The sequence below is a fragment of the Canis aureus genome, chromosome 5 (genome assembly GCF_053574225.1).
Source record: "Canis aureus isolate CA01 chromosome 5, VMU_Caureus_v.1.0, whole genome shotgun sequence".
Classification (NCBI taxonomy): Eukaryota; Metazoa; Chordata; class Mammalia; order Carnivora; family Canidae; genus Canis; species Canis aureus.
The window spans coordinates 82,024,691-82,304,456 of record NC_135615.1 but is presented as its reverse complement, the minus strand read 5'-3'; the positions used below and the strand labels follow the sequence as shown (position 1 = coordinate 82,304,456).

Here is a 279,766-nt window from a genome sequence, read left to right as displayed (position 1 = left end):
ACAGCAGACGCCAGGCTGACCTGTCAGCCCAACCCTGGGTTGGCTTCATCCTGGGAAATACGAATGTCTTGTCTTAGAGACAGCAGGATATAGGTGAGGCTTACCTCTATTTAGCAGGCTGGATCTTGGAGAAGTCTGTAAGGGGTAGTGTTGAGGATAAATGGGGGGGTCTGTTGTGTAATGTGCCCAGCAGAGGGCCTGGCACCGGGTGAGAACTCAATCAACAGCCTCTCTGGTGACAGTGGTTCTTGGCAGGGTTTGGGCTGTTTCCATGTTCCTGGCTCTGATGATGGAATTAGCTCTAAGGCCTGCGGGGGGCGGGGGGGGGGGCGCGCCCAGGGATAGGGCTTCCAGGGGTCCCCAAGTGAAAAGCAGGCCCTCACTGCCCTACTTCTCTGCACCCCCCCCCCCCAGGAAACACCAGGTGACACTTGTCACCCGGGGGTGACAGGCCACAGGCACTTACCGAACACCCGTCTGCGGTTCTTGCGCAGGATGCAGGCCAGGTACTCCTTGCCCTCGGCGCTCTCGTGCCAGTCTGGAACGATCACCGAGCCCGGGGCGGGTGGTCTGGCCATGGCTGGGCGCCCCGACCGGGTGAGGAGGCGGCAGGAGGCTGAGTGGGGGATGGGGGAGGGTAACTGCCCGGAGCTGGACCTTGATGCCTCTCAACCTGCTCTCCGACTCTCCCTTGGAGCCCCAGCTCCCTCCCGGGGGGCTGGGGGGTCGGTTATGGGGCCCCCACCCTTACCCCATCAGCGCCCTGGGCCCGAGCTCCGTCCACGGTCCTGGGGAGTCACACGATCCCCGTCTCCCTCTTATTACCCGGGAGGTGCAACCCCATAGTCTCTTCTTCCCCACATACTGCTCCCCGGGGACACTCGCGGCCCTCCCCTCCCAGGTCATCTTGGGCCGTGGGGGCGGGGTGTCAGGCAGCCCTGTTTGTCCTCGGCCTCGATCCCGACCCCGGGGCCACCCAGCCCTCACCCGCAGCAGGTCCCGTGGGCGAACCGGCCCGGGCGGAGCGGGTCTCTTTAAGAGCGCGGCCCTCCAGGGCCACTTCCGCCCGGCTTGCGTCCGGCTTCGGAGCGCGCCCCTGCCCGGCCGCCGGCCTTGGGGCGCATGCGCGGAGGCCGTTGTCAGGGAGACGGCGGAGGCGGGGCGGGCTCCTCTCCAGTCCGCCGCCACCGCGGCGCCGCGCCGCCCTGCACCGGCCTCCCCCTGCGGGCCGGGGTCTCCCCCTGCCTTCCCCCCAAATCCCGTTCCAGCCCCTCCCCCGGGAGCCTTCCTGCGTCTCAGCGCCGGCCGCCGCCTATGCTGGTGCCTCCTGGGGCTTGCTTGGTACAGTGGCGCTGCGGCTGCGCTTGTGCCCTCCGCTCACCCTGCTCCTCCTGCTCCTGCTGCAGGACCCAGGACCCAGGACCCAGGACCCAGGACCCAGGACCCAGGACAGACCCCGCTGCCTTCACGACTGGGGACACAGCAGCTCAGAGGGGTTAAGGGACTTGCTCAAGCTCTTAAAAAGGAGTCAGAGGCCCACAGGATGGTGTCGGGCAGTCATTCATTTATTGATTCATCTCGTTCGTTCAGCAAGGGATTACTGGGCACCTGCTAGGTGTTCCCCTGTTCCAGGCCCCGAAGGACTGGCCCCCTGGAGCTGACATTTCAGCACCGAGGTCGTGAGCCCCTTGTCCCCTGTTCCAGCCACCAGCACCCGCCTGTTAGCAGAAGGTGGGCACCTGTGAGTGGGACAGGATGCAGCTGGGTCCTTCCTGAGAGGCTATTACACTTAATTGCCACCAGCATCTTCTTGCAGGAGGCTTCCCGCAGGACAAATCACTATTTTTTTTTTTTTTAAAGGAGTGATCTATAAATTAACCTTTATTGAAGGATAACTGAGTGCCAGACAGCGGGGGCTTCCAGAGGGGACCTCATTAGGAAGGCTTGTTTTATTACCCCTCTTCTCTTTAACAGCTGAGGAAATTCGGAGACAACATAATTACCTGAGGTCACATCACACAGCTGGTCAGTGAGAAGAAAACTACGCTTGAAACCTGGGGTTCCTGGGGTCTGAACGCCTGTCCTGCCAGACTGGGTCTCCTGTTGTTGCTTTTTTAAAACTTTGCCCCCAGGGACTAGGAGGGCTCCTCTTAGTAGTGCTGAAAGCAGCCCGAGGCCATGAACCCACAAATCACTGAGGCCTGTTAAGTCCCAAGAGAGTAGAGGGGAAGCGGCAGCGTGAGACTGGGCGCTTGCTCTCAACCTGCTTCCACCGAAGTCAGGCAGAAACACAACTGAATACCAGCCCTACAGGATCCCGCAGCTTGAAACCCTCGCCCACGCTCCCAGGTGCTCAGCGCCCTTTCCTGCCATTCTTACCGCATCTGCCGAGTCAGGAGAGGCCAGTGTGGAGCGCTCTCTCCGTGGACCAGGAGTGCCTCCGGGGCAGGGCTCAGATCTGACTTATCTGAGTTTCCGGACTTCACCGTTTAGCCCTGCCCTGTCTTGGCTCCCAGAGGGCTCAGGGAGAGCCTGAGGAAACGAAGCAACTCCGCAGAATGAGCTCGCCAGTTCACCTGGAGGCCAGATGTGAAATCTTCTTGGACAGAGAGGGAGGCTGGTGATCAGAGGAGCTAGTGGCCAGAGGTTTTTAGGGGAATCAGCCTTCACTGCCCTTGAGAGCCCAAGGAGAGGACACTTCAGTGAGCATCAGGAGCCTGTTCAAACCTGGATTCTTGGGGTCCATCCACCAGGGATTCTGCTGCAGGGGCCAGATGGGTCTATAAGCTTGCACATGGGACAGGAGCACTGGGCGGTTCAGAAGCTGGGTTCTGTGTGGGCCTGCTGGGGCTGCCAAAGCAGAATCCCACAGACTGGGTGGCTTGAGCAACAGAAATCTCGTTGCTCACAGTTCTGGCAGCTGAAGCCCGAAATCAAGTGCCAGCAGGGTTCTGGCTCCTGGTGAGGCCTTTCGTCCTGGCTTGCAGGCAGCTGCCTTCTCTTCACACTGGGGGCTAGAGCTTTAACATATGGATTTTAGTGGGGGGGGGGGTGTAGAGGGGAGACACACAGTTCGGTCCATGACAGGTCCACAGGTGGAAACACGGCTGCCGGGCAGGAGGCCACTCAGTGGTGAGAGCCTGGGAATGAGGTGATCAGAATTTCATTTTGGAGGATGCTCATGGGCCATTTTGGTCTAGTGAGTTCCACTTTGCTGTTCCCCCTCTGACCATTAAATTGAATGTTCCCCTAAGCAAGATGCTTCTCCTCTTAAGGCCTGAGGTGAAGCAGGTGGACCATCTATCTAAGAGCCCTTCTGGTGTAAAACTTCCTGATTAATCCACTAATTTCTTCATGGTTTGGTCTCTCTCCATCTCCAAATTGTTGAGCACCTTCTGGACAAGGCCTCATAAGGTGTGGAGAGGATTTATCAAGGCAAGGAGGGACAGTCAACCTGCCTGGAGAAGTCCGCGGCCCAGGTGTGCAGGCACAACAGGCCTGAGGACCTCGGGGGCAGAGGTGGGTGGGCCGCCCAAGGAGACTACGTGGAGAAGGGATGGTCAGATTTACGTTTCTCTTCTTTTGCCTGGACACTGCAGCTGTGTCCTGTAGGGTTTCCCAGCTTGCCTTCTGGAATGCCAGAGGCACCAGAGTAGCCTTTAGGCAACGTCAATCCGGCAATGTCACAGCCATGCTTATAGTTTTCCAGTAGTTTCCACTGCGCTCAGAGTAAAATCCAAACCTCATAGCTTCAAGGCCTTCTGTGACTGGCCCATGACCACCTCTCGCTTTCACGGCCACTCTTCCCCTTGCCTACGACACTCCAGTGAAGCTGGCCTTCTGTTCCCACACAGGGCCACTGCACTGTGGTGCCCACTACCTGGTGCTCTCTGCATCTCCCCCACTAACTTCCTATGGGAGGAGCTGCTTCACCTGCGGAGGCCTTCCTCCTCCCCCACTGGATGACGCGCCCTTACCCCCTAGGCTCACTCCTTCATGTCGTCCTGCTCTGGATTCTGAAATTGTACTTTTTAAAGATTTTTAAGTAAACTCCCCATCCAACATGGGGCTTGAACTTACTATCCTGAGAGCAAGGGTTGCATGCTCTACTGAGTCAGCCAGGCACCTCTTGATTCTGAAATTTTAAATTGTTGGTCTCTCTCACCTAGAACACAAGCTCCGTGAGGATAAGGCCCTTTTTGTTCTCTTTTACCCCCGTAATCAGTCTGCTCGACCTGCAGTAACCCAGTACCAGACTGGGTGGCTTACATAACACAAATGTGTTTTCTTAGTTCTGGAGGCTCAAAATGATAGATCGAGAGGTTGGTAGGGGTGGGAGGAAAGATCCGCTCCAGGCCTCTCTCTGTGGCTTGTAGGTGACCTCTCCTCTTGTCTTCACATTGCCTTCCCTCCGTAGGAGTCTGAATCCAAATTTGCTGTTCTTCCAAGGACGGACAGTCACACTGGATCAGGGCCCACCCTGATGGCCTCGCTTTAACTTAATTTCCTCTGTAAAGGCCCTATCTCCAAATATGACATTCTGAGGTGCTGGGCGTTAGGACTTAAAAATTGTTTTTTTTGTGGTGGTAGGGGTGATGGAGGGACACAGTTCGGCTCATAATAATCCCCACTAGCTAGTGTATGTCTGACACATAATAAAAGCTCAAAAGAAATGTGTTGGCTGACTGGCTGTGGCTGCAGCGTAGGGAATGGCCTGAAGAGGCTGTGCCTGGAAGGAGCGGTTAGGAACCTGGGCAAACCACCTGGGCCTGAGTGGGTGAAGACAAGTACTTGTCGAGTATGTACGAGCACTCCCTGTGCCAGGCCAGACGCTGGAAAGACCACTGTGGAGCAGACTGAGATCGTATCACCGGGCAACTGCACTTAGAAGCAGGGCGGTAGGGTAAAGAGGAAGGACGGAATAAAATGTCCAGATCCTGTTTAAATACAAGATTCAGGGCTGGAGCTGCCAAATCATCCCCAGGGAGTTTTTTTGAGCCTGGGATGTGCCAGGCCTGCGCTTGGCAGCAAGGCTGGTGTCCTTGACCTGGACAGCCTCACGCATCACTTCCCTGCTCACAACTCTCTAACGGCCTCCCCTGCACCTAGTCAGGCCCACCCTCCCTCCCCGTGGCCTACAAGGCCCACCTGCACCCTCTGCTTTCACTCACATACTCTAGACACACAGGCCTTGCCTCTGCTCCTTGAATTTGTCAAGTTCATGCCTGCCTCAGGGCCTTTGTTCCTGCTGTTCTCTCTGCGTGGCTGCCCTTACATTCAGGTCTCCGCTGAAATGTCACCTCCTCAGAAAGGCCTTCTCTGATGAGCCCGAGCCCATCACACTTTGTCACGCCCCATTTTAGTTTTCTCATGGTCCTTATTTGGAATGATGTTGCTCAGCTTTTTTTTTTTTTTTTTGGTTGTTGCTCAGCTCTTTATACACTTGTCCCTTCTCCCTCACTGCCCCCCTGAAATATAAACTCCACAGGAGTGAGTCTGGCACACAGCAGCAGTACATGCTCGCTTACTGCAGGAGTGGGCGCTGGCCTCCTCCTCCCTTGATCCAGTCAGCCACTGGGGACTGGGTTTTCTCCCTATACATTAAGTGTCCTCTTGGGGTCGCCCTCACCTGGGTCCAGACCCCAATCCTGCCTGCCTTTCATCCTCCTCTCCAATTCATCCTCTAGTTCCGCCCTGTGCATTTAGGTCACACTGATCTTCTCACGGTCATATCTGGAAGGGCTGGTTCCACCTGGTTCCACTCGAATTACCTCTACTGGAATACTCTTCTCTTCCCTTGGCAGCGGCCACAGCACCCCTAGGTGCTGGGATTCCCTAGCACTTTATCTGATTTCTCTCCTAACTGGAGTAAGTACAAGCTTTTACCTTTATCAAAATAGAGCCGTTTCCTGACTTGATTTAATCTGGCTCCTGCCATTTTTTAAAAGATTGATTTGAGAGAGAGAGAGAGAGAGGCAGAGACACAGGAGGAGGGAGAAGCAGACTCCATGCAGGGAGCCCGACGTGGGACTTGATCCCGGGATCATGCCCTGGGCCAAAGGCAGGCGCTAAACCACTGAGCCACCCAGGGATCCCCCTGGCTCCTGCCATTTTAATTCAATAATTTCCCAGTAAACTTAAAGTCAGAGGACTTTTCATTCTCTACAATTTAAAAATCTCCTCAAGGTTGTTTCTTTTTGTCTCCTGCTCCTCTAGCCCTGGAGCTCATGGTCGGTGTGTAGGAGGGGCTACCCCAATGGCAGGGAAGTGTGTCTGGGGGTGGGGGGGCACCCACTCCTTGGGCATCCTCTGTTCTGGACCTTGGGAGGGGCCTCACGTTCTCTTCCTTAATTTTGCCATGGCGCCATCTGTCCTGGCTTCTCCTCCCACTGTGGATTCTGGTCATAAGCTTCTTTACCTGCTACATCTGAGGAGGTGACTGTGGTCATCAAATCTATATGGGTCGCTCTGTCCTGCCCTCAGCCCCTAAATACCAGCCCTTCTGGATAAGCCAGACCTCCCAGGGCCCCTCTGCACCTTTCCTGGACCACGGGGAGTCAGTCTTCCCAGGGTGAGGCCTGGAATCCCCCAGAAAGACATTATTCTCATCTGTCCCTTGCCTCAGTTTAGTGGGGTGAGGCTGGGGCAAGGAGAAACCCATGTCTTAGCTCTCTCTGGCTTCCAAACAATTCTCCTGCCCTTGACTGGCTATGTTGGTTACAGACACTTCTCTACCTCCTCCGTAGCTTTGGAGTCTGATACCTTGGACTGTCTGTGGCTTTTGAAGCTCAGGATGTGTCACCTTTGTGCAGCCTAATGGGATACCTCCCTGGCTTGTGACGAGGTTGTCCCAGTGTGAGGGGCAGTACCTGTCGGGCTCTCTGGGCCTTGCTGACGGGGGAGCAGGAACTTCCTTCCTCCTCCCAGGTTTCTGCCTGGTAAGGCCTGGCCCCTGGCCCCCGCCCCCCGCCTCTTCCCTGCTGTGTGTGGGCAGACAGGTTCCCTGGTGGGTAACGCACACTCTGCCAGACCTCTTAAGCATTTACTTAGAACATCAGCTCAGCTTTGTGTGTGGTGACAGGGCCTGGGCTCAGAGCCCAGCCTGGTGGGGAAAACACTGGCTTTCCCACAGCTGGGGGCTGGGGCAGAGAGGGCAGGGGGGCAGCCAGGGGGTGGTGCTCAGAAATGTGGCAGAGGCTGGGGATGGGGTCCTACCCAGGCCTTACAACAGAGGCAGGGGAGGAAGGGGCATTTTACTCCTCCGGCCCATCCAGTTTCCCCGCTGGGGCCAGGCTGGGAGTGCCTGGGATGCAAACCTTTCACAGGGTGCCTCCGCGTGGTCTTTTGGGGAAGCACACCTATTCCACAGATGAACAATTACTGCTGGATCTAGACGAATTGCTAACTTGTGAGGCTAGCAGCATCATGCCATGTTAGTGATAAATCGGAGGTTCAGACGGGATCCGGGGGCTCCTACGTGGCCTTTTCAGCTCTTGAGTTGTGGGATGACTTGTCTTAGCCCAAAGTGACAGAACTGGCTTTTGAACCAAGGTCTTTTCTGGTTGAAAGCCAGCCCATGTCCCTGTCCTGCAGCCTCTCTAGGAAGCCCTTTCTGAGTTGAAAGGGCATGGAGGGGACCCTTAGTCCTAATCCTTGACCTGATGCATACATCAGCTTACCCCTCCCCTGTAAGTTACCAGTCTCTGCTTGAATGCTTCCAGCAATGGTGGAATCATGACCTCGCAGACCATCTACAAGAGCTCTGGACTGCTGTCAGCAGTGGTATATTGTAGGGGAAGGTGGGAAGGCAGAGAAGCAATGAACACCGGTTCCCTGTGGCAGCACTACAAGCAGACCAGTCTGCAAGACTCTGAGGTGATGCCTCCTGTCTTGCGGGACATGAGGGTGCTCAAAGGCTGGCCTTTCGAGGGTCCCCAGATGAGGGTGATGGGAGGCAAAGCCTTGGGCTGTGGGGCTGGCTGAGGGTAGTGACATGTGCAAGGCCTTGGTCTCCTGGTCTGAATCAGTGATTCCTGCACTGCCTACCCACAGAGCCAGCTGGGGAAGAGCAGCAAAGGCCTGGGAAGGAGAAGGGGAGTGTGGAGCTGCCCTTCCCCTCGCTAGGTCCTGTGATTTAAAACTAAATGGGCACAGGCCTCTGGTCCATAATACCCAGGGGAGTGACCAGGGAGTCTTGTGCAGTGGATGCCACCACCTGCCAGGCCTGGGGGAGTCATGGATCTTCTTTGAGCTGTGTTCTCCCCAAACTGGCACATTCCCTCTTCTCTGCTTCCGCACACCTTCTGACCTGAGGCTGATCATGTTGCTGTCTTCATGTTCAGGTCATCTCCGGAGCAGAAGCATGATCAGTGATTAGGAGCATGGCCTGTGGTAGGGACAGACTGAGTTAGGATGCTGTCTGGGAGGCCCACAGGCTGAGCTATCCCGAAGGCTGGGGGCATGTGGGGCCTTCCTCAGGCACTGATGTTTGCCTCCTTCCCCAGGACCACCGAGCACCCCTAGCATTCCACCCACCAAACACTGCCTCCTCTACAACATCCCTACACTGCCCAGGCAATGCCTGAATTCCCCCAACAGTGCCAAACTGGTTCTAGTTCTTCCCAGCAATACAGAAATGTTTCCCCTATTGCTCCTACCCACTGGACCTTGTTCAGCCCAATAGACCCACAATGAGTAAGTACAACCCTTCTACAAGGGCAACTGTGAAAGAATACAAAACAGTCAGTCATTCTACCTCTTGCCAATTCAATAGAGGCCAACACATGGTGCTGGGCCCTTTGTACTGAGGGCCCTTCCTCGGGCCACACTCTAATTCGCTGTGTGTCTCAAAGTACAGGAAACAGAATGAGAGCTGCAGGGTCACAGCACCTGAGCAGGGGACAAGTCACTACATAGTATGCACTGAACGAAAGGAACATAATGGTACTTGGCCCATGGTTATAAGAAACTGCCACACACTCAGCAAGTGGCTTCGGCACTGGAGCAGCCCCCTACCCTTGTGAAGCCCGTCTCCTTCCAGGCACCCTCGCAGCGGGGAAGACTCATGTCATCAGTCCCCAGCTGACACTTCCAGATCAGGAACCCACTACGTGTGCCCTTGAATCTAGGCAGAAGAATACCTGATGTGCCAGAGGCAGAATTCAACTAGCAAACCAAGGAATTAAAGTCCAAAAGAGAGATTAAACAATGAAACAATTCTGACCTGATTTATGGCAGCAGCTGCTACTTACTGCTCTCGAGAGGCAAAAGCCTCAGAGGTTCTCACGGTGACATCTAAAAGATGACCCAGACAACCATAGACACGCATAATCCTTTGCAGGGACATGCTTGTAACAATTTACACAATGTGCCCAGCCCTCTCCTTCATGATCCTGTATTTTCTTCCAGGGTTCATTATAAATAATAGCCACCCCCTACTGAGCACTTACCCTGTGCCAGGCAGGGTGCTAGTGCTTTCATATACAACTTTAATTAACCCTCGTGATCCTTTTAAGATAGAAACAACTGTATCTACAGACTACGAAACTTGTATTCGAGGTTAAGCAGTAAGTAGGGGAAGGCAGGATTAGAATACAAGTTTCTAAGGTTTCAGGCCTATGTTTCTAACCGCCATTTGCTGTGCTAATTCAAGATCCTGGGGCCTTGTGTCCTCCTCTTTGCTTAGGAAGCCAGCGATGATGTGGTGGTTGTCCTGGCCCCTGGGGTCCTGCTCCAAGCTCATCACCTCTCTGGGGTCTTCACCAAAGGGCAGTACCTGAGGCTCTGAAATGCCAAGTCCTTTAAGCATGACAGGGAGTTGTTTTTTAATTAAATGACACTATCCCCAGGGAAGGGCAACTCCCTACCTCTACCCCAAAACACAACCCCCCTAAAGGAGGAGGGCAAGTTTTCCAACTACTTTGCTTCCAACTTCAATCTCCAACCTCAACTGCTCCCCATTATGGTTCTTTCTTCTTTTCTACTAATAAAACAGTTAAGACAATTCTGTCCATTTCGTTTTATTTGTTAAATTGCTAAAAAGTCATCAGGGAAAACCTTAACAAAAAATGAAATTGACAGATTTAAATATCAATGAAGTCCACTTTTCATTCCTACACTGTTATGTGCCTAAAATGACCATCTCAGGGTAAGCCACCTGGGACCCCTGAGTTATGGGAAACATCACTCACAGCACCAGCTTTGCCAGGGCACGATGGGTGTGCGCTGACATGAACCCTGGTTGGTGGGAAGGGAGCAGAGCGAGGAAAGAGAGCAAGGGTGGAGCCAAGATAAGGGTTGCTCTCCTATGACAATAAACACAGTGAGAGGGAGCCACTTACTGGTGACCATGCAGAACATGCCTTCTGCAGTTGGTGGGGAGGCTGCATGGGACGCAGGCCTCCAAGTTCGGCTTCCTTGCCCCAGGGTGTGTTCAGGTCCTCCCCACTGACTTATGCGCTGGTAAGAAAGCACAGACAACGCAAAGCAGAGCACATCACCATGCCAGGATCACCACAAGGACAAGGACAGACAGACAAACCCACAGGAACATCACTTTTAAGGGGAAGCAAAGAAGCAAAGCAGAAGGAAACCCAGAATGATAAAGTTAAAGGAAGTATCCCTCTGTTCTCCATCAGCTGGTGGCTTTCTGTTCTCCAAAGTCAAGACTTGTCAAGTTGGTTTTCTTTTGTTGTCCTCTTCGTCTTTTCTTTATTTTAGAGTTCCAACACAGTTCCTGGGATAGTTCGTGGTTTTAGCTCTTGATGTAAAACTCAAACATTAAAATCAGATCAATCCGCAGAGGGCTGGGAGGAGAGGATGCCCAGTATTACAACTAAATTTAAGCTTGTATCAACACCTAATTCTTGCTGTTAAAATACATAATTGTGTGTGTGTGGGGGGGTGAAAGGATATTTGTGCAGCCCACCACCCATGTTTACAAGAGTAGAAATATGAACGAAAATACAGAACCCTCTCTGCTGTCCAGCCTGTAAAGTGAGAAAATGGAAGCTCTGTCCAAGAGAGAAGGAAGACACCAAGACTGTCACATGAGGTCAATGAGGCGGCCGGTGAAGTCATATGACATGGGGCTCTCAAAGGCACACTTGCAGGAATGGAAGGGGTTAAAGCTTCAAGTAGAAACAAAATGTATTTTAAATACTTAAATACTGACAGATATTTGCTAATTTAGGTGCTCCTGAAGGCTAAAGAAATGGTCTCATTTTTCTCAGTGAATTAAGACAAAATTGGCATCATGTCAAAAACAGAGTTGTGGTTAACCTGACCTGACTTGAAGCATCCATGGTGCTCTGGAAATGCTCTCTGCAGGCGGGACACCTAAAGTTCCCCTACACGTGTGGCTTCATTAGGGCCTGAGAACATAACTACCTTGAATGTGTGGAGTCGCTCTCCTAAGGTATCTGCCCACAGTGCCCAGGACCATCAAGACCAACACCACCAGGCAGATTTTTCTTAAGGAGCTGTAAACAGTCTGGTTCTGAGTGGTCTGGGTAATACTGGAGGCCATCATCACCTCTGCCTGTGTTTGGGGAAAATAGAGGGAATCCACAAGCTAACAGCTGGCTTAGGGAGGCCACAGGACAAAGGGAATGGTCACAAAGTTGAGATTCTGAACTTTCAGGCTTCCAAATACTTTATATTTAAATAGGAACGGAGTTTGGGGATGCTGTCCATGCACAAACGCAATGTCATAAACAATGTTCAGCAATAGCAAAAATGTAATACCTAATCTTACAGGCTAGCTTTCTCTTGTGAATAAGGACCCCACATGATCTAACAGTCTTTGCCAGAGGAGGACCAGCAACAGCCCCAGAGCAAGGTGTCTAGCAAGCCGAGTGCTGAGCCAGGAGTAGGTGGACACCACAGTAAATAGGCACATGGTAGTTTTGTCATCTAAGGGAGCACATGGAACAGTTTCTGGAACACAGACCTCTCCCTATGAGCTGGCCCTTCCCTGGGCTTGGCACCAGGGGGGCTTTCCCACCAAGACCACATTGTAAAAGCTAATGGCTAGGGGAAAGAATTCAACATGATGTAATAGGAGAAAACACACTTTATCAGACAGACTGCTAAGTGCTGGCCTAAAGCCAGGACCCAGGGCCAGCTGTAGCAGTCTTGCGCTTGGGAAATGCTAACAAGAAAAAGGGGGGCGTGAAAGATGGGAAATGCAATGTTTTGAAATTCAAATCCTAAGGGCAAAGTAAAAATCTTCTTGCCACTAATGAGAAATCACCAAAAATCCACATTTAAATGGTGCCATTTGACTTAACTAATCTCTTACATCCAGGCCATGGTTTAGAGACTGATAATTTGTAACTTCTTATATCTAGCAAAGAAATGCTCTAGTTTGTTGCACCGCATCTCAGAAATGGCATAACATAAAAACCCAACCCTTATTTGGGGCACATGTGAACGAGACTGTCACAAAGGAGACACTGCTCCCAAGGTCAGTCTTGCATCAAAGAGGGTAAGCACAGGACACTCAACCCCATCACTAGTCAATAGCCTGACAGAAAAACACATGTCACAACAGGGGCAGAAATCACTTCTAGAAGGAGCTATTACTGGGTTTCCCTTCCAGGATCAATTTCCTCATTGTATAAATATGGATGGGTATGCCCAATGTGCTTTGGAAGTAAAAAGAAGCCCACAAGGAAAAACCAGTATTTTCTGCCGCTTAATGGATTTCTCATGATACTAGCATCTTGGAATTCTCTACTAGGCCCCTAAGTGATACCAGAGAAAGGGTCCCAGAAATATCTCTAGGAGATTCCCCGGGCACCTTAGCTTTGTAAAAGAAAGTGAGAAAGCGGATAGGGCTTTTAAAAAAAAAAAAGGGAAAAAGCAGCTTCTGCGGATCAAGTTTTAAGGGAACAAATGCGGTTTTTGGCAAATTGCAATCAAATACGATTGTCAGAAAATTCCAAAATCAGACCCCAATATGTTTTCTGAGACACAGAGGGAGAATGCTAAAGACCAGTGGACACCAGGTAGACAGGCATCTCTGCATAAACACTGTCTCATGGTGATCCCAGCACACAAACGTGGAACAGAATTCCTGGTTGGGCAACTTTCCTCAGTCACAAGGGCAGAACGGGGCCTGGCAGAGGGAATGACCACAAAAAAAAGTTTGCACAGATCCTCTCTGGTTTTAAAAGGAAGGGAGGAACAGTTCTCTACAGGCTCCTTTCACCCTACCAACTTCCTGGAGCTCGTGGATCGAAAGCCTCCACGTGGGCACCTTACACACGCTTTCTTACTCTCACTCCAAGAAGGCCACATAAAGATTTATGGGGGCTCTTCAGTTGCTTTAGGTAAGTTCTGACATTAGTTTGTTCCCTAAATTCTTGGTCTAGTTACCAGCAAAGTAGAAAAAGGCAGCACAGCCTCTGCTAAAACACAGCAACAAATTTATCTGAACCAGGACAGAGACCTCTCCCTCTTTGTAAACAGAGTTGGCTATATAATATATATTTATATATTTATATATAATTTTTTTTCTTAATGGAGATTTGATCCCAGCCTGGAGTGAGTGAGGTTGGGAATTGGGGTTTTGGTTTATGGTAGTAATTCTGTCCTTTGTTTTCCCAATTCTCAGTCCAAATGCTTGCACGCTGGAAAATTAAAAGCCACAGAAAGGGAAGGGGGTTTAGAACACATTATCTCTTTGCTCGCACAAAGTACAAGGCGTTTGTTTTTGGATAGTACTTCACATTCTGTTTCTTGTCCATGAGTCCTCCGAATATGATGAGTTCACCCCTGCCTTGGACCACTGTATGCAGGCTGGTTTCAGGAGGTCCAACCACAGAACTGCTATTAAATACTTTCCATTTGACCCGCCCCTTCTCCTTGGTGTCTTTAATGTCTAGCACATACATCTGCATGGGCTTGCAGTTCATACTCTGGTACAAAGGTTTGCCAACATTTAGGGACTGTGGAGGGTGGTGGCCCAGGCGGCGGGCAATGGGAGGTAAGGAATGTCCATCTCCTTGGGCAGGCCCGGGACGGGGAACGGGCACTGTTTCTCCACTGCTCAGGTTCTGGCTCCCAGGAGAGCCTGGGGAAGACCCCAAAGGAGGGCTTAGTGCTGCGGAGGCTGAGGGGCCTTTGGATGACATTGCTTTGATGGCTTCTAGGCTCCGACGCAGGGCACCTGGGGAGACAGCTCCTGCAAGGGCACTGGCCACGTGTGGTGGGGTGTGCACACCATTCGTCTGTTCAGGAGGGTGTCTCATGCTTCCCCCAACTGTCCTGTTGTCCACACCATCCATATGATTGCTACTCGAAGTGGGTTTCAGATCCCAATTCAGATCTATTGATCCTAACCTCAAATCTTTCTGATCTGGTAGTGACCCTCGCCGGGAGGCCAAAGAAAGTCCCATTTTGAGGTCATATCCTTCAGTGGTAGATGGAGTGCTAGGAGATACGGCTTGCACAGGGCTGTCCAAGGAAGAGCCACCTATAGCTGCTGTTCCTGGAGACAAATTGCCACCATTGAGGATGGGAGAGCCATCTCCTCTGGCTGGGGAAAGGCTCCCTTCCCGGGAACTTGAGGGGGTCTGCCTTTGGGCTCTGGGCCTCAGTGTTCCCCAGCGGCCATTAACACAAGGAGCTTCATCCATACTCCTTACTGGAGACTGAGAGCGGTACTCTCGGGTTTCAGGAACCAGGGCTGGAGGGGTGGCGCTGATAGGTGAGGGGCGGGAGTTCAAACTGGGGCTGAGTGGGGCTCTCCCACTAGGTGCCTGGCTGAAGACCACCACACACTGCCCCACCTGAAAGACAAAACACCTGTTCAGTTCTGATCATTCATTTAAGTATCAAACATTTTATTATGAGTACCTGGGCAGGCCAGGCATTTTATAGGTACCAGAGATACAGAGATGAAGATAATGTGGCTACATTATTCTAGGCTAGCTGGGGGACACAGGCATGGGAACAATCTATGGCTGAAGCATGACAAGTGCTATCATCAGAAGCATATCTGCAGAATAGGAGTGGGGGGGAGGGAGGAATTAGTTCTTGTTTGGGGACCCTGAAGAAAGGTCACAAAGAGATGCTTAAAGCTGGCACTTAAAGGGGGCGCCTGGCTGGCTCAGTCAGTGGAGCGTGTGACTTGATCTCGGGGTCAGGAGTTCAAGCCCCACATTCATCATAAAGATTACATAAATAAATAAACTTGGGGCGCCTGGGTGGCTTAGTCATCTAAGCATCTGCCTTCAATTCAGGTCATGATCCTGGGGTCCTGGGATCAAGCACTGCATCAGGTTCCCTGCTCAGCAGGGAGTCTGCTTCTCCTTTTACCCCTTCCCCCCACAATTCATGCTCATACATGCATGTGCTCTCTCTCAAATAAATAAACAAATCTTTAAAATAAACTTAAAAAAAAAAAAGGATCAGTGTGGCTCACACAGGTTTCCCATCTAGAGGTTCATATAGAAGCAGTGCCCAAAGAGCAATGGTTAATGGCCGTTTCTTTTATGACATCAAGGTGTTCATTATTTCCATACTAATTTGCTTGGAAATCTGACAAGCCCCTTTGGTTTCACAGTTAGGACCCTTCTCTGGCTGGCCTGTCAGTGCCCTGCTTACCCGGCAAGCTGGGTGGCACCATAGTTCTGGGGCCCCATGGTCTTCATTTTCTACCTTGAGTGGCTGCCAGGCCCAGGGGCCTGAGTGCATGTGCAACAACCAAGCATCCTTGAAGAGCTAGAAGAGAAGCACCAACAATAGGACTTAGGTGTAGTACATTACACAACACACACACACACAGTAGGAATTTCAAAGCTGTGCTCTCTGGTCTAGAGAGTGTGCGGGCTCTTCAGAAAGAAGGGCAACATTTGTGGTCACTCATTCCTTCATTCATTCATACACTACCACTGGCCTGGAACGCGGAATTGTGCTTGTAATCCATGAATCACTTTTAAGTGGTTTTGAATTGTGTGTGTGTGTGTGTGTGTGTGTGTGTGTGTGTGTGTGTGTGTGTTGGGGGAGAGGGTAGATAATATATATCTGTAACTTTCTGAATCTGCATTCTTAAATTCCAATAAACTCTGGCAGTTATCAGTTTGTTTTTCTGTCCTACCCCTCCTTGAAAAAATGATAGCCACAAACCTTATTGCCTAAAGAGGAAATGGGAGTAGGAAGGACATAGACATAAATATGAGTATTCAAGAGATGAATGTCTAGGAGTAAAAAGCACTTCTCACCCTACAAAAAAAAAAAGAAAAGAAAGAAAGAAAAAAGGGAAGGGGAAGGGAAGGGGGAAGGGAAGGGGGAAGGGAAGGGGGAAGGGAAGGAGGGAGGGAGGGAGGGAGGGAGGGAGGAAGGAAGGAAGGAAGGAAGGAAGAAAGAAAGGAAGAAAGAAAGAAAAAAAGCAGAGTTTGGCCAGAAAATACCATGGTTATATACCTGAAGTGAAAAAGATTCTTTCAATAAAAAGAATGTTATGCTTACAAGGTGAGACAGGGAGCAAGTATGAACCCCTAGCAGCATCTGCCTTGGAATGCGGCACCAGCAATACTCACAGCATTGGGACCGCCACATCCTCCAAGGATTAAGATAGTTGCATCATCTATGACAATCTAGGAAGAGGAAGACATTTAAAATAAATCTACAAAGACAGAAGCATCTGACCTCCTATGCATCAGTGGTATATGAAAATAGCCTACCCAGATCCCAAATGAAAGTATTCTAGTCACCATAAGCTCTCCATTCTCCCAAACCAAGTCAATTCCCATCCTTGTAAACAAATTACTGATGATTCACCTGAATGTATATATTCCTTGTTGATCAAACATTAACACGAGTGTACATAAAATGCAGGTTCTCTTGAGAAATGAAACAGCAAAGTAAATGCTTTGGGGAGAGGTGTAATACAAAGCCACTAAAAATAAATACAACCCATTAGAGGTTGAAAAATAAATACCAGTAAAAAAGAACAACAAAGTCTCTTTGGCTTATGCATGTTGGCAGCTTACCTGACTCCCTCCTCCCTTTCCCATCCTAACTGGAAGATGCTACAGTGTTTGCTGAATAGTTATTTTAATTCCTGAGCACCTGAGATTGGCCACCTCGAGGATGAGGACTGGGGCCAGAGATGTTCGGCTTGGACCACGCCCACTGCTCAAGGTCAAGGACCCAGACATCGTTGCTCCTATAAGATAAGGGCATAACGTTGAAGGAGTTGGGAGCTCCCAGGAACCACAGAGCTGATATAAATGAAGTTACATTCATATTTTATTTTTTAAATTATTAAGTAGGCTCAATGCTGGACATGAGGATTGAACTCATGACCCTGAGGATCCAAGAGTTGCATGCTCTACAGACTAAGCCAGCCAGGTGCCCCTGAAGTTACAGTTATAAAGATGCCTAGCAAAGTGCCATGATCATAGAATCTTAAACTATATTTTTCTTCCCCTTCTTTCCCTGGAACCCATCTCAAGACCTTCAAACCTTTGCTATTCCCACTGACCCAAAGGCCTCTTTTGAGTCATGTCTGCACCCATATACTAGTACCTAAAGTAAGAATGAACTGGTGATAGCAGGAAATAGCTACTGGTCAAGATATAGTCTTTCAAAAGCAAAAACCACAAGGAAGAAAAAAACTGATGCAAAAGGTAGCTCTATCATTGCCCAGGAGATAAAGATTTATTGATTCTGGCTACAAAAAGTAATTTCATCATAGCTACTGAGATCTGCAGTTTTATCAAGGACAGACTGGCATCTCCAAACCCCAAGGGACCAGTATGGCAAGCACACACTACTGGAAAGCAGTCTATTTTATTGTCACCTCGCTAAGGTCATTAACTCATAAAGAGGGATGCAGGAATAAGAATGCTAATACCATAAAGCCTTAAACTTTCTCATCTGGTTGGGGTTGGGGGGCTCACAGACTCTCCACAACTGTTCTGGATTGGAAGATGGGACTCTCTTGTCTAACAGAGAACAGAGTTGGGTCTGGAATGCTTTTACTGCTGACGGCTCATCACCTTTCCTCTCATGACCATTAATGCAGCTACCACCAACTCAGATGAAGAGTGATTCAGATGGGTGGCTCTGGCTCTTGACTCTGGCCTGGGCTGGCCAGTTGTGGCCAGAGATAGTGAGGACAGTGGGTAGGGAGAACCACCTCACAGAAGTGCGTCAGACCTGACAGTTTTCTTGCTCCTACCCACTCCCCTATCCCCTCTCATTTGGAGAATGAACCATTTTCAACCAATCCTGTCAATCTACCTGTCTTCTCTAAAGCCCAAAAGGACATGGGCTGGGTCATAAACAGAGCAAGTAAAAACACTCTGTGCTTCTTAAAAGGTAGCCTTTTGTAGGCACAGCTAGAAACAGACAAGGTAGAGGCTGCATCAGAATTTGATCCTGCCGAATGAACAACACACACAAAAAAAAAAAAAAAAAAAAAGATTTTACACAGCTCTGATTTTATGGAGGAAGTTTTTCAACCTATTGCTCTGTGATTGCTGGGAAGCAATGATTGGTTGGATTAATGAGAACCATGTTGAGGAATACTGACCTGACTAGTTCACGCTTCTGACCTGTTATTCCCAGGAGTATTTACCTTCAGGTTGATAGGCAGCAAACCAAATATACTTACATTTGCCGGGATCCTAAGGAGCCACCAAAGACAATCATTTTATCATCTATCACACAGGAGGAATGGCCAGCCATGGGAGGTGGCCCATGGGTTGTCACAATGCAGTTCCACCTAATAGAAAAAGAAAGGAGGAAGCCAGGAAGTCAGCATCACCTGTGATGGTCTTATGTGTTTAAGGTGGAAACAGTAGGTAGGTGCCCACTTTAAAATGACAACCCTATCACCTTTAGTAGAGATACTGTTAGGATAACAAATGGAAGATGGCAGAAGGTATTTATGCCTTTCCTACAAACCTGCTAAAGCTATGCTCACCTTCAAGTTCTCTGTGTGTATGGCTTAGAGGTGGGGTGGAGAGATGACCAGGGAAGCCATCATGGCTCCTTGGCCACTTCAGCCTAGTGTGCTAAAGGAGCACCACCTTCCACTTTTCTACAGTCTGGATCAGCTACAGCTGCCAAGAGCCCTGTACTAAGTAATCCATTACAAGGAAAAAGAAAAAAGAGTCAGGAATCAGTTCTGGAGACATAGCAGGGAACAATGGATCCACAGCACACCTGGGGAATTAGCAGCCAAAACTGAAGAGCCTCCTGTTTTCCAACTGGCATATTTCAGTTTTCTAGTTTTCTTTTAACCCTTTAAAAAAACTTTTTAAAATTTAAGTTCTATACTTAACATGGGGCTTGAACTCATAACCTAGAGATCAAGAGTCACATGCTCCACTGACTGAGCCAGCCAGGCTCCCCTTAGCTTTAGGTTTTAAGGCGGGTCCTGTCAATTCTCTGAAACTGTCGGCAAACCTGGGTGTATGTAAATTTTTTTCCTAGAAGAGTCCAGAGCTTTTACCAAATTCTCAGAGATTCCTGGACACAAAAAAGAGAAGGTGTCCGTCCATTCATTTGAAATCTTTTAATCCGGACTGAAAGGATCTTATCTTTGTGGCTTACCAGTTTTTAGAGGGTGAGTAAGTGTGTATTTCATCAAAGAATCTCTCTGGTTGGTGTAGGGGATATGGGCTTGGTCGTGTCCAGCCACCAAACAGCACCAGCAGGTCCTTGTACACGACCAGAGTTGCTCCAGCTTTAGGGGAAGGATAGGACCCTAGGAAAGGTCAACAACATCATGGTTAGGAATCAGGGTCTTATAAGCCACAGGTAGGTTGTCTATGGATCACCTTCCTCTGAAAGAGCCACAAAAGGGGAACCAACACTATGAAACATAAGGAAAAGGGAGAGAACAAAACTGGTCTGCAGGTCTGACAGAAAACCATCACCAATTTATACTTTTTTTTTTTTTTTTTAGTTTTATTTATTTATTCATGAGATACACAGAGAGAGGCAGAGACATAGGCAGAGAGAGAAGCAGGCTCCATGCAGGGAGCCTGATGCAGGACTCGATCCCAGGACTCTGGATCACGCCATGAGCCGAAGGCAGGCGTTTAACCACTGAGCCACCCAGGTGTCCCTATACATCTTTTTTTTTTAGGACAGTTGACGCACAATGTTATATTAGTTTCAGGTGTACAACATGGGAATTCTACAAGTTTATATACTATGCTAAGTTCACAAGTGTAGCTGCCATCTGTTGCCATATATCACTCTTATAGTATCAATGACTTTCCATTTATACATCTTATAATCAGAACAGAGAGACCGGAGTTGGAGGAAAGTTACTTATTTTGCTTCCCTGACATTAGAGATGAGAGTACCTATCTCATAAGGCTGTTCTGATTATTAAATAATACACCTGAAGCACATAGCACACTGCCTGGCACACAGCAAATAGATGCTCAATAAATGTTGACTCTCTTGACCATCTTTCTTTTCTCTCTCTCTTTCTTTATAAAAAAGACTTTATTCATTTATTCATGAGAGACACACAGAGAGAGTGTCAGAGACATAGGCAGAGGCAGAGCAGGCTCCCTGCAAGGAGTCTGATGTGGGACTCGATCCCAGGACCCCAGGATCACGCCCTGGGCTGGAGGCAGGTGCGAAACTGCTGAGCCACCCAGGTGTCTCTGACCATCCCTTTAATAAGCTGACTAGACCCCATACAGGAGAGCATATAAGGAATCTAGGGAGTACATATACAGGCTAGTACCTGGATGCAATGTAAAAACAGCTGCTGTCAGCAAACTTGGTTAAAACAGAGGCAGTGTGGAGTTCTTTGTGCTGAGTCACATGTTAGCATGGTGACCTCTAGACCTCTAGCTGTGGGCCTCAGGAGCACAAACGGGGGCAGAATTTCAGGCTCAATATGAAGGCATTCCAATGGAGCTACAGGCTTTATACCAGTGGCTACCAAGGCCCTCGAGGCTGGACTTCTGAGCTATAGTGACCAATTTTTGAAACAACAGAAATTTGGTTTATGCTAGAAAACCCTAGGAATAAGAAACGTCACATAGAAGCATGATTTTTCAGAGCCTTTTCTGTCTTTTAAATAACAATCACTATTTCTCCTAATCTCTTACTCTACATGCTACCTTTAGTTTGCTTAAGACCAAAGAGATTTTCCTCAATACCTAGGTGTCAGTAAATACTGTAATATTCAAGGAGAAAAGTTTTGTTAACACTGAAGGATCCATTAAAAAAAAAAAAGTTAAGCAGAAGGAATCTCAACAGTATATTAAGCTGATAGCAGCTGAGGTGCTCCCATTCAGGTGAGGAGCTGGGCCTTCCCCTTCAGCAAAGGATTTGGGGAATATGGTTTGAAAAGCCCTGCTTAAACTGCTTTAATGGTATTGATGACAAAGTCTCAAGGCTGAAAAAGTAGAGCAAGAGGCTGTCTTCCTTGGGATCCAAATGAAGAGTAACTTACCATGATCTACTGAGAAGGTAACAATCATCAGAATATGGAGTAAGCATCTAAGAGTACTCTGTAGCATCAGCAACATATTTTGAACACTTTCCTAACAGAATAGACATCAATCCAAACAGGATCTGATCACAGAAATGAGTCTTCTCTAGGAATGATTCTCCAGTCACTCAGCAGCACTGAGAGAATACTGACTGAAGTATTTCATGAGCTTTGCTCTCACTACCCTCATACCCTACTGGAATCATGACTAAGGGGGCTGCTGTCCTCAGAGTCTTATGATTTCTAGTTAAAACTTTTGCCTTTCCAGAAGAAAGCTTCCTAGACCAACTGGTTAGAAAACCTAATATATAATGGTGTAGTTAAAATGCTAGTATTACCCCAAAATGATTTAATTTGCAAAATACCAAACAATGCTTCAAGTTCTTGCTATTACCTTGGAACTCCTAAATACTATGAAAAAGTTGGAAAAAAACAAATATTTTTTTAAAAATTTATTTATTTATGATAGTCACAGAGAGAGAGAGAGGCAGAGACACAGGCAGAGGGAGAAGCAGGCTCTATGCACTGGGAGCCTGATGTGGGATTCGATCCCGGGTCTCCAGGATCGCGCCCTGGGCCAAAGGCAGGCGCCAAACCGCTGCGCCACCCAGGGATCCCCCTTTTCTTTTTTTTTTTTTTTAAAGATTTATTCATGAGAGACACAGAGAGAGGCAGAGAGAGACACAGGCAGAGGGAGAGGCAGGCTCCATGCAGGGAGCCCAACATGGGACTTGATTCAGGGTCTTCAGGATCACACCCTGAGCTGAAGGCAGTGCCAAACCACTGAGCCACCTGGGCTGCCCTGCATATACTTTCAATCAGTAATTTCATTTTTTTTTAAGATTTTATTTATTTATTTGAGAGAGAAAGAAAGCACAAGCAAGGGGAGGAGTAATTCCATTTCTAAGGATTAATCCTTAGAAATGATTGCTGGGCAAAATGAAAAAAGAAATAAATAAAAAGATGCTCATTTGAAGTCTTAAAGTAGACTAAAGAATATTCATGTAAAAAATACTATGTGGCAATTAAAAATTATGTGGCTCTTTATTTGTTTTAGAACAATCAATATCCATTCCTTATTAGGTGAAAACTGAAAGCAGCAACTGACTGTGAGCCTATGTTTAGGGGGTATGGGGAAGGTGGTAGGAAAGGACGGGTGATTAGATTTTTTTGAAGATTTTAATTTATTTATTTATTTGAGAGAGAGAGCACGTGTGTGCGTGTACAGGGTGGTGGTGGTGGTATATGTGTAGGTAGTGTAGGTGGGGGGACAAGCAGACGGGGAGGGATAGGTAGGCGGGGAAGTATCTTAAGCAGACTCCTGCTCAGTGCAGAGCCCCACTCAGGGCTCGATCTTATGACCTTGAGATCATGACCCGAGCTGAAACTAAGAGTCAGGTACTCAAGTGGGCCACCCAGGAGCCCTGGGTAACTTGATTTTTAAGAGAATTTTTTTTTTTTTAAAAGAGAGAGAAATTGGGGATCCCTGGGTGGCGCAGCGGTTTGGCGCCTGCCTTTGGCCCAGGGCGCGATCCTGGAGACCCGGGATCGAATCCCACGTCAGGCTCCCGGTGCATGGAGCCTGCTTCTCCCTCTGCCTATGTCTCTGCCTCTCTCTCTCTCTGTGTGACTATCATAAATAAATAAAAATTAAAAAAAAAATTTTAAAAGAGAGAGAAATTGCAATAATTACTATTAACTACTGCTACTACTAATGATCGTGACTAATATTGATAATATTTATCATATGCTAGGCATATCTAAGTACTTTGCATGCAAAAGCTGACTTAATCCTTCCCTAAAAACACCCTCCTAGTTTTATTCCCATTTTACAGAGAATACTGAGGCATGGCTCATTTAAATAATTTACTCAAGGTCACAGAACTACTAAGTGGTGGAATTAGGATTCTAATTTTAGTCTAGATTTAAAACTCATTCTCTTTCTTAGCCATTATATTATTATTATTTTTAAAGATTTTATTTATTCATAGAGACACAGCTAGAGAGAGAGAGGCAAAGACACAGGCAGAGGGAGAAGCAGGCTCCATGCAAGGAGCCCGATGTGGGACTCGATCCCGGGTCTCCAAGATTACGCCCTGGGCTGCAGGCAGTGCTAAACCGCTGCGCCACCTGGGCTGCCCCTTAGCCATTATATTAAACTGCTCTTCATGCATACAGATACATTCTTTGAGTGGTTGCCACAAGCAAATCAGATACTATAAAAGGTCAGAGTGTTTCAAAGCTGAAAAAACACTTTCCTAAATCTTAATTAATTAGGTAAGCCATGGAGAAAGAGTACACAAAAGAGGTAAGTAAACTGAACAGAAAGTTTTTCTTAGGACCTCTTTTTCTCCACAAGGCTCTGGGTCACACACTCTCTGTCTCATATGGGATCCTTTACTTGTTCTCTGGACTCTACAAGAAAAGGTAAACTGGGGCCAGTGACAATGACAAATTAATCCTTAAGGATTATTTTAGGTAAAGACTTTCCAAAGTGATTTCTCAAATATCCTGATCTTTTAGAAAGCCAAAATCCTTCCCTTTACTTCCCACTTCAAGGAGTGGGAGAACCCTCATCCGGCATTTCCAAGGTCTGTTTCATGTTACAAATACATACTTTAATTTCAGCATCTTAAATATTTTGACAACTAAGTAGGTTCATAAAGCTAAAATTAACTGTGTTCCTCCACCAAAGTTTGTAAGCAAAGTGGGAAAGAATCACCATGCAAAAACAAATGAAGGGGGGGTGGGGGACAAAATTCAACATATAAGCCCTAGTTAGTTTAGGAAGGAGAGGTCAAAGATATTGGTGCATCAAATTTTCTATGATCCAATTATGCACATAATGTTTGCATATGTTGCAAATTTGATACTTTTAAATTCTTGTTACTTTGAGAATCAATAGTGTAGGGATCCCTGGGTGGCTCAGCGGTTTGGCGCCTGCCTTTGGCCCAGGGCGCGATCCTGGAGACCCGGGATCGAATCCCACGTCAGGCTCCCGGTGCATGGAGCCTGCTTCTCCCTCTGCCTGTATCTCTGCCTCTCTCTATGTCTATCGTGAATAAATAAATAAAATAAAAAAAAAAAAAGAATCAATAGTGTAAAGCCTCGGTAAAAAGTCTCTAATTTGTTCATTTCTAAGAATCTACATATTTCATTCTTTTCTGAATTTTATTTGAGAGAGAGAGCATGAGCAGGATGCAGAAGGGCTAAGGGGAGGGAGAGGAGTAGAATGAGAGGGAGAAAGAGACTCCCTACTGAGCAGGAAGCCCACCTTGGGGCTCAATTCCAGGACCCTGAGATCATGACCTGAGCTGAAGGCAGAGGCTAAACCGACTGAGCCATCCAGGTGCCTTCATATTTTGAATTTGTTTAAAGCAGAGAGTCTTTAACTCCCCTCCGAATGATCTTAATGCAAGTTTCACAAATTTATCATGAGGTCAGAGACTGCAAAGGTTGATGAATTTTGTTAATTTCCATAGCTTGAAGAAAAAATGGTCCTTTTAGCCAAGCGGAGTTCTGGAAAGCAAAACAATAAGTGTGTACTAGAATTTCGAAAACAAGAAAACTTGTATTTAAATTACATACCTTTATCTATTGTTTTATAGTTATAAGAAAAGCAAGTTATTTCAAGGGTACTTAAAATTTTCTAAAATAACAAAAAACAAAAACAAACCCCAAAACATGACCACACCATTAGATAAATAACTTTTAATATGAACTAACTCTAGACAAAATGTGAGGTCCAAAACTTTGAAGGACTGTACATTCATGCATGCAATTCATCTCATACAGTAGCTAGAATAGTATTAATTTGTTTAATAAATTTTTATTAACGCACACCTGCCTACCACACTAGAGAATGGTTTATTGGAAATCTGGTACATTATAAAGTACTTTAACAACAGGAGACCCCGCCCCCAGTTATGAGGCCCATCACCAGGGTGACATATGAGGAAATAAATCCCCTTCCCTCAAGAAAATTGATAGATGAAGGATTTATATTCATTTGGACATCTCTCGGCTTACCTTCAAAATAATGTGGCTACTGAGCCTCTAGACAGAGTGAAATATCATTGTATCACAAAAGTACAGGAAGAAAGGGGGTCGCTCCCATGCAGGTTCTCATCAACACCATAGGACTGAATGTGTCCATATCAAACCACATTCCTTGGGCCTATTCCCCCATAGCCAACAGTTAGCCTCACAGGCTTTATTCCCCAAACATAATCACACAGCAGATATGATCAATGGAGCAAATCTCTGAACAAGGCACAAAATCCAAAAAGGCAGCTGTGGGAAACTGGATAATCACAACAGGCATCGCTACACAAAACTAACATTCCTTAAAATTGCTTTATTAGTTCAGATGCTTCTCAAGGTTCCTATGAAATCAGGGACTTTCACATGTGAAAGTGCCAGAATTACAAGGCAAGTTTTTTGTTTACTTTTGCAAAGAAGATGGTAAAACAGTGAAGCAATTTCAAATTCTTTGCCACTTTCCCACAACTGTAGTTTCTATTCACACAGAACCAAGGGCTAGAAGAGCAGCTCGAATGTTTGATGCAAGATAAAACAAGCACCGGTTTTAATTAGGGATGCCTATAATTTTATGCGTGACTGAACAGATTATTTCTACATCTCTTCCATGATCAGTCTTTATTAATATTATAGGTTTATTAAGATGTTATAAATAACAGCCATCGTCCCCCTAGAATGTTAGTTCTCAAATTCCAGCTTATTTTTTTAGATTATTTATTTAATTCATTCATTCATTCATTCATTCATTCATTCATTCATTCATTCATGATAGACACAGAATGAGAGAGAGGCACAGACACAGGCAGAGAGAGAAGCAGGCTCCATGCTGGGAGCCTGACATGGGACTCGAACCCGGGACTCAGATCCCACCCTGGGCCAAAGGCAGGCGCTAAACCGCTGAGCCACCCAGGGATCCCCTATTATTATTTTTTAAAGGTTTTATTTATTTTATTTATGAGACACAGAGAGAGAGGCAGAGACGCAGGCAGAGGGAGAAGCAGGTTCCATGCAGGGAGCCCGATGTGGTACTCGATCCCGGGTCCTCAGGATCATGCCCTGGGCTGAAGGTGGCACTAAACCGCTGAGCCACTGGGGTGCCCCAGATTCTAGCTTTTTTTTTTTTTTTTTAAGATTTTATTTATTTATTCATGAGAAACAGAGAGAGAGGCAGACACAGGCAGAGGGAGAGGCAGGCTCCATGCAGGGAGCCCAATGCGGGACTAGATCCAGGGTCTCCAGGATCAGGCCCCGGGCCGAAGGTGGCGCTAAACCACTGAGCCACCGCTAAACTGCTGAGCCACCCAGGCTGCCCAGATTCCAGCTTATTTTAAAGAAGATGGAGGACTTGTTACAATGCACATCACTGGGCCTCACATCTGCCTTTCCTATTTAGTAGATATGGGGTGGGGACCCAGAAGTTAAATTTCTAACCAGCTTCCAGGTGATGTTCATGTTTGGGGACTAGTCTTCGAGAACCATGTTGTAGAGTTAAACCATCCTTGAGTAAAACCTGTTAGATAATGCTCCAAAATGACATTAACACAGATATATACAGTTTCCTCTCCCTCCCTCCCTCCCTCCCTCCCTCCCTCTTTTAAGATTTACTTACTTGAGAGAAAGACTGCATGTGTGCACAAGCAGGGGATGGGGAGGGCAGAGGGAGAGAATATCAAATAAACTCCCCGCTGAGTGCAAAGCCCACTTGGGCCTTGATCCCATCACCCATGAGAAAACCAAGAGTTGGACACTCAACTGACTATGCCACCAGGTGCTCCATAAAGAGTTTTTTTCTATGAATACTCAGTACATGACTATATGGAACCCTTCATTTATGTTAATAGAGGACAAGGGTCCAAAATGGGTTTTCCCTGACAAACACTTTGCTCACAAGGGTGTTGAAAAGAACACTTACCTGTTCAGTATACAAACACTTCTCCAGTCACCTCATCTATAGGTCACTGAACTCAAGAGTTTGCAAAATAAAGAACAGGGAAAAAAAAGCGTTCTCCCTATTGGCCTTCAGGGAAATCACTTTAAGACTTAGAGCAACATAGGTACCTGCTAATGGTTCTATGCAATTCTGAAAACAGAAAGACTGAAGACTAGGAATTAGGGGCTTACTGGAGGTAAAGAAACAACTATGAGCATGAAATTTTTAACCATGGGACTCGCCAACAAATCCAGAAGAAAAGTACTGGACAAAATCTTTACTTTGCTCCTGGAATTCCAGAATGTTCTGGTATGTAATCTGCTTTTTAAAGAGGGCTTGGTCTAAATTGGTTCTTAACTGGCAATCAAAAGGCTTTCCTTTGGATGCTTTCAGACTTCACATGCACTCACATTTTCACAGGGTAGATCCAAAGAAAGGCACTCCCTCCCAGCTCCATAGGCAGCACCCTAAGTCCTTCCCACACAGAACTGGCCGCCAGGGCAAAGTGAGACCAGACAGACCAACAATCCTACCTCCCAGTTTTCTCTTGTGTGGGTACTACTTCTCTGTGGCAGCCAGGAGCCTTGAGTTGTGTGCAAAGGGAGTAGGAGACATAATTTTTGCTGAGAGAATCCAAACTGGGTCTTGGGAAGCTGACCAAGCCTTTGGCTTGATAGAGCTGTCATTATGGTAGTGTGTGAAGTGACTGACCTTGACAGCAAGAGTTCAGAGTTCAGGAAAAGAATAACTTGGAAAGGCATTTCCCAGAACACCGCATTAGCATCTGAATCAGAAAACCTAGAGGGCAGGAGGGGACAGGCTGGCACTTATAACTTAGAGGCAAGAAATCCTTCAAAGAAAAACTGGTAGAGTTATAATTTAACTGCTTATATCTCTAAACTGTTGATTTTATAGGTAATGCTTTTGTCACAGAAACAAGAAAAGCATGTTTCACAGTTTTATCATTTGAGGAACGGAGAGGCAAAAGGAAAATTGAGAACATTTTACAATTCCTAAGTATAAAGTCTGTCTTGGCTGTAAATACTGAAAGACAACTGTTAGAATGGTCTCCAAAGTACACAGCCAAGGTCCACAGGGGTTCTACCTGGAACAGATCTCAATCTCTCTTGTGATAATGGAAATATTTCCAATTTGTCATCAACATGCCCAATGATAATTACAATCAGTCTTTGCATTTATAGAGATGCTCTCAGAAGATACAAAAATATAGTGTTTATCTTATATAAAGCAGGAAGCAAATATAAAGTTACTCTTTGGCAAAGTCATTACAGAACCCCTAGACTGCTTTCTAGAACTTGGTTCTAGTCAAGTATGCTGTTTAAATTCAGTCTTAGAGATTTAAGTTTATAAAGAACATAGTACTGGATGCAAAACACAAATTCTTCTGCACAGGCATGGCCTTCTTTGGGACCTCTGCCAGCACATCCCTCCCAAGCTGGGTTAAAGAGCCTCTTGGAGTGGAAGGTGATGAAGTTTTGGAATATAGGTAAGGCTTGGTGGGGTGAGGTCTGGAGCCGATGACCAAGAAAGAATTCTTGAGGCGTCTTTGGTGCAAAATGGTGGTTTTATTAAAGTACAGGGACAGGCCCCAGGGGCAGGAAGAGCTGCTACCCCAGGGCCTGTGAGGGGTGGATGATTGGGAGAGGTTTAGGGATAGCATACTCTCTAAAGAATTTTGGAAGCAAGGTTTCTAGGACCTTGAGGGGGCTATTGTTGGGGAAAGGTCACTTATTACCGGCTAATAAAACCTGAGTCATGAGACCCTTCAGATGTTTATCAGTGGGTCTTGTGCTTGGGGGATGATTGCCAACAAGTATCTTGGGGGGTTTAGAGATAAAGGAGATTTCTTTTTTTTTTAATTAAAAAAAATTTAAAGATTTTATTTAATCATTCATGAGAGATAGAGAGAGAGAGAGGCAGAGACACAGGCAGAGGGAGAAGCAGGCTCCATGCAGGGAGCCCGATGTGGGAATTGATCCTGGGCCTCCAGGATCATGCCCTGGGCCAAAGGCAGGCGCTGAACGGCTGCGCCACCCAGGGATTCCGAGATAAAGGAAATTTCTAAAGGAATTTTTATATGGTAAAGTAGACTCACAGGATCCTGGGGGTCGGGCTAAGATTACCTCTTGCCCTTAGCAAAATCTGAACCTCAAGGCATTTGAGTCCCTAGAGGCATGTCCCTCTGCCTGTTTCAAGGACTTGTCAGTGTGCTGTCCTGGGCTTGTGCTTTGTCCTCAGCTAGCCTTCTGTTCCACCATCAGAAAGGGTACATAGGGAAGGGACATCCTGTATTTATCTCAATCCCAGAATTTAGCACACAGTGTTGAAATTATCCATTTAGAGTCTCTCAGTAAGATTATACTATCCTAAAGAGCAAGAACTATTTCTTATGAAAATGCTGAACTAAACTCAACCCTGGAAACCAAATGGTTAAAGATCCCTCCCAAGTTGGGATAAGCAGTGGCTCCAGTTAATCACAATTTATCCTGGAGGCATCATCCAGTCACTCAGCAGGGGTAAGGCCAAACACTTTTTTGGGTGTTTCCCTTATGCCTCCCCCCACCTTTTCCTATTTCATTCTTTAGTTGCAAAATGGCCAGAAAGTTACTGATATCAAAACAACTCACTGATATTAGACAAAGCCTGTCTGGATTTTAGGCTTTGGGGCATGCGTTTTCATTATTATAATTATACCCATATTTTAAAAAACATCACTCCTTGGGTCACTTATAGAACATCTAAAACAAAAGGAACTTTTGTACTGTGCGTGAGAAATGTTTAGATCCCGTATGCCTGCATATACCATATGCGTCAACAAAAAGAAATTCCCTATTGGCACTGTTTTCACTTCTAAATAAACCCACGTGAAAGGCCACTTGATGAATAGGACAGCACTTATCAGCTAAAAATTAACAACATGAAACCAATAATAGTTCCTTGTTACCATTTCAAGTAGTCTTTTGATTCAATTTCTCCAGGAAGAGAGGAGGTCTACAGTCTGTTTAATCTGATAACTTGCTAATTGCAGTTCTAATGGGGGTTGGAGAGTGGGTACTCTTTGAAGTGGCTCTGTTTTTAAGTGAAAACAATGTTGCTAGTCATAAAGTTTCTGGCGTGATGTCAAAACAGGAAAATCCTAGTCAGGCGGAAGAGAGCCAAACTGAAATGTGGTATAATCTTATTTATTGTCTCCCCTGGAAGACTAAGGTTTACCCGGATTTGTGCTATGCAATTTTCCCACTCTTCTCTCCAGCAGGAGAGAATGTGTACCCACCTTAGAAAAGCATGTATTCTGGAAAAATCCCAGGACTTTAATTTTATAAACAAACAGGAAGGATTCCTTCCTTTTCTAGGGGAACCCACTGGCTCTGTTCTCATGCACATCTCCTGAGACTACCACAGATCCAGGTTGTTTCCAGGGCTGCAAATGGCTGGAGGAGATAAGGAGAAATCACCAACTCATAAAGAAGATTAACCAGGGATCAGGAAGGAGCTAATATAACGAAGAACTCAGAAGTAGTCACTTAACTACTATCCTATGCCTCCTTCACTAGAGATCAGTCCATGAAAGTGGTATCTGGGTACCTGGGTGCCTTCCTTCTGTGGAAACAGAAAAATGCTTAAAATACTTCACAGTCATCTTATTTTATTTTATTTTACTTTATAAAGATTTTATTCATTTATTCATGAGAGACACAGAGAGAGATGCACAGACATAGGCAGAGGAAGAAGTAGGCTCCCTGTGGGGAGCCCGATGGGGTACTCAATCCCAGGACTCAGGATCCAGGACCTGAGCCAAAGGCAGATACTCAACCGCTGAGCCACCCAGGCGTCCCTTCACAGTCATTTTAATAAAAAACACGTCATCTTAATAAAAACACATAATTGGCCTTAAAAATAAATTGTAACAAATTGTGAAGAGAATCCAAATCATTAGTGTACTATTTCTCTCCTCACAAATAAGATGTGTCCATACAGAAGTCCTGGGTTGACACAGTTTATAACTTATTTTACTTTTTAAAGATTTTATTTATTTATTTATTTATTTATTTATTTATTTATTTATTTATTTATTTATTTATTTATTTAGAGTTAGGGGCAGGGAGTGGGAGAGGGAGAGTAGGGGGAGGAGCAGAGGGAGAGGGACAAGCAGATTCTGTGCTGAGCTCAGTCTGACATGGGGCTCCATCCCATGACCCTGAGGTCATGACCTGAGCCGAAATCAAGAGTCAGCTGCTTAACTGACTGAGCCACCCAGAGGCCCCTATAACTTATTTTAAACACCACCATCTGCTCCCTGGAACCACCAGTTATTCTCTTCTTAAGACTTTGTTTTCTTTGTATTGACTGGTTTATTGTCTATCTTCCCCCAATAGACCTTGCACCTTATTCACGCTTGTACCTGCTATAGCTAGCACAGCACCAGCCATAAACACTCAATAAAGTAAGGGAATGAAAGTGAATCAACAGAGGGATGAATGCAATCACTTTTCAAGCTTTGGGAACTTAAGGATAACTTCTGACCACTCCCCACGCCTTAGCTGGTACTTCAGTATATATAAAGGTGTCCACCTAATCAGATTCTATATTCCCCTTCTCCATCTGAATACATCTGTATGGTATGTAATCTGAACAGAAACTAAGAAAGGTAGGTATTACCATCTCTATTCTAAAGGTGAGGCAAATGAGATGTTAAATAACCCGTTTAAGGTCACAAGTTACTAAGCAACAGATATCTGATGCAAACCTGTGTTTTTGCCTGGCACAAAAACTAAGCTCTTAATGGTGTTACCAACTAGCCTCCCTCCCTCTCCCAAAACATTCCTCCCATTACTTTAGGTGGGGAGGCCCTCAGTATGAGCAGTACCTTTATTTATTTTTAAGATTTTATTTACTTATTCATGAGAGACACATAGACACACACACACACAGAGGCAGAGACACAGGATGAGGGATAAGCAGGCTCCATGCAGGAAGCCCAACGTGGGACTCGATCCCGGGTCTCAAGGATCAGGCCCTGGGCTGAAGGCGGTGCTAAACCACTGAGCCACCTGGGCTGCCCTGAGCAATACCTTTAATTATTAGACAAGTAGCCTTTCCTCCCCAACCCTCTATAATATTTAGTTACATTATCACATCTTCCTACTAAGAGCAGGACTAAGCGAGCAGAGAACTCTCTTGGGATTCTCACTGTTATCTAGAATATTACGTTTTCAAGAAGATTTTTATTATTATTATTTTTAAATAATCTCCACACCCAATGTGGGGCTTAAGCTTACAATCCTAAGATTAAGAGTGACATTACACTTGGGACGCCTGGGTGGCTCAGCAGTTAAGTGCCTGCCTTCCACCCAGGGCATGATCCTGGAGTTCCAGGATCGAGTCCCACATCAGGCTCCCTGCATGAAGCCTGCTTCTCTCCCTGCCTATGTCTCTGCCTCTCTCTCTCTCTCTCTCTCTCTCTCATGAATAAATACAAATCTTAAAAAGAGTACCATTGCCCTATGGAATGAATCAGCCAGGTGCCGCCCCTAGAATATTTCTTAAAGTTGACAAGTAGGTCTTAAATAAGAAACGAGTGATATGTCCACAAATAAACTTATATAAGAATGTTGACTGCAACTATATTCAAAGCAGAAATAACCCAAGTATCCATCAACAGGAGGATGTGTTAAAAAAAAAAAAAAGTAGTATATTCCCATTATGGAACACTCATAGCAATGAGAAGGAATAAACCACTGATAAATGCAACCACACAGATGAATCTCAAACAAACCAAGACGAATCTCAAATCTCTTAGACGTTAAAAGGTGGTTACCTCTGCAGGAAGTGGTATTGACAGGAAAGGGCATAAGGGAACTTTCTGAGGTAATAGAAGTATTTTGTATCTTGATCTGGATACTAATCACATGGCTATATAAATTTTTTTTAATTGATGAGTTTTATTTATTCAAAAAAATTTTTTTAGAGAGCACATGTGTTGAGGGGAGAAGGGCAGAGGGGGAGGGGGAGGAAGAGGGTGAATTTTAAGCAGGCTCCACCCTGGGGCTTGATCTCAGGATTCTGAGATCAGTACCTGAGCTAAAATCAAGAGGTAGACACCTAACCGAGTCACCCAGGTGCACCTACATATATATATATTTTAAGATTTGCAAAAAAGTGGAGCTGAAATCAAGAGTCAGATGTTGGAGGCACCTGAGTGACTCAGTAGTTGAGCGGCTGCCTTTGGCTCAGGGCATGATACTGAAGGTCCTGGAATTAAGTCCCTCATCAGGCTCCCCACAGGGAGCCTGCTTCTTCCTCTGCCTATGTCTGCCTCTCTCTGTTATCTATCATGAATTAAAAAAAAAGAAAAAAAAAAGAGACAGATGTTCAACTGACTGAGCCACCCAAGTGCCCCTGTATACATACTTTAAAAAGTCTTGAGTTGTGCACTTAAAATGAATAGCTACTGTCAAAGCGATAGAATGAACTATCAACCATGTTTATACCACTGTCACATGGCGTCACCCACTGATTTCACCAGTAAACAGAAAGATCACTAATTCATTGCCAGAAAATTCATTTTATGAGGTCTTCAAGAACACATTCCTCACATAAAATGCAATAATGCTATAACTCACACATTTATTTATATTTTTTATTATTATTATTATTTTTAATTATTTAATTATTTATTTATGATAGTCAGAGAGAGAGAGAGAGAGAGGCAGAGACAGGCAGAGGGAGAAGCAGGCTCCATGTACCGGGAGCCCGACGTGGGATTTGATCCTGGGTCTCCAGGATCGCGCCCTGGGCCAAAGGCAGGCGCTAAACCACTGCGCCACCCAGGGATCCCTAACTCACACATTTAAATCAAACAGCAAGAAATGTTTTAAGATTGGGCAATGGATTTCAGAAACCTTACTAAAATGGGAAAGAAGGCAAAAAAGGAACACAGCATAAAAGCCAACAAATCAAATACAAAAATCTATAGCCCAAAACCACTTCTAGAGAGAATTATGGAACGGAGGAAATTATCAGGAGCATTGATTATGTGAAAAGTAGGATTAATTAAAACAACAGTTCAGAAGTACGTTTTCCAAAGAGATGCAAGGTAGCTTCTAAGCTTTGAAAATACAAGGCAGTCTCCAAGGATTTAAGTTGATATTTCAAATTAATAAATGACCCATCACAACCCTTACTCACCAAGGAAAACCACTCAGTAGATTCTTTACAAAAGTCACAAAAGCTGGGAAAGTTGAGAAACTGGCCCAATCCTGACTGTACAGAGAATAAACTTCCAAACAATATGCACTGGGCAGGAGCTGGTACAAGGCAGCCGAGTGTCCCAGGAACCAACAGTGTCATCCATGGAGAAGGAGTCAGAAATGACTCTAGGATAGTGTCTTTGGTGTTCCCCCAAATAAGATTAGCCTGCAATTCCATTCAGCACACAAAATAAAATCAATAAATCTCCATAGCAATGGAGATACACAGGGATAAGACATCATGCAAAATGAAGTTTATTGTGCTCATAAAACATCAAGTGCTGTTGGGGGAGGGGAGGGTATGTGGATACCCAAGAGAAAACAGAAGCACTAAATGGTCTGAGCATTTTACTGCACAGGAAACCAAAGAGCAACCAAAAACTGTCAAGATGGTAGGAAGACACGATAGCATTGCGTAGATATGAAAGCCCAGAATTGTAATGAAAGTCACTGCTAATGCACAGTGACACTATGATTTCTATCTAAAATAAGAAAAGGCGAGGGATACCCAGGTGGCTCAGCGGTTAAGCATCTGCCTTTGGCTCAGGGAATGATCCTGGAGTTCCAGGATCGAGTCCCATACCGGGCCTCCTGCATGAAGCCTGCTTCTCGGGCAGCCCCAGTGGTGCAGCAGTTTAGCGCTGCCTGCAGCCCGGAGTTTGATCCTGGGGACCCTGGATCGAGTCCCACATCAGGCTCCCTGCATGGAGCTTGCTTCTCCCTCTGCCTGTGCCTCTGCCCTCCCCTCCCTCTGTCTCTATGAATAAATAAATAAAATCATTTAAAAAAAATGAAGCCTGCTTCTCCCTTTGCCTATGTCTTTGCCTCTCTCATGAATAAATGAAATATTTTTTAAATGAATGAATGAATGAATAAATAAATAAGAATAGGCTTAATGGGGTTTTAAGAAAGGCTCATGAGTTGGACCAAGTAAAGTACAAGTTAAAGAATGCAGAATTTTCAACATGGACAGATTTTAATACATTATGGTAATCAAGACATTTGAAAGATTCATAGGTAGAATTAATTCGGCCTTCTCATTCACAAAAAAAATATTAGAACAGTGAGATCAGTGATCTGTTTTTAGGACAAAGAATGGAAGGAAGCTGGCAGTGTATTTTTTTTTTTAAGAATTTTATTTATTTATTCATAGACACAGAGAGAGAGAGGCAGAGACACAGGGCAGAGGGAGAAGCAAGGCTCCATGCAGAGAGCCTGCCGTGGGACTCGATCCAGGGTCTCCAGGATCATGCCCTGGGCTGCAGGCGGCGCTAAACCGCTGCGCCACCGGGGCTGCCCCTGGCAGTGTATTTGAAAGGCAAGGGTGTCCTCTTGTTATATGGTCTGATATTTACCCATTGATAAAATCCATCTCTCATCTCCATAGAACTGGCATTCTAAGAACATATTTGCACATAATGGTTAATTTTTTTAAATGTATAAAGTATTTAGACGCAAAACGATGCTAAAAAGCAGAATCTAATGCCTGTGAGTACACTAATATTATCGTTAAAAATTCCACATCCTATTTCAATGTCAACACTGACACCTGGGACCTAAGCCAAGGGAAGGATTGTGTGATCTTTTCCAGAACAGACTCTCCTGGTTAGCTGTTTTGGTTATACTTGGTGCCAGGTATCAGTATCACACTCCCTTATGTGTTTTGACATTTCCTGGACACGTTACCACACACAGGCTCAAGAAAGGGCAATAGAGAACCTAAGACTAAACTTTCCTAACAGATGCAGGACAGCAAAACTTCATCAATTGTTCATCATTTTTAAGGTATCATTTACATAGTAAGAGAAACAATGACACTCTGCACAGTTATTTTCAGATCGTTCCAGAACTTTCCAACTTCTAAAGATATCATGGCCTTCCCACAGACATCTGATATGACCAATAACTTTTTTTTTTTGCTGCCCAACTCCAAAAGTAAATTAGCTTTTCTGCTGGATTACTCAGTGATTTTGGAAGATGTGATTATTTGTTTAGGAAATAGTCCTAATGAAACAAAATTATTACCAGTAGAGCTTTTGGCTCTGGATAGCTGGAAAGATCTTGATGTGCTAGGTCATAACAAAAAAGATGTTGTCTTCAGCATTCTGCTTCCCACCAAAAAGTTTAAAAAGTCATGTTGATTTTTAAAAATTCTCTAAGCTATGAAAAGATTTCTTCAAATGACACACCCTCTGTTCATTATCCTTTCTTGACTCTGATGACAGACAGCTGGATAGCTTAGTTATTCCTCCAAAATTCAGTGGAAGATCAAGGACAAAGGACAACTACTCAGAAAGGGAATACAGGAAAAGAAAGAAAAATTAACTAGAAAAAAATTTTTTTAAGTAGGCTCCAGGCCCAATGTGGAGCCCAATGCAGAGTTAGAAGTCATTACCCTGAGATCAAGACCTGAGCTGAAATCAAAAGTTGGACACTTAACTGAGTCACCCAGGTGCCCTGAAAAAGTAATTTGGGAGGGAGGGTGCCCTTCACAGTTTTACAGTAGAGAAATCTAAGAAACACTATCTTAGATCTTAGCCACATGATCAAGGTTATTAACAGCAATAAATAAATTAATATTTATTAATTTAATAAATAATTATGAATATTAATATTCATAGTATGTTCCCTTGATAGGATGTGTTAACAACACCTCTACTGTGGTGTTCTTCCCCAAAACCCTGTAACTCTAATCTAACCATAAGAAAAACTTCAGAAAAACCCAAACCGAATGACAGCCCACAAAATATCTGATATTATTCCTCAAAACTGTCAAGATCATCAAACAAGGGAAGTCTGAGAAAATGTCACAGCCAGGAGGAATCTAAGGAGACATAAAAACTAAATGTTGGAACGCCTGGGTGGCTCAGTGAGTGGTCTGCCTTTGACTCAGGGCATGATCCCAGGGTCCAGGATCGAGTCCCACATTGGGCTCCCACATGGAGCCTGCTTCTCGCACTGCCTGTGTCTCTGCCTCTCTCTTTCTCTCTCATGAATAAATAAATAAAATCTTAAAAAAAACAAAACCCAAAAAGCTAAATATAATGTACCCTGGGATGGGATCTTGGAAGAGATAAAAGACATTAGATTAAAAAAAATAATAAGGAAATCAGAATAAAGTATGGACTTTAGTTAATAAAAATGTATCAGTATTTTTAAAAAAATGTATCAGTATTGGTTCATTCCTTGTCATAAATGTACTATACTAATGCAAGATATTAACAGTAGGGAAAATTAGGTGTAGGGTACATAGGAACTCTGTTCTATTCTCAAATGAAAAGCCTATTTAAAAAGTTTTTAAAAATAATGTGAAATAAATCATAGAAAAAATAAAACTACTCACAGCATGGCAGAGTAGAAAGAACACAGATTTTAGAGACAAAATCTTGGGTTTCAATCACTGCTCCATCACTTATTGGCTGTATGATCTTATGTAAATTACTAGGTGATTTTCTGAGCTTCAGTTTCCTCATCTGTAAAACGAGGATAATAGTAGTGCCAACCTAATTGGGTTGGTTTGAAGGTTAGTTAATATTTTTTTTTTTTTGGTTAGTTAATATTTTTAAAGATTCTGAGACTACCAATACCCCACCCCCAAAACCCTTTCAAGGGTGTTCATACACATTTCCTCAGACAGCAAGCCACTCTTGACTAACCAAGGTAAAAGGTAGCTCTTTCTACAAAGAAGCAGTTAAGAGAGCACAGAGCAGCCATCCTTCTTAACAGATAAGGAAGAAGTGCGGCTCTGCACACTACACACTCCCCTAACAGATTGTGATAACAAAGTGAGGTCACAGATTGCATAATAAGAATGCCAAAAGATTTCACAGGTATCCAGATTTCCAAATTTAGCTAGGTAGAACCAATTGGGACATTTTCTGTTTTGTTTTGTTGTTGTTGTTTTTTTAAAAGATCCATCACTCTATCCCCAACCCCATGAGATCAGCTGAGTCTGGTATGAGTTTGAAGAATCTATTATTTTTAGTATTTTTAGGTGACTTGGATAAAAGTCATCTGCTATGGGATTTTTGGAAACAGTGATCTTATCTCTTCTTCTTGCTCAGAAAAGGAAATGGAGGCCCAAAGAATGCAGAAGTGATTAAGGATTAAATTCAGAGGCAAGTGGCTCAGGAGTGGCAAGGCCACGACGGGAACACATGGCTCGTGGCTCGGTTGTGTATCTCTGTCCTGAGTGTTTTCTAAAACAAAGGGCCCAAACCATAAGCTATCACTTGGAATCACATGTGTGACTGACAGGGAAGAAACTGAAAAGCAAAAGGATTTACTAGGCAAGAAGATTCTGTGGAGAATGTGGTGGGAAAATCAGCTGTGCTGAAGGACTAGTTAAGAGAGATGACAGGCGGGATGCCTGGATGGCTCAGCGGTTGAGTGCCTGCCTTCACCCAGGGCGTGATCCTGGAGTCCCGGGATCACATCCCACATCGGGCTCCCTGCATGGAGCCTGCATCTCCCTCTGCCTGTGTCTCCGCCTTTCTCTCTCTCTCTCTCTCTCTCTCTGCGTGTCTCTCATGAATAAATAAAATCTTTAAGGGGAAAAAAAAAGAGGAAAAAAAAAAAAAAAGAGAGAGAGAGAGAGATGACAGGCTGAGCTTTAAATCTTCCCCTAACATTTACAAACTCTTCTACATGTGGAAAATTCTAACACTGAAATTTGTTCCCCTTTTGTAAATGGGTGTGGGCTAATGTTTAAGAAGTTCTGAAAATGAGAACATTCCAATTTAAAAATGCATGCTTGAAAATTTCTACCTTGATTTGAAGTAACCAAAAAAGGCTGTGATTGATGTTACTATATATTAAGTAGAAGCCAAAATTAGCCTCAGTATGACTAAAGGGTATTTTAGAAACTGTGGTTTAAACATTAGTCTTTTGAAGTACCTATCCCAAGAACTGCACAGTTGCTTTGGGAATCAAACACAGGCTGATTAAGAAGTAAGGTGTTCCCTTAGTACAACACCAGAAGGTGGAACATTCAACTTCCTAGAACCAACAGTCTGGCAAAGACTACAATGTAGACAATTGTACATTCATAATCACCCACTGGCATTTCCAAAGGCTTCTGTTCTGTCCCACTCTCAGTTATTTTATCTGGGTGATAAAGCAATCTAAGAACTTCCACCAGTTCCCACATCTATCCATACGCCAGGAACTATAATCACATAATCCTTCCTGTTCCTGTGGATAAATGGTCAATGCTCCCATCCACGGCCAACCCCCTCCTGCGTTTTTTTTTACCACTGGAGGACGCAGCTCTAACAATACTTCCTTTCCATCTACATCCATTCCTCCCTCTAGATCACTCTCATCAACATGAATATGCTATGCAATCTGCTATCTTAAAAACAAACCTCTCAATTCCACATTCCCCTCCACTTAGCATCTCATTTCTCTGTTCTCTTTTACAGAAAAACTTCAAAAACTGTAATGCACTGTTTATACTGCCTGTCTTCCAACTCCTCTCTTCCCGTTGTCCTGAAACCATTCCAAATACGCTTTCATCCTTATCGCCCATCAAAAATGCTCTACTGAATTTAAGGACAATTCTCATTGAAAATATTCTTTACTAAATTTAAGAACAATTCCAAGTCCTCAAATGACTCGACCTCTTCACTGTGTAGGATCTAGCTGATGACCTCCTCTCTCCTGGAAACGCTTTCAAGTATGGTGGCCTCTAAGATGCCATGTTCTCCTAGTTTCCCCCTCCCTCCTTGCGTGCTCCTTTTCTAGTTTTTTATTGTCTCTCCCTCTCCTCCCTGATCTCCAAATACTGCGATGTCCCAGAATTACCTCCCTCTACTATCTTCACTCACTCCCCTGGCAATCTCACAGCCTTGTGGCTTTAAATCTATCCGTATGCTAAAATCTTCCATCTGGCTATCTAGACAAATGTCTCTAGCCTATTTATCTCCCCAAACTCCACACATCTCCACCTGGATGTCCAAATGTGTGTTTCAATGTAGTATGTTTCCAACTGAATTTCTCACCTCTCCTGTACTTTACCAACTCTGACCACCTACACCTACAGTCTTACTCACCTCAGTTAATGGCAACACCATTCCTTCAAATGCCCAGACTAAAAATCCTTAGGGTTGTCCTTCATTCCTCTCTCTCTCTCTCTCTTTTTTTTTAAAGATTTATTTATTTATTCATTTGGAGAGAGCAAGAGAGAGGCAGAGACACAGGCAGAGGGAGAAGCAGGCTCCATGCAGGGAACCCGACGTGGGACTCAATCCCGGGTCTCCAGGATCACACCCCAGGCTGCAGGCAGCGCTAAACCACTGCGCCACCAGGGCTACCCCGTCTCTTTTATATTCTATATCCAAGCCATGGGCAAATCCTGCTGGCTCTGTCCAACCCATCCAGTTCTTAATTTCCTGCTAATACTGCTATGCACACTACCATCATTTCTCACCTAAGATTACTGCTACCACTTCTTAGCTGGCCTCCTCACTGCTGCACTTGTCTTCTATTATACCGTCTTCTCAGAACCCTAAATGACCAGTCACTTCACTCAAAATATGTGAAAAAGTCCCTACAACATCCAGGAAACCTTACATGTATGACACATTTCCCTTCATTATTTGCCCACCCCCTCTCCTAGGATACTATCTTTTTTTTCACCCAGTGCTAGTCACGCTGATTCCTCATTATTCCTGGATTATCCCAACCACACTCCCACCTCTGGTTCTTTGCACTGGCTATTCTGTTTGGATTTTTTTTTTTTTAAGATTTTATTTATTTATTCATGAGAGACACACACAGGGAGAGAGGCAGAGACCCAGGCAGAGGGAGAAGCAGGCTCCATGCAGGGAGCCTGATGTGGAACTCAATCCCGGAATCCAGGATCACGCCCTGGGCCGAAGGCAAGCGCTAAACCGCCGAGCCACCCAGGGATCCCCGGAATATTCTTTCCTTAGATATCCACTTGGTTCACTTCTTATACCTAATCAGGTCTTTGTTCCAATATTGCCTCTTACATGAGGTCTAATCTGGTCACCCAAGCTGTAGTCTTCCTATCCCTGACCCTCTTACTATGCCATCATTTTGCTTTAGTAGCTTAACCATCTTCTAACATACTATATTATGTTGTCACTTATTTATAAAGATTTTATCTGAGAAAGTACGAACATGCCTGAACACTAGTGGGGGAAGAGCAGGGGGTGGGGTGGAGGTAGGGAGAAGCCTCCCTACTGAGCACAGAGCTCCATGAGGAGCTCAACCCCAGGGACCCCAAGATCATGACCCAGAGTTAAAGTCAGTTGCTCAAACCAACTGAGCCACCCAGGGGCCCAAAGTTATTTGTCATTTAATTTTTAAAAAAATTTTTTTAAAGATTTTATTTATTTATTCATGAGAAATATACAGAGAGAGAGAGAGGCAGAGACACAGGCAGAGGGAGAAGCAGGCTCCATGCAGGGAGCCCGATGTGGGACTTGATTCCGGGTCTCCAGGATCACACCATGAGCTGAAGGCGGTGCTAAACCGCTGAGCAACCTGGGCTGCCCTATTTGTCATTTTAAATATCTGTCTTCCCTCATTTTGGGATTTGATTAGGAGTGGGATTTTTGTCTGTTTTATTCATTCATGTCCCCCAGCATCTGAAATAATACCAGGGACAGAGCAGAAAATTCATAAATATTTGCTGCTAGGGATGCCTGGGTGGCTCAGCATTTGAGCATCTATCTGCCTTTGGCTCAGGGCGTGGTCCCGGGGCCCCAGGATCAAGTCCCACATTGGGCTCCCTGCATGGAGCCTGCTTCTCCCTCTGCCTGTGTCTCTGTCTCTGTGTGTCTCTCATGAATAAATTTTTTAAAATCTTAAAAAAAAATAAATATTTGCTGCCAGAACAAATGAAGGATGAGAGTAGAATTAACCAAACAAAAGGAAAGGCTGTGCCATCCTTTAAGAGAAGGCAGGTACTCTATTTTAAATGTCAAAGTCTCAGAACAACTAATTATGTGATACCACCACTTAAATGTGTAAAGAAAGAAAAAACTAAACTTCTTCCAAATATTTATTCTCCATTTTAGCAAGTGGGCCCACTATCTACCTAGCTGCCAAACCTGAAACCTAAGTCAGCCTTGACTGACCCTCTTATCTTCCCACAGCCAATTCATCCAGAAGTCCTGTCAATTTTATCCTAAAATTTCAGCTCAAATTCACCTGCTTCCCTTTCTCTCCACTAGGACTCCAGTCCAAGTCATCACCTCCTCTCACCTGTACCACTGTGACAGCCTCCTAGCTGTTCTCTCTGATTTGTTCTCTTGCCTCTGTTAATCCACTTCCTAAATACCAGCAAAAGCATTCTTTAAAATGTAAATTGGATCATAATATTCCTCTGCTTAAAATCTCAGAATCTCCCAGACCTTGGGGTGTGAATGAGTTAGCTCCTGTCTACATCTCAATTCTATCTTTGCCATTCTACTCCTTGCTCATCATGCTACATCCACAAAGTTCTGCCTTCAGGTCCTCCAACATGTCCTATTTTTTGCTGTCCCAGGGTCTTTGCATGTGTGGGTCTCATTTTCTCCAACTCTTCATCCTTCAAATCTCAGCAAAGAATGTTGCCTCCTCTTTTAAGGAGCCCTTCCCCTCTTATTCCATTTCATTCCTTGTTTCCTTCATCCTATTTGCTGACTTGTTTTTGTCTGCCCCCCCCCTCCCCCATTCAATATAAGCTTCGTGAGAGGAGGGGCCACAATAACAGCTGTAAAGGGAGGAGAAGGTACCTCACTGGAAATATCTGAGGAGTACTAGCTGTAGGTAGGTCTCACTCAGCTGTTTGTTGGGTTTTGTCTGCTTTTTAAGTGGGCTCCACACCCAATGCGGGGCTAGAATTCATGACCCTGAGATCAAGAGTCACATGTTCTTTTTTTTTTTTAGATTTTATTTATTTATTCATGAGACAGAAAGAGAGAGAGAGGGAGAGGGGCAGAGACACAGGCAGAAGAGAGAAGCAGGCTCCATGCAGGGAGTCCAATGTGGGACTCAATCCCAGGTCTCTAGGATCAGACCCTGGGCCGAAGGTGGCACCAAACCGCTGAGCCACCTGGGCTGCCCTTGTTTTATTTTTAAGATTTTATTTATTTATTCATTAGAGACACAAAGAGAGAGAGAGAGAGAAAGAGAATGAGAGACAGAGAGAGAGACAGAGACAGAGACACAGGCAGAGGGAGAAGAGTCACATGTTCTACCGACTGAGCCAGCCAGGCATCCTAGAGTCTTGAGGTCCCGCTCAGATATAAGACCTGTTATTCTAACACTGGTCACTACCATGATCCTTCCAGATAGAACATTTCTATCATTTCAAAAGGAACTAACAAGGTTTCAGGGGCAAATCACATTAATTCCAATGGCTATGGACTGAATTGTGTTTTATCAAAATTTCTTATGTTGAAGCCCTAACACCAGTGATGGCCTTTGGAAATGGAACCTTTGGGAAATAATCAAGTTTAATGAAGTCACAAAGTTGAGGCCCTTATAATGGGACCAATGGTCTTATAAAAAGGATGGATATAAAAAGGAGGATGAGACACCAGAACTCTATCTCTGCCAGGTAAGGACAGCAAGAAGGCAACTGTCTGAAAGCCAAGAAGACAGCTCTCACCAGCGCCTTGACCTTGGACTCCTAGCCTTCAGAACTGTGAGAAATAAAGTTCTGTGGTTTAAGGCTCTCATCTATGGAACTTTGCTATGGCAGCCTGAACAAGCACCACCCAAAATTAGAAGGCTCTAGTCTCATCTGCGGTATCAGCAAATAAACACAGAAAAAAAAACACCTGATGCTGTAGCCCTCTCCAGAAAGACTCTCTACTCCAAAAGAAGCTGTCCCCCTGCTCATCTAATGCTCTTCTCCATACTGCTACACTTTTAAAGACTGAACCCCATTTAGGCTATTCCTTTGAATACTCACTTACAAATGCTCACATGTGAGAAGACTTCACAGCTGACAGGCACCCTCCCCTCAACCACCTTCCAACTTACCACCTCCGTACACTAAATGGGTGAGTCAGGCACACCAAGGTATATCAACAACTGTGTTTTGTTCAGAAAGACTCACTGATGTTTCAGTTAGGAAGTAATTTTGGTTGGGACGCATGACAGCAGACTGACCATTTCCTCAGGCAATCTTCCCATGGGATTTCTGCCTGAAGGAGAATCTCATAGAATTCTTTATTAAAAACTAGTGTTGTTTGTTTGTTTAAAAAGTAGACATATTTCAAATAGCTGCTTTTCCCCCTTTTAAAACTAGCCTTTTACTATAGATTAAAGTGGCCAGCAGATTCTTTAAGACGTTCTGTTAGAAAATTAAACCTTCAGGAGTTTCTATGTTTTACAAAGGTAACAGTCTTAACATTGCATTTTTATTTATTTATTTTATTTTTTGGAAAGAGTTTTGAGAGAGAGTGTGCACATGCACCTGCATAAGAGTTGGGGACGGGAGAGGCGGAGACAGAATCTCAAGCAGATTCCCTGCTGAGTGCAAAGCCTGATGATGGGCTTGATCTTATGACCCTGAGATCATGACCTGAGCTGAAACCAAGACTTGGATGTTTAACCAAATGAACCATCCAGGAGCTCCTAACATTGTGTTTTGTTTTGTTTTGTTTTTTTTAAAGATTTTATTTATTTATTCATGAAAGACACACACAGAGAGAGAGGCAGAGAGACACAGGCAGAGGGAGAAGGAGGCTCTAAGCAGGGGGCCCGACGTGGGACTCAATCCCAGGACCCCAGGATCACGCCCTGGGCCAAAGGCAGGCACTAAACCACTGAGCCACCCAGGGATCCCCACATTGTATTTTTAAAGTCAGTTATTTCTCTGATACTTCTACCTTGGGGATTTCAAAACATACTCTTAGTGATTTCAAAAAAAGAAATAAGGGAAAATAAGCACAGTAGTTAGCAATAGGCTATGAAGGTCCCATAGTCCAGAGCTCTACTTCTAGAAGAAAGAGCAGCCCCCATGCCAAATTATCAAAAGCATAAAGGTTGATTACAAAATAGAGAAAGACAGTATTTTTTTCTAATATTTTATTTATTCATGAGAGACACAGAGAAAGAGAGAGGCAGAGACCCAGGCAGAGGGAGAAGCAGCCTCCATGCAGGAAGCCTGATGTGGGACTCGATTCCAGGACTCCAGGATCATGCACTGAGCCAGAGGCAGCTGCTTAACTGCCGAGACACCCAGGCATCCCAACAGTATTTTTTTTTTTTTTAAAGATTTTACTTATTTATTTGACAGAGAGAGCGCAAAAGCAGGGGGAGCAGCAGGCAGAGGGAGAGGGAGAAGCAGACTCCCTACTGAGCAGGGAGCTTGACACAAGGCTCGATCCCAGGACCCCAAAATCACGACCTGAGCTAGAGGCAGATGATTAACTGACTGAGCCACCCAGGCACCCCAATATTAGTATTTTGTGATTGGAATAATCAAAGCTGCTCTGAAATGGGACCTGGAAAGCAAGTATGGTGGCAACAGGATGCTTAAGGTGAACAGGTCTATATTTTAGAATCTGTGATTTTAAATATTAATCAATATTGCACAAAGTGCAACAAGTGACAAAAGGCTAGGAAAGGAAACTCTCCAAAGTATAAAATTCTGAGAGCTTTAAAAAAGAACCAATTTCCAAAAATTTTAAAAGATTAACACTTGGTCATTTTTCTAATGATTTTAATAAAGAATTTCATCTGTACAAACCCCAGCCCCACCTGAGAACCCACTGTCAGTAGGCTCCTGCATCTTATGTATGCCTATTGCAGGAGAAGGAACAAGAGCTTACAGCTTTGGGGGAATGAAATGTAGCTTCTTCTCATAAAAAAGTTTTAAGTCCCTGGCCTACACATTCACAGCAGTCATTACAGAAAAAAAGGGAAGCATAAACTAGCCTTCCCAACCTACTGGAAAATAGAATCATCTAGTCCTAGTCCATATTTATCCAAGAGAGAAGCAGTCACCTGTTCAGATACATGGAGAATTGGCTATTATACCAGAAATGAAACTCAAGTGTCTTCACTTTTTGCTGAGGGCCCTTTCTATTATACCAAGCTGCTTCCCATCTAATAATCAAAGTAGTAAATCAAGACCTAAATGAGTAATGAATTTGCTCAAGGAAAATCTGTCTCCTTAGTCCTAGAGTGAATTCTGACCTTGAAAAGCCAAATGAATGTCTGAGAAAAGCTTGCCAACAAATCTAGTAGAGTACTTTATGCTCAGTGGACTCTTATTTCTCCATCCCTTCAACCTTTTAGCTGTGCCTTTACAAACTATACTGCCTCAAGAGTACAAAAACAAATCTCCCACCTGCCTCAAGAAGGGCTAGGTCAAAAAGGAGAAAACAGCTTCTGTTCGCTAGAATTTTGGCATAGTGGGACTGTGCAGGAATGTACCTACTCAAGAATCTTCCCACACTCCTGAGTTGTTAAAAGTAACCAGCAGAGGCATGTTCCATACACTCCCCAAATATCTGAGCTGGCGACAACAAAAGATATTCAGAGATCTTAGCCCTGGGACAACAGCTTCTGTCAGTCAACTACAGTTCTCACGATGCTGTGTTCCTGCTCTTACTTCAACTTCATACCAAAAAGCATATCACACCAGTGCAAGTACTTGAGAAAACCACACAAATGAATTCACACAGTAGTATAGCAATTCTGGCAGGGCACCAATACTAATGATAAAGTTTTTTTTTTTTTTTTCTTATTCAAAGATCTTATATAAACACATTACTTTTGGCATTTACACAGCAGATTTGACAAAGGGCCTGGGGCCCCAGTACCAGAGACCAATACCAAAACAGACAGAATTACCATGCAGAGGTAGTTACCTGGTAAGAGGGAAAAGATCAGCATTTTATTTCTTACCTGAAGCCAAAGGTCGGATCCACTCTTTGCTATTTAGGTCAAGTCTCCAGAGGTCATTGAAGGCAGCATTGCAGCTGCTCTGGGTACATCCTCCAAACACATACATAGACTGATTAGCATCGTAATAGCATGCACCTAGGAAGAAAACAATAAATGCATAGCTGATATTTAACCTTGAAGTCCCTCTAACACCGTAACTATAGCACTTATCTTTCAAAGATCAATTATTTCAGGATGCCTGGGTGGCTCAGCAGTTGAGCGTCTACCTTCAGCTCAGGGCCTGATCCCGGGATCCTGGGATGAGTCCCACATGGGGCTCTTCACAGGGAGTCCCTCTGCTATGTCTCTGCCTCTCTTTGTGTCTCTCATGAATATATAAAATCTTAAAAAAAAAAAATCAATTATTTCATATGTTCTGCAACTCTGTCGCCAAGTACCAATTTTCTATAACCAGCCTCTTGTCTCCAGATTGGTTAATATCACACTCTTTAAAATAAGGCCCAGAGAGGGGCACCTGGCTGATTCAGTTAGAGGAGCATGTGACTCTTGCTTGATCTCAGGGTTATGAATTTGGGCCCCATGTTGGGTGTAGAGATTACTAAAAATAAATAAATAAATTTTTATTTTTTATATTTTTCCTTAGATTTTATTTATTTATTCACAAGAGGCACAGAGAGAGAGGCAGAGACCCAGGCAGAGGGAGCAGCAAAAAAGGAAAAAAAAATTAAATTTAAAAAGGCCCAGAGAAAAGCTATGGAAATGTTGTTTCTGAGCACACTAAGCAAGTTGACAATGTCATCATTAAATAAGACAAATAATTCCAGCAAGCACACACAAGAATTCAGATTAAGGGTGCTCAATGAGTAAAATTTCAGTAAGCTGCCTAATTTTTTAAGACTTTATTTATTTATTTGATACAGAGAGAGAGAAGAGAACACAGACGGGGAGGAGCAGAGGGAGAGGGAGAAGCAGGTTTCTTTCAGAGCGGGGAGCCCAATGTGGGGCTTCATCCCAGGACCGGGAGATCATGACCTGAACCAAAGGCAGACGCTCAACAACTGAGCTGCCCAGGTGCCCCAATAGAGTTGCATAATTTTTTTTTTTTTTTTATAAATTTTTATTTATTTATGATAGTCACACAGAGAGAGGGAGAGAGAGGCAGAGACACAGGCAGAGGGAGAAGCAGGCTCCATGCACCGGGAGCCCGACGTGGGATTCGATCCCGGGTCTCCAGGATCACGCCCTGGGCCAAAGGCAGGCGCCAAACCGCTGCGCCACCCAGGGATCCCTAGAGTTGCATAATTAATCTAAATCTGCATCAGTATCCTCTACGGCCAGGCAGAGAAAGTGCTAACAGATCCATTCTGTGCTTGCATTTCCCTCCTACAGCCTTCCTCTTACTGTTTTCTCCTTTCAAATGAAACCTGAAGCACATTTGTATATGAAGAGAACAACAGAAAACAATTTTAATCAATGCCATGAAATAACCACACGTAAAGATCAATGTAGCTCAGGGATCTCAGAAGTAGTACAGTCCCAAAGCAACTGAGAGAAAAAGCATTAAGCTCCTAGGTGCATTCCAAAGCCACCAACACAGGCTGGTTGGTAGTGAATGGAAAACCAGCACAGTAACATTTACAAAGCACCAAGGTCTCTGAGAAGAGCCTTTTCAATCAGATGATTTACATGCCTCACTGATGGGCCCCATTCCAAAGCAAAGGGGCAAGGATTGTAAGGGCTGAGCTATTCCCCTAAAACCAGGAGGACCAGAGCCAAAGTCTAGATGAGAGGCACTGCCACATTGCTTCTCACTTAAAAAGCTCATTTAATCTTTATCCTTTGGAAAAGACGACCCCACTCCTTACAGTCTTGCATTTACCATCTTGGATCTCAGAAAGAGGGCTGAGCAAAACTTTCCTTTCCATTCATTTCATGCATACTGATGGAGGAAAAAAGACTTCTCAATGTTCATGTGGAACGAGGCTGGAACAGTTAAGCGTCCCATTTGGGGAAGGAGAAAGGGAAAAGAAACTCAGAGATTCAACCCACTAGTGTGTGATTTCAGTTATCAGTAAGCTTACTTGTAGGTCTACCACAGTTTAGCACATCTCTGTTCATATCTCAGATTGTTAAGAACTGCAAATAACAGGATCGAGTTTAGTTGACATTAGACAAAATGCTTAACTGATGGAGCTACACTTCAATCTCCACTAAAAGAGCTGAGCTTTGACATCTTGGTCTTCTCATATCTTTCTGGAACTAGCTATTCCAACAAATGGGACTGAAATTTTGAATTGAACCAACTGGCGCCAGGCACAAAAGAATTCTTTTCCTCTTGGTAACCCATACTTACAGAAATTAGCAATGTCCTATAGCTTCTGAAGACTTAATTTGTGTCCATCATAACAATGTTTAATAAGACAAATCCATAACTAAGAGAGTCAAGAGCTCATTTATGTCTCACCGTTCTTCAATCAACTCTCAGCAGCTGTTTCCTTCATATAGCAAAAGAGCACAGTGCCTTTATATTTCAAAGAGGTAGCAAACATTCTTCTTCTCTATTTGGATTGAAAACTCAGCCAACAGCTGGGCCCCAGGAGGTCCCTGCCACATGTATTTTAATCCTATACTAAAATAAGGCAATCGGCATTTTCCTGCTTCTTTCTGAGCAAACAAAGGTTTCTGGAAGAGGAAGGCACAGCCCAAACTCTGCAAACCTAGCAGGACTGAAATGACAAGTTTCACACACACTGTATTCTCAATGCCTATTAGTTAATTAGAAACTAAGCTTGGAAAGGAAGGGAGTCAATTTGGGGAGCTATGTTTAGAACTCAGATATAATGGAATGAAAAAATAGCCATCAGTAATACACTAAAACATTTTAAGTATCCTACTAAACTTTTGTTTATTGTCTATTTTTATTTAAGACACCTACATGTTGGTCTGGGTGGGGGTGGGGAGACCCAACAAGTTCAATGGGCTTTTTAGAAAAAATTAAGAATTTAAGCAAATACCAGTGCTCAAGTAGTCATTTCCCTTTTATCAAAGTTCTCCACCCAAACAGCACATTTTCTTTTCAGAACATTTAGACCACTGGAATGTGCAATACAAAAGTTATAGTTCAAAGTACAGTATGAATATTCTGCTAAGAAATAACATTAAGAACATTTTCTAATTGCTAAATCTCTTCAAATTTTCTGAAATGGGTTTGATTACTCCATGAACAACTATTCTAAGACATCTATTTCCAGTTAGTATCTAACAGTCTCTACTCAAAGACGAGTCAAATATTCACAATAACACACAGCAAACAAGCAGTTCTTCAGCATCCTGAACGCTTCCCTACTGTAGTATAACCCTCTCTAGCGCAAGGTCTTCCAGCTGTTTCATGTTTCCCATGATGGCTGGGAGTCACTCAAGAAACATTCACTGTATTCTAAGGTTTGCACATTCAAACGTTAAACTCTCTTTTGTTTCCCACTTGTTTCCAGGGAAAGGTCCTGAGGCATTTATCCCATGCTTAAAGAGACTATGTTGTCATGTGTCTCATGTCTACAAGCCAGGACATATTTGATAAGGCCTGTAATTACAAAACTATGGAACAAGCAAGGCAGATTATCCAGTTTGGGCCTGCTGGCTACTGCAGGAGCACTACTAGCATGGGTGTGAAATGATCTATTTGCAGCCTAAACCTAAACACTAAAAGCATGATGCTGGGGACTCTTAACAGATTTCTACATCAATCTGAAAAGGATATTCTCTATTAGTCAAGGCTTGTGTGATTGGGGACGCCTGGGTGGCTCAATGGTTGAGCATCTGCCTTTGGCTCATGTGATCCCGGGGTTCTGGGATCAAGTCCCACAACAGGCTCCTTGCAGGGAGCCTGCTTCTCCCTCTGTCAGTGTCTCTGCCTCTCTCTGTGTGTCTCTCATGAATAAATAAATAAGATCTTAAAAAAAAAAAGCTTGTGTGATTGGTCATGCACATAGCCACCAAAAAACTAGGAAAACTGGCTTCATTTTACTTCCCTTGTCTTTTGGTCCCAGACTCTTACATAGGAAAGAAGTTGTACTGCTACATCTTTGTTACACTTAATTTCACAGAATTCAATAGATTTTAACTATGAACCAAGTGTTGTGAAAGATGTATGGATGTCTAAGACTCAGAAACCCACTTGTCCTCCAGAAGGCTACCACCTGTGGAGGAGACAACTTCATTACCCTATCACTTTGCAGTTTAAAATAAAATAAATTTTGACACGTGTTTCCTTGATTAATTTTCCTAGTGCCATTAAGATAATTTGTTATACACATTTTACAGATGAGAAACCTGTGGGTTAAAAGAGCCAAGAAGGGGCACCTGGCTGGCTCAGTCAGTAGTGTATGTGACTCATGATCATGAGTTTGGGCCCTACATTTGGTGTGTAAAGATTACTTAAAAAAAATAATAATCTAAATAAAAATAAAAAAGAAGAGCCGAGGAACTGCTTCTCAAGGTTTGTTTTGTTTTTTAAGATTTTATTCATTCATTTGACAGAGAGAGAGAGAATACGGAGGATTGGAAGGCAGAGAGGGAGAAGCAGGCTCCCCACTGAGCAGGGAGTCTGATGTACAGCTCGATCCCAGGACCCTGGGATCATGACCAGAGCCGAAGGGAGATGCTTAACTGACTGAGCCACCCAGGCGCCCAGCTTCTCAAGTTTAAAGTCCTTTGGTATGCAGCCTCTCTGACACAGACAATTATGGTGACAGACAGATGGTGACAAACAGTACGAGGAAGGCAAGAAGAGTGTTTTAGGGGTGTACAAGCAGAAGAAGAAAAAGAGCTTAATCTTCATGGCAGGGAATGTGAGAGGAGTTTGTGAAGAATGTGGCTTCTGGCTCGCTCTCTGAGATGGATTTTAGAGGACAGAATATTTTCAGTTTATTAACAAGGGGCAAACAAGGCCATGGACAAAAAAGGAAGGAGAGAAAGAGAGAAGGCAATCAGGGCATCCAAGCAAGGCTGTGAAGTAAGGGAGTTTGAGACCTAATGAGGAGTCTCATGTGGGTGGAGCCTGGCTCTGAGGAGGTGGTAGAGATTCAGGCTGAAAGAGTAAGGTGGGGCCTTGAAAGTCAGAGGGAGTGGAAGCTTCTCTGCACATGCATGGAAAGGCTGAAGTTTTTTTGGCAGACGAGTGACAAGACTGGTTTGAGGTTTAGGACTTGCAATGATTCCCAATGGGGGCTCCTATCATTTTAGGCAGATCCATTCTCCCACTCACTGCAGGATAGTGAGCGTTCCTGGTCTTTGCCTACTAAATGCATGCAGTGCTTTCCAGTCAAGTAAATGAACAATGAATGACCTTATGCATTTCCAAGTGCCCTAGGAGGTGGTACTGTCCCCAGTTTCAGAGATGGGTGCTAACAATGTCTACTGCAGATTCAGATGAAGAGAGAGAAAAAGCAAGAAGACCATTTAGAAAAGATTTAGGGAAGATGGAACACTTAGCTCATAGATGTGAGTAATGGGAAAACTAAGGAAAGATACGAGAGAGAGAGAGAGAGAGAGAGAGAGATATTTTGCAGAGATGGCTGGAATCAACAAGATCTGACTTTTGTTGTTGAAGGAAAGAAAGGAACTGACGATAAATCCAAGGATTCAAGCATGTGTAACTGACAGAATGATAATACCATTAACTAAATAATGAAGAGGAGAACATTGGGGGAAACTACTGCATGCCACCTGCAGCTGATGAGATAGGGAACATCTGTGTACCTCTGTGACAATATGAGCAAAGTGCTGGAAAAACAGATTTCGAGCTCAACACAAGTCAGGAATAAGAAATAAAAATTGAGTTCTGAGGAGAAATACGCAGTAGAAAGAGGAAGGAGCTAATGAAAGACACTGAAGGAATTCCTTATTTTCATCCTATTCTGAAAAATGCCCATTTCCATGTAACAATGCTCTTCAGGCTGTCAGCACAGAGAGAAAGGGAACAATGAGAGATGGGCTGAGAGGATGAGACACAGATCCCCTTTTAAAAAAATCTATGGGGCAGCCCGGGTGGCGCAGCGGTTTAGCGCCTGCCTTCAGCCCGGGGTGTGATCCTGGAGACCTGGGATCGAGTCCCACATTGGGCTCCCTGCATGGAGCCTGCTTCTCCCTCTGCCTGTGTCTCTGCCTCTCTTTGTCTCTATCATGAATAAATAAAATAAAATCTTTAAAAAAAAAAAATCTATGGCACCTTTTCTTGGCTTTCAGGTGAAGATATGAAAAAAATTTTAAGACAAAAACATGTATCAAAACACACCAACCTCTGAATTTCTGTGAGCTTACTCATTGTATTGTTCCTCTCCATTTCTCCTTCAAATAATGTCTCTATTTTGTGGTGACAACTCTGTCCAAAGCTAGTTAATGGAAAAATATTTTTTCTTCTCTCATTAAGAAGCTGAACTGTTGCTATGATAATTATTCACCCCTAAATACTTCCCAGCTTGGTTTCTACTTTACCCAGGTTCATTCCATTTCCCCCATTAGGGCTCTAAAATTACTTGTCTAAAAAAAAAAGTCTTTGGGGATCCCTGGGTGGCGCAGTGGTTTGGCGCCTGCCTTTGGCCCAGGGCGCGATCCTAGAGACCCGGGATCGAATCCCACATCGGGCTCCCGGTACATGGAGCCTGCTTCTCCCTCTGCCTGTGTCTCTGCCTCTCTCTCTCTCTCTCTATCATAAATAAAAAAAATAATAAAAGAAAATTTAAAAAAAAGTCTTTGGAAACTCTGTCTCCACTTGTTATTCCAAATATCTGTGGATAACTAAAGTTAACCTCCCACAACAATAAATACTGGACCTAACATGGATTCTCCTGTGATTTCGTTAAATATTCTTGGCCAGGATTCATTTACAGTCTATACTTCTGAAAACATTCAAGATTCTTTCAAAACTATGTCTGAGGTAATAATATTGAGGAGGAAGGGGAGAGGGAGAGGAGCAGGAGTAGGAGGAGGAGGTGGTAGTAGTAGTGGTGGTAATAGTATCTTGTAGTATCTGGGTTTGGGTTTTTTTCAGTAGTTGCTGTTAATGGCTCTTTTCACTATGTTGACATTTGCACTGATGGTGCAAAAGCAATGCTGGGTAAAACTGCTGCATCCTATGCAAACTCAAGGCAGGGATATTAAATAAAACTAGTTCTGACTTCACAGACCCTTGAAAGGGTCTCACAGATGCCCTCCTCCCCAGAAGTCCAGGAATCACACTGCCTTAGGCAGTTTACAACAGTACAAGTAAAAATAGCTCCACAAGAGAACTGAAAACACAGGAAGAGATTGGCCTGTTACTTTGATCTATTTAGATCCAGTTCAAAGATAATGATAAATTATAATTATGGACTGAACTCTCCTCTGGATATGAGAGTACAACATATGGTCTGGGGCAGCCAGCCCTTAATATGGCCTCCGATGGTCCTCATTTCCTAGCATTTACACTGCTGGTCATTCTCTGTGTGACCAATAGAATTGAGCAGAAAAATTGGTAGTCACTTCAGAGATTAGGTTGGAAAAGACACCATGGCTTCTGTCTTGGTGTCTGTCTCTCTCTGTATCTCAGATCATTCATTCTGTGGGAAGCCAGCTGACAAGTCATAAGCAGCTCTATGCTGAAGTCCAAGTCCTAAAGAACGGAAGCCTCCTGTCAACAGTTACTTGAGTGAGCCTGGCAGCAGGGCCCCTGGGCCCCAGTCAAACTTTCAGGGGACTGCAGCCACAGCTGACAGACTGACCCTAACCACAACCTCATCAGAGTTCCCGGGCCAGAACCTTCCAGTTGAAGCACTCCCAAATTCCTAACCCTCAGGAATTCTGTAAGATAAGAAATGTTGTTTTAAGATGCTAGGTTTCATGGTAATTTTTATGTAACACGAATAAGCAATATATTCTCCTTCCCCTCAAGAGTTCAAAATATATACACTTATCATGACGGAATTCTAGAACTACACTGGACACCTGAAACTAATATTATTACACTGTATATTAATTATACTGGAATTAAAATAAAAAAACTTAATAAAAAAGTTCAAAATTAATATTAGTATCAAAAAGTATCAAAATTAGTATTCCAGACAACATCATTGGCTCAGAACAGGACAAACTTTTTTTTTTAAGATTTATTCATTTATTCATGAAAGACAGAGAGAGAGGCAGAGACACAGGCAGAGGGAGAAGCAGGCTCCCCGCGGGGAGCCCGATGCAGGACTTGATCCTGGATCCTGTGAGCTGAAGGCAGACACTCAACCCCTAAGCCACCCAGGTGTCCCGGGACAAACTTTTCTACGAACTAAAGATTGAGAGGTTTCATGAAGGAGCTAGAACTCCCTGTTGGGTCTTCAAAGAAAGGCAGGCTTCAGCTAAGTGGATGGGAATATGCAACAAGGAAGAAAGCAGTATGGCAAAGTGACAGCCTGAAAGATGAGAGCTCCTGGGAAAATCTGGGAGATGAAGTGGTAAATCTGGACACGGGTCAAATTAAAGAGGGCTCTGGGGAACCCTGGGTGGCGCAGCGGTTTAGCGCCTGCCTTTGGCCCAGGATGCGATCCTGGAGACCCGGGATCGAATCCCACATCGGGCTCCCGGTGCATGGAGCCTGCTTCTCCCTCTGCCTATGTCTCTCTGCCTCTCTCTCTCTCTCTCTGTGACTATCATAAATAAATAAAAAATAAAAAAAAAAATGTTTAAAAAAAATAAAGAGGGCTCTGAATGTAAGACTAAGTTTAGCTTTTAACTTGTTAGCAATGAATAAGCACTGAAGGTTTCTGAACAGGGAAGTAATATAATTAAAGCTGTAATTATCAGAAACTTTCTAAGAGCCCCCTCAACAAACTTTCTTTATGTAGAACCATTAATAATACACCTTTACCGGCCTAAGATATACCACATCTCATTTTGACGAAGATATGAATCACAAAAAAATAAATGGTGTCTACAGAAGTCAACTAAAATGGAGAGTTAATTCTAGAATGATTTTAAAAACTGTATCTAAATGCCAGAGCATTTATAATTTTACTATTTAAATTTGTATTTTATAATTAATACCCTTCATGTTTAAAGTTTTTGTGTGATCTCAGTCAAATTCAGTGTTTGCTAAACATATACTATGTTAAAATAAAGAATTATTATAAGACTTAGTGCTAAACTCTGGCTACTCCCCAAGAAGGATCTCAGAAATACCTTTGTGCACTCCTTTCCTGTTTTCCTCTGACTTGATGTCAAATGTCAAGTTGAAGATAACACCTTGACCTCTTTGGAGTACAGATACTAGAAAAATCCAAATATGAAATTATATCAAGGTGCCTACATTGTACCTAGACTTATACTCTTCTCTGATTCTAATTATAAAATTAATATAAATCTTCATTTTGCATTATCTTCATTAAAAAGTCAAAATACATGCCTCCGAAGTAATATTTGGAAATATGACCACAGGCAGGATGGCGTCTGCTCTCATACTGAATACTTACTGTGTGAGAACCGCTGAGTGATTGGGGTTCCAGGGTAAGGGTACGTCCGACTCTCCCACTGAATGTGTCCTTCCTGGACAGCCTTTATGAAACCATGATAACACTGGTGGGCTACACCTAAGACAAAAATAACAAAGGCCTCAGCCTGAATACTTCATTTTTCAAATTATTAAAATTCCATCTATTAACTGTCTTATTACTCTTGTAAGACTTAAATTTCTTAAAGGAACTCCAAACTTCTCTGATTTTTCATTCAAAGAAAGAGATTTTTTTTTTAAAGATTTTATTTATTTATTCATGAGAGAGAGAAAAAGAGAGAGAGAGAGAGAGAGGCAGAGACACAGGCAAAGGGAGAAGCAGGCTCCATGCAGGGAACCTGACGTGGGACTCAATCCCGGGTCTCCAGGATCACACCCTGGGCTGAAGGCAGCCCTAAACTGCTGAGCCACCCGGCTTCCCAAAGAGAATTTCAAAACTAGAAGACCAAATCCTTTCACTTCACCATGGTTCAAGGAGGTTAAGGGTTACAAAGCTCAAGATTACAAAATTAGCTCACACTGTAACTGTTCCTCTTTAAGTCATATTGTGAGGCAACACATTAAAATAACTGGTAGAGGCACTTGGCTCAGTCATTAGAGCACAGGACTCTTGATCTCTGGGTCATGAATTTGAGCCCCACAAGGATGGGCAGACTTTACTTAAAAAAATAGTAATAAAAATAAAATAATTGGTATTATTTATTCCAAAGCAAAGGGACTAGGGGATAATTTAGCTTTGTGAGAAAGAGCATGGTAAGAACAGTGCCTGGGGGATCCCTGGGTCGATCAGCGGTTTAGCGCCTGCCTTTGGCCCAGGGTGTGATCCTGGAGTCCCAGGATCGAGTCCCACGTCAGGCTCCCGGCATGGAGCCTGCTTCTCCCTCCTCCTGTGTCTCTGCCTCTCTCTCTCTCTCTCTCTCTCTCTATCATAAATAAATAAATATTTTTTTCTTAAAAACAAAAACAAAAACAAAACAAAACAGTGCCTGGAATATAAAATAACAGGTGTTCATAAATATCTATGGTTAAATCATGGCAACCAAAGATAGTCCATCTTAAAGAGATAATAGCTTACACGGAATTAGGAAAAGATGAATTTGTAACTAAGGAAAGATGCTTTAAAAAGTGAGAACTTTTACTATAATGGTGGATACATGCATGTCATTATATATTTGTTCAAACCCACAGAATGTGCACTCTAATGTAAACTATGGATTTTGGGTGGTGATGATATGTCCATGAGGTTCATCCACTATAACAAATGTACCACTCTGGTGGGGGATGTTGACAGTAGGAGAGGCTGTGGATTGAGGAAGGATAGGGGATTCACAGGAAATCTCTGAACTTTCTGTTCAATTTTGCTATGAATGTAAAACCACTTTAAAAAACATGGTCTATTTTTTTAAGTGAGAGCTTCGTATTTCTGGAACAATCTAAACTTTTTTTTTTAAGATTTATTTATTTATTTGACAGAGAGAGAGAGAAAAAGTACACAAGCAGCAGGAGGGGCAGAAGGAGAGGTAGAAGCAGGCTCCTCAAAGAGCAGGGAGCCCAATGTGGGGCTTGATCCCAGAACCCTGGGATCATGATCTGAGCCTAAGGCAGACACTTAACTTACTGAGCCACCCAGCTGCCCCTGAAACCGACTATCTTTTCAATACATGAAATGACTATCTTTTTTAATTGTATTTAATTAATTAATTAATTAATTAATTAATTTATGATAGTCAGAGAGAGAGAGAGAGGCAGAGACATAGGCAGAGGGAGAAGCAGGCTCCATGTACTGGGAGCCCGACGTGGGACTCGATCCCGGGTCTCCAGGATCACACCCTGGGCCAAAGGCAGGCGCTAAACCACTGCGCCACCCAGGGATCCCTTGAAATGACTATCTAATTTCACAGAGCAACATTCTGAATGAAGAGTATAACAAATTGTTATACTTTTTTTTTTTTTTAAGATTTTGTTTATTTATTCATGAAAGGCACAGAGAGAGAGAGCGAGGCAGAGACACAGGTAGAGAGAAGCAGGCTCCATCCAGGGAGCCTGATGTGGGACTCAATCCCAGGACTCCAGGATCAGGCCCTAGCCTGAAGGCAGCGCTAAACTGCTGAGCCACCCAGGCATCCCAAATTATGTTATACTTTGAAAGAACATTATCATTTTTTAAGTCATGTCACCTCAGTGGATCCTTAAGTAGAATCATAGTACTTATACATGTTTTCCAGTGAAGATTATTATCCCTTGGCTGAACTCACAGTTAAGAATTAAACCCTAAGGGGTGCCTAGGTGGCTCAGTCGGTTGTGTCTGCCTTCAGCACAGGTTATAATAATCTCTGGGGTCCTGGGATCGAGTTCCAGAGTCAGGTTCCCTGCTCTGTGGAGAGTCTGGTTCTCCCTCTTTCTCTGCCCCTCCCCCTCATCTGTTCGTGCTCTTTTCCCCTCTCTCAAACAAAGAAATAAAAAATATATATAAAAAAAGAAATTAGGGATCCCTGGGTGGCGCAGCGGTTTAGCGCCTGCCTTTGGCCCATGGCGCGATCCTGGAGACCCAGGATCGAATCCCACGTCGGGCTCCTGGTGCATGGAGCCTGTTTCTCCCTCTGCCTATGTCTCTGCCTCTCTCTCTCTCTGTGACTATCATAAATAAATTAATTAAAAAAATTAAAAAAAAAAGAAATTAAACATTAAAAAGACACAGCTACTTTTTTTTTTTTTTTTTAAGATTTTATTCATTTATTCATGAGAGGCACAGAGAGCGAGCAAGGCAGAAACACAGGTAGAGAGAAGCAGGCTTCATGCAGGGAGCCTGATATGGGCCTTGATCCCAGGACTCCAGGATCATGCCCTGGGACGAAGGCAGGCGCTAAACCTCTGAGCTACCCAGGGATCCTCAACACAGCCACTCTTAATGTGTGACAGCACTGCCACTATACATTGATGAAGAAAGTAACACAGATTTGTAAAAGCTGAATTTGAGGTAAGATAGCAAGGAATAAAAGACAGGTACTTAATGATAGAACAGGGAAGAAATAAATGATAGAACAAGTCATTGTCTAGGCAATGACTTTCTTCCCCCAGAAGACTTAAGTCTGTGAGTACCAGGTTAGGTAAGGGTCCTCTCCCTTTAAAAAAAAAAAAAAAAAAAAGGAGAAAAAGGAAAAAAAAAAATACACACCCCAAAATAATAAGAATGCCAAATAAAACCAAGAATAAATTCATATATTTGATTAGATCACAGCCCCTCATCTGTGATTTTTCTACCTCTATTTTAGAGACAGAATCATCTACTTCCACTGTGTAGGCAGCCAATCTCTCCTGAAGAGTTCAGTAAGTCTGCAAATAGAAGCAGGCTATGCATACCAGTATTACCATTTATGAGGAAATGAGCACAGGGCCCAGCAAGCAGTTTCAACATAGCTAGCTGATCCCTCAGTCTTCAGGGTGCACTCTGAACAACTGACAACAACCCTATGCCCCAAGAGAACTACCTTGATGAAAGCAAAAGATTTTAAGACTTGCTCCGATCTTAAGGTTTTTCTCTGTCATACCTCTGACTGCCTGTTCCTACTAGGAAAGAACAAACTGATACAACCCTTACTTTGATCAAAGATTATTCAACTGGTCTGATCATCTTCATTTAAAAAAACAGCACCCCCCCCACCAAAAAACCCCAAAAAACCAGGCCCTTGGGCAGCCCCAGTGGCTCAGCGGTTTAGCGCCATCTTCAGCCCAGGGTGTGATCCTGGGGATCCGGGATGAAGTCCCACGTCAGGCTCCCTGCATGGAGCCTGCTTCTCCCTCTCCCTGTGTCTCTCATGAATAAATAAATATTTAAAAAAAATAAAAAATAAAAATTTAAATTAAAAACAGACCCTTTCCACCTAAAATGTAATGAAGCCAAGGGGCACCTGAGTGGCACAGTCGGTTGAGTGTCCAACTCTTGGTTTCCGCTCAGGTCATGATTTTGGTGTCGTGGGATGGAGCCTTGTATCAGGTTCACGCTCAGCAGGGAGTCTCCTTAGGACTCTCTCTGCCCCTCCCCTTCGCTCTTATTCTCTCTCTCTCAAATAAATAAATAAATCTTAAAGTAATGAAGCCAATTAACTGATATCTATTAATTAAAAATACAGCACATCTAGTAATTTCAACAGTTAGCCAAAGTTGAAATCCTGATTAGAAAATGGAGGAAAAATAGGAGAAAATAATTTTTAAAAGTAAAAGATATGGATAGGGTCCATATCACTTAGAGATAAAATTGAGCAGTAAATGTTTGCACAATCCCACATTTGCCACAATTAGCTACTTTAAGAAACAAAATGATATCCTCATAAAGAACATGGACTCTAAAGCCAGACTGCCTGAATGTGAATCTTTGATCCCCCATTTACTACCTGTGTCACCTTGGGTAAATTACTTAACTATGCTTCACACTCCATTTCTTTACCAATCCAGAGTCTCTGTGAGGACAGGAAAGCAGTCACAATACTGCCTGACAACAGTAAGAGGTATATTCATGTTAGCTATACCATTACCCCATATCCATCCCTACTTCACCTGTTCAAGAACAATACAATCTACCCGATCAACTCTAAGAATATAGAGAAAAAGAACACTCGCTTTAAAACTGCAAGTTGGATGAGATATCATAAGATTCAAGCTGTTCCTAAAACTAACCAGGATTAAGAGAAAAGGGAAATGCAGAGTTCATTTCTCAGACTAAATTTTAGAATCATAACACATTGAAGGGAGAGAGGGGAAAATGAAATTGGGACCTCAAAAATAAATCATTAAAACATATTTTAAATAAATAAATAAACCTTTCTACTGTCCACAGTACCTTTGATAAGTCGATACCACTGTTTGCAGACAAGAGCTGCAGTTTTGTGTTCCTGGTATGGTGAAAGAAACGACAGGATATACTCCAAAACCTCTTCTGGCAGCTCAGACATAGACCTGTTGTGTCTCATCTCCTCAGCCTCCAGTGCTGGGTGGGGGTCCTCATCCTGCTCCATTGTCCCTTCCAGCACAGCCTCTTCTTGGTCCACAGCCATGAAACTGTCATCTTCACTGTCCGAGGAGCTGGCCATGACATTCCACTCAAACAGCTACAGTGGGAAATGAACAAACATCAGTAAACTCTGTCAGAAGCTCTGAAACAACTCAGGCACACTCTTCCAAGTGGTACATGATTTTCTTTTTAGACCCTCAACATGTAATCTGTTCCTCAGCACTTTCCCACTCTGGCTGTGAGCCACCTTCATTTGTCAGGTAGAGCTCAAAAATTAAGCCCATCCCAAATCTAACAAACCACTAAAGACTTCTGATTGTATTTTTTTCTCTCCATTGTAAACCAGAATGACAGCCGAGTTCTGGTATAACCATAAAATGGGGAAGATGGTTCTAAGGCAAGCATCTGACTGGCAGACAGCAGAGTATAGCAACTAGGCTCCCTTGGCATGACTCAAGACCTCAAACTTCAAAGGAAAAACAAACTGTGGATCCTACAAAGAGTAATAAGAATATTCTGAGGATGTGGATTAAGAAAAGTTTTTCTAGTTTTTATACCAAGACAATTCACTTAAGAGGAAAACAAATGTTCCAAGAATAGGCTTAACTAGCTAAAATACCATATATAAGGCACTATTTATATTGGAAAGCATCAAAACAGATCTAGGGAGTAAAACAACAGAAACAATATATATGCCTATCAATAACATAATAGATAAGTTGTGGTACATTCACACAATGAAATCCACACAATGGAATACAGCAAGAAACTACAGATACCCACACAGATAAATCTCTTAAACATAATACTGAGCAAAAGACAGATGAGTACATACCACATGGCCTGCTTATATCAAATTTAAAACTAGGCAAAATTAATTCATCTATTCCAAGTGAGTGCCATAGAGGTGCTGGTAAAGTTGTTTCCTGATTTGTTATACGGATGTGTTCAGTCTGTGAAAAATCCACCAAGATGAGTACTTAATGTTTAATGCACTTCTTTCTCTAAAGTTTACCAAACTAAACCATTATCAACAGTTACCTCTCATGAAGTAATTAATTAAAAAAAAATCACTATGGATGATTTTTAACTTTTTTCCATATTCCCTAAATTTTCTAGAAAGAGCAAATATGTTAAATACACACATAGGGGCAAGCAACTCAATTATACCACCCTTCTGATGTTTCATGCAAACCTTGAGATAATAACAGTAAAATGAAGGGAATAGGGTGATTTATGTAAGAAGTGTGTCACAAGTCAGATTCTCTGGGAATTAAATGCTAAAAAAACAAAATTAGGAATGAAAAAGGTTTAATGGGGCGAACTCTTGTGAGAAAAAAAAAAGAAAAGAAGGGGGATCCCTGGGTGGCTCAGCGATTTGGCGCCTGCCTTTGGCCCAGGGCGCGATCCTGGAGTCCTGGGATCGACTCCCACGTCGGGCTCCCGGCATGGAGCCTGCTTTTCCCTCCTCCTGTGTCTCTGCCTCTCTCTCTCTCTGTCTCTCTCTCTCTGTCTATGATAAATAAATAAATAAATCTTTAAAAAAAAAAAAAAAAGAAAAGAAAAGAAAAAGAGGAAGCAGGAATGGGCAGGAGGAACAGAGCTCAATGCACACCTGACAAAGTCTGTCCAACAGAGTTTAGGAACAAGGATGGCCAAATAGGGAGTTCCACTATGGGGTTCATCTATCACTCAGCCACTGGCTGGGGGGTACTCCAAAGCTGAGGCCTACCCTGAAGGGACTAACAACTTTCTTTAGTTATACTCCTTACAGATGGGCAGCAAGTCCTTTCTTGGACATCTGAGTTCATTTTCTTATCTTCTAATATATCTATCCCCTTGACCATACATACCTACTGAGACCATTCACCTTACAAATTTCCAGCATTCCCTCTAGCCCTGTTGCAAAGAATTATTAAATAATGGAACGAGAAGAGTGATCTTGAAATACACTTGGGGCTTTGAGAAAGATCTGAAACATTACAGGGGTGCCTGGCTGACTCAGTCATTAGGGCATGTGACTCTTGATATCATAAGTTTGAGCCCCACACTGGGTGTACAAATTAAATATATCTGATATATTTAATGTTAATGTTAAATATATTATATTCAATATATTTACAAAAATATATTTTAAATATATATATACTTAAATCGGGGGCCCCTGAGAGACTCAGTTGGTTAAGTAACTGCCTTCAGCTCAGGTCACAATCCCAGGGTCCTAGGAACAAACCAGCATTGGGCTTCCTGCTCAGCAGGGGAGTCTGTTTCTCCCTGCCCCTGATCCTGCTTGTGCTTTCTCTCTTGCTCACACTATCTCATAAATAAATAAATAGATAGATAGATAGATAGATAGATAGATAGATAGATAGATAGATAGATAAATAACTTTTAAAAAATCTGAAATGTTCCAAAAGATGAGGGGGGTGGGAAAAGCAAAGAACAGCAATTTCTTCCCCCCTCATCTCTACCACTCCTGTAACATATATACAAATTATGTACAACATCTTAAAAACTGGAAGAATGAGAGATGCCTGAGTGGCTCAGTGGCTGAGCATCTGCCTTTGGTCAGGGTGTGATCCTGGAGTCCTGGGATAAGTTCCGCATTGGGTTCCCTGCATGGAGCCTGCTTATCCTCCCTCTGCCTGTCTCTGTCTCTCTCTGTGTGTCTCTTGTGAATAAATAAACAAAATCTTAAAAAAAAAAAAAAAACCAGAAGAGTGGCCAGATTAAGGAAAGTGAAAACATCAATCAGCTCATGAAATAGCTTCCAAGAAACTCATCTATCAAATTAGCTCATGATACTGCAATGTATCCTAGAAAAGTGGCTGCTGGAATCTTGATGATGGTGAACAATTGGTGGCTAACCAGAAGTAGTAGAGTAGCCTAAGTCCTCCTAGTTGGGGAAGGAGGGACAGTGGCAGACAGAAGGTAGTGGCAATCCCCCTCCATTCCCCAAAAGTAGAGGAGTGTTTACTGTAGGTTTAGTGTAATTGTATTAAATTATCCTAGATAGTTACTCCCATCTTGGGTGAGCTGTTTTTCCACATGCTTAAACTCACTAGAGGAAGGCCTTTCCATTTCCAGCCCTAACTCCTAACCTAAAGAGTAGAGTCATGTAAAATATAAAACAAAAAAATTTTTCTGGCAAAACAAGGGTACTTTTTACTCCTGGGAAAAGATTACTTTCCATATTCCTTCTTATTCTTTCTCTTACAAGTTATCATTTCTCACTTCCCACTGGCTATCTTCCCTAATTTATTGACTTTCTCATATTTTTAACTCCCACTCGGCTCTCAAATTTACTAGGGAAAAGAGTCCAAAGAAACAGATTCCTTGAGTTTGGCTCCATTTTTCACATTTGATTTAAACATAGCATCTCAAATACAGTTGTTCCTTCACTCAACAGCTTGACAGATTGTGAGGCTAGGGTCTGCGTCAGAACAAACTGAATCAGTGAAGGCTGCAAGAGCTTATTTATAGAATACTATTTTTTTCCCCAAGCGAAATAAAAATTTGTTTGGCCCAATAAACAACGTCTTACTCACTTTCCAAATCTTCTCAAAGTACAATTAGCAAGCCGACATAAGGGGACTTGCACTTTTGTAATACCTAGTTTTAAGTAATTCTCCCATTCAATCATTTCCCTGTCCACAAAAGCATCAAACGCAATGCTCCTGAAGGCATGTTTGTGAACTTGGCCCTGAGCACAAATGCCAATGGGAACACACAGCGATGGGCTCAGATGCGATTCCTCTGTAATTACACACCTAGCACCAATTTGCACAGCTCCTCATTTTCACTTCCATGATTAGGTAATGAAATCATCACTCATATTCCCACAGGATATGGAGGCATTCTGAAACAGTTTTTGTTTTCTTCATGCCAAAAGAAGCCATACAAAACAATTCACATGTAGTTATTGTTAATTCACTGAACGTGGTTTTCATGAAGTCTTTTTTTAACTTAAGATTTTTAAAAATATTTATTTATGACACACACACACACACACACAGGCAGAGACATAGGCAGAGGGAGAAGCAGGCTCCTCGCAGGGAGCCCGATGTGGGACTTGATCCTGGATCCTGGGATCACGCCCTGAGCCTAAGGGAGATGCTCAATCGCTGTGCTACCCAGGCGTCCCATCCCAGGATTTTATTTCTTTTTTTTTTTTTTTTTAATTTTTGTTTATTTATGATAGTCACAGAGAGAGAGAGAGAGAGAGAGAGGCAGAGACACAGGCAGAGGGAGAAGCAGGCTCCATGCACCGGGAGCCCGATGTGGGATTCGATTCCGGGTCTCCAGGATCGCGCCCTGGGCCAAAGGCAGGCGCCAAACCGCTGCGCCACCCAGGGATCCCCCAGGATTTTATTTCTTAAGTAATCTCTATACCCAATGTGGGACTTGAACCCACAACCCCAAGATCAAGAGTCACACCCTCTATAGATTGAGCCAGTGAGGTGCCCCCATGAGGTCTTTATTTATTTTTATTTTTTTTAAAAGTAATCTCTATACCCAATGTGGGGCTCAATCCCACCTCCCTGAGATCAAGAGTTGTGTGCTCCACTGACTGAGCCAGCCAGGTGCCCCATCATGAAGTCTTTAAAAGAAATCTTCCTCTGGTCAGCCCCGGTGGCTCAGCGGTTTAGTGCCACCTTCAGCTTGGGGTGTGATCCTGGAGACCTGGGATTGAGTCCCATGTCGGGTTCCCAGCATGGAGCCTGCTTCTCCCTCTGCCTGTGTCTCTGTCTCTCTGTCATGAATAAATAAATAAAATCTTTAAAAAAAAATCTTCCTCTGACCCCTCACTTTGTGTTAGGCCTTCCCCAAGTTTTGGGGACAAACCACAAACTGCAGTCTGAGTTCCTTGAGGGCAGAGACCACGCCTAGCCATCTTGTCTTGCTAGCATAGACATGCAAATGAGTACAAGGTTTACTGAAATTTCTACTCATACTACCCTACCCTTGTGCTGACTTTGCATTATTTTATAATAGGAAATTACATCATCAGTACATCCAGGAATAGCAGACCCTACCCTTATATGTCACTGGATGCTGCCAAGATATTTTATTGGCCAGAATTAACATATCTCTCTGGTTCCTTGAATTTTGACCTTTTAAGGTGTACACTTGCCTGAGAGTCTGCCAGACTCCTGAGCCATTCCCAACGACCCTTTGCTGGGTCAAGATGGGTGGTACTAAAGAAACAATTTATTTGGCCCAGTAGTATCACTACTATACTATACTATATATAGCATACTATGAGACTACATCCAACTAAATACGAATCACTTTTAAAAATCCAAATACCTTGGTGTGCCTAGCTGGCTTAGTCAGCAGAGCATGTGACTTGATCTCAGAGAGCTCAAGCCCCACATTGGGCACAGAGCTTATTAAAAAAAAAAAAAAAAAAAAATTCCATATACCTTGCCTATCTGAAGTATAAATTGAGGTTAAGATTTTGAGACTGAGAGGGATGCCTGAATGGCTCAACGGCTGAGCATCTGCCTTTGGCTCCAGGCGTGATCCTGGGGTCTGGAATCAAGTGCCGCATCAGACTCCCTGTGAGGAGCCTGCTTCTCCCTCTGCCTATGTCTCTGTCTCTCTTTGTGTCTCTCATGAATGAATAATAAAAAAAAAAATCTTAAAAAAAAAAAAAAGATTTTGAGACCAGGAGATCTGGCTACTATTTCTACCTGTAACACTGTGTGACCTAAGCTAGGGCACACAGGACAACATGGGAAAACCCCCTTACCCCTAAGTAATGAAAATTCCCTACCTACTTTATAAAGATTCTGTAAGGGTAGCAGATACCAAAAATTACTCTGAACTCCCTAAAGGAAACTGATTAACTAGTGAAGAGTTAAAATCAATTCACAGAAACTCAGGATGGGAATTAAACTACTTTGTTATCCACGTACAAGTTTTTACCAGATCCTACTACAATATTTGATTAACTGTGTCTTTGATTTCTGACAACTAGACATCTAACAATCCTCTTGAAGTAAACATGTCTTTATGAAAATCAAAATATGCTTCACTTACTAAAAAGAAGCTGAAGATTTAAAATGCAATCATGATTATTCTTCATAATTTCAAAATACTAAAAAAAATGCAGTAAGGGTAACCTCTCAGTGACAGTAAAATAAAGCATCGAAACTTAACTGAAGAACATGTGGCTGGATTGAATGGATAAGTACCCACAGTCATCCCTCCACATGAGGGCTTCTGAGGCTTCAGGAGCAATGCAGCAACCTCGCACAGATGTCAATGAGGGGTTACCCACCTGGGCAGCACTAATGTCAGCTAAAAGGTATTAAACGCTACTCTTGGGGGGATCCCTGGGTGGCTCAGTGGTTTGGCGCCTGCCTTCTACTCAGGGCGTGATCTTGGAGTCCCGGGATAGAGTCCCGCATCGGGCTCCCTGCATGGAGCCTGCTTCCGTCTCTGCCTCTCTCTCTCTCATGAGTAAATAAAATAAATATATATATATAAAAAAAAACACTACTCCTGAAAAGTACAAAATACTGTTATATGCAGATTTACAGAAGACCACAATATGATTCAATCTAAGATGATAACAAGCCTTATTAATATATTACATTATTATCATTATTCTAAGTCAAATAAAAAAGTTATAGAAAATGGTAAAATATAAATTTCTACCTTACTTCATGCATTCAACAAATATCAATGAGACATTTACTGTATGTGAAAATACTGTGCTTACATCTTACGGAAATTAAAAAGGAAAGGACAGGGGTCCCTGGGTGGCACAGCGGTTTAGCACCTGCCTTTGGCCCAGGGCATGATCCTGGAGACCCGGGATCGAATCCCACGTCGGGCTCCCGGTGCATGGAGCCTGCTTCTCCCTCTGCCTGTGTCTCTGCCTCTCTCTCTCTGTGTAACTATCATAAATAAATAAAAATTAAAAAAAAAAAAAAAGGAAAGGACATGCCAGGGCACCTGGGTGGTTCAGTTGGATAAGCGCCTGACTCTCGGTTTCAGCTCAGGTCATGATCTCATGGGTTGCAGGATCGAGCTCTACATGGGGCTCCACACTCAGTGGGGAGTCTGCTTGAAGATTCTCTCCCTCTGCCCCTGCCCCCACTTGCATGTTTTCTCTCTCTCTCTCAAGTAAATAAATCTTTTAAAAAAATAAAAGGGGGGGGGGGGGAACGCCTGGGTGGCTCAGTGGTTGAGCATCTGCCTTCAGCCCAGGGTGTGATCCCAGAGTCTCGGGATCAAGTCCCACGTCGAGCTTCCTGCATGGAGCCTGCTTCTCCCTCTGCCTGTGTCTCTGCCTCTCTCTGTGTATGTCTCTCATGAATAAATAAAATCTTAAAAAAAAAAAAAAAAAGAGGATATGCCACTATTTCCTCTCAAGGACATTAACCTGGTAAGAGCCAAAGACACATAAATAAAGAATACCAACACAGGACAGACCTATGGTACAAACACAGAAGGAGATGGCATCCAATTTGTCTGAGCAGGAAATTACACAAAGGCAAGCATTTCAACTTTAAAGAATATGCAGGATTTCAAAGGATGAAATGAGGGAAGGTGAAGGGAATAAAGATCTTCAAATTACTATCTCTTGAAATGATATTCTCTGCTACTTCCAGAATTACCTTTTGGACAAAGGTAAAAACTATTTGTTACTCTATGGGTGTTATGCAATTTGCATACACTACTTAGTATTTCATCTACAGTAACATAAGCTCATAATCTGGAGACTCCTTAGTTCCTGACAGTCAATGTTTTGACAAATGGTAGAAATAGAATAATTTGGCGTAACTACTGCTGCTATTAGCAAACTGTGAGCTATTTTGACAAGCAAATTCAGAGAGCTATTTCTATACAGGATTCCAAACCTAATAAGAGATATCAGCCACAATAAGCCTTTTAAGTGGTTAACTCATCAATGTGTTATCTAATTAAGACTCCCTTTAAGGAAATCAAAAAGTATTTTGCCAAACTACCCACTTAGTATACTTTTATTCTTTACAACAACGGATATTAAATGAAAGCACTTTATGACTCTTTTAGAGTAGCAGCAGAAATGGACCAGTCCTCAGAGCATTCATATTCATATCTAACAGTCAAAGGTTGTTATTACTAAGTATATGATCAAGAAAAGTGTGGTTTTGGGATCCCTGGGTGGCGCAGCGGTTTGGCGCCTGCCTTTGGCCCAGGGCACGATCCTGGAGACCCGGGATCGAATCCCATGCTGGGCTCCCGGTGCATGGAACCTGCTTCTCCCTCTGCCTGCGTCTCTCTCTCTCTCTCTCTCTGTGACTATCATAAAAAATTTAAAAAAATTAAAAAAAAAGAAAAGTGTGGTTTTATATCATGAATGGAAATAATATAACAGAACTTTATTTTTTTTATTTTTTTTTTTAATTTATGATAGTCACACACACAGAGAGAGAGAGAGAGAGAGAGGCAGAGACATAGGCAGAGGGAGAAGCAGGCTCCATGCACCGGGAGCCCAACGTGGGATTCGATCCCGGGTCTCCAGGATCGCGCCCTGGGCCAAAGGCAGGCGCCAAACTACTGCGCCACCCAGGGATCCCTATAACAGAACTTTATTATTTTTTTTGTAAATTATTATTTATTTATGATAGTCACACAGAGAGAGAGAGAGAGAGGCAGAGACATAGGCAGAGGGAGAAGCAGGCTCCATGCACCGGGAGCCCGACGTGGGATTCGATCCCGGGTCTCTAGGATCGCACCCTGGGCCAAAGGCAGGCGCTAAACCGCTGCGCCACCCAGGGATCCCTAATACACAAATTTATATTTTGTGAGAACTTGAATTTTTTTATTTCTCTTGAATTTTTAGATTTTACAAAAAGAGTAATAATTTTCAAAATATAGAATAATTAGGATTGTAATAATTTAACATCTAACAGTAATTTAAACAAAAGGCTTTCATTGGAAATACAGTATGAATCAGAGGAGTCACGATTACAAAGTCGCATTATTTTTTTTGTTTTTATTTATTTATTTATTTTTTAATTTTAATTTTTAATTTTTTTAATTTTTTTTTACAAAGTCGCATTAAAAGGTACATTATACTGGGTTTGGAAATTTTCTCCCTCTCAAAAAAATTACTTAAGAAAGTAAGAAAAATGCAAAAGGATGAGATAACCATACTGTAACAGTTAGTAAACTGTATTCACTCAAAACTGACTGCATCAGGCTATAGAAATGCTCATAACATACCTACATCTCCCTCTATGCTCCCACAATACTAAGTATCTGCCAGCAGTACTAAGCATTACTACACTGCAGTCATCTGCCTCCTCCCGTCCCCTTAAGGACACAAAAGAAAATTGTTTACAGCAACCATACAAGAGCTTAGGAATAAACAAGCAAATACAACTTGATGAATTCATTTTAGAGTCAACAACAAAACCTAAATGTTAATTCCTACATATTCTGATGGAAAAAAACTTCCTTATCAAAAAGTAAAAAAAAAAAGGGGGGGGGGATCCCTGGGTGGCTCAGCAGTTTACCACCTGCCTTTGGCCCAGGGCCCAATCAGGGAGACCCGGGATCGAGTTCCACATCGGGCTCCCTGCATGGAGCCTGCTTCTCCCCCTGCCTGTGTCTCTGCTTCTGTCTCTCTCATGAATAAATAAAATCTTTAAAAAAAAAAAAAATATACAGAAGCTAAGCAAATCATTACTATCTTGAAGATGTTCAGATTTTTCTGTGATTATGCACCTTCCTTCTGATGAGAGAAGTGTGCACAAACCACTGCAGGTCAGAATTTTCTTAGCCTTTTGCAGAAAGATTCTATCACAATGGTTCCCAGATTTAATGAATTTCACAGATCAGTAATTTTTTTTCAAGTGACATACGGTCAACAAATTTTTATATTCCCAAATAAGGACAAGGGGGAAAAAAAGGGACACTTCCTTTTGAAGGAAATACTTAAACAAGTATTTACTTGTATAAAGTAAAAAGAATTTATTTTAAAAAGTACCCCTTTCATTGAAGTAGATCTGCAATGGATGAGTAAACCAGAAAGCTGTTAGCCTTTCTTAAAACTGAAGTCATGAAATGGTGATTGCTTAATCATTGACCATTGCTGGTCAATCCTTAATGCAGGGGAGACTTTTGTTCTCTTTATTATTTCATTCTTTTACTGGATCTTGAAGTTTTCTACCTTACATAATTTTGGAGTGAAGTTTAAACTTGTTCTTTTTGTGTGTTTGAAAGTAGGGCAAAATAGCATCTTGTGTGAGAACCCAATGCTTAAAACGTTATCTTCTATGTAAAGTTTTGAAAACTGTATGGTATGCCTGTAATACCCCCAATAACAGTAATAAAGGGATGCCTGGGTGGCTCAGTGGTTGAGTGTCTGCTTTTGGCCCAGGGCGTGATCCTGGAGTCCCAGAATCGAGTCCCACATCGGGTTTCCTGCATTGAGCCTGCCTCTCTCTCTCTCTGTATCTGTCATGAATAAATAAATAAAATCTTAAAAAAAAAATAACAGTAATAAAATTGGACTGATATATTCAACTGCAGTGCTAGTTAAATCTTATTAAAAATATAGATCTTGGGATGCCTGGGTGCTCAGTGGTTAAGCGTCTGCCTTTCGGCCCAGAGTATAATCCTGCAGTCCCGGGACCGAGTCCCAAATCAGGCTCTCTGCATGGAGCCTATTTCTCTCTACCTGTGTCTCTGCCTCTCTCTCTCTGTGCCTCTCATGAATAAATAAATAAAATCTTAAAAAAAAAAAAAAAAAAAAGAGAGACAGAGAGAGACCTTAGGAAATTTAGTGGGGAAAACAGTTAAAAAAAAAAAATTGTAAATTTAAAAGCATTGTATAAAAAAGCCAACTAAAGAAAAGAGTGGCAAGGGTTTTTGTTTTTTTGTTTTTTTGTTTTTAAGATTTATTTACTTTAGAGCTATGTGTGTAAGTGGGGTGATGGGGAAGCAAGGCAGAGGGAAAGAGAGTCTTAAGCAGACTCTGCACTGAGCGCAGGGCTTGATCTCATGACTCTGAGATTAGGACCTGAGCTGAAATCCAAGAGTCAGACACTGAATCAACTACGTCACCCAAATGCCCCAAGAACAATTAAGATACTTCTAAAAGAAAGTTAAAAATAGAATTGCCCTATGATCCAAAAATCATAGGTGCCCTAGAGATTAGAAAATGTTAAATGGCTCATCATAAATTGAAAGTTTTCAGAGGATATATACCTTGATTAAGGGTATTTACCCATTACGTAGATGACATCTGTGTAGCTCGGTTCTCTTTTTAAGATTTTATTTATTTATTCATGAAAGATATATATATATAGGCAGAGGGAGGAGCAGGCTCCATGCAGGGAGCCTGATGCAGGACTCAATCCCAGGACTCCAGGATCATGTCCTGGGCCCAAGGTAGGCGCTCAACTGCTGAGCCACCCAGGCATCCCTTTGTAGCTCATTTCTGTTTTGTCAATAGTCTAAGTTTAAATTATGTGGGTAATGAAAGCTATAGTTGATTCTGGCTTCTGTGTTCTCTTAGGTGAAGTGTAAATTTCTAGAAAAAGATAGGATTTACAAAACTGACTCCAGAAGAAACAGAAAACTCAAGTAGTCTTATTCTTTAAATAGCATAGTGTTTACTTTTGGTTGAGTCTGAGGTGGGTAATGAGAGGGGCACACAGAAGCTGAATATATCCTGGTCATGCCTTATTTCCTAACATGGATGTGGGTACAAAGTGGTTCGTTTTATTATCTTTTGAGTTGTGCATCTGTGTCCTATACAGTTTTTTTTAAATTGTAGTAAAATATATGTAACATAAAATTTACCGTTTTAATCATTTTATTTATTATTATTATTATTATTTTTTAAGATCTCACCCATTTATTCATGAGAGACACACACAGAGAGAGAGAGAGAGAGAGAGAGAGGCAGAGACACAGGCAGAGGAAGAAGCAGGCTCCATGCAGGGAGCCTGATGTGGGACTCAATCTGGGACTTCAGGATCATGCCCTGGGCCGAAGGCAGGCGCTAAACCGCTGAGCCACCTAGGGATCCCCATTTTAATCTTTTTTTTTTTTTTTTTTTTTTATGATAGTCACACAGAGAGAGAGAGAGAGAGAGAGGCAGAGACATAGGCAGAGGGAGACGCAGGCTCCATTCCCCGGGAGCCCGACATGGGATTCGATCCTGGGTCTCCAGGATCGCGCCCTGGGCCAAAGGCAGGCACTAAACCACTGCGCCACCCAGGGTTCCCCCATTTTAATCATTTTTAAGTGTTAAGTGGCACTGAGTATATTCATATTGATGCCCATCACCACTATTCATCTTCCTTGACTAAAATTCCATACCTATTAAATAATAACTCTCTGTTCTCCCTCAGCCCCTGGCAGCCACCATCTGCTTTGTGTCTAGATGTATTAACTACTGTAGGTACCTATACAAGTAGAATCCTGCAGTACTTACCCTAGTATGTCTGGCATGTTCACTTAGTACAATGTCTTCAGGCTCCTTCCATATTGTAGAAGGTGTAAGAATTTCATTCCTGTTTAAGGATGAATAATATTCCATTGTGTGTATATACTACATTTTGTTTATCCATTTATCAGCTGGACATTTAGGTTATCTCCACCTTTTTGCTATTATGAGCAATGTTGTTGTGAACATAGGTGTACAAATAATGTTTCAGTCCATCTTTTCAGTTCTTTTGGGCATATAATCAGAAATGGAATTGCAGGATATGGTAATTCTAATTTTTTAAGGAACTACCATACTGTTTCCCATGGCTGCACCTCTGTATGATTTTGTATGTATATTTTTGGCTGTTAAAAATTAATTTTAAAAAAACAAAGACGGGGCAGCCTGGGTGGCTCAGCGGTTTAGCACTGCCTTTGGCCCAGGGCGTGATCCTGGAGTCCCGGGATCGAGTCCCACATCAGGCTCCCTGCATGGAGCCTGCTTCTCCCTCTGCCTATGTCTCTGCCTCTCTCTCTCTCTCTCTCTAATAAATAAATAAAATCTTAAAAAAAAATAAAAATGAAGAAAAGACTCTATCTTTCCCTTCTCTGATTATCCTCTCAAATTTGATGTCTTTCTAGGTAATTTTTCTATGCATTTATATATATGGAGACTGTGTGGATTTATAATTTGTATTCATTTGTTGTTGGACTGGCTGTGGAAGAGTTGTTTGAGTGCTTCATTAAAGATAAAATGACTGGGATGCCTGGGTGGTTCAGCAGTTGAGTGTCTACCTTTGGCTCAGGGCATAATCCTGGAGTTCCAGGATCGAGTCCCACATCGGGCTCCCTGCAGGGAGCCTGCTTCTCCCTCTGCCTGTGTCTCTACCTCTCCCTCTCTGTGTCTCTCTCATGAATAAATAAATAAAAATCTTAAAAAAATAAATTAATTAAGATAAAATGACGGAGATTCAACCCCACCTCCCTCCCATCCACCTCCATCCCTCCACTGTAAGCCCCAGAGATTTTGATTTGGTTGGTTTGAATGTTTTTAGGAATCTGAATTTTAATAGTTTTTGAGTAATTCTGATGGGCAGCCACTGATTTTCTTTTTTAAGATTTTATTTATTTATTTTTGGTATTCTCTATACCCAACATGGGGCTCAAACTCACAACCTGGAGATCAAGAGTTGCACACTCTTCTGACTAAGCCAGCCAGGTGCCCCTGATTTATTCTTTAACATAAATGAGGGGCAGCCCGCGTGGCTCAGCAGTTTAGTGCCACCTTCAGCCCAGGGCCTGATCCTGGAAACCAGGAATCGAGTCCCATGTCCGGCTCCCTGCAGAGCCTGCTTCTCCCTCTGCCTGTGTCTCTGCCTCTTTCTCTCTGTGTCTCTCATGAATGAATGAATGAATGAATGAATGAATAAATAAATAAATAAGCCAAAATTAACATAAATGATATTATGCATTTTTGCATAATTGGAGGGCACCTGGGTGGCTCAGTGGTTGAGCATTTGTCATGATCCCGGGGTCCTGGGATTGAGTCCTGCCTCAGGCTCCCCTCCACTTATGTCTCTGCCTCTCTCTGTGTGTCTCTCATGAATAAATAAAATCTTAAGGGACGCCTGGGTGGCTCAGTGATTGGGCGTTTGCCTTTGGCCCAGGGTGTGATCCTGGAGTCCCGGGATCCAGTCCCACATCAGGTGCTCTGCATGAAGCCTGCTTCTCCCTCTGCCTATGTCTCTGCTTCCCTCTTTCTCTCTCTGTGTTTCTCATGAATAAATAAATAAAATCTTAAAAAATAATAATAAATAAATAAAATAAATCTTAAAAAAACAAAAATAAAAATTAGAAAAAATTTTTTCTAATCTCCAACAGATGTCAGGAAAAAGTCCTATTCACTTAATACAGCCCTCATTTCTCTAAATTCCATTTTAACTTCCTTTCTTCCCCACTACATGGTACACTACTTGAGATAGAAGCCAAGTAATATTCATCTTTGTAATATCTGGCACATTAATATGTACCTTATCAATACAAAAACTTTTACGATTTACTTATTTTATAAGAGAGAAAAAAAATGGAAGCGGGGGAGGGGCAGAAGGAGAAGGCAAGAGAGAATCCTCAAGCAGACTCCCTGCTGAGCACAGAGCCTGATGTGGGGCTCAATCCCAGAACCCTGAGATCATGACCTGAGCCAAAACCAACAGCCAGATGTTCAACTGACGAGCCACCCAGGCGCCCAAATCTTGATTTCTAATCTCATCTCCAGTAAAAGGAAGTAGGGCTCCTTAGTGAAACTGCAAAATCTAGGACTGGGATAGAATCTATACAAGATGAGTCTGAATAATCCTGTAATGTCAGGAAGGAAATAATCCAAAAACACTTACACGATCATGTCAAAGGGACACAGGAGACAAATGAAAGAGCCCCTAAAGGCCAAAGCTGAAACACCTTGAGCACAATATCCATGAGTTCATACTAATATAAGTAACTGAATAGGTAAAAAAAAAAAAAAAAAAAAAGGCCGTAGACAAATCTCCCTTGCAGATTTCCAAATAATTCACATAGGTGGGGTTTAATTTCCTTCATCTTCCTAACTTGTCTCTATCTAGGTAAAATTCTTATTAGCATACAATGTAGATAGACACTAAGCTAGTTTCTTACAATACATAGAAATAATTTCAAGGGATGCCTGGGTGGTTCAGCCGTTAAGCATCTGCCTTCAGCTCAGGGCATGCAGGTCCTGGGATGGAGTCCTGCATTGGGCTCCCCACCGGGAGCCTGCTTCTCTGTCTGCCTCTGCCTCTCTCTCTCTCTGTGTCTCTCATGAATAAATAGAAAAAGAAAAGAAAAAAGAAAATTTTCAACCAGAAGACTACAGCATTACTTCACTCCTCACACCCTGGGCAAATAAAAGTTTTGTGTATATCTATGCCAGGAAATTCATAATGGGGAAATACAGGTTAAAAATAAGGAAGTGGAAACCAATAAGTACTTTCCATTAAAAGACATCATCAAGGCACTGAGACCTTATTTCCAACTGTCATGATTTCCAAGTTGTGATTACCTTCCAAGCATACCTTCACACTTGCACACCAAAAACTAGACTGTCGGTTTTGGTGGCTGACTTAATCATCATTATCACAAAATTCTTACAAGCTATTCTTCTCTTTAGCTAAAGTGAACTATCCTATATTTCTTAATATATATTCAGCTTCTGTGCAAATGAAAAATAGAAATGGTAAAAGATCTATATGACAGAGGCACAATCATAAGGAGGCCAGGCCTCAACTGACCCCCATGTCAGGACTTTCTGAAGCCTAGTTTTGATCACATCTTTAAGAAACTCTTAAAATCTTCTATTCCTGGCACACCTGGGTAGCTCAGCGGTGAGCGTCTGCCTTTGGCTCAGGGTGTGATCCCGGAGTCCCGAGATCGAGTCCGACATTGGGCTTCCTGCATGGAGGAGCTTGCTTCTCTCTCTGCCTATGTCTCTGCCTCTTTTTCTGTGTCTCTCATGAATAAAAAAGAAAAAAAAGGAAGAAAAAAAAAGGATCTTCTATTCCTTTGGGAATTTTCTTGAAATGATAAAAACATAAAATACTAAGGAGGAAGTCATTACCCTCTGTTATTGACTGAATATTTGTGTACCTCTCAAATTCCTATGTTGAAGCCCTAACCCACATTGGTATGTGGAGATGGGGCATTTTGGAGATAATTAGGGTTAGATGAAGTCATGAGGGTGGGGCCCTTAATGGAATCAGGGCTCTTGTAGGAAGAGCTAGCTACCAGAGAACTTTCCCTTTCTCTCTCTCTCCTCCCTCAGTCCCAAAAGAGGTCATGTGAGCACACAAAGAGATGGTGGGCACTTACAAGTCAAGAGAAAAGGTTTCAAAATGAAAACTTCCTTGCCAGCACCTTGACCTTGGACCTCTCAGTCTGGAAATATGAGAAATACTGGTGTCTAAGCCACCTGGCCTATGGTATTTTGTCTTGGCAGCCCAATCTAAGACACTCTCCTTCCAAATACCTCCTTTAAAAAATGCTAACATAAGTAAATAGGAAGTAAGCCACAGTGGATTTATAGCATAATAAAATAAGATTTTTTTTAAGTTTTTATTTTTAAGCAATCTCTACACTGAACGTGGAACTCAAACTCACAACCCTGAGATCAAGAGTTGTACACTTGCCAGCCAGGCACCCCCAATAAACTAAGATTTTATTTTTATTTTTTTTAAGCGTGCAGTTTCTTTTTTTAAGATTTATTTATTTATGATAGACATAGGTTTTAAAGAAAGTATATAGGATGGGTTACTGGTTATATCTCATTACCTTTAATATTTAGTCACTTTCCATGCAGCATATTTTTTGCCTTGGAAAAAAAAATCTATTGATTTAGGGGGATCCCTGGGTGGCTCAGCGGTTTCGCGCCTGCCTTTGGCCCAGGGCGCGGTCCTGGAGTCCCGGGATCGAGTCCCACGTCAGGCTCCCGGCATGGAGCCTGCTTCTCCTTCTGCCTGTGTCTCTGCCTCTCTATGTCTATCATGAATAAATAAAAATAAATCTTAAAAAAAAAATCTATTGATTTAGCAATACCCTTTTATATTTGTTCCTTTGTCCTCCCAGAAATGTCACTAATAAATGGACTCATTCTGGGATAACAAACAGGTATGGGAAGGGGGGAAATAAATGAAATAAAAAGGTCTCTGCCCTTTAGACACCTTCAGTAAAATTTACCACATATACCGAGAACTTTGTCTATACTTAAAAATGTATCGTGGTGCACCTGGCTGGCTCAGCTGATGAAGCATTTGACCCTTGGGTCTCCAGGTTATGGGTTCAAGCTCCATGCTGGGTAGAGATTACTTAAAAATAAAATCTTTTAAAAAAATGATATTGTACTTAAATGTTAAAATTTTCAAATTTCTCCAACATAGTAAGAAAGCAGATTACTATTACTATTGAATGAAGGAAGAGCAAATATATATTTTTCTACACACACAAAAAAAGAACATTTATGGAATAGATGAAAAGACTTAATGAATTAAACTTTGGCATGTCACCTGGACAGAAAGTAAATCAAGTTATCCTTTGGATCCTAAAAAATATCTTTTTTTTTTCTAGAAAATATCTTATTTGGTTTAATTCTTCCTATCAACAATATGAATTTTCTTATAAAATTACCAGGCAATAGCTACCAAAGCATGTCAGGGATTTAAGAATAAGATTAGGGCAGCCCAGGTAGCTCAGTGGTTTTGTGCAGCCTTCGGCCCAGGGCGTGATCCTGGAGTTCCGGGATCAAGTCCCACGTCGGGCTCCCTGCATGGAACCTGCTTCTCCCTCTGCTTGTGTCTCTGCCTCTCTGTCTCTCTGTCTCTCATGAATAAATAAATAAAATCTTTAAAACAAAAAAGAATAAGATTAATGTTTCTTTCTCACAGATTTTAATACAGTCATTTTGAGCTACTTGTTCCTGTAATAGACTCAGCTCTTTTCCCATCTCTGGTCTTTGCTCTTGCTGGCTACCCTGCCTTCCAAAAATACCCTTCTACTTGCCAGCTTGGCAAATTCCTACTTGTTATTTAAGAGTTATCTCTTTTGTGAGATCCTCTCATCCCCTCCAGCTCATTAAATATTCCTTCTGGCCTTCTATTCATTTTGTACAGTATCTTCATTATCTTAGAGCTGTATAAATATTTGTTCAGTTAGGTGGCCTACAAGACCTATGCCAACATTAGATAAATAACACAGATAGTTCCCACTTTTCATCACTTCATAAGTTAAAATTCTACTCATTAATAACTTGCCTAATTAAAGCCCATATTTCACTTCTTATTGCTATGGTTTCTAATAAGTCCAGACAAAGGCAACAGCACAAAAGGCAATCAAGATTCAACATACAAAAAAAAAAAAAAAAAGATTCAACATACACAGCCAGAATTCTGCTTTTAGGCAGACAATATGCATTAAGATAATGCGTCTAGGAAAATGTGAAATGACAGAGGCCAACTACCCTTTTGTATGTGCTGTATCATAGTGTACTTCAGATGGGTAGTGTAATGGCTGAAAATCTTTAACACCCTAATTTAAATTTAAGATTTAAATTAAATCTGGGTGGCTCAGGCGGTTTAAGCGTCTGCATTTGGCTCTGGTCATTATCCTGGAGTCCTGGGATTGAGCCCCACATCAGGCTCCCTGCTCAGTGGGGAGCCTGCTTCTCCCTTTCCCTCTGCCTGCTGTTCCCTCTCCTTGTGCTCTTCCACCCTCTGCAAAAAAAATTCACCCAAAATTTAAAAATGGGGCATTCTGTATTATTTCAAAAAAATTAATGAATATTGTGCAGAATATAAATGTACTCAAAGAAAGCATATTAAGGGCAGCCCTGGTGGCGCAGCGGTTTGGCGCCGCCTGCAGCCTGGGGTGTGATCCTGGAGACCTGGAATCGAGTCCCACATCGATCGTGTGGAGCCTGCTTCTCCCTCTGCCTGTGTCTCTGCCTCTCTCTCTCTCTCTCTCTCTCTCTCTCTCTGTGTCTATGAATAAATAAATAAAATCTTTAAAAATAAAAAAAAGAAAGCATATTAATATTGAATTCAGCTACCAGATAGAAATATGTGAAGGCAAAATTTGTACTTAAAATTGATTCTACAAACAAAATAAATGCTGTCAGGCAACACCTTACTGATGTTTGGAGCCAAAGGTCAATTGTATGGTCTGTTCTAAACAGCTGACTTTTAAACATTTTTTAAAAGATGGGGCGCCTGGGTGGCTCAGCGGTTGAGGGTCTGCCTTTGGCTCAGGTCGTGATCCCAGGGTTCTGGGATGAAGTCCTATGTCAAGCTCCCTACGGGGACCTGCTTCTCCCTCTGCCTACATCTCTGCTTCTCTCTGTGCCTCTCGTGAATAAATAAATAAAATCTTAAGAAAAATAAAAGAAACCCACAAGTAGAACATAATATGAAACAAAATATTCCTAATTTCACTGCTTCACATGTACTATTCTGGATCAGTTTAGAAACTCTAAAATCAAACTGACATGCATTTACAGAATTCCCACTCACACAATAACATTGTCGTACAAAATAAAGATAAGAATTATCTTATTAAGAGTTATCTACTTCTCTGTTACTTCTTTTAAGCTGCAAATCATAAATCCAAACTTCAGGAGAGATATTAAGTAGAGAGTGTATGAAGATGAACTATACAGGCAAGCAGGTATAATGAAACATTCATATTCTCTTATTCTTATACATTAAAGTTGTTAGGATGAAAGCAAAGCAAACCTCCACTAAATCAGAGTTTTAGAAAGTAACAGTAATCTTGATGTATTATCAAGAAGAAAAGAAAAAATTTAAAGAACTAAATTACCTAATTTTATATCCAGTTGGTGGCATAACACTACAGAGAGAGGAGTTAGTTCAAGTAGCTTTAAAATACAGTATTTTTGACTATATATTTTCTGTGAGTTATATTTTAAGTACAAAAGCATAGGGCAGTTGACTGGCTCAGTTAGTAGAGCATGTGATTCCTAGCCTCAGGGTCTTAAGTTCGATGGCATGTTGGTCATAGAGCTTACTTAAAAAAAAAATAAGTACGAAAAACCCATGAAAAAAATAATACAGCTCTATTTAGTAGTCTTATTTGTAGTAATAGTACTGTCATTGATTGCTATTTTTAAACTAACATAGGTGCAGTGTAGGATAAAGCTAACAAATAATTATGTTAACAATATTAAAAACCAAAAGAATTCAGCATAATGAAGAGCTGTAAGTATAAAATTAAAGAGATTAAATAAAAACCCTATAACTGGGGGAACCTTGGTGGCTCAGTCAGGTGGGTGTCTGACTCTTGGTTTCGGTTCAGGTTGTGATCTCAGGATCATGGGATCAAGCCCTATGTCCATTGAAGAGTGCTTGGTGCAGGGCCTGCTTGAGATTCTTTCCTCCCACCTCCACTTCTGCTCCTCCCCCTGTTCATGCTCTCTCTCAAATACATAAATAAATTAAAAAAAAATAAAAACAAAAACCCTGTAACTGTACATCTGAATCAGAATATCAGCAGGAACTCATTTTTTAAATCTCCTGGGGTGGTAGAGCATCTGATTTTTTAAAAAATATTTTATTTATTTATTAGAGAGAGAGAACACAAGCTGGAGCTGGGAAGCACAGAGGGAGAAGCAGACTCCCCACTGAGCAGAGCTCCACACTTGGGACAGGTGGCTCCACAAAGGGGGGGGGGACCACGGATGACAGGATCATGACCTGAGGCAAAGGCAGATGCTTAACCAACTAAGCCACCCAGGTACCCCTAGAGCATTGGACTCTTTTTTTTTTTTTTTTTTTTTTTTGAGCATTGGACTCTTAATCAACTATAGATCTCAGGGTCATGAGCTCAGGCCCCACGTTGAGTGTAGAGATTACATAAACGAAAGAAAGACTTTTCTAACCCTGTCCACAGAAAAAGATTCAAAAGCAATGAGTAGCAAAGAATATCTCAGAACCCAGATTGTGGTCTTTATATCCTATTTTCCACTAAAGAGACAGTCCCCTTAGAGAAATGGCTATTTCTAAAATTGGGGCAGGAAATGTACAAGGTGAGCCTGGAACATGCTGTTGTTCCCAAAGCAAGGAAATTATTAAAGACTAATGTAGTCTTGTCAAAAGGTCGCAGGACCCAAATAAAAGGCACTCCCACAGGCCTAAGAGTAAACAATTTGAGCATAAAAAACTACAAAAAAACAAAGCTATTATTTTATGTCTATGAAATATATAAAAATCTGTATGTTCATAATGCTACTAAAGAAAATTCACAAAAAATAAAAATAAAAATAAAGAAAATTCACAGTCATCAGGGAAGGCTGCTAAAGGGACTAATTCATGATTCCTCTAAAATTACTTGAGGGCAGCCCAGGTGGCTCAGCGGCTTAGCGCTGCATTCAGCCCAGGTGTGATCCTGGAGACCGGGGATCGAGTCTCACGTCGGGTTCCAGCATGGAATGGAGCCTGCTTCTCCCTCTGCCTGTGTCTCTCTGCCTCTCTCTCTACCTCTCATGAATAAATAAAACCTTAAAAAAAATAAAATAAAATTACTTGAAAAATAAGGGAAAGAATCAAATCCCTTTCCTGCCTTTCCTATACTAATCAACAGAGTAACCAAACAGTTAATGTGGTAAAGTTCTAAGGAATTTCATCTATATGAAGGAAGAACAGATTAAGAAAAGTATCATATTGCAAACCCTAATAATTTATAATCACAAAAGGTACTAAAACCATTACATGAAAGGTTGATGGAAAATATTCTAATGGAAAGATCAGGCTACTATCATCTGAATCCAGAGCTCGATCTGAAGACGGTTAAAAGTGAGATGTCTAGAAATTACACATCACGAGCCAAGTAATGGGAAGTACGCACACTGCCTGTGAAACACTCTTGCTTTAGATTTTTAATTTCATTATTTAGCCTCCAGCTAAAGGATACCACAAGAAGGCAACTGGACAAATGTAGACTATGAGACATTCTGTTATTCAAAAGACTGCCCAGGCTGTCTGCCTGAAGGCAATTTTTGGACCTCAATAAAGTAAAGGAGGGAATCAAGAGTCCATTAACCTCTCTGAGTTGAAAAGATACCAGGGTTCAGGGAGGCTGAAGAGGCTAGAACTCTGGCAAAATTCCAGAAAGGTAGGAAGAGAAAAAGAACTACAAAAATCTGCATAGTATCCCCTTTAATCTTTGCTAAGTATTGGGCAACACTCCCACGGCCAGTCAGTGTATTGTATGGATAGGGAGGTTGCTGTGATCTGTCCTGCATAACCAACCACCTCGAACTGCACGTAGGCAGGCAGGCTAAAGAATGCTGTTTGTGAGACTTGGCCACATAAGTGACCTTGGGAGCCTGATTAGTTGACATTAGCTGGCCTCTAGGTCAGAAATGGCTGTTCTTGCTGGACAACAAGAGCTATAAATTTTGCCCTGCATCCCCTCTGGCTCCAGGCTGGACTGGCCCCCCAGAATGGAATCTGGGAGAGGAGGCAAACACACTGCGCCTCTTTGAATATGTAAAGCCATGATAACACAGAAATGCAGCTCACCACAAACTGCACGTAGGCAAACAAATGTTTAACTTCAGATTCCATCATTTGCCCTATAAAATATGGGCTTTCTGGGGATGGTCAATTGGAAGTCTCGCCAGAGGGAAGGATGCTTGCCCAGGCCTCTCAATAGGGACTCCAGCCTGGCTGGCTCCACAGGGCTTCCCCAGCTAAAGGGGTTGGGTGTTGTAAGTACCCAATTTGATGTAACTCTGTCTTATTCTCCTTAACTGCTTACTATTACCCTGATCTATACATGGATTTACCTTTTCTTTCCATTTCTATGAGATTTTTATAATATCAATAGTGTTTTTTTTTTCCCCTTCAAAACTGAGAATATGGCTGCCACGAATCTTTTCTTCAGAACAGTAAGGCAAAGAATAACAGGGAAGTTATAAGCTGGTCAGTTCTCACAGCTCACAAGCACAGAAACATTCAAGCTCCAGCAAGTCAGGGTAAAAAGTCCTTGGTGATCACCTGAGATATTCAGTAGAGACTCTAGAGGATTCATCCCTTAGTATAGGGCTCAAATGTCCCTATAATGAAAACTACTCTAGATCTACTCTAGGAAAACCTAAACAAAGAGCTCAAAACCATGAACAGGCAACCTGTCTGCCAAAATACTTGTTAAAGAAAGGCAGCAAAAGACAGACACTCATCCAACACCCAACCCAAAATTACTATGTGCCAAACGACAAAATAAAAACAAAACCGTACTAAGAGAAAAGCTAGTCAACAAAGGAGCAGACTTGGAAATGGTACATAAGGACAAGAACATTAGAGATGCCTGGGTGGCTCAGTGGCTGAGTGTCTGTCTGCCTTTGGCTTGGGTAGTGATCAAGCTCTGCATCAGGCTCCCCACAGGGAGCCTACTTCTTCCTGTGCCTTTGCCTCTCTCTGTATCCCATGAATATATAAATAAAATCTTAAAAAAAAAAAATTAAAAAGCGGGATCCCTTTTGGGTGGCTCGGTGGTTTAGCGCCTGCCTTTGGCCTGGAGCATGATCCTGGGAACCTGGGATGGAGTCCCACGTCGGGCTCCCAGCATGAAGCCTGCTTCTTCCTCTGCCTGTGTCTCTGCCTCTCTCTCTCTAATAAATAAAAATCTTTAAAAAAATTCAAAAAGGACAATAACATTAAAACTTTAAGAATATTATATTCAATGACTTAAAAAAAAGTAACTGTAACAGAGAAAGAAATGGAAAATAGTCAAAAGAAAAGAAATTTCTAGGAATAAAAAATACAATATATGAAGTGAAAATACCATTTATGTAATCAATGGCATATTAGAGCATGCAGAAGATTCAGTTAAGATACAGCAACACAAACTATCCAAAATGAAACACAAAGGGAGGAAAAAAACACTGAAAAAAAATTAACAAAACCTCAGTAACCTCTGGGAAATATCAGAAGGTCTAGCACACGTGGAATTGTAGTCCTGATGTAAAGAGAGATGGGACCAGATAACCAGATAAAAATCTTAAGAAATAATGATGAAAAATGTTCCCAGTCTCATGAAAAGTATAAACCCAAAGATCCAAAAATCTGAACAAACCAAGCAGGATAAAACACATATATAGAGACAAAACCACACCAAGGTATATCATTTTCAAAATCGAATTTGCTGAAAACCAGTGATAATGACTAATGGAAACTATAAATGTCAGAAGACAAAAGTATTGGCATCTTTAAAATGCTGAAAGAAAAAAAAATCAGGGGCGCCTGGGTAGTTCAGTTGGTTAAGCATCTGCCTTCAGCTTGGGTCCTGATCTCAGGGTCCTGGGATGGAATCCAGTTTCTGGCTCCCAGATCAGCAGGGGGCCTGCTTCTCCCTCTTCTGACTCTCCTCTCTGCTTGTGCACACTCACACACTGTCTAATGAATAAATAAAATCTTATTAAAAAAAAAAAAAGAAAAAATCAACTTGGAATTCTATATGCATGAAAACATCCTTTTGAAAAAAGGGGGAGGGGGCAGCCCCAGTGGAGCAGCGGTTTAGTGCCGCCTACAGCCCAGGGCCTGATCCTGGAGACTGGGGATCGAGTCCCACGTCAGGCTCTCTGCATGGAGCCTGCTTCTCCCTCTGCCTGTGTCTCTGCCTCTCTCTCTCTCTCTGTGTCTCTATGAATAAATAAATAAAATTTTTTAAAAAATAATAAATAAAAATTAAAAAAGGGAGAGGGGACCTGGGTAGCTCAGTTCATTAAGTTTCTGCCTTCAATTCAAGCCGTGATCCTGGGGTCCTGGGATTGAGCCCCACTTCAAGGTTCCTTGCTTGGTGGGGAGTCTGCTTCTTCCTCTGCCGCTCCTCCTGTTTGTTCTCTCTCTCTCTCTCTCTCTCTCTCTCTCTAGGTCAAAGAAATAAATAATTTTTTTTTTTTTTAAAGAAAAGGTTTCATTTATTTATTCATGAGAGACACAGAGAGAGAGAGAGAGGCAGAAACTGGCAGAGGGAGCCACCCGGGTGCCTGCATGAAAATATCTTTAGAGATAAAAGTGCAGAGGGTGCCTAGCTGGTTCAGTTGAAGAGCATAAGACTCTTTATCTCAGGGATCCCTGGGTGGCGCAGCGGTTTGGCGCCTGCCTTTGGCCCAGGGCGCGATCCTGGAGACCCGGGATCGAATCCCACGTCGGGCTCCCGGTGCATGGAGCCTGTTTCTCCCTCTGCCTGTGTCTCTGCCTCTCTCTCTCTCTCTCTCTGTGACTATCATGAATAAATAAATAAAATCTTTAAAAAAAAAAAAAAAGACTCTTTATCTCAGGGTCTTGAGTTTGAGCCCCACATGGGGTGTAGATTACTTAAATAAAACTTTAAAGAAAAAACTGAAATAAAAATATTTTCAGACAGGCAAGGTGGAAAGAATATAACACCAAAACACCTGCATGACAAGAAATGTTAAAGGTAGTACTTCAGGTGGAAGGATGGCATCAGCTAAAAATTTGGATATACACTAAGAAATGAAGAGCACAGAAAATCATATATGATTAAATACAAGAGACTTCTGTTTTATCACTTTTTAAATTTCCTTAGGGGCACCTGGGTTGGGCTCAGCGGTTGGGCATCTGCCTTAGGCTCAGGTGGTGATCCCGGGGTCCTGGGATCAAGTCCCATACTGCGCACTCTGTGGAGAGTCTGCTTCTCCCTCTGCTTATGTCTCTGCCTCTCTCTTGTGTGTCTCTCATGAATAAATATTTTTTAAAATAAAAAAATATATAAAATTTCCTTAAAAGGTAACAATTTTAGGGGTGCCTGGATGACACAGTTGGTTTAGAGTCCAACTCTTAGTTTTGGCTCAGGTTGTGATTTCATAGTGAGACTGGCCCCCTGCATCAAGCTTCAGAGTGTGCTTGAGATTCTCTCTCCCTCTCCCCCTTCTGCTCATCTGCACATGCACACTCTTATCTCTAATAAATAAATAAAGCTCTTCTTTTAAAAAGTCACTGTCTAGGGATGCCTCCTGGATGGCTCAGCGGTTGAGCATCTGCCTTCAGTTCAAAGCATGATCCCAGGTCCAGGGATCGAGTCCCACACAAGGCTTCTTGAGAGCAGTCCGCTTCTCCCTCTATGTCTCAGCCTCTCTGTGTGTGTCTCTCATGAATAAATAAAATCTTTTAAATAAATAAAATAAAAAATCACTGTCTAAAGCAAAAATAATGTATTTTACAGCTTACAACATGTATAGAAATAAAGTATACAGGGGATCCCTGGGTGGCGCAGCGGTTTGGCGCCTGCCTTTGGCCCAGGGCGCGATCCTGGAGACCTGGGATCGAATCCCACGTCGGGCTCCCGGTGCATGGAGCCTGCTTCTCCCTCTGCCTATGTCTCTGCCCCTCTCTCTCTCTCTCTCTCTCTCTCTCTCTGTGTGACTATCATAAATAAATAAAAATTAAAAAAAAAAAAAAAAAGAAAGAAAGTATACATTGTAGAGGTGCCTGGGTGGATCAGTAAGTTGAATGGCTAACTCTTGATTTTGGCTTGGGATAGGATCTCAAGGATGTAAGACTGAAACCACATCAGGCTGCACACTCAGCATGGAGTCTACTTATCCTTCTCCCTCTGCCACCCCCTTGCACACAAGTGCACTCTCTAACAAATAAAATCTTTTTTAAAAAATGTATTATTGTGGGTACCTGGGTGACTCAGTGGGTTAAGCATCTGCCTTCAACTGCTTCTCAGTCTTTTGGCTAAGATCAAGCATCTGCCTTCGACTCAGGTCATGATCCCGGAGTCCTGGGATCGAGCCCCACATGAGGCTCTCTGCTCAGCGGGGCGCCTGCTTCTCCCTCTCTCCCTCTGCCTGCAGCTCCCCTTGCTTGTGCATGTTCTCTCCCTCTCTCTGTCAAATAAAATAAAATCTTTTTTAAAAATTCAAAAAATAGGGATCCCTGGGTGGCGCAGCGGTTTAGCGCCTGCCTTTGGCCCAGGGCGCGATTCTGGAGACCCGGAATCAGATCCCACGTCGGGCTCCCGGTGCATGGAGCCTGCCTCTCCCTCTTCTGCCTGTGTCTCTGCCTCTCTCTCTCTCTCTGTGACTATCATAAATAAATAAAAATTTAAAAAATAAATAAATAAAAATAAAAATAAAAATTCAAAAAATATAAAGGGGCAAAGAGGCTAAATGTCACAGGAGGAGACAGAAGAGAAACAGCAAGCATTAGAAGGCTACAGTGTCTATATTAATACCAGACATCGTAGGCTTCAAAACAATACTAACAAGAAAAAAAAAAGAGGGACATTTCACAATATTTCACAGTGATAGGTCAATTCACCAAGAAGAAACAATCCTAAAAAAAAAAAAAAAAAAAAAATGTGTATACCATCAATAAGAGCTGCAAAATACACGAAGGGAAAAAAGAAAAAAACAAAACACAAATCCAAGACCCAAAAATCAGTGGAAGATGAGTACATATTTATTTGTGAAATGAGAAGATATCTCGAATTTGCTTCAAAATACTCCATCACAGCCCTGCCCAAAAATACAGATAGATGAAATAAGACAGGTAACGTGTCGGTAATTTTTTGAGCCTAATTGAGGAGTAACAGAGATTCTCTACAGTAGCCTATTTATAAATATATTTGAAATTTTTCTTTACATAAAGTTAAAGAAAGAAAGAAAAAGTGCACCAAACTCTTGTGCACTAATTAACAACATACTACTGAGTAGGGGTTGCTGAGAATAGTGGCAAAACAGTGGCCAGACGAATCCTCAAAACAAAGGTGCCAGAGTAGTTCCGAGAATGTACAGAAACACTTTTGTACACACATGAATAAAATTAAAATGACAAGGAAAGTATATCTTGGAATCACAATTGCCTGAAAAAGCTCTATTTAAATTTCTGAGTTCTATTTAAAGGTTTCTTTTAAAAGCCTTCATTCTCTTAGCTAGAAAATGTGGGTAGTACCTATCTCATAAAGCCACCGTGAGGACTAAATGCTTTAATACATGCAAATTCTTCAAAAAGTATAAAGAATATAGTAAATACTCAAGTGTTTTTTGTACTTTTACATTTCTATTTGCAGAAGTATAGTTAAAGTACAACATTTTAAACAAGCCTGTAGTGTAAGTAAATTTGTTTTACCATATATATCAATTCTTTTACCGGAACATGTATTTCCTTTGAGGAAAGCAGTCTATATTCTACAACAACAAATTAGATGATGTTTTTAATGTTTTTAATAAACACAAAAATGTAAACATATTCAACTGTATTTCAAACTCATTTGGAAAACAGTGTGCCCCATACTGTTACACAGGAAGGCAAAGTTATTCAAAGAAAAAGTTGCATCTTACAATCACATACACCAAGAGCTCTAAGTCTAGTAAAGAAATAACCATTGAAAGCATACCACATATTACAAGTCCAAAAGGAGATAAAACAGTCTGCCAGGATCAGTTAGTTGGTTTCACTTATTTTGGTTTCCAATGAGCATAATGCTATCTACAGTCAGAGCTCCTCTGGAGATGTCTTTGTACACACAAAGGATATACAGAGAAATAATAATATATATCTGCATACATTCTATAATGTCAAGTAATATCCCACAAAAAAACTTCAAACTGTTATCTTTAAAATTTCCTAAAGGGACGCCTGGATGGCTCAGACAGTTAAGCATCTCCCTTTGGCTCAGGTCACAATCCCAGGGTCCTGGGATGGAGCCCCACATCGGGATCCCTGTTCTTGAGGAGTCTGCTTCTCCCTCTACTTCACCCCTCTGCTCCTACGTGCACGCACTCTCTCTCTCTTGCCCTCTCTCAAATAATTAAAATCTTAAAAAAATAAAAATTTCCTGAAACTTTTTCATCAGGTAACACTATTCCTTGATTTCCAAATAATTTTAGAATCTCTTGTTTCACTTTGATACAAGCATTTGTTACTGTCACTCTGTACAAATAATTTTCCTATTTCTGCCGAGAATATTTTGTATATAAATAAAAAATACTTTATTTTAAATTTACAATAGCAAACAATTTTCTAATTATAGTCCTTTAAAAACAGTATGGAAACTCTATTTACTGATACAGTAAATCTAGGCAATTTATTTTTACTAATGCTCATTTGCTTGTATTACACACTAGGAAAGAAAATATAGTCTCACTTATTTCCCTCCAAAATGATCTATAGTTGACTTCTTGACTGAAGTATTCCAATTCAGGAAGCCTAATACAACGAAAACTTTAAGATCAGCTTAGCCACAAGTTCTGTTTATAAAATGCAGCAGTACTTGAAGGAAGCCTAGAGTCGCAGTTCTAAGTGTTTAATTTTATAAAGAAAAGTCTACTTAACTAAAATAGATTAGCATAATTATCTTCATTATTACTTCCTATTTGCATAATGCTTTGGCCAGAACCAGGATCTATTTGCAAACTTAAAAGAATTGAAGGAAAAAAATTATTCTTCAGAATTTTTTTTTTAAGATTTTATTTATTCATGAGAGACACAGAGCGAGGCAGAGACATAGGCAGAGACAGAAGCAGGCTCCACGCAGGGAGCCTAATGTGGGACTCAATCCTAGGACTCCGGAAATCACACCCTGAGCCAAAGGCAGACGCTCAACTGCTGAGCCACCCAGGTGTCCCTATTCTTCAGACCTTTTTTTTTTTTTTTTTTTTTTTTAAATTCATGAGAGACACAGAGAGAGAGAGAGAGAGAGAGAGGCAGAGACATAGGGAGAAGCAGGCTCCATGCAGGGAGCCTGACGTGGGACTTGATCCAGGGTCTCCAGGATCACTACCGGGGCTGAAGGCGGTGCTAAACCGCTGAACCACCCAGGCTGCCCCATTCTTCAGACTTTAAACAACACAGTTACACCAATATCTACAAATGTTCTGCTGTCTACCAGAACCTAATTTAGAAAGAAATGCAAAATAACATACATGCATACATCCATTCATACATATATAGATACATATTCATCGGGAGTGGCGAAATAAGATTTAGAGGTTAAAAATAATTTAATTATTAATAACATTCACAGGGGTGCTGATTTCACATTTGTAATTATCAAGATGTCAGTCATTTACATTGCAAAGATGCAAAGAGTCCCTCAGACTCTTCTATTTATCTTTTATCTTAAATTTTCAAGTTTTCTAGTCAGAATGGACACTGGCAGTTTTTCACATTGCTGAGCCCCCATGGTGGTTTAGCAGGAGTAGCTATCCAAAAATTAGTTACAGCACTAATGAATACTTTCATTAAATTAATGAAATAATTGATATTTCATTATATATGTTTCATAGAATGTATGTTTTCAGTTTAATGCAGCTTGCATTAACTTTAGACATAAAAAGGGAGATTAGTTAAAAAAAAGTTACATACATCAGTAAAGAAAGACATACTTCACCAACTCATCTTTTTAAAGTTTATTTTTAAGTAATCTCTATGCCCAATGTCCAAAGTTTATTTTTAAGTAATCTCTATGCCCAATGAAAAAAAATTAAACTTCAAGAAGAATTTTATGTAGGAAAGACAAAAAAATGCTAGGAAAGAGGTTTTCATTTTTTTAAAGATTTTATTTATTTATTCATGAGAAACAGAGACAGAGAGGTAGAGACACAGGCAGAGGGAGAAGCAGGCTCTCGACACAGGGAGCCCCACGTGGGACTCGATCCCAGGACCCCGGGATCACGCCCTGGCCCGAAGGCAGCGCTAAACCAACGAGCCACTCAGGCTGCCCAAGAGGTTTGTTTTTTAAAAGAAATATATTATTTATTCTCTGTAAGAACAGAGAATTCTTACTGGTTACTGGTTACATAAACATGTGAAGGGGGATCCCTGGGCAGCTCAGCGGTTTGGTGCCTGCCTTCGGCCCATGGCCTGATCCTGGAGTCCTGGGATCGAGTCCTACGTCGGACTCCCTGCATAGAGCCTGCTTCTCCCTCTGCCTGTGTCTCTGCCTCTCTCTCTCCCCCTCTCTCTCTCTGTCTCTCATGGATAAATAAATAAAATCTTTTTTTTAAATGTGAATATACTTAATGCCACTAAACTATATACTTAAAAATAGCTAAAATGGCTAATTTTATGTTATGTATGTTCATCACAATAAAATAAAAAAGTATTATGAGTCAGGCCAGTTTAAATTGAAGGAAGACAATATTTTTACAGGTAAAAACTAAGGACAGGGATCCCTTGGTGGCGCAGCGGTTTGGCACCTGCCTTGGCCCAGGGCGCGATCCTGGAGACCCGAGATCGAATCCCACGTCAGGCTCCCAGTGCATGGAGCCTGCTTCTCCCTCTGCCTGTGTCTCTGCCTCTCTCTCTCTCTCTCTCTGTGTGACTATCATAAATAAATAAAAATAAAATAAAAATAAAATAAAATAAAAAACTAAGGACAAAAGTTCTAAATGGAAATTTCTGCTTAATAACTGAAAGCACAGCTGACTGGCACACTAATGTAATTCGATTTCAGTCATGGATCAAAAATATGAAAAATGGCACAAGAGAAAAAAAATTTTAAGATTACACTGCCATCATGCCTATGGACAAACAGAAGTGAAATAGCAAAGCTTGAATTTATTTTGAAGAATAAATTTCAGAGATTTTCCAACTTCATATTACTATTTTGATTCCTTAAATTCAGTTTAATCCTTGATGACTATATATTCCGTTTGGTCTCTACTTCTCTACTACCTCTCTGATCCCTCATTCTGAGGTTTCTTTCTCCTTTCATACTCTAAATGTGGAGGTGGCTCTTAAAATTCCATTTTGCCTTCTCTTTCCTTGCTACGTTTTCTCCTTAGGCAATCACACGGTTTCAAATATAAATGCTAAGAGAATGACTCACTAGATCATTCGATCCTTGCGGATACAGATTGCCGTATTCATCGAATGTGTGCAGCAAAGGCAGATTCAATTAAACATTTGTTCAGATGGACAGACAGGCAAATCACTCCACAACTTATCTGTAGGCCTGATTCTCCTGAACTACATTTCCCCATCTTCATACTGGACATTCTCCCAGCTACCTGTTTATCTTCCCCATTTACCTGACCTAAAACCTAGCAGTCATCTTTTACTTTTACTTTTCTCTTTCCTCCCACATCTAATTAGTTGTCAAACATCTCCTGAATTCAGGGCGTCTGGGTTGCTCAGTTGGTTAAGAGCTCAATTCTTGATTTTGGCTCATATGGTGATCTCAGCACAGAGTCGGCTTGAGATTCTCTCTCCTCTCACTCCGCCCCTCTCCCCCCACTCTCTAAAAAAAATAAATAAATCTTTTAAAAAACAAAATAAACATCCCCCACATTCACTCTTGTTCTAACTTTTCTCCACTGCTGTCCTAGAGGTCCAAATCATCTTTCTTTTTTTTAAGGTTTATTTATTTGACACAGAGAGAGAGAGAACACAAAGAGGGGGCGAGGCAGAGGGAGGGGAAAGTAGACTCCCTGCTCCAAACCTGACAAGGGGCTCAATTTCAGGACCCTGAGATCATGACCCAAGGCAAGATCATGAGATCAGGACCCTGAGATCATGACCCAAGATGCTTAACTGACTGAGCCACCCAGGAACCCCAGGCCCAAATCATTTCCTAGCTAATCTACTATAATAAAGAAGAGCTGATTTTTCCACTGCTAACTCCTTCCTTGGCTGATTTCTTCTTCTTCTTCTTTTTAAAGTAATCTACACCCAATGTGGGGCTCAAACTCATGACCTTGAGGTCAAGAGTCGCACACTCCACTAAGCCACGTACACATCCCTCCAATTTGTTCTTTATTTCAGGATTAATTTTTATGGTGCAAATCTGGATCAAAAACTTTCATCAAGTGGGGGATGGGCTGAAATAAAGGGATTAAAAGATACAAACTTCCAAAATACAAAAATAACTCAGGGCACCTACCTTTGGTTAGTCATCTGCCTTCAGCTCAGGTCATGATCCCAGAGTCCTGGGATTGAGTCCCGCATCAGGCTCTCTGCTCAGTGGGGAGCCTGCCTCTCCCTCTCCTAGTGCCCCTCCCCCTCATTTTCTCTCTCTCTCCCTCTCAAATAAATAAAATCTTTAAATAAGTAAATAAGTCACAGAGATGAAAAGTACAGCATAAGGAATATAGCCAGTAATTTGTAGTAGTTTTGTACAGGGACAGATGGTGGTGACTACACTTATTGTGGATAAGCACTGAGTAATGTACAGAATCAAATCAACATGCACACCTGAAACTAGTATGACATTGTATGTTAATTATACTTCAGTAAAAAAACTGATTACTAAATGTTTAATATTCAAGCTCTTTAGTATTCCATTTATCTTAAGTTTTATTATAAGATACACATAACATAAAATAGGACATTTTAATCATTTTAAGTATATATTTCAATGGCAAAAGTGCATTCACATTGTACAAACATCACTACTATTCATCTCCAAACGTCATCATCCCAAACAGAAATTCCATACCCATTAAGCACAAACTCTACATTTCCCCCCTCCTCTCAGCCCCCAGTAACCCCCGCCCAACTTTGTCTCTATGAATTGGACTGCTCATATAGTTAGAATGACACCGTATTTTTCCTTCTGTGTCTGGCTTATTTCCATTAGTGTAACATCTTCAATCTTTATCCATGTGGTAGTATCTGTCAGAATTTCGTTCCTTTCTAAGGCTGAATAATATTCCATTATACAGAATACTGTAATATTGTATTTTAATATTCATCCCTCAATGGACATTTGGGTTCTTTTCTCCTCTAGGCTACTGTGAATATGCTCTTATGGATGCTGGTGCACAAATATCTGTCTGAATTCCTGCTTCAATGTTTATGGATATATACCTAGGTGTAGAATCACTAAATCATATGGTAATTCTGTATTTTATTTTTTGAGGAATTGGTTTCCACAGCTAGCATAATTCTTCAAAGTCATCACAATCTGGGTCAAATCTCACTTTTTGTGTGCCTCTCCCACAGTAGCCTAGTCCTCTATCACTCCGACAAACTGTATTTCCATAGAGCCTCTTCCTCCTATCTCTGTGATCCCTTGTCCTTGATGCTATTTGGGATACAATTTCATATGTGCAAACCTGCCTATCCTCAAGGCTGGCTCAAGCACCACCTGCTCTAGAAAACCTTCCCCGACTTCTCCAAATACAAGGAATCATTTTTTCTAAATTCCCTTTAAATTTCCTTTTCACTTTCCACCATATGTAATAAGGTGACCCACCAAGTATGGGTCATATGTGTAATGTCTACTACCTTCAGTAACTAACAGGTAGTAGATAATGAATAAGTGAACAGAATGGATTAATGACAAAGAATAAAGATAAAATACAACTCAAAATTTCCAATTAAGTTGAAGACTGTGAAGGAAAACTAAACCATACATGTTAAAATCTTTTTTTTTTTTTTTAATTTATGATAGTCACAGAGAGAGAGAGAGAGAGGCAGAGACACAGGCAGAGGGAAAAGCAGGCTCCATGCCCGGAGCCCGACGTGGGACTCTATCCCGGGACTCCAGGATCACGCCCTGGGCCAAAGGCAGGCGCCAAACCTCTGTGCCACCCAGGGATCCCCAAAATCTTTTTTTTTTAAGATTTTATTTTTTATTCATGAGAGACAGAGGGACAGACAGAAACATAGGCAGAGGGAGAAGCAAGTTCCCTGCAGGGAGCCTGATGCAGGATTCGATCCCAGGACCCAGGGATCATGACCTGAGCCAAAGGCAGACGCTCAACCACTGAACCATCCAGGGGTCCCTGTTAAAATATTTTATTTATTTGTTTGTTTGTTTATTTATTTATTTATTTATTTTTAAGATTTTATTTTTATTTATTCATAGAGACAGAGAGAGAGAGAGAGAGAGAGAGAGAGAGAGATGCAGAGACACAGGCAGAGGGAGAAGCAGGCACCATGGAGGGAGCCTGAGGTGGGACTCGATCCCGGGTCTCCAGGATCACACCCTGGGCTGCAGGCAGCGCTAAACCGCTGCGCCACATGGGCTGCCCTAAAATATTTTTTTAAAGGTTATCTGTCAACATTTTAAATGCACATGCCAGATGACCCAGACATTCTACTAGAAATATGTCTGAAATAAACTTTGGCACAGTTGCGAAAAGGATGTTCAATGCAGTACTGTTTTAACAGAAGAAAAAGGAAAGTAAGAAAACAAGCTCAATGTCCATTCACAGGAGAGTAGATAAATTATGATACAATCATAATACTAAACAGCTGTTAAAAATGAGGTGGAACTATATGTACTAATTTATACTCTACAACATATTGTGAAATTCAAAAACCCGTATCTGCCTAAAAATGTGAAGATGAATTTTTTTGTACCCACAGAAGAAGTTTCATTTCAAACTGTTAAAAGTAGTTATCTATGGCAGTTTGTAAAAAGGATTTGCTTTTGTGAACTGGTTACAGCAAGCATCTGTTCTTTAATTTTTAAAAATGTCTTCCAAATTTTCAGTAAATTCATCTTGGTTCCAATTTTTAAATGTAAAAATGCATATTTAAAAGAATGTTCTATAGTCTAATTAAGAAAAAAGATACTCAGGATATTTTATAATATTCCTACCAAAAATAAATATAAGAAAATTAGCAATTTTGTAATGTTCAGAATCAAAGTGCTGAGTGGTTTACATATTACAACTGTGTAGCTTTATTTATTTTTTAAGATTTTATTTATTCATGAGAGACACAGAGAGAGAGGCTGAGACACAGGCAGAGGGAGAAGCCGGCTCCACACGGGGAGCCCGATGTGGGACTCGATCCCGGACTCCAGGATCAGGCCCTGGGCCAAATGCAGGCACTAAACCACTGAGCCAGGGATCCCTGGGTGGCTCAGTGGTTGAGCACCTGCCTTCAGCTCAGGGCATGATCCTGGAGTCCCGGGATCGAGTTCCGCATCAGGCTCCCTGCACGGAGCCTGCTTCTCTCTCTGCCTATGTTTCTGCCTCTCTCTCTCTCTCTCTCTCTCTCTCTCTCTCTCTGAGTCTCTGTGTCTCTCATGAATAAATAAATAAAATCTTAAAAAAAAAAAAAAAAAAAAAAAACGCTGAGCCACCCAGGGATCCCACAACTATGTAGCTTTTTTTTTTTTTCTGTGTAGTTTTAAATAGGGGGAAAACAAACTGCATTAATGGGTGTTCTCTATAGACAACTAAATATCAGGGTTGAACACTATAGCTAAAATTGTTCGAAACTTGTCAGACTTTTTTGGGCTTAATTACTTAAAACTGAGCAAAAGACAACAAAAGAACACATAAAGTATGGCTCCATTTATGTAAAGTTGACAAACAGGCAAAACTAAACCACTGCTTAAAGATATACATGCAGGTGATAACACTATCAAGAAAAGCAAAGAAATTATCACAAAAGACAGAACAGTGGTTACTTCCAAGAGACAAATGGATGTCACAAAAGAAGAGTACACTGAAAGTGCCTCTGAGGCACTAGTAATATTTTTTTTCTTGACTTGGTTGGTGGTTATACAGGTGTTGCTTATAATTATTTTAAAATACATATGTTTTGGGATCCCTGGGTGGCGCAGCGGTTTGGCGCCTGCCTTTGTCCCAGGGTATGATCCTGGAGACCCGGGATTGAATCCCACATCGGGCTCCCGGTGCATGGAGCCTGCTTCTCCCTCTGCCTGTGTCTCTGCGCCTCTCTCTCTCTCTCTGTGACTATCATAAAAAAAAAAAAAATATATATATATATATATATATATATATATATATAAGATAAAATAAAATAAAATAAAATACATATGTTGTATGCATTTTTCTGAATGTCTCACAATAGTTAAAAATCTAGCAGAATTCAACCTCTAACACTATTTAATAACATGTAAAGACTTCTGCAGTTGAACTTTTACTCTAAACACCTGCTCGTATATTTTACCTAAAATAGTTTCAGGGACACCTAGCTGGCTCACTCAGTGGAGCTTGTGACTCTTGATCTCAAGTTTGTGAGTTCAGGCCCAAGTTTTTACTTAAAAATAAAATCTTGGGGGGATCCCTGGGTGGCTCAGTGGTTTAGCGCCTGCCTTTGGCCCAGGGCGTGATACTGGAGTCCTGGGATCGAGTCCCACATCAGGCTCCCTGCATGGGGCCCGCTCTTCCCTCTGCCTGTGTCTCTGCCTCTCTCTCACTCTCTCATGAATAAATAAATTAAATTTTAAAAAATAAAATAAAATAGAATCTTGGGGTGCCTGGGTGGCTCAGTTGGTTAAGTGCTGACTTTTGATTTTGGCTTAGGTCATGATCTTGGGGTCCTGTGGGAGGACACCCGTTGGTCTCTGAGCTCAGTAGGGAGTCTGCTTGAGGATTCTCTCTCCCTCTGCCTCAGTCTCTCCCCCCACTCATGTGTGCACTGATAATTTTTTTTAATAAAATCTTTAAAAATAAATACAATAGTTTGAGCTAATAGTGCACAGCAAAAATCAACCTGCCAAGGTAAAAAGAGACACCCAATTATTAGGAACTCAGGCAAAAAAGAGGAAATCTCTCACTGGCAATTTCTTAAGGTTCCAATGCTTCTCAAGTTTTAATGTGGATCTCATTAAACTACAGATTTGGATTCAGTAGGCCTAGAGTGAGACCTGACATTCTGCATTCTAACCCTGGTGATGCCAATGCTATTGCCTGTCTATGGACTCAGAATATAAAGTTCTTAAGTAACTATTAAAATGTGGCTGGTGTCAGAATGATTAAAGAAAAGGGAATCAAAGAGGAACACAAACCATAGAAAACTATAGGAAACAACTGAGGGTTGCTGCTGGGGGCAGTAGGTGGGGGGATAGGGTAACTGAGTGATAGCCACAAGGAGGGCACTTGATGTGATGAGCGCTAGGTGTTATATGCAACTGATGAATCACTAAACTCTACCCCTGAAACTAATTAAACACTATATATTAATTAACTGAATTTAAATTTTAAAAAAAGGGAATCTAGGCAGCCTGGGTGGCTTACTGGTTTGGCGTTGCCTTCGGCCCAGGGCTTGATCCTGAAGACATGGGATTGAGTTCCATGTCGGGCTCCTTGCATGGAGCCTGCTTCTCCTTCTGCCTGTGTCTCTGCCTCTCTCTCTCCCTGTGTCTCTCATGAATAAATAAATAAAATCTTTAAAAAAAAGGAAAAAAAAGAGAATCAACAAATATTGAGAGTATGTGCCAGCTGCCTTATTTCATTTAATCCTTACCTCAACTCTATGAGGGGCATATTATCAGTCCATGTTTGGAGGATAACAGGGTTCAGATAAATTAATTTGCCCAGGATTACGTAGCTTTGTAAAAAGAGGAACCAGAATTTGAATCGAATTCTATGATTCCATTTTTCAAAAAGAGAGTATAAATCAGGCTTCAAAATTAATTTAAAATAATTCTCAAAAAATAATTCTAACATGTTCCATTTCACAGTATCTTGCATACAGACTTCTATCTTCCCCCATTAGTTCATTCTTCAAATCAGCCTTCCCTTTATTGTTATTCCCTCTGTTATGATGCTGGTCATTGTTATTTAAACTACTATAGTTAACATGTATCTAACATCTAACTTCCCTGATTTTATTCTCTGGCCCCATCAATCTATTTGGAAGTCTCTACAAAGTAGTGCTTTTAAAACTTGACCTGACACTCTCATTTACATGCTTCTATGTCTTGCATGCTTCACTGAGCAATAGTTTTAAAATATGTCTAACAGGGACGCCTGGGTGGCTCAGGACGTGATCCTGGAGTTCCGAATCAAGTACCACATTGGGCTCCTGCAGGGAGCCTGCTTCTCCTCCTTCTGCCTATGTCTCTGCCTCTCTCTATGTCTCTCCTGAGTAAATAAATAAAATCTTTTTAAAAATAAAAAATAATAAAATATGGCTAATAAAATTTCTAGAAAAATATATTATAGTAGGAGATCTTAGAGATTACAGAACAATTGAACCCTTTAAACGATAAGGAGAAACTGAAGTCAGAAAACATGCAACTTCCTAAGGTTGTGCAGGTAATTGTTGGCAAAACAGAACCTGTGTCTTTTGTTTTTCAGCTCAGTGCTCCTTCTAACACATCATACCAAAATCTACTTTCAAAAGAGTGGCAGTAAAGCATTACTTATTGATATTTATCAAAGACTAGCTAGATGAACAAATCCAGCACATCCACGCAACAAAACTGCGAAAAAGATGAAGGATTACCTCTGTTCCAGTATGGCATGATTTCCAAGATACAGCAAGAGAGAAAGGTGCTGAACAGTGTACATACTATGACAACCTTTCATGTAAAAAAGAAGAAAAACGAATATATGCAGATATTTGCTTATTCTTTTTTGTTTTTTAAGATTTTATTTATTTATTCATGATAGACACAGAGAGAGAAAGAGAGGCAGAGACACAGGCAGAGGGAGAAGCAGGCTCCCGGCATGGAGCCCGACACGGGACTTGATCCCAGGACTCCAGGATCGCGCCCTGGGCCAAAGGCAGGCGCTAAACCACTGAGCCACCCAGGGATCCCGATATTTGCTTATTCTTGCAAAAAGAAACACTGAAAGGATAAACCAAAAACTAACAAAAATTAGGAGAGTCCAAGTACCAACCATGTAGCACATCATGGCAACCACTCCTCGTGGTCCCAGCTCTGAAAGTGGCAGCAGGACTTCATCCTTCCTCCATATTCTTTAAAAGTTCTGGTAAAGGAATGCCTGGGTGGCTCAGCAGTTGGGCATCTGCCTTTGGCTCAGGGCGTGATCCTGGAGTCCTGGGATCAAGTCCCACATTGGGCTCCCTACATGGAGCCTGCTTCTCCCTCTGCCTGTGTCTCTGCCTCTCTCTTCGCTCTCTCTGAATGAATAAATAAATAAATCTTTTAAAAAATAAAATAAAATAAATAAAGCCAAACGCAATTTAGGAATCCTGACTGGATCCTGGCTCTTACTTTAGTTCTCTGCACTTGTTCTCTCTGTTCCAAGCTTAACATTGAACATTCTTCCTTGTGTCTTTCTGAATATGACCTTCTCACAGAGGCCTTCCCTAAACCATCCTATCTCAGCCTTCCCCTTCTGCTCCATGTCATTATCACATCACCCTGCTTTATTTTCTTTGTAGTACTTACTACTATAAGAAACTTTATTCATTAACTGCTTTCTCCAATCTCAAATATAAGATCCAGGAAACTACAGACCTTGCCTATTTTATCTACTGTATCCTTAATATCTTGAACTATTCCTAGCAAAAAATAGTATTCAACAAATATTTGTTAAATGGACCAATGAAAAGGCAACAAAGATTTAATAGACACTTGGGATTATACAATGTTCATGAGAAACATCAATCTGCAAGAATTGAAAGTATATACTAAATGAATATCTGAGTGCCTAATACATAAGCACTAAATGTGCCTACAAAGCACTAAAAATATTACATATGAATTACACTGCATGATACATTCCTTTTAAGCTATTTGGCAGAAACTAATTAGCACAATAATTTTCTTTGGGGGGCAGCCTGGGTTGCTCATCGGTTTAGCGTGCCTGCCTTTGGCCCGGGCCTGATCCTGGAGACCCGGCATCTAGTCCCCCGTAGGGCTCCCTGCATGGAGCCTGCTTCTCCCTCTGCCTGTGTCTTTGCCTCTCTCTCTCTGTGTGTGTCTCTCATGAATAAATAAATAAAATCTTGAAAAAATAAGTTTTCTTTTGGATATTAACTTTTTTTTAGATTTTATTTATTTTATTTATATAGAGCTGCAGAGAGAGGAAAGGAAGAAAGAGAGAGAAAAAAAGAGAAGGAAGGAAGGAAGGAAAAGAAAAGAAAGAAAGAAAAGAAAGAAAAGAAGAAAGAAAAGAGAAAAGAGAAAAGAGAAAAGAGAAAAGAGAAAAGGGAGGGGAAGGGAAGGGAAGGGAAGGGAAGGGAAGGGAAGGGAAGGGAAGGGAAGGGAAGGGAAGGGAAGAAAAGGCCCAGGGTGCTGGGTGGCTCAGTTGGTTGAGCCTTTGGCTCAGGACATGATCCCAGGGTCTTGGCTTTGGGCTCCCTGCTCAGCAGGGAGTTTGCTTCTCCCTCTGCCTCCCTAGCCGCCCATGGTCTCCCTCACATTTGTGTGTGCTAATAAAAATAAATCTTTAAAAGAAAAAAAGAAAGGCCCTCTACCTAGGAAGATAAATGTTCCAACTGTACACCCAAGCATAAGATACACAAGAGGCAAGGCAAGGTACAATGAAGGTCATACGGAAAGTTCAAAAGTTAAGCAGGGGAAGTAGACACTTACAAATTACGATGGGTACTTGATCAGAGGAAAAACATTAAACAATATCCCTTAAGACTGGTCTGTCAAAATACTGTCACCTCAATCTCAACCATTTCCAAAGATTACTGAGAAAAATATCTCAAATAACAGCAGCTTCTGTTTGTTGAGTGTTTACCATGTGTTAGGCATTTAGTTAAATATTTTACACATATGTCATGAGATAGGAATTGTAATTGCCATTTGAAGATGAGGGAGACTGAGAGCATAAAACTAGCAAATGGTAGGGCCCTGGCAACAAAAGCAGCTAAAAACTATGACACTAATTCAGTCTGCTTTCAGCTCATGAAAGCCTGGTCTAGAGTGATGGTAAAGACAGGCAAATCTAAGGGATACTAAGAAAAAGAATGCAGAACTACATGGCAGGAAACAGTAGATGAAAGATTTTTTTTAAAAACAATCTTCCCAGTTTTACAGTCTATCAAATCAGAATAAAATTATTCTACCTATGGATATGGGAATATTGAGAAGGGAACTTGTTTAGTGAAGGTTTTTACCCTAACAGAAGAGAGAGATGAGATAATAGACTCTGTTGTAAACACTTGGACAGCTGAGTTAGAGGATATGCTCTATGATGTCCCTAGAGAACCAAGAAGCATAAAAAGAAAGATCACACCTAGATGGATTTAAGAGACATCAGAGCAGGGGTGTTAAATAAAGCCATGAATAAACCCAGGTCTCTAATCAAGGGTGGAAAGAGAAGCCCAGGAGAGAAACAAAACAAAACAAAACAAAAAACATGCATTCCTGCGACAGGACAGGTATGCCACTGGGACTATACCATAAAGAAGTTAGGAGACTATACTCCCCTTGTCCTTGTCCCAGTTTTACTCTTTTTATTTATTTATCTATTTATCTTTGTAACTTCTACACCCAACACAGGGCTCAAACTCATGAACCCACAATCAAGAGCCTCCACGATTGAGCCCCACGGGGATCAATCCACCGATTGAGCCAGTCAGGCTACCCTTGTCTCGTTTTAAGGTTCCATAAAGACAATACAATAATATCTAACATTTGGATGTTTATATGTGCTATGCAATGTGCTAAGAAGTTCACATACATTCCCATATTTAATTGTCCCACAACACAGGCATCATTATCCTCATTTTTTCAGATGAAAAACTGAGACTTAAAGAAGCTCCGAGTCATACTTAAAAAACTAGGGTAGGGGCAGCCTGAGCAGCAGTTTAGTGCCGCCTTCAGCCCAGGGCATGATCCTGGAGACCCAGGATCAAGTCCCACGTCGGGCTCTCTGCATGGAGCCTGCTTCTCCTTCTGCCTGTGTCTCTGCCTCTCTCTGTCTCTCATGAATAAATAAAAGCTTTTTAAAAATAAACAGGTAAATAAATAAACAGATAAATAAACTAGGGTATAAGCCTGAGTCTACCTGGGGCCAAAGCCTAGGAATTAATTACTATGGTAAAATAAATGGTTATCAAGCCATCCCACAGAGCATATATAAACCATTAAAATTGTGTTAATAAATCCATAACATAAAATTTGCCATTTTAACCATTTTTAAGTGTGCACTTTGGTGGTCTTATGTACATTCACTGTTGTACAACTATCCCCACCATCTATCTCCATAACTTGCAATCATCCTAAACTGAGACTCCACAACATTAAACAATAATCTCCACAATCCTCAACTCAGCCCCTGGCAACTACCATTCTACTTTCTGTTTCTATGAATTTGAATGCTTTAGGTACATCATATAGGTGCAATCATATAGTACTTGTTCTTTTTTGTCAAGCTTATTTCACCTATAATCCCATCAAGGTTTGTTACCATTAAGTTACTTTTAAATTAAATAAAATGTGAAATTTTAATCCACTGGTCATTATGCATCTCTACAGAGAATCACATTCCCAAACTCCATGATGTATGAAACAGACTTTTGGAGGAGAAAACTGCAATTAGTGAGAAAGGGGGAGAGGTGAAAATGGGCAACAAATCAAAATTTGAAGGACACACAGGAAAGTAAACCTTCAGATTCAGTCATAAGGAAGAGAGCAGGTTGCTTGATCTTGACTAGACCAAAGGATCTATTTGGGAAGATGTTATTAAGTATCAAATCAAAAGTTAGGAAAACAGGGATCCCTGGGTGGCGCAGTGGTTTGGTGCCTGCCTTTGGCCCAGGGCGCGATCCTGGAGACCCAGGATCGAACCCCACATTGGGCTCCCAGTGCATGGAGCCTGCTTCTCCCCCTGCCTATGTCTCTGCCTCTCTCTCTTTCTCTGTGACTATCATAAATTTAAAAAATTAAAAAAAAAAAAAGTTAGGAAAACAATCCTGAACAACACAATGCAAACAAAACACTGTTGATCCCAAGACAAGATACTGTTCCTTTCTGGCAAAAGATATCAAGACTACTAATAAAAAAGCTTCAGTAACACGGGGCTGTTACAATTTGGTCGCAGGAATGCATGTTTTTTGTTTTGTTTTGTTTCTCTCCTGGGCTTCTCTTTCCACACTTGATTAGAGACCTGGGTTTATTCATGGCTTTATTTAACACCCCTGCTCTGATGTCTCTTAAATCCAGTTGGTAGGGCATGTGACTCTTCACCTCAGGGTTCTAAGTTCAAGCCCCATGTTGGGTACAGAGGTTGCTTAAAAACAAAACCTTAAAAAAAATAAGCTTAAAAAATATTGAAATAGAAGGATAAATTCCATTTCCCCTGACTTCTATTTAAAAAGCCAGGAGAGGGCAGCCGGGTGGCTCAGCGGTTTAGTGCCGCCTTCAGCCCAGGGCATGATCCTGGAGACCCAGGATTGAGTCCCACATTGGGCTCCCTCCAATGAAGCCTGTTTCTCCCTCTGCCTCTGCCCCTCTCTCTCTCTCTCCCCCTCCCCCCTCTCTCTCTCTCATAAATAAATAAAAATAAAATATTTTAAAAAATAATAAAAATTAAAAAATAAAAAGCCAGGAGATGGGAGATGCAGCATTTTAATAAAAGTGTATTGATGAATTTATAATTAAGATCAATCTTTCTCCAAACCATGCACCAAGAAGTTCATTCTGGGAAAAAATTACCTGTTCTCTATTAGCAACATGAACCAAGCATTTAAAATGAGAATAACAGGGGCACCTGGGTGGTATAGTAGGTTAAGCATCTGACTCTTGGTTTTGGCTCAGGTTGTGATCTCATGGTTGTGAGATGAGGCCCGTGTAGGGCTCTGCAGACAGGGCAGCGTCTGCTTGAGATTCTCTCTCTCCCTCTCCCAGCCAGGAGTTTGCTTCTCCCTCTGCCCATGCATGCACATACACTCACTCCTTCTCTCTCTCTCTCTCTCTCAAATAAATAGAATATTTTTTAAAAGAAAAAAGAAAAAAAAAGGAGAAACTTTATCAGAAATAATCAAAATTTAAAGCAAATTTGCTTTCCAATACACCCATAAGTAAAGTAAGGAAGAGCAAAATTAAGCTACAGGAATATCACTAAGTTGTACTTTTACAAGACATTGAGAAGGTCACAAAAAAACAATTTAGTTATTTTTGTCTTTTTTCCAACATTTTTGTTGTTGTTTAAAATAAGCTAAGGCAGGACACCTGGGTGGCTCAGTCAGTTAAGCACTGAACTCATGATTTCAGTTCAGATCATGATCTCATGGGTTGTGGAACTGAGCCCCACATCAGGCTCTGCACTCAGCAGGGAGTCTGACTGATTATTTCTCTCCCTCTGTCTCTCTCCCTCTGCCTCTGCTCTTCTCCTTGCGCACACGCTCTCAAATCAATCAATCAATCTTAAAGTAAGTTATATGGCCAACATGGGGCTTAAACCCACAATCCAGAGATGAAGAGCAGTATGCTCTATTAACTGACCAGCCAGCACCCCTAGGTCACAAAAAACAACTTAGAAAACAAGCTAACAGGTGGGATGGCTCAGTCAGTTGAGTATGCAACCCTTGGTTTTGCCTCAGGTCATGATCTCAGGGTCCTGAGATTAAGCCCCACATGGGTCTCCACACTCAGCATGGAGTCTACTTGAGACCCTCTCTCCCTCTGCCCCAGCAACCCCACAATCGTATGTGCACTCTCTCTAATAAATAAATCTTTTTTAAAAAAGAAAAAAAGAAAGAACAGAAGCTGAATTATGAGGACAACACCACAATACCAGGCAATTTTATTTTTTTCAAGTTTATTTACTTAAGTAATCCCTACACCCAACATGAGGCTTCAACTCACAACCCTGAGATCAAGAGTCACATGCTCTTCCAACTGAGATAGCCAGGCACCCCAAGACTGAGCAATTTTAAAATGACTTGCCTATACATCATATCCTTCTGTATATGTAACAAACTAACAATACAGAAAAATAAACAGACACATCACCTTCACTTTTTGTCAACCACAACCTTAAAGCCCTCATTTTCAGTATTGCGTGTTTACATGCTAACATGTAAACATGAATGTTACCAAATTGTTTTTTTAATGTTACCAAATTGTAAATGTTCAGCTACCACATAAAGATTCTACACATCCAAAAACTCATAAAATTTTTGCAATATAGGCAACAGCATGCTAAGTTAATTATATAAAACTACTAAGCAAGAGGAACTTGTATTGAGATATAGAAGTTCAATATCAGAGATGCAAGCAAACTCAATTCACATGAATGGATTCTCTAAAATAGTTCAGTAGGGCGCCTGGGTTAAGTGTCTGCCTTTGGCTTAGGGTGTGATCCTAGGGTCCCGGGATCAAGTCCCACATTGGGCTCCTGAACAGAGCCTGCTTCTCCCTCTGTGTTTCTGACTCTCTCTCTCTCTGTGTGTCTCTCATGAATAAATAAATAAAATCTTTAAAAATAATAATAAAATAGTTTAGTATAGTCCTGGTTTAAGTTGTCAGCTTCACCCAAAAAGGAAAAGAACCTTCACACTTATTTTGGGAAGGAAGACAGTACTAGAAACCACTTACAGTCAACATTCTAAGGGATTGATAACTAAACATTAACTAAACGTGATCAAATTAAAATCATACATTGCTTCTTATGCCAGTTTACAAAACAAAAACATCATCACTCTAAAGTTGTCACCATTTAGTAATCTGAGATATTTTCATTGCAGCTGCAATGTTTGTGTTTGTTGCCTGGCATATGACTCACTCTCAGGTTCTCCCAAGACTCTGCTGGATTTTTGAGAATGCAGCAATCATAACTGGGGCATACTGTGTGGGAAGTGTCATGACAGTGAATGAATAAAAGGGGGAAAGAACTCATGATACAAAATTTTCTGTGTTTTTATAAAAAGCAAGTCACTCACAAAAGGCAGATTTTTCTGCAAAATAGGAAAGGCTGGGGAGCCATTCTGTCCCCGAGAAGCCTTCCTTGACTCCCTTGGTTGCATTCAATGCACTTCTTACACTACAATATACTAAACTAGTTTCCTTGTCTGGCTCCCCAACGAGACCGTAGGCAAACCTGAGACCAAAAGGTGTCCGATCTTAGTATCATTAGTACCTACTTCCCCAAATGCCCAGTGTATATAGAGGGTCCTCAGTAGGGGCTTTCATAAAATTGATCATTGAATAATCTTACATTTACCTGTTATTTTGCAAAGGACCCTCAGAAAACATTACCTCTTTTGACCCTCATAACAATCTTTAAGTGGAAAAGGCATTAGTTAACCAAACGGCTTCTGGTTTTATAAACAGCTGTTAATCAACTAAAACCACCTTAAAATCACAAAAGATAATGACTTATTTTTTTCATCTTCGAGAGAACTTCTCCTTTGGGACCTCAATATTCTTGTAAAACCCAGAAGTTTTACTAGCATTTTCTATGCCTGCTCTTCATAATAGGTAGGAATCACACACAGTTCTCAATCTTACAGAAGAGTCTAACTACATAAAGTAGTGTTATATGAAGACTCCTTTAGGTATCAGACAGCAAGCAGCATCCTAAGCTATTTTTCCTGATGCTGTTCTTTTTGTGACTCTGAGAAGGAATTGCAAAGGGCAAAATGCTGGAAAGTGAATGATGTCATGGATGTCATGAAGTTGCATCAATACCTGATGATGATTTAGCACAACAATGCAACACATTATGCGAAGAAGCATAATGTCAAACCATCAGGATGTTTTACTGCATTAATTTCATGACTCGTCGCAAACTGAAATTTAAGGTGGCTCTCCAATTTTCTGCGATGAAGTTATTTGTTCAGGTTTATGTCCTTATGACAGGCACTAAGAAAATCTACAAATCTCTGTGGGAAAACCTTTTAAGAAAAGCTCCAAAAAATAGCTAATATTAAACCCAACAGTCATTTTAACAACTTACCCACTTTTCGAAGTAGACAAAAACACCCGTGGGTCAGTGTAGATTGAGTAACAGATTTACACTGGGTTTGTCCAAAGCAAATAGTTACCGGGTGTAAAATGACAACACACAATAGAAAGGACGTCCAATCAGATGATACACATGAATATGCTCAAGGTTAGTAATTTGACACAGAGAGTCACTATTCACTGTCAGAGCTACAGACTGAATTCTAAACCTTCAATTCTAATAGACGGCATTTCCCCTCTAATTTCCTTCTCCCCTTAAACTCATGATGTCATCATTTTAAACACAAGCAAGACAAATTTAAGTCACAAAGACATTCGGTGTGTGTCCAAGCCAAAGCCACTGCCTCAACATTTTCCCCATAGCACAGCTCCAACTGATCCCATCCGGTCTTCGGGGAGGAAGAGATCACAAGGCTTCAAACCGGCTTCCCAACGTGAGAAACTCCATCAAAACCTCCCAATTAGCAGCCGAACCACAACCAAAAAAACAAAAACAAAAACAAACTTACTCTCAAAAAGGCATAATAAGCATCGTGCAACGTCCTTGCCAGCAAGTGAGAACCGGTAGGTGTCTGAACCTTCACCCGGAGCAATCAGAATCCCACCACCGAAAAAAGTCCCAAAGACTCTGGCAGTCAAGGAAAAGCAGCTTTTTTTTTTTTTTTTTTTTTTTTCCCCTAATGAATGAAATTCGGGACACGGTTAACAGACAAAAAGCAATGAGCTATTCCGAACCTCAACGACACAAGGGTTTTCAGGCGGACGGAGGCCTCGTTGGCACCAGGCTTACTCTGCAGGGACCATATCACCATCTCCCCGGTCGCTTTCTCTCCGACCACAAATTCGCTCCCACCCGCCCACCGCTCCCCTTTGCACAAACCATTCTCGCAGCCACAACGTGCATGGCTGTCTCCGCCGAGGGGACCCCGCAGCTGCCACTTCGCGGGCGAGACCTTGCTCCGAGAGCCAAGCGGTAGGGCAGACAGGCTGCCTGGGGGTTTTATTTTTAAATGAAACAATTGCAAGATCGTCCCCTTTGCAGCTTCAGCTTCCCCCCCCGCCCCCCCCTCGCCGCAGCCCCAGGTGGAGGAGGGCTTTGGAAAGCCCTGGACTCCGGGTCCCCAGCGCGAGCCGTTAAAGATCTGCGGGGGGGGGGGGGGGGGGGCGGGGGGAGCATCTGACACCCTCGCAGCCACCCTCGCCCTGGTCGTACACCCTCCCGTGGACCCGGGGACGGCAGCGGCTGGAATCCCTGCCTAACCCAGGGGGGCGGGGGATGACGACAGCGAGGCCCCCGGGCCAGCCGGCACCCACCCCGGCGCGAGATGCGCGGCCGCCCCCCGCCCCCTGCGGGCCCGGGGCGTAAAGGGCAAGAAGGCGCCGGCGCCCCGCCGCGGCCCCAGGAGGGGGTGAAGCCGCCTCACCTGGCCCAGCCCGCGCCACGCTCTCAGGTTCGCTCCGCGGGCGACGGCGAAGAGGGAGCCGGGGGCAGGGCCAGAGCAGAGGGGCTCCGCCTCAGGCCGCGCTGGCCGCACCGGGGCTCCTCACAGCCGGCGGGACCCCGCGCCGCCCGGAGCCGCCATCTTCCTCCGCTCAAACGCCGCCGCCGCCGTCGCCGCCGCCGCCGCTGCTGCTCTGGCCCGGAGAAGACAGCGCACAGTGCGCATGCGTCGGGGTCCGGCGCGGAGGACGCGCGCGCATCGACATCAGCGCGGCGGCTCCGCGCGACGCGGCCCGAGGGCGACGCCATGTTGAGAAGGGAAGAGGTCCCCGCCGGCCGTTCTGCAGAGGTTGGAACTACGCCCCTCGCCGCCGCGAGGAGTGCACCGGCAACGCGGACACCTCGAACCTCTGCGCCCGCCTCCCTTGAGTCCCTACAACCGACCTCACAGCTGCACCCACCCCTCCCTGGCACTTAGGCCTGGGGAGGCAACTGGGCGGGTTTCCCAACGGCGGGAGACCGGACAGACCTCGAGGTCTCTAACTCGTTGGGATGCCCGGGGGCCTGAGGAGCACGAGGGAGGGATGGGGTGGGTGCAGGTGCTTGCTCTTGGACGTCCGCCGAAGAAGCGACGCTCCGTGCCTTGATGGTGCAATTGAGGCCTCCCTTAACGGAGGCGACCACCGTGTTTTCAGATGAGGGAAACTGAGGCACAGAGGAGTGTCAGTGCATTCTCCCAAGGTCACGCATCGGAGGGGCAAGGGGGGGTGGGACTTAGGCGTATGTGACTCCCGAGCCCCATCACCATCACTAGGCGGGGGGAGGTGGGGTCCCGCAAAATACCCCTTGCAAGGGAGCTGCCTGGGGTGCAGGTGAGACCCCGTGGGCTCAGGCGCACAGGGCCCAAGGGCTTCAGTCTAAACCGCTTGCCCCTGAAACGGAGGCAGGGCAGCCCGGTGGCTCAGCGGTCTAGCGCCCCCTCCTGTCCGGGGCGTGACCCTGCGGACCTGGGATCGAGTCCCACGTGGCTCCCCGCATAGAGCCTGCTTCTCCCTCTGCCTGTGTCTCTGCCTCTCTCTGTGTATCTCTATGAATAAATAAATAAAATCTTTAAAAAAAAAAATGAAACTGCTGCCAGCCCACCGTCCTGGGACAAAGTGGACCTTTGGGGCAGCGCTTGGGGCATAGGTCTGGGTCGGAACCCAAGTCCCCTCTCGACTTGGGAGGGCAAAGGGGCTGTTGAGGACTCATGGGTCAGCCTCACTCCAGAAAGCACTGGGTCCGTGGTCCTCAAACTTGAATAATGCAGAGACCCCACGGGTTATACACTCGTGGAATCCCTGTACGAGAAGCTCTGGTGTAAGCACGCCAAGTCTTGGGCAGCCGGGGTGGCTCGGTGGTTTAGCGTCCCCTTCTGTCCAGGGTGTGACCCCAGGGTCCCAGGATCAAGTCCCACGTCGGGCTCCCTGCATGGAGCCTGCTTCTCCCTCTGCCTGTGTCTCTGCCTCTCTCTGTGTGTCTCTCATGAAAAAATAAAATATTTAAATAATAATAATAATAACAATCACAGCTAATGTTTATTGTGTGCTCTTATGTGTCAAACTGCTAAGTAGGTGTCCTTATTGTGCCTTTTTTTTTTTTTTTTTTTACAGATGATGAAACTGAGGAGGGGCACCTGGCTGGCTCAGTTGGTGCAGCATGTGACTTTTGATCTCAGGGTTGTGAGTTTGAACCCCACCTTGGGTGGAGAGATCACTTTATTGATTGATTGATTTTTTAAGAATTCAGTTATTTATTTGAGAGTGACAGCCCAAGCAGGGAGGAGAGGGAGAAAGAGATTCCCCACTGAGCAGGGAGCCCGATGCAGGGCTCAATCCCAGGACACCAGGATCATGACTTGAGCTGAAGGTAGACACTTAACCAACTGAGCCACCTACACACCCCCAAAATAAAATCTTAAAAAAAAAAAAAAGACAAAAGAAAGTGAAGAACACAGGAATTAAGTAGCTCAACCCAGAATCACAGGCAAAGGTTTGAACCCAGGTGGTTTTGCTTCAAAGCCTTTGTTATTATTATTAATTTTGTTCATTATTTTTTCCAACTTTTTTATTGTGGTAAAATACACATAAAATACAAACAACATTTACTATCTCATCCTTTTTAATTGTAGCATTCACTGTTATTAAGTACATTCATAATGTGGTGCAACCATCACCACCTTCCATCTCCAGAACTTTTTTTTTTTAATGAACTGTAGTTAGACATACAATATCATATTAATTTCAGGTGTAGGATATAATGATTCAACATTTATATAGATTTCAAAGAGATCACCCAGACAGACCTACCAAGTGTTACCACAAAGCTGCTACATATTATTAACTATATTCCCCGTGTCCTACATTGTATCTCTGTGTCCTGTTTATTTTAGAACTGGAAGTCTGTACTCTTCATCTCCTTCCTCTATTTTGTCCATTCTCCCACTGGCCTCCCTCTAGCAACCACCACATTGTCTACTCTATCTATCATCCAGTGTCTGTTCTGTTTCTTCAACTGTTTCGTTTCTTTATTTTTTAAAGTTTATTCTCTACACCCAATGTGGGGCTTGAAGTCCCAACCCGATATCAAGAGCCACATGCTCTACTGACTGAGCCAGCCAAGCATCCCTGGTTTGTTTTTTAGATGCCACGTATAAGTTAAATCATACAGCATTTGTCTTTCTCTATCTGACTTATTTCATTGAGCATAATACCCTGTGGGTGCATCATGTCACAGAGGGCAAGATTTAATTCTTTTCTATGGTTGAATAATATTCCAGTGTATAAATATATTACATCTTCTTTAGCCATTCATCTATCAGTGGATGTTTACGTTGCTTCCATATCTTAGCTGATGTAAATAATGCTGCAATAAATACAGATATGCATATATCTTTTGAAATTAGTGTTTTCGTTTTCTTCGGATAAATACCTAGAAGTGGAATTGCTGGATGTTATGATAGTACTGTTCTCGATTTCCTGAGGAACATCCATGCTGTTTTCCACAGTGGCTACACCAATTTACAGCCCCACCGATAGTGTGCAAGGGTTCCCTTTACTCCACTTCCTTGCCAACACTTGTTTTTTCTTGTATTTTTGTTAATAGCCACATATCCCTTTGTGGTTTTGATTTGGGTTTCTCTGATGATGAGGGATGGGCAAGCACCAAAACCTATGCTATTGAACTCTATGTAATGTTGCTTCTGACAAACAGGAGGAGATAAGTTGAGGCCAGTTTATAAATGATCTGAAATGTCAGAAGGAAAAGTGGATATTACCTTCTAGGTCATGGAGATTTGGGGGGCAGGGAGGATATGTGATGAAAATAGTAATTTAGAATAATCTCTCTGCAGTGTGAAGGCTGATTGGGATATGATTAGACGTCATGGGACAAGTGATGAGGCTGGGATGAGAGGGGCAGCCGTCACTTCTCTGTAAGTGTAAAAGAAAAGTTAGTTTTCCACCAGAGTGTATTCCAATAACCAATTACTGAAGTTCACTTCTTATGTATATACTTATGTAGAATAAGTTAACTATAAACATAGAACATCATTCAAGAGGTACAAAAGGACATATAAAATTTAAGTCCATCCTACCGGTACCCCAACAACCTCTCTCCTCCATCAAAGTGACTACCATTAAAGTTCCTTAGATTGGGACACCTGGGTGGCTCAGCAGTTGAGTGTTGGCTTTCAGCTCAGGCCGTGATCCTGGTCCTGGGACGCAGTCCTACATCAGGCTCCCTGCAAGGAGCCTACTTCTCCCTCTGCCTGTGTCTCTACCTCTCTCTGTGTGTCTCTCATGAATAAATAAATAAAATCTTAAAAAAAAAAACAACCTGTTTCTTAGATTTCTCAGAGAGGTATACACAAACACACATATACACATACAGAGGTGCCTGCCTGGCTCAGTCGGAAGAAGATGCAACTCTTGATCTCTGGGTCATGAGTTTGAGCCCCACATTGGGGGTAGAGATTACTTAAATAAAAAAAACCTAAACAACACACACACACACACAAAAGCCCACATATACATATAGCAACAACCTACATACGTTCCTCTTTACCTCGTTGCTTTTTTAAAAAATTTATTTAACTATACTTCTCTGGGGTCATTCAATGTCAGCATATTTAGGACCATCAAAATTTTGTTAACAAATTGCATTCTATTCTTTTGTATGAGTGTACTATGTATCTTTTAAACAAATACTCTAGAGATGGACATTTGTCTCTACTGTTTTGTTATTATAAACAAAGTAGCAAAGAATATCTTTGTACTTTTGTTATTTGCATATGGGCAAATGTATCTATAGGGAAATTTCCTAGAAATGCAATTGCTAGGTCAAAAGGTAGATACTCTTTAAATATTAAGTTTGCTCTCTCTTTCTGTCGTTGCATTTATTTCTTTTTTAAAGAGATTTTATTTATTTATTCATGAGACACAGAGAGAGAGAGACACAGAGAGAGAGAGAGAGGCAGAGATACAGGCAGAGGGAGAAGCAGGCTCCATGTAGGGAGCCCAACGTGGGACTCGATCCTGGGTCTCCAGGATCATGCCCTGGACTGAAGGTGGCGTTAAACCACTGGGCTGCCCATTCCTTGCATTTATTTCTTAACACAACTACCTACACAGCCTCAGCTTGTGCATTAGATGGAAAGTTTTCTCACTGTGGGCTTTGCTCTTTGGAGAGGGGGTAGGACAGAGGGAGGGGGAGAAAGAGAATCCTAAGCAGGCTCCACACACATCAGCACAGAGCCAGGTGTAGGGTTCAATCTTAGGACCCTGAGATCATGACCTGAGTTGAAACAGACACTTAACTGATTGAGCCACCCAGGTGTCGCGGGGCTTTGCTCTTAATTCCTATCACATATCAGTGTTTTATGTGGTGTATCAAAAGTGCCTGTAGTTCTGAGTGCAAGTCCCAAATTTGAGTGGTATATGAAACATATTTCACAGGAAAGAGAAACTCATGTTTTAGGATATCTGTTAATATATGTGTATGCCCCTAGTTCAACTATTGGGGCTTTCCCCCCAGTAGAAGAAAACCACTTCCTCAATTTTACAGTTTATTTGGTCCCATCTCTTCATTTTACAGATGAGGAAGGGACTTGCCCAAGGTCAAAAGGGGCCAAATGATGAACAAGAGCTGGTCTCCTGGTAGCTCATCTGGTGGAACAAAAGCTATTTCCTTTGCAGCATCCTCCAATGTCTCCAAGATCTCTATTTTTCTTTTCTCCTAGAAAATTCAGTCCCAGGAATGCTCCAATTATTTCCTTTGTTAAGGCGTGGTGCCAAATATAACAAAATTTTGGGGAACTGTCTCCCTCTGCTGGTAACATGCTTAAACTACAAAGCCTTAAAAAAATGCTGCCTTGAAAATCTAATCACACCCCAAGACCAAGACTTAGGTGAAGCCTGATAGACAATCTCATTCTCCTTGCTGTGCCTAAGGCTTAGTCAGGATAATTCATTTAAGAGAACGGATTCACAGAAGAATGTATTCAAAGTAAATGTAGGTCCAGAGAGTGAATAAAACAAACTCCTTTTTCTTCAAAGTTGGTCAGGTTGTTCATAATATTTGTTGTTTTTAGACCTGAAGAATTTCAGCTGCTAATGGAATATCTATGTGGAGACGCCAAGAAGAAGCCTACCTATATGAATCCGAAACACCAGGTGAGATCAGGACTGGAAATCAACTTGGGAATCTTTAGTGTTTAGTAGGTGGTTCACGCCATGAGCATCTAGATAAAAATGTCAGACTGAGGACACGCCCAGAGATGATGCATATTTCAAAGACAGGAAATCATGAAACCAGAGAATTACCAAGCATGTCATTTTATCTTTTAAAGACTAGTAACAGGGACGCCTGGGTGGCTCAGTTGGTTGAGTGTATGCCTTTGACTCAGGTCATGATCCTGGGGTCCTGGGGTCAAGCCCCATGTGGGGCTCCTGCTCAGCAGGAATCTGCTTCTCCCTCCCTCTGCTCCTCTCCCTTGCTCATGCTCTCTCTCAAATAAATAAATAAAAATCTTTTTTTTAAAAAAAGAACTTTTTTAAAAAAGATTTTTATCTACTTATTCATGAGAGACACAGGGAGAGAGGCAGAGACATAGGCAGAGGGAGAAGCAGGCTCCATTCAGGGAACCCAATGTGGAAGTTGATCCTGGGACTCCAGGATCACATCCTGAGCCGAAGGCAAGCACTCAACCACTGAGCCACCCAGGCGCCCCTAAAGGCTGGTAACATTTAATACATGATTGCAGTTTGTAATAATGATTAGAAATACAACTGCAAAAATTCTCAACAGGAAGCTGTTACTTTAGAAAGATTAATGGCATGCTAAAAACAGGAGAGAAACACATGTCAGGTTAGATCATTGGATTACAACAGCTAAATCCAATACTACCAAATGGCAGTCTTGATACTGAGAGGCCTATAGGAACACATCAGTGAGAATAAAAATAGATGGTGTTTACTTTTCCCTTGGTTTTGAGTTTTGGGAAAGAACGAATGAGAGAATGTCAAGTGTTCTTTGGTGCAAGACACCCCCTGTGATGATAATAGCTAACCTCTGTAAGTCTTACTGTGGGTCAAGCACAGTCCTATGCTTTTCTGCATAGTAGCTAGTTTAATTCTGACAACCAACCTTTGAAGCAGCTGCTACTATTATCATCTCCTTTTTTGTACACTTGGGGAAACCGAGGCACAGACATCTTAAGTAACTTGCATAAGATCACATGAGCTTGTTCAAGTTGGAAGTGTCCGAAGTCACACTTTTTAAAGTTCAAGATCTCTACCTTGGCACTGGAGAAAAAATAAAAGAGAAATACTGTTTAGGAAGACGCCTAAGTAAATTTTTAAGGAAATGCTGATGAATGCATCTCTCATTTAATGACCCAGGAGAACTTTAGTCGTGCTGGTTGCCCAGCTCAGGTGCCAGAATTATGATCTAACCACGTTTTTACCGTGGAGGGTTAACAGATGCTTGGAATATTTGCTCTACGTGCAGGAAAACCTGTAAACATTTTCACACTATTACGCAGAAATAATGTGTCATGCATCAGCAGATATTTTTCATCCTCCGGTGGGATACAAAATATTTTCAGAGCTTTGGGGAAAAAAAAAAAAATGTAACCTGCGGTTTATGAAGATTACGACTGGCTTAAAGAAGAAAAAAAAAGTTTTCAGCGACTGCCTGCCCTTAGAAAAGATGGTTCCAAAGAACACACCTTCCGCACTCAAGACGATGACTTCACACGGGCTCTCCCGTCCGCTACGAGACTTAACACGCTGCCCTTAAGAAAAATGGCAGCTTTCTGGTTCCTCTGCCCCTTTCCAAGATGGCTTCCGCGGTGCTCGTGGGGGCGGGGGGCGCGGCCTCTGGGGCCACTTCCGGGCTGGGCAAGGGGCGGGGTCCATTGAGGAAAGCCTTGCGTGCCGGCGCCCGCGACGGAGGCGCGCTTCAGGGCGCAGGCGCGGGGAGGGGGTGGGGGAGGAGGGAAAGCGGCGAGTAAGATGGAAGATGAGGAGGTCGCTGAGAGCTGGGAGGAGGCGGCAGACAGCGGGGTAAGGAGGAGTCGCCGCCGCGGGGCAGGGCCGGGCGGGACCTGGCGGGAGGGAAGCCTCCGGGGAGCGGGCCTGGGGATGGTTCTCCCCGAGGAAGGGCCCCACACGCCGGGCCGGGGGTGGACGAGAGGCCCCCGGTCCCTGAGCGCCGTGAAGGCCTCTTAAAGGGGCCGCGTTCCATTTCTCCCTCCACCTCTGCCCGGTGCGCCTCCCTGCATCCCCGCGACGTGCGCGTCACCCGGGGCTCCCCACCCGCCCCCCGGGGCCTCCTCTCCAGGTTCCCGCGTCCGCTCGCTCGTCCCGGGGACTCTCTGAGCCTCCCTCTCCAGGGTGTCGCCGCCAGACACCCCCACCCGCGCCCGAGTCACCATTTTAAAGTTCCTGCGCTCTGATGCTGAGCCGCGCACCATGTGGGCCCGGGCGGCGCGCGGGGGCAGGAGGGGAAATCGAGTCGGCTCTGGGCCCCTCCACTCTGTGCGGAAAAATCCCCCTTTGCTTTGCGCCTTCCGCCGCGGTGGGCGAGTCTGGGCTTTTCTTTTTTTTTTTTTTTTTCCTCCTCTCTTTTCTTTTTCACTTTTACTCTGAGAGCCCGCGGCTGGCGGGTCTCCCGGGGACCCCTTGTGCAACAACCGAAAGCCCGGCGGGCAGCCCCTCTCCCCGGGGAACCACCCAACGACCCGAGCGCCCCCCCCCCCAGCTCCTCCCCCGCCCCCGCCCCGGCCCCGGGGGCGAAGGTCTCCGGGCGAGCTCGCGATCTGTAAAGTAGCCGCATTCCTGGGAGGGGAGGGGAGAGGGTGGGGGGGGGAGCGGACCGTTCGATTCTGCTTTTTTGGAGTTTTTTTGGTTGGGACTCTCTGAAGCTGTGTAGGAGGAGAGTTTATCCCGAGCTGGAACAGCCGCAGCCGAGTGTTTGTTAGGTTGGTTGGCTTGGCGATCCGCTTTTTGGGGGTGTTTCAGAGTGTGCGGTTGTGCGGCGGCGCCTGCTGAGGATGCGGAGAGGCCCCCCCCCCCCGGCCTCCTCGTGTTCGTGTCCGCTCCGTGTTGGCTCGAGTGGCCCCCCCACCTTCAGGGTTTATGTGTCGGGAGTGGGGCGTGGAACAGGAGCTGGGGTCCACCCGCCCCCCCCCCCCAGCGCCTCTGAGGGTGCTCATCGGAGCTGGAGGAGGCCGACACATCGACCCCTCTGCAGCAGTGGGACTATCTCTGCGGGAATGTTGAAACTTGGCTTCGCTTCGAAGGTTTTTTTTTTTTTTTTTTTTTTTTTTTCTTCCCTGTTTTTTTTTTTTTCTTTTTCCGGTGGTTCAGCATTTCTTTCACGGTGTCTTATGTTTTTCCACTTGGCATCATTAAGGACTTGAAGAATTAATTCGCTCAGAAGGTGTTTGGCACAGTCACGTGCTGGCCATCTCTCTTGGATTTTTGACTCGAGTCAGGCGAGCAATGGAAAGGTTTTGTAGGGAGCAGCAGCAACAGGTGTCATCTGGGTAATTTATTCGACAAACATTTTTTTTTTTTTTTTTTTTGGTGTCTCTGTGCTAGGTAGGGCAGTGTGCTTTAGAAGTGACTTCGTGCCAGAGAATGCAAAGTTTCCGGGTGCAGGCGTTTATTGCCTACCACTAATAGGAGGGCATCATTCAGACACCCTTCACGTGCACCCTCCCTCAAAGAAGCATGGCCTACAATTTGAGTGTGACTCAAATGATAAGTTGCTCGAGCATCTTGGCCTCTCTTTGGTTTTTCTCACTTGTTCACAAGGGACATGAGTATTTCACGGTTAAAGAAGAAAAATGAAAACAAGAATGAATGCAGGATTCAGAAATGGGGGGGGAGGTTACTTTTGTTTTTCGGAACGTGTGATTCACTTAGGGATCAGCTAGCCCAGTCCCACGTTTTACAGCTGAATGAATCCCAAGGGTATAAGATTTAACTTAGATCTTTCCGACGCTTCCGGTGTTCTTTCTACTATACTTCACTAAAACCGTTTAAAAGTGCCAGGTACAGAGATGGAACCCAAACCTTGCTTTCCTTGGTGATAACAATGTGCGGTAACTGCCCAAATGCAAGTTTTTTTTTTTATTTCTTTTAATTGAACTATTGAAATGAGCTGTAGAGGTATTCTCCTTTTATAATAAGAAACCTGAGGTTTAGGGAGTAACCTATCTTGCTCAAAGTCGCACAGATAGTAAGTAGGGAGCTGGGATTTGACACCAAGCCTATCTTGACTCTAAAGAAGGGTTCAATCTGTAGCAATTTGCCGTCTCTTTGCCTGAGATCTGGAAGAAAACTTGGGAGTTGGGCATTGCCTTTCTTTTTTTTTCTCTCTCTTTTTAAAATTTTATTCATTTATTCATGAGAGACAGAGAAAGAGAGAGGCAAGGACACAGGCAGAGGTAGAAGCAGGCTCCATGCAAGGAGCTTGATATGGGACTCGATCCTGGGTCTCCAGGATCCTGTCGTGGCTCAAAGGCAGGCGCTAAACCGCTGAGCCACCCAGGCATCCCCACCTTTCTTTTTTAAGATGTTTGCTTTCGGCTTATATTTAAAAGCTCTCTTAAATTTGATTCCCTTTTTGAATTTCACAAAGGGTTTTGTAAATGTACACTTTTGCAGGAGAGGAGCCAGGGAGGGAATGTTCACACCACTGGCAAACCAACTGACTGTACATGTCTTTCAGATGTAGCCAGTTGTGTATGTAAAAATCTTACCTTCTGTTTATCCTGTCTTCCAACTGATACATGGTAATGAGTGTCAAGTACCCACCTTTCCAAAAAAACATCCTGGGTGGTGAGAAAACTAGCAAATGGACATCAGCTAATTAATTTATAAAGTAATCACTCTAACTTTATAAATTTATAAAGTAATTTATAAAGTAATCACTCTAACTTTATATGATCTAGAGGTCTAATCCTTGAAAGTAGAGGCTCTAATCACCACAAAAAATTTTGACATCATGCTGGAATGTCTTATGTGTCCATAATTATGAGGTCATTTTTTCTTGCATATCTTCAAAATACTCAATATTGAGTCCTATTGTGTCATTCTGAGGAAGGCTTTGAGAAATACTTCAGGTGGTCTGTAAATAGGCTGCTTTTTTGCTTTTAGTATGAACACTGACCTAATACAGAATTGTTCCTTTGCCTGTTTCCTCCCAAGGAGTTACATCCCCAATCAAAGGACAATTCAAGGAATATAGCTTATATTCCACTAAGGAAATGCTTCTTTAAAAATATACTGCCTTGAGAACACCTGGGTGGCTCAGCGGTTGAGTATCTACTTTTGGCTCAGGGCGTGTTTCTGGAGACCCAGGATTGAGTCCCACTTTGGGCTCCCTGCAGGGAGCCTGCTTCTCCCTCTGCCTGTGTCTCTGCCTTTGTCTCTCATGAATAAATAAAAATCTTTTAAAAAAAATTAAAAAATAAAAATATACTGCCTTTGGGAGAAATGAAAATGTCAACTGAATTAATGTTCATTCAAACTTTAAATTCTACCCTTTGTCTTAAGCACATTTCAGGGGAGCATTTTTTTTTTTAATTTATTTTTTATTGGTGTTCAATTTACTAACATACAGAATAACCCCCAGTGCCCGTCACCCATTCACTCCCACCCCCCGCCCTCCTCCCCTTCCACCACCCCTAGTTCGTTTCTCAGGGGAGCATTTTATAATGAGAAGACATCTTTGTGCTCTGGGAAAAGAAAAAAAATCAAATCGAGTGCCTGGGTGGCTTAGTCAGTTAAGCATCTGCCTTTTGTTCGGTCATGATCCCAGGGTCTTGGGATTGAGCCCCACATCGGGCTCCCTTCCCAGTGGAGAGCCTGCTTCTCTTCCCTCTGCCTCCTCTCTCCTCCTGTGTTCACTCACACTATCTCAAATAAATAAATAAAATCTTTTTAAAAAATCAAATCAACAGTTTGCTCAATTTCTGACAGTTTGAAGCTTTATATATTCACTTGTTTAGACCAGGAAAAAAAAAAAGAGACATAAGCTAGTCCATCTTGTAGGTTATGGGCTAACCCAATCCTAGGGGAAGATAGATGGTACACAAATGGAATTAGACTGGTAGTTATTATAATGTATTGGCAGCCTGTCTGATTTCTTTGCATATCAAAAGTTGCTTTTTGTTTTTGGCAAGGGCAAGTCATGTAGCTAATTGGAAGAAAATGTATCAAGTTAAAAAGGATGACTGGCCTTCTAGACTAAATTCAAATTTATGTTTACTTTCTACCCTCTTTAGGCCTCTAAACATTATCCCATCAGTGATACTGGGTGGCATACAAGTCTACTATAGGAAGGTCTCAGTCAGCACTGCATACTGACTGTGTACCAGGCACTGGGCACAGTCCAGTAGAGGAGTCGGATGGGTAAGGCAGCACTTTCTTTGGAAGAGGCATAGATGGGGTACCATGGCTAAGATCAGAGACAGTTCTGTAGAGAAGGTGATCCTTCAAAGGACCCTTAATTAAGTTGTAGTAAGTCTGGGAAGGGTGGGTAGATAAAGGCCCAATGTGCATGTAGACAGCAAGAGAAGAATGTGCCGCATTGCATTGGGAGAGCTACGAATACTCAAATACTTCTTTCTGGCTGTAGGGTAGGGGGTTGGCAGGGCTGAATGGAAAGAGATGAGGCCAGAGAGGTATGCAGGGGCCAGATCAGGAAGGGCCTCCTTGTACTTGGTTCTGGGAACTTGGACTTTGTCCTGAACGCACAAGAGAGCTTTGGAGGCCTTTTTTTTTTTCTTTTTTTTTTTTTTTTTAAGCAGAATAATGACAGATTTTAATTTAAGAGGTAAGAACTTTGATTAACGTTTCATTCTTTAGAGAAGACGCCATTCTCCCTGAAGCATGCATGGCTTCTACCTCACTTTTGAGGTCCTCAGCACTCCCTGTAACTGCTGTCAATATGGAATATTTACAGTGGATATGGATAGAGAAGAAATAACAGTTATTTGGGGGCTACCTGGTGCTGATTTGTCTTTATAGTAAAGAATACACATAAGACTTGGGGTATCAGAAAGCACAAATCAAGATGTACTGTGCCTGAAAGAGCCATTCCTAAGTTATTCCAGTCCTTCTGGGAGATTGGGTCCTAGGGACTGTGATGATGCCCAGCTCCGACTTTCTGTAAAGCAGTTGGCCAGTTTAGACATGATCATGCTGAGCAGTCTGTCCCAGCGACTCTGGAAAAAGATCTGTTTCACTGTGGTTTCAAAGAAAGTAGGATAATGAGCTTTTCACTATAACTTCTCGGCTCTTTTCATTGAGGCTGCATGGGGGGCCTGTTCCCGGCATGCTCTGGGTGTTTGAGAGAGCTGTCATGGTTTCTGTGGGCTGGAAATTCAGACAGTCACAGGTCTTCTTGCTTTTCTTTACACAACAGGAGAGAGAACTTAGTATATCTCTCTGAAGCTTTCAGTAAATTCCTGCAAGGACTATTGTCCTGATCTGATGACTCAAATGTATTCTTGGGGCCAGCCCTTTCTTTCTGGTTTCCACCTTTATATGCAGTGGCTTCCCCACAGTTAATGTCTCTTTCTGGCTGTGTCAGCTAGAAGCCTTCACAAGGTATGGGGTGTTCTTTCCTGCACACTTGCCCCACAGGAATAGAAATTTTTTTCTGTTGGGACAGTTACAGACTTGTTGGTTTCCTAGGAGAAGACTGGGTTTAGCTACTTATAGCTGTGGCCAAAATACAGAATGAAATGGGTGTGTGTTTTTTTTTTTTTTTTTTAAATAGTAACCACAGAGATTTCTCCTGCTGAAGTGTTTTTAACTGCTAGTTTCTGCCAAGCATCCTTCTCTTTAACATTCAGCTCTATGCAGGATGTTTGATGGGAAGATAGAGGTTAAGACCTACCACCGCAGAAATTAGCAACAAATCCTGACTTCAGTCTTTATGTAGATAAAGATTCTCATCCCTGAGGGTATGATATTTCAAAATGTTCCTCCCACTAACTCATCCCCTCCCCACACCCAAAACTCTTTCCCTTATAAAATGAACACAGGAAATAACAGTCATTCCTTTCTAAAAGGAATAATATGTATGGTTGAAATTGCATTCTTCAGGGTTGTGATCCTTAGATGAGATCGTACAGGATAGTTACGACTCTGGAGTCTGGAGAGGTCAGGATTGTCACCTCTCTTCCTAGACCTTGAGAGCCAAATTCCTAGCCGTCATGCTCTGGGCTTTCTTGGCTTACAAAGGCTTTTGTGACCCTCCAGCTGTCAGTTTTTGCTACCTGGTTACATATCTCACTGGTGAGCGACTCTGACCATAAGCCCCCAAATTCCGCAATCCCACAGGCCCCTTTTGGAAGGGCTTCTTGGATAGCATCCTAAGGGCTCACTACAGGCTAGGCAGAGTGCATTTGTATGTTCATTGTCGCAGTCAATCAACATGACCTAGTGACATGGAGGTGTTTTTATTCCCAGTGTCCGGGAGAGGAAATCACTTGGTCGATCACAGGTCAGCTATTGGCATCCTGAGCCCTCACTTAGGGACCTTTTTGGACTGTTGTTTACTTTTGCTTTTCAGAAGATAATTAACCAGTTAAATGCTTTAGGATGTTTAGTTGCTAGTTCATTTGAGGTATTGTGACTTGTTTCACCTGGATTGATCTTCTGTCTCTGCAGCCTGATAATGAACTAATAAATTTTCTGTCTCTGAGAAACTCCAATCTGGTTCTCAAGAGCCAAGAGGACAGCGCTACTGTCAGTGTATCACTGAGGGCAAGTGACATGCTGGTTGAAAGCTTGATCATAAGTGGGAAATAAATTTTTAATATCTGGCCAAGTGAAAAGGAATAATAGACGTAAGTTTTGCTCAGATCTCTTGAGAAGATTTAATACCTCTGCCCGATATTTTAAGGATCCCTGTAGCTGTAGTTGCAAACTGGCGGCTTTGGGGGATTCAGCCTATATACTCTATTGGGGTATACACAGTTATATATTGAATTTGAATGCCTTTACCTGGGTCTTGGTTGCTCTCCTGTCCTCTGGAGTCCCCACTTTATTTATTGTGGGACCTGTTGTGTTCTGTCCTGCTTGCTTTATTAGCTTGGCCCTGAAGGCATTGTGTTTGCTGCTCCTGCTTAGTGCCATGATTCTAACTAGTGTTTGATGACAGTGCCCTTGGGTGTTTGGATAAAACCTCCTGGTGGTGTAGCTGTTGGTGTAGAGGGGAGGTAAGAATGACTTTGTTCCATTCCCCAGAGTCCGAGTGCACATTTCCTTTGGGAGAGGAGACTTGTAGTCTTTATAAAAGGAAGAAAGAGTAGGTCACTTCTGCCAGTTACTGACCTACTTCCTCGTCCGCGGCAATAAAGAAAGTCTGAAGGCAAGGCTAGAGGTTTAGGTGCCAGATCTGATTGTTGGCCAGATCACTCACTGCCTACCTTTCTCTCAGCTTTGTTTTCTTCTTTTGTAAAATCAGGTTAATAAAATCTGCCTTGCCTGATGGTGAGAGTTGAAGGAAGCACTTAGTAAGAGATCTTGCAAAACGGCAGATGTTAGAGCAGAGAATGCCATTGCCATGAGCGTGAGGGCGTCGTACCCCAGGTCTCCAGCTTCCCCAGTATGGCCTCTGTCTGGGTAGAGTAGGAAGTTCCTAAGACTGGCTGAGGGCTCTCTCTTATTGCTGCGCCTGAGGGCTAATACACTGTTCTCTGTACAAGATGCAAGGGAAAAGCAATAGTAAATGCAGAGAAAGGGGAGCCCCAATAGACTCTACCCACTGTTTTATTCTAAGGACAGGGCTCACCACCATTACTCACACTGCTGCCTCTTCTGCACCTTTAAGGGAAAGAGTTGCATGGATTCCCGCCCTGCCCTGGAAGCCGAAAGAAACAGTCTCAACATGGCAACTCACAGTGTCTGAGCCCTCCAGCTTGGGATCCATTTAAATTGTGAGACTTGTTCTCTACTTAAGAATTATTTCCTTTTGGGATGCCAGGGTGGCTCAGAGGTTAAGCGTCTGCCTTTGGTCCAGGGCCTGATCCTGGAGTCCCGGGATCGAGTCCCACGTCGGGCTCCCTGCATGGCGCCTGCTTCTCTCTCTGCCTGTGTCTCTGCCTCTCTCTGTGTGTCTCTCATGAATAAATAAATAAAATCTTAAAAAAAAAAAGAATTATTTCCTTTTGGGTACTTTACAGATTTGAGATCTGGACTTTGTTGTGGTCTGCTACTGCTGTAGCCCTTCCTTGGGAACCCTGAGCTTGCACTCACCTGGCCTGGGGTGCAGAGAAGGCAAGTTGGTGTACCCTGCCAGCCTTCATCCTGTCTTAGTGGTTCCTGTGGCCACCCACTAGCCACACTCCTGAAACTTATTGCTTCCTCCTCTTGAGATTTAGGCTTCAGTTTTGTCATTTACTAGTTGAGTGGCCTTAGGCAAGTCATTTAACCTCGGAGCGTGTAGCAAGGCTGCTGTACATCCCTTGGATTGTGGTGAGGATGAGAGGTGATGAAGGGAGTGCACAGTGCCTTCCTTTCAGGAACCTGTGGCAGCTGCTTGGAGAATGCTGCTGCCACCACTGCTGCTGAGAAATGCCTGTGGCAGCCTTAGCTCTATTTTGTCTTTTTGTTTTTGTTTTTTAAATATTTGAGAGAGTGTGTGCACTAGAGCACACACATGCAAGTTGGGGGAAAGGGGCAGAGGGAGAGAGAGAGTCCCAAGCAGACTCCATGCTGATTACAGAGCCAGACGCCAGGCTTGATCTCACAATCCTGAAATTCTGACCTCAGCCAAAACCAAGCGTTGGATGCCCAAACAAACTGTGCCACCCAGGCACCCCCTTAGCTGTTTTTTAGGACATGGATAGTGTTGCTGCCTTTGGACCCAGATAGACCCATTTCAAATTCTGGCTCTGCTCCATACTAGTTGTGGAACCATGGCCGAGTTACATAACCTCTCAGGATTGATTTCTAAATCATTTGTGAAATGGGAATATATCTCTAAAATCCTATTTCATAGGAGGCTCATTAATTCTATGTGTTGGGTACTATTTTAGGCACTATGGACAACTGTAGTGAATGAAGTTTCTTCTCATAAAGCTTGCTTTCTAGTGTAGAAAGATGGACAGTAAACAATAATGTATATACATACATGGTGAAAAAGAAAAGAGATGAGGAGCATAGAAAGTGACTGGCAGAGGTGCCATTTTGGGTGGAGGGTTCAGAGAAGGCCTCTCCATAAAGATAGGCAGAGAGAAAGTAAGAAAGCAAGTGTGCAGATGCTGGTGAAAAGTGCATTCCAGGAGGAGGGAACAGCAAGTGCAGAGGTCCTGAGGCTGAAGCATGCTTGTTTTATTTGAGGAATAGGTGGGGGATAATAGTAGCACAAAGTGGTAGAAGAGGTCAGAGATAGCAGGGAACCAGATCCTATAGACTAGTAGGTCATGATGGATATTACCTTGAAATAGGAAGCCAAAAAAAAAAAAAAGAAAGAAAGAAATAGGAAGCCATGTGAGGGTGTTGAGCAGAGGCTGACTTGGTTTTTTAAAGGATCATTCTGGCTGCTGTGTGTAAAATAAATTCTAGGGGCAAGAGTGAAAACAAACTGATGAGGATGCTATTTCAGCTGTTCATTCAAGGGCTATGGTCATAGCAGCAGAAGTGTTGAGAAAATTTAGGATATGTTTTGGAAGTAGAACCAAGTAAGAAAGAGGCATCACAGAGGACTCCAGAATTTTTGGTCTGAATTGCCAGAACACTGGAATTTCTGAGATGGCCTAAGTGGAGGGAATGTGGGAGAAGCAGGCTTGGGTGAGTGAGTGAAATCAAGAGGTTGGTTTTGGAGCCGATGAGGTTAGGTCCCTGTGAAATCAAACTGGGTGTGTTTAGTCAGCATTGTATATCAATGTCTATAAAGCTGTGCGTAGGGGGGTGTGGATGGCTCGGTTAAGTGTCTGCGTTCAGCTCTGGTCATGATTCCAGAGTCCTTGGATTGAGCCCTGTGTGGGGCTCCCTGCTCAGCAGGGAGTCTGCTTCTCCCTTTCCCTCTGCTTCCCCCCACCCTACTCATGCTCACTCTCTCTCTCTCAAATAAACAGAATCTTTAAAAAAAAAAAAAAAAAAAAAGGCTGTGGAACTAGATGAGATTATCAAATAAGCCAGTAGAGCTGCAGCAGAGGAAAGGTGCAAACTCTCCAACCTCAAGGGGTCTGGAGAGGAAGAGGAGCCTATCTTGTTACAAAAGAAATCAAATATGAGATGTGAGAGGAGCTAGCCAGGGAGGTAGGAGGAGACTGGGAAGGTGGGATCTGGGAGGCTGGTATAAAAGATGCTTTAAGAGGAGCACCTGGGTGGCTCAGTCAATTGAGTGTCCAATTCTTGATTTTGGCTCAAGTCATCATCTCAGGATTGTGGGATTGAGCCCCATGTCGGGCTCCATGCTTGCCATGGAGCCTCCTTGGTATTCTCTCTCTCCATCGCCTCCCTTTCTCCCTTCCTAAAAAAAAAAGAATATGCTTTAAGGAAGGAGTTTTGAGCAGTGTGGGATGATGCTGAGAAGTTGAGTGAAGACGTAGAATTAACCGTTGAATCTGGCAACAGTGGAGGTCATTGGGGACTCCTGACAACAGTTTCAGAGCTAGTTTGGCGCAGGATGGTGAGTGTTACTTGGACCAGGGCCTGGGCCAAATATGGGGCATGGGGTAAGTGCTAGCTGTCATGCCAAAATGACAGGACCCACCAGAGTAGGTTTTGCACATCTGTAAACATGCCCCTTGGGTCCTTAGAGAGCTGAGTCACTAGTTGCTGGAAGATTAAATGTATAACAGAGATAAATACATTTTATTCTAAGGTTAGATCTCAACCAGTGTTGTCCAAGAGAAGTACCACTCAAGCCACACATGTAATTTAAAACTTCCTAGAAGCCACATTTAAAAAGTAAAAAGAAACAGGTGGGATTGGGACACCTGGGTGACTCAGATTCTTAAATGTCTGCCTTTGGCTCAGGTCATGGTCTCAGGGTCCTGGGATTGAGCCCTGCATTGGGCTTCCTGCTTAGTGGGAAGTCTGTTTCTCCCTCTGCCTCTCCCTTCTGCTCCTGTGCTCTCTCTCTCTCTCTCTCAAATGAAAAAATAAAATCTTAAAGAAACAGGATTGGGATCCCTGGGTGGCGCAGCGGTTTGGCGCCTGCCTTTGGCCCAGGGCACATTCCTGGAGACCCGGGATCGAGTCCCACGTCGGGCTCCCGGTGCATGGAGTCTGCTTCTCCCTCTGCCTGTGTCTCTGCCTCTCTCGCTCTCTCTCTCTCTCTCTCTGTGACTATCATAAATAATAAATAAAAATTAAAAAAAAGAAAGAAACAGGATTAATTTTAATATTTTTAAAGTTTTATTTAAATAATCTCTACACCCAGCTGTGGGGGTGGGGGACTCGAACTCATGACCCCGAGATCAAGAGATCAGGAGTCACATGTTCCACCTGCTGAGTCAGCCAGGTGCTCCTAATTTCAGTATTTTAAATGTAATGCAGTATATCCCAAATAGTATCATGTCAGCATGTAATCAATATTGAAAATAGGTTAATGAGCTATTTTGCACTATTTTTGGACTAAGTCTGGGAAATGTACTGTGCATTTGGCGCTTAAAATACAGCTCAGTTGGGACTGGCCACATGTGAAGTGCTCTCCAGCCACGTGTGGTGGTGGCTACTGGACTGGAGATGTAGCTGGAGAGCGTGCCCAAAGGACTTCCTCTTCCTAGGCAGTTGCGGGGAGGTCCTGAAAGCCACATGAACTTGGGAAGGAAGGCAGGAAGCAGCTTTCCCTTCCAAGTAAGTAAGAATTGTTTCATCTTTACAGCATACGCTGCCAGAGCCCCTCAGAGTTTTCTGGTTCTTCTGGTTTCTTCAAAGTCTTAATCTTGCTGGCCCTGGGAAGTATAGCTGATTTTCTGCAGCAACTTTTTGAATAGTATTCATACAGCTAATGAAACCCATTGCTTGGGCAGCCTGGGTGGCTCAGCGGTTTAGCGCCGCCTTCAGCACAGACCGTGATCCTGGAGACCTGGCATGGAGTCCCATGTCAGGCTCCCTGGTGGAGCCTGCTTCTCCCTCTGCCTGTGTCTCTGCCTCTCTCTCTCTCTCTCTCTCTCTCTCTCTCTCTCTCTCTTTCTCTCTTTCTTTCTGCCTCTCTCTCTGTTGTGTCTCATGAATAAATGAATAAAATCTTTAAAAACAAACAAAAAACATTGCCTACTGCAGCTCAAGTAATCTCAGATGGTTTTCAGCTTAGGAAATTTCTTATTTGAGGTCCCTTTCCTTTTTTCCTTTCCTTCTATTCATGTTTTTATCCTCTTTTGCCCTGATTTTTTATGCTCCTCTCTTTTCCTTGATACTCTTTCTTTAGGTCTCTGCAGTTGTCTCAGGCTCCTCATCGCAGAGTTGCTCGCTCTCCACTTCTCTTTCAAAACACTGTTCATACCCCTAATATAGCAACTGTGGTTTGCTTATCTGTCTCCTCCCTCCTGGCTGGGCTCTCTTCTTCAACAAGGATTGCCTTACCTCTGAGGGTCCAGCATTGGCGGGTCTCCTGCCTTATAGTAGTTTTTCCACAAGTGCTTGTCTCTGGCTTTTTGTCACAGTGAAGCAAAAGGGCACTTTTGAGATACGTTACCAAAGCATAGACTTTTTTCTTTTTTTTTTTAAGATTTATTTATTTATTCATGAGAGACACAGAGAGCCAGAGGCAGAGACATAGGCAGGGGGGAAGCAGGCACCTCCCTGGGAGCCTGATGTGGGACTTGATCCCGGATCCTGGGACCATGCCCTGAGCCAAAGGCAGACACTCAACTGCTGAGGCACCCAGGTGTCCCGCAAAGCATAGACTTCTTTAGGGAGGGAATTTTTTTTTAAGATTTTATTTATTTACTTATTAATGAGAGAGAGAGAGAGAGAGGCAGAGACACAGGCAGAGGGAGAGGCAGGCTCCATGCAGGGAGCCCGATGTGGAACTCGATCCTGAGACCCCAGGATCATGCCCTGGGCCAAAGGCAGACAGATGCTCAGCTGCTGAGCCACCCGGGTGTACCCACCCCAAGATCAAGAGTCTCATGCCCTGCTGACTGAATCAACCAGGTGTCCCACCTTTTCCTTTTTTTTTTTTTTAACTTAACCAATCATGTTTGCCCAGAAGTTGAATTAATGTTTTGAACCTGATGGTGATCTTGAATGGGCATTGCTTCAGAATCAGACCCAGAGTGGTTTGACTTCGGGGGCTTCCCTCCCTGGAGTTAGCCAGTGGGGCTAGAATAAGCACTGTAACACCACTGCAACACCACTGACAGAGAAATAAGGCTGGGCTAAAACAGGGTTAACAGAGTTGGTATGAAGGTGGTTTGGAGAAGTCTCGGGATTTCACGTCTGGACTTGAAATGGCCAGTGTGTGGCTCTAAAAGTACAGAGACCTTTTTATCTGATAGTTTTGGACCAGATTTTTCTGGCTTTAGCTGTGGATTCTTAAGTGAATTTGAGGCCCCTGCAGAAATAGAATCTCATCCAGGTGGAATGGGAGACATAAGTGCCTTGCTGGGGACACTGGAGGCCCTGTAGCCAGGGGAGTGGATACTGAGGTCCTGCTCAAGACTTCTAGAGTTCCAGGCCAGGTGTGTTGGAATAAAGGTCTGCCTTCTCCTCCTTCCCAGCATTTCCTCTGCTTTTTTCTGAAATGGTGGCATTGTGCTCAAAAGAACCTGTCAGGCTTCAGTTCTGAGAACAGTTCTGTACTCAGGGTATGGGTCTCTTTTTAGATTCCAGTGTCAGTCCGCAGACATGCACTCCTCAGTTTGAGGTAGCTGCACAAGACCAGATGAACCTGTAGGATGTAGTGGGTCATGAAGAGCCCAAGACCAGTCGTTTTTCCTTGAATTCAAGAGGAAAATCAGAAAATGTCATCTTCTGAAATGGAAACTGATAAAGAGAAGCAAATTATCTGAGAAAAGTCACTTAGTCACTTTTGCTGATTAAAAAGAGGTTATTTCCTAACTCAGAGCCAAGAACCTCCATTTGGTACAAGATTTCTTGAAATCTTAGAGGAGTTGTGTGGATTGCCTTGGTGACCAGGGATTCTAGTTATGAGAGGAGGGATGCAGTGGTGGAGCATGATAGTCCATTTCTTTGGCACTGAATTGGGTGAAGGGGGGATGCTGGGCGTGGATAGCAGAACGTCAGGTACCAGAAAAGGTGGGGAATGCCCCCCCACCCCCATAGTGTAGTGGAGGAAGACTTGGGTTTGTTCAGTGTGTCTCTTGTGAGTTTGGCTAGTTTGAATCAGCCCCCCAAGGCTTCATCAGCCCTAGGTGAACCAATGGAATCTGTTTCTTGAATATTCAGATCTGAGGCTACAGCTGTGCTGACACCATACTTGCTGTACTTTGGACCAAGATCTGGAATAGCCTAGTTACCGTCCTCCTTTCCCTTTCTTCCTTTTCTCTCTGCTTCCCACTTTTCTTTTTTCCTTTCTCATGCACCTCTTAACTGCTACAGCGGTGGATCTGTGATGGCAGTCTGCCCGCCCGCAGATTCATCCCTATCCTCTCTGTCTCCTTTGATCCTTTTGAAGATGGTGGCTAGGTAACAAAATAGTATGGGGTGTCCCCTTCCCTGCTCTTCTTCTCATGTGCCACCACACCCCCTCCAGCTTTCTGTGAGAGCTTACAAGCACAGTCATTGCAAGGTTGAGGGCATCAGCATTCAGGAAGCTGTGCTTCTCTCAGGTGAGTGGAATTTGTGGTTGTTGCATCCTTGCATCTGACTTCATTTGCCTTGTGGCTGAGGCCTCTTTACCTCACATAAGGGACCACCCTGTCCAGAACTGTCTTGCTCCCCACTCTGGTTTTTCATGACCTCCTGCCTCTACTCCTTCCTTCTGGTTTTGCTTGTTCTCTCAGACCAAGAGGAGTGCACCTCATTTTTGTAGAGATGTAGCCCCACAGGGCAAGTGATATCTGTGTCTGTAAGGAGCAAGAGAGCTTTTGCTTAGGTTTTTGACCCAAAGAGGAGACCACACCACTTAGCAGAGCACAGGGAATCATCTTCTAGAGTCTGCTCAGTGCTATTTGGCCAAAAAATAGCTAGCTTTTCCAGAAAAAGTCATGGGAAGTCAAACATTTCTTATCACCCCACTTCTGATACGTTTATGTCCTAACACTTGCTTCTGTCCTGGTGACCCCTCGTGGCTCAGAGAAGTCACAGAGTGATGAGCTTATGTATGGGTTTCTTTCACTACCTGTGAAGCTTGAGCCTCTTAACACAGAAGTCTTCACCTTTGACCAAGGTTCTGTTCATCCTGTTCATTCTTATGAAAAGAGAAGATGCCCTTCGGTGATAAGGTTTCTTGTTGGGCCTACATCTAGATGCTTCCTCATGCAGCACTCTGAGGCCTGTTTAATTCCACTGGGCTATTGCATCTCTGAAGGCGACAAGCACTCTCCTTGTAGTGCACCCTGTAGGAAAGTTTTGGCTTGATGCAGCTCTTAGAGCACGAGACTGAGAGGAGATCCATTGCAGGGCCTTGTCCAAAAGGAGAATGGACTGACTCATGATACCTGGACAGACTCCAGAGGGAGCTGCGGCGCTCTCTCCGTTTGCTGGCAGGGCACTCCCTCTTCGCGGGGCCAGCTCTGGGCACACTCGTGTCCAGCTGGCCATCTGGATATGGTCAGGATCAGCTTTCTCCCAAAGCTGTTGGATTTATATCCCATTCTCTAATCTGCTGGAGGAATTCCTGCTCAGTTTTGATAAGCTATCCTGTCTAGTGTGATGGAGTTTGATGGAACTCTTAGTTATTGGAGTGCCAGGGGGCAGTGGGCATTTGGGGATGACAAGGAAGAGATCAGTGTATCTAATGGCTTTCCCATCTCCAGGGCATGTGAGCAGTTGTGGGGCTGCGCCAGCATCGGGGAGGGCCTCAAAAGGCCTTAGTTCTTAGTCCTTAGTTCTTGGGCTGCCTCTGTGGTTGACTTTGTGACCTTGGGTTTGTTTCTTAACCTCCCTGAGCCACATTCCTTCATCTGACAGAAAAGGATAAAAGCTCTTTTGTCTATCAAATAGGTAGGTAGTGTGAACAGAAAATGAGTGTCTGGGGGAAGTGTATTGACAGCCATAAAGCATTATGATGGTGTAAGGCATTATTTTTAAAGCTACTAGTTTATATTATGTGCCAGGTATGCTGGTTACATTCTAGTTTGGGGACAGAGACCCATTTGGGCCATACTCAGGCATGGTCCATAATGACCTCCTGAAGGGCTCTTTCCTACCCAGGCTCATTTGATGAGCCTGGGCAAATTCTCTTATCTTCCCTAAGGCCGTACAGAAAGAAGGAAACAGTTTGCTCTCTTGAGAGAAACCTAAATGGGGCTTCTCACATTCAGTTAAAGTAATGTGTATTTTACCACAATTAAAAAAAAAAAAAAAAAAAAACCAACCTCATGTATTAGGCCCATTTGTCTGTATGCCTTATTTGGCCCTCGTAGCGATATGAAAGTGAGAGTTCATGTAATGAAGTTTAAAAATGTAGAGCTTTCCCGTAAAAATATTGAGTCTGTTTTTTTCCTTAAATAGCAGCTCTGACCCTGTGAGCCAGGGCTCTGCTGCCCATCTGTAGGCAGGGTCAGTGCCCTTTGGTGCCTCTCAGCCGCTTCAGCTCCCCACTGGGCTCCTGCAGAAGGAGTTTTGCTTACTTGCCTGGCTGGTGGAGGCATTTGGTTCTGACCCTGTGTGAAGGCCTCTAAATCCCACAGATGTTAAACCTTGCATTTAGGATGGAGAAACTTGAGTAGGAGGTGTCTTTTTCAGATGGGAGCAAAATGATACAGTGTAGAGCTTGAAACTGTAAGTTATTTGTGGAAAGCCTTGGAAAGCCCTTACATGGTAACAGGGCTTTAGACTAATGTGGGGAATAGTATCTACTCAGGCCATAACACTGGTATTAAAAAAAAGAATTAAGTGCTATGGGCTTAGATTCTCTCCATGCATACCCAGGTGGTCGTAGTGGTCACAGTGCACCTTTTCCAGTCATTATTAAACAGCAGCTGAGTGCTAGCTTGTGTTCTAAGCTTGAGTGAGGGGTCTTCCATCTAGTGGCTTCCTAGCCCCTCCAGGGAGTGGATGGGACCCTCAGAATTCAGTGTATTGTGCTTGCCCCAAACATATTTTGCATACATCATAAAAACAAAAAATGTTAAACACAACTCAGCACCAATCAGAATGAATGTCCGTGTCAGACTGGATTGAAATCTGGCTTCATAGGGTGAGCCGAGCTTCATATTGTTTACAGGAGACAAAAATAAGAGAAGGAAAAGAGAAACATATTCTGGGGACTACTCACCAAAAGAAAACTGAAATAGCTTTATTCATATTAAATAATAGATTTTAAGGCAAAGAAGATAATTTCATAATGATAAACGGTAATTTACTAGAAAATAATCATTGATTCTTTGCATAGTCTGTAAACCTAACAAATGAGCAAGAATGTAAAGATTTTGAACATTATAATTAACCAGCTTGAATTGTACTCATTGACTGTAGAATATGGTCATTTTCAGGACATTTGGAACATTCCTGAAAACTGGCTACACACTTGGCCCTGAGGTGGATCTCAGCAAATTTCAAAGACTTTACTGGCAGTTAAGGCAGTGATTCTTGACATTTTGCAAGTTATAGACTCTTGAAAATCCCATATGTCCTATAAGTCAAGATTGTCACCTTCAGCACTACTGACATTTGGGGCTATGTAAGTCTTTGCCAAGGGGGTAGTTCTGTGCATTGTAGGATTCTAGCAGCATGGCATCCCTGGACTCTACCCACTAGTTGCCAGTAGCACCTTTGCTCTGGCAGTGGCAACTAAAAATGTCTCCAGACATTGCTAAATATCCCCTGGTGGGCAAAACCACTCCCAGTTGAGAACCACCATTACAGATCTTTTCTTCAGAGAAATAATACCATTTTTCATACAATTTTTTTCCTAAATGGTCTTGTCCTCACAGAGGACAGTTGTGGGATGTTTTGTATGAAAAAGTGGAATAGCCAAGAAGCCTGAAGGTTTGATCTTTGCTCTGTGCACAGCCTCCTCCTGTCCAGTGCATGGGGTCTTGTGCACAAGAGTGTGGGACCATCACAGAGTTCCTGGTGCTGAGGGCCTGAGGGCTCCCTGCCCACCTGTTTCACGGATATTAGGCTTCTGTTTTGTTCCAGGCCTTGTCTCAGTGCTAATCACAGAGTTCAAGTCCATAACAGTGGGGAGGAAAAGGCTGTAAAATATGTGATAACATGTGATCATGAAGGAATGTAAAAGGGAGAGCTTCTTGTCTGAGAAGCAGGTGATTAACTGTGTATGGGGCCAGAGAAGACTCCACCATGGAGAGGCAGACATCAGCGTGGGTTTTGCAGGATAAGTGGAAGTTTGCAAAGGGGAGGATATTGCAGGCAGGTGAGTCAGCATGCTGGGTTCTGGGGGTTGGTAACAGCTCAGCTTCACAGTGATATAAAACAGGAACCAAAGATAAAGGTATGAACGAGGCGTTCTTAGGAGCTTGGACTTGATCTGACAGGCAGTTGAAGGGGTTTTAGTGGGGAAGTGATACAACTAGACTTTTGTGTAGAAAGCTGATTTGAATGGTGCTGTGAAGGACAGATTGGAGGCCAGGAGACTATTTGGAAGCTACACAAGGAACCCAGCTGCATGTTGAGATCTAGAGCTATCACCATGGCCACGGGGTTGGAGGGAGATGAACCCTCAGGGAGTCAGGTTCCCAGACCCGAGGCTAGTAAAGGGAGGTCTGCATCCATTACCTCAAAGGACACAGTAATGTCCCTGGTCAGAGGACACCATCCTTAGCTTTGAAAATAAAGAAATAAGTTTTTATCTAAGAGAGATTTTTTTTTCCACTTTTTATATACATTTTTTTCCTCTAGGAAATAGACAGACGGTTGGAAAAAAAACTGAAGATCACACAAAAGGAGAGGTAAGGCTGCTGTCTGGTCTGAGGGCTCATGCTCTCTGCTGTTCGAGAGCTGGGCAGTCAGTGGTATTCTCCAGGTGGCCGTTAGGGTTAGCAGGGTAGGCACCCGAGCATGTCCCTCAAAGATGTGGTGGCTTGAGGCTTTGAGAGTGAGTCTGGAGTGTCGCATCTGCCTTCTAACTCAGTGGGTACCTGGTGTGAGGTGGTCTGGTGGAAAGTGGGGAGGTGACAAATCAGAAAACTTGGGTTTTAGGCTTGGCTCTGTTCCAGTTGCTCCCAGGTTTGGGACAAGTTGTTTTGGAAAAATCAGTTTCTTTGTGATATAAAGCGATTGGACAGATGATTTCTCTGGGCCCTCAGTGGCATGGTGGCTGAGGGCATTATGGGGGTATTCTGGAAGAAAAGATCTCAGAAATTCTCAAAGACCTTTTTAAGGGTATTTTCCCACAGCCACACAGAGAAAGTGGGTTTCAGAGCAGGTGAAAGTTGACCTCAGCAGTCTGTCTTTGGGCTTAGGTAAGCTGTGGGCCTGCCGCAGAGAGAGAGGAGGGAGGAGGGAGGAGGGAGGAGGAGGAGAGGACCTCTCTGGACTTGATAGTCGTTCCCCAGGGGATGCCAGGAGGGCCCTGCCCACCCACTAGTTTCCTGGTTCCCTGACTCTTTGATCGGATTGCTGGCTCCTTGTCTGTCTGCTCATCTCAGCAACTGCACTGATGTCTGGTTCTAGTCCCCTTGCCACGCCATTCCTGTCCTGCCCAGGACTTGTTCCAGTTCCTCCTAGCGGCAGCAGACTTCCTCCAGCCCCTTCCCCACCTGACAGCTGTGGTTCTGAAAACAGGCCCCTGTAGGCTGTTTGGTTCTGAAGAGAAGCTCATTTAGGCCGCTTTTGGGAGGGTCTTTCTGGCTGGTGAAGTGCGATCATTCCTGCCTGGATCCCCTTTTCCCCTGTGGCTTTTGTTTCTCTCCCTTCCTGTGTGGTTCTCTACCTCTCCTTGTGGACACATTGCCCAGTGTGCACATCCACCAGCCTTGGGCAGTGCTTCTCCTCTGAGCACTGCCCAGCACTGTTTCTAGGATTGTCCTTTACCCCAGCCCCGCCGCGTCCAGCATACCAGAGAGCCATGGTGAGGGAGGTGTCTCTGCTCAGAAAGTCTTCTGAAGAGGTGATCCCGTTGTCTGGTGTAGCTTGTCTCTGGGAGGCACAGGTCACTTACCAGAGGGCTGAGGCAGTTTGGTAAATCCTGTCTTGATGCCAGGCAGGGATGGCGGAGTGGGCTCCTTTGTAGTGTTTGACTGGTTTAAGCACATGTGGTAGAAGGCCATGGCTGGAGTGAACGCTCTGCTGACCCCTAAGCTGGGGGGCTCCCACTACACCAGCCTGTTACACTCTGCTCTGTGTAGGGAAGTTGGGATTTTAACTGACATCATTGGATTCTGGGCATGAAATGTCTTGCCATAGGGGCCAAACGGTGGTTGATGTTGACTGTGAACCTGGGGATAGAAGTCCCAGAATGAGATGCTGTTCCAGCCCCTTTTGCCTGGGGTTAGGTCTGAGGAGCAGACCTGAGGACGACGTGAACTTATGGCGAGGTTGCTCTTTTGAGAAACCCCTCTTGAGGAGTAAGAGTGTTGGTGTCTGGTCAGAGGCCAGAGAATAATGAGTAGACTTAGGAGGGGAAAGTGATGGGGGGTGGGTGAGGTACATGGATGGGGCCTCTGTGGTCAAGGATAGGACTTGTGAAGCTGTGTTTGCTCTTTGTCAGCAGGAAATCCAAATCTCCTCCCAAAGTGCCCATTGTGATTCAGGACGATAGCCTTCCCACGGGGCCCCCTCCACAGATCCGCATCCTCAAGAGACCCACCAGCAACGGTGTGGTCAGCAGCCCCAACTCCACCAGCAGGCCAGCCCTTCCTGTCAAGTCCCTAGCTCAGCGGGAGGCGGAGTACGCCGAGGCCCGGAAGCGGATCCTGGGCAGCGCCAGCCCTGAGGAGGAGCAAGAGAAACCCATCCTCGACCGGTGAGTGGCTGGCAGGGCTGACCGCGGACCACTATGCCAGGCGACTTTGAGGTAGAAGGGGGGAGTAGCCTGGGGACAAGCAGAGTAGTGAGACGCAGGCAGGCCGCATCTCCAGCTGCTAAGCCGAGCCCGGGGGCAAGGTCAGGGTCTGCTGTCTGGCTTACTGGTGTGCCCCCTCTGCGTGTCACAGACTGAGTCAGAAATCTGCCATTTCCTTCCACTTGGGCCTGCCTAGCCTCTCCGTACCCTCATAGCCTCATCTGGGGGGGAAATGGGATAACGATAGTACCTCCCCTGTCAACTCATTTTGCAAATGAATAAGTGTAGTGTCCTGAGAACCCTGCCTGGCACAGCAGAAGTGCTTAGATGTTATCTTCGGGGTCTCATAATAGCTCTCTGTGATGTTTGGTGAATTTTCTAAATCCTTTTTCATTCCCGGCACTTTTTTTTCTCTGCAGTCCTACAGGTTGCATTATGTAAATTTGTCACCTTCTGCCAAAGCAGTATTTGTAAAAGTAGCCTTTTTCTGACTTTGAGAGGCCTCCTCGGGCTTGCTATTCTGGGACTTAATCTATGTACCTTCTTCCTGTCCCTTCGTTAATCTGATAGACTTCCGTTCTCCAAGCCTTCACTTGGCAGACTAGAAAAATCTGTTTCCTTTTAGTCTTCCATATTAGTATGAGTCATGATTTGGAGAGAAGCAGGGCTCAGCAGTGGCCGGTGCTGGGTCCCTCTGCTGAGCCCTAGGTTTGGGGTCTTACCTCTGCTTGACAACCTGGAGCGGTGCCACACAGTGCCGTGGAGGTGGAGCTGGCCGGGGTCACTGCCTCAGGACAGGGTGGGCCCTTGAGCACTCCCCCTACCTCTAGATTCGGGGGAAGAGGTGAGCCTAGACTCCTGGCCCCCCCCCCCCCCGCCCGTGAGCTTCCCAGCTCGTCAGAGAGGGAGCCAGAGTTGGCTGATAGCTACTTTGGCTTCTGCCCCAGCTGCAGTCTTAAGATTTGGCTTTAAGATTTGGGGACCTTAAAAAAAAAAAAAAAAAAAAAAAAAAAAAAAAAAAGGGATCCCTGGGTGGCGCAGCGGTTTGGCGCCTGCCTTTGGCCCAGGGCGCGATCCTGGAGACCCAGGATCGAATCCCACGTCAGGCTCCCGGTGCATGGAGCCTGCTTCTCCCTCTGCCTGTGTCTCTGCCTCTCTCTCTCTCACTGTGTGCCTATCATAAATTAAAAAAAAAAAAAAAAAAAAGATTTGGGGACCTTGGGCAGCCCTGGTGGCGCAGCGGTTTAGCACCGCCTGCAGCCCAGGGCATGATCCTGGAGACCCTGGATCGAGTCCTGCGTCAGGCTTCCTGCATGGAGCCCGCTTCTCCCTCTGCTTGTGTCTCTGCCTCTCTCTCTCTCTCTGAATGAATAAAAAATAAATCTTAAAAAAAAAAAAAGTTAAAAAAAAAAAAGATTTGGGGACCTCTTGTATGTCCTTTTTCAGGCCTCCCTCTGATCTTCTTCCCTCCAGGCCAACCAGGATCTCCCAACCTGAGGACAGCAGGCAGCCCAATAATGTGATCAGACAGCCTTTGGGTCCAGATGGGTCACAGGGCTTCAAACAGCGCAGATAAATGCGTGCGGGAAAGGATGCCGCCACCGCTGCCGCCATCACCGCCTCTTGGGTCGTCCGCCACGGGTCGCACTGCCGTGGCAGACAGCTGGACTTGAGCAGAGGGAACGACCTGACTTACTTGCACTGTGACCCCCTTTGCTCCGCCCACTGTGACCTTGAACCCCATGCACTGTGACCTCCCTCCTTCCCCCCCCTTCCCACTGTGATTGGCACGTCTACAAGGGCTGTCCCAAGTCAATGGAAAGGGAAAGGGTGGGGGTCAGGGGAGGGTTGGGGGGACCCAAGAAGGACTCAGAGTAGAGAGTCAGACAGTGTCACTCGGCCACTTGGGGTAAAGCCAGTGCCAGCAATAACAGTTTATCATGCTCATTAATTTGGGATTTCAAAATACGGATGAGAACTCCCGTCCACCCACCCGCAAGTGCATGTCTTCATCACTTAAAAGCAAGTTCCATTTGAAAATGTCCTTTCTTTTTTTTTTTTCTCCTTCCTACTTTTGTTTGTTTATACAAATAATCTGATTTGCAAGAAAAAGTGCATGGGAGGGGTTTTAGCAGTTTAATGAATTTTTAATTGAGAAAGGGTAGTTTGGTAGTCTACTTAAAAATGTTTCTGGGAAATTCACCAGAAACATTAACCAATAGGACTTTGGTGAGCTTAGCTTCTGTATTCCTACTGCCGCCCAGAAAAGGGGCAGGGCTCTGCAGCCCCCAGGACAGATGAGCACCCCATGCCTATACCTCCCTCCCCCAGCTAAGTCCCAGGGCATCTTCGCCCTACCTGGAGACTGAGCTAGCTCTATAGGCTCAGAGAGCCTGGGGAGGATGCCAACCCCACCTCTAGTATTTTGGGAGATAGGGAAAGTGAACAGACTTCCCCTTCCCATACCCCTCAGGGTGGTTCCCTGCCAGCCAGGCTTGCTCCTTCTAGAAGAGAGCAGGGAGTGAGATGCACTCCGGGCTCGTAAGTAAGGAATGTGAGACTTGCTCAGTGTTTTGCTGTTAGCCCGAGGAGAACCAGGAGAAAGTGGTTCCAGGACTCTGAACCTCCTGCCCAGTGTGCTTGGAAGGTGGACAGATCTTCCCACTCCAGCAAGGCTTGAACTCTCAAGGGTCTGTGGAGCACCATCTCTGTTGATGGCACCATGCCTAGTATATTTCCTTTGTGAAATCACTACCTTGGGAGCAGACCATTCTGAATACATGTGGGAAAAGGCAAGCTGTGCATTGCAAAGATTGGTGGTGACAGACCATAGACCCAGGCCACCCCTCACCCATTTTTCCAGAGCAAGGCTCTGGAATGAAGGCAGTTTCCCCTCTGTCCCTAGAGCCTAGAGATTTGCTTTGGCTCTTTAAGGTGGGAGAGGCTAAGAGGGCAGCTGCCTAGAGCAGCTATGTGTGTGTTTGTATAACTGGGTCCTCTCAGGCTTTCTGGTCTCTTCCATTGCACTGCGCCTTATCCCTCAGCCAGCCAGGTAGCCTCTCCACTCAGCGGATGAATTTTGGAGTGGGTGATAGGACATTTTGTGATTAGGGCAGCTTGCGGTGGCCAAGGTGGCAAGCTAGGTTTTGCAGGCTCACTCCACCTTTGGTTTACCTGGCTCTCAGCCTTGCCCTGTGGGAATGTAGGTCAGGCCCAGTAAGCCATGTCCCACTGCATCTCCCGCTGAGGAGGAAGGGCCAGCTGCCCGTTGAATCAGCAGCTAGTCCACAGCATAGCCTTATAACCATGAGCAGCCAGGAAATGGTGCGTGAGCAGAGCTGGAACAGAGCTTCAGTCACAAAGAGGCCACAGGCTGTTGGGTTGTACCCACAGGCTGTTGTAAGAGGGATGATCCCCCAGAAGTGGCCAAGGAAGAAGATTGGCTGCTGTCTTTATAGTTCCACTGCCCTGACCAAGTTTCCTCCTTCTAGATGTACAGTGTCTAGCCTTCATGTAATAGTAGTTTCTGGCCCAAGATGAGACTGTCCTTTCAGTTGGAGAAGGGTACAGAGGTAGGCCAGGTGGGATGGCCAGGAATACTGATTGCTCAGCCATCGGGACCACCTGCTCTTGCCCCCTCTCCCCTAGTGGGAGTGGAAGGGAAGGCTGGCTGATGGGTGTCTGTGGATTGAGGATGTAGTAGGGACTGGTGTTCCCACCTCCCTCTGGCCAAAGATGGGGCTTTGCCCACTGTGCCTGCTACCACCCATCAACAGTTGTACTCTTGGCTTCCCAGATGGAGAGGTGACAGGCAAAATTTTAAAGAGAAAGAAATGAAAACAAGGAAATGTGTTGGGGGGAGGTGGGAGGGTTGATGGGAGAATGGTTTGGATTTTGTGTGTGGGGTTTTTTTGTTTTGTTTTCTTTTTCTTTTTTTCTTTCTTTTTTTCTTTTTCTTTTTTTTTTTTTTTTTTGATTGTCTGTGACTTTCCTTAAGTGCTTCTTCTTCTTTTTTTTTTTGTTTTTTTCTTTTAAGTAAGCTGCAGGCTTTGGCTTGGAAAACCCCAGGGGGGGTGGGGGTGGGGCAGAAACCTGAGGCTGCTGCCTGTTTATCTGCCTTCATGGTACTGTCCCCCTTTCCCCCAGCTCCTCCCTGACCCCATGAGCCAGGCCTCAGACCTTCCAGCTAACCGCTTCCCATGAGCCACTACTCTGATGTCAGCCTATAACCAAAGGAGCTGGGGGTCCAGGCCTGGTGACCAACCCTTCTCAGCCCACTCAATCAGGGTGCTCCCCACCTGCAGGCAGGAGGCAACACCCTATCTGCTACCATCAGCCCCTTCCAGAGCCCACTGCCCCGCCCTGCCCTGTCCAGCCCAGCCATACCCTGCTCTGCCCCATGTGGGGATGCTCTGCTCAGGGATGGGCGGGCAGGGCTGCCCCAGCCTCCCTGGTAAGCAGAGGCTCTGGAAACGTCCGGGGTCCTGTTTTCTGCTCGTGTGATCCCAGGGGTGCATGTGGGCCCCTTGGGTGTCTGAACAGAAGGGCATGGGAGGGAGGGCCGCACCCCTGCAGTCCTGCTCTGCTGGTCTAGCGGGCAGACCCCACCCCGCACCGCGGGCTCCTGAGTCGGCAGATTAAGCATTTTATAAATTGTATTTTAAATACATGTTTTAAACTTGTCAGAACCTTGTCCTCATTTCAGTCCCTGGCCTCCTAACCTCTTGCTATGCCTGCTTGATTAATCACTGGGGGAGCTACCTCTGCTCAGTCCCAGGGAGGGGCTCTCTCTTAGAAAAATAGGCCTGGGGTGGTGTGTGGGTTGGGGGGCAAAGACCCACATACCCTTAGGTTCCATGAGAAAGGCCCCCAAGCGTCCGGGGCCCTCTCAGAGCATGGCTGAGACCCCTCCTGCCCTTCTGCAAAGTCAGTCTGCTGCTTTTAGGGTCCAGAATCTTTACCTTCGAGCAAGTGGGAAGAGATGCTTTCGCCTTTGTGAGGCTCCTAGTCCAAAGGAGCACTCATCTGAAGAGTCCCAACTCTAGCTTTGAGAGTGCATAGAAGGTTAAGACTTTGCACCCAGGGTCCCTTTAGCAGGAGTCCCAACCCTGGCAGGGTTTCAAGATGTTTCTTGCTTCAGGGTTTCCTAAGCCTGAGGGAAGCTGGGGCCCTGTACTCTGAGAGCCAAGTGGAAAACTTGAGGGCCTTCCTTGACCCACACACAGAAGCTGAGGTTCTTGGTGTTTATTGGCTTACCAGGCCACAAAAGCAAAATCCAGCAGCGGTACCTGCCTGATGACCTGAACAGCTGCCCAGAGTCAGGACTCCATAGGTCAGTGCATTCGAGCCGGGACAGAGCTGAGCCACTTTCGGCACTCAGAGCCATGTTCCCTAGGGAGAGAGGTGAGGAGAAAGGTGGGAGGAAATGAGCCATTCCCACGTGCCCCAGGGGAGAGGAGGCTTTCCTGGGAAGCAATGGAGCCTAGTAGTTGGGCTTAGGGGTCTGATTGCAAGTCCTGATTCCTTTTGTCCCCAAAGTGCCTGAAAAGGGGATTGGCAGGAGAAGCTTCCCTCCATCCAGCAGTCAAGCCTGTTTCATACTGCTCCTAACATGGAGTCATACTCAGGCAAAAGACTTGCGAGCTGACCTCGTGCATGAGAAAGGCAGATGGCACCAGCCTAAGAGAAAGACGGTATGTGCCACTGTCTCGGCACAGGAAGGAAGAAGTGCCCTGACTTAAGCACAGCCAGTGTGGTACATGGGCTCTCAACGTAGGTTAGTTTCTCACTGCTTCCATCCTTTCCCCCTTTTCCTCCCTGGAGCAGCAGTATCCTGGGCATCATCTCTTGGAAGGATGGATTCCCCTCAGGTTAGGCCAGGGCCTTGTGCAAAAGGTGAATGGGCCTGGGCCAGAGCTCCTGCCTCTTGGGCACCCACCTGCTTCCTTGAGATCCTGACTGGAAGAGGAGGCTATGGATGTCGGGGCCCAGGCTGGCAGGGGTGCATGGGTCCAGCACATACTGGCTGCCCTGCTTCCGACGAACCATCTTCTTGTCCAACCTCGGACAGAGTGGGATGCAGGGCACTTGGGCATAGGGGCTCTGCAGGTTGGCAGCTGGCAAGGGAGGAGGAGGCAGGAGAGGGGAATGCTTCAGAGCAAGCCCAGCCTTGGGAGGCAGGCAGACCCAGCTGAAATCCCAGCTTTGCCACATAACAAGCTGGGTGGGTTTGGGCAGATCCGTTAACCTGAGCCTCTGTGTAAAGCTGGAGGCGAGTACCCACCCCACACAGCTGACGATGAGGATTAAAGGGCTAATACACGCACAGCGCGCAGCTAAACTGAGCATTGTGTAAGGGCTAACAGCTTACACAGGAGCATATGTCTTGGTGATGGGTCCTGCATTCTGGTTGGCACACTAGAGAGACTCTGGAAAGCTCCTAGCCCATCACTTGGCACCTGCACTTAAGGGGAGACAGTCTTGCCCAGTGAAAAGAGCACAGGTTTTGGAGTCAGACCTGGGTATAAACTGCCCTTTCTGACACACATTAGCTGTGGGACCTTGGGCATAGACTTCCTCAGTTTCACTGTTCTCATCTGTAAAATGGGGTAAACACGTGATGGTGAGGATGAAATTCTAGCACATTTACAAAGAGCTTAGCATGGGGAGTGACCACAGTGGTGTTCAGTTAATGGTGATCTACGATTGCTAATCACCCACCCTGCTCTGTGGAGGCTCTTGGGACCAACGTGTGCTCAGCGTTAAGCCCAGGGCAAGAGTGCAGAAGGCCCTTGTCAGAGGGCTAGCGATAGTGATTTTCAGATCATTGACTAATGCACACAGGTAATCCTGAAGTGGGAAACCATGTCTCTCAGCTCCTAGGTCTGGCTGTCGGGGCCCAGGGAAAGAGGCCAGGTGGGCAGGAAAGCAGAGTGCTCACCATGCCCAAGGCCCTCACCATAGTTCTGCTGCTTCAGCCGGCTCAGAATCCTGAGGACCCTTCGTTCTGGGACTTCCAAGTCTGCCTCCTGGAGGTTGTAAGGAAGCTTCTTCCGGGACCGCAGCCGGCCTATGGCCAACTCCATCTCTCGGGCCTTGCAGGTGCCTTCCTTCAGCTTCTTCTGGTAATAGCTGGGGAGGCAGTGCCCACCCAGCTCAGCCTGGCTGTATTTAGTTCATCCTCCTCCCCCCTCACTGTTTCAGAGCCCCTGTTCTGTCTAGCCAGCTCTGGGACAGGGACACAAGCCCAGGAGTTAGGAGACATGGGTTTCAGTCCCATCTCTGCCATTAACTCCCCCTCACTGCTTTGCTTTGGCCTCCAGTCACCCTTATGTCAAATGGTTATCTCTACCCTATCACTGCAAGTCACAGGACTTCTCTGGGCTTCAGGTTTCCTGGGTAAAATGGATCAGTCTTTGTGTTATAGGATAAAATAACAAGGCCCATCAAGCACTCAGCAACGTGGCCCACGGAAAGAGCCTGGCAAATGTCACCTGTGATTTCTGTCACTGATATTCTTACTTAGATGTACAAGTGCTCTGTAAGACAGCTGTGCAATTAACCTCATCTTGCAGATTCGAGTTTTATTTTCTTGACTCCCTGCTATTTGCCTTCCCACTAGACTGCAGCTCCGCGCATTCATTCAGCAGATGAATGTTTACTGCAGGCCGCCATGCATCTAGGTGCTTGGGAAAAGCAGTGCAGGAGATCTCCATAGAAGGTTTCTGCCTCCTACTGTCTCAGCCCCTCTCTCACTCCAGCCACTGCTGCGGTGACCACTTCCACACGGACTTCAAGCAGCTTTGCATAGGGACAGTCTGAGGTGGCCTCACCTCAGAAGTCTCCTGCCTGGAGCTTCTCTGACACCCAGAGTGCAACCCAGAAGTTCAGGGGAATTAAACCACCATGGGGGTCACCCTTGACTAAAGGAACTAGCAGCTGAGGTATACAGGTTTCTCTTTCTTCTAACAGAATTCTGAGTCACCATTCATAGTCTCCTCAAAAGATCCTGGGGGTGGTTGACTCAATAACATATGCTTATATTGGTTCCTCCCTCCTCTGTTCACATTCTTTCTCTTGCTCCTCCTTGGAATCCCTTCTTAAATCAACCACCTAGGCACACACCTAGTGGGAGAGTCAGATCATGAAAAATAGATACAAGACCATGTTGGTAGTGTTGGGTGTAATGAGAGCAAGTAAAAGCTTGTGAGTGGGTAGTGATGAGAGGCTAGTTTGCTCACAGTGCTCAGCAAAAGTCTCAGAGGTGGTGATATTTGAGCAGAACGAGGGGAGGGAGCAAGTCAAATGGATATCTCTGGAGGAATAGTCTTGGACAGAGGGAATGGCATGTGGAAAGGGCAGGAGGTAGGAAAGAGCTCAGTGAGCTCTAGGAATGGCAAGGAGGCCAGAAGGAGCTAGAGCCTGGTAAATGAGGAAGAGTGGGAGATGTGGGCAGCAGGATGGCAGCCAGACCACCCAAGGCTTTGAGGCAGTGGTGAGGGGTGGGCATGCTACTTGGTGTTGGGAAACATTTAAGGCTTAAGTTGCTGGTGCTGCTAGGGTCTATGCCTATCTCTGGGGCCTGAAATTTGGGGGTTTGATGAGTTTCACATAGAACACAAAAAATGACCAGAGCCCTCACATGAGAGTTGGATCTAGACCTCTGTGTAAAACTAGGACCTGAAAAGGCACATGCTGAGTAAAGAGATGATCTAGAAAATAACTTCACCCCACAGGGGCCAAAAGGACATGAGCAAAGTGTGTGCAACTTTCTCGGTCACAATTTTAAAGGAAATTGCTTGCTCTGCACTTCCTCTCTCCCCTTCCTGAGGGCTTGAATTCAAATGTGTTGCTGGTAAATTGGCTTAGGATTGACCTAGGAAATGGTGGAACAATAAGTTAGAAAGAAACAGTAAGTTGTATGCTGGGCAGCCTTGTCTTCCTGCCTGCTTCTTCTGGACTGTCAATATAAGAGAAAAATAAACTATCTTGTGTGAACTATAGTGCATTGGGGTCTATTCCTGAACTAATATAACCAATATAGAATTCTCTACCCAGCTAAACTACTCAGTAAGTGTGAATATAAAATAAACTCTTTTCCAAACACATATAATCTTAAAAATTTCGCATCCCATGCATTCTTTCTCAAAAAGCTACTGGAGGACATGTTCTTCTAAAATGAGGGCATTAACCAAAACAGAAAAGGAAGATAACACATACAGAAAACAGGAGATCTGATACAGGAGAGGCAAAGGTAAAGGAAGATAGTGAAAGGAGCTCCCATGTTGGACAAGTTTAGATTAGATCACTGTAACTGAAAAGACAGAATAAGGCCATTTCAAGGGCTGGCCAGTTGTTGAATTACTGCCTTTGTAACTCAAAAAAAGCTACTAGGGAAACATGCTCCCATTATTTTTTAATTAAACCAAACAAACCAAGAAAGAGCAAGCAAACCAAGGAAAAGTAAGGCATGTAAACTAACAAACAGAATCTGAATCAGAGGAAAGGAATGAGTTAAAAAAAAAATAAGGCAATTGTCAATTTCAGGAACTAGAAAGACAAGGAAATGAAATCATAGTATAATAAGATACTCAGCTATTAAAAATTACATAGCCAGAATAATAGAAACTTCCCCAAATCATTTAGTCAAAAACAATATTTTAGGATAGGTAGAGGGGAGCTTAGGTGATAGTTGTATCAGATAGCTAAATCCATACTATAATAGGAAGTCAATAAAGGATAAAGTTATATCCGTTGAATGCTAACCAAAGGAAGTTGGTATAGCCATATTTATATTTTAAAAATTAGGCCTTGAGATAAAAAGCATTACTAGAGAGACAAATGATTCCCATATAATGATAACATGTCCCGTTCATTAGGGAATATGAAATTCTTTTTTTTTTCTTTTTTTTTTTTTTAAGATTTTATTTATTTATTCATGAGAGAGAGAGAGGCAGAGACACAGGCAGAGGGAGAAGCAGGCTCCACACAGGGAGCCCGATGCGGGACTCCAGGATCACACCCTGCCCCGAAGGCAGGCGCTAAACCTCTGAGCCACCCAGGGATCCCTGAGAATATGAAATTCTAAACATGAAATATAAAGCAAAATCTGATATAACTACAAGGAGAAGTAGACAACTTCATTATCACAGAAGTGATAATAGATACTCAGCTTTGCCAGTAATAGATAACTGGCAAAGCTGAGTAGAAGGAACCCATAGACTATGTGAATGGATGAATGTGACTGTGTTCTGATAAAAGTTTAAGTGTAAAAACAGTGAGCTGAATGTGGCCTGCAGCATGTAATTTGTTGACCTCTGCCTACTACAGACCTTACTTAAAACTAAAATCCACAGGAGAAACAGAGTTTGGAAGTTGAGTCTACCAAGTTAGAGGGTTTATGTAGCCCCTGGGTCTTTCACAAATATGCCCTAACAAAGTAAAAAACCAAGATTACTTAAAGAGATCAGCCAGTAACCTGAACTGCCTACAAGCACAAAAAATTAACACTCATCAAAGGAAGAGTCTGATGTCCAAACAAAACAGAATCCAATCTCTAAATCATCATCTAAAATGTTCAGGACACAATAAATTATCAGACATGCATGGGGTGCCTGGGTGGCTCAGTCAGTTAAGTGTCTGACTTGGTTTTGGCTCAGGTCATGATTGCAGACTCCTGATTACTGAGCCCCAAGTTGGGCTCTACACTCAGTGAGAATCTACTTGAGTTTCTCTCAATCTCCATCTGCCCCTCTTCCCTCTTCCCTGCTCACTCGCTCACTTTTCTCTCTAAAATAAATAAAATCGTTTTTAAAAATTAGACATGCAAAATGTGGCCCATAGTAAGACCTATAAAAATAAACTCATGGAAAGCAACCTTGAGGAAGTCTTAGTAGACAATGGCTTTAAAGGAGCTATTAAAGGGAGACTTGGGTGGCTTAGACAGTTAAGCATCTGCCTTCAGCTCAGGTCATGATCTTGGGATCCTGGGATTGAGCCCCATGTCAGGCTCCCTGCACAGCAGGGATCTGCTTCTCTCGCTCTCTGCCCCTCCCCCCACTCATGGTCTTTCACTCTCAAATAAATAAATAAAATATTTTTAAAGGAGCTATTAAAAATATATTCAGATAATTAAAGAAAAGTGTGATCTCAATGAATAGAGAAATAGAAACAATAAACATGAAACAAATGGAAGTTCTAGAACCAAAAGGTACAATAACTGAAGTGAAAACGTAACTGAATAAGCTTCACAGCAGATTGGAGATAGCACGAAAAGGAATTAGTAAACGTGAAGACAGATCAATAGAAATCATCCCATCTGAAGAACAGAAAAAAAAAAAAAATTGAAGACAAATGAACAGAATTCCGTTTCTGGCCATAATGAAGGAACTAGTGCTGAAATTATCCTCTTGCTGTAAATAACTATACATGGACAAAATATATGAAACCTGTCAGATATTGAACAACAGGCAGCACAAGACTATAATCCCTGAGAGAAAATAAACCAATGAGGTGAACTTAATGGTCTCTACAGAACTTTGCCTGGAGGTACCTTCTGGACTCCGATGCCGTGTTCTGCATCCAGGCAGAACAGTAGACTCACTGAGGTAAGGGGACAGACATTGTAATTGGTGAAGATGGAGGCCACTGGGATTAGTATATCAGGATATCAAAGAGATGGGAGCCATGCAAAGAAAGAGTTGCAGAAACATGCAGTACATACATTGCGCGTAGTTGCATACTAAGCAGTACATACATAGTGTAAAATTTTATGAAGCCAGACAAAGAACAAAACCAAGTAATTACCAGAGTTTACCTAGAACTGAGAGACACATGAGTTTCAAACAGGCAGAGCAGAAAGATGTTCTTGAACACTTGTGGAATTATAGAGCTCTTAGATGAGTTCTTTTTCAGTAGTTGGGACTAAATCAGCCCTATAGTAGAGACTATACTGGATCCTCCCTGACAAAGCTTTAAAACCTTGAACAAGGGACACCTGCCTGGCTCAGCTGGTACAGCATGTGGCTCTTGATCTCAGGGTCATGAATATGAGCCCCATGTTGGGGGTAGAGTTTACTTAAAATAAAATAAAATAGAATAAAATAAAACAAAACAAAGCCTTGAAAAAGAGAAGACAATCCTCAGTAACTTAACCACCTGCTCTCGGGTTCAATTCTTTTTTTTTTTTTTTACGATTTATTTATTTAATCATGAGAGATACAGAGAGATAGAGGCAGAGAGACACAGGCAGAAGGAGAAGCAGGCTCCTCACAGGGACTGATGTGGGACTCAATCCTGGATCCCAGGATCACACCCTGAGCCTAAGGCAGATGCTCAACTGCTGAGCCATCCAAGTGTCCCTCGAGTTCAATTCTTTAAAGAACAAAATAGGGCAGCCCCGGTAGCGCAGTGGTTTAGCGCCACATGCAGCCCAGGGTGTGATCCTGGAGACCCGGGATCGAGTCCCACGTCAGGCTCCCTGCATGGAGCCTGCTTCTCCCTCTCCCTGTGTCTCTGCCTCTCTCTATCTCTCTCTCTGTGTGTCTCAAATAAATAAATTAAAAAAAAAATAAAGAAAGAACAAAATACACTCAATAAAGGAAGTGCCATAATATCTAGCATCCAATAAAAAATTAGCAGACATAAGAAGCAGGAAAGTGACCAATAAAAAAAGAAAAATAAGTTTATATAATCAGATACAGAAATGGCAAAGATGATGGAATTAGCAGAAGACCTTAAATGAGCTATTATAATTATGCTCAAGGATTTAAAGGAAATATGAACATGAGGAGAAGAGTAAAACTATGAAATAGAACCAAATGAGGGGCACCTGGATAGCTCAGTGGTTGAGTGCCTGCCTTTGGCTCAGGTTGTGGTCCTGGACCAAGTGTGTCTCTCATTAATAAATAAATTTAAAAAATTTTAAATGTATATATTTTGAAATAGAACCAAGTGAAATATTTAAATATGAAAAAATGCAATAGCTGAAATGAAAAATTCATTGGATAAGTTTAAAGGAGGTTAGAAAAAAATAGAAAAAAATAAAGGAGCTTAGATACAGCAAAGAAAAGATCAGCAAACTTGAATACTTAGCAATAGAAATTCAAAGTGAAGCACAGAGAGAAAATTCGAGATACAAGGATCACAGCCTGCTCAATGACTGATGAAACAATTTTAAGTGCTATGGAATTGGAGTCCTAGAAGGAGAGGAGGGGGGCATATGAAAATATTACTTATAGAAAAATGTACCCAAAAAAGAGAATTATGATAAAAGCTATGAATTATAAATAAATCCAAGAAGTTCAATGACCCCAAAGTAGGATGAATACAAACTGAATTGACCTAGTCTTGGGACTAAGACTGAGTCAGTGAACTATGGGACATCATGCTTACATTTGTTCTTTTTTTTTCTTTTTTAAAATTTTTTTTTTAAATTTTTATTTATTTATGATAGCCACAGAGAGAGAGAGAGAGAGAGAGAGAGAGGCAGAGACACAGGCAGAGGGAGAAGCAGGCTCCATGCACCGGGAGCCCAATGTGGGATTTGATCCCTGGTCTCCAGGATCGAACCCTGGGCCAAAGGCAGGCACCAAACCGCTGCGCCACCCAGGGATCCCTCTTTTTTTTTTTTTTCTTAAGGATTTATTTATGCAAGAGAGAGTGTGTGTGAGAGAACGAGCAGGGGGGAATGGCAGAGGCAGAGGGAGAAGCAGAGTCCCAGCTGAGAAGGGAGCCGGATGTGGGGGCTCAATCCCAGGACCCCAGGATCATGACTACCTGAGCCATAGGCAGATCCTTAACTGACAGAGCCACTCAGGCACCCAGATTTGTTTTTTCTACTTGTTACACTTGTTTTACCCCCTTCTAGAGCTATCTTATTTCACAAATTCTAACTTGAATTTCTCCCCATAGTCACTAGCTAAGCTTTTTTTTTTTTTTTTTTATGATTTTATTTATTTATTCATGAGAGACACAGAGAGGCAGAGACAAAGACAGAGGGAGAAGCAGGCTCCCTGCAGGGAGCCCGATGTGGGACTTGATCCCAGGACCCCGGGATCATGCCCTGAGCCAAAGGCAGATGCTCAACCACTGAGCCATTCAGGTGCCTCTAGCTAGGCTTTTAATATATGACATTCATAGGAAAGTTTCAGGTAGTGGGGAAATGAAGGAGTTCAGGGCATTCCACTGCAAAACAGGGCACTTGGACATGTGGTTATTTTAGTTAAAAGCACTTGAGGGGCACCTGGGTGACTTAGTTGGTTAAATGACTGAGTGATAGCCCATCCCTTCAAGAACAACTGATAGCATTTGTTGATAAAATTAAAGCTTTCAAGAAAAAGAATTTTGGGAAACTTAAATCCATTAACATGGTTGTGTACATGTCAGACAAAATAGCATTTGGCAGTGAAAATGAATGAACTATAGCCACACACAACAATTCTAATGCTTAGACTTTTCTGATATTAGTGGTGATATTAATTAAAATATAATATCATAGTGTATATATATATACTAGCAAATATATATTTATTAATTAAAATGAAACATGTCAACATTTAGAAGATACGCAATACTTTCCAAATGCCCAGTGCGTGTTACAAAAACTCAAAGAAGAGCCATTCAAACTACAACACAGACGAGTGGATTCTTTCATTTAAGTACAGGGACTTCCAGCTGGCAGTCCATAGAGCATGCCGCTCTTGATCTCAGGATCGAGAGTTTGAGCCCCATGTTGGGTGTAGAGAGTGCTTTAAAAAAAAAAAAAAAAAGATTTTACTTATTTATTCGTGAGAGACACAGAGAGAGGCAGAGACACAGGCAGAGGGAGAAACAGGCTCCATGCAGGGAGCCCAATGCGGGACTCGATCCCAGGACCCCGGGATCATGCCCTGAGCCAAAGGCAGATGCTCAACCACTGAGCCACCTAGGTGGCCCCTTGAGAGTGATTAAATAAATAGACTTTAAAAATATGAAAGAGTATAGGGGCACTTGGGTGGCTCAGTCTGTTGAGCACCTGACTTGGTTTCGGCTCAGGTCATAATCTCAGAGTTGTGAGATCAAGCCGCGCATCCGGCTCCTTGCTCAGCATGGAGTCGGCTTGGGATTCTTTGCTCCTTCCCCTCCCTCCCCCTCTGCTCCTCTCCATGCCCTCCTTCTCTAAAAATAAATAAAGAAAATCTTTTAAAAAAATAAATAAAAATGTACCAAAAGTTCATTGATTTGGTTTCTGATTCTACATCTTTTTTTTTAAGATTTATTTATTTTATTTTTTAATTTTTATTTATTTATGATAGTCACACAGAGAGAGAGAGGCAGAGACATAGGCAGAGGGAGAAGCAGGCTCCATGCACCGGGAGCCCGATGTGGGATTCCATCCTGGGTCTCCAGGATCAGGCCCTGGGCCAAAGGCAGGCGCTAAACCGCTGTGCCACCCAGGGATCCCTGATTCTACATCTTAACCATATAAGGCTCTACCACTTATCAAGTCTGGTGCAATATCAAAGAAAAAAATGCACACGATATGTAGGTATAAATGAAAAGGCTAGTAAAATACTCCCCCATCCTGTGATTTATTTGTGCGGCCAGAGTTCTGTATACACTTCAAGCACAGCAACGTATTGCAACAGATTGAATGCAAAGCAAATATGAGACGGAAAACCGTCTTCTTTTCTGCCAGACTCTGAAGAGATTTGCAATATTGTGTGACAATGCCATTTGTCTGGGTGGCTTAGTGGTTGAATGTCGGCCTTTGGCTCAGGCTGTGATCCCAGGGTCCTGGGATCGAGCCCCGTGTCGTCGGGTTCCCCTGCTCCGTGGGGAGCCTGCTTCTCCCTCTCGCTCTGCCCCTCCCCCTGCTCACGCACACACGAGTCCTCTATCTCTCTCCAATAAATAAAATATTTTTTTTAAAAGGGGTGTTGGCCATAAAGTTTAAAAACTACAGCTCTGTGGGATCCCTGGGTGGCGCAGCGGTTTGGCGCCTGCCTTTGGCCCAGGGCGTGATCCTGGAGACCCCGGATCGAATCCCACGTCAGGCTCCCGGTGCATGGAGCCTGCTTCTCCCTCTGCCTATGTCTCTGCCTCTCTCTCTCTCTCTCTCTCTATGTGACTATCATAAATAAATAAAATTAAAAAAAATAATAATAAAAAATAAAAACTACAGCTCTGGAGAAACTCTTGCCCATGTGTCCCAGGAGACATATATGAGAATATTCACACTGTCTCTACCACAGCTGGAAACTGAACGCAGCCCTAACGCCTATCAGCAGAATGAATAAGCATATTGTGATACAGTCGCACGTAATAGTACGGAGCAGTGAGAAGGACAAATGATCGATAATTACCCACAAGAACGTGAAGAGATCACAAAAGCGTAACGTGGAGGAGAACCAACAGGTAACAAAAGACTACAGTAGGAGTCCGCTCATATAAAGTTTATGAAAAGCTGAACAATGAAGTGTTCAGGAGTACAAACAAGTGGGAGTCAAGAGCAGAAAGCTCCACTCCATGTCTCATAGTAATGGTGGGATTGTAAAATGGTACAACCACTGGGGGAAAAAATTCTGGCGAGTTCTCCGAAGTAAAATGCACCTGCCTGCAATTCCCTTCTGCATATTCAGCCAAGAGAAACAAATGGATGTGTCCACCCAAGGACTTGTACAAAAAATGTTAGTGGCAGTTTTATTCATTATAAGCCCCCACTGGGGACCGCTGAGAAACCCATCAGTAAAGAGATGGATGAATCAACCGTGGGAGGTCCGTGGGTGGAACACCACTTGGCAATAGAAAGGGGTGGACAGGGGATCCCTCAGTGGCTCAGCGGTTTGGTGCCTGCCTTTGGCCCAGGGCGCAATCCTGGAGACCTGGGATCGAGTCCCATGTCGGGCTCCCTGCATGGAGCCTGCTTCTCCCTCTGCCTGTGTCTCTGCCTCTCTCTTTTTTCTCTGCGTCTCTTGTGAATAAATAAATAAAATCATAAAAAATAAAAAAGAAAGAAAGAAAGAAAGAAAGAAAGAAGAAAGAAAGAAAAAAAGAAAGAAAAAAGAAAGAAAGAAAGAAAGGAAAGAAAGAAAAAAAGAAAAAGAAAGAAAGAAAGAAAGAAAGAAAGAAAGAAAGAAAGAAAGAAAGAAAGAAAAGAGGTGAACACCGACATCCACAACGACATGGACAAGTGGAGAAGCTGACACTGGGCGCTTCTATGGGTGTGAGGTTGCCAAAAGGGAAAACCAATCCGTGATGGAAAACAAACCAGGAGAGTGATTGCCTCCGCAGGGGTGGGTTCGGAGACCGACTGGCAAGGATCCTGAGGGGCACTTTCAGGAGTGATGGTAAAGTTCTACATAACTTGAGAGGGGGGTTCAGGTTGCTCGGGTGTGAGCATTTGCTGAGAGTCACACGCTAGTGATGTGTGTGTTTCACCTGTATGTAAATTATACCTCAAATAATGAAAAAAGCCCTAAATAAGCAACGATCTTTAGTTATTGATACGTATGCTCAAGTATTTAGAGAATACTGAAGATCATTTATCTTGAATAAAAAATTACCCAAATGGATTGATGAATAGAGGGATGGGTAGATAAAACAAGCATGGGAGAAAGGCAACGGTGGAATCTAGGTGGTGCGCATATAAACGTTCACTGTGAAATTCTCTTCATTTTGCTGTGTATTTGAAATTTTCGGTAAACAAAGGGAAAAAAACAAGCAGTGAAAATTTAAAACAGAAAGCAAGAGAGTAATGGTTAGTTCTTATTTGGGGAGAGAGTGCTTTGTGATTGGGGGAGGGCACACAGGGCTTCGATGTTATTGGAAATGATCTATTTTTAAAGACTTTTTTTTTTTTTTTTTTTAAATTTCAGAGAGAGAGAGCGCGTGCAAGCATGAGCAGGGGCAGGGCCGGACTGAGGGAAAAGCAGATTCCCCACCGAGCAGGGACCCCGATGAGGACTCGATCCCAGGACTCTGGGATCCTGACCTGAGCCGAAGGCAGATGCTTAACTGACTGAGCCACCCAGGAGTCCCAGAAATGATCTATTTGTAAACTGGGGAAATGGACACATGGGGAATTTGTTTTGTTGTTTTTAAAATTATACATTTATGTTCTTCAGAATCATATATATTTAGAGTGATTTATAGATGCTGGGAGGAAAAAAGACCTTTTGTCTTGGGATTGCCAAGGTGATGTTGCTGAAATAGCCTGCTCTCTTTCCCCCTCCTCTGGCCCCATGCGGACGAGGCCTGGTCTCAGTGGCAGGGACAAGCCTCTATGTGACACACGGAGAGACCAGCTGGGCCATTTTGCCAGCTCGCTTTACTTTTAGCCCTGGAGTGTTGATGTTCCTTTTGTATGTAGCTATACCTTCCTTAGCTGAACCACTACCACCACCCCAGCCCACTCTGGAGACATGCGGAGGCTTCCATCCCCAGCGCTCTCTGGCCCCAGGCAGTCTCCACCACATTCCTGTTCTGGGATGCTGTGTGGGGTACCGCAAGAAAGAATTCCTCTTATTGCTGAATCTGTTTGACTAGAGGGGTAGGAGCATGGGGCTGACGGTTGGCATCCTTCCCACTGTGAGAAGAGCCTAGATGAGCTTGAATCCAGGGTACAGAGATGAGCAGGAGAGATAGCCTTCCTGGTATCATCTGATCTCCTGGATCCAGCCGTTCTTGCAGCCATGATCGGTTATGTGAGCCAATATAGTCCCTTTTTGCTTAAACCAGTTTTATGTGGATGCTTTTCACTTGCAACTAAGAGTCCTAACTCTCAAAGTTCCTCAGCTGCCCAAAATACTAGGAGCCATTTCTGTGTCTGCAACCCTCCACCCCCAACCACCAGCCCCACTCACTTGGTGATCTCCTCTAAGGCTGTCTCAGGTAAGGCCAGCATCTCCACCAGCAGGGACAGGATCTCAAAGAATAGGGTGTGGGGGTTGGGGGGAGCCATGTCTGCCAGGGCGTTCTGTTCTGGGGACATGGGATGATGTCTGCAATTACCATTTGGTAGTTCCGGAGGCCCACTGTCCACCAGCCACCAAGCTCCTCACCAAGCTCCCCTTCCTCTGGGCTTGTCCCTACTCACCCACGGAGCAGAAGAAGCGCCTGGTGTCTGTCAGCACAGCCAGGAAGTCCTTGAAGCCTACACGACCATCCCCTGCAGAGGCCAGAGGTAGAACAGTGGGCAGGGGCCTTCCAGAGTGGGCCCAGGCATTGCAGCCTGGGCACGGTTATTATCATTTACTCAATGGGTTTGGTTATAAAACACACAGGAGACACGTATGCCACACGTATATAGCACACATTCAATGCAGCAAGTGCAGTGCACACTGAAAAGTAGAAGGTGAAAATTAAAATCTCCAGTGTTGGAACCTCCCAGATCCTAGAGGCAGCAGCATGGGCTCACATCCCTGGTCCTTCACTTACTATCCATGAGACCTTGGCAAAGCCCCAAACCCCCCTAGGCCTTAACTTTCTCATCTATAGGGTGAGGATAACCATTACCTATCTCATGGGAGGTCGAACGAAGCAAAGTGCTTAGAACAGGGCTGTGTGTATTATACAAGTTCACTAAATGTCATTAACTGTTATTATTACCAAGTGCTAGTCACTGCATGAGAATTCTATACCCACAAGATTCCCACCTCGGCCTTCCAGGCCCTTCAGGACCTGCTCTATTACCTGTCTCCAGTCTCACCTGGGGCCAAGCGCCCCCAGCATAGATCTCTTCTTCCACTGGGGCCATGTTCCCTGCTCTGGGCCTTTGCACATGCTGCTTCTTCCTAGAATCCTCTCCATTGCCCTCCAAACCTTTAGTCAACATCCTATGCATGCTTCTGCTTGACCGTCCCTGCCCCAGAGACGTCAGATCTGACCGGGTCAGCTGCCCACTACACACTCATAAAACCCTGTATTTCAACCACAACTCATAAGGTCTGGAATTTAATGGAGGTGCCGGAAGGCAGGGACTGGGTCTGTTTGGTTCTGCACTATTGTCCTCAGGGCTTAAGACGGGAAGATCTTGGGGGCGCCTGGCTGGCTCGATTGGTGGAACACGCGACTCTTGATCTCAGGGTTGTGATTTTAAGCCCCACATTGGGGGTAGAGATTACGTAAATAAATAAAACTTTTATTTATTTATTTATTTATTTATTTATTTAATTTTATTTTTTTTAATAAAACTTTTATTTATTTATTTTTTTTTTAATTTATTTATTTATTCATTCAGAGAGAGTGAGAGAGAGGCAGAGACACAGGCAGAGGGAGAAACAGGCTCCATGCAGGAAGCCTGATGTGGGACTCGATCCCGGGTCTCCAGGATCACACCCCGGGCTGCAGGCGGCGCTAAACCGCTGCGCCACCAGGGCTACCCCTAATAAAACTTTTAATACAAGACGGGTAAGTCAGGGCTCCTGGGTGGCTCAGTGGTTGAGCATCTGCCTTTGGGTCAGGTCATGACCCCAGGGTCCTGAGATGGAGTCCCCCATCAGGCTCCCCGCAGGGAGCCTGCTTCTCCCTCTGCCTCTCTCTGTGTCTCTCATGAATAAATAAATAAAATCTTAAAAAAAAAAAAGACAAGTAAGTCTCAGCAGATGTTTTCTGAACTACTAGACAGATGAATGGTCTCTAATCACCCTCTGGAGGTGCCTCTTATCCCCATGTCACAGATGGAGCCCAAGGCACAGAGAAAAGCAAACTGTTGCCGAAGAGTCATATAGGGGCAGAGCTGGGCTCAATTTCGGGCTTGTGTGTGTGGATTCGCCCCCGTGCAGTGATGGAGTGTGCCCAGGCCCCTACAGCCCCACTGCTCCCCATGCCCTGTGTCCAGCCAACCAAACCACATGGGGTTCCTCTCATGCTGCATTCTCTTCCCTTTGCGTATTTTATTTCTAGCAAGAGGAATGCCCTTCTTCCTTCGGTCCCTGCCTAATCAGTATTTAAGCTTTTACAATTTGGCTCAAGCATCACCTCCTCCATGAAGCCTTCCTTCCTGATCCCTTCCTCCAAGCCACCTTAAGCACTGCTTCCTTTGGTGACTCTCACTCCTGTGTCACTATGTGAGCATCTCAAATGCAGGTCTCCTGGGTCTTACATATCTCTCCATTCTCAGTGCCCAGCACAGAAATGTGCAAACAGTGGGCATTTAATAAATATTTACTGGATGAATAATACTAGCAGCTCAGTGTCTCCTGGATACATTCTGTGCACCAGGCATTGAGCTCAAAGCTCTGCCTGGATTATCTCTTTTGCTTTGCAGCAGCCTGGTGAGATGGATACTGCTCTCAGCCCCATTGTACAGACACTGAGGCTTGGTGGACTTCAGTGACTTGTCCAATGTCACACAGCTGGTCAAATCGATTCATGGGAGAATGTCCTGTGGAGCACACACGCAGGCCTAGAAGGGAGGGATCTCAGAGATCACCTACATCCTGGGGTCAAGAGGTAGGTCACGGTCATCTCTGAGTCCCCAGCACCTGGCACTGAGTAGGTGCTCAGAGAGCATTAACTTTGGGGGCCGGGACCAGCTACATCGTTTGTGGGTGCCGGTGCAAAATGGACACGCAGGATGGGGCCCCTCACCCAAAAATTTATGAAAAATCTCCAGACTGCAACAGCAGAGCATCAAACCACACGCAGGCCGCAAAGGCCTCACCTTGCTGGCCCCGCCCGGGACTCCGGAGGACACCTCCCCCGACTCACCATCGACATCAGCACTCATCAGGGCGTCCTCTACTTGAGCCAGCGTCAGGGAGATGCCCACCAGCAGCAGGATGTTCCCCAGGCTCTGTGCGTCCACCTCGCCATGGCCATTGAAGATCTCAAAGTAACTGCGGAAGGCTGGGGCGGACAGCGGGGTCACGTGAGGCGAGGACACGCCTGGTTCCCACCTCGTCCATCTCGCCCCTTCCAACCACCCTCCTGTCCTGCATCCTGTACCCCTATGGCTGGGCAGAGGGGCACAGGCAACTATGAGAGTGGCAGTGGAAGGCCCAGCCACACTTGCTCACTCCGCTCTATTCCAGGGTCAGGCCAAGGGTTCAGCGGGTGTGCAAAAGCTAAGCTCGTTAGTGACCTTCACTTTGTGCCAGGAGCACACCCACGTTAGGACACCCCTACCACGTGCCAGGCACTGTGCTAGGCTCTCTAGAGCCACGTGTTCCTTTAATTCTTACAACAGCCTCGTGGGAGCGGAATGCTTGTTCCTTTGGCCATGGTAGGGAAACTGAGGCTTACAGCAATGCCACCGAAATTCTTCTGTTGAAGCCCTAACCGCCAGTACCTTAGCGTGTGACTGCGTTTAGTGACAGGGCCTTTAAAGAGGTGGTTAAGTTAAAATGAGACAGTAACGTGGGCCCTAACCCAATCTGACTGGGGTCCTTATAAGAAAAGGACATGTTGGGATTCCTGGGTGGCACAGAGGTTTGGCGCCTGCCTTTGGCCCAGGGCGCGATCCTGGAGACCCGGGATCGAATCCCACATCGGGCTCCTGGTGCATGGAGCCTGCTTCTCCCTCTGCCTATGTCTCTGCCTCTCTCTCTCTCTCTCTCTCTCTCTGTGACTATCATAAATAAATAAAAATTAAAAAAAAAAAAGAAAAGGACATGTGGAAACACAAGAGACACCGGCATGTGTGCGCAGAGGAAAGTCCACGTGAGGACACAGGAGAAGGCGGCCACTTGTAGGCCGAGGCGAGAGGCCTCAGGAGAAACCAAATCTGCTGACACCCTGATCTGAGCCTGTGACCTCCTGATCTGTGTGATGCTCCACTATGGCAGCGCAAGCCGACCATTCACAACTGCCACGGGCAAGTCACCGTACATCTCTGAGCCTCGATTTTCTTATCTGTGAGAGGGGCAGAGCGGTCCATCCTCCGAGAGCAGTTGTGTTAATTCAGTGCCTGGCACGTGGTAGCTCCCTGACACACAGAACTGAAATGGGGAGGGGAAGGGGGACTAGGGTCTAGGGTTGGGGGCAGTGGGGACCCACCAAGGGCAGGCACACCAAAAAAGGGAAAGAACAGAATGGTTCTTAAAATCAGATGTGACCGTAGTGCTTGGTGGTTTGGGCCATCAGAGCGGGGCAGCCGGAGGGGGCTGACGGTCGGTCGTGGTGGGAACCCCACGTCTCTGCGCCACAGAAGGATGTTGCCCGTGAACTCTGCTCTAGGGTGTGGGGCAGAAGGGCCTCTCCGAAAATGGCTAGAGGGTTGTAATGCTAAAGGAGCGAGGAGGGGGTCATGGAGAGCCAGAGAGCGCGTTCAGGAAGTCAGAAGAAGGGGCCAGTGGAGAGGCCACAGATCTGGGGGAGGAGTGAAGGGCGGAGGGAGGACAGACGGGGATCTGCGGGGCCTGGGCTGGGGCTCAGAGCTCCCTCCTCCTCCTCCTCCTGGGGGCAAGTGGGGTCCTGTGGCCCAGCGCCAAGAACGATGGAGACGAAGGGCACAGAGTCTCCCCCAGGCGGTTGTTCAGAACTTTAGCATTTTTTGGAGGGGGTGGGGAGGTTGCGGTGGGAAATGGGACTTGTCCAGGGTCCCCTTGTCTTGTTACACCGTGAGGGATGGTCTAGGGCAGCGGGGGAGCCCCAGAGCCCTGCCTCCCCCCCTCCCCAAGCCGCCTCCAAAGGCCACGGGGGCCGATGGGCTTGGGTTGCAGGAGCCAGAAATGTCTCCGAAACATAAAGAAGTGTGCAGGACCCGCTCCACTTACTCGGAGAGGTGGCTCTGGACCTGGAAGAGGATTGGACCCCAGGGAGAGGGCCCAGGGTTCGCTCTGGCTCCCCACCACCCCCCCCCCCCCCCCCCGCCCCGGCCGTGGCCCAGGGCTGTGGTGGGCATCGGGCTTCCCGGGCAGGCCACGCCCTCACCTTCCTCCTGCCTCACGGTGAGCTGCTCCTCGAGCCTCTCGTCCCAGGTCTGGTAGAGCGTGAAGAGGCCGCGCTCCTCCAGCTCCTGCCTGCTGAGGACAGGCCCCGGCACAGGGCACACATCCAGCCACCCCGCCCCGGCCCACCCCGGCCCGGCGGCCCCCAAGCGCGAGGAGAGGGCCAGGGGAAGGGGGGGCCCGGGAGGACCCGGTGCGGGGGGGCTCCGGGAGGTCAGGGGGCCTCGGAGTGACCCGGGGGAGGACGAGGCAGGGGTCAGGGGACGTGAAGGGGAGGGACACGCCATCGGGGAATTAGAAAGAGAAAAGCTGGCAGGGATGGGGGAAAGGAGCTACGCAGGAGGGGACCCCGAGAGGGAACAGGTGCGGTGGCAGGGGCAAGAGTCTAGACGGGAGCCGCCAGGGACGGCGCGCCCTCTCGGGGTGGCCCCTACCGCGCCTTGGTGCCGGTCAGGCTCCTGTCCCCGCTCCAGGGCTCCGCTCTTCTCCAGCCCGTGTCCAGGCCTGCGAAGGGCCCCGAGGCCGGGCCGGGGGACCCCCGGGGGGCCGGCGCCCGGGCCCAGGAGGGAGCCATGGCAGGGGCCGAGGCCGGGCTCTGAGGCAGGGCTGGGGGCAGGCTCTGGGGGGCCGAGGCGGGCGCGGGGGTCAGGGTCCGCGGGGACCTCCGGGCCTTGGCCGCCCTCCGGCGGGTGGCCTCCTCCTCCTCCACTTGGAGCAAGCACTTCATGAAGCCCTGCCGGAGGTTCCCGAGGGTCTGGGCCCCTGCGGCCACCGTGGGCTCCGGAGGCCGCTTCTGCACTGGGTCCCTCACCTCCTGGGGACAGGACAGGGGCGCGGGTCCGGGAGGCCTCCAGCCACCAGACTGTCCCACAAAGCTTCCCCTGCCACTCGCTCTCCGCCGCAGCCTCGCACTGCCCGTCCTGTCTGGGCCCCCGGAGGATCCCCTGCAAACCTCCCGTGCACCCGCCTGGGCTCTGCTGTCCCCCAGCGCCACGAGCCGGGGCCTCGAGTGGGTCACCGCCGCCCCATCACTCGTTTCCTTCGCTGGGATCAGCACAGCCTCCGTGGCCGTGTCCATACCGGCCACTTGCCGCCTGACCAGAGGGTAAGCTTCACGAGGGCAGGACTCGTCTGCCTCTTTTATCCACGACTGTCCAGTGACAACACGCGGGAGGCACTTAATAAATACCCACTGATTCACCTGACAAATCTAGCCACCTCCTGCGTCTGTCCCCCCTATTACAGGGGCAGATCACCTCCACCCCACCTCCAGCCACCAAGCCAGGCCATGTAGACTCCTGTCCAGCCCTTCCTCCCAAGTCAGATGCAGCTCTTGCCTGTCGCGCTGTCCCTAAAGCACCCAGTTCTATCTTGTCCATCAGCATAAACACGTTATATTACCTTCCTTCTAAAAAAAAAAAAAAATCTCCTCTGACAAACCCAGCTACCAGCCCAGGGTTCTGCTCCTCTTTCCAAGCTCCAGGGTATAAAGGGATCCTTTGCTCCTGACCCAAGATGCACACACATGTGTACATGCATGCACACTCACACAAGCACACAGGTGAATCCACATTCACACCTTCCCCAGCTGGACCCAAATACCATCCCCGTCCCACATCTGCCTCCCTCCTCACCCTGGTTCCAGACTCGCACCTTCCCCATCCCTACTCGGGCTCCACTTACCGGGGGAGGAACAGGCCTTGGTGCTGGCTCGGTCTCCACAGTCTTGACTCTAAAAAAGGGAGAGACCCCAGGCTAGCAGAGGGTCAGCTCGAGGGTCGTCCTTTGCACCGACCTTCCCCCAGCACCCAGGACACTCAGGTCCACTATCCCAGCTTCATTCCTCCGGCCTTCTAATCTCAGAGGGGGCCCTCATTCCCTCACATCCCCATGGTTAAAGTACAGGTTTGCAGAACAAAGAATTCTGGTGTTAGAGCTATCATACAGATGGGGAAACTGAGGCCCAGAAGGGCATGAGTGGTCCGTGGTCCTACATTAGGTCAGGAGCAATCAGGACTAGAATTCATCTCATCTATAACTTAATTGTTGGGTCAGGGAGTTGGGTAAGGGACAGCACCCCAGAGGATGACTTACCTTCCTTTGAGTGGCTCAGGTCCTGGTGTGGATGGCGAGAAGGAGTCGGCCGTGTTTTCTTCCGGAGCTGCCCTGTCCTTTAGGGGCATTGCCTCCTGGGGACTCTCCTTCTGTCCCCCTGGGCCAGGCTCTAGTAGAGCCTCCTGTGGCCTGATGTGTGGGGTGTCCACCCTCTTGGGGAGCTTGTCTCCAGGCCGCTGCCCACAGCTGTCCAAGATGCAAGAGGTCTCCACTGGCTGTGCTATGTCTGGCCCATTAGCTGCCTGCTGACCTGGGCTGGGCTGACATACTGGGCCCTGCTGAGGACAGGACACCAAAATGAGGAGCCTGGATCCTGGCTCCCAGGTGAGCCTCAACACTCACCGGGAGACCAGTTATCCCAGGCTTACTGTGAGCCAGGCACTGCAAGCATCCTCTTACTGAGTGCTCTCAGCATCCCTAGAAGGCAGCACAGACCCTCGTTTTCAGGGACAAGGACGCTGAGGCCCACGGGAGTCACAGCCTACCCAAAGTCATAGTCCACGCTGCTCTGCAGACAAAGAAGGGGAGCTTGGAGGAATTGAGGTGGTTCCCTTTAAGTGGATTTCCTAATGGACAAAGAATCCTTCATGGTTCTCCCTAAAGAGGGGGTTACATTACCTGATTTCAAGACTTATTTTATTTTTTTAAATATTTTATTTATTTATTTATGAAAGAATATGAGACACAGAGAGAGAGAGAGAGGCAGAGGCACAGGCAGAGGGAGAAGCAGGCTCCACGCAGGGAGCCCAACATGGGACATGTTCCCGGGTCCCCCAGGATCAGGCCCTGAGCTGAAGGCAGTGCCAAACCGCTGAGCCACCTGGGCTGCCCTCAAGACTTATTTTAAAGCGACTTATCATCAAGACAGTGTGGTCCTGGAATAAAGATAAATAGATGCATGCAGAAATCAGCTCACACATACATGCTCAACTGATTTGCAACAAAGGTGTAAATTCAGTAGGAAATAGTCTTCAGCAAATAGTGCTAGAATGGTTGGATGGCCATGAGCCAAAACCTGAACCACGATCCAACATGTCATGCACAAAAATTAACTCTAGACGGATCATAAATTTATCTATTTAGTTATTCTATTTTATTTTTAAAAGATTTTTATCTACATATTTGACAGAGAGAGAGCACACATAAGCAAGGGGAGCAGCAGAGGGAAAGGGAGAAGCAGACTCCCCACCAAGCAGAGCTCAACCCCAGGACCCTGGGATCATGACCTGAGCCAAAGGCAGATGATTTAATTGATTGAGCCACTCGGGCACCCCAAGATGGATCATAAATTTAAAGATTAAGCCTAAAATTATAAAACTTCTTGAAGAAAACATAGAATGTCCGATGTGACCTTGGGTTCAGCAAAGACGTGCAAGAAATAACACCAAAAACTCGACCCCAGGGACGCCTGGGTGGCTCAGCAGTTGGGCGTCTGCCTTTGGCCCAGGGCATGATCCTGGATTCCCAGGATCGAGTCCCACGTCGGGCTCCTTGCATGGAGCCTGCTTCTCCCTCTGCCTGTGTCTCTGCCTCTCTCTGTGTCTCTCATGAATAAATAAATATAAAACCTTTAAAAAAACAAAAACAAAAACTCAAGCCCTAAAGAAAAGATTGATAAATTAGGCTTTATTAAAATTCAGAATTCGTGTTCTTTGAAAATCACTATTAAGAGAAAGGAAAAGACAAGTCACAGGCTGGAGGAGAACATTCACCAGTCACATATCTGATAAAGGACTTGTATTTCGAATATGTAAGAACCCCAACTCAATACTAAGAAGACAAAAAACTTGATTAAAAAAAAAAGGCAGAGAGTGAAAAGATGATCCATAAAATGGAAGCAAAAATGTGTGACTCATGTATTTCATTAGAGACTAGTACCCAGAATGTATAAAGAACTCTTAGAAAAGGACCAATCCAATTTAAACAATGAGCAAAGTATTTGAATAGACATTTCTCCAAAGAAGATATATAGATGGCCTATAAGTGCATTAAAAAATGTTCAGCATTGGGGCACCTGGGTGGCTCAGTCGGTTGGGCATCTGACTTCAGCTCGGGTCATGATCCTGGGGTCCTGCTCGAGCCCCACATTGGGCTCCCTGCATGGATCCTGCTTCTCCCTCTGCCTGTGTCTCTGCCTCTCTCTCTGTGTCTCTCATGAATAAATAAATAAAATCTTTAAAAAATAAATAAATAAATAATCTTAAAAAGAAAATGAGTAAAAAGGCATTTGTAGTCAAATAAGTTTTAAAAAGGCACCAAGCTCCAACCATCTCCTGCAAGGTCCCACAGAGCTCAGCAGCTAAGAAAGAGCTTCTAGAATATCCTAGTGTAAAGAAAACCCGTTGAGCTTTGTTAAATCCAGCAGGACCCTATGTTTATTGTAACCAGAAGCCCTCAAATTCCTCCCCGCCCCCAGCACCCATTGACATAGTTGCAAAGTCTTGCAATCAAGAACATCCAGAATGTCCCAGTGACCCACAGACACCCGACATTTGACGATACTTGACCTCTCCAGGGCGCGGAGAGAAATAGATGCAAGTGTACCGAAATGGGGGCTCTCAGTGTCCCCCGTGGGCGGTCCTTCTGTGCCCTCCTGCCCACGTCTCCGTGGACATTACCTGGTGGCTCTGGAGGACCTGGCCCTTCACCGTCCCTGGGTTCTGCTGTCTCCCCTGCTGAGCCGCGGTTTGCTTCCTTTCAGGTGCTGCAGGGACCCTGGAAGGCAGCGCCCCCAGCTCACTTCTTGGCTTGGCCTGCTCCCGGCCTGCTTGCAGCTCCCCGGGGCCTTCCTGGGGGGCTGACTGCTTCTTCCTGGGGAGGACAACAAAGAGATACCTCAGCTCCTGGATTGGGCCACGGTTTTATATTCTTAGACTCCTAAGTGGTTCCCCAGAGCGCCTGTGCAGGACTAGACACGCCACAGGGGCAGACTTAAGGCCGGAGAGAATGAGTGAAGGACTGACACAAATTCCCCAAATCCCACACACTGTGATGTCAATCTTTAGGGGAGTTAGGATTTTATTATTATTACTATTGTTGTTGTTGTTTAGAAAAAAAAGAAAAATCGGGGACACCTGGCTGGCTTGATCGGTAGAAAATGTGACTCTTGGGGATCCCTGGGTGGCGCAGCGGTTTGGCGCCTGCCTTTGGCCTAGGGCGCGATCCTGGAGACCTGGGATCGAATCCCACGTCGGGCTCCCGGTGCATGGAGCCTGCTTCTCCCTCTGCCTGTGTCTCTGCCTCTCTCTCTCTCTCTGTGACTATCATAAATAAATAAATAAAATATTTAAAAAAAAAAAAAAAAAAAAGAAAATGTGACTCTTGATCTCAGGGTTGTGGTTTGAGCTCCATGTTGGGTAGAGAGACTACTTCAAAATAAATCTTGGGGCACCTGTGGGGGGGCTCAGTTGGTTAAGCATCTGACTTGGTTTCAGCTCAGGTCATGATCTCAGGGTCATGGGATCAAGCCCTGCATCAGGCTCCACACTCAACAGAGAATCTGCTTGAAATTCTCACTCTGCCCCTCCCCCTACTGCATGCGTGTGTTCTCTCTCTCTCTCTCTCAAATAAAGAAATAAATTTTGAAAGAAGAAAGAAAGAAAGAAAGAAAGAAAGAAAGAAAGAAAGAAAGAAAGAAAGAAAGAAAGAAAGAAAGAAAGAGGGCAGCCTGGGTGGCTCAGTAGTTTAGCGCCACCTTCGGCCCAGGGCATGATCCTGGAGTCCCGGGATCGAGTCCCACGTCGGGCTCCCTGCATGTAGCCTGCTTCTCCCTCTGCCTGTGTTTCTACCTCTCTCTCTCTCTCTCTGTTTCTCATGAATAAATAAATAAAATATTTAAAAAAAAAAAAAAGAAAAATCAGAGAGAACTGGGTTACACAGAAGTTGAGAGACTTGAAGACAAGACTTGAGCCTAGGGTCACGAGGCTACAGGTGACAGCTCAGGATTTGAATCTGCCACTCAGATCTCACTTTCATGTTCTGGGTTCTGGAGTACCTTCCCCAGGCTTCTTCCTTTTTTTTTTTTTTTTTTTTATTAAAAGGTTTTATTCATTTATTCATGATAGACATAGAGAGAGAAAGAGAGGCAGAGACACAGGCAGAGGGAGAAGCAGGCTCCATGCCGGGAGCCTGACATGGGACTCGATCCCGGGACTCCAGGATCGCGCCCCGGGCCAAAGGCAGGCACTAAACCGCTGAGCCACCCAGGGATCCCCCCAGGCTTCTTCCTATGGATGTGCATATATATTTGTCGTGGGGACTTATTTCATTACCATCTTGAAATAATTGCTTAATTTTATATAGTTACAATTATATTGCATACATAGTTTTGCAATCTATCTTTAATGATCGTTACAATGTAAATGTTTTCCCTGCCAAAAAGTCTTTCATAAACGTGCTTTTTAAGTGAAAGTATAAAATTCCATATTTAATTTTATTTACTTATTTTTTTTAAGTAATCGCTATATCCAACCTGGGGCTTGAACTCACAACCCTGAGATCAAGAGTCGTACACCTCACTGACTGAGCCGGCCAGGGGCCCCCCAAATTCTATATTTTATAGATAACCATACTTGACTTTACCTTTCCTCAATTGCGGGTATTTAAGGCATACTGGCATTTCCAAGTTTTTAGTATTGAAAATGACACGACAGTGAAAAAGCTTGCATAAAACTTTGCCTGAATCTCCAATTATTTCCTTTGGGTATATTTCTAGAAATAGATAGAAGTAAAGGCATTTTTAAAAAATATTCTATTTATTTATTCATGAGAGAGAGGCAGAGACACAGGCAGAGGGAGAAGCAGGCTCCCTGTGAGGAGCCCGATGGGGGACTCGATCCTAGGACCCCGGGGTCACGCCCTGAGCCGAAGGCAGACGCTCAACCACTGAGCCACCCCGGTGGCCCTTAAAACTAAAATCTTAAAAAAAAATTAAAAAGATTTACATTCTCACTATAGACAAGTCAAAAAAATATACAGCATTTAGAAAACAGTAACAATAATGCCACGTAAATGTGTTTCTGCCTCTCTTTTTCACATTCTTCCATTGATTCAGTGAACACGTATTTACTGAGCATCTGCTGTGTGCCAGGCCCGGTCCCAGGCAGGAGGGATTGGGGCTGAGCAGGACACATAAAAGAAGCTTTGGGAAGTGGGGGAGGGGGAAGGTTCCAGGAGTAATTATGAAGCGTGGTTTGTGCTCCTCGACAGAGAAGCAGGGGCGCTCTGGCAGGGACTCCTGCCTCGTCCCTGTCCCCCACGTGGCTTGCAGAGATCTCTCCCGGACCTTCTCCAAGAAGTCCCCAGCTCACCCTGGTCCTGCAGGACGCATCTGCTCCCGGGGCCTGAGCTCCAGAGGCCCGTCCTCCGAGGATTCCCTAGGTCTGGGCCCCTTCTCTGGCCCTCCTGGGGCTGATGAGGGCTGCTTCCCACTGTCCACCCCTGCAACATCTGCAAACGCAACCTGCAACAGAGATGTTCAGGGCGCTGGGCCCAGGGCTGGCCACACGCACCCACTCGGGAGGGCTCCTCCCTCCCCCTGGGCATTGTCCTGGCCGCGGGGCCAGAGAGATCCTGTGCCTGTGCCATTGACTGGACAATGGTGGCAAGGAGGAGACAGGGGCGCCCCCGGAGGGAGCGGCCGGGCCCAGACGCTGTCACTTGGCACTAACGTCTCCAGCACAGGCCTGAGGTCCGGAGTAGCCCCCGAGCCAAGGGGGCTCCCTGAGTCAGCCTGCTCGAGCCCCCCGAAGGGCGGCAAGACCCTGAGAGGACCCAAGAGAGGCCTCCACGATTTCCACCACTTCAGAGCCCAGGCCCTGGACCTGGGTTTTCTTTTTTTTTTAATCTTTATTTTTTTTTTAATTTTTATTTATTTATGATAGTGAGAGTGAGAGAGAGAGAGAGAGAGAGAGAGAGAGGCAGAGACACAGGCAGAGGGAGAAGCAGGCTCCATGCACCGGGAGCCCGACGTGGGACTCGATCCTGGGTCTTCAGGATCGTGCCCTGGGCCAAAGGCAGGCGCCAAACCGCTGCGCCACCCAGGGATCCCTGGACCTGGGTTTTGATGCCCATCCTGGCCGGTCAGTTTCGAGTTTAAACCCGAGGACTGGGAGCTAGTTCCGAGCCTCACTGAGTCAGCGACTCCGGATGACCTGGCTCCATCGACCGATGATGACGGCTGGCACACCAGATTGTGCCGAAAGCCAACACTAAGGTCACCTGTGCTCATGCCTGCAGGGACCGAACCCAGTTGGTCCTCGCCAGGACACATCCAAGACAATGGGGTTCCAAGGGGTGCAGTGGCCAGTGCCCAAGGTCATATGGATGGTGGCACAACGGGACTGAGACCCATCCCATGATTTTGCTCGTTGAACCAATAATCAGGGGTAGAGGTGAAGGGAGCCTCCCCAGCCTCCTTCGGAGACCCCTGCGCCACCTTCAGATGCTCTCCCTGCCCCCAGGGGAAGCCATGACTTGTAACAGAAGCTACTGGAAGAGGGCAATACTTTGGAACATTGACCTTTTTGTATGGTGACATTTTTGGCTCTGGGAAAACTAGATGGGAAGGAGGGCCTGGTCTGTGCTCTTCAGCTCATGCCACTTGGCACTTGGATGGATGGAAGGAGGCTAAGGGGTGTGACAACAGCTTTGGATGCAGGCTGGGGGCTGGGGGGGTGCATGGATGGAAGCCTGGGGCTGCTGCCGGGAGAATACGGGTTATAAAGGGGCTGGAGGCCACGGGAGGCACATAGTAGAGGAAGTAGGAATTCTTGCTTTTGTTCACGCAGCATCTATCCTTGTAAAATCAGTCAGCATTTCATATGCGTGTGTGGTGGTGGGGTGCAGGGGGTTCGGTGAAGCCAACTGAGTGCCACCTCTGGCTCCGTTATACCAAGAGATCCAGGCCACTCTGCCGTGCCAGGGTGACTAATTCAGGGATGAACATGTGACCACGATCTGGGCCAATGACAGTGGTTTCAGAGACTTTTTTCCACTATTGCAAAGACGCTTCCTTCCTGTTGGGGGTGCTATTCCAGAGGATGTAAGATGAGAAGATTTAAGCCTGGAGTGTCCAGGGAAATCCTTGCCATTTTTCAGGGAGAGCCCGCTGGGGAATGGCACATTGGAAGGCAGAGCCAAGAGGCACTCATTTAGCACCTTGATCCAGCCAGACCTGAAGTCTACAGGTAGATTTGTCAGTGACCCAAGCTGAAATATTCTCATGCTCGGCTAGCCCAGTTTCGATTGGATTTCATGTCACTTATAACTGAGTCTTAATTAAAGCAGTTGGGGAGGAAGTCTGGGTAGGGGCGGGGAAAGGGGCCTGCTGGGAATAGCAGGGTCAGAACATGAGGTGCAGGGCCCTTACCTGGCTGACTCCTGATATGGTGGGCTCAGCACCAGGCCTCTTGCTGGCGGTGTTCACCCCAGGACTTGGCTGGGCCCCAGGAGCCTTGATCCTTCCCTCCATGTACATCTGGGCTTTTCTGTTGTCCGCTGTGCCGCAGCCAATGAGGGTACAGAGGGAGGGGTGTCAGTTGCTGTGGTCCCGCAGGAGAAATCCGATCAAAGTTCCACCCAGCCCATTACCTACCTAAGTCCCTCGTCCGCAGCCCACGTTGAACCTGCGATACAGGGAGAGCCCGACTCAAGGGGAGAGTCAAGGCACCGGAGGGAATGCAGCATGACCAAAGAGCTGGCCACATGCCATTTACCCACAGATTCTTCTTCCTAATTCTTACAATGACTCCGAGGACAAGGAGGCGCTTGGGAAGCAAAGTGACTCACCCAGGGTCCAACACCAGCCGGGGCCACGGAGCAGGAATTCAACTGCGGCCTGTTGGATCCCAAAAACACAACCTTTGTCCTACCACAGCATTTCCTAATGGATGCTCTTTGGTCCTAGTATCGGTCCCCCAGGGTAAACCACAGAAGAGCGTTCTCAGACCAAATGTGTTTGGAAAGAGCAAAGTTAAAATGAAACAGGCTCGGGGTGCCTGGGTGGTTCAGTGGTTGAGTGTCTGCCTTCAGCTCAGGGCGTGATCCCGGGGTCCTGGGATTGAGTCCTGCACGAAGCTCCCCGCAGGGAGCCTACTTCTCCTCCCTCTGCCTGTGTCTCTGCCTCTCTGTGTCTCTCATGAATAAATAAATAAAATCTTAAAAAAAAAATAAAATGAAACAGGCTCTGTGCTGCAGGACTTCTCAGAGCCTTTATTATTTTTTTAAAAAGATTTTATTTTTATTTATTTATTTATGAGAGAGAGAGGCAAAGACACAGGCAGAGGGAGAAGCAGGCTCCATGGTGGGAGCCCGACGTGGTACTTGGTCCCGGGACTCCAGGATCACGCCCTGAGCCAAAGGCGGGCGCCAAACCGCTGAGCCACCCAGGGATCCCCCTCAGAGCCTTTAATATGCATTTTAACCCCCAAGTTCTTCTTGGGGTTAAAGAACAGGAGTTGGGAACATCGGTTTTGGGAACCCCAATGGCCTTGGTAGTTCACCAAAGCAACCCAATCCGCCCCTCCAGCCTGGACACATCCCTTCTAAGGCCTTTTTTGGTGTCACTCCTGCCTCTCCCATCCAACCTCATATTAGGCTACCCAAACATGCTGTGTTGGCCTGGGCAGCCTCCTGCAGTCCTAACCCCACAGACCCCAGCCTCTGTGCCTCGTCCCACTCCTCTGTCTCTCCATCCACCCCTCCTCATTCTCCAGCCTCCCACCTCTTCTCCAAGCTTCCAGCGCCCTCAGCTCTCCTTCCAGACTCTGAGTTCCTTTGAGGCGACACTAATGTTATTTCTATGGGAGCATCACCGACCCCATTTTACTGTTGACAAGTTTCTAGGGGGTAAATCGACCCCTCAGTGAGACCTTGGAGATCTTGATGGGGCTTCCCCCCTAAATCACGGCCAGCCATCCCCTGGGCCCACAGGAACCTCCTATTTGCTGGGCATGTTTGGGAGCGGTTTTCTATCCCCCCCATCCCCGGAGGTCAGTGGGCTTAGCCTGGAGGCTCAGAGAGGCCCAGCGTCTCGTCTGGCACCACATAGAGGATCTGGATCGGGACCCGGGCCTGTGGCTCTTGGGACTGCTGGTCTCGCTCTATTCTCTCGCCTCCAGGGAAGCCCAAGCCGACAGCTGGCCCCGCACCAGGCCCTGAGGGTGCACGGGTTCGCAAGGCTCTCCCCATCTACCAGGGACGCGGAGCAGGTGCCCCAACGGCCACGAACCCGAACCCCCACGCCCTCCTCCTTTCCTTCCATCCTGGCCTCCCCCCGCTCCTCCCGGCAGCTGGCCTGCACCCCCACGATGCAAACAAGACCCCCACTCCCGCGATGCTCACCCCAGGCACGGTGCCTGCCTCCCAAAGGGTCTAGTCCCTCGCTCGGCACAGGGGAGTCAGCGCTGTGACCCAGTCCCTCTCTCTCCCTTGGGTGTTCCTCTCTCCTGCTGTCTCTCTCCCATGAGGGCTCCCTGTGCGTTCCTCTGTCCTCTGGGCCTTCCTGCCTCCTCATCTGGAGGCACCCCCTCCAAGACCCCTCGAACACGCCCCCCATTGTCCACTGTCTCCACCTCAGAACCTCGGGCCCCAGGATTCCGCAAGCTGACGTTTTATGGGGGCAGAGGCTCCAGAAGCGATCCAGCCCTCTTCTGTCCCCATCTGGAGCTTAGAAACTGTGAGAGGGATCCCTGGGTGGTGCAGCGGTTTGGCGCCTGCCTTTGGCCCAGGGCACGATCCTGGAGACCCAGGATCGAATCCCACGTCAGGCTCCCGGTGCATGGAGCCTGCTTCTCCCTCTGCCTATGTCTCTGCCTCTCTCTCTCTCTCTCTGTATGACTATCATAAATAAAATTAAAAAATTAAAAAAAAAAAAAGAAACTGTGGGAATCTGAACAAGGGACGCCCCCGCCCCCCGCCCCACTGTCGTAGAAGGGCTTGGAACCTGAGGACAGAGTGGAGGGGGCTGGCTGGCCCACAGAGGCCCCGTCCTTCTTTCAGGCGCTCGGTGCCTCAGCCTTTGGTTCACAGCTTTGTTTGCGCATCACCTCAATATCAGAACGTTTTCATTACCCTAAAAAGAAGCTTCAGGCCCGTAGCCATCACCTCCATCCTCCCCGCCGCACCCCCGGCCCTCGGCAACCACTGATCTACTCTCTTCTAGGTTGGCCTATTCTGGACGCTTCATATACTTGGAGTCACACGATACATGGTGCTTGGTGACTGGCTCCTTTCACTTAGCAAAATGTTGTCGGGATTCATCCACGTTGTGTCCTGTATTCATCGTTTCCTTTTAAGGCCAACAGGCTACATTTATATACCCATTCGTCAGTTAATAGACATTTGTGCATTTCTACTTTTTGGCTATTGTGAAAAACGCTGCTATACACATTCAGGTATAGATTTTTGTGTAAATATATGTTCTCATTTCTCCTGAATATGTAGCTAGGAGAGTAATTGCTGGGACATAGGCTAAACATAGAGTTAGGGGACCGTTAGGGGATCCATTAAAAATGGATCCTAGACCTAAGTGTAAGAGCCTCCCACCTCTTTGGTTACCCAAGAGTAATGCCAGATTGTTTTCCGAGGGAGCTGCATCATTTCACTCACGTTCCCAACTGCAGTGTACGAGGGTTCCAACTCCCCCACATCCTGACCGACACTTGTTATTACCTGCCTCTTTTAATTCTAGCCGTCCTAGTGGGTGTGGGTACGAGGTGGTATCTCATCGAGGTTTTGATTGGCATCTCCTTCATGGCTGATGAGATGGAGCATTTTTCTTTTTTAATTAATTTATTTATTTATGATAGTCACACAGAGAGAGAGAGAGGCAGAGACACAGGCAGAGGGAGAAGCAGGCTCCATGCACCGGGAGCCCGACGTGGGATTCGATCCCGGGTCTCCAGGATCGCGCCCTGGGCCAAAGGCAGGCACCAAACCGCTGCGCCACCCAGGGATCCCTAGCATTTTTCTTTATTTATTGTTTTTTAAAAGATTTTATGTTGGGGGGGGTGGGTCCTGGGTGGTGCAGTTGGTTGAGCATCCAACTCTTGGTTTCAGCTCGGGTCATGATCCCAGGGTCATGAAATTAAGCCCTGCATTGGGCTCCATGCTCAGGGTGGAGTCAGTTTAAGATTTTTTTCTGCTCCAGGGCACCTGGGCGCCTTGGGCTCAGGTCATAGACGCTCAACCATGGAGCCACCCAGGTGCCCCTCTTTATATATTCTAGATGTAAGTCCCTCATCAGGTATATAATTTGCAAAATTTTTCTCACATGATTTGCACTGTATTTTTACTTTTTTGTCGTTTGAAGCACAAAAGTTTTAAATTTTATTGAAGTCTTATCTATTTTGTCTTTTGTTGCTTGGGCTTTTAGTGTCATTTCTAGGAACCCATTAGATTCTTTTTTATTGGAACATAAACCCAAGGTCATGAAGATTTAGGTCTGTGTTTTCTTTTAAAAATTGTGTAGTTTTGGGCAGCCCCAGTGGCGCAGCAGTTTGGCGCCGCCTGCAGCCCAGGGTGTGATCCTGGAGACGCTGGATCGAGTCCCACATCAGGCTCTCTGCATGGAGCCTGCTTCTCCCTCTGCCTGTGTCTCTGCCTCTCTCTGTGTGTGTGTGTCTCTATGAATAAATAAAAAATCTTTTAAAAAAAACAAATGGATTTAAAAAAATTGTGTAGTTTTAGCTCTTACACTTAGGTCTGGGATCCATTTTTAATTCATTCTGTATATGGTGTGGGGTAGGGATCCAACTTCATTCTTCTGCATGTGGATATCTCCCCATCATATGCCGAAGAGATTATTGTTTCTCTACCAACTTGTTTTTGGCACACTTCTGGAAAGTCAACTGACTGTAAATGTAAGGGTTTATTTCTGGATTCTGAATTCTCTTCCATTGCTCTATTCATCCAGCCTTATTTCGGTGCTATAGTGTCTTGATTACTGTAGCTTTGTAGTAAGCATTGAAACCAGGAAGTGTGAGTTCTTCCCTTTTATTCTTTTTCAAGATTGTTTTGTTATTGAGTGCCCTTTTATAAGCGGTTTCCCCATCTGAGAAATGGGGGAGTTTCTCTTAGAAATGTCTATGATGGGGGCAGCCCCAGTGGCTCAGCGGTTTAGTGCTGCCTTTGGCCCAGGGCCTGATCCTGGAGACCCGGAATCGAGTCCCATGTCAGGCTCCCTGCGTGGAGCCTGCTTCTCCCTCTGCCTGTGTCTCTGCCTCTGTGTGTGTGTCTCTCTCATGAATAAATAAATAAAATTAAAAAAATATAAAAAAGAGAAATGTCTATGATGGAAGAAAAATACAGCAGACAAAGATGATAGGTGATCTATTATATATATGAGGCCACCAAGGACAGCTGTCCACATCAAAACCCCAACTTGGCCCTGGACCTACCAGAGAACAACTGGGTGAATCAGCAAGATTTGGCCTCCCTTCTCACCTCCTCATGCTTGGAATGGGCGTCATGCTCTGTCTTAGCCTATACTCTGTGTCTGTTGGGTTGCATTGAATTTGCTTGGTAAAGAATGTAATTAACCCAGGAGTAGGTGATAGGTCCAACTATTCTCACAGCAGAGGTCTAGGGGTGCATTTCAGGAATGTCCCGCTATGAGGTGTGTGTTTGAGAATAAGGCCAGGGACTCTCTGACCTCCCCAACTCGAGGACAGTGTGGTTTCCCTGGGGCTTGTCACAGTGTCAGCGGCCTCCACTACACAATGGAGATATTATCTTTGCTCTGCCTACCTCACAGAGATTATCATGTCACTGTAACCTCTTCTGGAGAGCCTTCCCTGACTTCCCCAGGCTAAGCTGGATCTCTCTCCTCTCTTGGCACCCACAGAATTCCTCCATCATAGCACTTCCTGCTGTGCGTCGGAAACGACTCTTTTCCTCTCTGTGTCCTCTGGGCTGTGAACTTGATGGGAGCTGGAGCTGGGCTGGCTTCACCTCTATGGCCCCAGCATCCCACACCCAGCATATATGAGACTGAACGGAATTGCAGGTGCTCTGTAAGGCCTGGCTGCCCTGGGCTCGGAGTGAGGATTCCCTTCGAGGTTCGTGAGAGGAAGCCTTCCTACCTGTGGCAGCCACATGGAGGGGCCAAGTCACCATGTGCTGTCTTCACGCTGCTTGGCCTCCAGAATGGAAATGATGGAGCTTGGTGCTGATTGTGGACACCATGCCCAAAGTTCAGCTCTCGAGAGCTGGTCCTAGATGCTCTTCCAGCCGGAAGTTCTCTAAATCTAAATGAGTCCAGGTGCTTCATTCCTCGGATACCTGCTCTTCCCCTGTGAGGTTCAGCATGTATTGATGCAAGGAGTCAGAGCGTGAAAGAGAAAATGCGGTGGCCCATCCCCAAATTGCTCCTTGGTTTTGGGATGTAGCCAATTGAACACACACACACACACATTTACTCATTCACTCACTGAGCATTTACACTGTGCCAAAACCTGTGTTGCTGAATACAGGGTCCACAGATGGCAGGGACGGGGTCCCACATTCAAGAGGCTCACAGTCTGGTGGGAGAGCAGTCCTATAAACCGAATGGTGGGAATGTGCGGCAGCCGGGGGGGAGGGTGTCTTTGCCACTCCAGGACTTTAGGAAGATGAGAGGCAACATCAAAAAAGAAGAAGGAAGAAGAAATCTCATTTTCTGGTGCATATCTCAATTTCTTCTTTGAGAGAATCAGGGTAATAAGCAAAGTTGAAATTAGAGGTTAAATCAATTCACATGAAGAGAAGTTAACATCACACTCACCAGGATGGCTGTGGTCAAAGAAATGGAAAATAAGCACTGGTGAAGTGTGAAAAAATCGCAACCCTTGTTCATAGCCGTGGGGACGTAGGATGGGGCAGCCACCATGGAAAAGTTTGGTAGTTCCTCAAAAGGCTAAACATAAAATTACCACATGGCCCAGCAAATCCACTTCTAGATAGACCCTGGGGAGAATCGAAAATGGGGACTCAAACATAGCAGCATTATTATTCCCCATAGCCAAAAGGTGGAAAGAACCCAAATGTCCATCAACAGATGAGTGGATAAACACCACGTGAAATATCCACATGATTGGAAGATCACTGAGCCGTCGGAAGGAATGAAAAACTCTGATCGATGCTATGACAGGGAGGAGCCTTGAAAACATAATAGTGAGATAAGCCAGATACAAGGGCAGACACTGTGGTTCACTTATAGGAGGTAGCTGGAATAGGTAATTTCATAGAGACAAAAGCAGAATAGAGGTGGGGGGAGGCTTGGGGGAAGGGGGCGTTATCGCTTCATGGGTACAGAGTTCCTGTTGGGGACGATGAAAAAAGTTCTGGATGAATGAGAGAATGGTACAGGAGAAGAAGAGATTTGGGGAATTTCCCTGTGGTTGAACAGAATGCCTCCCCCGTGACATCCTGTGACAAATCCAAGTTAGGACTGGGATTCTTTTTTCATGATTTATGTTGGTAGACTTTGCTCTTTGTTGAGTCGAGGCCACACTGTGCCCTGGACACATGGTCTCGTGGAACCTTCTAGAGTCAGGAGAAGGCTGGGGATCCCTGGGTGGCCCAGGGTGTGATCCTGGAGATCCAGGATTGAGTCCCACGTGGGGCTCCCTGCATGGAGCCTGCTTCTCCCTCTGCCTGTGTCTCTGCCCCCCCCCATGTATCTGTCATGAATAAATAAATAAAATCATTAAAAATAAGGAAATAAAAAAAGGAAAAAAGGGAAAAAAGAAAGAAAATAGAGTCGGGAGAAGGAAGGACGTTCAGGTGGAGCCCAGGGTAGCACAGGCTGGAGGAGACAGTGGCTTCAGGGCGAGCGCTGCAGGTGGATGCAGCTGGGCCCCGGGCGCAGGCGCAGGCGTGCAGGGGACCCCAGGCCTCCGGGGTCCGGTCCGGCCGCCGCGTGTCTTGCGCCGGAGCCGCCAGCAGGGGGCGCGCGGGAGGCCGGCCAGCCGAGGCCCGCTCGCCGCCGCTCTAGCCCGACGGGTCACAGAGCGGCGGCGCTTCCGGCCCGCGGGGGGAAGGGGCCGGAAGTCCGGCGGCCCCGGCGTCGAGATGGAGGAGGGCGAGTACGAGTCGGTGCTCTGCGTGAAGCCGGAGGTGCACGTCTACCGCATCCCGCCGCGGGCCACCAACCGTGGCTACAGGTGACCGTGGGAGGACGGCGGCGCCCGGCCCGACGCCAGAGCGGGGAGGGAGACCCAGACCCGCCGGCCTCGGGGGAGCGGCCGCAGGGGCGGCGAGCGGAGGGCCCGAGCCGGGAGGCGCCGCTGCCGGGGCCGTTGACCCGCGAGGCCGGCGGAGGTGCCCGCGGAGGTGCGCGCGGAGGAGCCGGCGGAGGAGCCGGAGGAGGCGGGGCGGGAGCGCCCTGGGGACGCAAGGCCGCGGCCTCGCACCGCGCGCTGCCTGCGGTCCTGCCTGCCCTCTGTCACCAAGCGTTGGGAAAGAGAGAAAGAGGTGCACCTGTTACAGACGGCGTGGTCTGTGGCTATTCTGTGCCCCTGGGTCGGAGTGGAGATGGGGGTGGAGGGTGGGGATGGGGGTGATGGGGTGGAGGGTGGGGAGGGAGGGGGGATGGGGTGGAGGGTGGGGAGGGAGGGGGGATGGGAGGGGGGGATGGGGATGGAGGGAGGATGGAGGGGGGATGGGGGTGGCTGGGGATGATGGGGATGGGGGTGGAGGATGGGGATGGAGAGGGGATGGGGTGAAGGGGTGGGGATGGGGGTGGAGATGGAGGGGGATGGAGGGGGGATGGGGGTGGCTGGGATGATGGGGATGGGGGGTGGGGATGGAGATGGAGGGGGGATGAGATGGAGGGGGATGGAGATGGAGGGGGATGGAGGGGCGATGGGGGTGGCTGGGATGATGGGGGTGGGGAAGGAGATGGAGGGGGGATGGAGATGGAGGGGGATGGGGGGTGGCTGGGATGATGGGGATGGGGTGGAGGGGGGGATGGAGGGGGTGGGGATGGGGATGGAGGGGGAATGGGGTGGAGGGTGGGGATGGGGGGTGGCTGGAGGGGGATGGGGATGGAGGGAGGATGGGGATGGAGGGGGTGGGGATGGGGATGGAGGGATGAGGATGGGATGGAGGGATGAGGGCGTGGGGATGGAGGGTGGTGGGGATGGGGATGGAGGGGGGGGTCGCTCTCCAAAGCCCCATTCGTCTCAGCCATTTGGAAATACAGGATTGGCCCGCACCGCAGGAAGGTGCAACATCCGCCCATCTGGCCTCTTGTTACTTTCCAGGCCTGTTAACACAGACCCATAGCTGATTTTCTAGACAGACTATTTCAGTGAACACCTGTTAACGCCCGTGGTGTGACTTAAGAGTAGTGTGGAAGCGACAAGAGAAACAGTTAGCAAGGTGGAGCTGGGACACCAGACCGGGGATGGTCAGCCTACTGCGATGACCCCTGCCAGTGGGCTGGGTTTGGTGCCTCCTGGCCCCGCTCAGGGTGAGGTTCCCAAGTGTCCGGGCCGGCTGGTTTCCCACAGAGGAAGCACTTGACCCCCAGAGCTCCTCTTAGCTTGGATCTAAGGCTTGTGTTGCCCCAGTAAGAGGAACTGAAACCGAGTCTGCTGACTTGTGACTTGAGCGCCTGCCTTCGTGTGGCCTTGAAAACAGCCTGCGTCCACAGCCAGTGGTATGGCTCGCCGTCCTGACTTAGGCTTAGGGACTTCCAAGGAAAGCCTCTTGAAAACACCCAAGGTTCTTGCCAGTTGGGGGTTTTGCCAAACTGCTTCTTAGAAGTAAAATGTGAAGTTACTGCTTTAAAAGCCCCGAAAAAAGCCTTTGTGATAAGTCCGTGGTTTCCTGGGGTTCTTTTGGCCTGGGGCACCTTTGAGGTTATATTTCTCGGACACCCATTCGTTTTTCTCACACGTATGGTTGCTGTCCTTTTCTCTTTTCTGCTAATGATTGCGCCCTCTCCACTTTTCCTCGAAGATCGTCTCTGGTCAAATGGTCACTCTGGCCGCTGCAGCCTGGCAGCGTCTTAAGCAGCAGGCCCAGGAGCTGCTGCTTTTACTGGGAGAAAACTGGAAGTCCTACTTTTGAGAAAAAGTATCTGTAGTCTAGAACTGGGGTTGGCAAACGGTGACCCACCCTGTTTTTGTGTGCCTCCCAAGCTAAGAATGGTTTTTATGTTTTTAAATAGTTGGGGAGCATTTAAAAAAAGGGACATTTCGTAATGTGAAAGTTATTTGAAATTTAGGTTTTTAGGGTCCAGCAGGTTGCACTGAAATAGTCACACTCAGTAGAAAACAGTCAAAATATGTGAAGCACCAGCACGTGCAGGTACTGTCAATGGCTGCCCTTACTCTACGACAACCGAGTGCGCAGTTGTGACTGAGGTTGGATGGCCCTTTTCAGAGAAAGTTTGCCAGTCTCTGGTCACAAGCAAGCAGCCCACTTGCCCTTCTCATTCCCATCCCCAGCGCTAGAGCGGTGGAGCAGGAGCCTCTAGCAGAGGCTCAATGATTTTTGTCCCCTTAGGGCCGCGGAGTGGCAGCTGGACCAGCCATCATGGAGTGGCCGGCTGCGGATCACTGCAAAAGGGCAGGTGGCCTACATCAAGCTGGAGGACAGGACCTCAGGTAAAGGCAAGGGAGGCCCCTGTGGGGCTGAGATGCCAAACTCCTACTTTGTGAAGGGAGCGGCAGCAGCCCCGGCCTGTCCATATGGGTCATGGGAACTGATCCTGGAAATGAAAGGCCTGACTGTACCTCTAAGCTGCCTCCATTCCCCCCACCTTTAATTGTAGAAAGCACTGTCTTCAGGTGTAAAAGGGAGTATTTCCTATCAAGCACCTGTCTTTGGTGGGGGGCGAGGGGGACGTGCTTAAGAAAATACTAGTTTTGGAATCCAGGGAGAGGAGACCTGCAGGTTGGTCCCAGATACGAAGCCCCAGAGTTGCCTTGAAGATCAGCTGGGAGTGGGGGAGGGAGACGCACAACCCTCCGCTCTTGAGCTCTGCCTCTTAACGGGAATTCTGTTTATCAACTAAATGTAATTCCCCAGACTGACCACACCCATTAACTGAAGCTGCTGGAAGCTGCCCTGCTCAGCTCTTTCTTTGGTGAGAGGACAAGCCAAGCTGGGCTGTGTTGGGGTCAGCTGGCAGATGTCACCTTAGGGGAAATGTGTGTGGAAGTCATGTGCCACCAGGGCCTCTGGTGAGCTGTGGGGAGCAGTGCGGCCTGAAAGAGCCCCCGCCCCCAGAGCAGGGATTGGACACAGCTCCTGCTGAGCTGGACATTATGGCATTCGGTCATTTATTTTTCTCTAACATGTAGAGATTTTCTTGGTTGAAGCACATCATAGGCAAAACCGGCTGCCTCTTAGAACTGCATCTCTTGTGTCCAAGCTGTGAGACCTGGGGCGAGCCACATGACCTCTAGTGCCTCGGCCTCCTTTTGCAATGGGGATCATATGAGTTCATACTTCACAAGATTGTTGGAAATACGAAGTGAGCCCACATTTATCCAGTTGCTTTGTGAACTGCAAGGTGACCTAAAGCATCGATCTGTTCTGCAGTGTGGGGCTGGCTGGGTATTGGCTGCTATGATGAGGCCAGAGAACCCTGGCTGTGAGGTTTGCTGGGGTGTCCCAGGGGATCTCACATGGGATGGCAACACCTATTTTCTGGGGGCCTTGGAAGTGGACTTTAAGGGGATCACCTAGTTAGAACCACAGCTGCCATGCAGGAGCCACCCCGGGATGCTTTCCACGCAGGGTCATCCCTGCTCGGTCTTGTTTGTCTCTCTGCACTCCTTGGCCGGGGCTTCTCAGCTTTAGTGCCAGTGGCATTTGGGCCAGGGGAATATTGTGGGCTGTCAAGTCAGATTTCAGATATGTAGCAACATTCCTGGCTCTATCTACCAGATGCCAGTAGCAGCCCCCCAAGTTGCAAAAACCAAAAATGTCTCCACACGTTGGCACATGTCCCTTGAGGGGAGAGGGAGCAAAATCGCCCCAGGTTGAGAATCACTGCTCTAGGCCAAAGGCATTCAGGTGAGTCCCAGAATCCCAGGGACCAAACAAGGGGGTGGGGCAGAAAAATTATCAAGAAGCGTTAGACTTGGGACGCCTGGGTGGCTCAGGGGTTGAGCATCTTCCTTTGGCTCAGGGCGTGATCACAGAGTTCTGGGTTCAAGTCCCCATCGGGCTCCCTGCAGGGAGCCTGCTTCTCCCTCTGTGTCTCTCATGAATAAATAAATAAAATCTTTAAAAAAAAAAAAAGAGGCTATAGACTGTAGGGCCACTGATTCGGATTCAGTTCAGCCTCGATTGCACAATCACTTGTGAACCACAGCATTGAGTAGAGAAGCCTTGATCGAGTACTAAAAGCGTGAAGAGAGGTCAGCACCTGCTGAAGTGATGCGAGTCTAGAACGCTCCCAAGGGTGTGTGCTGTCCTGGGGATAGAGAGCTGGAGTGGCAAGGGGTGTGTTTGCCAGGGGCTCCTTTTAAAACCACTGGCCCTCTTGCCCTGTCTCAGCTGCTTCAGATTCTTCTGTGGGTGCCACTGGGTTCCCCTACAGTCCTGTCTCAGGTACCTGGACCAGGGCCTGCCTGCTCCTGGGCTCTCGGGTGTAGGAAGGTAGGCGCTACCCCAGTGCTCCCGGGGGAATGGAGTTCCAGCATTGCTAGAGCTTTGGATTGTAAGAGAAGCCAGAAATCTGGATTATTTTACGTGTAATTTGATTTTGAAAAGTTTGGCAATTAAGTTAAGAATATTAAAAGTGGACTGTATCTGACTTCTAGGCCACCCCCTGACTTCAACCTTTCTTAGGTTATAGGTCTGTCCATCAGAATGGATTTGATTTGAACCCCAGAGTAAGGTTTGCCTGTCTGCCTTTCAGGGAAAAGGCCCCAGTGGTATGATAGAAAATTCAGCTGGAAGGGGGCTCAAGGCTCACCCTAACTTGTGCTTCCAGGGGAGCTCTTTGCTCAGGCCCCGGTGGACCAGTTTCCTGGCACAGCTGTGGAGAGCGTGACCGATTCCAGCAGATACTTTGTTATCCGCATCGAAGATGGAAATGGTGCGTGTGGGGCGTGGTGGTTCCCCTCGGTGAGAAGGGTTTCCTCTGGCAAATGGGATTAATCATGTGTTGTCCCCCAGGACGCCGGGCATTTATTGGAATTGGCTTCGGGGACCGAGGCGATGCCTTTGACTTCAATGTTGCGTTGCAGGACCATTTCAAGTGAGTGGTTCTAGGACACATGCTTAAGCCTCCTCCCTTCTTTCCAGGGACGGAATGGTTTCCCAGCCTAGGCTACCCAGGTGGCTGCTTGGGATTTGTCTGCTAGCAGCCTCAGGGAAACTCACTGCTCCTTTGGGGCCGGCTGCCTTCTCTACCTTCAAGTCCTCTCTGCCCCGGACCCATCTCTCAGTGGTCAGCTGGCCCAACCTCTGAGGTGCCATACCTCTTCCCTTACCAGGCACTGGAGGAGCCAGAGTCCGTGGGAGGCACATGTGGCCTTCTTGAACCTGTTCCTCCGTGATGCAATAAGTGGTGCTGCTCCTGCCATCCGGATGTCCTGGGAGTCCTTTCTAAAGCTAAGGGGCAGGGCAGGAGAGACTGCCCCCTTGCCACCTGTAGGCCTCCCTTTCTGGCTGCTGGCAAGTTGGAGAGTGTGCAGCCTCTCTCGTGGACACCTCTGGCTCTTTCCTGGCCTGGTATCCCCGCCCAGGTGGCTCCTGGATGGCTATTGTTTGGAGGGTTGGGGACAACCTTTGTGTTGCCCTCTACTTTCTGGACATCTGTCTTGTCTCACCATCTACTTTATGAGTCCTTAGGTGCGGGATGTGGATACATTGTCTTGGTTCTCATGCCGGGTGCTGAGGAGGAGAGGGCCAGGTTCTCATATTTCCTGAAGAGCAGTGTCAGGACCTTCTTTTACATAAATGAGGTCACTGAATTTTCATAGCGGTCTTTAAGACAGAAAATTGCCATCCCATTTTGTTGATGAGGAAACTGATGTGCGTGCAGCTAGTTAGTGTCAGAGTCAGGATTTGTTTTTGTTTTTAAAGATTTTATTTATTAATGAGAGAGACAGAGAAAGAGAGAGAGAGAGAGAGAATGAGAGAGGCAGAGACACAGGCAGAGGGAGAAGCAGGCTCCATGCAGGGAGCCTGATGCAGGACTCGATCCCGGGACTCCAGGATCATGCCCTGGGCCAAAGACAGGCGCTAAACCACTGAGCCACCCAGGTATCCCCACAAAGTCAGAATTTGAATTCAGGCCCACTACTCAAGCCCCCTGCGTGGGCTCTTTCTGCCACTTAAATGCTTTGTCCTGGACCGATGGCAGGTGGGGTGGAGTGAGGGAGGTGAATGCAGGGCACCTGGCCTCATCCTCACCTTTTTCTTCCTGTCCTCTCAGGTGGGTGAAACAGCAGTGTGAATTTGCAAAACAAGCCCAGAACCCAGACCAGGGCCCCAAGTTGGACCTAGGCTTCAAAGAGGGCCAGACTATCAAGCTCAACATCGCGGTGAGTCCCATACTCACTTGTCTTTGTCAGCCAGTACCCAAGCCTGGCCCAGAGCTCACCCCTCTTTCCCACAGTTCAGTTCCATCAGTTGAACATATGTTTGTGGAGCAGCTGCCTCGTGCCAGGTCCCGTGCTGGCGGTGAATGAGACAGCTCTACTCTCTTGGAGCTCAGAGTTAAACAGAGATGGATGAGACGAGATGTGACCACAACTTGGCAGGGGAGGGGATGCGCTCGGTGCTGGGAGCTCCTAGAGGAGGGGCATGCAGCCCGCAGGGGAAGCAAGGAAGGGTTCCTGGAAGAAGTGACCTGTAAGGAAGTTGGAAAGGGGGTGGTCAAGCAGAGGGAACAGCATGTGCAAAGCCTCTCTGAGTTGAAAAGGAGCATTATTCGCTTGTTGCCGGAGCTGGCGTTTTTGACCAGGCTGTTAGAATGGGGATCAGCTGCCCCATGGCTTGGCATCTCGAGGAAGGAAGATTTGGGAGAGCTCTGGGCCAGAAGGTATTGAGATGGGTGCTGGGAGTCATGGGCAGCTTTTGCTGCTGCTGGTGGTGTCCTGACACCCCGTGTCTTCATCCTGAGTTGCCCTGCATCTGGGTTTCCCATTGTCAGTTCCTGTTGAGAATGGGAAAAGGTAGGGCTGGGCTGGTGGCCAAAACTTGGTCCTCACCTGGCTACAGGGAATGGGGTTGGAGGTGATTTTGGGGAACCAAGACCAAATGGAAATGTTTTTGGAAGAAACTGTGTAACCTTAATATAATGCTCTTCTTCTTTACTTACTCTTTATTTACTATCTCTTTCTCCTCTTTTCTGCTTCACGCTGGTGATTTGGGACCCTTGACGTTGGCCAACTGGCCCTTAAGAGAAAATACAGGTCATGTCCACTGGACTGGTTGGGATGTGATTCCTCTCTTGCTGGGAGGAAACTAACATTTAATGAGCATCAGCTGTGTGCCAGGTAGTGTGTTTTTAGGCACTTCTATAAATTCTATGAATTTTTAGGCACTTCTATGAACATTCTGCCACTTTATAGGAAATTGAGCCTTGGAGAGTTTAAGGGACTTGCCCAGGTTGTAGAGCTGGAAATAACCAGCACAGCTGGACTCACTGAGGGTTTTGAGATTTCTGACTTGAGGACTCTGGCGTTAACATTGGATTAAGCTACTGCTCCTTACAAGGTGGAAACTGTGTCTTCATCTTTATAACTTGCACTGGTTTCCCATTGGGGCTCAGGTTTTTGTTTTTGTTTTGTTTTGTTTTGTTTTAATGTTTTATGGAAGTACAATATGCATACAGAAAAGTACACACAGTATAAATGTAGAAATCTGTGGATTTTTGAAAACCAAATGTACCCATGCAAACTAGCCCCCAGATCAAGAGGCATTGATTATCACCATTCTGGTCCTGAGGTTGAATGCCCTAGATTTGGTTTTTCAGTTTTTATGAATGGATCCTGCCAGTTTGTACTCTACTGTGTATGGCTGCTTTACCCAGTGTAGCATTTGTGAGAGCTCCTGATTTGTTGCATCTAGTTTGTCCATTGTCACTGTGGTGGCATATTTCATTATGAGAATGTGTCCCAGTGTTAGTTTTTTTTCTTTTTTCTTTTAAGATTTATTTGAGGGCAGGGGAGGGGTAGAGGCAGAGGGAGAATCCTTAAGGAGACTCCACACTGAGCGTGGAGCCCATCCCAGGGCTCGAGCCCACAACCTGAACTGAATCCAAGAGTCAAACGCTTAACCAGCTGAGCCACCCAGGCTTGTCGTCGTCCCCCCGTGTTACTGTTTAAGCAACGATGGACATTGGGGTAATTGCAAGGTTGGAGCTATGACAAATGGTGCAGCTGTGAATCTCCCAAGTGCATGTCTTTTCGTGCACGTGTTCAGCTCTAGATTCTCCCAGAGAGTTTTCCAAGTAGTTTTCCCTGTTTACACTCCCACCAGCAGCGCATGAGTGAGTGTGCTGGTTCTACTTGCTTGTCAGTACTTGATGATCTAGCTTGTAGCCATTCTAGTGGGTGTGTAATGGTATAGCACTAGTTTTCATTTGTGGTTCAATTTGTATCTCCCTGATGATTAATGAACCCAGTGCTGAGTTTTCAAATTAGATCTATTTGGGGTAGCTCTAGAATTGTGAAGTATTGAACACAGCTCACCACAGAGAGGGTGCTGGATAGCTCTTGACCAGATGGTTATATAGATATTTGGGGCTTGAGGGCCACCTTGGCCCTCTTTGTGGGGCTTTCCGATAAGCATGGGGACCCCAGCAGAACTGACTGGTTTGCATTCCTTTTCTCTTTTCAGAACATGAAGAAGAAGGAAGGAGCAGCTGGGACTCCCCGAGCACGGCCTGCAAGCACAGGAGGACTGAGCCTGCTTCCCCCGCCCCCAGGGGGGAAAACCTCCACCCTGATCCCTCCCCCTGGGGAGCAGTTGTCTGGGGGCGCCCCCGTCGTCCAGACAGCAGTTGCTCCCAGTTCAGGTCAGTGCTCAGGAGTGACTGTACTTGCTGCTAACCCCACAGTGGTGGGTTCTTCTCCCTGCTGGCAGCTGGTGCCCCATGGTGGTCCCTCCTTCATTCACACTATCTATCATTTGGCACCTGTATGTGATCCTGCCCAGACTGGGTCAGGGGTTTCTCTGTGTCCTGATACCTGCCACTTACCCCTTCAGTGCCTCTGTCAACTCCTGATGGGCAGGGGCTGCGGCTTTTTTGTTGTGACACTGATTTGCTGCGAAATCATCAGCACATGAGTTTTTGGTTCTCAGAGGCTGCTCAGTGTTGGTTGAGAGGGTGGGTGATAGAGACACTGTCTGCTCAGATCCTAGACACAAAGACCAAATGTATGGGTCCATATACTTCCAGCCAATATGTTGTGGGGAGGCTCCATGGAAAAGGTGGCATTGAGGTGGGTCTAGAAGGAAGGAGACTGGGGCAGAAGATGTTTGGTGTTCCAGACAGAAGATTTCGAATAAGGCTCAGATTTTTAAATACCTGGTGTGTGTAGAGAAATGGATGTAGCATAAGTATGCCAAGTTAGGTAGTGGGAAATAAAATGGGGAATTTAGGTTGGAGCAAGTTCCCTAGCAAGGTGCTGGGGAGCTGAGAGGCCACTCCCCCAGCACACTATGCTGGGTGCTTGTTCTGAGGTGTAAGAAACAGCTTTTGGAGACCCTGGGATTCCAGAAGCTCAGTGCCCAGTACCAGCTACTGATAGTGCTGGGGAGCTAGCCCATTCCCTTGGCTTCCCTAGGCTGGGGGCTTGTTGCCACCCCAGTTTCCCCACACCGGTCTCACCAGTTTCTGGGGGTGTGTGTCAGGATCTAGGCAGGAAGCCTGCTTTCTTTCTCTTATGGGTGTGGACACTGGCTTCCCCATCTGGAGGTCAGGCTTCCAACCTCAGCCCTGTGGGGAATTCCCGCTCACGAGTGGGCAGGAGTAGGAGTCAGCGAGCCCGCACCCTGGCACCAGGAACTGCTCTTTGAGCATTGCTTCTCAGAGTGAGGTAACAGGCCCACCTACCTTGACATCACCAGGGACATGGACAGGAATCTGCGTTCTTAATGTTATTTGTAAGCTCACCAAGGTCTGAGAGCCACTATTTCAGGCCATCCCTCAGTTGCTGGTGCATGTTTAACAGCTAATACAGAGTATCTGTTATGTGCCAGGCAGTGTTTTAGGTTTTAGGCCCTGGGAAAGCTGCAAGTACAGCACAAGTTCTCTCAAGGGCTTGCGTTCTTTTTTTTTTTTTTTTTAAGATTTCATTTCTTTATTTTGAGAGATCAGGCATGGGCAGGGGCAGTGGGAGACTCTCAGAGAGACTCCACCTGGAGGGGAGAGCCTGATGTGGGGCTGGATCTCAACCCTGAGAACCCTGAGATCTTGACCTGAGCCTGTGGACTGACACCTGACTGAGCCCCCCAGGCTCCACTGAAGGGCTTACATTTTAATGTACAAAACAAGCAATTAGTGTTTCGGGGTCAAATAAGGAGCCACAAAGAGCACCATTCATTGAGCGCTTCGTATATGCTTTCAAACTGGACTGGACGAGTTCTGGTTGTAGCTTATCGGTTGTGTGGTAGGCAGAAGAGGGCCTGCTTCGCTGTGGCTCAGTGTTCTCATCTGGAGGATGGGGGCAGTCATGGTACCTACAGTGTGGATTTCTGGTGAGGATCAAATGAGCTCATCCGTGAGTAACACTTAAGGAGTGTTTAGTGTTTAACACTAAAACACTAAGTGTTTGTCAGGTGTCGTAACACTGATGTGGCCATTCCCACCGGCACGTGCATTCCACTGTTAACTCCTATAGCATAAACCGGTTCTGTGAAGTCACTGTCATCCTCCCCTTTTGGGAGATAAGGAAACAGACTTGAGGGAAGCGCATGAAGTCATGTGGTTGGTCCTGGCCTGTCCTCCCCCAGGGACTGTGAGCGGGTCTGAATGAGACAGTGATAAGCACTTGGTAACTGTAAAACTAAATCTTTGAGGGCCTTGATGTTATCTGGTCTCCCAGCCCAGAGCAGATTAGAAGTAGCAAATTGGTGGAAGGCCGGAGGGCACAGGGCCTTTCCCAGGGATGTGGCACTGGGGGAGGTGCCAGAGGAGCACAGAAGCAGTCCCACTGTGCCCCACCTCCACCCCATGAAGAGATTCTCCCCAAACCCTTACCAGCTTGGGTCCCATCACCTGGCACATGTCTGGAGCATAACTTTTTCATTCAGTTGATCCAGACACTGGATTGAGGGCTTTATGTGAAGATGACCTTGCATCGTTGGTGGGCATTCTCCATTCAAGGAGCCAGGGCAGGAGATAGTAAATTTTAAACAGACTGCCAACGTGAGCAGTGGACTACAAGGCCAGCTTCGGGTATGAGTGACAAATGATGTGGGACTCATCCTTACTGGCACTCTCCCCTCCCCTTTTCTCCAGGAGCCCTCAAGGGCTCGTGAGCAGATGGCAGAAATGTGGCCGCTCACTGGGGTTTTTTGTCCCAGAGCTGGTCTCTGTTTCTCTCAGCCACCTGGAATCATGAGACTGATTTCAGAGATCACCAGAAAGAGAGATCTCTGACTCCCGTGTCTCCTTTTCTTCTCTCTCTGACCGTCGGATTTGGGGACATCAGTAGGAGGTGCCACCACGTCCTGGCCACAACCCAAGCCTGCCACTACTGCCACCACCGACATCTGGGGAGACTTTACCAAATCTGCAGGGTGAGGAGGGTCACATTTTTGTGGTGGGACTGGGGCCAGGGCGGTTTCCCTAGAGACCTGGGATTGCTCCAGATGCTTTTTTCCTGGTGTCTGGAGCCACAGCTCTGACTTGGATATTTTCAGGCCAGCCAGCGACAGAGCCCCACAGTGCCTGCTTGGGGTGCCATACTTCTCTCCGGAAGGCTTTTTGCGATCTCTACTGCTAGGTGACCTGGGGTACACTGTCAGTCTTCCTGGTCTTCCAGCCACCTTTGGCTTGTCCCCAGTAGCAGCTCCCCCTTCTTCTCTACCCCACAGTCCCTTACTCTTGCCCCAGCTATCTCAGAACACCGGGCTGAGAGCTATTCTTGGTTCTAGCCTTAGTCCAGCCTCATGGTCTCTTGCCTTCTCTGCCTCAATAAAATTTCAAGCCTTTCCTTGGAATTGAGGTGAAGAGATGCTAGAAACTTACTGCACCATTGTTTACAGGAATAGACTGTAGGACAGGACTCAGCATGTGTTTTCTGTAGAGGACCAGCTAGCAGATCATTTAGACTCTAAAGACCTTATGGTCTCTACTCTGTTTTTGTAGCTCAAAAGCAGCCTCAGGTGGTATGTAAGTGGATGGGCATGGATATGTGCCAAAAAAAGTTAATTTACAGAAACAGAGGACTAGGTTTGGTTCCTGGGCTATAGTTTGCTGACCCCTGCTCTAGAACATTCAGAGACTGACTTCTTGGAACTCTTACTGCCCAGAGAGAAGCCACGTTTTATCGACTTAGTATTTTCAAGCATTTGAACTCTCCCACCTCTCCCTTTTTTTCCTTTTGTAGGTCGACTTCCAGTCAGACTCAACCAGGCACAGGCTGGGTCCAGTTCTGATCTGAGCATACCCTTCTTTTTCCTCATAACAATTTCTGGAAAGGAGCCGCCTCACCTGGGCCAAAGGAAGGAGGACGAAGCACTCCCTGGCCAGCTTCTGTTTGGAGCGTGACTGTCTCTCCTCACCCGACTTTCTTGAAAGATTGACATGTTAGGCAGTAAATTGGCACCATGTCAGTGTTTCTTGGGATTCAAGTGTGCAGCCAGAACACAGGAGGAGAAAAGCTCCAGTATCCCTGTCCCTGTCTCTCTTGACATGAGAGACTCTGAGACTGCTGCTTCCATCACTGCGATCCATATTAAACAGAAGCCCCCAAAGCCAAAGAAGGGGTTGAGTGTGCTGCCTGGCCTCAGCTGGGCCCTTCTCAGTGGTTACAGGTGTCCCATGATCACTGTCCAGAAGGAAGGCTTTCTGCACTCTCACTGGCTGTAGCCGCTTCCTTCAAGGTGCCTTCAGCGGGGGGATTCCTTCCTGATTTCTGGCAGGTTTATAGGCTGCAGCTCGAACAGATAATCAGGAGGGAAATCAAGAGTATTAACTAGCTTTTTAAAAAATTTTAATATTTGCTTTGCTAACGTGCTGATCTGCACTAACTCGCCTTTGCAAAAGGGCCTGCTCCTGCAAGATGCCCAGCAGGGGCCTCTGAAAGCATTCCGCACCGTCTGCCGCAGGAACTGCTCTGAGCTTCAGAAAGCGGCGTCCAAGTGGCCTGGTTGCCGGGTCTTGTGGGCCAGGTGGGCAATGCAGGGCTGAGGCAGGCTCTGGGAGCCAGGTGGAAGAGTGTTTGAGCAGGAAAGTCGGAGGAACTGTTCTCATGGAGGTGGGGGGTTCGGCTTTTCTGTCTGTTGACAGCTGTCTGGGCTCAGGGGCTGTCAGCACAGTTCCCAGGGGACTCGGGTTTTCTCCGTGGTGGTTTCTGAAGTGCCTTGTCTGCAGACAACCTCTTACTTTCTTTTCTCCTTCAGAGACTGTACATGACAGAAGGAGTTCTGAGTGAACTGGAAGCCTAGGGTTGCCTGTATTACTGGTTTATGAGAAATAATTTTATCTGAGCACACCTCTAAATTTGCTTTTATCAACATACCTTACCTCTGAATTGAAAGATCTATTTTTCGAAGGGTCAAGACAATGAACTGAAAAAAGTGTTGGCCTTTTTTGTGGGACCAGATTCCGAAGATGATAAAATAAATATTTTTACTTCTGTCAATGTATGTCAGAGATGAACATGTTTTTGGCAGCATGGGCACTAAACCAGGGTGCCACGGCTAGACACTCAGCCATGTCTTACACTGATCGTGTGTGTCCAGATTTAAAGTCTGGTGCCAGGGTGTCAGATTAGCCAAAATAAGAGAATTGCGTCTTACTGCCCTAAGGCAACCAGTAACTTCTCTGCTGTGCATCTAGAAGAGCACAGTCTTTTTGTCATTCTGGGACATTCTGGCTTGTAATGTGGGAGAGGGCCTCTACCTCTCCCCACAAGACCTCACTGTGGAAGCATTCCCCTAAATAGTAAGGGTGTACAGGCATGCAGAAGCTGAAAACCAAAGGCCACAGCTCTTCTGTGCCTGAGGCTTTGGTAAGAAATCTGTGGTTGTTAGTTATGGAAACGGCCACTCTGCTAATAAACCGTATAAGGGGGGGAACGTAGAAAATTAGAATGGAGAGTTCTCTGCCCTTTGAATAAGAGTAAGGAATTTGCATCAAAGAAGTCTCAGGAGTATTAAACTTTTTGTCTGTTGCCCATTACCTCCCCCCCCCCCCCCTTTTTTTTAAATTTATGATAGAGAGAGAGAGAGGCAGAGACATAGGCAGAGGGAGAAGCAGGCTCAATGCACCGGGAGCCCGACGTGGGATTCGATATCAGGTTTCCAGGATCGCGCCCTGGGCCAAAGGCAGGCGCCAAACTGCTGCGCCACCCAGGGATCCCTGCCCATTACCTCCCATCTTTTTTCCTAAATGCTTGCAGGCTAGAACAGAGGAAACTTAACCTTGAAGGAACCCTTGAATAGAAGTACCTCCCCTTGGAGGTGGGCTCTTGGGTTCTGGAGATGGACCTGGGCTTTGGATCTAGGCTCTCTCCTGGTTAGGTGTGTGACCACGGGCTCCTTCCTTAACCCAAGTGTCACTCACAGGGGGCATAGATGTGCTAGCAGGTGCCCATCCCATAGTTTGGCCTTAATTACCTCTAGAATCAGGTAACTTACCTGGAACCATTACTCATAATGGGGATGGTGAGGCAGCCATCAGGGATCTAACCTGAAAAACACCTTGGCAGATCTGTGAGGGGTGGGAATGGGGTAAGACCCAGTTTGATCCTTTTCATCACCAACTGGAAATTCTGGCTGGAAAAAAAACCTGCTACGGGATCAGGGTCCCCCAGAAAATCCCCCATACCAAATCAGGCTTCTCAATTAGACACCTGATGGAGCTTCCAAATTGCTGGGGTGCAGTTGGGAAAGTGTGAGGCTCAGCCTGAGCTCTACAGAGCGGGGAGTCGAAGATGAAGGTGGCCTCCCACAACTGCCACCACTGGGTGTGCACATCTGCCATCTCCTTCCAATGTCGGTTAGACCAATGACTTCTAAGCAACGCAATAAGGCAAAGGTGACACGACGATGTTGATTCCGTGATTATGTTACAGAACATCACTTCTGTCCCTCTGAGATCCTCTCACTGGCTTTAGCGAAGCAAGCTGCCGTGTGTGTGCTGCCCTGGTCGGAGGGTCAAAGAGCCAAGGAACGGAGGGCAGCTGCAGGCTGATGGTCAACGGGGGAACAAAGCTCCTAGTCCCGGCAGTCAGCCAGGAAGGGAGCACTGCCCAAACCACGTGAGCTTGAAAGCTGGTCGGTCGTTCACATGAGCCCCAGCCCTGGCCAAGCCTTGACTGCAGCTGTGCAGAGGCCCAGACTCCCAACTCAGCAACGGCCAGGGAACGTCTTCAGCTGCAGATCTGTGGTAATACTGTTACACAGTAATAGATCAGTAAGGCAAGAGGTGAGCAAAGTGTGTTTGAAGTCCGAGTCTTGGAGAAAAGCATCTGGACAGATGTGTGGTTTTGGTGTGTGTGTGGGGTCTCTTCACATGCTCTTTTCGTCCCTTCCTTCCCCTTCATGTTGACGGCAGCTGTCGCTCAGTGATGCTTACTCTGCGCTGGGCGCTGTTCCATGCGCTTGGCATCAAGCTCCATTCACCAGCACGGCAGCCCTGCAAGGTAGGTGCTCATCCGTTTTACAAATCATGAGACCAAAGCAGTGAGATTAGGTTAGTTTGCCTGGAGTCACATGGCTGCTAAGTGGCAGAGCTGGGACTGGAACCCAGGCATCTGGCTCCCACATCCATGCTTTTAATCAGGTCGATCTGCTCAATCAGCGCTGCCTCCAGGACTGGCACCGAGGACCTGGTTAATCCATGGAAGTTCCCGTTCTCCTAGTAGATCAAGGAAGCTGCAGTATGGCAGGTATCGAGTGACAGGTCAGGGGTGAGGCTTTGCCTCCTAGGAGATTAGAAGCCACTGCCGGCATCACGGCACATAGTAGGCTCTCTAGTAGGCTCCCAATAGCTGTTGATTTCTCTGAGCAGAGTGACAGGATGCCATGCCCTGTGGATGGAATGGACTGGAGTTGGGGAAAGGCCAGTTTTTCCCTACTGCAGCTTGAAAGTAGACAGATACTTAGAGATCGTAATCAATCTTCTGGATTACAAATGTAATGCAGGTACGAAAACAAAACCACAAAGTATTCACGATCATCCCAAGCACTGCTTGAATTGTAGGAACATGACCTCATCTCTGCCTCTGTCTTCACGTGGGCTTGTGTCTGTGTGTGTTCCCTCCCCTTATAAGGACACCCTGCACTGAATTAGAGCTACACCCCTGGACTTAGGTGGACCTTCAACCCAGGACAGTTTTATCTCAAAATCCTTAATTACATCTTCAAAGGCCCTATTTCCAAATAAGTTCACATTCACAGGTATTGGGGGTTGGGACTTGAACATATCTTTTAGGGGGACACAATTCAACTTACCACAGTCTACCCACTACACGATCCATCAGTAAGGGATGGGTTTTATGAATTTAGATACGTCCATATAGCAGAATACTAGATTTTTGGGGAAAAACAGAATGGAAAAGCTATTTCTATAGCGGTAAGGAGCTATCATTGCGCTTTATCAAGGGCCGGCAGCCAGGTACAAAATAAGGTGTAGATAGAATATGCTTTTTTAGGTAAATGGGAAGGGAAAGATATTTTATGTGCATAAAGTATCTCTAGAAAGATATACAGGAAATAGCACCCCACAGGTCCCAGGACCCCGGAATCACGACCTGAGCCAAAGGCAGATGCTCAACCACTGAGCCACCCAGGCTCCCCAATGTACTATCTTGTCAAAGAAAGAAAATCTACATTTAAAAGGTCATCTCTCCGGACACCTGAGTGGCTCAGCAGCTGAGCCAGCTTGGGGTGACCCCGGGGGTCCTGGGATCGAGTACCGCATCGGGCTCCCCACAGGGAGCCTGCTTCTCCCTCTGCCTGCGTTTCTGCCTCTCTCTCTGTGTCTCTCGTGAATAAATAAATTAAATAAATAAGTGTCATCTGTCATATCCATACCCAAAGATACAGAACAGAGTGAGCATTTTAGTGTCTTCATCTTGTTACATATAAACAGTAAATAAATTTTACTTAAAGAATATGGGCTTATATTCTGTCCAATGTTCTGGAACGTTTCACTTACTAACTTCTATTTCTCCAGGCATTGAATGTTGTATAACATTTGGAATGACCTCATAGTTTTTCATTAAATGAATAACCCTTTCTAATTTTTTTGCTATTCAAGCGGACATTACAGAAAGACTTCGCAAAAAAATAATAAATAAATAATAAATAATAAATAAAATAAAAAAGACTTTGAATGTTACCTTAAGATATCCAGTGAACCCGGCTAATCAGAACGCCCATTCTCTAAGCCTCCTGGTAATGTGGTTTTGTGCATGGTGGCCAGAGTCCAACCCAGCCTAGCACCTGGATTTGGCAGGCATTTGGCCCTAGCAACCCTTGGGTGGTAATTCCAGTCACTTGTTTTCCTGTGACCTGAGCTGCAGATTTAGAACCCTCTGCAGGGAGCAGGTGAGGCCCTGGCATAACTCCCTTCTGGTGGCTGGTCCTAGGGTCTCCGGGCTGAGCACCATCTGGTTATGGGGCAGGGTGACCAGTGGGCAGCAGTTCTGGGATTCAAATGACCACTGGCCAGGCTGAGCTGAGCAGAGCCACAGATTCAGCACAGCAGGGCACCCAGCCTCTTCACAGAGGGGAGCCCGAGGCCTCCTGAGGAGGCCTGGGGTAAGTATGTGACCCCCCTCCCCAGAAGGGTCATGTGGGCTCTGGGGTAAGAGGGTCAGGAGAGAGTCACTGGGTTTGCTGTCCCTCCCAAAGTCTCACATGAGGTAGTGTGGTGTAGAGGAAAGGAGGGATTGAAAGCCACTGAACTCCCTGCCGTGTATCCTTGGGCGAGTGACTCTACCTCTCTGAGTCTCAGTTTCCTCATCTGTAAAATAGAAATAATCCTAGAACCTACTTCGCAGCCTAGATCCTGTTTCACAGAGTGTTTAAAAGGGGCTGAGGATAGAATGAGAAAACGTAAGAGGAAGCAGCCAGGACAGTGTGGTGCGCAGCCAGTGTGGGCTGCCTTGGGGTACAGGAACTGTAAAGGGATACGTGGTGGAGGCCACAGGCAGGTCTGCTGGAGGGAGGGACAGGGATGGGGGCTGAACCCCAACTCTGGTGTTGGGAGGAGCTTTCTGGAGTGAGTGCTCTTGTAGGGACCTGCAGGGTCAGCTGTGGACTGGTGAGGCCATGAGCCTGTCAGGGCCTGGCTGGGGACCCAGCAAGTCTGGGGACCCCGGGAAGGGTGACACAGACCTGGGCCATGCCACGGTACCTGGGGGCCAGGTGTGGTTACTGGCCAATGTCAGACAGCCCTCCCTTGGGAAGTTGTGCCTTCTCCTCCCTACCTTACAGCTCTGCCTCTCTGTCCCCAAACCCCAGGGACTGACCCAAACCTTTCTTGACCAATACTCTGAGCCCTGGCCCAGGCTACAGCCTTGCCTGCGCCATCCCAGGGTGTCAGGACTTGAATATAAAACCCAGGCTCTCCTTTGAGAAAGAGGAAACTCCCACTCCCCTTTCTACCCATCTATTGACTGTTTTCCAAATATAAAATTAGGGCCGCCTGGGTGGCTCCGTGGTTGAGTGGTTGAGCGTCTGCTTTGGGCTCAGGTCATGATCCGGGGGCCCTGGGATAGAGCTGGAGTCGGCTTCTCCTGCCTCCGCCTCGCCCCGTTTGTGTGTGCTCTCTCTGTGTCAAATAATTCAATCTTTTTAAAAAACCATAAAATTAAACATGTGTTTTCAGACCAAGCACACCCCCTCTTTCTGCTCTAGAGATTCAGACCTGCCTCCCCCTTTGAAAACGGATGATTTGATTCAATGCTTTGGAGAACAGGGAGATTGAGGCCCCGTGGGTGGGTACAATCTAATTTACTGATACAACACGAACGGACAGATCACTATTTGCTTCCGAAAGCATGGTTTCTCGGAGCGCCTGGCTGGCTCAGCCCGTGGAGCTTGAGACTCTTGACCCCCCCTCCGGGTTGTGAGTTCGAGCCCCTCGTTGGGTGCAGGGATTACTCTAAAAGAAAAGAAAAAGCCTGGCTTCCTCTAGGATCTAATCCTTATCCCATTTGGGGAGAAGGCGCATGAGTTTGTGAGAGAGTGGGCAGGGGCAGCCGATGGGGTTCGGGCGCTTCACAGACGAACAAACTGAGGCCAGAGTGCTCCGGCAGGTTGCAGGGCAATCGGGAAGACGTTCTCCGGGCCGCAGTCACCGAGCCTCAGCGGGCGGGGAACGACCCTCCGGCCGGCCGGGTCAGGGAGCACGGACGAGAGCCCGGGACTGCAGCTGGGCGTGGGCTCCGATTCTACTCCGCCTCCTTGCAGCGTGGCGACCTTGGGACTTGCTTAATCTTCAACTGCCCCTTACGCACGAGGAGCGGATGGCCCCCGTTTGCTGGGCCGTCCGGAGAGACAAAAGGCGGCGTGTTGGAAAAGCCTCCCCGGGGACCCGCCCCTCGCGAGCGCGCGACAGCCGGGGGCGGCCCCGGGGTCCCGCGCCCTTCGCCCGGGGCTACGCGGGAACGCAGGCCCCGCCCCCGAAGCGGCCTCCCGGGCAGCCCCGCCCCAGGACACGCCCCGCCCCGGTAGCCCCGCCTCCGGGTAGCCACGCCCCCGAGCACGCTCCGCCCCGGTAGCCACGCCCAGGGGATGCTCCGCCCCCTCGTGGCCCCGCCCCCGAGCACGCCCCGCCCCGCCCGGCCCGTGCGGCGGCCCTGGCGGCGGCGGCGGCGGCGGCGCGCGAAGGTAGGAGGCCGCGGGCGCGCGCTCGGGCGGGCGGAGGCCGCGGGGCGAGGCGGCGGCGCGCGCGGGCGGGAAGGCGGGCGCGCGCCAGGGGGCGGGCCGGAGCGGCAGTCCCCGCGCCCCGGGGCACCCCGCGCCCTCGCCGCGCCCCCGCAGCCCCGCACCCCCGCTCGGCGGGCGTCCTGCCTGCACCCCCGCCCCTGCCCCCACCCCTGCCCCCGACGCTGCTCCCGACGCTGCTCCCGACGCTCGCGGGCGGGGGCGGGGGCCTGCGGGGCTGGGCGGCCCGAGCCCGCGGCGGGAGGCCCTTCCCCGCCGTCCCCACTAACGGCAGCTCCGCGCTGCGGCTTCCTGCGCCCCCGCCCGCCCCGGCCCCCGCCGCCCCCGCCCGCTGGGTGCTGCTCAGTTGCCGCAGGGGCGCAGCCGGGGCGGGATCCGGGCCCCCTGGGGCTGCTCGTCCTGGGGCCTGCTGCCGGGCTGGGCTGGGCTGGGCTCCGTCGTGATTTCCCTGCAAACCCCCGAGGACTGTGCCCTGGGCCGAGGTCTGCCCCGCGGTGGCCCGTCTCCCCGGCGCCCCCTGGGCCTGGGCCTTGCCTGGGGGACTGGGGGGGTCCATGTGGTACCTTCTGCCCGCGTTCATCGAGATTAACTCTTTCCCCAAGCTGGGCTCTCAGCAGGTGCTTAGTAAATAAACAAGCCATCCGGGGCTGAAGCCAGCCCGGTCTCCTTAGGCAGCAGCTGGGCTCAGAAAAGACCCGAAGCAGCCTGTGGCACAGCCCATGGATCTGGAGGCTTTGCCTGACTTGGCTCCTCCTCTCCCCAGGCTGTCTCAAGCCCTGGGGGTGAGGGCCCGCCTGGACACCAGGCACCCTTCCCACTCAGGGGTCCCCTGATAATGTCAGGTCCCCCCTCCCCCAGCTCCTGGGATGCAGCAGGTGCTGCCATGTGTTCCCTGGGGGTCCTTCTGGGATCCCGGCCTGTGGGTGATGTCATCTAAGGCCAGGACTTGCCTGATGTGACCCAAACCAAAGCTCAGGGAAATTGTTCCTTTTTTCTTTTCAATTTGTTTCATTTAGCTCCCTATATTCTTACTTGTCTCTTTGCATTCATTCATTCATTCATTCATTCACTCATTCTACAGCAGTTTGTGGAGCTTTGGCTGTGCAGACAGCATTGAACAAGGCCAACTTGGTCCCTGTCCTTGGAGGAGATAGACAACATACATGTTAGAGAAAACCGTGTGCCTCTGGTCAGGGACCACTTTAGCTGGGGGTCAGGGTTCGCTCTCTCAGTGGGTGATATTTTTTTGAGTCAAGATCTGGTTGACAGGCAGGAAGCAGCCATGCAAAAGAGGGAACAGCACTGCAGGCAGAGAAAGCAGCAAGTGCAAAGGTCCTGGGGTGGGAGCATGCCTGATGTGTTTTGATGAGAATCAAGGCCAGCGTGGCTGGAGTGATATGAGCACTGAGCACGGGGGGATAGAGAAGGGGATGATGAGGTGCGAGAAGTTGACTGGGGTCCGGGGTGGCAAACCTCATGTGCTTGAATTTTGCTATTTTATTTTGATTGTGACAGGAGGCAGTGTGTATGTGTGTGTGTGTGGGGGGGGGCATTGAGCAGAAGCGGGAGGTGATTTCCATTGTGTGAGAATAGACTAGAATCGAGGGACCATCTCAGCAGTGCAAGCAAAAGATAGCAGTGGCTTATATAATACACATGCGAGGGTGGTGCACATAGTACATGCTACGTAATGGCAGCTGTTGCTATGATTGCTCAAAACTTTGGAACCAGGCATGTCTGGGTCTCACATGTGGCTTCAGCTCTTCAGGCTGGGGAGCTTTGAGCAAGTTATTTAACTTCACAGAGCCTTAGTGTCGTCATCTGTAAAGTGGGTAGAACAGTGCTGCCATCACAGGGCTGTCAAGAAGGTTAAAAGAGATGAGGTGCAGATGCAGAGTGATGGGCAGAGGGCCAGGCTTGTGGTCGGTTCAATGTTTTTGTTATAATTCCTAGTCAGCAGTAGAGAATAAAGAAGGGCATAAGTGTGGGCAGCCCGGGTGGCTCCGCGGTTTAGCGCCGTCTTCAGCGCAGGGCGTGATCCTAGAGACCTGGGATCAAGTCCTGCATCGGGCTCGCTGTAGGGAGCTTCTCCCTCTGCCTGTGTCTCTGCCTCTGTGTGTGTGTGTCTCATGAATAAATAAATTAAAAATCTTAAAAAAAAAAGGCATAAGTGGGCAAGGACATGGGTGTGTTTGAAACTCATGAGTCATCTCTGAGGGGCTTTTTGGCTGGTTCCTGGCGCTAAATTTGGCAAACAGCAGGCTTGGACGGTGGGCAAGGCCAAGCAGGCTGGGAGGGTGGGCCAGAGAACAAGTGCAAAGAGTGGGAGAGAACGAGTGCAGAGTGTCTCCTCTGTATTTATTCTCCAAACAATGGCTGAAGCGTGCCCCTGTGTGCCAGGCTCAGGGTTCTAGAAGGGGTACTGCGAAGAGCCGGTAACACTGTCGATAGTAATAATAGCGCTAGTAGGAGCCAACACTTAGGCCTTATTTAATAGTGCGTAATCATTAGGGTAGTACTAGCTGATGTGACAGTGAAACCCTGAAATCTCAGAGGCCTAACAGAAGTTTATTTCTCATTCATGGCAAGTCCTGTTGGGTGTTTGACAGGTGGCTTTCTACATGGCGACCCACGGACCCAGACCCCTCCAGCTTGTGGCTCTCGCATCCCCTAGGACTTCAGCGTTCTTTCCTTCCAGCTGGAGAATAGGGAAGGAGGTCAACAGTTCCTCATGGGAGGCTTTTATGGGCCAGGTCTGAAGTGGCACACGTTCTTTCTGTCTTAATTCTACTGGCCGGAACGTGATCACATGGCCATCTCTGACTGCAGGGGAGTCCCAGTTCCTACGAAGAATCGGAAATATGTTTTGGTGAACACATAGCAGTTTCTTTTTTATTTTTTTTTAAGATTTTATTTATTTATTCATGAGAGACACACATAGAGAGAGAGGCAGAGACACAGGCAGAGGGAGAAGCAGGCTCCATGCGGGGAGCCCGATGTGGGACTCGATCCTCGGACTCCAGGATCACGCCCTGGGCTGAAGGCAGGTGCAAAACCTCTGAGCCACCCAGGGATCCCCCTACACATAGCAGTTTGTGCCACACCACATCCAAGCACACAGCTAAGCATGGATCGCCTTACTGGATCCTCATGATAGAAACAATCATTATCATCCCATTTTCAGACAGGGAAACTGAGGCTCAGAGGGGCGAAGTCAGTGGCCCAGGTCACACAGCTGGTGGGGAGGCATAGCCAAGATTGGAGTCTGATGCTGAAGCTCTCACATCCAGACTTTTCCTCTGAAGAATTCCATTATTTTGAGATTTGGCTGCAGATGTTGGAGAACTGCATGGACACACAGAGTTTAGATGTGATTTCTTGGGATCTAGAGAACATGGTCAGACTCAAGGGGAGAACTTTGGGCAGAGCCAAGGGTTCTGGCATCCTGTTCCCTTCCCCTGATCCCTTAGGGCACTGCTGGGGGAAGGCACAGAATAATTCAGTTCACCAAGCACATGTGGGGCCGCCTCTGTGCCAAGCTGGGCAAGTGGGGGTGCAGACCCTGGCCGAGGGGTGTTTGTGACCTACCCTCTGCTCTGGTTATGGGTATGGAGCCTGTAGAGGGGACTTCTGGAGGGTATCTGGAGGTGGGAAAACGAGAGTCCCAGAGTTTTGTACTGACAGCTCTCTGCCCCTGGCTGAGTTCACTTTTGCCTAGATTTGGCCTTGGTTGCCGTGGCATCTTTTTTTTTTTTTTTTAAGATTTTATTTATTTATTCATAGAGACAGAGAGAGAGAGAGGCAGAGACACAGGCAGAGGGAGAAGCAGGCATCCTACAGAGAGCCTGACGTGGGACGATCCCGGGTCTCTCCAGGATCACGCCCTGGACTGCAGGCGGCGCTAAACCGCTGCGCCACCAGGGCTGCCCCTGCCATGGCATCTTGATGGCACTTACCTTTTTGACCTGGAGTGCCCTGTTTCCTGGTTTTCCATCTGCAGAACAGATTTCCTAGTTGAGTGTGAGGGGTCCAGCTTGACTGAGGTGCATTTGTGCAGAACCTGCTGCATTCCTCGGTGTGACTTAGATACGTGGTAGTCTTTTTATTTTTATTTATTTTTATATTTTTATTTTTTTAAAGACAGAGAGAGAGAGAGAGAGAGAGAGAGAGGCAGAGACACAGGCAGAGGGAGAAGCAGGCTCCATGCAGGGAGCCTGATGGGGAACTGATCCTGGGCCTCCAGGATCATGCCCTGGGCCGAAGGCAGGCGCTAAACCACTGAGCCACCCAGGGATCCCCATGTGGTATAACCTTAAAGGGAAAATACCTGGCCCCGCCTGGAAGCACTTACTGGGGGGCTGCCTGGCCCAAAAGAAATGAGCTTTGGGCTTACCACTCCCCTGCGGCATCACTTTGAATAGGGGAGAGCTCTAACCTCTCTAAGCCTTGGTTTTCTCATCTGGAATGAGTTGAGGTGGGGAGCTAGTGAGATGAGCCAATATGCCTCCTATGGGATCCGGCGCTCAGAGGGGCCCCGGAAGCAGGAGGGACACTCCTGCTAATGAAAACAGAAGAGCAGCCTCCGCTCCTCATTGCTCACCCCAAGCCCGCTGGGTTCCAACCCCCTCTACCTTTCAGCTCACTGGATCCTCAGAGACGCTGTGTCCTAGCTGCTCTCAATCCCATCTTAGAGATGAGGGTACCGAGCTCAGAGAGGTACCTTGTCCGAGGTCATGCTGCCAAGGAGCAGGAGAGCTGGGCTCCCATGTGACCGCAGGTGTGCGGCTCAGTCCAGTTTGGGGCCTCACTGCTCCGGGAGCCTCCCAGCGGCCGGGCGGGAACAGTGGGAGGTGGGGGGTGGGCCTCTGGCCCTGGGGTACAGGGACTGTCCATTTTGGATTCTCAAATGAGTGAAATCGGTATTTCACACGATCGTTGTGCCCACGCGGTTTTTGGGTCGCTCTCCCAGACTACTCCCTGAGTGGGTGCCAGTATTATCCGCATCTTACAAGCGGACAAGGAGACCCAGAGGGGCAGAGCTGCTTCTTCAGAAGCACACGGCCTGTGTGGGGCTGGAAGTGGGGGCGAGGGGATGACGGGGTCCAGATCGCTTGGGGTGGGCCATCCCACACCTTCCGTGGTTGCCCTGAACCTGATGTGGGAAAGCGTCATCCCAGCACCCTGTGAACAGTCTTAGCAAACCACGTGACCCCCGCCTGGGTCAGCAAAGAAGGTCAGAGACTGGCTGACCCCACCCCCTGGGCTTGGCGGCTCTAGGACCCAGCAGCTGGGGAGGGAGGACAGTTTGGGGGGCGGCGTGGAGGGTCCCGGTCTCAGGCCCTCTTGCTCCCTCTCTCTATCCTCTCCCTTTCTCCCCACTCCTCCCCTCTCCCTCCCCTCCCCCCTCCATTCCTCCTCTCCCTCCCCCCTCCTCTTCCCTCTCTGCCCTCCCCTCCTGTCCCCTCCCGGCCCCTCCCCGTCCCTCAGCCCGGCCCACCCCGCGGTCACATGGGGCCCCCGCCGGATTTAAGCCTAATCTGCACAGTGCTCAGCACAGCGGTCTGGCTGGCTGTGGGGTGGGCGAGCTGAGCTGATCTCAGGGGCCCTGGAGGGGGGTGCCCCCAGCCTCCCCCCATGAGCTTGGGGCTGGAGGAATCGTCGGAGGCCCAGCCGACACTGGAGACTGTTATCCAGGTGGGTCCTGAGGCCTGGGCCCACCCTGTCCAGGGCAGGGGAGTGTGGGTCTAGCTGGAATAGATGAGTAGTAGGTGAATCTCGGGGTCATGGGGTGGGAGAGGTGGGTGGTGGGGTGCACAGGGTCCCCGCTTACAGCTCCCAGCCGGATGAGGGGTAGAGCGGATGCTCAGGGCTCAACTGCTACGGCTCCCTTATCCTAGTGCCCCATGGGAAAAGGGGATCCCTGCTCCCAGGTTTAAGGGTTGAGGTGACCTCTGCTAGCACAGTGGAATCCTCACCACGTGGCGTGGGAGCTGGCCTGGGCCCCTGACGCTGCGCTGCCCGGATGGGGTTTGTGAGCAGGCCATGCCGTTGGGTTCACTTCTCTGGTCCTCAGTGGGGCCTCCTTCCCCGGGGAGGGGGCCCACAGAGTGTCTTCCCATGGGGCTCTTTGCCATACTAACTCCCAGGCTTCCCTCCATTTGGGGGATTTCCTGAGGGTTTCCTGGGCACCCACATCTTGGGCGGCAGGACTTTCTCCCTCACCCACCCGGGCCAGGGAGCCCAGGGTCCCAGGTCCCCTTCAGAGGCTCTCTCTCCCCATCACCGCCCTACCAGACACTGGAGAGCAGCGTCCTGAGAGCTGGCCAGGAGGAGGGCCTGAGCGCGCAGGACCCAGCCCAGGACGCCCCCAGGACCGCCGGCCTGCCCGCCCGCATCAGGGAGATTGTCACCCGCAACCTCTCCCAGCCTGACAGCCAAGGTGCTACTCTTCTTTCACCTTCCACAGACCCTGCCTGCACCTCACCCCTCCTCACATCCCCTTTTTCCATGGTCAGTGACAGTAGTGACTCACCGTGAGGCAGGCACAACCCAATGGTGGAGGGACCCATTTTACAGATGAGGAAATGGAGGCTCAGAGGTACTTTTGCCCAGAGTTGTTCTCCGTGTGGTGCCGCTCCACAGGGGCTGAGCACCCCGTCCAGCAGCCTGCAGCCGAGACTTAGACCCAAACACCACATTCTCTCCCAGGGCAGGTGGGAGCTGCCTGAACCCGAGGTTACAGGGGGAGGGCAGCTCAGCTTAGCTCAGGGCGCTGCAGAAGTCCAGGGGTGGTACTGACCTTTCCCCGCCCGGGCAGAGAGGCTGATGGGCCCCTGTGCCTCCTTGGGGGGGGGCACCCACAGCCTCACATGTGGCTTGAGAGTCTGGGAAGGGCACAGTCCGTCATAGCTGGCGTATTTGCAGCTTTCCTTCGTGGTGTTTCTGGTACCCTGGCCTCAGTTGTCCAACCTCAGCCTCCTTGGGAGGCCCAGGGATGTGGGGCCCCTCGGAGCCCCAGGCGAGGAGAGACGTAGAGAACCCTCTCCTCAGGCTGGGAGAGCCTAGAGGCCTGCGGGGTGTGTCCAGTCTCCTGGGGTGGAAGGGGAGCCCACAGGACAGGGGACACTTCTCCCTTTGGCCTTTTCCCCCTCCTCCTCTGCCTCCTTCTCCTCCCAGCATGACCTGTGCTGTCTTAAGCTCTGGCTTCAGAAGTGACACGAAGCCCTTCCCTTAAGTGAGGCCTCCCTGCCCTCCGGGTCGGGCCTGGCTGCCCTTCCGCTCGTTTACAGAGCAGCAAAACTGAGGCCCAGGGAGGAGTCATAGTTGGAGAAGGAAGGAGCTAGAACTCAGGTCTAGTCCCTGCCTCCAGGACCGAGCCCCCCGCCCGCACGTTCTGGGCCTGCTGGGGCCACCCTTCAGCTGTGGTTGTGTCCACTCCGAGTCTAGCTCTAGGCCCGTCTCTGCCTACCCCCCGTCCTGCTGTGTGTTTGCGTGGCCCGTGGTACATCCACGCTCAGGGGCCCGGTCCCTCTTCCTGCCTCCAGTGATGTGTCTAGAGCACCGGTGGGGGGAGGATGTCCCCCTGGACCTGGGGGGAAGCCAACCTCGTGCCTGCTGTCCCTCTCCAGCCCCGCTGCCAGCCACAGAGATGGCCTCCGTGCTGTCACTGCAGGAGGAGAACCAGCTGCTGCAGCAGGAGCTGTCCCGCGTGGAGGACCTGCTGGCGCAGAGCCGCGCGGAGCGTGATGAGCTGGCCATCAAGTACAACGCGGTCAGCGAGAGGGTGGGTGCTGCCTGAGGGCCAAGAGCTGGGCCAGGGTGCTCCCCTGATGCGAGGGCAGGAGACAGCCAGGCTGGACCTGGGCCCTGGGCTGAAGGTGGGCCCGGAGTTGGGCTGGCCTGGGTGTCGATTGTGGCCCTGCCAACATGCGTGGCCTTCAGCAAATCACTGTGCCCTCCACGTCTGTTTTCTGTCGTGGGGATGCTAGTGTGACGTGGGCTGGTGAGGAGTCAATGAGGTGGTGGGATCAAGTGCCAGTCCCCAGAGTATTTCATTCCTATCTGTCTCCTGCTTGGGGTGGGGAACACAGAGAGTAGGACCCCTAGAGGCCCCTGCTGCCCCTCGAGTGTCTGGACGTCTCTGTGCTCCCACGTCCGTGGGTCTTGGGGTCCGGCCAGCGGCGGCTGAGACTGAGGCAGGCAGGCTGGAGTAGGCATGGGCAGCATTCCGCGGGACCTTCCGGGGCAGCCCTGTGGCCACTCTCCATGGGCGTGAGGCCTCGCCGAGGAAGGAGGGAGCAGCCAGGCCGGCCTCCGAGTCCAGACAGGATTCACGCTGCCCCGGGACCTGTGCTGCAGGCTCGTGGGGCTCCCAGGGCCTGGGCCCCGAGTGCACGTGGTTTCTGGTGCACTGTCTCCTTTGGGCCTCCAGGCACGTGAGAGGCGACGCTAGGGAGTTGAGGGGGGCTGGAAGTCTGGGAGTGGCAGGAGGGAGGGAGTGTCTGGTGGGGAGGCTTGCGGGTGGTAACAGCAGTCGTCACAGTAACTACTGTTTGTTGAGTGCTTACTGGGTGCCTGGCACTTGGCAGGGTGCTTCACATCGGATGCACCAAGGTTGCGGGACCGTTATGATATTTAATAGAGGGGATAGCAGGCTCCGAGAGGGACAGCACCAGGCTTGGGGTCACACAGCCAGTGAAGGCTGGGCTCTCGACCCCCGGCCCAGGGCTGTGCATTGCCGTTTTGTTTTCTGGGTGTAGGAAGAGACAACTGTGTCAGGAGTTCCGGGGGAGGGGGGGCGGTTGGAAAGCTGGAAGGACCTCAGACATGACCCTCTCGTGGTAACAAATGGGAGACTGAAGGCCAGAGCCGGAAGCCGGCCCAGAGCCCCCCGTGTGCTAGGCAGAGCCAGGTTAGCCGAGGATCCCTGGGCTCGGCCTGTCCACGCAGGGGCTGCATGGTCATGTTGGGAAGAGGGATATGCGTTTATGTGTGTGGTTGTGGGGTATGCCAGTGTCCTGGTATTGGCTCGCCTGGACAGGCCCCCGACTTGTTGAGACTTGCAGAGGAGCAGGGCGTTGTGGGGGGGCATGGTCGCCCCTAGTGCTGGGGACAGTGCAGAGCTAGTTTTCCAGGGTTTGCAGGGGGTGTGGAGGGTGGGCTGGCCCGAGTCCCCCATTGTTGGGGGTGACGAGGCCTTGAGCCAGCTTTCTTCCCAGTTTAGCACCCTCTCATCTTTTAGCCACTGGCACAGTGCCAGGCCCCTAGGGGCTGCCTCTTAAATGCCAGCTTCTGACTGATAATGAAGCTGGTGCGGCCCCCCTAGCTGGCAGGGGAAGGAGAGGAGATGTGGAAGGTGGCAGGTTTTTTTTCTACCAAGACACAGCTGCTGAGGCTGGAGGCCCAAGGCGGTGGGGTGGCGGGCTGCATTAGTCTAGAAGATTCCCCCATGTGGCTGGGGAGGCCCTTGAATAGCGTGTAGAGGGAGCTGGGTGTTTCACTTTTCTCTGTGTCAGGTGGTGTGAGTGAAGCCCCCCACCTGCAGGCAGGGTTTGGACGAGAATGGCCTCCAGGCCGGTCCTGGGGTGTGGGCTCCCAGAGAACATCAGAGTCTGGAGATCGCCTTATCACAGATGGGGAAGCAGGCCCAGATCAGGGGCTTGGCCGAGGTCATTGGTGGAGCTGGGTTAAGAGCCCTGGTCCAGGGGTGCTTAGGTGGCTCAGTGGGTTAAGCATCTGCTTCCAGCTCTGGTCCTGACCCCGGGGTCCTGGGGGTCCTGGGATGAGCCCCATGTCAGACTCTGCTCAGCAGGGGTCTGCTTCTCCCTCTCCCTCTGCCCTTCCCCCCCTGCTCACCCTCAAATAAATAAAATCTTAAGGAAAAAGAAAGACCCCTGGTCCAGGGCTCTGCAGTCAGTTCTGTGGGACTTTGTCCCTGCTGCCAACGTGTTCCCACAGTACAGGTGGCCAGGCCTGCCCCTCTGGTCATACATGTGGGCTGTTTTGGAGGCCCGTGAGGTTGTTCTGATCCTTTAAACCCCACGGCATCCCTGGGAAAAAGAAGTGGAAGCAAGATCAGGATCTGTATTCTGTTGACTGCATGTAGGGAAACTGAGGCAGGGGCTCCCTGTGGCCACCTCCCAGATCAGAAGGAGGACCTCATGGTCCCTTTGGAGGCCACCCCCCCCTCCCATCTTCCTGTCCCTGACTAGCAGGTGTTGGGCAAGGCAGCTGGGAATGGGAAGGCATGGCCACGCCCCCTGGGCTCCACAGGACTGACCCCCTGGGCTCCCCCAGTTCCATGGCAACCTGGACTGAATGAATGGCGGGTAGTAGGGCAGTGGTTGCTAGGGGAGACAGTAAACTTCTTTCATCCTCAGCTTGGTGACCCGCCTCTTTTCCTTTTGAATTACAAGTTAAACTGAAAGGCTGTTTTGTGAGGTGTGAAGTTTACAGAAGGGGGTGAGGTGTGGCTGGGAGTGGCCCCGGGCCGGCTGGGAGCACTGGGGAAGTCGGTGGAGCACCCACCAACTGCCTGAACCCTTCTAAATCACAGCAGCAAATAGCACCTGGTTCACACAGATGTGCAAAACATGCAGAGCAGGGGCCCTGATCAGACCTCATGGAGACACACACAGATGCACAAGACGAGTCACTCGGAAACACAAGTCCCCTTAGTGATACACTCCCATTCATGGACTGGACACAGCGTAAGTCACACCCACAGCCAGGTACCACACAGTCCCCCTGGTTCACCACCTAGACGCACAGCCGTACACCAAGATATCCCATCCTGTAGACAACACAATACGTGGTCTCACGTCTCGTGGACCGACACAGCCAAAGCTGTGATGCATACCTGCACTTTGCATAGAGTTGCTGATACGCATGCCACAGACACACGTGGAGCTCAGACACGCTCCCCAGCCCCACCCACTTGCAGGCCTGCATGTAGACATAAAAACACGTGAACACATGGGCACCCACAGACGTCCCCAATGCTTGCACCGCAGCGTAGTCCTGTGGCCACAGATGCCACCTCACTGAGGTCCCTGCGAAGGCCGAGACACAAAGAGGGTCCCCTATGGGGACAAATGACAAAAAGCCCAGCCACAGCCAGTGAGGTACACCCACATCGATGCACAACACACATGGTATCGCAGTGCCACCACGCTCAGATGGAGACACTCGCCTGTCACCTGACTTAGGTCGACTCCACGCAGACACTGGTCATGGGCCTGCAGCCTGCCTTCCAGGCAGAAGCCCCCAAGCAGTCCCCGCTGACCCTTCTTTATGGGTGGCACCCCAGTGGCCACTGTCGCCCTGCCCCAGCACTGACCCTAGCCCATGGGGAGGGGAAGGTCAGAGAGGGTAGGGAGCAGGCGTTGTCGGTGGTTCCTTGTGTGGCTCCCAGGCTTGCTGGGAGAATGTAGGCCCAGAGGGCTGGCCTGGCCTGGCCTGGCCTGGTCCCATTATGTAGCCAGGGTGAGAGCAGTTGCCCTTGTTGTCGGCTTCCCTGGCACCTGGTGTGCAGGGCATGTGAATGCCATGCCTGGGCTAGCGGGCCAGGCACTGGGGAGGTAGATGGCGAGTGTGGGCCTGGGTCAGGCTCAGCCAGGCGGGGCTGTCTTCCCCTTGGTTCTCTCTGGGCCCTGTCACTCCTCTCGTCATTCCTGTTCCCTCCTCCCTTCCTTGGCAGCTTGAGGAAGCTGAAGGGCCTCTGGGACCAGCAGGTGCCTAAAGGGTTAGGAGGCTCAGCCAGAGCAACCATGGTGATGACAACGCAGGCATCCTGCCTGAGCTCACAGGGACTGACAATGAAGGGACTGCCAGCTGCCTGGGGGTGGAGCAGGGTACCCACAGAAGCTTCCCGTAAGGTGGGAGGGGGACAAGCCAGGGCTCGGCAGGGATGGGATGGTATTAATAAGCAGGCCTGATGTTAGAGACTTGGTGCCTCTTTCAGAGCGCGGTGTATGTGAAGCGTGGGGGCGGGCCGGGGGCTCCTCTGCGTCCCCCTGGGGATGTTTGAGATTGCCAGTGTGCCTTATGTGTGTGCATGTCTCTCAGCCCAGATATGCGCGTGTGTATTTTGCCTCTGTTTGAATGGATTCACATGCGCTCATGCGATTAATTCATGATCTCAACCAATTTGCTGCTCCCACTCTTCTGGGGCTAAGAGGCAGTGGAGAGCAAAAATCTAGGTTTCCTGAGCTCACCTTGGGTGGGGGCGGGGAGACATGGGCATGTTGCTAATAATCAACCACAGCTGCACTGGGTGTTTGGAGGAGAGGCACATGGTGTACCCATGCGAGCACACAAAGGGCCTGTAAGATTTACCCCCAACCCCTCGTGCAGCTTTGTGCCTTGCATGCACGTGTTTGTGGGCCCACCTGCATGTGTCCACCCATGCCTTGTCTGTGTGTCCATGCATGCTCAGTCTGTGTCTGTGCACAGCTGCATTACCCTCTGCACCCATGCACTGCATCCTGGGCTTGCCCGTGTATGCCTGCAAGGCATTGTGGGTCCAGGCCCAGCCTGGCACCCTCTGCAGAGTTCTGTGCTGCCTTCCCGGGAGGCCCGGGCCTCTCACCCAGGGACCTTCCCTGCAGCTGGAGCAGGCTGTGCGGCTGGAGTCTGGGGAGCTGGAAACGCCAGAGCCCAGGGGGCTGGTGCGGCAGAGCGTGGAGCTGCGGAGGCAGCTGCAGGAGGAGCAGGCCTCCTACCGGCGCAAGCTGCAGGCCTACCAGGAAGGCCAGCAGCGGCAGGCCCAGCTGGTGCAGCGGCTGCAGGCCAAGGTCAGGGCCACCCACTCCTCCCGTTCCCCCCTGTACTCGCTTTGCCCCACCCCCCCACCTAGGGCTAATCTTCCACTCCCCACCCATCCACAGACTCTCCAGTACAAGAAGAAGTGCTCGGAGCTGGAGCAGCAGCTGGTAGAGAGATCCACAGAGCTGGAGCGACAGCGGCTGCGGGTGGGTGCGAGGGTGGGGCAGGGCAGGCCCTTCCCACTGCCTGCCCAGGCTGATGCCCCACTTCTCCCGCCCAGGACACAGAGCACAGCCATGACTTGGAGAGCGCCCTCGTCCGCCTGGAGGAGGAGCAGCAGAGGTGGGGGTGCGGCAGGAGGGTGCAGGGCTGGCAGGGTTGTCCTCTCCTGCCATGTGCACACCGGTCCCTTTCGCACCCCCAGGAGTGCCAGCTTGGCCCAGGTGAACTCCATGCTCCGAGAGCAGCTGGACCAGGCGAGCTCGGCTAACCAGGCTCTGAGTGAGGACATCCGCAAGGTGACTACCGACTGGACACGCTGCCGTAAGGAGCTGGAGCAGCGGGAGGCGGCGTGGAGGCGTGAGGAGGAGGTGGGCACAGGGGTGCTGCGAGGCCGGTGGGGTCTCAGGGGCCCAGCCTGACCCGAGGGGCAGGACAAAGGGGTCAGGAGAAGGAGAGGGAGGCCGTGCTGGCCTGTGAGTCCCTTAGGAGAGGTAAATAGTTGCTTAGCCCCGACCCTGTTCCTCATAATAACTGTGTGGTAGGTGCTGTCATGCACATTTTAAAGAGAAGTTAAGTAACCTGCCCACACAGGTGATGCAGCTGGCAGCTGGGATGCAAACCTGGGCCTCCAGCACTTTCTGACCTTCCGCTGCCTCAGTGCAGCCCAGTTCCCTGCGGGAGGGAGGCTGGAGATTCTGAGCGGGACACCTCCCTCCAGCCCTGGACGCAGGCTGGGCGCTGGCCCAGGGGAGGACCCACTTCCTGGGCGACCCCGCCTCGCAGGACCCTCGGAGTTGGGGGGCGGGGGCGGGGCTGGGGCGGGGGCGGGCCGGCCCTCACTCACCCGCCTTGTCCAGTCCTTCAACAGCTACATCACCAATGAGCACAGCCGCCTGCTCCTCCTCTGGAGGCAGGTTGTGGGAGTGCGTCGGCTGGTCAGCGAGGTGAAGATGTCCACCGAGAGGTGAGGGAGGCCCGGCTGCCAGAGGGGCGGCCTGCGGAGACGCTGCTGCATCTGCTGGACAGCCTCTTTTTTTTTTTCAAATATTTTATTTTTGAGAGAAAGAGAGAGAGAGGAGCAGGGGAAGGGCAGAGGGAGAGGGAGAAGCAGACTCCGCAGGGAGCGGATGCAGGTGGATCCCAGAACCCGGGGATCATGACCTGGGCTGAAGGCAGACACTTAACTGACTCAGCCGCCCAGGTGCTCTAGCCCCTCTTTTTTTTTTTTTTTTTTAAAGATTTTATTTATTTATTTATTCATGAGAGACACAGAGAGAGAGAGAGAGGCAGAGACACAGGCAGAGGGAGAAGCAGGCTCCATGCAGGGAGCCTGATGTGGGACTCGATCCCTGGTCTCCAGGATCACACCCTGAGCGGAAGGCAGGTGCTAAACCACTGAGCCACCCAGGGATCCCCTAGCCCCTCTTTTTAAGTTGAATTCAGCTCAACTCAGTTGAATGTCAGTCCAACCCAGCACACCTACTGTGTGTAGGCTCTGTGGAGAGGCAGAAATAGCTTCTGGCACCATCAGGGCAGTCAGCATTTACCAGGTGTTACTCTGAGCTAGGCTCTTTGGCCATTTTATTTCTTCTTTTTTAAAAAAAATATTATTTATTCATGAGACACACACACACACACACACACACACACACACACACACACACAGAGGCAGAGGGAGAAGCAGGCTCCATGCAGGTAGCCTGATGTGGGACTCCATCCCAGGTTTCCAGGATCACGTCCTGGGCTGAAGGTGGCGCTAAACCTCTGAGCCACTGGGGCTGCCCCATTTTATTTCTTCTGGTATCTACAACGTCCCTATGAGGTGGGAATTATAATTCCCATTTTACAGGTGAGGGGACTGAGGCTCAGAGAGGTAGAGTGACCTTCCCAAGGTCACACAGAAGAAAGTAAGTGGCTGAGACAGGATATAAGCTCCTGCATTTAATCCCTTAGAATGTTCAGCTTCTGCTACAGGACCTTGCAAGCTCTAGTGATGAAAAGATATGGACCCTCAAAATTCTAGACTGAGGAAGTGAGTGGTGAGTGGCATGGAAATAGAGAGAATACCACAGATTCTCAGAGGATGGGAGGGTCGGGGAGGTTAGAGAAACACTTCATAGGAGAGGTGGAATTTGCACCGACCTCAAGGGCTGGGTAGGATTTTAACCAGCAGAGCCAGGGGCACTCCAGGCAGAGGGAAGAGTGTGAGCGAAGGCTCGGAGGTAGGAGGACATGGCAGTCAGTGGGGTTGAAGCAAAAGGCAGGAAGGGGGGTCAGGCTGTGAGAGCCCCCAAGGCCCATGTGAGCAGGGGAGCGTGGTCCTGCTTGATCTTTGAGCAGGTGAGGCTTTGGGGAGAGCTTCTCTACATCCAACATGGGGCTTGAACTTACAACCCTGAGATCGAGAGCTGCATGCTCTGACAAGTGACCCAGCCAGGTACCCCTAAATATGTTTTATTTATTTATTTAAAATATTTATTTATTTATTTGAGAGAGAGAGATGGGGAGAGGGAGAAAGCGAATCCCAAGTGGATTCTGTGCCAAGCGCAGAGCGCCTTCAGAACCAGGATCTGGAGAAGAGTATTCCACTGAATGGATATACCAGATTTATTTAATGGTAGCCCTCTTTTGATGCACATTTAGATTGTTACCAGTATTTCTTACATGAGCAATGCTGCAGTGGATCACATAGACAGGTCACTTTCCTTGCATTGGGCCAATCTATAGGATAAACTCTTAGGGGTATAGTCAGTAGGTCAAAGAACCTATCCATTTGGGCAGCCTGGGTGGCTCAGCGGTTTAGTGCCGCCTTCAGCCCAGGACGTGATCCTGGAGGCCCGGGATCGAGTCCCATGTCAGGTTCCCTGCATGGAGCCTGCTTCTCCCTCTGCCTGTGTCTCTGCCTCTCTCTCTCTCTCTCTCTCTCTGTCTCTCATGAATAAATAAATAAAAATCTTAAAAAAAAAAGAACCTATCCATTTATAATTTTCAGAGCTCTAATTGCCCTGTGTCATGGTTACACCTACTTACCTCATGCCAGCAGTGTAGCGGAGGGCCTGTTTCTCCATAGCCTTGCCTACATTGTGTTTTATGTGACGTTGTGTTTTGTTTTGTTTTGTTGCCAATCTGACAGTGACATCGCTGTCACTATATACCTATAAAACTATACCATCCTGGGATAGTTTTAATTTATACTTGGGACCCTGCCCCTGTCCTGTCTCTATCCTCTGTTCTCTCCACCAGAGATCTGCTGCATTTGGGAGGAGAGCTGGCCCGGGCCTCAAGAGCCATCCAGGAGGCGGACCTGGGGCTGAGTGCAGGCCTGCGGCTGGCTGAGAGCCGGGCTGAGGCAGCCCTGGAGAAGCAGGCACTGCTGCAGACCCAGCTGGAGGAGCAGCTGCGGGACAAGGTGCTCCAGGAGAAGGACCTCGCCCAGCTGAAGGTGCAGAGCAACCTGGACAAGGCCAATCTCAGTGCCAGGTGGGTACCTGGTAGGCAGCACAGGAGGCAGGCTTCCCTGTAGAGTGTGCATCTGGGGATTCAGGGAGGAACGAGTGTCTGTTCACTGGGGATGGGCCCTCCCCCTGTGTGAGCTCAGCTAGTCTTCATAGACACTGTGTGTGACAGAGGCGGGGGACTGAGGTTCAGGGGGCTCTTGTTCAGGGCACGTTATGAACGATTTAACCACTGATGCTAGAACTTCCATTCCGAGCTCCTGTGACCTGGATGAGTCCCAGGGTGTCTTCCCATGAGGGAAAGCAAGTGGCAGCCTCACTCTTCTCTTACAGATGAGTAGTCTGAAGTCCAGAGAGAAGTGACTTGCTGAAGGTCACACAGCTAGGGAGGTGGATGCTAGGGTCCCTTCCTGAGGTCTGGGAAAGCATGAAAGTCATAGAGCTGGTGGGTCTGAGGTGGGTGGGTCTCCCCTTCATGTCTGTAACTGCCCTTCTGCCAGAGTGACAGAGCTGGCCCTGACCGTGGAGCGCCTTCAGAACCAGAATCTGGAGAAGGATCAGGTCAACAAGGTCCTTACTGAGAAGCTTGAGGCCCTGGTGAGATGCAGTTGCCCCTGAGACATGGGGGGGATTGGGAGACAGAACAGATCTGTGGATGAGGGCTGTGCTTGCTTGGGCCACCCTTAGCATTCCATTTATTGCTTGCTTGCTTGCTCTTTTTATTATTTATTTATTTATTTATTTATTTATTTATTTATAAGTGTGTGTGTGTATGCACACACAGGGGGAGGGACAGAGGGAGAAGCAGACTCCCCACTAAGTAGGGAGCCTGACTTGGGGCCTGATCTCAGGACCCCAAGATCATGACTTGAGCCAAAAGCAGATGCTTGACCCACTGAGCCACCCAGGTACCCCTAGCATCATCCTATTTATTCATAAAAGATTTTATAAAAGATTTTAATTTATTTATTCATGAGAGACAGAGAGAGGCAGAGACACAGGCAGAGGGAGAAGCAGGCTCCGTGCAGGGAGCCTGATGGGGGACTCGATCCTGGGACTCCAGGATCCTGCCCTGGGCCAAAGGCAGGTGCTAAACTGCTGAGCCACCCAGGGATCCCTCTAGCATCCCATTTAGACTCAGTTTTACCCCTCATTCATTGAGCACCTAGTGTGTGCCAGGCCTAGTGTGAGTACCTGGTGTGTGCCCGGCTTAGTGGTAAGTATGTGCACCTACTTTATCGTATTTCATCCTTTCAGCAGCCCTGTATGTAGCCTGAGTCCCATTACACGGATGAGGAAACAGGCCCAAACTGAGATGCCTGTGCCCTGCTAGCCCAGAGCTCCTTCTCTTGGAGCTCAGCTGCCTCCCTCCAAGAGGGACCCCCTTCAAGGGTACTGCCTGGGTTGGTCATCCTTCTGTGTGGGGCCTGGCCTGGGTTCTATGTCCCGCCCTCCTCCAACAGACCGTGTGACCTGTATAGTGACACTGTGCTTCTCTGGGCCTGGTCGGTCAGTGAGGGCACTGGGGCTGCTCTGGGGTCTACCAAGCGTTTGGCCTGTGGGCATGGCTTTAGCGGCCACCTGTTGGGCAGGGCCCGAGGAGGGAGATGAAGGTGGAGTTTCAGGCTAGGGTAGAAACCCTGACCACTCTTTGTCTCCCCAACATCATGCCAGGAATCCCTGCGGCTCCAGGAGCAGGCGGCCGTGGAGACAGAGGACGGAGAGGGGCTGCAGCAGACCCTGAGAGACCTGGCACAGGTGTGAGGTGGGCGGGAGCCCTGTGCCGGGCGGGGCCAGGTGGCCTGGAGCTGGGCCGCTAGTGGCTGGCGCGGGGACCCCAGGCTGCTGCTGGAGGCCCCTGCTAGCTGAGCCTGGCCTCTGCCCCAGGGGAGTCCCAGCCTGAGGGGAGGCGCTGCACGTTCCAGGCCCACCTGTGGGAAATGCCCGATTTATGTCTTGGCAGCATAGGGAGACCTCACCGGCGCCGAGGGCTGGGCCAGGGCAGGTGGAATCAGGGGGGCCTGTGGGAAGCGAGCTAGGAGCGTGCGCCCAGTGTGGGGGGCAGGCCGACGCGTGGCCCCTGGTCCTGCCCAGCCAACCCGCGGCCCCGCCTCCCCGCCCCCCTCCGCAGGCCGTCCTGTCGGACGTGGACAGCGGCGTCCAGCTAAGCGGCTCCGAGCGCACGGCCGACGCTTCGGACGGCAGCCTGCGGGGGCTCTCGGGCCCCCGGACGCCCTCCCCGCCGCGCCGCGCCTCGCCCGGCCGCGGCCGCTCCCCGCGCCGAGGCCCATCCCCGGCCTGCTCCGACTCCTCCACGCTCGCCCTCATCCACTCGGCCCTGCACAAGCGCCAGCTGCAGATCCAGGTGGGAGGCCCCAGCGGCCCCCGGGGCGGCCTCCAGGGCGGCGCCCCAGGCCCGGGGTCGCGCTTGGGCCACTCGGGGCGGGGCCAGCGCTGTGGGGGCGGGGCCAGCGCCGTGGGGGGCGGGGCCAGCGCCGCGGGGGCGGGGCCGGGGTTCCGCGGGAGGAGCCCGGGCCTGGGGCCTGAGAGTGGCTGGGTCCTGGAGGGGATCCAGAGCCCGGAGAAAGAGCCACTGAGTCAGGACCCACGGAGGCGGCTGAGAGCGCTGGGGCAGGTCTGAGCCCAGAGGGCGAGGTGCTTGGGCAGCTGGGGGCGGAGCCTGGGGCCAGAGGAGCCGGGGCAGAGCTAGAGTCCTGGTGTAGGCGAGGAGAGTGCCCTACCGCGGGAGCCAGGAGCCTGGGAAAGGCTGGGAGGTGTTGGAGGGGGTGTTGGAATCAATCTAGGATGAGAGGAACTGGGGATCTAGGGGCATCGAAGAGTCTGGGGGAGAGTCAACCTGGGTGCAAAGGGGAGGAGCCCTGGGGTAGTCAGAATCCAGGATTCTGGAGAGGAACGAGTGTGCTTGTTGGTTTGTCTGGGGCCTAGGTCGGAGCGGCCTAGGAAATGGAGGCTCAGAGCCCTAGCCGAGTGCTCAGACAGGTGGTCGGGACAGTGAACAGGAGTGGAAACCTCATCTGGGGGGCTAGCTCCTCTCTCCTGCTCCAGGCCTCGGCCGCAGAGTAGGCTGGTGTACATCTCGGAACGAGCAGAGAGTAGGGGACGCTCTGGGAGCTTCCTAGGGCTCCCCCAGACTCAGTGGTTCCCATGCCACAGGACATGCGTGGGCGCTATGAGGCCAGCCAGGACCTCCTGGGCACCCTGCGGAAGCAGCTCAGCGACAGCGAGGGTGAGCGCCGCAGCCTGGAGGAACAGCTGCAGCATCTGCGGGACAAGACTGACGGGGCCACCCAGGCTCATGAGGACGCCCAGCGCGAGGCCCAGCGTCTGCGGAGCACCATCAGCCTCCTGAGCAGGTGCCTGAGAGGTCGGGGTGGGGGCCTGGGTCTAATGCCAGCCCGAGCCCATAAGCATGTGGATTGCACTGACATGCTCATCACTGGCCTAGAATGTCTGTTAACATTTAAATTAATTAAGCATTATCAGGGTGCCTGGGTGGCTTGGTTGGTTAAGCATCTACCTTCTGCCCAGATCATGATCCTGGGGTCCTGGAATTGAGCCCCTGCTTGTCAGGGAGTCTGCTTCTCCCTCTGCCTTTGCCCCTGTTCATGTTCTCTCTCTCTGTCAAATAAATAAAATCTTTAAATTAATTAAGCATTTAAAAAAGTATAAATTCTGTCTTTCTGTTATCCTCACCACATTTTAAGTGCTTGGTAGCCACAGATGGCCAGAGAACATCTCTGTCATCTCAGAGAGTTCTGTTGACAGTGCTATTCTAGACCGTTTCTTGGAGACCTTGGAGACAAGAAATTATCTACTCTTAGATGCCTGGTTATTTTTGTTGTTGTTGTTTGCCGTCTTTTTTTTTTTTTTTTTTTCGTAAATGTAACAGCAGAATAAACAGTTGGAAAATTGAAGGTGGAAATAAAAGGGCGGGACCTTGTCACAGCCTAACCACAGTTAACTCGCTGGTTCTGCTTCCCACGGTGCTTCCTGGCGGTGAGGCTGAAGAGGCTTCTTGTACACCTGCCGTGTGCCAGGCTCAGTTAGTCTTCCCATCACGCTCAGGCAGTTCAGAGCTGTGACAGTCCTGAGCTTGAGAGACTTGTCCAAGCGGACACAACAGTGTGGCCATGGGTAGGAATTGGAATTCAGGTCCATCTGACAGCAAGACCAGTGCTTTCCATGCCTTGGAAGGAGGGGTTTTAGGTCACTGTGTACACAGTGAACACCTCACTTTGCATCGTGCTGTTCTTACTTCCTGTCGTGCTGTATGGTTTTTCCCACCTACTGCCAGCCTTAGCGTCTAGTGTACATCTGGGTTGCCACTTCGAGTGAAGAGGTGGGGCTGCGGAGGCGATGGCAGCGATCAGCCCTTAGCTTCAGCCAAAAACCCTAGCTGGCTTGGAAGGAGGGGTGACAGACACACATGCCCCCCTCCTTTGCTGTGACTGCTGAAAGTGGGGGGAAGGCAGCACGCTGAAAATCTCCAGAGTTCCCAGTTGCCCCCTCCCTCCCCCTCTGGCTCCCACGTGCTGCCGGTCTGTGCAGCAGGAAGCTGCCATCTGGGCACACCCAGCTCTATCTTCCAGAATTGAGGGGCTCGGGGTGCTGAGGGGCATTTCCTGGTCCTATGGACTAGCAGAGCTAGCAGCAGAGGAGCCTAGCCTGGCCTCTTCAACCTGGTGGGGTGGTTGGAAATAATGCCAGTGTCTCTATCCATCTCATGGGGCCTCCAAGTCGGTGGGTGGGTTGGGGGAGAAGGAAAGCTGGGTGTCCTCTGCTGGGAGGGGTCAGCTCCAGGGAGATGTGGATGAAGTGAGTCACCCATGGGGGGAGGCAGGAAGGCTTCCTGGAGGCAAGTGCCTTAGAGGTCGGAGGATGTGGCTCCTGCTAGGACAGCAGCACGGTCCTCATCTCTGGGGAGAACAGCCCCAGCATCGCCTTCAGCCTCCCCTCCCCTCGTCCTGCAGGGAGAAGGACAGCCTGGCCTGCAGCCTGCAGGCGGCCCAGCAGCAGGCCGAGGAGCTACAGCAGGAGCGGGAGAAGCTGCAGGCGGCTCAGGAGGAGCTGCGGCGCCAGCGGGACCAGCTGGAGGAGGAGCGGGAGGCCACGGCCCAGGACAGTGCACGGACTCGCAGGGAGCTCGAGCGCAGGTGAGTGGCTTCTGGCCTCTCTGCCAGGGCCACTGAAATGTACCCTGGGGCTCCCCACAGCATCCTGCCATCTCGAGGAATCTTCACAGCACTCCTCTGATGTAAGATCTTCCAAATCTTCCAACCTGGCCCTTTCAGGAAACAGGCTCAGAGAGGTATTGTCACTTCCCAGGGGTCAGAGGAGTGCCATGAGGTAGGGGTATGGCTGGTGACAAGAAAAATTAAAGCAACAGTAGTAATATTAATATCATTATTATTTTTTAAAATTTTATTCACTTATTCATGAGAGACAACAGAGAGAGAAAGAGAGCCAGAGACACAGGCAGAGGGAGAAGCAGGCTCCATGTAGGGAGCCCGACGTGGGACTCGATCCCGGGATTCCAGGATCAGGCCCTGGGCTGAAGGCGGCGCTAAACCGCTGAGCCACCCGGGCTGCCCTAATATTATTTTTTATTTCTTTTTTTTTCTTTAAAAAAAATTATTTATTTAGTAGAGACAGAGAGAGAGAGAGCCAGAGACACAGGCAGAGGGAGAAGCAGGCTCCATGCAGGGAGCCCGACGTGGGACTCGATCCCGGATCCCCAGGATCAGGCCCTGGGCTGAAGGCGGTGCCAAACCGCTGAGCCACCCGGGCTGCCCCTGATATTATTTTTTAAATGGAAAATTAACAGTAATAATTTTAATTGTAATGTGACCAAGTGCCGAACACCATCGCAAGCACTGAGATTCTCTTGTTCGGCCCTCAAGGTATGACTCTGATGTGGGACCTGTCACTGTCCACATCTTGTGGATGGTGAGACAGGCACAGAAGGGTCATGCGATTTGACCAAGGTCACGCAGCTCATTATTAGAAGAGCCAGGATTTGAACCCAAGCGTTCTGCCTTCAGAGTTAACCTCTTAACTGCTGCACCCCTTTCTCCTCTGAGGCATAAGTCATGGTGGTGTTTAGTATGTCGGTGGTGGGTATTCTTGTTTCTGCAGACTGTTGGGGAGATCGGTCACGCACTGTTTTAAGCACTTCGTGTTCAGTAGGTCACGTATCCTTAGAACAGCCTCATGAGGCAGCTGTTACCCCATTTTGCAGATATGAAAACTGAGGCCCAGAGTCACAGAGCCAAAAGTGGAGGGCTTGGCTGTCCTTATGAGGGAGGCCCTGGCCTCCAAGGCTCCTCTCTCAGGCCTGGTCCCTGGCCCACGCCAACGTTGTCTGGCTGCGGGAGACTCTGGGCAGGGAAGTGATGCAGGGCGCCCACCACCCACCCTCTGTCCACAGCCACAGACAACTAGAGCAGCTGGAAGTGAGGCGCTCAGGGCTGGCGAAGGAGCTGGTGGAGGTGAGGGAGGCGCTGAGCTGTGCCACGCTGCAGCGGGACGTGCTGGAGGCTGAGAAGGCCGAGGTGGCTGAGGCGCTGAGCAAGGTGGGACCCCATGTGCTGCACAGCCACAAACCTGCCTGTGCCCTAGGCCCCAGGCCCTCTAGCTCTGGCCACAGACTGACCCCGGTGTCGGGGTGGCCGCTGACCCCTTCCACCCAGACCGTAGGCTGACCTCTGACCCCAGCCATAGGTGAACTGACCTCTATTAGTGGTCACGTCCTTGCTTTTCCAGATGCTCCTGGGGCAGTGCCTGTCGTTCAGGTTATCCCGTCCGATCTCTGGACACAGGTTCCGTGGGGTCTGTGAGAGGTGCCTGCCCCAGCCCTGAGATCTGGGTCCTGAGCGGTGCCCTCCCACACCACTCTGGAGGCCCTGTGAGCCTGGCCCTGCCCTGCGAGAGCTGGGTTCTCCTGCTCCTGCCCAGCCCTGCCCCGGGCGGCTTCTGATAGCTTCATAGGCAGCAGGCCTCTGCACTGGTGGTTTTCTGCCTCACTTTGTGTCCTCTGCACCGCCCCCCCCATCTCTGAGGGGCTCATCTCTCTGCCTCTTTTTTCTCCTTGCCCCCTGCCTCCATCTCTCTGCCTTCTCCCATCTCCGTGTCTCCGCATATCTTTTCCTGCCTCTCCCTGGCTCTCCCCTCCCTGTCTCTCCATCTGACCGTCTCTGGCCACCCTGGCCCCACAGGCAGAGGCTGGCCGCGTGGAGCTCGAGCTCTCAATGACCAAGCTGAGGGTGGAGGAGGCCTCTCTGCGGGACTCCTTGTCCAAGCTGAGCGCCCTCAATGAGAGCCTTGCCCAGGACAAGCTGGGTCTGAACCGCCTTGTCGCCCAGGTATGCCGGGTGCCAGCGGGCCCACCTGCCCCGGGCCCTGCCCTCCCCACTCAGAAGCCGCACTGGCCGAGGTGCCCTGGGGCCAGCCCCAGCCCCGACCCCTGCCTCGGTGCACAGCTCCCTGTACACCTCTGGCCCTGGCCCTGTCTTGGCCACTGCCTCTCTTTCTGTCTCTGTTCTGTCCTGACTCCACGTGAGAGGAAGCAGCTCCCTGAGCCCTCCTCTGTACTGCCCCCTCCTCAGTGTCCACACGCCCAAGGGACTGCCCCTTACCCCAGGGAGCCTCGCCCGGGCTGGCTGGGATGGGTGGGCGGGGTGAGGGGAGGGGGCATCCTTGGTCCTGGGTGGGACCCCCTACCGCAGGTGGAGGGGCTGAGCCGACGCTCCTTGGCTTCCCCCTGGCTGCCTCAGCTAGAAGAGGAAAAGGCAGCCCTGCTGGGCCGGCAGCGGCAGGTGGAACAGGAGGCCTCCTTGGCGCGGGAGGAGCAGGAGCGGCTGGAGCAGCTGAGGCTGGAGCAAGAGGTGGAGCAGCAGGGCCTGGAGGGCTCCCTCCGGGTGGCAGAGCAGGCCCGGGAGGCCCTGGAGGACCAGCTTCCCACACTGCGCCAGGAGCGCTGCAGGCTCCAGGAGCAGCTGGCGCAGGTGGGTGTACGGGGTGGGGGGGCTCCAGCCTCCCGCATCCTGTCCTGGCGTAACTCCCGGGCCTGGGAGCCTGATTCGGGGTTTAAATCCAGCCCTCCCTTTGCTAGCTGGGAGCCTTGGGCGGGCTACCCAACCTCCCGATGCCTCAGTTGTCCTGTTTGTAATGCGAGGCTAGTTCTTTTTTTTTTTTTAGTCTTCCCTTTTTTTTTTTATTTATTTTTTTATTGGTGTTCAATTTACTAAAATACAGAATAACACCCAGTGCCCGTCACCCATTCACTCCCACCCCCCGCCCTCCTCCCCTTCTACCACCCCTAGTTCGTTTCCCAGAGTTAGCAGTCTTTACGTTCTGTCTCCCTTTCTGATATTTCCCACACATTTCTTCTCCCTTCCCTTATTTTCCCTTTCACTATTATTTATATTCCCCAAATGAATGAGAACATATAATGTTTGTCCTTCTCCGACTGACTTACTTCACTCAGCATAATACCCTCCAGTTCCATCCACGTTGAAGCAAATGGTGGGTATTTGTCATTTCTAATAGCTGAGTAATATTCCATTGTATACATAAACCACATCTTCTTTATCCATTCATCTTTCGTTGGACACCGAGGCTCCTTCCAGAGTTTGGCTATCGTGGACATTGCTGCTAGAAACATCGGGGTGCAGGTGTCCCGGCGTTTCATTGCATTTGTATCTTTGGGGTAAATCCCCAACAGTGCAATTGCTGGGTCGTAGGGCAGGTCTATTTTTAACTCTTTGAGGAACCTCCACACAGTTTTCCAGAGTGGCTGCACCAGTTCACATTCCCACCAACAGTGTAAGAGGGTTCCCTTTTCTCCGCATCCCCTCCAACATTTGTTATTTCCTGCCTTGTTAATTTTCCCCATTCTCACTGGTGTGAGGTGGGATCTCATTGTAGTTTTCATTTGTATTTCCCTGATGGCAAGTGATGCAGAGCATTTTCTCATATGCATGTTGGCCATGTCTATGTCTTCCTCTGTGAGATTTCTGTTCATGTCTTTTGCCCATTTCATGATTGGATTGTTTCTTTGGTGTTGAGTTTAATAAGTTCTTTATAGATCTTGGAAACTAGCCCTTTATCTGATATGTCATTTGCACATATCTTCTCCCATTCTGTAGGTTGTCTTTGAGTTTTGTTGACTGTATCCTTTGCTGTGCAAAAGCTTCTTATCTTGATGAAGTCCCAATAGTTCATTTTTGCTTTTGTTTCTTTTGCGAGGCTAGTTCTTATCGCAAAAGATTGTTCTGAAGAGTACACCCGTGTAAGCAGTTGGTAGATGAATGGGCGCTCAGTAAAAATTCATATGATACCAGATAAATTTTGCATTAGAATTTCAGACTTTTTAGGACATAGCTGGAAGGTGCCTTAGGGTTTTAGGGATCCAGGAACCTTCATACAGTGTCTGTCCTAGAGGGCCTGGGCTCCTGGGAAGGGGCTCTGGGGGGTGGGCCATGAGGCATAGGGAGCAGGGCTCCAGGCCTTCACTCTGAGTCTGTTTTGTATGTTAAGCTCCTCTGAAAGTCTTAGGGTGCAGAAAGCTACTCCCTAAACTGTGGGAGGACACTTATTTTTGTATGTGTGTACAGTGCAGGTCCAGAGGAGCCTGTGATTTGTCCCAAGTACACATAGCACATCGGGGCAGAGTCTGAGCTTGAACCCAGGTCTCCCACCTGCCCGGCCAGGCCTGGGTTGGGCTCAGGGTTGGGGTGCTGCTTGGTGAGCAGCCGGGAGATTTGGGGAGTGGTGCTCACAATGCCTGGGTGGGGGCCAGCTCTCCCGGCAGCTAAGCGGGCGGGAACAAGAGCTGGAGCAGGCACGGAGGGAGACGCAACGGCAGGTGGAGGCGTTGGACCGGGCATCCCGGGAGAAGGAGGCGCTGGCCAGGGAGCGGGCCGGCCTGGCGGTGCAGCTGGCGGCAGCTGAGCGCGAGGGCCGGACCCTGTCGGAGGAGGCCACGCGCTTACGGTAAGGCCTCAGGCTCTGCCCAGCCCACCCTGGGGTGGGGGGCGGGGTCTGCTCGGGGCCACACGGTGACCAGCCACACCCTGGCATTGGTCCACCGGGACAGTTACTTAGGAGCCAGGCTTGCCGGCAAGTCCTAGCGAGGGCCCAGGCATCCCCAGGGAGCGTGGGCCCGGCTGAGCAGGTAGGCTGGTGCCCGGCCCACGGCTGGCCCCGCCCTGGGAGTCACAGTTTCCTGGGGCCCGGGAGGCTGAGTCCCAAGGCCTCAGGGATCGTGTGTGCTGCAGCCTGGAGAAGGAAGCCCTGGAGGGTAGCCTGTTTGAGGTGCGGCGGCAGCTGGCGCAGCTCGAAGCCCGCCGGGAGCAGCTGGAAGCCGATGGGCAGGCCCTGCTGCTGACCAAGGAGGCCCTGACTGGTATGGGGGGCCTGGGTTGGGGGTAGGGAACTCCAGCCCAGACTGTAACCTGTTGCTTTCTGGGGTCTCCGGATGTTGGGAGCACTGGCTTTGGAGTCTGGCTGACCTGAGTCCCAGCGCTGCTGCTGCCACTTAGATCCGAGCTTTCTCAAGCAAGCCCCTTCCCGCTCTGGACCACAGGTTCCTCATCCGACAGAGGTGATAATGCTCACCTTCTAAGGCTGTTGCCAGGATGAGGCGAGAAGGGCACGTGAGGACCTTGGCCCAGTGCCTGGTTCAGCCAGCGGTGGCTGTTTCTCGTCACCAGGGCACTGAGCGTGGTCTGAGTTCTCTGCACAGCCGTGGACTCTCTCAGCCCCATGCTCCCAGCCCCGCTTCCCTCCACGTTCCCCGCCCAATGTCTGAACTTAGGGGGGTTCCTCTTGCTCAACAAGCATTGACTAGGCGTCTACTTGGGCCATGGAAATGAACTTTCCTGTCCGCATCTACCTGAGCCGGACAGAACCAGGAGGGGAAATGCTGACGGTCTCTGGCGGGCTTCTGACCCAGGAGATGGCTTTTGGATTGTCCACAGTGGGGTGTAGCTTCCCCGTCGTCACGTCCTTTAGTGCTGACAGCCCAGCAAGCGTGTTTATGACAATCAGTCATTAGAGGAAATGCCTTTTGGAAAACTGTGCAGCTTTGGGGAATTCCCTGTCTCCTCTGAGCCTCCATTTCCTCCTCTGTAGACTGGGTACGAGATAAGCTACCTGTGTGTTATAGTGAGGCTGCAGTGAGAGTAGATCTCTCGCGTGCTCAGCCAGGAGTCGGACCCCTACTAAGCACTCAATCCATAATGTGGGTTGTTCTCTTTGGCTAACCTCCCCATCTGGGGGGTCTTCCTCATGTCATTTCATTCCTTTGAACGCCATTCCAGGTAGATGGGGAGGGGGACAGGGCCAGTGGGATCATGTGGCAGATGGGGGAATAGGCCCAGGGAGGGCAAGAAGCTTCTCCAAGAGAACGCAGCCTAGATCCCCCGCTCTCCTCTCTGGGATCGTACCCACGTGGCTCGTCTGGTTTGAAGATGCTGCCCCGTGGGGATGTCCTGGCCCAAGCCTGTCCCCTCCTCCTATCCCTCCTGTGCAGGAGAGCTGGTGGGCCTACGGCAACAGGTGACAACCACGGAGGAGAAGGCAGCTCTGGACAAGGAGCTGATGGCTCAGAAGCTGGTGCAGGCTGAGCGGGAGGCCCAGGCCTCTCTGCGGGAGCAGCGGGTGGCTCACGAGGAGGACTTGCAGCGACTCCAGCAAGAGAAGGTTCGGGTAGCTGGTTGGGGCAGGCAGGGCTCTGAACCAGTGTCTCCAATGTGACCTCAGAGAACTCATCCTTCTCACTCTGCATCAGTCTCCAAATCTGTGAAATGGAACTTCATCTCTGTTCCAGAGACCCTAAGGGCAGCTGAGATCCACTGGGGATGCTTTATCAAACATATGGATTCCCAGGCCCCAAATCTGGTTCAGTCCTAGTGATTTTGATTACAAGGTCCAGACATTTGGGAAATGCTGGTCTAATTTAATGTATAGTAGGGAAGCGTTTTCATTTGCTAAGATGTACTGTTTGCATATGAAAGACCCCTCTGGGACCTGAGCACATGAAAGGCATAGAGCCAGGTTACTAGAAGCCAAAACAGAGCTATCTAAGAACACTTGTTCTAGAATTTCGTTGCCTGGGTTTGGACCTGATCTTGGCCACGTCCTGGTTAGGTTACCTAAAGTGCCTTCATTTCCCTGTCTGTGATGACGGGGAGAGGATGAGGCGAGATAATCTGTATAAAGGGTTTAGCGTAATGACTGGCACTTCCTAAGTGCTCCACTCTTGCTATGGCACTGAGTTACTGTCCAGAGCAGGCCTCAGGGCAAGGGACCCGAGGCACCCATGTGGGACAGGGCTGCCTCTGACAGAGGTCCGGGCTGTCGCTCTGTGACCAGTGGGGCACCACATCCCCGCCTAGTCTTCTTGGCTTTGGGGAGCTAGGGTCTCACTTCTCCAGCAGGTGGCAGCAAAGCATTTGAAGAAGGAGCACTTGTGCCTCCTCCCAAAGTTGCTAGGCCTGGCGCTGGGGCCCGGTCCCTGTGGGACCCCGAGGGACCCCGAAGGCGCCGTTCTTGCCCTGTGGATCTAACCGCCCACCCCCCAGTCCCCAGGGATTCAAACTCCCGTGTCCTCTCTGACTCCTCCTGCACCTTCTGACTTGGCCTCTTTGTCACCAAATCTGTGCTCTTCCGTCCATCTGCTCTGCCTCCCCCGCCCCCCTTGGTCCCTCACAGCCCGCCCAGCCCCTCTCTACCCGAGCCCCAATCCCGGTCCTTCTTCCATAGCTTTGAACAACTCCTGAGTCCCAAATTCAGATTACTGCTTGTCGCCCTGACTTGAGGCTCTCTGTTGCCCTGACTGTTCTCAGAATCAGCCCGGCCCTCCCTGCAGCCCTTAGGGCCTGGCCCGGCTAAGGCGTGGGACTCTGGTTCCTTTGCTCACCATGTGCCCCTTGTCATCCAAGCTCCGGGGACCTTAAATGGCGTGCCGGGTTTTCTCTATCCTCCAGGCCATCTCTGGGGCTGGACTCTGGGCCCGGGCTTCTGTTGCTTTTCTGTCTTGACCTGGCTAACTGCTGCCCATCTCTCCCTTGGGAAATGTTCTCTGACCCCCAGGCCAGGCTGCCGCCACTCCCTGGGGCCTGCACAGCTCCGGCGTGTCCCCGTCACAGTCCTTATCACTCACCCCACCTCGTAGTTACCTGGTCACCTGCCCTGCCCCTCAGGGTCTGGGCTGCGAGTGGCTCTTGCGGCCCTGAAGTTGCTGTCTGGGCCCAGCCTCGTGGGTCACACGTGCCCTTGCCTGGCCTGCAGGAGGCTGCCTGGCGGGAGCTGGAGGCCGAGCGGGCCCAGCTGCAGAGTCAGCTGCAGCGGGAGCGGGAGGAGCTGCTGGCACGACTGGAGGCCGAGAAGGAAGAGCTGAGTGAAGAGATCGCCGCCCTGCAGCAGGAGCGTGATGAGGGCCTCCTCCTGGCCGAGAGCGAGAAGCAACAGGTACGTGAGCCCTGGTGTGGCCTCTGCTGCTGCCTGAGGGGCCCCTGTTCCGGGCTGGTCCTTGGTCAGCCACCCAGCAGCTAGGAGCTAGGAGCTACGAGGCCCTCTCTGGAGCACACCGTCATCCCCTGCAGGATGAGGGGGTCCAAAGGTCATATGTGAAGCATTGCTGAGACCCATGTTCAGCAAGCCATGCCTCTACGTGGTGGGAACTCCCTGAGTGGCAGCCGCATTCATGATACATGAGCGCCGGGGCCGGGAAAGCTGGCCCAGGGTCTGTCATCAGTTCCGCCCCCAGGGGCTGGCCGTGGAGCCCCCAGGACTGCCTTCTGAGCCGTCCCCGTGACCCCCCTCAAAAGAGCTAACTCCTGACTTGCCTGTAATGTAATGGAGTCAGGCCGGACTGCGTCCGTCTCCTCGCCAGCTGTCACCCTGAGCAAGTCACTTTACCTCTTGAGTCTGTTTCCTCATCTGTAAAAGGAGAATAAGGAAGGGCAAGGATTGTTGTGACACATTAGCAAGATTTCGAGGTTGCGTCCCTGTCCAGACTTACTGTTAGGGCTGCCGTGGCCTTTTCTGGGGCTACAGAGGGGGTGAATCTGCACCGCAGCCCTGTGGCCCGCTGCGGTGACCCAGACAAGGTCCCGAGCCCCCAGTGGGCACCTTCCCCAGGGCGGGGGGTAGGAAGCCCGAGCATGGCCCTGTGACCCACCGAGCCCCCAAGCCCCTTGGCTCCCTGCCTCCGCCCAGGCCCTGTCCCTGAAGGAGTCCGAGAAGACAGCACTGTCGGAGAAGCTGATGGGCACACAGCACAGCCTGGCCGCCATCTCCCTGGAGATGGAGCGACAGAAGAGAGATGCTCAGAGCCGGCAGGAGCAGGACCGGGTAGGGCAGCTCTGTGTGAGCGGGAGGCTCAGCCCCCGTCTGCGGGGAAGGGGCATGGCTCTGCCCTGGGGAAGGCTCCTGGCCGTGGGGGAGCTTCAGCCCTTTCTTGGGAGTCCCCATCAGAGGGAGGAGGCATAGCCGAGGCAGAGAGTGGTGCGGGGACCGCACTCGCTGGGCATCAGGGGATCAGCGGGTGGCCTGGCCAGGCAGCAGGAGGGGCTGAAGGGGGACAGCTGGCAGGCCCCACTGAAGAGCCAGGTGTGGGATTCCTCCCCACATCTGAGGAGTCCACCTGTCCTAGAGCACCGTGAATGCTCTGACGTCCGAGCTGCGGGACCTACGGGCCCAGCTGGAGGAGGCTGCAGACACACATGCCCAGGAGGTGAAGAGGCTACAAGAACAGGCCCGAAACCTGGAGAGGCAGCGGGAATCCTCCACGCGCGAGGTAAGCTGTCCGCCCCCCTCCTCCGGGCAGCACACTAAATGCCACTGGGGGCCTGGCCTGCTAGGGGCCCAGAAAGAAGAGCGTCAGATCTGTCCCTGCATGTGAGAACAAATGGACAGCCAACGCAGAAAGGAAGCAGTAAGCATTTATTGAGTCCTTGTTGTGTACATCTGGGACTCAGGGCATTGGGGAGGTCCCTGCCCTCTTGATGTCCCTCCATAGAAAGGTCTAGGTGGATGATTATTTCAGGCCCTAATTCCACCAACTCCGGCATGCTGTGCCCCAAATCAGAACTCCCACGTGTGGTCTGAGTTGCTGAGAGCGAGGGGGCAGGTGCCTGTGGCCGGGGACTCGGATGTGGGCTGGTTTCTGCCAAGTCCCAGCTGGAGTGGGGCCTGTCCCGTGTCCCGTGATGACCTGCCACCCTCCCAGGCAGAAGAGCTTCGGACGCAGCTGCGCCTGCTGGAGGATGCCCGGGACGGGCTGCGGCGGGAGCTGCTGGAGGCCCAGCGCCAGGTACGGGAGGGTCAGGATGGCCGTGAGGCCCAGCGCCAGGAGGCCAGCGAGCTGCGGCGCAGCCTGAGCGAGGGTGTCCAGGAGCGCGAGGCCCTGCGGCGGACCAACGAGGAGCTGCGGGCGGCCGTGAAGAAGGCTGAGAGCGAACGGATCAGGTGAGGTGACGCGAGGGGACCAGCTCTGAGTCCTTCACCAAGCGCATCCTTCACACTGGATCTTATCCCTAGAAGCTGCCTTCACCCCCAAGATCCTGGAGAAATCACACAGATAGGGAGAGTCTTTGCCCTTGAACCACAGCTGGGCGCTTGGGGTGGTTTTAGGTGATTTTTCTACCTGAAAAAAGGGGAAAGGTATGGCAGGCAAGGTTGGATCCAGACTCTGACCCCACCTGCTGGGTGTCACCCTGGAGACTAGTCCTGACCTTGGAGTCTGTGTCTTGTGGCCTCGGGCCTGGTCCCCAGCCCTACAGGGCTTAGCTCAGGAGGGGCCACGTGGTCACTTAGCATGTGGGGCACCTCTAGGCCAAGAGCTGGCCGGACCCACTGGAAGGATTAGAGGAGCAGGCCTCTGTGTAGAGCCCCACAGCGTACTCTTCTCAGGACCTGTGGCTGCCTCTGACCTCTGTCTTCTCCCCACTCCAGCCTGAAGCTTGCCAATGAGGACAAGGAGCAGAAGCTGGCGCTTCTCACGGACGCACGGGTGGCTGTGGGCAAGGAGGCCGAGGAGCTGCGGGCTGGGCTGCAGGAGGTGGAGCGCTCCCGGCTGGAGGCCCGCAGGGAGCTGCAGGAGCTCCGGCGGCAGGTACCCTCCCTGGTGCTACACCTCGCTGGGCACTTGCTGCTGGACCAGTAGCACCCCACGCTTTTATGGAGTGTGGTTCCCTCCATGGTCCCCTGCATGGCCCCCAAGGCTTTGAACTATATAGCAAGTCTTTTCAATTTAAGAACCCCTACAACTCTGCACGTGTGTGTGTGTGTGTGTGTGTGTGTGTGTGTGTGTACTTGTACGCAGTTATGTACGTAGTCATTCACATTTCTCCAAGAAGAGGGTCTGGAGCTCTTGTCCAAATCTCAGAGGAGTCTGTGAACAAGAAGAGGTGCAGCCCCCATGAGATGGATCACGAGCTGGCAAACATTTTCTATAAAGAGCCCAACAGTAAATATTTGTAGCTTTGCAGGCCATACAGTCTGTCGCAACTCCCCAACTCTCATTATAGTGAGAAAGCAGCCCCACACGGTATATAAATGCGTGGGCATGTGTTCCATTAAAACTTTGTTTATGGACACTGAAATTTGAGTTTTATATCATTTTTCACATGTAAGAAATGTTGCTCTTCTTGGATCTTCTTCCAGCCATTTAAAAAGAAACCATTTCCAACTGTTTAAAAATATAAAAACCATCGTCGGCTCAGGCTTTCCCAGAAGACTCGCAGAACAGGCGACAGCCCCATTGGGTTCCGAGGCTTTGCCTTGCCCAGAGATATCACAGCCTGAATACCTAATCCTCTTTATCTCCCACCAGTAGCCCCGTTTACAAACACTTCAAGCCCCTTCCTGTTGGGTTGAAGTCCTGGGAAACCACAGGAGTCCCTGAAAGGAAGTCACATTTCTGTGCCAGGCTCTTGCTGGGCGCTTTTCGTGCAACAGCATGATGATCTGTGTTCCTCCCTCACTCCAGCGCTGTGGGGTAGTTGGTCTTACCCCCCACCTCCTCCCCTGGGGAACTAGGGGCTTAGGACGCACCTTTGCATTCCGCATGTCTGAGATTGACTTCCAGTCTGCGGCTTGTGTGCTGTGTGACTTTGGACAAGTCACTTCTCTGAGCTTCAGTTTTCTCATCTGTTAAACAAGGATGATGTTAGTACCTGCCCCTATAGACTTGTGTAAAGATGAATGAGCTCATACAATTGAAGTGCTTAGAACAGGGATGGACACCTGGTAAGTACCCCATAAAAGTCAGGCATACAAAAAAAAAAAAAAAAAGTCAGGCATACCCAGAGAGAAAGGTGGCTGGGAAGCTGTGGTTCCTGCCCTATAGTTCCTCTTCCTCTTCTGATGGGGGGTTCACCACTCCCCATGATGAGTGGTTACGATGAGGTGGCCAGTGGGGGTCCTGGCCCCCAGGGCCTGGCATGGCTGGAGCTCGGTGTCTGGGGCAGGTTCCCCGTGGGTTTGAGGTGGTGGTCGGTGTTCCTGTCCCTAGATCAGTGGGTCCTGAGTGCACGTGTGCCCGGGCCAAGCAAGGTATGGGGCAGAACTGAAGAGGCCCTCAGCACCTTGGGCTAGAAGGGGCTGTGGATGCTGAGAAGGGTCTGAGGTCCTACCTGTGTCCACTGTCTCCCCCAGATGAAGATGCTGGACAGTGAGAACGCCAGGCTGGGCCGGGAGCTAGTGGAGTTGCAAGGCCGCCTGACGCTGGGCGAGCGGACAGAGAAGGAGGGCCGGCGGGAGGCCCTGGGCCTCCGACAGAAGCTGCTGAAGGGCGAGGCCAGCATGGAGGCCGTGCGGCAGGAGGTAACCCGGGTGGGCGGGCTGTGTGGATGGGGAGGGTCTCAGGAGACAGCTGGGGTGCCCTGTGCTTCCTCTCACCAGCAAGAAGCAGGGGGACTCCAGTGCTGGAGTCATTCTGAGAGATCACTCCCTAGGACTCGTCCCTGTCCCCCACTCTGTGAGACTCTTCCCCGGGTGTGATAGTAATAACAACCGCAAGAACTGTGTAGCGGGGGTGGGGGTGGGGGGTGAGGGGAAGCTCTGTAGGCATAACCGTGTTTGATTCTCCCGGCAGCCTCATGAGGTAGGTACGCTTAACCCCCTTTTACACAGAGAATCAGACACTTAGGCTCAGAGAGGTCAAGGGGTCTATCAAGGTGACACAGCCGCTCAGATCTGACTCCAGAGCCTGCTCTCTTTCCATTCTGCTTTTCTGGCTGTTTCACTGTAGTGAATCTACTGCGACCTTGACTATGTCACTTGACCTCTCCTTGCATCGGAGCATTCATGGGATGGGGGCCCTGCCATAGGTCTTGGCTCCCAGGTCCTCCATAGATGGTGGTTTCTAGTGAAACTGGTGACCACGAGGGGGTGACTTATTCTCTAGACCAGAGGGGTATGTGTGTGACCATGCACTCCATCAGAACGTAATTTTTTAGCACATGCCCCGTTGTGTGATATATTGATAAATTATGTGCACTGAGAGGCAGTACAACTCAGTAGTTAAAAGAACAGTCTCTGGAGCCGGGGGGCCTGGGTTTGAATCCTGGCTCTCAACGTAGTAGCTATGTGGCCTTGAGTAAGTCATGCCATTGCTGTGTGCCTCAGTTTCCTCATCTGTAAAACGGAGATGATTCATAGTGGTAGAGTTGAGTTTTTTTAAAAGTACTTAGTACCTGGCCCTGATAAGTCCTATCCAAGTAGGTGTTGGTTGTTAGTTTATTGCTAATACTACAGGGCGTTATACACGGAAGAGAGAAAGCAGATTCTAGTAGTTAACTCCCACACTCCCGTGGCTGTTCCTGCACATCTTGCCTGGGTGTGGGGACCGCTAAAACTCGGGTCTCGTGCAAGCTGCTTTTGGGGAGGGGCCCCAGGCTGGGTCTGGGAGGTGGGGTGTTGGGTTGGGGGCGGCCTTGCTGACTCCCACCTCCCCGCGTGGCCCGCCCCAGCTCCAGGGGGCCCAGAGGAAGCTGCAGGAGCAAGAGGGCGAGTTCCGGGCCCGCGAGCGAGGCCTGCTGGGCTCCCTGGAGGAGGCGCGCGGCGCGGAGAAGCAGCAGCTGGACCACGCCCGCAGCCTGGAGCTGAAGCTGGAGGCGGCGCGGGCCGAGATCGCGGAGCTGGGGCTGCGGCTGAGCGCAGCTGAGGGCCGGGGGCAAGGCCTGGAGGCCGAGCTGGCCCGGGTGGAGGCGCAGCGGCGGGTGGAGGCGCAGCGGCGTGCGGCTGAGGTCCAGCTGGGCGGCCTGCGCTCAGCCCTGCGCCGGGGCCTGGGCCTCGGGCGCTCCCCCAGCCCGGCCCCGCTGCCCTCGCCCAGCTCCCCGACCCGGAGTGCACCGGCCGGAGGTGAGCAGAGCAGGGTCCCCATCCCTGGCCGGGCCCCCGCCTAGGTCCGCTCCAGGGGGCTGCACCTCTCCTTTGATGAGGAGTTGAGACCCCAACCCCATGTCACTGCCCTTCCCTCTGGGGAGCCTGCCGAGGCTCCTCCCCTCTGCTGATCCGTGCTCCCTTGGTTGCTTCATCTTCAAGGGGGTGATGGTGCTGCTTCTTAATGTCCCTGACTCTGCCCAGGCTTTGAGGCTCCATCTACTATAGTCGGTGCTCACCACTCCTCTCCATCAGCACCCCATCCTCCTCAGTCTCCCACTCCTAGCTTGATACCCCTCCATACTAGGCTTGTGACCCCAGTGTCACGGCCAGACAGATACACACCCAGCCTAAGACCCCTTCCAGCTGCTCCTAAGGCCCGGTGGATGACCCCGGGGAAGTCAGCCCTGTGCTTCAGGGGGTGTGAGCACACCTGTCCAGAGCATCCACCTTGACTCACCCTGATATCTTGATTCCTAGGGCCTAGACTAGAACCCGTGGAATCTTAGCACAGCTGGCAATTCAGTATGGGATATTGAGGCATTCGTTGCCTCTTCAAATCTGTAGATTTAACCCCAGGATCACATTCACTCAGTTATTCAATGTTTATGAAGCACCTACTATGTGCTGGATGCAGTTGGTTGGAGCAGTAAACAAAACTGACTAGCATTTTTGCTCTTACGGAGTTTATAGTGTAGGGATAGGAGTAGCAGACAGTAAAAGTGGTATATAAATGAAATAGAGAACATAAGGCCTGGAAAATAGGCAAGGAAAAAACGCATCCAAGGGCATTGCTAGTGAGAATATAAAACAGCACCCCTGCTGTAGAAAATACTTGGCAGCTCCTCAAAAAACTTAGAATTACCATGTGCCCCAGCAGTTCCAGTTCTAGGTATAAAACCAAAAGAACTGAAAAAGGGGACTGGAACAGATATGTGTACACTAGTGTCCATAGCAGCATTATTCACGGTAGCCAAAGGGCGGAATCAACCTCTCCACCGACAGATAAATAGATAAGTAAAATATGGTGTATCCATACAGAGCAATGTTACTCAGCTTTAAAAAGCAGTGACATTCTGGGGCACCTGGGTGGCTCAGTCGCTTAAGCTTCAGACTCTTGACTTCAGCTCAGGTCATGATCTCAGGGTCATGAGATCGAGCCCTGTGTCAGGGCCTGCACTGAGCACAGAGTCTGCCTGGGGTTCTCTCTCTCTCCCTCTCTCAGTACCCGCCAACTCACACTCTCAAAAAAAAAAAAAAAAAGACACTGACATTCTGACACACGTTACAACGTTACAACGTGGATGAGTCTTGATAACGTTATGTTAAGTGAAAGAAGCCAGTCATAAAAGGACAAGTATAGTATGAGCTAACTTTATATGAAATGCCTACAGATTAGGGGTTCCCAGGGGCTTGGGGGAGGGAAAACGGGGAGCTATTGTTTAGTGGGCGCAGAGTTTCTGTTTGAGGTTGTACATCGTAATTTGCTCGGGGCTGCCAACGCAAAGTACTGTAAACTGAGTGTTTAAGCAACAGAAATTTGTGTCTCACTGTTCTGGAGGCCAGAAGTCTGAGATCAAGGTGTTGGCAGGGCCATGCTCCCTCTGAAGTCGCTAGGGAAGGATGTGTCCCAGGCCTCTCCTGGCTGCTTGTAGTTCCAAGGCTTGTGGCAGCAGAGCTCTAGCCTTCACATGGCCTTCTTGTGTGTGTGTCCACATTTTCTCCTTTTTTTTTTTTTTTAAGATTACTTATTTGAGAGAGAGAGAAGGAGCAGGGGGAGGGGCAGAGGGAGAAGCAGACTCCCCGCTGAGCGTGGAGCCCAACTTAGGGCTCATTCCCAGGACCCCAAGGTCATGACCTGAGCTGAAATTGAGACTTGGACACTCAACAGACTGAGCCGCCCAGGCACCCTGCAGTAAAGGCACTTTATAAAGATGCAGCAAGGGCAGGGGCGGGGGCAGGGGTCTTTGTATGGGAGATGGGGAGCCCCACTGGGGAGGTGGTAGGTAGGATGGGTAGGAGAAGAGACTGTGGACAAGTGGGAGGTCCTGAGTGGCAGGTCCGCTGTCTGGTGAGCAGCAAAGGACAGAGCGGCGGGAGGGCAGGGAGCAAGGTGTGGAGAATGGGAGGAGACGTGGCGACAGGATTTGCTTGGGTAATCCTTGCAGGCCCCCGTGAAGATGGAGGTGGGAGCTCTTAGGGGCCGTGGGTAGATGTCCCGCTCTGGGTCCCATGGGTGCTGGTGGGAGCTGGGGGGCAGCTTGGGGGTCACTTGGCCCAGGCTGACCCCCCGCCCTGCAGTTCCGACGCTGACCTCCAGGCGCCGCGCTGTCTCTGCGCACCGCCCCTCCCACCTCTTCAAGCAAAGTTCATTTTTCTGCCGGGAAATAGGGCTACCTGGTTCCACATCTCAGCTCGGGATCTTCCCAGCTTTGAGGCCAACCAAGTCCCCTAATTGCTTTGAGCCCGTCCAGGCCGTGAAGTTGGGACATGGGTCTTTACTTCTCAGACAATCATTATGAAAGTGGAATAGGATGTCCGGAAGCCCAGTGCCTGGCCCATAGGAAGCACTCAGTGCAGGGAGATGTGGAGGTGGTGGTGTCCACCTTTGGCCTGGGCCCTGGGGTTGCAGCCCTCACAGTGCTCCTGGTCTAGGGATGAGCTCACCCCACCCCAGCCTGGGGGCAGGACACCTCTGTGGAACAGGCCTAAAGGAACGGGCCAGGCAGAGAACCCATGGAAAGAGAAGGGAACAGCATGCATGAGGGCCCTGGTGCTGGAAGAGGGAATGTTCTAGAATTTGGGACCTGAGTGTGATGTGGAATGGATAGCTTGTAAAAAGTGAGAGGGCTGTTCTAGGGTGAGCAAAAGAGCCTCTGTGTGATGGCAAGGACATTGGGTTCCATTCTGAGGGTTGTGGGGCTGGGGAAGGGTTCCGCAAGAGGGTGAGGGCCCCAGCATGCTGTGGGAAGCTCATGCAAGCCGCTGGGTGTGGCAGGGTGGGTGAAGTGGTACATGAGGAGCCTGCAGGCCCCATTCAGGCAGGGGAGGCTGGGGCTTCTGCACCCCTAAGCAGGCCTCCTCCCTTAGGAAGCGGCGAAGGGCTCAGGAGCCCCAGCCCCTTGGAACGCAGCCCTGGCTGTGAGCCGCCATCCCCAGGACCCACCACCTCCCCGGCCTCTCCAGACCTGGAACCGGAGGCAGTGCGGGGGGCCCTCCGGGAGTTCCTGCAGGAGCTGCGGAGCACCCAGAGACAGCGGGTGAGGCTGGGTATGAATGGCTGGAGAGGGAACCGGGTGGCCCAGGGGGGTGCCGCGGGTTGTCAGAGCAGAGGTCTTCCTTTTCCCCGGATGTTGGGGCCTCAGGATGAACTTCGGGCCCAGATGAGCGCCCTGAGTCGCCAGCTGGCTGAGTTGGAGGCTGAGCGGGACAATGCAACATCACGGGTGAGGCAGCTGCAGAAGGCCGTGGCCGAGAGTGAAGAAGGTGAGTGTGACCCCCCCGGGTCCTTGCTCTGTTCTCTGTGCTTCTAGCAGCGGCAGTGGGACCTGTGGGATTGGCCCGAATGGCTCCTGTGTCCCTGCCCTGGCCACCGTGACCTGAGTTGGGGGCTATCTCCTCTGGGGGACCCTCCCTAATTAGCCCCACTCCAGGTGTCCAGACCAACAGACCCTCAAGGGCCCTGTGGTGGGTGGAGGGCAGGCCGGGCACCCTGGTTCGGGTCTTGAGGCTGCACCTGGCCAGGCCTGATGGGGCTGGGGTGCTGCAGCCCGGCGTGGTGTGGATGCGCGGCTGAGTGGGGCCCAGGCCCAGCTGGCGCTGCAGGAGGAGAGCGTGCGGCGTAGTGAGCGGGAGCGCCGGGCCGCCCTGGACCAGGTGGCCACCCTGGAGAGGAGCCTGCAGGCCACGGAGAGTGAGCTGCGGGCCAGCCAGGTAGGTGGGAGCCGCGGGCCACAGCGAGGGCAGGGGGTGTCCACGTGTGCCCCAGTGGCTGCTGTGAGTCCTACTGTGTGCATCTCTGTTGCCGTCTGCCTGGGTGCCGCACTCACCAAAGCGACCACCAGCATGTGACTGTCCAGAAGCACATTCAGAATCCACCCTCTCGTCCCTTCCTGAGGTCACCAGGCTGTAGAAGGAAAAGCCTGGGCTTGTAAGCCTGATGGGAAAGGGCCCAGGTTCAGTCCTGGGCCTGCTGCTCGTTTTCCTCCTCTGTATGAGGGGAGCACCGCGATTGTCCCCCAGAGACGATGCACGAATGGTCTTAACATGTGTTCAGGGGACCTCAGTTTCCTTGGTCTCTGTGTAGCCGCACGAGCGGCGCTCTGGGGGTTCTCTGTGTGTTTGGGGGACATGTGTGCGTGTGTGTGTGTCTGGGACAGGACACCTTGGCCCTGGTGGTGACAGTCCACCTGGGGGACTGACAGCCTTTCACACCGCCTCAGATCCCCCGCTCCCTACCCCCTTCCTCCCTGGCCCTCCAGCATCGCCCCCGTAGCCCACCCCCTGCCTCTGGCTCCAGGTCAAGTTTGAGCTGGATTGTTATGTCTGTGGTTCCAGCTCTGGCCTCGGGCCCAGCCGCAGGGGCCGCGGGAGGAGGCCAGGAACAAAGCTGGGCAGGGGCCAGAGTGGGGCTGCCAGACCCAGACATGGCAGTGTTGGGGCTGAGCACGGCGGCAGAGGGGCCAGACCTGGGGAAGGGTTGACCTCGATGTAAGAGGACGGTGGCGGGAACGGAGGGGCCCCAGTCTGTCTTCCTGTCCTCTCCCCACTCCTCAAGCTTCCTTTGCTGTCTGACCCCTTGTGAGGGAGGAAGAACATCACCCCCCAAAACCAGGTAGAGCCCCGGCTCCCACGCAGCTCAGCTCAGGTCACACAACCAGCTTCTGGACCCGCCTCTGGAGAGAGACACGACAGCAGGGGAGCCCTGGAATCTGCATTCTGGCCCTCCCCCCGCCCCCCAGGGCTCTGTGAACACCTAGTACCCCTGGGCCAGGGCAGTCCCCCCACTATACCGATGTGAAACTGGGCCTCAGAGCAGAAGGAGAGGATCCTGGGTCCTAAAGCCTGTTAGATCCAGCCAAAACCAGAACATGCTCTGGGATCCTCGGGTCAACCCATCCTGCGAACACAGCGGGAGTCTGAGGCGTCAGGAGGGTCACAGGCCAGGCACTGGTCACCCAGGGAGTGGTTGGACCGGCCACCTCAAGGCTGAGGGTCCTGAGGGGGAGTGGGGTTGGGGGGTGGCTGGGCAGCGGGGGCCTGATCCCTCCACACCCACAGGAGAAGATCAGCAAGATGAAGGCCAACGAGGGAAGGCTGGAGAACGACAAGCGCCGCCTGAAGGAGGTGCTGGACGCCTCCGAGGGCCGCACCATCAAGCTTGAGCTGCAGCGACGCTCGCTCGAGGGGGAGCTGCAGCGCAGCCGCCTGGGCCTGAGTGACCGCGAGGCCCAGGCCCAAGCCCTCCAGGACCGGGTGGCCTCCCTGCAGAGGCAGGTGGGTCCCCAGTACCATCTGCGGGCTCCTCATCTGGAGCCCAGTGCTAAGTGCTTTATGGAGACTACATCATACTCCCAACAACCCTGCGGGGCAAGCACCCTACTCCTTTCATGGATGACAGAGGCTCAGAGGTGATGCCATCACCCAAGATCACATAGCTAATAAGAGACACAGACAAAATTAGAGTTCAGGACTCTAACAGAATCTGTGCTCACAGGAAGCCTGTGGGACAAGTTAGAGATGTAGATTTCACTCCTGCCCCTTTTTGCCTTGGCTGCCAGGAAGCTCAGCTATATTTACTTATTTTTTTAGAGATTTTATTTTTTTATTCATGAGAGACACAGAGAGACAGAGACACAGTCAGAGGGAAAAGCAGGCTCCATGCAGGGAGCCCGATGTGGGACTCGATCCCAGGTCTCCAGGATCACGTCCTGGGCCAAAGGCAGGCACTAAACCGCTGAGTCACCCAGGGATCCCCAGAAGCTCAGCTTTAACTAGAATGTTCAGTGGCTCTGCTAGCCCTGCATGGTCAGCCACCAAGGCCAAGAGCAGAACATTTCCAGGTTGTGTGGTTACTCTTTCTCCTCCATAGCAGGGAGGAGAGGGGAATGAGGACAGGGAGAAGGCCGTGGGGTCTGAGACAACCAGGGGGGTGGCACTCCCCGTGAGGGTAGTTAACTAGCAGTGGGACAGGGCCCAGGATGCAGTGGGCTGAGTCACTGGGAGCACATGGGAACGGAGCATCAGGGATGAGGTGGGAGGAGCTGGGCTTGGGCTCGACCTCCCTGCTGGAGGCTGTGGCGGGAGCAGAGCCACTTTACCATCCTGCGTGTCTCCCTGCCAGGTGGCGGACAGTGAGGTAAAGGCAGGGACCCTGCAGCTGACAGTGGAACGGCTGAGCGGGGCCCTGGTCAAGGTGGAGGAGAGCGAGGGGCTCCTGCAGGACAAGGTGCAGGGCCTTACAGAAGCCCTGGCCCAGAATAGCGCCAGCCTTACCAGCAGCCAGGACAAGAACCTGCACCTGCAGAAGGCCCTCACCGCCTGTGAACATGACCGCCAAGTGCTCCAGGTATGGGGGTTCCGGGCCTGGCTGGGAGTGGGCTCTGAGAGTCAGCCCCCGAGGGCAGGCCTGGAGGGGCCCTGATAGGGAGCCAGGCAGCGGGGCCGTCGGGCACCCTAGGGAGCCAGGCAGGGAGGCTTTGAGGAGGGTGGGCCCAGTAAAAGTATCTGCCAATAGGAGACTTGCGGGGGGGCAGTAAGAATCAGCCTACTCGTAGAGGCTTAGAGGGACCCAGAGGCAGGGTTGTGGGCAGAGTTGGGGTCTGGGGGGGGTCCCCACGTGTTGAAGGTCAGTGGGCCAGGCCCACCGTCTTCCTCGCCCTCCAGATAAGGTCTTTGAGCTGTTTTGTGGGCTGTGACCCTGACCCAGAGATACAGAGTAGAGGGGAGCCTTCGCTTCCTCCTGGCCCCATCAGCCCCTGTCCCCCAGGAACGGCTGGAGGCCGCCCGGCAGGCGTTGTCCGAGGCTCGGAAGCAGAGCAGCTCCCTGGGTGAGCAGGTGCAGACGATGCGGGGCGAGCTGGCGGACCTGGAGCTGCAGCGGGCGGAGGCAGAGGGCCAGCTGCAACAGCTCCAGGAGGTGAGGGCTGCGGGGGGCCCCTCTGTCCCCAGAACGCCGAGGCCCTCGGGTGGAGTGGGACCTTCCTTACCCAACCTTATCCCAACCCCAGGCTCAGCCTCCCGTGGGGAAGCGTGGTCCATTCATCCCACAGCCCAGTTACACAGTTGGAGAAGCTGAGGCCCGGAGAGGTGGCCTCGGGTGATGTTGTCTGGCGTGGGCCTCACAGCCGCCCTGCCGAGCCGAGGCCGGCATCACCGTGGCCACGCTTCAAGGGTGCACTTCGAGGCCCGGCGGCGGCGTTAGGGGCTCCCTGGCTTTTGCAGGTGCTGCGGCAGCGCCAGGAGGGTGAGGCTGCGGCCCTGCACACGGTCCAGAAGCTGCGGGACGAGCGGCGGCTGCTGCAGGAGCGCCTGGACAGCCTGCAGGGTGCCCTCGCCCAGCGGGAGGCCGAGAAGCGGGAGGTGGAGCGGTCAGCGCTGCGGCTGGAGAAGGACCGGGTGGCCCTCAAGAGGATGCTGGACAAGGTGGGCTGTGCCTCGGGGCCCTCCCCTCCCCTCCTCTGGGTCCTAGCCCTGCTCTCGGCCCTGTGTCTGCAGGGTCTCGGGGCCTCGGGTGCCCCCGGTCCCTGGTCTTGCTGCTTCAAAGCTGCCACCCCTCTCTGAGCCCCCCTCCCTTCGGGCATCCTGATGCCCTCCTGCTGTCCCCGCCCAGGTGGAGCGGGAGAAGCTTCGCAGCCACGAGGACACAGTACGGCTGAATGCGGAGAGGGGCCGCCTGGACCGCACGCTCACGGGGGCCGAGCTGGAGCTGGCTGAGGCCCAGAGGCAGATCCAGCTGCTGGAGGTCCAGCCCCTGGCCACCTTCTCTCTCCCTAGCCCCGGACCCCACCCCCCGCCCCTGCCCTCGGCCTGAGTGCTCAGCAGCCCAGGGTCCTCAGCCTTCATAACCCACAAGTCGGACCCTTGGAGGGGGCAGCCCAGAGCCAGGTCCCAGAGGGAGGGGTCCTCCCCAGCGTGGAGCCAAGATGCCCCTTAGCATGTGAGCCTGTGTGGGTGTGTGTGTGGACATGTAGAGGCGTGAGTGTGCCGGGGAGTATTCTTGTGCATGTAGCATGAATCTTGTACACGCTAACCTAAGTATTAGGAATATGTTTTATGTGTGTGTCTCTCTGTACAGATGTCTTCATGTATGTAGGTGTGTGTAGTGTTGGGCTTTTGCACATACGCATGTATCCGTGTGAACACGGTAAGTATTGACATGCTTGCTTTTGTGCCTGTGTGTGTGTGGGCCGGTCTCTGTTGGACTGTATCCCTGTGCGTGTGTGCATGTGTGTGCATGAGTGTGCATGCCTGTCAGTGGGGCTCACTAGGTCCCCCGACCCAGGATCCACAGACCAGGTGGGCCAGGAACAGGGGAGACAGACAAGGATCTCTGCTGCACCTCCTGCCTGCACGGACTTGGTCTTGAGGGGCCTTGAGGCTCCTGGGAGGTGCCTGACATCCCCTTGCACACGCGTGCCTGCGCACACACGTAGGGCCGACCCCCGACAAGCCGCCCCTCCTGCAGGCCCAGGTGGTGGCACTGGAGCAGGACCAGAGCCCAGGCCGGCTGGAGGCGGACGAGCAGCGGCAGCTGGAGCTGCAGCAGGAGGTGGAGCGCCTGCGCAGTGCCCAGGTGCGGACGGAGCGCACCCTGGAGGCGCGGGAGCGGGCCCACCGGCAGCGGGTGCGCGGGCTGGAGGAGCAGGTACTCAGCCGGGCTGCGCTCGGGCCCCTCCGCAGGACGCAGCAGAAGCAGCAGGACGTTCCCTCAGGAAGCCGGGCCGGGGTGGAAGTGTGTGGGGTCGGGGGGGGCGGGGGGCGCAGAGGGCCAGCCTCGAGCCCTGGTAGGAGCCCTCAGCGGCACCCATGACCCAAGCGGCCTGGTGCACCCACGCTCGTGTTGGTTGTGACCTAATGCTGGGGCTCCAGTGTTGTCACTGGGACTCAGTCCCCTTGGCGTGGCTCTGCTGTCCTCGTGGCTGTCCCCTGAGCACTGCAGGTGGCCTGAGCGGGCCCCAGCCTGGGTTATCCTAGAGGAAAGGGGGCCTTTTTCCTGGGAGCAATAGCACAGGGGCTGGGGAGGACCCGTACTGGCCAGCATGGATCCCACTCCCCTTCCCACCCGTCCCTGACCTGACCTGTGCACAGGTAGGCCAGCCCTGGGTCACGGGTCCCCCGTCGGACTGGCAGTAGGCCTAACGATGAGTGTGGGGACCGGGGGCCCCCTGAAGAGATGGGAGGAATGGCCAGAAGACAGCCAGCTGCCCCGTGGGATGCACAGGAGGGGAAGGAAGCACCCTGGTGCTTCATGAAGTCCGGTTTTTCCTGGGACAGGCAGGATGGGGTCCCTTGTGGGGCCCCAGTGGCAGCCGCCCCCCTCCTCCGACACCAGGCTGGGGGCCTGGGCCGCGGCCCCACCTCCTCTCTCTCCTCCAGGTGTCCACGCTGAAGGGGCAGTTGCACCAGGAGCTCCGGAGGACTTCAGCGTCCTTCCCCTCTGCGTCCGGCCCCGCAGGGCAGTGAGCCCCTTCCTCGCTGGCATCCTGGAGACGGCTGCGGCCCGGGCAGGACGGCAGCCCCCTCTCACTCGGCCCGCCCAGGCCCTGACCTGTCCCGGCCACCGGAGCTCGGCCACCGGAGCTCGGCCGGGGGCGGGGAGGGGCCGGGTGGCAGGGCCGAGGGCCGGGGACTCCAGCAGCAGCTTCTCGCGTCATCCGTGGGCCCCCGGTCTGGTCCCTCCCGGGGATGAGCCTCCCGAGCGGCTGAGCCGAAGCTGGGGGTCTCCTGGACCCCCCTGCCTCTGGTTGGCCTGGAGCATGGGCTCCCGGGAAGGCGGGGGAGCCTGGGAGGCAGAGACCCAGGCCCGCCCCTGGCTTTCCAGAGCTCTCTCCGCCTTAGTTCAGCGTGTTTGTCAGGAAATTCCTCAGAGTCCAGAGTCCTTGTATTTTTATACCTTTTTACAGTGTTAACTGTTCAGAACGGTTGTGTTTTTTGTAGCAAGGAGACCTCATTTTCTAAAAACGGTTTGTAGAGACGTGTCCTGCTACTTGGGTCCCTCCTGTACTCCTGCGCCTGAGAGAAGCGGTGCCAGGGAGACAGCGGGGCCTGGGCCAGGAGGGACGGGGCGGGCGGCCGGGGGCGCGCAGGGGGAGGGGGCGGCTCATGGAGGGCCCTGGCATTCCCAGCCTCCCGGGATGTCGGCACAGGGAGGTCCCTGGGTAACAGATGGGACTGTGACCCGAACTGCTCAGGATCGGGAGGCAAGACCACAGGTCACCTTCTCCCCAGGGGGCCAGGCAGCCTCTGGGTGAGGACAGGTGTAGTGGGAGGCCGCTGGCCACCACTCTGGCTCCTGCCCGAAAAATGACCGAATCTTTTGTAAAAACCATTTTAATTTTGTATAAAACAAGGGTGGTCTATGCCCGGGAGCTGTACGAAGTCCTAGTGGACCAGCTGGGGTGTGAGGGGCACAGCCTACCTGGAGGGGCTGGGGGCAGGGGGACAGAGAAGGCACATCAGAGGCCCGGATGCCCCTCATCAGGAGGTGAGCCCTGGGCAGTGGAGAGCCCCCCTTGGGTCCCCGGGTGGCCACAGGCTGGGAGAGGGGCCCGAGACCAACCCCCCCGGGGCCATAGTCCACTAACTTCTTACAGAATAAAAGGAATGTCAGGCCGGGGAGAAAAGCACCAGGTCAGGCAGGGCCTGAGGGCCCCGGATCCGAGAAAGGCCCAGGGCTTGGGGTGCCAGCTCCGCCCTAGCAGCCCCCGCAGCTCCTGGCACAGGAGGCTGCCACAGACTGGCACAGGCCGCTGCTGGCCATCACGCCACATTTGGAGAACTTGTCCCGACACAGGTCAGCTGTGGTGGGGGCAAGGAGTGGGGTCAGGGTGGGGGAGATGATGGAGAACCAGCCCCCTTCTTAGCCCTGGGACTGGGAATGTTCTGAGGCTAAGCGGCCAGGAGGGAGCGCAGGACCAGGTGGGCAGGGGAAGGGATGCTGAGGGGGTGGGGAGCAGGAGGGGTCTCGGGGTGCAGGCCCTCCTACCTCGGAGGAGCTCCTCGTGAGCACAGACTGTGCGGACACAGATCTCCTTGTTTACCACGTACACGCGGCGGAGGCTGGGGGTGCAGAGAGGATGGTGGTGTCACCCCAACCTCACCCAGCCCCTCGGGGGAGCCCACGCATCCCGCCCCCTACATCTGGGCTCGACCAGGGTGGGGTTCCACTTCAGGATTCCCCGCGTCCCTAAAGCCCACCTGGGCTGGCCCCCGCCCTGCACCCCGTCCCCCGCCCCACCCCTGCTCACCTGTAGAAGCAGACCTCATTGAGACACTGCTTGCAGGGCTTGTGGATGGAGTAGAGGCGGGTGCAGGGGTACTGCTCCTCACGGCAGTCTGCGTGACAGGCGGGATCAGATGCGGGGCTGGCGGGTGGCACCCAGGTCGCCCACCGACTTGTTGGCCCTCCCGAGCTGCCCGCTTTTACATGGTGTATACGTGCATGGACTCGCAACCGCACTCGGAAGCACATATTGGTAACTGATGGCAACCCACTGCCACCCCTGCCACGCGGGCATGTGCAGGGCTGGGCACGCTCACCAGAGCACCCCCGAGCACTGAGCTCGCGGTGAGAGCAGCCCTCAGTCTGGCTCTCGGGCTTCTGGGGCAGCTCTGTTGGCCTGGGCTGCTGGTCCCCTTTGTGTCACCTGCCGCGGGCACCACCCAGTCCTGCTGGCTGGCAGGCAGGAAGCCCCAGCATCTCCCTTCCCCTTCCCAGTGTCTGGGGGTAGAGGGCCCTTCTTGAGCCCACAGCCAAGCCCAGGAGGAGGGGATCCCCCAGAGCTGCCTGGGGGGCCATGGGGTTGCTGGCCTAAAGCAGGGGCAGGTTTGCAAGCCCCTGACCCGACAGCCACCCAGCAAAAACAAAAGGCCCGGCTATCTCCGTCCCAAGAGCGCCGCACCCACGTGACCCCGATTTCTGGGCCCGTGCCCCCGTTTTCTCCAGCTGTCGGGGGAGCTCTTACCCAGAGGCCCAGGCTCCGTGGGCTCTGTCTCCACGCTTCCAGGCGCTGGTGTTGGGAGAGGGGCAGGCAGAGATCACTGAGGGGGTCTGTTCCGGGCACCTGTCCCGCCCTGGCAGGGCCCCGCTCCCAGGGTGGACAGGAGCCGGCTGCCTACCTACGGTGGGGGCCGGGATGACTTCCTGTGGGACTTGCTGCTGGGACTGGAACTGGAACTGCTCCGCGGGGGGCCGAGGAGTCACCTCTGAGACGGGACGATAGGGGGTCCACTCCGTCCTCTCCACCCCAGCCCCCAGCTGCCCACCTCCCGCCCCAGCCCTTTACCTTGATAATCATAGTAGTCCGGGTTGTCTGTGAACAAAGACGGATACGGAGCCGTCGGGGGGCAGGTGAGCTCTTGGTCCCGGGGGCCAAGGAGGTCTGGGCAAAGCCCAGGACCACCGCCCCCTCTGACTCCCGCTGCCCTAACCCCTGGGCCCCGGCTGGTCATGCACACGGGGGGCCAGGCCTTGACGTGGCGGGGCGTGGGGAGACCCGCGCAGGGTGAGGCCCTTACCTATCTGGTCACTGTAGTGGGTGTACTGGACGTGGTCCGGGAACGGAGGCAGTGGGTCGAGGTCGTATTGGCCCTGAGCTAGCAGGCCAGCTGTGAGGAGGCAAAGCATGACGGGGTGCCCTGCGGGGGCCCCGGGGCACTTCTGGGGAGGAGACGCAGAGGTCCCAAGGGCCACCCGCGAGACCCGGAGATTCTACAACCAGACTCTCAAATCCAAGGGGCCCAAACTCCTTCCTCGACGGTAAAGGCCCTCACATTCCCTGCATCTGTGTCACCCCGCTGACCTTTGCTGGCCTGTCACCCCCATGCTAACGTCCTGGCTATTCCTGGAACTCAGCACACTCCTGTCTGCCCCAGGGCCTTTGCCCTCAACTTTTCCCTAGGCCCAACTTCCTTCACGTCTCAACAAAAAAGTCAAGGTCAGTCCCGCCAAAAGGCCCTCCCGGGCCCAACCACCCTCTCCACCCCCTCCCTCGTTTCTTGCTGACATTTATCACATGCACCTGATGTAGCAGCCCGAGGGCAGGGATGCGTCTCCCCGGGGGCTGGCCCAGGGCCTGGCACATAGTAGGAGCGCGGCAAGTAGCTGTCACATGACACGTTAGACCCGGCCGGCCCTTCACCCCCACAGACAACTCCTCATTTGACCGAGAGGGATCAGGCCCCGGTCAAGGTTGTGTAGGGTGGCTGGTTCCCAACCGGGTCTAGGACCCAGACCTACAGACTCCTTGCCCTGTGCCTCTCCCTCCTACACTTGGGCTCCCGGCAGGGAGGAAGAGCAGGGGCTCCCAGTGCCCGCGTGTGCACCCACTCTCCAGAGCCCCGGCCTGGCTGCTGCTGCTGCTGCGGAGGCCTGGGGTCAGGGGCTGGGAGGGGTTGGCCAGTCCAGTCTGTGGCCCAGGAACCCGGGGAGCTGAGCTCTGGCCCCAGGGCACAATAAAGGTTGGGCCCAGCTGCCCTCCGGCCACACCTGGGAGCTCCCCAGGCAGGAACAGGAGCCACTCACCAGGCAGGAACAGCAGGAAGAGGTAGGCAGCTCTCATGGCTCCGGGGTGAGGCCGTCTGGGCTGGTGTCAGGACAGCTGCAGGAAGAGGAGGGGCAAGCTGCGGCTCCGGTGGGGGCGCCGAGCCCACCTCTGCTCCCCCACATCCAGCCCGGAGAAGGAGGCCCCGGAATAGAAGCCAGGGGGCCGGCGGGGCGTGGCAGGGGCTACTTCGGAGGGACATCTGCTGTCCCCCGTGGTTCCAGCGGGCGTTCAGGTCCCGCGGAACAAGGCCTCCAGCCTTGCAAACGGACAGAACTCAGCCTGCCCTTCTCACCGAGGGGGTGTTTCTGGCTCCCCACTAGCCTTGACTCTGCTCCCCTCGCCCACAGCCAGGCCCTCCTGAAGCAGCGCCTCCTGGGGTGTCATGCACTGACCGCATGGACCCCTGACCCAGGCCCGTCCTCAGGACCCTGCTCTGCCACCATCACCACTGCCTCGCAGCTGCCAAACCCACCACCTGTTCCCAATTAGCCCCTGGGCCCTGAGTGTCTTGCTCTGCAGGAAACCGCATGCATGCATGGGCCCCGGGGGCCGAAGGGCAGCCAGGCCTGGGCAGGGCTCCCACCCCCAGAAGATTCCTCTTCTGCCAGGCCTCCGGGCTCCTAAGACCTGGCTGTCTCCATCACAGACTCACGAGACTAAGGTCTATTTGTCTGGAGCAGCAGGAAACACTTAGGGTGGAGTCTGAGGAGAGCTGCTCTGGATCCTAGAAGGGCAGCGCTGGAGGGACCGTGATGTCACCCGGCCCGGGGCTCCTGAGCCCCCCAACTCTGCCTGACAAGCGCTGTGCGGGTCATTCTGTGGGGAGGGCCCAGTGGTCCGCAGCCTTCACCAGGCTCCCGAAGTCCAAGAACTGCCGTCTTTGGCCGCGCAGTGGCCTTAGCAGGCTCTGCGGGTCCCCGTGCGCAGTCCCAGCTCAGTGGGAGGCAGTCTCAAGACTGTCATCCTTTGCCGGGAGTCCGGGCCAGCGTCCAGGGCTCAGCCGTCCAGGAGGGCCCCTCCCACCGCGGCGAAGGGAGCTCCTGCGCCCAGCTAGGCAGCGAACCCAGACCCAACCGCCCAACTGCCCGCTGCTGCCGGCGTCTAGGGCGAAGGCGAAGGGACGTGGGCCTGTGGGCATCCGTCCCTCCCCCTCCTCCCTCCCAGTCCACAGCCTTTGGGGACCCCGGCCTGGCTCCTCCACTCACCACCTCCCTTCCTTACTGAGGTGGGTGGGGTGGGGTGGAGATGAGCCCCATGACTCAAGCTGCCCCAGAGGCAGGGGACATCTGGTTCCCCACATTCTGAAAACCCTTGGCCTTCTCCTGGCAGGAGGGACGGAAACACCCAGAGCTCTTTCCTTGCAACTCCCCACAAAGCCTCCCTATCCCGTCCTCGTCCCCCAGGGCTGGTGGCAGCTAGGCCAGCTGGACCTGTCATCACTCCGGAGCAGGCCCTGAGTTGGGGCCTAAGGGGCCTTAAGAAGTGGGGCGGGGGTCGTGTGCCCCCCAAACCCCTCCTAGGCCTCCCGGCCCCCTGCATGGCGTCTTCCTCCCTTCCTCAGGAGGTCTGGCACCCAGGCCCAGGCCCACCGGGAGAGGGGCCCCCAGGGGCAGGAGTGCGGGGTCACATCCCCAAGGCCGTCTAGACGTCGGATGTGGCGGCGCCTCCCCTGCCTGCCCCCTCCCGGCGGGCCGGATCCCACCGCAGGCGATGCAGGGATGGGGGCAGGGGGCGAGCGGGCCTAGGAGCCCAGGCTGCCCGGGAGGCCGGCGGCGGGGGGGGGGGGGGACCAGATGTGGCCGCGCAGCTGGGAGCCATCAGCCGGCTCGCTCGGCTCCCCGCGCCCTCCCGCGCCCTCCCGTCCCGGGGTCCCTTTGTCTCCGCTCCGGCTCCGGCCGCCGCCCCGCCGCCCCCTCCTCTGGCTCCCCCAAACTCGGGCCCCCTCCAACGACCCCCGGGCCCCCAGGTGCCCCCCAGCATCTGCTCGGACGGCCCGGGGTCAGGAGGGCCCCCGCCCGGGCCCCGCGCCCCGCGCCCCGCGCCCCGCACCCCGCACCCCGCCGCCCGGCCCGCGCCTACCTGGTCGGGTCCCTGCGCCGCCCGCCGAGTGCGCCCGGAGCCGCCCCTCCGCCCGCGCCGAGCCCCCCTCCGGGCCCCCGACGGGCCGGCGCCCGCCCTCCAGCCCCGGAGCCGCTGGGTCCTAACGCGCGCCCCGCCCGCCGCCGCCGCCGCCGCCACCGCCGCCACCGCCGCCCGGGGAGGCCCTGGGGGAGGCCCTGGGGGAGGCGCCCCGGCCCCGCCCCTCGCGCGGACCGCGGGCCCCACAACGCCCGGCCGCCCCGCCGCGTCTGGGCTGCTGTCTGCGGGGAGGTGGGCTGTGCAGGACGGGCCACCCCATTGCGCGGAGGAGAAGACCGAGGCTCCTAAGGGGCCCGCTCGGCTCTGGCCCCTCTGGCCCCGGGGCAGCCTCCGTCCCGGCCAGCTCCAGGGGGGGCCTGGCTTCCAGAACCAGCACTGCCCTCAGCCCCTGGACCACAGGCCCCCACGTATGTCCCAAGGGCAGCAAGGCCTCGAGCAGGACGCGCATCCAGGAGGTCACCCTGGGCAAGGGCGCCGCCGTCCATGGCTCAGGCCACCTCCCTCGCTCGCCCTGCGTCCAGCCCAGCACCCAGCCGCCGATCCTGCTTCCAGATGTTTCTGGAGCCCGTGCACGGCCCCCTCTGCGGTGTAAGCCACGTGGGCTCCCGCCCGGCCTGTGTAATAGCCCCTCACGGGGCCTTCCCCGTGGGCCCTGCCCTCCCGGGCCCACCTCGGCCGCTGGCCCCTTCCTCCATAAGGCCTTTTGCTGGGTTCCCAGGGGAAGGAAGCTAAGGCTGCCCGTGCCCCCCCACCCTGCCCCCCAGGACCCTGCCCTTCATCTGGGTCTGGCTCAGGGCTCCCCGCAGCCCAAGGGCCTTTGGGCACTCTCACTGAACCCCTTCCTCCGCCGGTGCCTGCTGGCTGCTCCTTCCTGCTGGCCCCTTGGGGGGCCCCCTCCTTGGGGTTAAAGACCAAGCCTCCCTCCTTCCCTTTCTCCCGGCGCCCCAGGCCCTTCTGCTCCACTGCTCACAGCTGTCCTGTTGGCCTGCGTGTGCGACCAACCGACCGTTTGAATCCGGCTCCTCTCCCACATGAGCCCGCGAGCTTGCGATCCGCGTGGAGACAGCAAACGAGTCTGTTTTTGCTCATCCCCCCGTTTAGGCTCATTAGGCCCAGTGCCAGGCTCGGAGCAGCCGTTCAGTAAACGTCAATGGAACGATGAACGTGCGCTCAGTTCTCCTGGGAGAGGCTGGCTGGCTGGGGTGTGGGCTCCTGCCTGGGCCGGGGAGCCCGGGGATCTCCCTTCCCCCAGTCACGCACCCCGCAACTGCCTGTCCCTTGAACTCCGAATCCTATTAGGCAGAAACTCCGTAAGTCCCATGCATCATTTGTTCCCTGGTGCTGGTGTGTTAAAGGGATGAATGAATGAAGGAAGAAAGGAATGGACACCAGCCGGGCCCTCCCCGGGGTCTGCCGCCCAAGAGCAGAGTCTGGACACCTGGCGCCCTCCCTGTGCTTTCTAGGTTAATTCCACTAGGGGAGGAGGACGCACCTGGCAGTCACGCTGTCCCCTGCGCTCCACAGAGGGGGCAACGGAGCCCCACAGCTTCCCACTCCCAGGGCCAGGCCCCCAGATCCTCTCCGGGGCTTCGAGCCCCTCCCCTGACCCTGAGGACCTGAGCAGGGGGCGGCAGCTCTTTGGGGAGGGTGTAGTGGGTACAGACACTCTTCTCCCCACGACCCTGGAGATTTGCTCCTTCCCTGCTGGCCGCTCACACACCGACCACCCCAAACTGGGCTGCCTGGTGCCTCTGTGCCCGGTGCCTCTGTGCCCAGTGTGGGCCTACGGCTGCGCCCCTTATTGGAAGCTGCTTTTTCACACCCCTCACCCCACCTTCTCAATTTGACTCCACACTTACGGAGCTCCCTCCCGCCAGGGGAGCCAGGTGGGGCTTTCAGTAATGAGGTCAGCGGGGGCTGGGGGGGTGGGGGGGGTGGGGGGGTGGGGGTGTGGCAGGAGGCAGTCCTGCTTTCCTGCTCACTCCTGCCCAGCGCAGACGGGCCGGATGACCGTGTGGCCTCTCCAGGGCAGGGCTTGGCCAGTGTCCCGCTGGTGGGATGAGGTCAGAAGCACCCACCTTCCCCGGGGAGACAGTGCACGTGGCTCGGGCTGAGAGAGATGTGGGCTCGGAGCCTGGACTTTCATCCGAGAGGGTAACTGGGCCACAAACTCATCATGGGGTGCGGGGGGGTGGGGGCCGAAGGGAAGTAGTCCCGTTCAATGTCTCGGAGCCGCTGGCTCTTGGGGGACACAAGTCTGTTCTCCTGCTGCCCCCACAGGAAGGCAGGAGTAAGAGTGTGGATGCTGGAGTCCGAGCCAGCTGGCCCCACCTCTGACTATGCACGTGGCCTCTTAAGCCTCAGTTTCTCTATCTGGAGAACGGGGACGAGACTCCACAGCGGCAAGGACTGAACGACGACACACGTGAGGTTCTAAAGGGAACACGAGCCATGGGCTCAACCCGCAAATATCGTTCCTGTCAGATGAACAAACGGAGGCCCAGAGAGGGGAGTCGCCCAATGTGATCTCAAAAATCAGGGGTGCCAGGAGCAGACCCATGCTAGGGGCTACCAGCTGGACACCCATTCGTGGTGCCACATAGGAGACAGGCTGCGCCAGGAAAATATCATGACTTTATTTGCTACACTGACAGCGGCTCCGGGGGGGGCGGGGGGCTGTCGTCTACACAGGATGTCTGAAGTGGGGGGGACAATATTATTTCCCCAGCTGAGGGCAGGGGGGCCGGGGCGGGCAGATGCGGGACAGGAGCAGGACATCTGCCAACCTCCGGGCGGTGGCTGTCTCTGGAGGCGGGTCCCAGTCGGTGGCTCAGAGGCAGGGAGATCGGGCGTCCGGGGTGGCCAGGCCGCGCTACCTCACGGGCCCGGTGGGCGGCGGCCAGGGCTGCTCGGCCAACTCCCGCTCCAGCTGCTTGAAGCGCTTCTTTGAGGCCTTTTTGGGCCGGAGCCGCCGCAGGCAGGCCGGGAGGCACTGGTCCAGCACGCTCTGCGGAGGACGGGGAGGGCGCAGAGGGGCAGCTGTGACTGAGGCCACCCCCCAGGGCCCCTCTGTCCCCCAACCCAGGGCGAGCCCCACCTCCAGCACGAAGGCCGCCACAAAGTTAAAGGCCACCAGGCCCAGCAGCAGCAGCTTGAAGCAGGTGTCGGCGATGTTCCTCAGCGCCAGGGGGCCCTGCAGGAGGCCAGGGACCAGGAGGAGGCCCGCCAGGATGGAGCCCAGGAGCGCCAGGGCCAGCAGGAAGGGCACTGGGGGCGAGGGCGGCATGAGTCCAGGGGGGCCCCCCACCGGCGCCAGACCCCCCAGCCCGTCCCTCCCCCCGCACCCGGCCTGCCGGGCAGCAGCGGTACCGTTGGTGTAGAGAGGCCGGCGGAAGGGCGCCCCCTTGGACACGGCTGCGGCCAGGATGAGGTACTGGAAGCCAGACAGGGAGAAGACCACGGTGTTCTCATAGTTGGGCAGGTTGTCGGGCGCGGGCACGGTCTTGTTCAGAGGCACGAACCTGGCGGCACAAAGACCCGGGGTCGCGAACGGGCCTGCGGAGGGCAGGGGTGGGCTCCGCGGGCGGCCCCCGACTCACCAGGGTTGGGCCACGGTCAGGAAGTAGCCTCCCAGCTGCACGCCGGCCACCAGCACCACGTGCAGCAGGAGGCTGCTCAGCACAGGGACGCTGAGCAGGGCCCCCGGGGGTCGTGCCCGCCCCAGCGCCAGCGCCGGCCCCGTGCGGCTCATGAGCACCGCCACCGTGGTGGTGATGACCAGGTCGATGGCCAGAAACTGCACGTCACCCAGGTTGGTGTTGATCTGCCGGCAGGGGAGGGAGGGCAGAGGGCGGATGGCAGGGGGCACCTGGAGGGCCCTCAGGAGGTGGCGGGAGGGGGGAGGTGTGGCTCTTGCCCTGCGGCCTGAGGGTGGGGGCAGCAGCCACCTAGCTCTGGGGAACTCCCAGTCTGATGGGGAAGCCGCTGCCCTGCCTTCAGGGTGTCCCTCCTCCAGTCTGAGGGAGGAGGCCTGAAAGTGATGGGGTGGCTTCCTCCTGCCCACAGGAAGCTCCCAGGCTGGGGGGCACTTAGCCCCCGCCAAACCCCTCGGTCGCCAGAAGACACCACGGTTCTCGGTGGATGCAGGGACAGATACTAGCATGAGATCGGCGCTGCCCCACTGTGTCGCCTGGCTTCCCGGGGGGGCGGGGGGAGAAGGCGCATGTGCTCAGAGCGGAGCCAGGGAGGTGCCCTCTAAACTGCTGTGACATGGCCAAGGTCTGAGCCAGGCGAGCAGGGCAATAGGTGCATCCTGTCTCCGGCCCTGCGTGGGCTCTGCCTCAGTCTCCCCTGCAGACGGGAGCTCCCGGAGGACAGGGACATGTTAGCACAGGACAGCTGCCCCACTTCTGAGGACCTACTGTGTGCATGAGGCACTGTGCTCGGCGCCTCGCCACCCGAGGTTCAGGAGTCGCCCAAGCCACCCGGCTAGAAAGCGGCAGGGTGGGGTCTGAGGCCACGCCATGCATCTCAGAACCCGCTGGGCTGAGGCCACGCTGCTGAGCGTCCCGGCTCTGGGCCTGCTCCCGGCAGCGGGCTCTGGCCCACTCACCGTGTAGAGGATCAGGACGGAGATGAACTGGGTCAGGCTGTACAGAGCCATGTACTTGAAGACGCTGAACGAGGTGTCGAGGGAACACCGGCCTTCCCTGGGAGCAGGGTAGGGGCGTTACGGGCGCCCAGGCTGGCTGGCGGGCCCTGAGGGGCGCCCCTCCGGCCCCTGCCCGCCTCACCTGATGACCATGGGCACACACTCGATGCTGGCCGTGCTGGAGGTGAAGGGCGAGACCACCGAGGCCTCAGCCTGGGAGAGCGAGATGCCCACGTCGGCTGCCTTCAGGGCCCCGCAGTCATTGGCGCCGTCCCCGCACATGCCCACGCAGTACCTGCACAGAGGGGGCCTGGCTGGAGCCCGTGAGGCGCCTCCCGTCTGTGCAGCCACCCCTCTGCCCGCATGTGGGAAGGGCTGGGGCCCTGCTGGCCTTTGTGCCTGGGACATCCCGGGTGCTCAGTAAACTGAGGCAATGACTACTTTTGGTGTGAGGGACCCAGAAGAGCCTGTCTGGGTTCTCCCAGAAGGTGATGATGACTCCTAACGCCTGCCGGGGGAGGGGGGGGGGCGGGGGGCTCATGCATCATGATGCCACGCACCGCAGCCGCCGCCAGGGATTGGCTTGCCCCCTGCAGGTCCTTCGCCTGCTACTCACTGGAGCTTCTGGAGCTCACAAACCAGCTCTGTCTTCTGCTCGGGAGCCATGCGGGCAAAGACAGTGCCCTGGACCAGGATCTGAGAGCACAGGGAGACAGGGGAGACTGAGGCAGTGGCAGGGTCGGGGCGGGAGAGCCACGAGGAGGGAGCGGGGCGCGGGGGCGGCTTCGAGCCACCAGAGGGGCTCAGGGGCAGCCCTACCTTGGGCAGCAGCTTGGGGAAGTGCTTCATAAGGACACCAAAGGTGGACCCGCTGAGGGCCAGGTGGCTGGATCGGGGGTCTGGCTCCATGGTGTAGCTTGCGGCCTGGTCGGGATCCTGGGGGCCCGGGAAGCTCAGCTCAGCTTCCCCTGCCCACCCCCGAGAGAGCTGGGGCCTGGGTCAGGTGACACAGGGCGGGGTCATCAGTGGGGTTCGCGGCTGGAGCCCCGGTTCAGCCTCACCTTAGCCCCGTTCACGGCTGCGGGGGATTCCAACGGCAGGAGCTCGAGGGAGGCAGGCTGGCCCCGCTCAGGGGGGGTGGCGTGGATGATGACCAGACGCTCCTGGGGGCCCACCATGCCGCAGCCCTGGGCCACGGTGACTGCCGTCTGCAGGTTGTCCCCTAGGAATGTGGGGGCAAGGTGAGAGCCCAGCGGCGGCCCGGGGGGCCACCCTCACAGATGAGACAGAGGCCAGACGCGGTCTGTGTGCCGCGCCTGGTGGGGTGAGCTCAGGCAGGTTCATCAAGGTCTCTGAGCCCCGCCTTCCTCACCTATGAAACCTATGAAGGTCTTAGGGGACAGTGGGGACCTGGGCCAATGTCCCACACATACCACTTAGTGGTATGGACTTCGCTGGGAAGGGTGTGTGCGTGTGTGCGTCTGTGCACGCAGGGACGGGGAGGACGAGGAGGACACAGACCTACTGGGCCCCTCCGTGTTGCCCTGGCTAGAATCTTCTCTTGCTCCATGAAACTATCACCACTTTCCAGGGTGACATAATCCCCCATCTCCTCTAGGGGGAGCTGAAACGCGGAGAAGTGGCCCAGCGGGCACAGAGCCGGAACCCAGGCAGGTCAGCACCACCCGCGGGGCCTCTGGAGGTCGTTCTACTCCTCCGGGCCTCACCTTCCACCCTGGGCAAGTGGAAGGATGATTTCCACTTAGGAGGGACACTGTGAAGACCGAGAAACGTGTGAAAGGGGCCTGGCCTGAAGCAGGGGCCCGAAAAGAAGGGGTGCTGCGTGCCCTTCCCTCTGCCCTCCTGACCCCGGCCCCGTGGCCAGGGGCACCTGTCACCATGACGGTGCGGATGCGGGTCCTCCGCAGAGCCTGGATGACCGGTGTGGTCTGGGGCTTCAGCAGGTTCCTCATGACCAGCAGCCCCAGGAGGGTCAGCTCCCGCTCCACGGCGTCCCTGGAGGGTGGGCAGACCGGGTCAGAGGGCATGCAGCGGCCAAGGCCCCCCCCCCAGCCACGGGCAAGGACATCTGCCCGGGGCTCTGCCTGCAGAGGGCCCGAGGCACAGTCCCAGGGGGTGGGGCAGGGCCAGCCCACCTGCTCAGCTGCTGAGCGGCCTCCAGGCTGGGCACGATGGGCAGCGGCTTGCTGGCAAGGGCCACGACGCGGTAGCCGGCGGCCGTGTAGCTCTGCAGCATCTGGGCGAAGTCTGCAGGCACTGCCAGGGAGAGGCAAGGGGTCGCTGGGACGAGGGGGTGGGAGGCTGGGGGCCCACCCCCATCTGGGCCGCGGCCCCCCCATCCACCTGTCTCCGGGTTGCAGAGGCCTGCCACCAGCTCCGGGGAGCCCTTGACGTAGGCCTCCGGCTGAGCAGCTCCCGGCCACGCCACCACCACGTTCATGCGCTGCAGGGCTGACGAGAAGGGGAAGCGGTTGAGGATGCTCACGGGTACCGGGGGCTCCTCCTGCAGGGAGACGGAGGGGCAGCTGAAGGGCCGGCCTGTGGAGCCCCCCTCCCCAGCCACTGCTCCCCGGCCCCCGCCACTCACCCTGCCCTGCAGCTGGGCCTCCTGAAGCGGGGGTCTCATCACCGCCAAGACCTGGTCCCCGAACGCGGAGTCTGCAGCCGGCCCCTCCTCCAGGACCTGGGAGGCAGGCAGGGAAGGTTGGCCTCCGTCGGGCCGGGCACTGGCTTGGCCCCGGGCAGCCCATCCTCGGCCCCCGGAGGGAGGCGGCGGCAGAGGCAAGTTAGACTCGTGGAAGACTTCCTTCACGGGAGACCAGATGGAAGTCAAGAACATGGGCTTTGGAGTCGGATGGACCCAAGTCCAAACCCTGGCTTTGCCACTTACAAGTTGCAGGGTGACCTTGGACAAGTTATTCCAAATCTCCCTCGGCCTGGGCTTCCTCCCTGCGAGGCAGGTTTGGAAGCTTCCTTCCTGGGCTACAGGAGGAGCACGAGCCAAGGCCCGGGCCGCGGGGTGCTGGCACAAAGTGGGTGCTCGCACGTGGCCTTGGCCATTATTAATGATGGCGGCACAATGGATGCCACCGAAGTCCTGGAATGAAGACCAGGCGGGGTTGGTTAGAGCCCAGCTGCCCAGAGGCAGGGGCTGACCTGCTCGGCCTCCTCACCCAGCCAGTAGATTCCACCATCTTGAGGTCCATGGGGTCGCCCACGGGGGTGTCCTGGAGCCGGCTGAGGGCATGGCAGGTGGCCAGCGCTCGGAGCAGGGGCCCCACGGGCAGGCGGCGGGGCTCTGGGACCAGAGGCAGGAACGCCTGCCCTTTTAGGGGCACCACACCCATCACATCCAAGCCGTCCTCCGTGAGGGTGCCCGTCTGCAGGGGGCAAGGGGCGGGCCAGTGATGAGTCCCGGGAGGAGCTGTGTGCGGCTGCGCTGGGCGCCCACACCCCGGGCCAGCGGGGGCCCCTGGGAATCCCGGGAGCCAGAGCAGGAGCCAGAGGAGGTCCCTCTGCCAGGGCCGCTCCCCCCAACCCCCGATTCCTCTGTCCGGCACCGCTGCCTCCAGGAAGTCTTCCTTCACCCTACGGCAGGTCAGGTGGCCCCTGCCTCGGGCTCCCACCCACGACCACTTTGCGACCCTATCACTTGTTTGTCGCGGGGCCAGGAAGAGGGCCTGGCCACACCCGGCGCACGGTGTGCGTGCCGAATGGGCGAGCGAGTGAGCGCCCGCGTTCCCCACGCTCGGATCCAGCTGCCCAGGTACACGTCCGGCTCCTTCGCCAGCCTGGGGGCTCCGAGGACCCGATCAGGCCCCACTACTCAGTTTCAAGACTCACTGGGGCCCCCAGGGCCCTCAGAATAATTAACGTCCAACCTCGCCAATGGGGCTGCCCAGCCCCCCCGTCCCGCCCGAGTCCCCACTGTTCCCAGTGCCCAGGCACCCCGTCTGTTCCTCCGAGGAGCTGACTGCTCCCCGGCCCCCGCCTGCCCTGCCTCCCGTCTTTGGGTTCCCCCCATCATTGAGGTCAAAGAGGAGCATTCCCTGAGGGAATGACCCCCACGTCCCACCTATCACGTTACCCAGTTCAAGTCCTCCCCCAAAGCCATCACCACCTGCGGCTCTTTGTGGGCCCTGATCCGCTTATTCTTGGGGGGTGGGGGGGTCTCTGCTGGGTCTCGGCGCCAAGAGCAGCACCAGGGAACGACTAAGTGACCTCAGACGGTCTTGCCTGCCAGACTGGGAGCCGGGCGTGTGTGGGAGCTGGCCGGGGGGTGCGGGGTCTCTGGGCGTTTCCCGCCCCAGGACAGGACCTGGCACCAGGCAGCAGCCTGCGTTGCTGACTGAGGAATGCAGGCATGGAGGCCTGGCTGGGGCGCCCGTGGCCCCCGCCCCACGGCCCCCACCTTGTCAAAACACACGAGCTGGAGCTTGCCCCCCAGATTGATGCGCAGCGGGTGGATGCAGAAGATGCCCTGGCTCCGCAGCCGGCTCTGGGCGTAGAGTGTGCACACGGTCATGGCAGCGGGCAGCGCGGGTGGCACCACCACCGTCACCAGGTCCAGAGCCCGGATCACGATCTCATTCAGAGGCACCTGGAGGGAGGCACCGTGACTCCAGGGGCCAGGCTGGCCCCGGGTCCCCGCCGGCCGCCCCTGCCCGGTCCCCGAGGCTCACCCGGTTGCGGTGGAGGATGAAGATGCTGTAGACGGTGCCGAGGAGAGCTGGGGAGACAGCAAGGGCTCAGCGGGATTTGGGATAGGGCTTGGGGGAGGGGGACACAACAGAAGGCAGTGCAGGGGGTCACTCACCCAGGACAGAGAGAGCAGCCACAAACTTCATGCTGTGTTTGTAGAACTTGAAGTCGATGGGCCGGGGATGCAAGATGGAGCTCACCAGGCCCCCTTTTGCTGTGCAGAACCCTGGGAGCAGCCGGGGGGTGGGGGTGGCGAGGGTCAGGACAGGCCCTCCCGGCCCCTGCCTTCCCGCACCACACTGGGGGCTGTGAGACCTGCTGCTCCTGGGAGGAGGCATCACCCAGTGTGGGGTGACTCGTGACGGCCCACGGGTCTTGCCGGCCCTCATGGGGCTTAGCGAAAATGGAACGAGTGGACGGTATCTATGAAGTGGGCAGTTTCACTTTTTAAAAATCCTGATATGTGGCTCTTAGTGAAAAACTCAAGTCTGGTGATGCTAGGGCCCGTTCCCACGTGACAAGAGCCTGCCGGCGTCGTACAGGGCTGTTCCCTTCCTAAGGGGTGGGCTCCTGCTTGCTGGCCACAGCCCTGCGCACGTCAGCCGACCGCACGCATGCTGGAGGTGTGGGGGACTTGCCCAGGGTCCCCCAGTAGGACAGCGGCAGAGATGGCCCCTGCCCGACCCGGTGGCATGAGCCCAGCATCCCCTCCTGCCTCCCTGCTTCCCACCTGTCTGAGTCACCACTGCCAGGACGTGGGGTCCGACGAACGCCCGGGCCTGCAGGACGAGGGTCCCACAGAAGAGTGTGTGGCGCCGGTGGGTCTCTGGGCAGTAGGACACAGGTCCCTCCGGCAGGGCCGTCTTTAGAACCGGAACGCTCTCCCCTGGGAGGGATGGGGCAGGAGGCCTGTGAGGGGTCTCCATGCCACTCCTTCCCACCACCAACCCAAGAATCAAGCACAGAATCGTTTCATAAGCCCTCAGGTCCCATTTAATTCTTACAACCATACATGCAGGCATCATTGCCCCCATTTCACAGAGTGGGACACTGAGACTCAAGACAAAGGCCATAAAGAGGCAGCCAGACAATCCCGGAAGGATGGGTACCAGCCAGGGACCAGGAATGTGTGCACATGGATACAGCGGGGCGGGGAGACGTTTGGACTCTTGGAACTATTCTGTAACGAGCTGCATCACTTTTATGACTCAAACCAACACACCGCAGGGGGGTGGGGGCGCTTCTGCCCTAGGACGCTGCCTGGAGGAGTGGCCGCGGGGTGCAGGGTTAGCAACCCAGGATTGTCACTCGAGAGCAGAAGGGAAATAGAAACACCAGGGGCAGAGGGCCCAGTGGGCAGGGAGGCCAGGGGCTAGGGGGCCGGGGGTAGGGAGGCGGGCGGCAGGGAGGCTGGGGGCAGGGAGGCGGGGGGCTGGGAGACCAGGGGCTGGGAGGCTGGGGGTAGGGAGGCGGGTGGCAGGGAAGCCAGGGGCAGGGAGGCGGGCGGCAGGGAAGCCAGGGGCAGGGAGGCGGGCGGCAGGGAAGCCAGGGGCAGGGAGGCGGGCGGCAGGGAGGCCGGGGGCTGGGAGGCTCGGGGCAAAGGGCCAGGGGTAGGGATGCCAGGGGCTGGGAGACCAGGGGCTGGGAGGCTGGGGGCTGGGAGACCAGGGGTGGGAGACCGGGGGCTGGGAGGCCAGGGTCTGGGAGACCAGAGGCTGAGAGGCTAGGGGTAGGGAGGCCAGGGGCTGGGAGGCCAGGGGTAGGGAGGCTGGGGGCTGGGAGGCGGGCGGCAGGGAAGCCAGGGGCAAGGAGGCGGGCGGCAGGGAGGCCAGGAGCTGGGAGGCTGGGGGCTGGGAGACCAGGAGCAGTGGGCCGGGAGCAGGGAGGCCAGGGGCAAAGGGCCAGGGGTAGGGAGGCCAGGGGCTAGGAGGCCAGGGGCTGGGAGACCAGGGGCTGAGAGGCTAGGGGTAGGGAGGCCGGGGGCTGGGAGGCTGGGGGCAGAGGGTCAGGGGTAGGGAGGCCGAGGGCAGGGAGGGCGGGGGCAGAGGCCAGGGGCTGGGGCTGACCTGTCAGGGAGCTCTCGTTGACCACGCACTCGCCAGCCACCAGGGCCGCGTCGCAGGGCACCAGCCCGCCTTCCCGGGGCAGCACCAGGCAGTCTCCGGGCACCAGCTCGCTGGAGTCCACCCATTCCTCCTCTGCAGGCAAGCGGGGGCCTCAGCGTGGCCCGGGCCCAACCCCCGCCCCAGAGCCTCCCTCCCCCCCCCCCCCCCCCCCCGAGCTCTCACCTCCCCCGGGCCGGCACACGCACACCCTCGCGGACAGCTGCACCATGTCCCTCAGAGTCTGGCTTTGCTGTGGGCAGGGGGCACATGGGGAGTGGGTGGGGGCGGCCCCCCGTGGGGACCTGCCCGCCCCGGCCATCCCCCTCACGCACCCACCTTTCTGGTCTTGTAGAGCGACAGGCAGATGGAGGCGGTAGAGATGAGGAAGATGCACAGGGCGTACGAGTAGTAGCGGTCGGCCAGCCACAGCCCGATGCTGAAGGCCTGGAACCCATAGTAGGGGTTCAGTGCCTGGGGAGGGGCGGGGAAGCAGCATCAGGGCTCGTGTCCCCGGGGGGCCGGCCCGTGGCCCCGCTCAGCGCCCCCAAAGGCCCCGGGGCCCTTAGCTTCTCTGCTCTGAAGAGGACACAGACACTGAGATGCCAGCCAGGCCCCTGCTAAGCCCGTCATCTAAGTGTCATCCAGTGGTGGTGACAATTCCACACTCCATTTGCAGATGAGGGAACCGAGGCACAGAAGGGTCAGGTCACTGGCCCTGAACCACGCGGCCCCCATGTGGCTGCCCGGGGTGTACACGAGCCCGACTCCAGGAGCCAGTGTGACTTTCGTGGGCGTCCGCCGCTGGCTCAGAAGGCCGGGAGGTTCTGTGTCCTCCGGGGCGTCCGGCTCACGGCTCCCCACTGTCCCCTAGGCCACGTCACCTCTCTGAAGCTTGGGTCCTTGGTGTGTGAACTGTGTCCCTACTCATGCAGCTGCCAGAGGGTGAAGGTGGCTTAGGTGCAGCAAGGCCAGGAAAGGCTGGGGCTGTGTGGCCTCGTCTCCCGGCCTCTACTCCCAGCCCCAGCCTGGACCACAGCCTCCAATTCCTCGCCCTGAGCTGACGGGGCTGGCTCTGAGGTGACTCTCCCCTACGGAGGAGGGGACAGCTGCTCCGGCCTGCCACTGGCAAGTGGCCCTAAAAGGGCAAGCCCCCAGCCAGGGCCACACCACCAATCGAAGCCAGAGCCGGGGTGCAGCCCAGGGACAGTCCTACCTCGTCCACCAGCAGCTGGGGATAGGACTTGACCGGCACGCTGATGACATTGGGGCCGTAGATGGTCTTCCTGTAAGAGAAGTGGCCGGGCCAAAAGATGGAGGGGGCAGTGGCGGCCGGACCCTCCAAGGGCGACAGAGCTCATCTTACAGCCAGGGAAACCAAGGCCCAGAGAAGGCAGGTGACCAGAAGGCCATGCTCAGGGGGGCAAGACAGGGGTCCCCAGGGCGCAGGGCACCCCTGGTCCGGGGCAGCACACCCACCTCACGGCTTGGTCCTGGAGGCTGAGGCCGGAGCAGGAGCGGTGGACGTCCTCGCAGGTGCGGCCGTTGTCCAGCAGGCTGGGGGGAGGGGGGGAGGCGGGGAACACATGTGGGCGATGGGGCCTGGGCACCGCCTCCCCTACCTATGGGACTCGGGGCTCCAGGCCCCTCCTGGCCCCCTGAGCTCCTGGGAGGAGGCAGCTCTCTAACTCTGGGCCTAACTTCCTCCAGTTCCCCTGGTCGGGCCCCAAACCAGGAAGAACAGTGAGGGATGATGATTAACAGTTAAGAGCGACAAGAATCCCTATTATTTAGCGACAGGCGTGTTCTTCACGACGATGCCTTCCCTAAGTGACTTAACCTCTCTGCGCCTGTCTTCTCATCGGCAGGACGGGGATGGTGACAGCACCTGCCACACAGGGCCACGGCAGATAAACGAGAAGCCATGTAACGCGCGTGGCTAGTGCCTGGCACCTACCACGTGACAGACCCGTCAGCGATTCGTGCTGTGCTTCTCTACGTGGCAGAGGCTGGTGCCACCTCCACGTCCCCCGGGCACTCACCTCTGCAGACGCAGCTCACAGTTACTGAGCACTTAGTAGGTGGCGGGGGGCGGGGGGGACGAGACCCCAATCGGATGATCCGAGTCCAGAGCCTAAGGTCTGATTCAGTGTTGCCACCTTGGCCTGAGGCTGAGCCAACCTTTACACGAAGCTTATGTACTTGCCCCTCAAAATAACCCTGGGAGGCCTCTGCTAGGGATTCTCTTTCTGCCCGGGGTACAGACAGGGACTCCGAGGCCGGGGAGGCTCAGCAACTTGCTCACGTCGCCGGGGTCTGAGGTGCGCAGCCCAGGGTGGAGTCCACGCGGGGCCACGTCATGCCACCTCTCGGCCCAACCCAGCAGGAGCGCGCGGTGCCGGCCTGAGCCCTACCTGGCTTGGCAGAAGGCCTGCTGGCTCTCGATCCAGACGTAGCGCTGGCCCCGGAAGAGGTAGTATCGCAGCGTCCGCTGCTGGGTGGGAGAGAGAAGAGGCTGGAGACAGCTTGGGGGTGGGGTGCAGGGGCAGAGGCCAGTGTTGCGGGAAAGAGGCAGGGAGGCCTGGAGGTGCCGAGGTGCTCGGCCCAGCAGCCCAGACATTGGGGCAAAGGAACCAGAGGTGCGTGGGGAACGGGGACTCCAACCCTCCCGTTGTGCAGAGCGTGGCACTGAGGCCCAGGGAGGGTTAAGGGCTCGTGGGGAAGCCAGCTGTGCACTCACGGCCTCTTCGTTCTTGCAGAACTGGGCGGTGTCCTTCCACGCACCCTCTGGGACGGCCCCCACGGCCGCCTGGCTCCGGCCATCCTCCGCCTGGCCCCGGGCCGGCAGCTCCAGGCTGGGAGCGGGCAGGGGTTACCGTGGAGCCCTGGGAACTGGGCCAGCACCTCCCCATCCCATGCAGCCACAGTCCCTCCCTGGCAGGGAGCTGGGGCTTCTGGGCAGGGTGACGGGGCCACCTCACCTGCCCTCACCGATGGCCTCGGTCTGCACCTGCACAGTGTAGAGCTGCCAGGAATTATCCTGGAACACAGAGGTGGGGGCTTGATACCAGGAGACACTGGTCCTCTCCCAGGTGCACCCTGCCGCCCGGCGGCCCCCGCTGGACAAAACAGGGACCAAGGACATACATGATGCCCTGGGGAGCCACCCAACTGCCCCTCCCGCCCGTTGCTTGGATGGGAAAGCAGAGGCCGAGAGAGGACAACTGTGCGCGGTCCCACAGGAGGTGAGCGGCCAGATGGGGCTGAGACCCCCTCCCCTGCGCCCCCCTCGCCAGCTGCCTCACCTCTTTGTCTCTTATTTCGATGACGAGTGTTTCTGCGCGGGCCAGGTTGCAGGGCCGGAGCCGCAGCCGCACCCCCCACACCGGCTTCCAGCGGAAGAGCAGCAAAGGGATCCCTGCCATCATCCAGACCACGATGTGATAGCCGATGACCCTCCATGGACTGCCACAGTAGCCGCTGAGCCTCTGCGGACGGACGGACGGACAGGCCGGGTGGGCGCGGGGCGGGGGCGCGCCTGGAGCCTCCCCTGCCCACCCCGCCACCTACCACGGATGAAACTGAGGAGCTGAGGGGATCTACAGATGTCTCTATCGTCAGGGTCCCATAGCCGGCGGGCGTGCTGCCCACGAGAGGGCTGCTGTCTGCGGGTGCAAGGGAGACAGGTCATGGGGGCTCCTCCCTCTCTTATACCTTAAAATAAAATTAGCATCGTCATTTGGTGGCCCCACGTGGGAGCTGCTGAGGTCAGAGAGGAGCCGGAGGGGCAGTTCTCCTGGACAGCTGCCGTCCTGGCTGCTCCAACCCATCTGTCACACCTCGGGGATACACGGTCCCCACTGCACCTGCCATTCCTCAGGTACAGAGCCCTTTGTTAAAACTGACGTACGGGGCGCCTGGGGGGCTCAGCGGGTTGAGCATCTGACTCTTGAATTCCGCTCGGGTCATGATCTCAGAGTGGGGTCGAGCCATGTCGGACTCCACGCTGGGAGTGGAACCTGCTTGGGACTTGCTCTCTCCCTCTGCACCCCCTCCCACTCACCCCCTGCATCCTCTCTCTTTTTAAACGTTTTATTTATTTATTCATGAGACACAGAGAGGGAGGCAAAGACACAGGCAGAGGGAGAAGCAGGCTCCCTGTGGGAAGCCCGATGCAGGACTCGATCCCCGGACCCCAGGATCACGTCCTGGGCCAAAGGCAGGTGCTCCACCACTGAGCCACCCAGGCGCCCCTCTTTCTCTCTTAAATAAACAAAAAACCCTGAAACGTTTCCAGAGGTTGGCAGCAGTGTTCCACTGATGGGGTTTCACATAGTTACTAGAATAAAGCTTTTGGGAACCAGCTTGCTGAGACCAAGGACCAGCACGGAGGGGCGGATGGGAGCGGGTTGGACACACGTCCTGGAAAAATGCAGCAGCAGGTGGCACAGATCCTTGTGGTGCTTTGGGTCCTTGGCCTGAAAAGCGGAAGGTGTCAGAACCAGGACCAAAGGCAGTCAAACCTTTAGACGCTGAGCAGCACAGGAAAGGGACGATAAGGTTATTCAAGACAACTGTATTTGCAGCTGCGTGAGACGAAGGTTCTAGCATGAACCGAAGTGGCACCTGCTGGTGAGTGAGGCCCCTGGGGTCGTGGCCGTGATGGGGCCCAGCCGCCTCGGGACCCGGGTGCCCTCAAGAGTCCTGGCAGTGCCTGATCCTGGAGACGCTGAAGACGCCAGCCTGCTGCTGGAGCTGCGCGTCAGGGGGGTCTGGGGCCAGGACCGCGGCGCTCAGGTGTGATTACGGGCTTACAGTGGGAGACAAACACCACGGGGATGAGGCAAGCGGGGAGATAACGGGTTATTTTAAGTGCAAAAGCACAACCTTTGTATTTCTGCTAATGCTGGCACCTGGCAGGGCCAATGAAAGACTTGAAGTGAAAAGAAAACAAAGCATCGCTATTTTATGAACTGGTTCGACAGACCCAATGGCTCAAGTCTTCGCGGGCCTGTTATGTGACTGTCCTGCTGGCTCATTCCAGTCTGGTTTCCTCGTGCGTCTGGTTATCCCTGGCTGGGTGCAGGCCCAGGATCGGGGCCCAGGGCCTGGTGAGCGCCCCGAGCTTCCGCAGCCCTGTGGAATAGCCCCAAGCTACTCGCTCCCTGGGAACCATGTGTCCCCCTTTTGCATCCAGTCCCCACCCGGAGGGCAGAGGTCAGGGCTGCTTATCCCTGTTCAACTCCCGTGCCCAGCAGAGTCCTGGCGGCGAGGGGATGCTGAGAGGTCGGGTCTGGACTTTATGGCAGGCAGGAAAGGGGCCCCCACTCTGAAGGTGGGAGTGGGGGGGGGGCGAGCAGAGAGGAGGGGTGAGGGAGGACAGAAGCTGCTACGTCCCAGCTGAGCACCAGCTTACTCAACCCTCTGCGGGGAAGGGCTGACTATCGCTCCCGTTTTACAGACGAGAAAACTGAGGTCAGAGACCAGCACTAGGAGGCTCTACTGCAGAAATCCTGTTCTTCCTGTCTCCCCTCCTGCAGAGCCGTGGTCCTGGCGGGGCAGGCGGCCGGCGGGTGTCCCAGGGCTGCAGAGGGCCTGGGCTCGCCGCCCCCACCGCTGGGCCGCCTGTGGGGCTGAGACACGCAGGGGCCCCTCTGGCAGCAGCGCTGGGCACCCACGGGGTTCGCTCAGAGGGATGGCACACAGCAGGCCAGGTGGGGGCGGCCTGCGGATTTTCTGAGCTCCTGCCCCTTCCCCACCGCAGCCAGTTTCCACCCACAAGCCCCGAGGGTCCCAGGCCACTGTCACAACATCCCCAGGCCCTCAGCTGCTCCGTCCCCAGACACCTGGGCTTCTGCAGCTTTCAGAGCAGCCAACGCTTCCAAGAGCCCACCGTGTGCGACATCTGCTCCTGGCCCGTTTTACCACCGTTAACACAAGAACCCTGCGGCGGGAGCTCAATTGTTATCCCCTTCTTAGGGGAGAAAATGAGGCTCAGAGAGGTTAAGTAACTCGGCCAAGATCACGCAGCAAGTACCCGGCAGCGTCAGGGTGCGAGTCCGGGCAGGCTGACTCCGGGTGGGGGTCTCCGTGGGCTGCACCACGCACGAGGCCCCGCCAGACCAGGCAGCCCGTGCTCTTCTACCCCAGCCCCACGGCCCTACGTATGGACGGTCGTGACAGTTACTATGGCCATGCCGGTAAGAGCAGCCAACAGCCCTGAAGCGCTTCCCAGGGGACGAGACCCACTGTATGCCTCCACGCAAATCCAGCCACACGGGGAGGTGGACTCCTTTTTCTCATTTTACCAACGAGGCTCAGAGGGACAAAGACCCCCCGCCACACACATATATACCGGTAAACGGTGGAACCAGGAAACTGGGGCTGGATCCTCAGCTTTCAGGGCCCAAGTGGGCACTTTCGGAGGCCAGGGCTTCCGGCCAGGCCTCCCCAGGCCTCTCTGAACTTCATGATTCAACAACCCAAGCCCCACCTCCAGCCAGGCCCTCCCTGTCCACTCGGCTGACTCAGAAAACAAACAGAGCCACCAGCTCCAGGAAGAGCCGGGCCTCAGGGGATGGACACGCACACGCACACACAGCCTGCAGCCCTCAACCGTGGGGGGTCTCCAGCCAGCAGCAGAGGCTCAGAGCTGGGGGGGCAGGAGGCCAGGTCAGCCTTCTCTGGGGCTCAGAGACCCTGCCCCAGCTCTCCTGGGGCGGTCCGGTCCCTTTTACTCTGGGGGGGGGGGGCGGGGGCGGGGGGGGGGGGCAGCCCCGTCCACTTGAGTGAGGCTTGTCAGGAGAGCATTTCTTCCCCTTCCTGGCAGTGGCCTGCAGATGACACACAGCGGGGGGCCCCTCTGCTCGCTGCTGGAGCCTGGAAAGGGGTGATTCACTCTAGCCCCCTGCCTGGGGGGCAGAGGAGCAGGCCTCTGGGACAAGTGACACAGCCTGGCAAGCTGGGTTCTCAGGTCCTTGGCCACCAAAAAGCCACAGACCTCTCTTGCCCCACTTCAAAAGGCGGCGGTCCCAGTGGCCACTGGAGTCCCAGCTGTCTTTCTGCCAGAGTCCTTCACCTGCCGCAGAGGCCGGCTCCCTGAGTGGGGCACGGTGGGTCATGCTTCAGGCCTTAGGGCTGGTCCTGAATGTTTCCGTGGCACAAGGGGAAGAGCACCTCGGGGTTATGAGGGGTTGACATGAACTTCACGTACATTAACTCATGGATTCCTCACCACCATTCCACGAAGAGGGTACTACTTTTATCCCTATTTTACAGTTTAGGAAACGGAGGCCGGAGGAGGTGTAGCAGGTTGCCCAGGGGCCACAGAGCCAGTGAGTGGTGGCATCTGATCCAGGCGGTCTGGCTCCAGCGTCCACGCTCTTAACCACCGCACTCCCAACCTCAGGGCTTCTCCCTCAGAGCCCTGGGCTCTCCTAGAGGCAGGCTTTGTTTTGGGAGGCAAGTGCCTTAACCTTTCTGGGTCTTCATTTTCCCTCTCGAGGAGCGTAAGCCTGAGCAGCTGGCACATGAAAAAGTGTGAGCAGCAGCCGCCCCAGGGTGTCTGAAGTTCCTGAAGCGTGGGCATGTGTACACGGGCAGCTGCTGGCTTCCCTGCCAAGGAGGTGTGGCTCGTCTCTGACCCATTTCTCAGGCTCTCCTCCCACTTTCCCATCACCCTGTCTGAAGCCACAGCTGTGCCCCTGCTCCCCTGTGCACACTCAACGGCTTCTCCCCGGCGGGCTAGGGATGGGGAAGAAGCCTGCATGGCATGCTGGGCCACCCGGAGCGGGTCACTTCGCTGGTGCTAATCTGATTTCATCCTGCAACAGTCCTGCAATTTATCCCATTTTATAGGTGAGAAGACTGGGTTTTGCAGAGGCAGCTGGCCCCCTAAGGTGTCTAGCAGCTAGACACAGTCTGTGTTGCTCCAAAGTCCTCTCCACCTGCCTCCGTCATGCCCGCTGGCAGCCATCCTGCCATCAGGCTTGAACAGGGTATCCCCATCCTGCTCACAGCGCCGGGCATGGGGCTGGGACGCAGGAACCATTAACTGAATGAGCGAACCAGTACCCGTGTGGACATCTCGCTTCCATAACACAGCATGGAAGCAATGGCTCGGAGTCACTGACCCTGCCTCTGGGGCAGTCAGAGGCCAGGTTAGAGGGGCGAGCTCCTTCGTCAAGGGCCCCTGCCAGAGATCACCTTGTGTGACCCTGGTCTGCTTACTCCCCGCCTCCCACCACCTGGGGATCACAACAATGTTCCCTCTGGGGGGTTTGTCCTGGTGCCTAGCACACACCCCTCATTTCAGGAGCAGCAGCGTGCTCTCCCAAGTCCAGGAAGAAAAAGAGAGAGGCTTGACGGAGGAAGTCCCTTCTGCGGAAAACTCTAGTCTCCAGGCAAGGTCAAAGCCCAGGGCACTCTCTCCAGGGGGACACCTGTGAAAACACTCGGAAGTGCTTGTTTGTCTCTAGTTATGGTTCAGCCTCCCCAGGGATGGCCCAGGAAGGCCAGGGCAGTGTCTGATCTCTTCTAGTAATACCAGCTCGGGGTGGCCCCGAGCAGGCTGTGTGGGATGAGAATACTTTCCACGATGATTATATCGCTCTTCTGAATACCAGGGACTGATCTTCATGCATCGCCCTCAGAGGGAGGGTCTATTATCACCTCATTTTACAGAAGAGGAAACTGCGGAATGATGCTTCAGAGCACCTGGCCCAGAGTCATACAGCTGCAAAAGGGAGAAGCTGCAAAGGAGTGGGTCTGAATGAACACATTCATCTGGACTCATCCTCACGGCCACCCCAGGAAAAGTATGGATTTGGATCCCACTTAGCATGAGGCACAGAGAGGTTATTATGTCCACAGTCACACAGCTATGGGTAGTCAAGGCTAGACATGAACCTACCCTGACTCCACGGCCCCGGGGCAATGCCACCAGCACAGGGGAGTGGAGGAGCTGGAGTCAAAGCCATCTGAGAACCTCTTGTTTCCTGCGGAAGCCCTGGCTTCCTGCTGATGACCTGGCAGGGGCCCAGACAACAGGGCTGCCTCCTCCCTTGCCTTGCTCCCCCCCTCCCCCTGCAGCCAGAAGCTCCTCTCCTCTGCCAGGCGAGAGGGGATGTGTGTGTGTGTGTGTGTGTGTGTGTGTGAGAAACAACCTGCTAGGAGTGCCCTGATCTTCAGCTCTGGAGTTCAGAGGGCGTCTTTCCTCAGCTTTCCCGCTCCTTCCCCAGTGGGGGGGGGGGTGCACTCTGAGCTTCCAGTGGGGTGGGACGGGAGGTGGGAGACGACGGGGAGGGAGAGACCAGAACCGAGGGTGTGTGCAGCTGTCGAGGATGCTCAACCTTTGGTGGACCGTTTGCTGCGGTCTGGGGTCTGGGTGACTGACGCGGAGATGGGACCCTTCTGGAGAAGAGAGGTCTCCTGGCTCCCGTCACAGCAGCGGGGATTTAGACTCCAAAAAGGGTGGGCTCGGGTCGCATGGTCTGGGATGGGTAACATGCAGGGTGTGGCCCTTGGACCTGGGTGTTGATGGGCTTCCTCGGGGGAGGGCCTGAGGTAGGGGATCAAGAGTGGCATTGGTGTCCGGGACACTGTGACCCTGAGATTCGAGAGCGCTGGCTTCTCCAACCCCATTCATTCATTCATTCATTCATTCATTCATCAGTCCATGCAACCAAGAGGAACAACCACCCGGAGGCCCCGGATGCAGCGGGTCTTCCCCTCCCTGGACATCTGTCGTTGCAGAGGGAGTGCAGAGGGAGTGGGGACCCCAGTCGGCCTCGGGCACAGCGCCCAGGGCTGCGGGAGGGCGGGCAGGGCTCGGCTCGGTGCGCCGCCACCGCCGGGCTCCGCGCCTGTCTGGGAAGGGCCAGGCGCCCACTCCCCACGACGGGGGCGGGGGGCAGGGGGCGTCCCCGGGGTCGCCCCCCTGAACCACGAGCCCGCGTGGGGGTGTCGCGCGGCGGCGCGTCGACGGGCGGCCCCGGGCCCGCGCCCGGTTCCGAGAGGCCCGAGCTGCGCACTCACCTGCGCTCATGCCGGCTCCGCGAGCTCATCGCCGGCCCCGACGCTGCGGCCCGTGGCCCCGGGCCCGGGCGTCGCGATGCCCCGCGGCGGGGGCGCGGGCGGGAGGCTGGGGGCGCGGGCGGCGGGCGGGCGGGGGCGGGGGCGGGGGCGCGGGCGCGGGCGGGGACGGGGCACCTGCAGCAGCTGGCGGCCGGCGCGGCTGGAAGGTGCCGCAGTCGGGTGCGCGCAGCCCGCCCGGCCCCGCCCACTGCGGCCCCACGTCCGCCCCGCGCGCGGGCTGCCGGGACTTGTAGTCCGAGCCGCCTGCGCCGCCGCAGAGGGGACCCTCCCCCCGCCCGCGACGGGCCGCCCGGGGTGCGGGGCGCCCGGGGACCGAGCCAGGCCTCAGACGCGAGAACACACACGCGCACGCGCACGCGCACGCGCACACGCAGAGCCAGGGCTCTGCTTCAAGGGAACAGCGCAGCTCTGGCTCACCAGCCTCAGATACACACACAGGTGACACGTAGGGGCAGGGGGGTGACCCTCGGAAACACAGGCATGACCACTGACCGCCCCTTCCCGCCTCCGTGCACCGCACACAAGGGGTCAGCCCCAGCTGCCCGGCGTGCGGTGTGCCTCCGGGCTCTGCAGGCTGCACCAAGCTGACCTCCGTCTTTGCCAGGCTGTGTGACCTTGGGCAAGTCACCTCCCTCTCTGGGCCTCCTTTCAGCGATGCCCGCCTCAGAGAGTTGTTGTGAGGCCCACAGGAGGGAAAACTTAAAACACTTGAGACTGGCGTGGCTTGGGCGATGTCAAAGAAGGAAGACAGGCCTGCCCAGAGACGCAGGGACTCAGACACGTGCGTGGACATGGGGAGACTCTGCGGCGATGCAGGGAGGCCTCTGAAATCCCGGAGAATAGCGGAGGTAGGGCCCAGACCCCAGGAGTCTCACATCATGACTGCAGATACACCTGCGCAGGTAGGACGCATGGAGGCCCTGACGGGCACCGGACACCTCATACCCGTGTGCAGCATTTAGCACGCTTCCCCATCGCAACAGGTGAACACACGGTGTCCCCTGGCTCCAGTGGAGGTCGGTGGCCTCTGGACTAAGGACCTCCAAAGGCCGATGGTGAATCAGAGACCCCAGGGTCTGGGGTAAATCCAGGAAGAATCCTATTAGGATGCTATTAGGGCCACGACGGGACTGGCCCGATCCATGGTCCACCCAGTGTGATCTCTGGCATGCCAGGCTCTGTTCTGGAAGCTGAGAACATGACGGTGAATGGGACAGACCCGGGGAGCAGCCAAAGGAAGGCAGAGGAAAACCCTAACAATACTTGTCATGGAGGAATGCCTGGGGGGCTCAGCGGTTGAGCATCTGCCTTCGACCCCGGTCGGGGATCGAGTCCCGCATCAGGCTTCCTGCAGGGAGCCTGCTTCTCCCTCTGCCTGTGTCTCTGCCTCCCTTTCTGGGTCTCCCATGAATAAATAAATAAAATCTAAAAAAAAAAAAAAAAAAAAAGACTTCATGGAAAGGGCAGGAAGGAGCTCGAGCTTCGATGTGGGGGTGCAGGGTAGACTCGAGGAAAGCAGGGAGGCCTCGACAGCATCCGATACCTGGCAAGAGCTCGATACACACATTGGCTAAGGGCGCAGGAGGGCCATGCAGGTGCAGGCTCTGCTCTGCGCAGGTGCCGGAGTGGAACCAGGGACGCTGAGCGGTGGCGGGTGCGGCAGGGCGGACAATAGCGCCACTTGCGCAGCGCGGGCAGGCTGCTGGCAGGGCAGCCTGACCACCTGGGGGACGCGGCTGGCTTCACTCAGTTCAGCTGACAAGTCCCGTGTCATCTGCTGATGACATTTCCGGGGCAGGCAGGCTACTTCTCAGAGTCCCCACGTCCTCCCCCAGGGCTTAGCCCAGCTCCCCTTGCCGGAGGGACCCAGACCCCCACAACGGCTGGGTGCAGAGAGGTAGCCTGCTAGGGTGGCCTTGCCCGGAGGCGGTGTGGGACCGGCGCCGGGGCTGGGCTTTGCGACGTGCATCCGGCACTTTCTAGCTGTGTGACCTTAAAAGAGTCCCTTTCCCTCTCTGAGCCCCCGTCCTGGGCTGGAAATCGGCAGCTGTTCAGAGGGCGGAACGAGATAGCCGGTGCCTGGGAGAAGCCGGTTGCTTTCTTCAGCTTCTGGCGCTCGGCTGGAAGTTTCGTAAAATCATGGGGCTCAGGGACCCCCCTGCCAGATGGGTCCCCTCAGGCACGCTGCTCATACTGCTGGGCTTTGAAGCGGCCCCACTCTCTGAGCCCTCGCGAAGGAGATGCACCTGCTGCTCCGCCCAACGCCTGGCCAGGCAGGAGGCCAGAGGACGCTTCCTCCCAAACCACAGAGGATGTGGAAGGCGCTCCCGTCTGCTGGGGCTACCTTTGGGGGAAGTGGCTGTCACTGTGGTCCTCTGAGTGGTCTGTGGGTTGGGCTCCAGTCACCTGTGGGTCAGGACCCATCAAGGAACTTTCCTTAGAGGGTGGCTTCTTCTTTGCCTCCCCTCCCCCCCGCCCCGGGAGAAGGACATAAACTACGCCTGGTCCAAGAGGCAAAAGGATCGACAAGTCACTAGTGTGAACCAGTTTATTCTAGAGCATTAATTGCCTTACTTCTCAATTTCTCCAGTTTCACTAGAGTTTTGCTACGAAAGCGGATTTTCTCACCTAGTGACAAACCCCATGACAAGACGATGGCTGTCTAGACACATAAAGTGGGGTTTCAGCAATTTGCCTTGTAGTCTCCTGGGCAAGGAGGGGAAAGGTCGGAGAGAATTAGGGTGTTGGGCTCGGCCGGCGGTGCTCGGTCCCTGCACCGAGCGGTCAGTGTGACACGAGAAATGAGCGCTGGTGGTCCTGCCCAGGGAAACCATCCAATGAATGGCTCTGGTCAGGCCGATGAGAAATATCCCAGGTCGTCACCGAGGTGGTCCCTGTGGCATTGAGGGGACTTCCATGCCGTGGGGATTTGAGACAAAGCTCCTGGATTGCGTTTCTGGAGCATTTGCCCTACTGTAGGATAGATGCTTTCTCGTTTGTCTTTATTTTTTGAAAGTTAATATGTTAAGTATTTATTTTAAAATTTTTTCAGCTTTTGGGACCCCTGGGTGGCTCAGCGGTTGAGCATCTGCCTTCAGCCCAGGGCATGACCCCGGGGTCCTGGGATCGAGTCCTGCATTGGGTTCCCCGCAGGGCACCTGCTTCTCCCTCTGCCTGTGTCTCTGCCTTTCTCTGTGTCTCTCATGAAAAAAATAAATAAAATCTTTAAACCAAAAATAAAAACAAAAAATTTTTAGTTTTTTTTTTTTTTTTTACGTATAAAGGATTCTCTTCCCTGACTTCACACATCTGTCACCTCACATATTTACTTTTCCTGGGGGTTAAGAACTCACATATTTCTCATTTGGACTCGAGCCACAATTCTGAGAGGTGAATGCCGTTAATTCCCATTTTATAGATCGGGAAACAGAGGCACAGAGATTCAAGTTGCCCAAAGACCAGGGAAGAAGGGATGGCTGGGTCCTGTCTTAGGGAAACTCGAGGAATTCCAGTTACGACCTTTGTGGATGAAGAAGGCACGGTGTCTGCACAGGCTCTGGGCACAGAAGTGGCATCAAGGACAAAATACCATCCTTCTCAGCTCAGGTCTGAAGTTCTTATTTGGAAAGCCTTTGGGACTGTTGAAATGGGACATTTGCCCGCAGCTCAGGGAAAGATGACGTAGGCAGTAAATGCGACTACGGGTGGATCACGTGTTCCCATGCGGCCCCGGTTTGAGACGGGCAGAGTGGCTGCAGACACAGATCCGACAGGTGCACAGGCAGATTTCGGGGGCAGCTCCCGGGACCCTGCCTCCTCCCGGGGCGGCGGGGGGGGAGGCGCAGAGCTGGTCTCCCTGAGCCATTGCCTTATTCGTGAGAAATCCTGTCTCTCCAGATCTAGGCAGTCGGGGCAAAGTCCAGTCATCCGTGAACCCAAGGACCGTGCCCTTCCCGGGGCTGACGGAAGCGGGTCGGTGCGAGCAGCCGTGGAAGCGGCGGCCTGCGCTCTCCCTTCTCACTCCCCAACTTGGGCTCCGCCACCTGAGGGCGGGCCGGGGTACCGGGGTACCGTGTGGTCTTACAGCTGGTGGGGGGGTGGAGAATTTGAGATGGTGACACCGCAGGGTGAAGATCCTGTTCTTTTTTTTTTTTTTTTAAGATCCTGTTCTAATTTCTAGTAATTCATTGTTCTTTTTCAATTTTTTAAAAAGATTTTATTTATTCACACAGAGAGGCAGAGACACAGGCAGAGGGAGAGGCAGGCTCCCTGCGGGGAGCTTGGTGCAGGACTCGATCCCAGGACTCTGGGATCACGCCCTGGGCTGGAGGCAGACGCTCAACTGCTGAGCCACCCAGGCGTCCCTGTTCCTTTTTAATTTGGTGACTTGGCTCCCAGGTGGGAACAAATCTGACTCATCTTTACCCCCAACGGCCTCCCCTCTCATAATGGTGGAGACGAGTGCTTTTGAGGTGTCCCTTTACAAAGCCAGAAATGCTCATTAAGGTTCATCCTGGGTGAGGCAGGCATTTTTCTCAGCCACTTGCCTCATGATGCAAGAAGCCCTTGTTTCCTGGGTGATCTCACTGCAGTGGGTGGAAGAGCAGCCTGGGAGCGTTCCCGGGTGAAAGGAGGGGCCGCCCGGATGGGCAGAGCAGCAGGGCAGTCGCCGTGCACCTGAACCACGGGGCCCTTACCCAGTGGTTAGAGGCGGAATATAAACCACACACACAGGCAGATCTTTATTAGCATCAAAGAAGCCCTTATAGGGACGTCCGGGTGGCTCAGTGGTTGAGCATCTGCCTTCGGCTCAGGGTGTGATCCCGGGGTCCTGGGATCGAGTCCTGCATCGGGCTCCCTGCATGGAGCCTGCTTCTCCCTCTGCCTGTGCCTCTGCCTCTCATGAATAAATAAATAAAATCTTAAAAAAAAGAGAGACCCTTATATATTGGGTAAAAATAGAAGGCTGCTCCTAGTCACAATAGTAAAAAATATGGAAGGCACCCAAGTGTCTACCCACAATGGAGCATTCTTCAGCCTTAAAAAGAAGGTTCTGGGGCGCCTGGCTGGCTCAGTTGGTAGGACACGCGACTCTTGATCTCGGGGTCGTGGGTATGAGCCCCATGTTGGGTGTAATTACTTTAAAAAAATCTTTATTTTAGAAAGCAAGAGAGCGAGAGAGTGAGAGCGAGCCCGTCTTGCGGTGGGGGTGGAGCGGGTGGGTGGGCGGACACAGGAGGGGCAGAGGGAGGGAGCCAGAATCTTCAGTAAACTCCCTGCTCAGGGCAGAGCCTGACAGTGGGCTTGATCCCATGGCCCTGAGATCGTGACCTGAGCTGAAATCAAGTCAGATTCTTAACTGACTGAGCCACCCAGGTGCCCTGTATCACACCCCGTTTTTGTTTTTTAAAATATTTTATTTATGGGCAGCCCCGGGTGGCTCAGCGGTTTAGCACCGCCTTCAGCTCGGAGTGTGATCCTGGAGACCCGGGATTGAGTCCCACGTCAGGCTCCCTGCATGGAGCCTGCTTCTGCCTCTGCCTGTGTCTCTCATGAATACATAAATATGTATTTTTAAAATTTTATTTATGTATTCATGAGAGAAGGGTAGAGACACAGGCAGAGGGAGAAGCAGGCTCCATGCAGGGAGCCCGACGCGGGACTTGATCCCAGCAGCCCGGTACCTGAGCTGAA

At 49.8% G+C, this 279,766-nt stretch overlaps 8 protein-coding genes and 1 long non-coding RNA gene across 37 annotated transcripts in view; 3 read left to right on the top strand and 6 right to left on the bottom strand.

The window, feature by feature from the left end:
- The window catches only part of CPLANE2 (ciliogenesis and planar polarity effector complex subunit 2), a 6,116-nt gene extending 3,251 nt beyond the window's left edge, over positions 1 to 2,865 (bottom strand). The window contains exons 1-2 of one of the 3 annotated variants that reach the window (XM_077899486.1): positions 2,380 to 2,865; positions 467 to 616 (exon numbers count right to left, since the gene is read on the bottom strand). In XM_077899486.1, coding sequence (XP_077755612.1) covers positions 467 to 578 — 112 coding nt within the window. In that variant the 5' untranslated portion in view covers positions 579 to 616; positions 2,380 to 2,865. The other 2 variants (XM_077899485.1, XM_077899487.1) reach the window with 2 other exon arrangements.
- A 7,138-nt stretch (positions 2,866 to 10,003) lies between these two features.
- FBXO42 (F-box protein 42) lies at positions 10,004 to 111,302 on the bottom strand. 5 transcript variants are annotated; one of them, XM_077899468.1, is made up of 12 exons: positions 111,096 to 111,302; positions 100,070 to 100,219; positions 61,969 to 62,236; positions 57,094 to 57,210; positions 56,804 to 56,890; positions 47,603 to 47,737; positions 19,573 to 19,726; positions 18,629 to 18,739; positions 17,080 to 17,176; positions 16,548 to 16,604; positions 15,613 to 15,729; positions 10,004 to 14,795 (listed from the first exon to the last, which is right to left on the bottom strand). In XM_077899468.1, exons 2-12 carry the CDS (start codon positions 100,142 to 100,144, stop codon positions 13,680 to 13,682), a joined length of 2,334 nt encoding a protein of 777 aa, XP_077755594.1. In that variant the 5' UTR covers positions 100,145 to 100,219; positions 111,096 to 111,302; the 3' UTR covers positions 10,004 to 13,679. The 5 variants fall into 5 exon arrangements, with proteins under 5 accessions (XP_077755594.1, XP_077755597.1, XP_077755596.1 ...); XM_077899471.1 differs by lacking the exon at positions 100,070 to 100,219; XM_077899470.1 differs by lacking the exon at positions 56,804 to 56,890 and having other exon boundaries at positions 111,096 to 111,300.
- Positions 111,303 to 116,220: 4,918 nt separating this feature from the next.
- On the bottom strand, positions 116,221 to 119,361 carry LOC144314866 (uncharacterized). The gene is made up of 4 exons (XR_013380723.1): positions 119,085 to 119,361; positions 117,797 to 117,954; positions 116,802 to 116,891; positions 116,221 to 116,386 (listed from the first exon to the last, which is right to left on the bottom strand). It is a non-coding gene; the product is annotated as an uncharacterized LOC144314866 (long non-coding RNA).
- SZRD1 (SUZ RNA binding domain containing 1) lies at positions 118,585 to 148,723 on the top strand. 4 transcript variants are annotated; one of them, XM_077899466.1, is made up of 4 exons: positions 118,585 to 118,716; positions 137,623 to 137,672; positions 139,436 to 139,687; positions 141,200 to 148,723. In XM_077899466.1, the coding sequence occupies exons 1-4, from the start codon at positions 118,666 to 118,668 to the stop codon at positions 141,300 to 141,302; spliced, it is 456 nt and encodes a 151-aa protein (XP_077755592.1). In that variant the 5' UTR covers positions 118,585 to 118,665; the 3' UTR covers positions 141,303 to 148,723. The 4 variants fall into 4 exon arrangements, with proteins under 4 accessions (XP_077755592.1, XP_077755591.1, XP_077755590.1 ...); XM_077899465.1 differs by having other exon boundaries at positions 139,433 to 139,687; XM_077899464.1 differs by lacking the exon at positions 118,585 to 118,716 and adding an exon at positions 137,027 to 137,137.
- Positions 143,727 to 175,268, bottom strand: SPATA21 (spermatogenesis associated 21). 7 transcript variants are annotated; one of them, XM_077899461.1, is made up of 16 exons: positions 175,054 to 175,267; positions 173,500 to 173,548; positions 173,306 to 173,336; positions 173,081 to 173,208; positions 171,021 to 171,172; positions 168,330 to 168,522; positions 165,691 to 165,989; positions 165,280 to 165,328; positions 164,031 to 164,410; positions 163,580 to 163,671; positions 161,417 to 161,554; positions 158,802 to 158,873; positions 158,569 to 158,686; positions 146,685 to 146,857; positions 145,665 to 145,842; positions 143,727 to 145,117 (listed from the first exon to the last, which is right to left on the bottom strand). In XM_077899461.1, exons 4-16 carry the CDS (start codon positions 173,186 to 173,188, stop codon positions 145,060 to 145,062), a joined length of 2,010 nt encoding a protein of 669 aa, XP_077755587.1. In that variant the 5' UTR covers positions 173,189 to 173,208; positions 173,306 to 173,336; positions 173,500 to 173,548; positions 175,054 to 175,267; the 3' UTR covers positions 143,727 to 145,059. The 7 variants fall into 7 exon arrangements, 5 of the variants coding, with proteins under 5 accessions (XP_077755587.1, XP_077755583.1, XP_077755585.1 ...); XM_077899457.1 differs by having other exon boundaries at positions 173,306 to 173,548; positions 175,054 to 175,266; XM_077899459.1 differs by having other exon boundaries at positions 163,580 to 163,668; positions 173,306 to 173,548; positions 175,054 to 175,266.
- Positions 175,269 to 180,696: 5,428 nt separating this feature from the next.
- Positions 180,697 to 194,483, top strand: NECAP2 (NECAP endocytosis associated 2). 3 transcript variants are annotated; one of them, XM_077899456.1, is made up of 8 exons: positions 180,697 to 180,854; positions 183,205 to 183,305; positions 185,648 to 185,752; positions 185,833 to 185,914; positions 187,097 to 187,205; positions 189,508 to 189,685; positions 192,330 to 192,414; positions 193,227 to 194,483. In XM_077899456.1, the coding sequence occupies exons 1-8, from the start codon at positions 180,763 to 180,765 to the stop codon at positions 193,273 to 193,275; spliced, it is 801 nt and encodes a 266-aa protein (XP_077755582.1). In that variant the 5' UTR covers positions 180,697 to 180,762; the 3' UTR covers positions 193,276 to 194,483. The 3 variants fall into 3 exon arrangements, with proteins under 3 accessions (XP_077755582.1, XP_077755581.1, XP_077755580.1); XM_077899455.1 differs by having other exon boundaries at positions 192,327 to 192,414; XM_077899454.1 differs by lacking the exon at positions 192,330 to 192,414.
- A 10,158-nt stretch (positions 194,484 to 204,641) lies between these two features.
- On the top strand, positions 204,642 to 246,792 carry CROCC (ciliary rootlet coiled-coil, rootletin). Of its 6 annotated transcripts, none has more exons than XM_077899450.1 (37): positions 204,642 to 205,519; positions 207,037 to 207,181; positions 208,371 to 208,525; positions 213,351 to 213,536; positions 213,630 to 213,713; positions 213,788 to 213,849; positions 213,932 to 214,097; positions 214,587 to 214,693; positions 216,973 to 217,209; positions 217,685 to 217,781; positions 218,859 to 218,942; positions 219,316 to 219,549; positions 220,359 to 220,558; positions 222,176 to 222,358; positions 223,633 to 223,777; positions 224,420 to 224,566; positions 224,978 to 225,208; positions 227,005 to 227,198; positions 227,483 to 227,610; positions 228,739 to 228,908; positions 230,499 to 230,678; positions 231,429 to 231,563; positions 231,865 to 232,008; positions 232,441 to 232,679; positions 233,166 to 233,325; positions 234,870 to 235,037; positions 236,186 to 236,576; positions 239,688 to 239,857; positions 239,963 to 240,083; positions 240,367 to 240,530; positions 241,878 to 242,093; positions 242,941 to 243,165; positions 243,586 to 243,735; positions 244,041 to 244,241; positions 244,429 to 244,560; positions 245,284 to 245,463; positions 246,195 to 246,792. In XM_077899450.1, the coding sequence occupies exons 3-37, from the start codon at positions 208,391 to 208,393 to the stop codon at positions 246,279 to 246,281; spliced, it is 5,853 nt and encodes a 1,950-aa protein (XP_077755576.1). In that variant the 5' UTR covers positions 204,642 to 205,519; positions 207,037 to 207,181; positions 208,371 to 208,390; the 3' UTR covers positions 246,282 to 246,792. The 6 variants fall into 6 exon arrangements, with proteins under 6 accessions (XP_077755576.1, XP_077755574.1, XP_077755572.1 ...); XM_077899448.1 differs by lacking the exon at positions 204,642 to 205,519 and adding an exon at positions 206,225 to 206,436 and having other exon boundaries at positions 213,932 to 214,025; XM_077899446.1 differs by lacking the exon at positions 204,642 to 205,519 and adding an exon at positions 206,226 to 206,436.
- Positions 246,793 to 247,132: 340 nt separating this feature from the next.
- Positions 247,133 to 253,537, bottom strand: MFAP2 (microfibril associated protein 2). 2 transcript variants are annotated; one of them, XM_077899453.1, is made up of 9 exons: positions 253,473 to 253,537; positions 250,342 to 250,417; positions 249,336 to 249,425; positions 249,104 to 249,130; positions 248,937 to 249,023; positions 248,783 to 248,827; positions 248,066 to 248,153; positions 247,804 to 247,877; positions 247,133 to 247,616 (listed from the first exon to the last, which is right to left on the bottom strand). In XM_077899453.1, the coding sequence occupies exons 2-9, from the start codon at positions 250,376 to 250,378 to the stop codon at positions 247,513 to 247,515; spliced, it is 552 nt and encodes a 183-aa protein (XP_077755579.1). In that variant the 5' UTR covers positions 250,379 to 250,417; positions 253,473 to 253,537; the 3' UTR covers positions 247,133 to 247,512. The 2 variants fall into 2 exon arrangements, with proteins under 2 accessions (XP_077755579.1, XP_077755578.1); XM_077899452.1 differs by lacking the exon at positions 253,473 to 253,537 and adding an exon at positions 252,443 to 252,539.
- A 1,696-nt stretch (positions 253,538 to 255,233) lies between these two features.
- On the bottom strand, positions 255,234 to 274,132 carry ATP13A2 (ATPase cation transporting 13A2). 6 transcript variants are annotated; one of them, XM_077899439.1, is made up of 29 exons: positions 274,013 to 274,132; positions 267,548 to 267,642; positions 267,283 to 267,465; positions 266,959 to 267,017; positions 266,718 to 266,832; positions 266,392 to 266,471; positions 265,457 to 265,534; positions 265,194 to 265,263; positions 264,317 to 264,451; positions 264,164 to 264,230; positions 263,942 to 264,073; positions 262,606 to 262,761; positions 261,991 to 262,101; positions 261,857 to 261,903; positions 261,586 to 261,774; positions 260,348 to 260,554; positions 259,762 to 259,857; positions 259,518 to 259,677; positions 259,310 to 259,430; positions 259,045 to 259,169; positions 258,215 to 258,375; positions 257,973 to 258,089; positions 257,770 to 257,849; positions 257,296 to 257,448; positions 257,115 to 257,211; positions 256,102 to 256,325; positions 255,872 to 256,023; positions 255,600 to 255,769; positions 255,234 to 255,509 (listed from the first exon to the last, which is right to left on the bottom strand). In XM_077899439.1, exons 1-29 carry the CDS (start codon positions 274,020 to 274,022, stop codon positions 255,375 to 255,377), a joined length of 3,525 nt encoding a protein of 1,174 aa, XP_077755565.1. In that variant the 5' UTR covers positions 274,023 to 274,132; the 3' UTR covers positions 255,234 to 255,374. The 6 variants fall into 6 exon arrangements, with proteins under 6 accessions (XP_077755565.1, XP_077755567.1, XP_077755566.1 ...); XM_077899441.1 differs by having other exon boundaries at positions 264,317 to 264,424; XM_077899440.1 differs by having other exon boundaries at positions 266,392 to 266,468.
- Positions 274,133 to 279,766: the final 5,634 nt, after the last annotated feature.

Coding starts and splice junctions, on each gene's coding strand:
- FBXO42 (XM_077899468.1), bottom strand. CDS start 100,144: ATGCAAGGAGCCCGACATGGAACTCAATCCCATGTCTTCAGGATCAAG. Junction 47,738..56,803: donor CAGGAAAGGAGTGCACAAAG/GTATTTCTGAGA, acceptor TTTTCTTCCTAG/GTGCATGCTATTACGATGCT. Junction 18,740..19,572: donor TACTCACCCTCTAAAAACTG/GTAAGCCACAAA, acceptor TTTTTCTATTAG/GTGGAACTGCATTGTGACAA.
- SZRD1 (XM_077899463.1), top strand. CDS start 137,042: ATGGGGCCAGAGAAGACTCCACCATGGAGAGGCAGACATCAGCGTGGG. Junction 137,138..137,622: donor GGGGAGGATATTGCAGGCAG/GTGAGTCAGCAT, acceptor TTTTTCCTCTAG/GAAATAGACAGACGGTTGGA. Junction 137,673..139,432: donor AAGATCACACAAAAGGAGAG/GTAAGGCTGCTG, acceptor GCTCTTTGTCAG/CAGGAAATCCAAATCTCCTC.
- SPATA21 (XM_077899457.1), bottom strand. CDS start 173,417: ATGTGGCCAGCTCTTTGGTCATGCTGCATTCCCTCCGGTGCCTTGACT. Junction 165,329..165,690: donor CCTGAGCCACTCAAAGGAAG/GTAAGTCATCCT, acceptor TCCCTTTTTTAG/AGTCAAGACTGTGGAGACCG. Junction 164,411..165,279: donor CAAGGCCTGTTCCTCCCCCG/GTAAGTGGAGCC, acceptor TCCTGTCCCCAG/GAGGTGAGGGACCCAGTGCA.
- NECAP2 (XM_077899454.1), top strand. CDS start 180,763: ATGGAGGAGGGCGAGTACGAGTCGGTGCTCTGCGTGAAGCCGGAGGTG. Junction 183,306..185,647: donor GCTGGAGGACAGGACCTCAG/GTAAAGGCAAGG, acceptor TTGTGCTTCCAG/GGGAGCTCTTTGCTCAGGCC. Junction 189,686..193,226: donor AGCAGTTGCTCCCAGTTCAG/GTCAGTGCTCAG, acceptor TTCCTTTTGTAG/GTCGACTTCCAGTCAGACTC.
- CROCC (XM_077899446.1), top strand. CDS start 206,377: ATGAGCTTGGGGCTGGAGGAATCGTCGGAGGCCCAGCCGACACTGGAG. Junction 232,009..232,440: donor GGGAATCCTCCACGCGCGAG/GTAAGCTGTCCG, acceptor CCACCCTCCCAG/GCAGAAGAGCTTCGGACGCA. Junction 243,736..244,040: donor AGCTGCAACAGCTCCAGGAG/GTGAGGGCTGCG, acceptor TGGCTTTTGCAG/GTGCTGCGGCAGCGCCAGGA.
- MFAP2 (XM_077899453.1), bottom strand. CDS start 250,378: ATGAGAGCTGCCTACCTCTTCCTGCTGTTCCTGCCTG. Junction 249,131..249,335: donor CCACTACAGTGACCAGATAG/GTAAGGGCCTCA, acceptor CTTTGTTCACAG/ACAACCCGGACTACTATGAT. Junction 248,154..248,782: donor CACGGAGCCTGGGCCTCTGG/GTAAGAGCTCCC, acceptor CCTGTCACGCAG/ACTGCCGTGAGGAGCAGTAC.
- ATP13A2 (XM_077899439.1), bottom strand. Junction 266,833..266,958: donor GAGGCCATCGGTGAGGGCAG/GTGAGGTGGCCC, acceptor GCCCGCTCCCAG/CCTGGAGCTGCCGGCCCGGG. Junction 259,431..259,517: donor CCTCTGCAACCCGGAGACAG/GTGGATGGGGGG, acceptor TCTCCCTGGCAG/TGCCTGCAGACTTCGCCCAG.